The following is a 264,722-nucleotide window of genomic DNA, read 5'->3' as shown; positions in this document are numbered from 1 at the left end:
GGTTCGATACGTTTCATTGTAAAAACCTAATTTGCACACCGAAATGGCCGAAATAAGGGGATTCTTGTATCTTAGCCCTTAGGACACATTTCTACAGAGTTTTGTACCTTATTTTGGTAAATAAAGATGTTTTGATTGATTGATAGATGGATAGAAAATAGCTATCACATAAAAATAGGTAAAGTTAAAATAAAAACAAATTTAACTATCTAGCTGGTATATTAATAGTATACGTACTTAATACACTTGATGCAAAATAGTTACTTAGTTAAGTAACGCTTTAAGTTAAAATAACATTTTGTAAAATATATAAAGCACATTTCTATTTAGAATAAAACATGACCGACGATAATAGTTACTACATTTAAGTATACTGTTTTTTTTTAAGCTATTGCATAGCTTTGAGTGCGGCGACCGAATCGAGAAATTCCGTAACGAAAATTAATAACACCTTTGTTGGATATCAAGTCTCCAGGCAACCGAGTTGTTGACTGTCAATAGAAAAATATGGATATAATTGAATAAAGTATTATTTTACATTCCTTATCATTTTATTTGATATTGGCGACGAGATGTCGAATGAACTAAAAAACAATAAGAAAATACGAGCCACATTACGTGGGTTAATGAAACGAACCGAAAATTACATTTCGGGAATAGAAAAAAATGACAATGAAGAAATAAATATACTACTGAATTCTTTACAAGAAAATTTGAACAAATTCTACGCGATTCAAGAAAAAATTGAATGGCTTACAGAAGAAGAGAATTTAGAAGAGGAAATAAAATATAGGTACGAATTTGAAGAAATATATACAAAGCTAAAATTTTAATTTTTGAATGTGCAAAAAGAAAATAATCGGCTAATACCTGAATGTTCTTTTATATCGGCAAGAGCGGAAGTTTATTTGATAAACTGTTAACTGTTACTGTCAAGGCACGCTTGAGACGTAGGTTCACCTAATACAAAAGGGTTATCACCTTATCAGTTAATATTCGGCAGAGAGGTAAGAACCTATATGCATGCCTTGTTTAAGAAATCCGCCCCACTATCCAGATTACATTACAATGCACCGCCAACGAAGGAGTTCGGACAAGGTGATAAGGTACAAGTCCGCAGTTACACCAACCCAAGAGTTAAATGGGAGTTCGGAATCGTCATCCGAAGATTAGGTAGACTCCATTATGAAGTCAGAACTGAAAATGGCATACTGGTGCGCCGTCACCTTGACCAAATGCTGCCGGCGCCCCTGGTGGTGTAAGTGAAAATAGCGGTGGAGGACTGTTGGATATCAAGTCTCCAGGCAACCGAGTTGTTGACTGTTAATAGAAAAATATGGATATAATTGAATAAAGTATCATTTTACATTCCTTATTATTTTATTTGATAACCTTAATTCGACAACTTGAACACAGATGGCAGTAATACACATTTTTTTATAATCCGTGCGGAAATCTTAAAATTGCGTGAAGTATATTTTATATTCCCATTATAAAATTCAAAATTATATTACCACATTATCCAAAAAATATGTTTTATCAACATAAGCTATGTTGAATTCTGGATTAATAAAATAACGTAAAAGAGTGTTTGTAATTTTGATGATTATGGAAGAATATATTGTATTTCTGGAACTTCTTCTAAGCGTTTTCATAGCATAAAAAATGCTATGCAATAGCTTTACCGCGGCAGTCTCCGAGTGCCACACGTATTTTTTTTTTTATAATATAAGAGTAGCAGACGAGCATGCAATCCACCTGATGTTAAGTGGCTACTGCCGCCCATGGACATCTGTAATCAACCCCAGGTAGGATAAGATATTCTTACCTGAGGTCAGCCACAGATGCGCCGCTACCCCTGAGGACTAAGCTGGAACGCCTCGGAAAGGTCTGTCTCCCTTACCACACCCTTCAAACCGGAACACAGCAGCGCCTAACACTGCTGTTATTAGGTAGAAATAGGTGTGGCGGTGGTGCCGCCGGAGTCGAACCACAAAGGGTTCTACCACCTTCAAACTGTAATTGAACGTAGCTATAACTTATTCCTATTATAATTATTTCTAGCGACTAGAGTTGATATATCACACGCTTTTCGTTGTTTAAATATAGCAAGCTACACACTCCCGCTATTATTATGTAGCTATAATTGTTATTAAGGCCTTTTGTGCCACATTGTTTTAAATACAGTCTATAAATAATAAATAAGTAATACTGCAGTAATTACGATATAACTGGAACGATAAATTATAATAATCGTCAGATCGTATCGTAATCGAAGTCGTGGTCGTAATCACTAAATTTACAATACGTCAATCTTAAACGAGCACTCACATAAATGAATTCAATAGAAAAAGTCAAGTAGGCGTCGTTCCCTATATTTGCATGTTTAATACTTCCCGAATTTCTTCAACACTACAAAGAGATGTTTGAACAAGAATCGGAAAGTTGGAAACCTAAATTAGATTCGAATTCAAATTGATTTTGTTTAAACTAAAGTTTATTTGATTATTCAAGGAATGTATTTGTTAATATGCATTGGCACGTTTTAGGGTTCCATACCCAAAGGGAAAGTCTGTCTGAAAACCATAATAGATAGATACTTGAAAATTTTACAGAGGATACATAATGATGGCCGCTATAACAACACATACTATAAATAAAAAAAATTAAATACAAAAAGGGGTCCTCATACAACAAACTGCTATTCGACATTCTTCCAACTAACTTTTGAACCGTTATAGGTAGACAGTTAAAATTTTTACAATGTCTGTACTAAAACATTGTAAAAGTACTGTCTAGAAATAAAAAAAAATAATGGTTGTACAGAACCCTTCAGGTGCGGGTTTGACTTGAAATTGGCCAATTATTTATTTTTATATGTAGCATACGGGCATACAATTCATATGATGGTAAGTGGTAAATGTCGCCCATGGACAACTATTACACTCCAGTAGGACTACCATGAGTTTACAAAAGTATTACTCGCTAGCGACTGCGTAAAATAAATGTATGAAAAATTGTACAGCGCCTCTGGTGGTTACTCGTAGAACTAAAATCCGTAGTGACGTAACTCGATACGTATAAAACCTATCGAAATCAAATCGCTAGCGAATGTCATTATGATCTATGGCCATACAAATTCGGTCCCATGAGTCATTAATTTGACAGACGATGTCAAGAAATACCGTAACGATAGTAGTTATGTTATTCACTAGCAAAATGACAATAGTTTTCTATTTACCATTTCTATAGTGGCGTATCTATGCCAACTCATGGTAATGCTACAGATATGATTTTGTTTGGATGACAATGTAAGATTAACTTAGTGACGTCATTCTAAATCCAATATGGCAGAGAGCCCCAGAAGGTGGGCCAATTTATTTTTATCATGATAATATGAAAATCAAATTAAAGGCTTTACGGGAAAATGACGAACGTTGGTTGTTTTTAAAAATCCCTTTTTAAATATAAATTTATTAGGTACTAACACATCATTATCATCAAACCATTATAGATCAACTGTTGGGCACGGGTCTCCTCACAGAATGAGAAGGATTAGGCCATAGTCTACCGAGCTGGACAAGTGCGAATTGGTAGACTAGTGCGAATTGGTACTAACAGACGTAATCATAAACACTAAACAGAGAAGAGTAATAACGATTACGTTTGACAAAAGGATCCAATAGCTTAAAGCTTAACAAACGACGCTTTTGACTAGCTTTGAACTTACGTTAGGCACAATTAAAGTTACGTGACACAGTTGTGAGTATGTAATTTTGAAGGTGGTAGAACCCTTTGTGGTTCGACTCCGGCGGCACCACCGCCACACCTATTTCTGCCTAATAACAGTTGTGTTAGGCGCTGCTGTGTTCTGGTTTAAAAGGTATGGGAGACATACTTTTCCGAGGCGTTCCAGCTTAGTCCTCAGGGGTAGCGGCGCAACTATGACCGACCTCAGGTAGGAATATCTAATCCTATCTGGGGTTGATAACAGATGTCCATGGGTGGCAGTAGCCACTTACCATCGGGTGGAGTGTATGCTCGTCTGCTACTCCTATATAAAAAAAAAAACAAAAAAATCTAAGGTGAGGGCAACTTAACATGAGAATGTTAAGTTCTGATGGCCCGTTACGAAAACATCTAGAAATATATTTAATCGAATACTATTTTTATATAAAAGGTAGCAAACGAGCATGTAGTCCACCTGTAAGTTAAGTGATTACTATTGCCCATGGATATCTGTAACCAGCTTTAAGTAGAACAGGTTCTACTTGAAACCGATCCCTGTACCCTTAGTATGAGTTTTTAAAAATGACTGTTTTGGTATTTGTTTACGTATTTACAATACATACATTTCCATACATTTCCAATCAGCGCCCCTAGCGGATTGTGCCAGAACTGTTTGGAAATATATGAGAAATATGTAAACAAAAACAGTATTTTTTGTCAAAATGTAAAAACCCATACTAAGAGTACTGATGTAGTGTGGACTAAGATGTTCACCTCCACGGAACAACAATAGATTTCCTTGTTCCTTGGTCGCCTCATATAATGTCAGTCGGTTCTTTACTTTACGCTTAAGCTTTACTACTGTTAAAACACTCAGTAGCACTACCATGAGTTTACAAAAGTATTACTCGCTAGCGACTGCGTAAAATAAATGTATGAAAAATTGTACAGCGCCTCTGGTGGTTACTCGTAGAACTAAATTCCGTAGTGTGAGCCACTCGTAACGTAAAAAACCTATCGAAATCAAATCGCTAGCGAATGTCATTATGATCTATTGCCATACAAATTCGGTCCCATGAGTCATTAATTTGACAGACGTTGTCAAGAAATACCGTAACGATAGTAGTTATATTATTCACTAGCAAAATGACAATAGTTTTCTATTTACAATTTCTATAGTGGCGTTTCTATGCCAACTCATGGTAGTGCTACAGAAGAGATTAATATACATGGAGTAAGTATATTCTTTCACAAACACCAACCTTTACAATAATACATCTTTATCCACAATGTTATCGCAATACAAGAAACAAAAAACAACAAAAATGCAAAAAGGCAGATGACGTTTCACAACTCAAAATAAGACTGAATATTTTAAAAAAATAAATATAGAAGTGACATAAATTATCCATAACCAGCAATGTGTGTGTAAAGTCACATCACACATGTGACTTTACACACAAGGAATTGTCGTCACATTCACACGTAAATTGATTATTTCTTTCTTGCTTTCTCTCTTTCTTTCTTTACATAAAACCCAGTAGACGAAGTCAAAGGTCAAGCCCTGTTCTTGAAACTTACATTCTAGATATTTGAGGAGATTAACCCCCAGGTAACGAGGACACCTTTTGTAACAGATAATCTTTTTCTTGACCTATTTTTGAAGGTCCATGGGATAACTTGTAGCGAGTTTAACACGCTTTTATTTGCTTCACCTCTATATATGTATCAATGTATGTATGTTTGTGGGGTTGTGTGTTGTTTTCGTTAGTTGAGCCGGTTAAGCATAGAGTATTATTATATACATGGTATAGACAGGCAACTCTACGTATTTTTTGTCCCCCCTAAAGCGCCCCTAGTGGCCTGTCCCAAAACTACTCATGGGTTTTACATATATACCTATATATACCTATTATGTATTCGTTATTCATTATGTATATTAAAATTAGGTACATTATAAGTTGTATCTTCAAAACACGAACTGTAAATGACTGTTTCAAAGATTCACATTTACGTTATACTTTTACTTTCTCAATTTTGATTCAAAAACAATATTACATTTACATACTTAATAAATATTCAGAAAGATACAAAAAATTGTGACACTGTGAATCTTTGAATTACGCTCCTTTACAGTCGATAATAAAATACAACTTACGTGGGAGGTATCAAATATGTACAGAGTTGTCATAATGGAGTCTTTCTGAAGTGAAAAACAGCTTTTGAAATTGGAAACGATTAACGAAATTGCGGACGTCTGATAACAGACACATCATTTTGACAGTTAACAGTCACTCCGTCGCCATTTTAATTTGAAGTTTCCGGGGCGACTCGTTACGTGGCGCTAGTATCTGCACAAAAAGTAATTTTGTATGGAAGTGTGCCCCCTGCGGCTAAGGCGGGTCTTCGCTGACGTCAACCCCGCGATTCGTCGGTCGTGATTTCCAATCTATGGTGAAAAAAAATTCGAGGGTTTCACAATAAACTAAAAAATGAAAAATAAATATACATAGTTAAAAAAAGAACAAAAAAACTGAATGTTACTTATGACAAAAAATTATAAAAATATTATATTATAAAACATAATTAACATTACAGTATTAATAATTAAAAATAGTTAATTAAAAAAAAATCCTACATCTTTTCGCCAATCCCCGGCTTAGGAGGCCGATGCCTTATCCATTAGGCCACAGGGGCTATGACAACTGTGACGAAATAATGAATAGTATTTTACTAAGTGTTACTAGTGTTTACATACTGTTACTATTTTATATTTTAACAAAATTTTATTACTAATGACGTCGAATAATATTTATAATTATGTTATTTATGTCATGTTTAATACCAAGATATCACAAATTCTATAAATGAATCTTTTAGTTAACATATTGTTTCTTTTGTTCTTGTTGTAAAAATATTTTTACATTTTCTTTTCTCTTTCTCATCTCTTTTTTAAATTGAACATACAAAAAAAAACAAAAATACTATAAATGTGTATGTAATATTTATAAGCAAACAGCATAAAATATAGCAAATAAAATATAACATCTTCATTTAAAAATAACTGGTTTAAAAAATATTGGTTGACCTACTTCATATAATAGTGTTATACTACGGCTGACTGATTTAAATAGGCAATATTCCCACACTTAGATTCTAGGTTATCTATAATAATCAATTGTCGTGTGTGCCAAAAACACACCTACACATACACCCACATAGACGAAAGCCTACACAAACACCTAAATTCAAACAAAGCGCTTTGAAAATGCCATGTTTTCTATTTTGAGTTTTCATTGCAAAATTCTATTTAAATTGGCTTGCTAGTTTTTTGTAAGGGTCAAATTTTGAAACTGAATTTTAAATCAGTTAACCTTTACAAATTGGTGTAAAATTTTGCGTACACATGCATTTGATGCATGCATAATTAATTTAGTGTCGTCGGTACAAACGTCGTACAATTAGATGAGTAAAATACATATATGATTACTCCTAACAAGAAAGTGTATCTGTTTTGAGAATTGAAATTGTTGCGTAAATAAAGTGCTGCTACGTCTCCGTTCTAAAATGTCCATAAAATGTTTGCAATACTTCTTTATTTATTACGTAAATTACGTTGTATTAGTTATTTACAAGTAAATATTCTCTGAAAATGTTTTTATTTGTCAAGAATTCAAACAATAAATGATAAAATTCTCCGTTTGTGGCTTCATTCAATTTCAAAGCGGTAAAGTATCTTTCTATTTTACTTATCATGGAATCAATTAGTCAAATCCGATATGGCGGACGTCGCAAGATGGCGGATAATATTTTTAATGCATTCTTATGATATGGGTATCAAATGTAAGGGATTTTTGAGAAGCATCCAAAAAATAAAATTACTTTACTAAAAAGCTTATTTAATTTTTTATAACATTGTTAGAAGTAAATTCAAATTATTTAATTGAAATATGTATTATTTTAATGAGTCATTTTGTGTTATTTTCATGATGTGTTATTTTTATAATAATAAGTTAGTGTAGTCACTAGCTGTATGTGTTACACGATTGTATGCATTAGCATAGAAAAGAAAAAGGACGCTCTTGACGTTGAGTTGACGTTGGAGATGTATTTTGGGCGAGAATAATAAAAGTTGTAAATTGGATTGAGAATTAGTTTTATTTCAATAACATATTTTTCCAATATCGCCTATTACAAATACCCTATATAATAGTGTATTATTGTTATGAGCTATTGAGGTGAGCAATAAATAATATTCTATCTATCTATCAATTAAGTACTGGACCTGCTGTCAACATATAACTTGGACACCATTTGACGAGCTCATCTCTTCATCGGAAGAACGCAAGATTGGGGTGATCTAAATTTAGTCTAAGGTTCACAAACTTGCACGTCATACACTAATCACCTGGTTAGGGTATGATAATATCTCGTAGGTTATCAATCTTGGGTGTTACGTATACAGGGTGTTTTTAAAGGATTCGTGGATGCAATCCAAAACTATAAAGAATAGGAGAAAGTAGTTACATGACAAATTTTATTAAAAACTAAAACCATTAAATTCGATTGTTAAAAGTATTTTTCTTTAGCCGGAATCGAGCAAATACATTTTGAAAAGAAAACATCCTATATTGTCGCCGCGGTGCTAGCAATACGCGGATATCGTCGTTTATAAGGATCAAATTTCGAGAAGTGACAAATGACAAACTAAAGGAATAGACTCATTTTAAAGAAAATGCGTTAATTTTATACATGCACAAATTTTACTGCTGTTATCCGAGGAAAGGTGAAAGATTCTTCATTCATCGTGTTTTACTTACCTGCAGAGGGTAATGTTTTTCGAGCATATATACTCGTAATATGTGATTTTAACGTATGACGGGTCATTGGTAAAGCAGTTTCGGAGGAGTACGGTAACTAACATTGTGACACGAGAATGTTATATACATATTACGTTATATAAGATTACTTCTCTTTTCAGTTAAATATTTTAAGCAGTTGGGATTTTTGTTTTTATAATAATTTAAATAATTAATTGTAATATAGGGGTGGGAAACGCGAGCAGTCCACTTTCTGGTCAATCCATACCGTTTATGGGTAGGTATATTTAATTAACGCCATCTTTTCTTCTATAAGTTTTTACTTTTGCATGATGGCAATTATAAAGTACTTTTTGTAACATAGCAGTAGCAGACGAGCATACAGTCCACTTGATGGTAAGTGGCTACCGCCGCCCATGGTCATCTGTAATCAACTCCAGATACGATAAGTAATTCCTACCCGAGATCGGCCACAGAACATCCAGCGCTTAACACTGTTGTTATTGTATATTATGTACTTATTAAATAGGTGTGGCGGCGGTGTCGTCGAAGTCGAACCACAAAGAGTTCTACCTTTAAAACCACAAAGAGTCCTATGAGTTTATTAATATTTGATAAATGTTTCCACAAGGTTCAGAACTATGCGGTGCATACTGTAACAAGATCTTTGACACGGTCCTTCACACGCTTTGTGTAAATTCCTTGTAGAGCACAAGCACTTTAGCAATGTGTACTCTGTCAATTTGAAATTCTGCATCTAAGGGCCCGTTCACATGTACATAAAGAAGCTTTCTACGCTCACATCCCTACACTGGTATTTTCTATGTCATGAGTGCCATGAACACATATAAAGAATACACAAACACCCAGACCCAGAACAGATTTCCAAATTTATTATCAGACACCTGTCTAGTCGGGAATCGAACTCGGAACCCTTTGCATGCCAGATCGTTGTGGTGACTGTTCTGCCACGAAGATCGTCGTCATTATGTAACTTTAAGTTTTTCCGACACTTTTACCGTTCGTTGATTTATAGATTGTGTTAATCACATTATAATGCCAATAAATCTGATGGTTTGACATAATGCCAACAAAATACGCCCTTGTTGCTTAGTGTGAAGAGCAAAATGTATCTGGGAGCGTACGATAACGCTCGGATAGACCTTTTTTTTTTGTTTTCGAGGGGGAATCCTTCAAAAGGTACCCCGTGCCGTGGGAGAGACACAGGGTTATGTGGGATTCTTACCGCACTAAAACCCCCCCGGTGGCCGACCTCGGCGTTGCCAAGAGGACTCCGGGATCTCCAACGGAACGCAACCGGAGTCCTATGAACGCGTTGCCCCTTCGGGCTCCGCCCAGATAAGCTTCAGGACTCGCCACACCGTCTGGTATTTACGACGGTATGCGACCACACACACCGCCGTCCTTCCCGGAGTTGCTTGCCGGACGGCTCGACCTCCCAATCTTGCCGGACGGCTCGACCTCCCAATCTTGCCGCCCGCAACCCCGGAAGCCCCCTTTTGGCCGCCTCTTACGACAGGCAGGGGATACCGTAGCCCTATTCTAGTCCCGGGACTACAGGGACAAACGCTCGGATAGACCTAGTAGTAGTGTGAACGGGCCCTAAGAGATGTTTACTAAACTTGACTTTCAAGGTGGCATAACGCCTTGTTGTTCGATTTAAATGGGACGACCGTCACACTTATTTCTGTCTAATAACAGTCTTAAGCGCTTCTACTCGTATGTTATGTTTTGATCTGAAGTGTGGTAAGGGAGACATACATATCCGTAGCGCTCTACGCAGCAAGGGTAGCAATGCTTCTGTGGCAGATCTCGGTACCCTTACCATGAGTTGTTACGTTTTGACAAATATGACTGTTTTGGTATTTGTTTACGTATTTGCCCATACAATTTCCAATTAGCGCCCCTAGCGGATTATATCATAACTATACTAAAACTAACTACCATACTAAAAGGTGGTAGAGCCCTTTGTGGTTCGACTCCGGCGACACCACCGCCACACCTGTTTCTACCTAATAACAGCAGTGTTAGGCGCTGCTGTGTTCCGAAGTGTGTGTGTGTGTGAAGGGTGTGGTAAGGGAGACAGACTTTTCCGAGGCGTTCCAACTTAGTCCTCAGGGGTAGCGGCGCATCTGTGGCCGACCTCAGGTAGGAATATCTAATCCTATCTGGGGTTGATTACAGATGTCCATGGGCGGCAGTAGCTTACCATCAGGTGGACTGCATTCTCGTCTGCTACTCCCATATAATATAAAAAAAAATTGGAATGGCCAAAACATAAACAAATACCAAAACAGTCATATTTGTGAAAACGTAAAAACTCATGGTAAGGGTACAGATGGGACTTACTTTATGTGGTGGTGAATATCTAGTCTATCAGTAGTAGACAAGTATGATTATGTGTAATTTATGTTCTTTTGCCACTTTTATTATAAAACAATAACCAAAACCCCATTGAAACTGGAACAGTAGTTTTTGGGAAAATCGTGGTCACATAAACATATATACACACATACATTTACACATATTATATTTATAGCGGTCGAAGACAGAACCTCCTCTTTTGAAGTGGTTCAAATCCTTGCAGTAAATTTCCACAATTGAGTAAAACCATAAACACATTCATCCTTCGTAATTGCAATATTACTAGTACAGTATAGAGAATATGATTTGTAGGAAGGATTAAATTTATGTATTTAGGATCGTATCTTTGAAGTTAGCTAGAAGTTATTAGACGGATGCAACTTGCATACAATATGTACTGAAGCGTATCGCCTGGGGGTTGTGTAAATCTTAACTGATACAAAGTTGGACAACGTCGGACTTACTTGGAAATGGATCGCTTATATCTAGACGAGCATTTGCCCGCGGCTTCGCTCGCGTTACGAAGTAATATTTTCATCTCCTATTTTATCCCCTTGGGGGTAGAATTAATCAAAACCCTTTCTTAGCAAATGCCAACGACATAACATCCACCTGCATGCCAAATTTCAGCCCGATCCGTCCAGTGGTTTGGGCTGTGCGTAGATAGATCACTACGTCAGTCAGTCACCTTTGCGTTATATATATTTAGATATCTATATAGATAGCGCATGGGCGGGCATAGTATTTCTTGGCGAAAAGGCTATTTGAATATATTCTTGCTATGCATTTTTATATAATATAGGAGTAGCAGACGAGCTTGCAGTCCACCTGATGGTAAGCTACTGCCGCCCATGGACATCTGTACTCAACCCCAGATATGAATAGACATTTCTACCTAAGTTCGGCCATAGTTGCGCCGCTAGCCCGAGACGTTCCTACTTAGTCCTTAGGGGTAGCAACGCCCCCCTCGAACGGACTGCAACCTTGTGGTGGTGGGGGGCTTGTGTGTCCTAATGATCTCCGAGGCTCATGAGGACAGGCGAGCTCAAACAGCCCGGCCAGCGACCCCGGGAAGGACGGCGGTATGTGTGGTCGCATACTATGGTCGCATGGTACTACAGACGGTGTGGCGAGCGGCATGCTCACCTGGGCGGAGCCCGACGGGGCAACGCGCTAAGAGGACTCCGGTTGCGTTCCTCTGGGGATCCCGGTGTCCTTTACGCAGCGCCGAGGACGGCCACCGGGGGGGTTTTAGTGCGGTAAGAATCCCACATAACCCCGTGCGGCTTCCACGGCACCGGGTGGTACCTTTCGAAGGTTTCCCCCTCGAAAACAAAAGATAAAATGGGGTAGCAACGCACCTGTGGCCAAACTCAAGTGGACTCCAATTATAAATATGAATGGGCTGCAGTGACCACTTAATATCAAGTTGACTGCATGCTCGTTTGCTATTCTATTTTAAATAAATATTTGAGAAAGAGATCCGTGTACGACAGAAAGAGGGTGCAGAGTACAAAACAAATAAACAAGTTATTCAAAATTAATTAAAACATGTGCAAAATTATACTTACAATACTCCAGACGTTCTAATTGTTGGCTTTTAAATTATTATTCGGCCATTTGCAATTTAAATGTCACGACAAGATGGCGGGCGTGCAATGGCCGAGTTAGAATATTTGCATATCTAATGTTAAGGGATTTTCTATCTTAATTTCAAGTAAAAGAGTTTTATTTACACCTGGTTGAGGTTTTCATGCCAAAACTTAACATTCATGTAGTTACAAATACATGTGTCGTGTTACTATAGATTCGAACTAGATATGCATATACAATATTGTTTTTATTTAGAAACAAAGCATTTGGCGTGGCGGAGCGGTCACCATACTGGTTTGACACGCAGAGGTTCCTGGGTTCGATCTACGGTCATGCAGATTTAAACTATGAATTTAGATTTCTTGGTTTGAGTGTTTGTGTATGTGTCTATGTGTGTTCATGACACCCACGATACAGGGAATCCTAGTGTGAGGCTGTGTAGAAAGAGTCTTCAAGATTAAAGTTGACTTTATCTCGAATTGTACTATTGCTAAATAGATTTAACTTCAAAAAGATAGATTGACGCTACGAAAAACGTGCATTTAAGTAAACCAATGCTGATGGATATAACCATAAAAAACGTATTTAGGGCCTATAGGGGATTCCTTCAGATGCCCTACTATTTGTTCCAAAAACTATTTTTTTTTTACTAAACTCAACTAGAAAACGAGTGGCTAGAAAATTAAGTTGTATATACTGGGAAATCCGAAAAGTAAACAAAAATTATTTGCTAGCGAACAGTTATTAATTAAAGATATGTTAAATGCTAATAAAAAAAATATAAAAAAACAGGTCCATCCATCCGTCCACTTCTTTGCCACTGATTACTATAATAGTACCATATACAGATTCGGTCACTGCGATTAAAATCTGCCCGATAAATCTTTGTAATTTTCCATGTGATCTTACATGTCACAAGATAATACAAGAATAAATGCAAAGTTCTGATATTTTTACTGCATTTGTGAAAAGTGAAAAATAAACATAATAAAGCCTGTGTGTAACGGCTTACAGAAAAAACTGAGGACTAAGATAGAACGCGAACATATACATTTTTTTTAGATGTTTGCGATACCGGAATTGAACCCGGAGCTCTCTGAGTATCAGACATGATTGGCGACAAGAAACCGTGCATGCGAAGCGGTTTAAATACTTAAATATTTCACACAAAATTACAAAACGTAGCGACTTTGTTTCGAGTTTAAAAAGTAACTCTCAAATAAATTTCCATTCGCTTTGAAAACAAACGATTAATGACCGCGGCTTGGCGTTTAATGCGTTTAAAACGTTGTTTTCGTGGATTTGGACGAGGGTTTATTGTTTGAAGCATAAAGAAACGCTTAGTGGGTGTTTGCAATTTATTTGTTTATCAAATCGTATATCAAGGTTTGGAATAATGAGGCGTAAAAATGAAATTTAAATGTCGTAAAGTTTTTCGATTAATAAACGCTAAATACCTTAAGCCCGTGGCCTCATACTGTTTTCTGTTTCATAAAAAATAAATGAGTTTTTATACAATTTTATTTCGAAGTTTCCAGTTTTTTTTTGAAGTAGGAGAAAAGCATGCAGTCCATCTGACGGTAATTGGGTATTGCCAATGTACGTGTAATCTAGCCCAGATATGATTCATTTCCTACCTGAGGTTGACCACAGATGCGCTGCTAGTCATAAGGACTAAGCTGAAACGTCTCGGAAAAGTAGGTAAATATGTCTTTCTTACCACACCCTTCAAACCAAAACACAGAAGTGCGTAACACTGCTGTTATTAGGCAGAAATCGGTGTGGCGGTGGTGCCGCCGGAGTCGAACCACAGAGGGTCTTACCACCTTTATGAAACTTAATTTTTCGTTATTAAACATAGCTATACATTGAAGGTGTATAGGGGTGAGGGGTAAGGGTGAATATCGGGGTTGAAGCACGCTCGGATTGAAATCAAATATTGACAGATTGTTACCCCTTACGAATTTCGGATTTTTCGGATTTTGGCATGACCAAAGGATAATGGTATGGAGGTATAACATTTCAATACAAATTGTAATTTAAAATGGCGACTGTAGAACATAAATTATTAGAGAGGATTTCGAAATTGATCCCCTTATCATCCATATTTTCAAAGAAATTGTAATAAGTATAAAATAGTACATTACAATACGAGGACGAAAAATTTTTTTCTGACAAGTGTGAGTTTGCAGGCCGAGCCGCAGGCGAGGACTGCAATCACACGAGTCAGAAAAACATTTTTCGTCCGCGTGTTGTATAAAATTTTATATTACGGGGTCGGAAATGGGGGTTTTGCGCACGCGAAGCGTGCGTAAAACGTCCATTTACGCACGCCGTGATATAAAATTTTATTATGTACCTTTTCGTTCTTATGTAAAATCAGTGGGTTTTTAAATAAGCTTTCATCTCTTATTTTAGAGGTGGAATATCAATAAAAATATAATTAGATGCCTACATCAGAAATTAATTTTTAACTTTAATATTACTAGTTTCAGTACTTTCTATACTTGCAGAAAATCATGGAATACCGAAGCACAACACCTCATACTTATAGCTAGTGATCTTCTATTAACATGTTGGTGACGCGAACCCATATTTTTTTACAAAAACTTCTCACCATACCTAAAGAAGTTTTAAATCCAAAAATAAGCTTAGATTCATTAATTTAAATATTAAGGTGTTTTACACCTATCACATAGAAAACTTATTACTGAAGCAAGTGAGGTGGAAAACCACTTTATATTAATGTCATCTTTATGTATTGTCTGTACTTTAAGATGATCTAGTGAGGCCTTTGAAGACTTGCTGACCGGAATACTCATAAATACAAATTTTTGGTATACTTTTTGTAATGCACATTTCACCAATTTCCAATACTTGTCGGTTTAGGTAGCCATTGCCACTTTTCCTTTTCATCTCGTTTTCATTTCATTTCATTTTCATTCCATTTTAATTTCATGTTCATTTCATGTTCATTTCATTTTCGTTTCATTTTCGTTTCATTTTCATTTCATTCTCATTTCATTTTCATTTCATTCTCATTTCATTCTCATTTCGTAAAAATGAATGTTGAAATAAATTGAATTGAAATTTTGAAATTACATTGTAATACACACCACAAGTAAAAAATAATAGTAGACTATGTAACTACTTATAATCATACCCCTCGCTGGTCGCGGCTACTTCAATTTCATATAAAAACAGCAAATAATACTATAATAACGAGTATACCGAAGTTAATTTGAAATCCGATGCGTGACGCGTGATTGGAGCCTTTATTACACCCAATCAGGCAACAGACAGACGCAAATTAAAATTTCGACCGACATCACTAGGACAGCCATATTCACTCTAAACTTGAGGACGAAAGGGTTGACTGAATTGATTAATGGGAAATTAAAAACAACGGGTAATTTTATTTGCAATGAGGAAAATGGTTATAATACTGTTTATGTCCACTGCTAGGTGTGGATTGGGATTACAGAATGTTGAATTTTATTTATTGTATTGTTGATTCAGTGTAAATTGGTGGAGGACAGAGTCCTAAGGTGTGGCAATGCTTCTGTGATCTGCTTCAAGTAGAGTCCTATTGTATGTGGAGTTATTTGCAGATTTCTTTCGGCAGCAGTAAGTATTCAATTCGATGTGCTGCATGCTCGCTTGCAACATTTAAAATTGACTCTAGATCTCATCCCATCTTAAATCTGTAAAAGCCTCCGGTTTTATCGGGCGAAAGATTGCTATGAAGAAGTATGTAAGCAGTAGCACATTACAAAAATTCATCGGCCGATTGTCAGACTATCGCCCAATAAAAAAATGCGTAAATTGCGGGGGCTCTAAAACTTCAACTTGACCCCTAAATCTATTTTAGGTGGGCCAAATGCTTAAATGGGGGCTCCGGGGTTGCGGGCAGCGAGAGTGGGAGATCGAACCCGACCCCGGGAAAGACGGCAATATGTGTGGTCGCATAGCGTCGTGAACACCAGACGGTGTGGCGAGCCCTGAACTCACCTGAGTGGAGCCCGAAGGGGTTATGCGTTCCGAGGACTGCGTTCCGGTTGCGTTCTGTTGGAGATCGCGGATCTCTTAGCAACGCCTAGGACGGCCACCGGGGGGGCTTTAGTGCGGTAAAAATCCCACATAACTGTGTGTCATTCCCACTGCACCGGGTACTTTTCGAAGGTTCCCCCTCGATAACAAAAAAAACGTGCGCCAAATGTTGGTTTGTCATTACCGTCCATCTAAATTCGACCTCCGGTCTGGTAATTTAAGACCGAGCCACGACACTATCCTATTCCACCTGAAACTTCCAATCTTTTAAGGGATATCCCGGCAAATGTTACCGCATGGTCATAATACCCTGGGTAATTCTTTCCCAATTGTATTTTTCCCCGTATCCATTTTATTAGCAATCTCGCGTTCTTTTGAAGTCGAAATCACCGGATTAGAATTCTTTTGACCGTTCCCGGTTATATATTCATAAGGACTTAATAACAAATTAACCGGCCTTGCTCTCGATTTTGGACCTGATTTTCGGACTGATACAGTGATTTAATTCGACCTACAATCCTGTATTTATTTTGTTTTCCTTTGATGGTTGATTTGATTCGTTTTATATACTTTTTGTAGAGGTATTTACGAGAATGTAATCCATCTTGTGGTATATAATTACTGCCTATGAACAGACATATGTGATTGAAACACATACTGTGAGATTAAAGTCGGTCACATAAGTAAGCTTTCCTTATTTGACGAATTCTTTAGACTTTCAGATCCATCAGCTGTCAGAAGTCCACTCACCTTTTAAATGTCAAATGTCAATGTTATGCTAAATATCTTGCAGTAATGTAGTAGTTTGTCGATTGTTCAGGTTTTTTGTAAATTTGAATTTTCATTAAAGTATCATCATCAATCCATTACTGTCCCACTGCTGGGAAAGGGTCTTCTCTCAGACTGAGAAAGATTAGGCCATAGTCCATCGCGCTGGTCAAGTGCGTATTGGTATGTAATTTTTTTAACGATTTTTCTCAGGATGTAGGTTTCCCACGATATTTTCCTTCGTCGTTTTAGCAAGTGATAATTAATTTCTAATACGCACATGACTTTATAAATCAGAGGTGCGTGCCTAGGGCTTGAACCTCGGACTCCTCGATCAAGAGGCCGAGTTTCTTAACTACTAGGCTGTTACTGCTTTTTTAGGCATTTAAGCATGCATGGAATTAAATTATAACTTCGCAATATAATAAAAATATTCATTGAATGGGTTACCCTAGATCAAATTTCCAAGCTTTCCCCTTCAACAATATTAGATCAGAATAACATCAATCATCGTCACATCAGATTTCCATTAGTTCCGCTTACTAAGGTAATATTTATTTATTCAAATTCAAGTTATTGGCTAAAGCTGTTTATACACGGAGTTGGGCTGATTTAGGCTCTTCATACACTTTTACAGACACACGCTGACAAACGCGTAGTTCGTCACAAACATGTTCGCCAAACGTACAATTCGTTACGAACGTAGTATGTACACGGGATGTTTGACAAACACGCAGTTTATTATAAAATAGTCTGTCATATATGTAGTTCCTCGCATACATAGTTTGCCGTACAAAACTCTATTAGTAATTGTTTAACATATATGCCGCTTGTCACAACCTTATTTGTCATGAACGCTGTTCGACATCAACATAGCTTGTCATACAGTTTGTCATAATGGTTGTCATAAATAACGTTTCTTTATAATTAACGTCAAACCTGACGTTTATTACAAACATTTTGTCATATATGCAGTTGCCACAAACCTACTCGCCATACTCGCTGCTCATCACAAACATTACTTCATAATCGGGCCGAAATAGATCGAATAGTCCCAAACATAGCACATACATGTAGTTTGTAATTGAGTTCTATCATACCACTGTGGTTCCTTAAATTCAATGTTTTACCTCTAAAAGTTTTCCGTTAAGGTACAAGGTATCGGATCCGCCCATTAATATCGTACTCTTGGTACACGAATATCCTTTTCGGGAGTATCCCTTGGGATCTTAGAGTGGATGTGTGTTGGTAACATCTTTTTGATGGAGAGATTAAATTTGTTGCTACAAAGTACCCAGCGTTAGCTCTAACGTTATATGCTCATGATTGCATGATACATGGGTGTATATAAGATTAGCTTTAGGAGATCCCTTAAGACCCCTTTCTTAGCAAAGGCAAAAATAGAAAAAATCTTCAAAGAGAACATTTTTTTCTATCGCCGACATAGGGAGTTCCGGACATCGGGTATTGAAAATTTTCTTAACCTTTTTTGTCAACCACGATTGCGTTACTGCTGATGGACCACCACAAGAAAGCTTTAGCTACTCCCCTTAGATATATCTGAAAAAAAGAAGAAAAACTAATAAGAAATATTCCAACAGGTCTCAGGGGTAGCGATGCATCTGTTGCGGACCTTAGGCCTATCTGGGGTTGAAGATATCACCTACTATCAGGAGGATTGCATACTGGTTTGCTACTTATATTATAAACACATATATATTCAGAGGAATATTGTATTTCAATTAGAATAACTCTATTGTAGTCATATGTAATTTAACGTAAGTTAAATTATTCGTGTAATAAACTAACTTAGCAAACCATTTCTTGGACTTATTACAATATTGTTTAGCAAGCAATATAAGTCACCGAGCCAAGTAATGTGTGTGAGCTAACCACGAAATTAGACCTGTTATTAGTAATCTGGGAACAATAACGCCTACTCTCGGGATAAATGGCAAATTACATAAGCCTAGCATTGAGTAATCAACGAAATGAAATGTGTGATTGTGAGTCGACATAGCTTACTGGTTTGAAGCTCGCCCTATTCAGCGAGAAGTCCGAGATTCAAATCTAAGATTTTATAATTCATAATTCTTTACTTGCTAGAAAAAGAGATGAACCTAATTTTCGAAAGTATGTGTTTATTAGAAAATAATTATCACTTGCTTAAAGATTAAGTAAATTTCGTGAGAAAACTAGCACGCTTGAAAATTCTTAAAAAAAATTCAAAGGGTTTATTTAAGTGTACCAGGTAGGAAGTAATATGTCCCTATGTTTATATGTTCCTCCCACAATTTAGGCAAATCCAAGGACACTTCTTATGTTAAGCTCCGTTAACCCGTTTGCACTGTAGGGCGTTCCAGAATAAGACATACATTCGCTCGAAAAACAAAACCCTCTGAAGTCGGGTAAAAATCTTAATAAATAACATTGTTATCAGTAACCTAATAGCTATTTATTGTATTATTGATAGTAATTGTATGGATTGATTGAATATCAAACCACAAGCGGCTCAGTAACCGTTAACTCAATCAAGCGTACCTTAGTACGTTGTGGGGTCAGTACACATGATTGATTGATTTATTGATTGGTAAACAGATTGATTGGATCATTGATTGGCTGATACGCGAACTGAATTATCAAATATGAGTATTATCTGCAATTAAGATTTTAGTCTCAAACAATTAAGAAGGGTGTGGTAAGGGAGACATACTTTTCCTAGGCGTTCCAGCTCGGTCCTCAGGGGTAGCGGCGCATCTGTGGCCGAATTCAGGTAGGAATATATAATCTTATCTGGGGTTGATTACATATGTCCATGGGCGGCAGTTATCATCTTACCATCAGGTGGGCCGCATGCTTGTCTGCTACTCCTATATTATAAAAAAAAAAATAAGAATGCTAGGGAGTTTCTTTCGCCGCTTCTTCTCCACCTTACGAAGGTAGTAGATTACTGACGTTCCAAAAGATTTATATGAAGCATATACTTTGAATAAAATATTTTATGTTATAGGAGACGCTAGTAAAATGTACCCTGTAAAAATGCTTTCCCTTGCTATTGTTGTTTCTACGTCAAACATTACTGTCCCACTGGGCACGGGTATTTTCCGGGTAATTATTTGCTAATACGCACATAACTTTAAAAAAAATGAGGTGCCTGCCTGGAATTTCATTTTCGGACCCCCGAATGAGATGCCGAGTTACTAAACCTGTAAGCTATCCACTGCTGTTGCAATCCGGATAATTGTTTACCAAACTACAGTACCAATTATCGTTAGACCTAGCATAAATGTATAGATTAACTAAGCTAACATTTATGGGTTTGTACGATAACCATTACGTGTGTAGGTCTGTTTTGTTCCTCAGTTACGACTAACTGCTGCAATGGAGCTTAAATGCCCTAGATTAGTGGCGACAATCTAAGACTATCATTACATATAGTGCAGTTAGAGTAATCTTACTCCGTCACGCACTAACGGTCCATGGGCGGCAGTAGCCATTTACCATCAGATGGGCTGCGTGCTCGTCTGCTACTATATAATAAAAAAATTGTGCGACTTACAACTTTTCCTGTTTAATACGCAACAACTTGTGATTGTACGGTCTTCTTGCCACAAAATGAGACGCTAGTCGTGCGGTTAGCCTCCCCCGCGGTTAACCGTTAATATGTAGCTTACAGTAGATTGCGCTTGTATTTTATAAGCTTCTATTTAACTTGCTTGCTTAGTTCCTTCGTATAAATGGGTCAAATCTGAATTTTACTAATTTTTTTTTACTTTTTTTTTTTGACTGAGTTTTACTAATTTTACATTTTTTTTTAATTTTACTATTTTTTTATTTTGATTTGATTTTGATTTGATTTGATGACAACGCATGATAAGCTTGTCACGTCATTCGTAATCTAATATGGCGGATTATTTTTATTCAACTCCTTGGTATTATATGAAATGGTATTAAATGTTTTTTTTCTGAGAAAAATATAAAATGACCTTTTTTAAACATTCTTTTTGTAAATAAATTTATGATTATGTATTTACTTTAACATATTCTACGCAAAAGGTCTTCCAGCTTACGTCTACGTATAAAAATAATCACATACGTACCTACGAGTACCTACATCATGAGTTTCGTGGCGTTAAAGAAATTTTCCAATGACTAATTATCTTGTTCGCGGTAATCTGTTTTGTGTTAAAGTATGCGTGTTATAAAATAATCTGTTATAAATTGTTGCATGGTTTATGTATGCTGACACATGTTTATACATGGAGTATAAATAGACGGCATTTTTAGGCATCTATTTACTTGAATGTCATGTTGAAGGTATGTTGAAGGTGGTACAGTCCGCGTAAAACTGCTAGTCCGCTCTGAATATAGAAATGAATCGCGTCGCTATAGCAAATTGTGTACACCTGCTCGCAACAACTTCAGAGCGGACTAGCAGTTTGGCGCGGACTATACCTGGAACTCTTTATGGTCTTCCTAGGTATTATCATGTGGATTGTGGAAGGTAGGGAACCTGCACTTACCTTCAATTTACTCAATTTAACATGACATAAGGTAAAAGGAGGGATGTAGACATGGATTATGCCCTAGACAAGGATTTATATTTTATTGTGAGAGCATTTAATTTTAAGCCGGCGATGCATTGGCGACTTCTGTGGTGTTGCAAATGTCCATAGGCGGCGTTGACTACTTTCCATCAGGTAGCACGTTAACAATAAAAAAAAACTTGTTCGAAGCGTTTTACTTTGGTAGTCAGTGGTAGCAACTCATTTTTGGTCAACATCAGATAGGACTGTAATGCCATCTGCGGTTGATTATAGATGTCCATGAATGGCAGTGCCCACTTACCACACAGTCATCGGTAACTGAACCAGGATACGAAACATCGGATTACATACAGAACAGATCTACCATTACCCGAAACTTCGCACGAAATTTCGGCCGAAACTTCGGACATCATGCGTACAGGACCTTCAGTACAACACAAACACAATGCCGTGACTAAAAAACTCTTATCTGACACATTATGCAGATTTATGTTCCTTTACGTGGCATTCACAATACACACGCGATTCGAATGTTACAATTTCAGCTAATTTCAAATTCATTCCCATTATACGTCATTTTAAAGGTTAGAAAAACACAGAGTAAATAAAAGGCAGAGGTGTTGTTCCGTTACCGTAAAGTGTTTGTTTACAATCAAATATAAATCCTAATTTGATGTTCTAATCTCGTCTACGGTCATGACAGTGACGGATGACAGTCAATTCACCTGTTATACACGTCACAAACGTCAACATTCATATTCACGTCTCCTAACCGAACTCCGATCGAACCCGCGCGCGCTGCCAACAAATCCGTTTATTTTCAAAATTTCGAACCTCGTCATCCCAGAACCCATCATCAACCACGAGTTTGTGAACTATCGAAGCTGTATGCAGTTTCAAGGTACGTGCCGTGTATGTGCCTGATCTGTTTGACCTACAGCTAGTTCAAACATCGTATTTAGAGATTCGATCGTCCAGACTCTGGTCTGTCCCAGCTGTGGGATCAAAGCCATCCGCCCGTTTGGTGGATGCGTATCCCACAGGTGTGTTATAGGAAACGTTTTATGTGCTATAGGCAGGATGGTTCGACCAGGGAGACACCACCGGCACATATATTTCTAGGGTGAAGCAGTTCTGCGTTTTGATGGAAATAAGTGGATGCCCGCTACGACCATCGTAGTCCTCAGGAGTAGTAACGCAACTTAAATCTTATGAAGAAAGGAAGGTTTAAACTCCTCTACTGAGGAGTTAAACACTGAGACTCCTCGTCTCTACACTTCAAATTATACCACAGCACTTAACACTGTTGTTATATGCTAAATATGCTTTCAATAATATAGGAGTAGTAGATGAGCATGTAGTCCACCTGATGGTAAGGGGCTACTACGCCCATGGACATCTGTAATCAACCCCAGATAGGATTAGACACTCCTACTAAGTCGGCCACAGACGCGCCGCTACCTCTGAGGGCTAATCTAGAACGCTTCGGAAAAATACGTCTTCCAGTCAACCAAAACACAGCAGCGTTTAACACTGCTATTATGAGGCAGAAATAGGCGTGGCGGTGGTGCCGCTGGAGACGAACCACTAAGTGTTCTACCACCTTCCAAAAATGCTGTTGCGGTTTTAGCTTATTTGTTAAAATTAATTAATTAATATGAATAAGAGACTCATAATACTAAAATTCGAATTACATTTTATTTACATAGTAAGTCCAATAAAAGCTGCAAATAACCACGAGTGTAATAAATATTTGTACCAAAATTAAACGTCGAAAATAAGTGAAAATAGCTGAAAATACCAGTCTCCATATTGGAATTCCACTATATTTCTACTTTTAGCCAAATCAGCGTTGTACTGATGAGGCTCTTGGAATACTGCAAGCGATAAGCGATAAACTCAATTAAGATATACTAAAAATAATATGAATTTATTAGTAGGTACTATTCGCAGGACGCGCTCTAATCCTGTTTCTTGTGGAATGTGTTGTGTAGCGCCCGTTATTAATTATCAATCTATTGAAATTTGCCTGTCAAAGATTGACTTTTGCCAATTTTTGCTTACTAGAATTTTTGTAGTCAAAACATTGGACAGTACCCTTCAAAATCCAATCAGAGCCCCTAGCGGATTATGTAGAACTAGGAAATCGTATGGGCCAATACGTAAACAAATACCAAAACAGTCATATTTGTCGAAACGTAAAAACTCCTGGTAGCATGGTAGAGTATACTTCTGGCCTCTTTAAGTTGTGTTCCAGTGGAATCGGAGACTATTAGAGTTAAATTTAAATTAACTCTTATTAGTTTTATGTACTAAATAGTATATCGCTTATCGCTTACCATCTCACGGTGAGACGAATTAGTGAAGCTGTCCAAAAACAAGTCTAGTAAATCGGATGCAACTTAAAATGCTGTCCCATACAAATCCAGTGCAATAAAAACTTTTTCAATTACTCTTTTACATAAAGCATGATAAAACCTTAATGTATGGGTGTAGTTATAGCGTTTAATGATGCGGAGCGATTTAATACAATGGTTTGCGATCAGTGCCATACAAAAGAAACTCCATATAAAACTAGTTTTATTCGGAATGTAAGTTGACATTTAAATACTTTTACGTGTTTCATTGTTATAACAATATTTGTCATTATTAGTTTTCTATAAAGTTTTGCATATTATTTTATGAAAAAACAACTTTCAATAATATTAAGGACGCAACTTCCGTTATCGGAGCGCGATATTACCGTAAGTTTCCGAAAATAAATTCTAATCTATTTATCCTAAGTGATTTACAAACAGTGATTTTCTGAAGCGATTCAATAGCGCGCGTGGACTTAGGTCTACATCGCAACTATCGCGCGACTATTTCTGATGACAAGGGGTATAGTGGTGGGTGACGTCACAACATTGCCTCTGTAACGAAATCTCTGCGATTGTATCGCCACAAATGTCGCAAACTTAAGAACCAAACTTCATCAAAATCCCTCATAATTTAACTACTCAAGTTGAAAGGTTTTGAGCTTCAACTAATTTAACACGTACATTTATCACATGTACCTACTTTACTTGTAATTTGTCCCAAGACACGAATATGTGTGACACGTAGGTCGATCCATCAACTGTTACGATTTCAGTAAATGTTTCAAGCTCTGGGATCTATTAATTTAGTTGGAGCTGGCAATTTACAATCCTTGTAACTTTTATTGGACTAACAATCATGTCTATTATTGTTTGTTGAATTTGTTGTTTATTCAGCCTTTATTAATATTACTAAGGCAATTATAATGGCTGGAATATTTGACTATAAGATCATCCTTTACAATGGCTATTTGACTATTTAATTATTAGACGTATTGTTTGATAGTTAATTTTCTTCGAATTTATTTGTCATTAAGGGCTGTAGCAGACATGCTACTTTTAGAACCGGTGATCGACGATTTAGATACTTTTTGGAAGCGGAACGCGGGTCGCAGCTACTTTTCAAAAAAACATCAAGCTTCCAAGCATGATGTTTTTTTATAATATAGGAGTAGCAGACGAGCATGCAGTCCACCTGATTATAATACACTGCTGTTTTTGGGTAGAAATAGGTGTTGTGGTCCGCTAAAGTCGAACCACAAAGGGTTTACCACCTTTAAATGTAGCAACATCTTTCGAAAAACGCGATACAACATCGATGCCTATCTGAGGACGATATATTTAACGATTTTTAAACTAAATTGATGTGTTTACTAGATACTTGGTCAAGTTAAATTGCTTAGAAATATTCATGAAAACTTGTTAACCACATAAGAAACCAGAATAAGAAATAAAACGTGATTAGATTAATAGCAACCACATCTATTACTGGTATTATGTATTTACTTAGAAAATATCTATCAAAACCCATGGGCTGCAGTGGCTACTTAACACTACTTGGGCCGTATACTTGTTTGCCACTTAAATTTCACAGTTAACATTTTAATATTAACAATCATAGTGTGAAGGTGGTCGAGCTCCGAACTTCGTTTAAAATACATTTATTCTAACTTTCCGCACCCGCTTCCGCTACCGCTCGTGTAATCGCTATCACTATGACCATACAAACGCATCCAAGACCAGCCATTAAAGTGTCATGAAACTTGAAGAATTACAGTCGGCGAAGTAATCTGGGATTCCATCAGATTTATTGAGCCGTTAACCTTTTATGGTTGTATCGCGGATGCTCTGTTACAATAATTGTTGCTTTATGTTGTTATAGTATTAGTAATTGTTACATTTTTTTATTTTTGTATTATAGGAGTAGCAGATGTGCATGCAGTCACTTGATGGTTAGAGGCTATTGTTCTCACATGGACATTTGTAATCAACCCTAGATAAAAGTCCTATCTGAGGTCGAACCATAGATACATTGCTACACCTGGAGGACTAAGTTGAAACACTTTGGATAAGTAAGTCAAGTAAGTAAGTAAGATGTTTCAAGCGTGTAGGTTTCCTCTTGATCGTTTCCTGCATCGTTAAGCATAATTAATTTGTAATACATAACTTTATATGATACATTTGAAATGTTACTTTTGCTAATTCATGCATTTTAATATGCAATCGTTCAAAGGGGTAGCCCTTATATATAGCTTAGGGTAATTTATATAAAAATGAAACAAATTAGTACTCGCATAGTAATTTATTTGTACAGAAGACATGTGGGTAGATAAGTGGTAAGTACACGTATAAGAATAACAATCACATGTGGTATTACATCTAAGTGTGGTATTTGGGAGCACGGAATGGAGGTAGACTTAAAGATATTATGAAAAAAAAAAGATAAACCTACTCAGTTTCTTACTGGATCTTCTTAGTTGGGGTCGCGTTTCAATCCGGTAGTAGTTTAAGAAAAAATATTTTAGCTGAAAATTTGTAAGTGCCTTTGTAGGCTTATAAAAAATAAATATATTTCATTTCATTTCAATTTGTTAATATTTTATGTCATGCGGATTGGTAGAAGGGTGTCCGGGTTAGAGGCCAACCTGACTCGGGCATTTTCATACCCCTTCATAGGTTTTTTGGAAAAAGTTATCATCTGCTTTTTAATTATAATAAGTAGGACCAGCTTTATTGCTATCCATCACTCCTAGTGGCTATTCATCCTATCACAAACAATGTTACTTAATTTTCCAATAAACCTACAAAAGCTTTGACTAGCTTTTCTGATTACATAAACCCGTTTCCAAGTCCAAAGTCCAGTTTAATCGTATATTTTTTTATCAGAAGCTTCGAACGAATCCGAAATTTCTTTGAAGATCCTAAAGAAAAAAAATGGTTCATACGTACTCCCAAATATCGGTTTGATATTTTTAACAATGATTATGATTATGTGGTACAATCGAATAAAATATATTTAGTCAAGAAAATATACATCTTAGAAAGTTTGTTTGACATCAGTCGGGGATTGAAATGTTATTTATACATGAATGATGTGGGTATCTAACAGTAAAATGGGTATACCATTAATTTGTATTTTTAGAAAAATATTGCTGAAATAACAGTTCTTTTAATAGTTAGATTATATTTATATTTCACTACTTCAGAGGAGGTATACACAATATTATTTAGGAATTTAGTCTCAACATAAATATATGTCAATGAAAAATTATTCTGTCAATACTTTTTTAGTTTTAATCGCCTTAGTATAATAATTTCATCATTAATAAATGTTGAAAAATAAGCTTTTCAAAAATACTGTGATACATTACAATTAAATTGAAACAATTATAACGAAATTTAAAATAACGAATACCGTTATATTTGATAGCAGTTACGTTATAACGTGATTATAATAAGCATTTAAATAATTATATATTACTTTGTTACAGTAGAAAAACTTAGTGTTATATTATTTATATTTACAGAAATAGAACACAGCTACTATACATCCATTATAATAATAGCAAATATAATTCTAGAATAGATAAATAATTTACTTACGCTAAGACTAGTCAAAATACTTACGACTAATAAGTATTTACAGTTATATTTTACACATTAATTCTAAAAATACAGTAAAGGTTTATAATTAATTTAACTAAAGTAATACAAAATGCATTTGATATAGAAGATAACGACAGCAGGATTGAAAATATTATGTTTAGTGATTGGCTAAAGCTTAAGCCAACACTCCGGATTAAGTAACAGTTCGAAAACATAACAAATTAATCGTGGTATTGTTGATATTGTAGGAAATGTGCTTGCAATCAACCTGATGGTAGTAGCGACTACTGCTTATGGACATCTTTAATCGGCCCTAGATAACCTAAGAGTCCATAGATAGGTCGGCAACAGATTCATTGTCACACTTGAGAACTACGTTGGAACGCCTTTTTTTTGTGTACAAGGGGTAAACCTTCAAAAGGTACCCTACGCCGTGGGAGCGGCACGGGGTTGTGTGGGATTCTTACCGCACTAAAACCGGACCGGAAAAAAAAAGGACTCCGGGATCTCCAGAGGGACGCAACCGGAGTCCTCTTAGCGCATTGCCAAAGTTGGAACGCCTAGCATAAGAAAGTCTGTCTTACTTACTCATACATTCTTCAAAGCGGGACACATTGCGCTGAACGGCGCCTATGGCGCTGATGCCTCTGGAGTCAAACCACAAAGGGTTCCGCAACCTTCAAAATAGATAGTGCGAGTCTGAACTCTGATCGTTGTCTGTTCTGGCGAATTTATATTTGTTAATAACGTGTGAAGAACGTTTTTAACATGCAAGGATGACTCTTTAGAATTTATTTTTTATCCGTTCGGAAAGACTTAGTTTATCATTTTTCTGTCTTTAATTAGTTGCTTATGAACTAACAAACTAATTTAGTTTCCACAATTTTAGACTAACACGCTGTAAAATAAGACCAGGTACATACTATGTAACATTGCAACATTTCAAGCTGGAGTAGGTAACCAGTCTAAAACTGCGACGACGGGAATAGTTTTAATGCACGTATGTGTACCAAATATTATGGTTTGTGCGAATATTCCATTTCCTGTGGTCTTAAGTGTACGATGTTTACTAACACTTCAATTATTACCCCTCGGATTACATTGATACATTAATTTATGAGTCATGTAACAGTTTTGTTCATTTATTTCGATTTAACATACAAATGGTACGAAGATGTTAACAAACGTTGTTTATATCTACTATCAGCAATTTTTATACATTATATATATTTTTCATACATAATTATTAGAGATGCGCCGAATAGTGGTTTCACCGAATAACCGAATACCGAATATTATTCGGTTTAATTTTTACCGAACCGGATATTCGGCCGAAATATTCGGTTTACCAATTCGTTGTTTTGCCGCGTAAACAGGTTCTAACATTTCTTTTATAGTGTCCATTATTGTCAATTTGCCAGTTACCTGTGTTCATTAAAACTTTAAAATGTTGATTTAAGTTTTAAAAACTGATTTGAGGTTAAAAATAATGTTGATTATACTAACTACAGAATCTATACAACCAAATTATAACATTATATTTTGTCACTAATTTGAAACGCTTCATTCTAATGAAATATAATTAACAATATTGTTTACGTTGTCGATGCCACATTTGAGCTATAGAGCTTAAATATTATGCCTCCTAATCCTTTAATCCTGGTATTGCACGTTTAATCCCAGATTAATAACATCATTACATATTAATCCACAAAGCATATAGTTACAAGATGAACATTTGGAGTTCAATCACTTTGTTGTAGATTTACAGATGGGATCCGTTTAGATGTTTGTCGGCTACAAAACAAAAAAAGTTTGGAAAATCCAAAAGTGCACGCCTCATAATCTCATTTTTTTTACAATGAAATTGATTATTTGTAAAAGTGTATATTATATAAATAATGTAGAAATAGAAAAACACCTCAATAGTCAATGTAACTTTACAGTGTCTTGTAAAAAAGTACCATTTATAGATATCAGATGGAGTTATATTCACGAGGTTACAACTTAAGATTTTACATTTGACTTTTTTTTTAAATTTTTTATTATTTATTTCTATTCAATAAACCAATAAAAAAAATGATTTTAAAGAAGTTTAGCAATTTTTTTTTTATTGTTGTTGTATTAGTTTTTTTATAAATAATAATTTAATGACAGTGAATTAAACGCTCATATTGACTAAGAAATTATTTCGTGTGTTACTTTAGATAATTAAAAAAAAAATTATTCCGATACGATCATTTTTTCGACCAATTTTGATGCCACATAAACCCGTCCATACACGGACTTCCAGAAAAGATTATGTTTAATATTATTATTTACTATGTTAAACAAAAAAAATGTTATTAAAATATATTTTATGTGCCTGATAAATTATTTGACTTGATATTAGTGCACTCAAATTAACCTATAAGTGCAATATAAATAACAAAAAATCAATTTCAGTTTCGAGAAAACTGCTTTTTTTGAAATGTCGAGAGTAGAGCACAACCTCAACGCTTCGCTTATGAGGCGTGCAATAGTTCGCTACGGGTATTTTTATTCTTTTAAGGAATTAACCATAATATTCAAAAATTAATTTGTAAAATGTATAACTCAAATAAATATTTTTATTCGGTGGAGGAGTTTCAGGTAACACCATGCACATTTTTACCGATACGTTTACCTAATAAATGACGATTGATTTGTACCGATTGTGTTATTTACTATCTATTAGTTTTCATTACCTTATACCTTTTGCTAGAACTGAAATTGTCTCTCACTATTACGATGAATCTATCTGTGTATGTCTAAACAACTCATTATTTATGTTTCAACATATATAATATACTGGAAAGAAATTACCCTCTGCATCCGGGAAAAAGTCTCGAATACTTTTAAAAGTAACCTACTAAGTTAAATTAAAATAATAACAATATCTACGAAGAGTTCCGTTGAAGATAAAGGAAACGGATACAGATATAAATTTTTTCCTCGGATATCCACGGATATCCGGCACATCACTAGTGCGTAAAGCCTCGAGTATATGGTGAAGCCCCGACTTTGTCCGTCTTTGTGAAGTCAATGGCTCTTGCCGACAATAGCCTTTGTGGCCCTTGAAGTGAATAGCCTTTCAATGTGCCCGGGGTTATAATATATTGGGGGAGTTGGATTTTATACATGTTAATTTTAAAGTTTTGAACTTCACTTTTCAAACATGTATTTAATTTAACCAAATGTTTAACTTGTGTCAATGAAGAATGTTAAAGGGTATTTTGTGTAAGTTTCTTTCGTATACGGTATAGTATGATCGAGATGTAAAAGGGAGCCAATTTTTAACCGACTTCAAAAAGGAGGTGGTTATCAATTCGGCCGGTATATATTTTTTTCTTTATGTATGTACTAGGGGTCGCAATACCGGACCATCTAAGCAAAACCGGTATTTTCGGTACTGACCCCAGACAAATCCCGGTATTCCGGTTTTTTCGATATTTTCGAGATTAAGATAAAGTTACTAATTTTTATTAAGCATTTTACTATGTAATGTTAATTTAGTGGAATTCCGAAGGAAAATAGGTCCTATTACTTAATACCAAGTTAATTACAGAAGTTTATGATTTATTAACGACGATATGAGTTCCGAATTCATCAATAAATGAATTATATAAAAATATATGCGGAAAGCTGGAAAAAAATATCTCTGTAGTCGTGCACTCTTGACAGAGTGGTCGTGGCATGATGATGACAACTGGTCAGTCATCCACAGCTGCCTTTAACAGACGCTATTGCGATCCTTCGCCACCGCCTTCTATGCTGGCCTTGCGGCAACACTCGACGAGGGAACACTGTGTGCTAGATTTTATAAGGTCTGTTCAGCGAGTAGGCGATCTGCCGCGTGACCTCTTTCCATCTACCTTTCACGGAACTACAACCGTACTACTGAGTTCTCGTCCCTAAATATGCGGCCGAAATATTTTAGTATTCTAATCCAGATAATCGTAGATCCAGAGAATAGTATTTCTAGGGCATCAATTTTACGGCGATCTTGCATCCGAATCGTCTACGTCTCTGCAGCGTAGAGAAGGATAGGAAAAACTAGACTTTTCATAAGTCTTATATGTAACCTAACGATAAGGCAGACGGGCTACCTGATGGAAAGCAGTCACCGTCGCCTATGGGCATTTGCAACACCAGAGGAGTCGCCAATGCATCGCCGGCTTTGAAGGAGAGCTCTTTTTACACCCCTCTTGAAGAGCCCCATGTCATAGTCCTGAGGGAATACCTCAGGAGAAAGTTCATTCCACATTTTGCACGTACGCGGCAAAAATGAACGATCAAACCGAACCGAACCGTGGAGGACAGCCACGGGTCCAGTTGATGTGGATGGAACTTCATCCTTCGGCGAGAGGTGCGATAAAGGAAAGGCGGCTTAGGCACCAGATCAAACAGTTCCTCAGAACACTCACCATTGTAAAGTCGGTAGAACTCGCAGAGGGAACCTATGTCCCTCCGCAGGCTTAAGGGTTCTAACCGATCAGAGATCGCTGGGTCATCGACGATTCGCACCGCGCGTTTCTGTACGGAGTCAAGTGGTTTAAGCTGGTATTGTGGTGCCCCTGCCCAGAGATGCGAGCAGTACTCCATGTGGGGCCTCGCTTGCGCTTCATAAAGCAGAAAGAGTTGGCCCCCAGTGAAGTACTCCTTGGCTCTGTTCAGGACGCCCAGTTTCTTTGAAGCCAACTTGGCTTTAACTTCCAAATGACTCCGATACTGCACGTCACACGAGATGTCAACTCCCAGAATCCCTACACTTTTACCAATGGTGAGCGGGGTACTTTGGAACTTAGGCGCTATGACGAATGGGGCTTTTTTAGCGGTAAACGCGCAGACTTGTGTCTTCATGGGGTTGAACTCAACAAGGGTAAGACGACCCCATTCCAAGACCTGCTCCAGAGAGTTCTCGATTTCAGACACAAGTCGGATTCTGCTTTCTTCCACGAATGTCCGGGAGGTGTCCGCACGGCCTGTGTACATACCATCTCCCGTGCATCTGCATAGCAATGAATGCCACCGGTTAATAGCAGCAAATCATTGATATGCAGAATAAAAAGCGTGGGAGATAATACAGACCCTTGGGGCACGCCAGCGTTGATGAGCTCCGTGTCTGAGCAGCACCCGTCAACTACGACCTTAATATGCCGCTCAGACAGAAAGCTGGCTGTCTATGTGCACAACCTCTCGGGAAGACCTTAAGATGGTAACTTCGCGAGAAGGACCCTATGCCAGAGCCGGTCAAAGGCCTTAGCGATGTCCAGGCTTACGGCCAATGCCTTCCCGTTGCTCTCAACAGCTTGTTCCCAAAGGTGAATGAGGTACACAAGAAGATCACCAGCTGATCGGCCCTTGCGACAACCATATTGGTCTGTCTTGGTGTTTTTTGATATGTCGCGGTTCCTCCAAATCTTATCAAGCCTATCGACAGCAGATCTTGTTAAAGCGAAGATCGTGTTGGCGGGTTGTTTCTTGACGCCTATTGTCATAATTGTCATTGTTATAAAATATCTTGAAAATATATCATCTTCCTCTAGCCTCAAGAAATATAGCATAAAACTATAGTTACTGAACTTCCTTGTCGACCCTTTTGTATGACGTGTAATGAAAATAGTGTGGGCCCAGTGTCGTGGTCACTGTCCATTTTCCCAGACGCGATTACATATGGTATGCAACATGTCAACCTCGAGTTCATCCATTGATCGAAACACTTCAATAGGAATATCATCTATATTAATGGCTTTGTCGCGTTTTAATAAGTTAAATAGCAGAGCGTACTTCATCTTTGAATATACATAGATGGTTCTTTTTGTATATCATTTTTTGGCATATGTTGTGTATAAGGTCGACTATTAGAGAAAAGTGATATGAAGTATTTTGCCATACATTGACGATTTCCTTAATTTCGGTAACAATCACACCATCAGAATCCTCAATAGCCACTGTTCTGGGTTTAAATTGATGGGTTATACATCGGATTTTTTAAGATATCTTTTATTTCAAATCGAACCTTTTCTTTAGCTCTCCGACGAAGTTATACAATACGCCAAGTCTCACCTGACATCCAATGCTGATGTTTGTTGATTTTCATAGGTTGTGTCGATTGTAACGCTTGTTTAATATGGACTTTTGCATTGTGCCAGAGTCCATTGGAGTCAATTTATATGACTATAACTTTATTTTGTTTTATTTTACTAAAAACCGAAAATACCGAATATCCCGGTTTTTGTGAAATTAAAACCGGTATTAATAAGACCTAAATTTGGCCCGGTATCCCGGTATTTTCGAAATCTCGAATACCGGATTGCGACCCCTAGTATGTACACGAATTACTCATCGCACTTATATGAGACACCCCGTTTACATCGTTATACAACGAAATATATTAAGCGCCGAATTCAGAAATATGTACTAAACCAACATTTATTTCAATTATTTTTTACTTTGTAGTGACATAGAAGTCGGTTGTATTTTTTTGTTAAAAAATTTTTCGTTGAAAAAATTACTAAAGTACGATAAAGAAGAATTTTTTTTAGAAAAAATATATAAGTAATTATTTGAAAAACAAAAAATATGGATTTTAAACTGCAGTTCACGTTCGATCTGCTTAAAAATTTCACGGATTTTTCAACAATGTTTTTATCTATGTACTAAACCCATTTTTTATATACAATTGGATGCAGATAAATATAAATTCATTAGTACAAAAGAAGAAGATTACTATGTCATAGTGCTCCGAGTATACTTAAAGAAGAAGTCCATTCGACATATCACGTTTGCAGCAAAACCACAAAAATATGCCTTTCGAATATTGCAAAAATTGAACCCTATTATCTTCATTTGCTACCGGAAATTAAAAATATACGCGACATAAACTAGCGAGTAGTTACTTCGAGGAAGGCAGTGAAATTTAATGTTGATTGACTTTTTATGGTAGAGGAACGTACGTATAACGTTTTAATAAAGATAGTAATCGAAATGGAAACGTATCTGTTGTTAAAAGGAACCCTTCGTGGTTTGACTCTAAAGGTCTCCGCCTAATAGGTGTACTATTATTATCAAGAGTGTGATAAGAAAGAGACACACTGGGTTCCAATTTAGTTCTCACACATATTTTGTCAGTAGAAGTGACAAAGGAGCATGCAGTTCACCTTATGGTAATCGGGTACAGCCTCTCATGGAGATCCGTAATCAACTGCAGTCAAGAAAGATTCCTCCTTGAGGTAGGCCATAAATGCGGAGTACTAACTTTTAACGCATTTGATAAGAAGCAAACCAGCAGTGTTTTATATATGAAAAATAAAATATTAAATAATAAAAAGACGTATATTTATCGTAAGGAATATTATCTTTTACCTGAATTAAGCTCTTATCAGTTTTACAACTAAATTTTCACTTGCTAATTTCCCAAGTGAATTATTTTTTTCCGATATCCTACTGGAAAGTTCATATGAATTAGAAATATGAATAATGAATCTGTAAACATTAATGTAATGGAATCTGCATTTTAAAAATCAGTTCAATATACTTGTATAAAGAAGAACTGTATAATTATAAATAGGCAAAGGCAAAATAATCAAGTACATTTTCACTTTTTTTAAATCGTTATTTTTTTAATTAATATGTTTTAACTTCAACAACTGAATACTAGTTAATATAAATTAAGGAACATACATGGATATCAAAAAAATGCCCCATATACATATAACAAAACACACACAAAGTACACAAGTTACCTTAACATTTACATCTTACGTCTAATATACTGAATTAACCTTCCGTTTATCCTTAATCTGACAGCTGTTAAGACTACGGTTAAACTTAAACTTGAACCCGTTTTTCGTTTCGTCGCTAACTAGAAACATGTCTCTCATCTCGTTCTCACCACTGCGGTAATCCGCATACGTGTCACTATGTCTGTCACTATCTACAACATGATCTGAGGATACTTTCTTATCGAATTCACAAATGCCACTCGTGCCACCTTTGAAACAATCGTAGTACGGCTTGCAATCAATAGTGTTAGTGCTTCTTGCTATATACCCTCCGATAACGTCGCGATTCCTGAGATCAGTGCTGTAGGTAATGGGAAAATCCTTGCTCAATTGTCAATCTTTGCCGACGTCCGTCGTTAGGGTGAATCGAGCTGATTCGCTGATGGAGTCATCGCGCATTTTCGGGCGTCGATTACCGTTCATGTGTTCAATGAATGATGTATTCGTATTCCTGCCAAGGTCTCGGTGGATACTGTTGTGGTTTGAAGGAGAGAGATGCGTGAGTCTGTAGCTGACGCAAGAATCGTTGCGCCTGACAACAGTCCTGGTAGTGCCAGCCCTGGAACTGCCGATCGGAGCGAAGGAGGTCCCGTTCTGATCCGGGGCCGCCGAGCCATGGCAACAGCAGAAACATTTGAAGTACGACCTGTGGAATTCTCGACGGAATTTCCCTGTAACAATGGAAACAGTTAATTTTGGTACACTTCAATTTTGAGGTACTACGAGAAAAGGATAATTGGTAAAAATTTGGGATTGGCAAAAAAATTCAAATTTGAAGTTGATGGAAGCACAAAATACTGGTGCAGGTTAAACCAAATCAGTGTCGATAATCATATTCAAACCCACGTGAGGAAAAAACAATATATACATGGAAGTGCCACCAATGACACCATTCCGAGCCTTTCTCATGCTTGGTTCAAATCCTAAATTGTTGTTATTTACAATGTAGGAGGCATGCGTTTGCAAACGAAAATGGTTTAATTTGAAATTGAAAGTCCAAATCGCAGGGCCTTCCTTTACTGACCTGAAAACCCTGGGAATCCTGCAAGCAAAATAAAATTTTGACGCATCTTTGAAAGCGAAATTAAAATATTTATCAATTATTATAGTAGCCAACTCTTGACTTTGCAAGATTTTATAACAAAAGATTTTTTTTGTAAAATCAAAAATACATCAGTTAATGAATTTAAATTCATAATTAAAAGATAGAATTTAGAAATAAAATAAAGCATCATTAACGAAATTAATTAATCCAGTCTAGACGGTTAAAAACATAAAACATAATGTATGTGTGAATTTTAATGAAATAAATATCAGTTTATTCTTTTTTGTACGACGAATTCATTAATTATTCTTTCACCACTCTCAATTAAAAGGACTGTTTAGAATGTACAAGTAATTAAAACAGAAATGATTTGTAAAGATGACTATTTCGTTGTTACAATGGAGACACCACAAAGCATAACAAAAACATTTAACATAAATTAAAATGAAGTTTATATGGTAAGAAAAGGTTTCTAATTAGTATGATCTCAACGAAGGATTCACTAACATTTCACGAGGTGATAAAACCAGTATAGTTTGATTTCAGAAGTGTCAATGCATCTGTGATCATGTAAAACACTGGTTCTCCATGGGCGACAATGACCATTTACTATCAATTAAACGGACTATGGCTAGACTCGGGTTTTTCTCATAATAAGAGGAGTTTAGACCGAAGTCTACCGCGCTCAATTGTTCGTATCCTTAAGAACTTTTTATGAACTCTCGGGCATGAAGAAACCCTCACGAAGTTTTCCTTCGCCGTTATAACAAGAGATCATGAAATTCAAATACTCATAACTTTAAAAATTCAGAGGTTGCTTGCGTGTTCGATATTTGAACTTTGGACCCCCCGAATGAAAGGCCGAGCTTCAACCACCTCCACCCCTGATTATTACTGCTTACTTGCATTCAATTACCATTTCCTCTACATCTAATTTAGTTACTTTTATTAAAAAAAAATCTAAAGAGAATTAAATTCTGCATCCGTTTTCCAATGCCTTTTTCTCTTTGTTCAGCAAGTTTCCTATTTCAATCCTGTTCACTTAGCTAGTCTGTAGAGTATTAGAATTAATTAGTCCATACGTTTGTCTCTCACGGGATTTTGGTAATTACGAAAAGGCGTGGATTAGCTTTGAATAAACATTTTCATTAATGTGTAGAACTAATTCACAACGGGACGGTAGAGATTTAGGTTAGAAGAAGTCGTGGCGAGACTGTATGTCAAGCTTATTTCTGCTTTAAAAGTTGTTAAAAATATGGGCTCTGGTTTGAAGAATTTTAGCGATTAAGTCCTCAATAATCTTTAATGGATGGAGCCGTAATAAAGAGATTGTATTTCAGATAAATGACAAAAAAGTGTTTGTCCATTAGAAAATCTACTAATGGATATAGACCGGCTTTATAAAGCTTTGTATAGTCATCTCAGTTAGCTGTGCGTATTGTTAAAATTAAGATAGCAATTTTTTTTTTATAATATAGGAGTAGCAGACGAGCATGCAGTCCACCTGATGGTAAGTGGCTACTGCCGCCCATGGACATCTGTAATCAATCCCAGACAGGATTAGATATTCCTGTCTGAGGTCGGCCACAAATGCGCCGCTACCCGGAGTCGAACCACAATGGGTTCTACCACCTTCATATTTGAATAAGATATTTGTAAGGGCCGGAACCTTCTGTAAGTCGACTCCGCCGGCACCATCCTACACGTATTTCCGCCTTTTACCAGCACTTTTAAGCGCTGCTGTGTTCTGGTTTGAAGGGTGTGTTAAGGGAGACATACTTCTTCGAGGTATTTCAGCTTAGTCCTCAGGTAGCGGCGCATCTGTGGCCTATCTCAGGTGCATGCTGGTCTTCTATTTCTATATTCTTTATAAAAAAGGAGTAGCTGCTGGTCAATTCCTAGCTGAATAGCTAGACTTAATTAGCTTGTTGATCTAATCGCAATTCAGAAGAAGAAAAGCGGCTTTAGTACGTGTCTATGTTCTAATCCTACGGCTGCTTAGCAACGACTTAGACACACATCGCAAATAATGTATTGGCCTCACAACTAATATTAATATAACAGATTGCTGATATTATCTTGAACATCATTAGTGAGATATTCGTTGCGGAATTAATCAATCATTTAGGGGTTCGTTAATCTAATTAGGGTCAGACGGCCCGTATTAATGAGGGTTAGTTTACCTCATTACTAATCTGCCTGCAACTTTATCTCTGGTATTTGAGATGCAATTATCCTTTCTTGTATTTATCAGTTATCTATAACGTGTCTCAGGTAGTTCTCTATTTGATTGGAGATTTGAGGTTTGATTGGAGATTGCAAAGTCGTTTACGACTTCAAATCGTTTTCCACTTTTGTCGTACTAAAATAACGTATACTCGTAACATCCATCGTTACTTAAAAAAACGATATAGCGCGCTATTTGCTATATGTATGATCTATGTAGCTATCAGATATATCAACTGTTATGAAACTAGACAACTCTAACAGAATTTTGCCCGTGTCATCACAAATACATAGACAGAAAAGAAATTTTCATACATCATTTAGATATTTGGTTGACCGGGTATCGAACCCGGAACCCGAAAAACCTGTCTCAGATCGCATGGTGACCATTCAGGTACGAGCATCGTATGAGAGGCGTAACACAGCATATAGCGCGTTATAAACTATGCGCTATATAGTATCCGCTGTAGTATATAGCGTATAGTATAAAGCAAATAGCATGTAGCATATAGCATATTTCTTTGACCAGCCACTTACCACTCATAAAGTTGTAGATGAGCGGGTTGACGGCAGAGTTCGCATAGCACATCACGTGGGATATGAGCGCGATGCACGTCATCACGTCACTCTGCCTGACGTCATACGCCACCCTGCAACAAAAATGATGGTTAATTACCTGCAAGAACTACAAACTTGTTCTTACACCTAGTACTCTTCTTTCTTAATAACATCAACATAACATAACATAATAACAAAATCTTTTTAATAACATATAATATAATGCAGTACATTTTGAACCACTGGTCCACAGTGCGGGTTAGTAGACTTCACATGTTTTTACCATGCTTTTATTAGCTTGACCTGTATGTATGTAACGGAATCTTTGAACTCGATTTTACCCATTTTGAATAGTCCGATTAATTTAAAATTTTGAATACTTATTAAAAACCGATGACAATACATGATTTTAATAATTTTGTCCAATTCTAATTTTCTCTCATCAGGATCGTCAGGTTTAACGATTTTCCTTGTTCGATTTTAGCGTGTATTTTAGTTTTTAAACTATAATTATTAGATTATTAGGCGTGTTGGTTTCGTCAAGATGTCTTCCTTCACCGTTTAAGCAAATGATAATTAATTTCTAACACACACATAACTTTGATAAATCAGAGATGCGTGCTTGGGGTTTGAAACTCGAAAACCTCGTGTCTATTTCGGCATGTGTTAAGAGGGGAAACCTTTGGAGGGGAAACAAAAGGTACCCACCCGGTGCCGTGGGAGCGACACAGGGTTATGTGGGACTCTTACCGCACAAAAACCCCCCGGTGGCCGTCCTCGGCGCTGCGTAGAGGACTCCGGGATCTCCAAAGGAACGCAACCGGAGTCCTCTTAGCGCTTTGCCCCGTCGGGCTCCGCCCAGGTGAGCATGACGCTCGCCACACCGTCTGGTGATTACGATGGTATGCAACCACACATACCGTCGTCCATCCCGGGGTCGTGGCCGGGCGGTTTGAGCTCCCACTCTTGCCACCCGCAACTCCGGAAGCCAGCTTTCAGCCACTTCACCAGTAGCACGGAAGCGTGACCATAACCTAAATAGATATCACGTTTTGTCTTGTTCCAATCTCCTCAGCAATACTCCGTTGAGTAGCCCAGCTTGGAGCATGCCTACTCCCCTTAGCATTTCTTCTCTCCTTAAATGACGCTGCTGCATGATGCACACAATAGGTTTACCTCGAAATTAATCGATAACTTGTTATAAAACGTAATTTGACCCCAAAAAATATCCCGATATGTCGCGTAAATCTTCTTTTTTATTCATCATTAGACTCGTCCAAAAAGGTATACAAAATAGTCTTTCATCAAAAGATTTTAAAACTGGCTGGCATTTTTAAGCTTAAGAATTTTATACAAAATATCCCTAGACGGCGTTGATGTGTATATTTAGTCAATAACAGTTGCTTACTTTTGTAAGTCTTCTAAAATCCATAATTTGTAATTTTCTGGGAAGATATACTCGTCTAAATAGCACAGACTGGATCTGCTAAATTTCATGAAGATTGACTGATTAATTGACCCGTTGACTGGAGTTTTTAACCAAACAAATCAATGAGTTGTTTTCTGCTTATTTTTTGTGTATTTATAATTTTGATTAATTTGAACAAGCGCCTAACGTAGGATACCCTATGTTATATAAAGGGCACACACGTATACAAGTATGGAAACACGCAGACGCAATCGAGAAGCCTATAATAACCAATCTAACCTAACCTAACCTAACTAATTAAATATAATAATTATCAATAACCAATCCATCCACAAACATTGCCTAGCAAAGATCAACATTTGACATTTACTTCACACTATAATAGATATTGTGCAAATTCGATCTTTCACAGGAAAAATGTGGATAGATCGATTATTAATAACGGAATGTGTAAGAAATTATCTTACACAGTATAAGATGTTTATTAATCCGTAAGTGAATAGCATGGATTAAATTGGACTAAATTTTAGTAAGCGTTAAATACAGGTGTGAGTTATTTTGGATAAGGGGCACTTCAATATAAATTCACATCTGCGTATTCCATGTTCAAATTCAAATTCCATGCATGAACCTCAGACTAAAAAGTAAAGACAGTTTGGAAAACGTTGCGTTGGAGGTAGTTGGAGCACAAATTTCAATGTTGTGTAACTTTGAGCGCTATCATTCGTGAACGTTGCGAAACCTACACTTTTTATGTAATAACGAATTCTATTTTCTCACTAAATATTACTTGAAGGTGTTTTAAGTTATACCCCACAATTGCAAAAGCAGAAGGTTCTAATGTTTTAAATATATACTACAGCAAGACTGAAATCTGATCTGTGAATTTTCGTACTGAACGCAATCAGGTTTTCTTATTATATTCGTCGTCGTTGTCGTTCCATTACTGTCTCACTGCTAGGCGCGGTTTTTTCATAGAGTGAACGGGCTTAGGACATAATGTACTAAGGCTAATCAACTGTGGATTAGCAGGACACATTTGAAAAATAAGGTGCCCAGATAGGTCGGTTTCTTCAGGACATTTTTCTTTACCTTACTTACTAGGCTATCACTACTAATGTCCTTGTAAGCATGCTTAATTCATCCATACAACACAAATCGGTAGAAATAAATATGTTTCAATTTCTGTTCGAGCGGCGATGTCTACATTTTTAGTCTGAGGCACAAACTATTTTTAGTTATCATTCATATTACATTTATTGCACAAACGGACTACGGGCTATTGGCAAATAATTCAAATTTATATTCGCAACAATGTTTTTCATTTTGTTCTTTGCTGTTACTGTGGATTTGAATAGTGTGTTATTCAGCTTTGTACGGTTTTTGTAGGTGTTAATTAATATAGTGTGGCTGGTATTTAACAATTTTTACTCCATTATGTAAGTCATACACGCTACGGTCTCCCGGACAGTTTACTCGCGCAGGTTTGCCCGTACAGTAGCACTACCATGAGTTGGCATAGAAACGCCACTATAGAAATTGTAAATAGAAAACTATTGTCATTTCCGAGTGAAAAACATAACTACTATCGTTACGGTATTTCTTGACAACGTCTGTCAAATTAATGACTCATGGGACCGAATTTGTATGGCAATAGATAATAATGACATTCGCTAGCGATTTGATTTCGATAGGTTTTTTACGTATCGAGTTACGCCACTTCGGATTTTAGTTCTTTAGTTCTACGAGTAGCCACCAGAGGCGCTGTACAATTTTTCATACATTTATTTTACGCAGTCGCTAGCGAGTAATACTTTTGTAAACTCATGGTAGTGCTACTGTTTTTCTCAAAAACGTGCGTGTTAGAAATTTAATTATCACTTTCTTTATCGTGAAATAACTTGCATATCTGTGAGTTATTAAAAATGTTCTCAAAAGATACATGGAGTCTACCAATCCGGCACTTGGCCAGCGGGGTGGAATATATATTTTTTTTTTTTTATAATATAAGAGTAGCAGACGAGTATGCAGTCCACCTGATGGTAAGTGGCTACTGCCGCCCATGGACATCTGTAATCAACTCCAGATAGGATTAGATATTCCTACCTGAGGTCGGCCACAGGTTCGCCGCTACCCCTGAGGACTAAGCTGGAACGCCTCGGAAAAGTTTGTCTCCCTTACCACACCCTTCAAACCGGAACACAGCATATGCATTTATTCTTCTCATTTGGAGAGAAAAACTGTGCACAGCTATGGGATACTAATGGGTTAATGATCATTACTCGTATGTAGTATGTATATCGTTTTGCACTATTTTCATATATAAAATAATAGGTTAAAAAAGTTAAATATCATGTAATAAGTCTAAAGTAATACAATTTTCGACATTTTATAATAAGGTAAAGAAATTCCTTGTTTTCGGCACAAGTATATGCCGTGAGCATATTGTATTAGGCTTACCTAAGTATTACACAATTGAACTATTTGGCCTCACGCAAACATTTTCTTGAAACTTTTTGCCTGACAACAGGTACATTTTCTTGGTACTATGCGTGAGGGAATATAACAATAGAAACACATTTCTTCATAAACAATACTAAGAGTTAAGACAAGTAATCTCTCATTTCAATTAGTTCTACATGAAATGAGTAGATGTAGTACTTGTGATAGTAATCCAGCGTAGTGAAAATATCATACCCTCTCACAATGTGAGAGGAAAGTAATTTAACAGATGTTTTACCCGACTGCTCCCGACTGATTGTTCGAGCATATGTACATATGTATGTCTCATTTTTAGCACGCCCTAGGCGGCTTGTCGATTGTTAACATAATTATGAGGTGTGATTGTATAAGTCTTAATTAAAGGAGTGACGTAGGGTATATAGTTCATTTAAGCAGTCGGGTTTTATTTTGATTTGACAATTTGGATCCTGAAAATTTGCTTTGAGAATTTTAAATTTCAATTGATATTTTTATTCGGTACATAAATAATATCCAAGTTCCTTATTTGAGAATATACTTGTCATTGAGAAATAAACCCTTTTTTTTCTTTTCGAGGTGGAAACCTTCAAAAGGTACCCGACGGCGTGGGAGCGACGTCGGGTTATGTGGGATTTTTACCGCACTAAAACCCCCCGGTGGTCGTCCTCAGCGCTTGTTGGAGAACTTCGGGATCTCCGGGATGCCCGGATCGGGCAGAGCTCCTTCACGCTAGAAATGGGTGTAGTACCTCTTCGATTAAACCTTGCTCTATACGGCATCAGCTCACCTGAGCACAGACAGCAGGTGTACAGGGAAGTAGCAGACAGCGAACATGATGACCACCGCCACCAGCATCTTGGCTGCCTTCCTGCGGGAACGCAGCTGGCCTTCAGTGGACGCGTTGGCGTGGATCGAGGGGGCTGGACGACGGCTCGAAGACAACCCTGGGGAAGAAGTACATCTGATAAAAATCATCATTAAGGATGGGGATTTAGTCCAATAAGCTGTGAAATCGATTTTGATCAAAGTTTCAGATGTTCCTGCTGGCTTATTTGCACTTGGCCAGCATGAGTTGACGACGAATGCGACGATGCAATGAAGTCGAAAGGGAGACATACTTTTCCGAGGCGTTCTAGCTAAATCCCCAGGGGTAGTGGCGCATTTGTGGGCGACCTCAGGTAGAACTAATCTTATCAGGGGTTGATTACAGATGTCCATTGTCGGCAGTAGCCACTACCATCTACCATCAGCCACCAGCAGGTGAACTGCATGCTCGTCTGCTACTCCTATATTATAAAAAAAAGAATGCCCTGCACGACAACTCATGCAGTTGTAACTAAAGTTATAACTGAAAGAATGCTTCTAGCGTCCTAATTCGCCAGGAATTTGGGAGATAATAGTTCTATCATTGTCTCCCTTTGTACTTTCTAAGGTTAAATCTTTTAATAAAGTAAGGTTAAAGATCCATTACTGAAACTCATTAACGAGTAAACACAATTGTTTACTGCGATTAGGGTTGCCACAAATTCTGTTTATTTTGCCACAATTACTAAATAATTATTATAGAAAAATAAAAAAATGGGTTGATTCCAAATACATATTGCCTTTGTCATTTTCACAATTTAGACGAATCCAACGGCACCTCATATGTTAAAATCCGTCAAGCCGTTTGAGCCAGAGGGAAAATGACGTATCTACATATATACGATATTAAAACATTCCCCTCCCGTAGTCGGAAAATAAATTGCATTATGTATTAAGTACGAAAGATACTATATTTTAATTGCTAATTCTAATGCTGCGACTTCAGTGAACCTCTTGAAATCACAAAATCATCAGAAAAGTAAATTATGGTTAGTCGGCAAAAAAGTCTTTAGAAAAATGTATGTGCTTTTATGCGCTTTGGTAAATAATAGGTCTTGAGCAATTGTTGTCTAGCAAAGTTCGAAATTTGAATTTGCCTAGAGGTTTTTACGACTTCATTTATTAAAATTCGGCGTATTTATATTGTTTCTAGAATTCAATTATTTTTTCATAAAAAAGGGGGCAGCCCTATGTTTAGCTGGCCTTTGGGTGTCGGCGTTCATTACTAAAGCCTAAACAAAATTAACTGATGAGATCTGTTTCAATGTTTGCAAATTTCAGCTGTTTGTTCAATCTGGAATCATAAATTCAAAGCGATCTTCTGATAACAGCTGCGTTAACTCTTTCTGGGCTATCAGATACTGATAATAATTCTCCACAGACAGTGTATTTCTCCATTTCTATTTTTTTAATTTCTCCGTTTTAATTATATACCGCTAATTGAGGTTGCCAGAAGCAGATTGGCCTAACTGCATTTTAATGATTTTTGATCTATCTGTATTTTCGTAATTAAAAATGTTGTATAGTCCGCGTAAAACTGCTAGTCCGCTCTGAATATAGAAATGAATCGCGTTGCCATAGTAAATTGTATAGGAGGTGTAGCCTCGCAACAACTTCAGAGCGGACTATACACTTTTACGATTCTCCACATTGTAAATCGTTTTTTGAAGTTAGGCTACTCTGCTTCTAACAGCCTCAACTCTTGTGACTAAGTAGCGTTGTCCTCTCACCTTTTTTTAAATGATTGAAAGGAATGTGCATGCAGTCCACTTGATGGATATCTGGTACAAGCTCCATATAAACCAGTGGTGTTATCTAGAGCTGGTAACAGATCCATTGCTACTCCGGTAAGTAAGCCGCCTCATATTATGTAAGTCAGACAGGCTGTAGGCAGCATCCACACACACATCTTAAACAAGACGCAAAACTGCTTAAGGATATTGAAACTGCGGAATTTATTTACCAGTTTTAAATCAATGTTAATATAGAAAAAGTTTTGAATAATATTATTTTATTGTCCTATAAAAATGTTAAAAGATTTCAATTTTCTACACATAAGGTCTTCTTTAAAAAGTAATTCAATATTATAAAACGTAAAAAGTCATACTAACATACATAATACATTTATCAGTGTCTTTTGCAATATGCTGTGTTAACGAAATTTACATTTTTGTGTGTAAGTGTAAAATTTCCCATAAATTCCTCCAAGTAACACATTTTTCCTCATTTGCGTTCAGTGTTGCTTATTTTATTTATTTTCCGCAATATTCCTGTTTCCGTCCTAAATTCCCGTTGACATTTGTTTTGCATGGGGTGTAGGGCATGGGTTAAATTACATAAACAAAATGGCTGCCTTATTGTGCGTAAGCAAGGCAACATTGTTTAGACCAATTTTTGGTAATTAAATCTAAATAACTGAGACTTAGTATTAATAATAAATGAGCAGTGAAATTCTTGTAGTACGAAATTCGGCATATAGACTTGCGGTCCGAGGTTCGAATCTCAGGCCCACTATGCTACTCTGTAAAGGAAAACATTTGAAGGCGGTAGAACCCTTTGTGGTTCGACTCCGGCAGCACCACCGCCGCACCTATTTCTACCTAGTAATAGCAGTGTTAGGCGCTGCTGTGTTCCGGTTTGAAGGGTGTGGTAAGGGAGACAGACTTTTCCGAGGCGTTCCAGCTTATTCCTCAGGGGTAGCGGCCGACCTGTGGCTGACCTCAGGTAGGAATATTTAATCCTATCTGGGGTTGAGTACAGATGTCCATGGGCGGCAGGAGCCACTTACCATCAGGTGGACTGCATGCTCGTCTGCTACTCTTATATTATAAAAAAAGCATCGTGTGGAAATGCCCGAGAGATCTATTTAAAAAATCTTAAAGGTGATCCAATCACTTGGCTAGCGTAGTACACTTCGGTCTTAAATCATCTCAGAACACCCATGCTTTGTAGTGGTACAAATTATACACAAAACCAACGAAATAAAATTGAGAAGAATATACTATAAAGTGAACTGCAAACCTTTTAAAATAAATTAATGTGCACGGATGCCCACAAGAGGGAAAGGCGAAAAATTAAAATACCTTTTACGAATACGTACTTTGTAATCTCACAAATGAGCGACCATAATACCAAGCCGAAATACGAATATGTTACACAATTAATTTTCGAATGTGGGAAACCGACGGGGATTCATCTGTAGGATATATTTTATATAAATTTATATCATAGAATAAGCTAATAAAAGCGTGTTAAAATACTGATTTGTGGGTAATTATTACACTGTAAATTTGTAAATTGTAAATTAGCAATTCCTAAACATAGATTATGTAAGGTGGCTAGATCTTTCGTGGGCAACTGTATTCGCTACTACAATAATATACCCGACCACATTTTGAATCTCACAGAAAAAAAGTTTAAACATGTCGTTAAACTAACGCTATGTAAAAAAACGTACTATAAAGTAAGTGATTATTTGACTGACAAAACGGTGTGGTCTGAATTAGCTCCAGCTCCACATGTACCATTACGTTAAGTTAACATTGTCAAAAACATTTTTTTTTTAAAAGATGTGTGTTATGGAGTTTCTTTCGCCGCTTCTTCTCCATAACGAAACACCTTGTGAAGTGGTGGTAGTTGCTTTGACATTCAAAAAGTGATCTGTAAAGAACCTATTTTGAATAAAAAATTTTGATTTGATTTGATTTGATTTGACTGTTCCTGTAGTTCAGGGACCAGAATAGAACTACGGTATCTCCTGCCTGTCGTAAGAGGCGACTAAAAGGGGGCTTCTGGGGTTGTGGGTGGAAAGAGTGGGAGCCCGAACCGCCCGGTCAGCGACCGGGAAGGGCGGCTGTATGTGTAATCGCATACCGTCGTACCCACCAGATGGTATGGCGAGCGTCATGCTCATCTGAGTGGAGTCCGACGGGGTAATGCGCTAAGACTCCGGTTACATTCCTTTGGAGATCCCGGAGTTCTGTACACAGCCCCAAAGACGGCCCCCAGGGGGGGTTTTAGTGCGGTAAGAATCCCACTTAACGCTGTGTCGCTCCCATGGCATCGGGTATCTTTTTAAGGTTTCCCCGTTGTTAAAAAAAGGTAATTATTACACTATCATCAATGTCCTACGATTTAGGCCATAGTCCATGGGCAAGTGGGTATTGGTAAACATCACAAACCTTTAAGATTTTTTAATGACGTCTCAGGTATGCAGGGTTCCTCATGATGTTGTCCTTAATCGTTAAATCAAGTGCTTAATCATTTCTAATAATAAAGGTATGTACTTTGACATTTTTTCATTTCATTTCTTTCATTTCATTTCATTTCTTTCATTTCATTTCATTTCATTTCATTTCATTTCATTTCATTTCATTTCATTTCATTTCATTTCATTTCATTTCATTCCATTCCATTCCATTCCATTCCATTCCATTCCATTCCATTCCATTCCATTCCATTCCATTCCATTCCATTCCATTCCATTCCATTCCATTCCATTCCATTCCATTCCATTCCATTCCATTCCATTCCATTCCATTCCATTCCATTCCATTCCATTCCATTCCATTCCATTCCATTCCATTCCATTCCATTCCATTCCATTCCATTCCATTCCATTCCATTCCATTCCATTCCATTCCATTCCATTCCATTCCATTCCATTCCATTCCATTCCATTCCATTCCATTCCATTCCATTCCATTCCATTCCATTCCATTCCATTCCATTCCATTCCATTCCATTCCATTCCATTCCATTCCATTCCATTCCATTCCATTCCATTCCATTCCATTCCATTCCATTCCATTCCATTCCATTCCATTCCATTCCATTCCATTCCATTCCATTCCATTCCATTCCATTCCATTCCATTCCATTCCATTCCATTCCATTCCATTCCATTCCATTCCATTCCATTCCATTCCATTCCATTCCATTCCATTCCATTTCATTTCATTTCATTTCATTTCATTTCATTTCATTTCATTTCATTTCATTTCATTTCATTTTATTAAGGAAACTTACAGCGAGTACATAGAATAACATGAAATCGTAGTACAATAATGGCCGAAGAGAAGAGAAGAGAATAATGACAGAAGAGGTAGTTTTCGTAATCGAAAATTATGTAAAGGCACACGGAGTGTTAGTTTGCTTAACAGCTCAGGACAGTCAATTATGCCCCTAGCTATTGTAGATAGGAACGCCAAATCCGCAATAGATCGCCGCTCATATAAGCGAAGCATGTGGAATTTGATACACCGCAAATTATAAGTCGATATATATTTTTTCGTTTTAAACTGCAGGAAGCGGAGGAAACGTTTTTGGACACGCTCTATTCTATCAATATATATATTATATTGAGGGTTCCAAATTTGTGAACACTACTCCAAATGGCTACAAACAAAAGCACAGTAAAGAATTTTGAATGTCTTTACATTTTTAAAATCGAAGGAATTTTTTAATATAAATCCAAGCTTTATTAGCTTTTTTAATAATATTATCAATATGGGTGTCGAAGAGTAATTTATTATCAAATGTAACACCTAAGTCTGTAATAATATTTGTTCTATTAATAGATATATCGTGCAATGTGTAATTGTAAATGTAAATAGTAAATGAACACATATTTGACGTCATTAGGCTTCAAAACTTAAAATTAGTACGAATTAATTATATTTATCACTCCAGTGCATTATTAGTGCAGTGAACAGCTGAACCCTATTCATATCAGATAACGGTTTACCGCTTCCCACACCGGCTTAATTAATTTCAACTGCCATGTGGAAACTGTTAGAATATTCAGTTTCACGCTTGCCTACCTGATCTCTATGATTATGTAAAGTTGTTCGTGTTAACCGATGCTTAAAGGCCAAACCATAGGGATTAAGTATATATTTGTATCATATAGTTCAATATCCATGGCCCGATATTGTATGTATCGGGTTGAATCGTCCGTATAAGGTCGATGCTAATCTAGTTGTAGAAATTTTGGCTTTTTTGTGAAATAGAGTGGTAGACGAGCATACAGCCCTTGAACATTTGTAATCGGCCTCAGATAAGTTTAGAAATCCTACCCGAGGTTGACCACAGATGCACCGCTAAAGACTAAGCTGGAATGTCTCAAAAAATTATGTCTCCCTTACCACACTCTTGACACCAGAACACAATAGGACTTAACTCTGCTGTTATTAGGCAGAAATAGGGTATCCCAATAATCCCAACATCCAATCCCACATAACGCCGGGTTATGTGGGATTTTTACCGCACTAAAATCCCCCCGGTGGTCGCCTTCAACGATTGTTGCAGAACTCCGGGATCTCCGACGGAACACAACCGGAGTCCTCGAAGCGCGATACCCCGATCGGGCTCTGCCCTGGGGGAGCAGTTTTCACTCCTCCCACACCATATAGTGTTTACGGCGGTATGCGACCACACATACCGCCGTCCTTCCTGGAGTCGCTTACAGGGCGGTTCCAGCTCCTACTCTTGCCGCCCGCAACCCCAGAAGCCCCCTTTTAGTCGCCTCGTAGGGGATACGTAACCCTATTCTAGTCCCAGAACTACAGGGACAAGTATTCTTGGTACCTATAAGAGGTTAGGTACATATGTCGTACAAAGCAAATTACAAAATAGGTGTTAAACGTACCAAACAGGTAAGCGCGTCTGACAAAGGTATAATTAATTACAGCGTCATGTAGTGGTCCGGTAATTCCATATAGTGTGTATGGAATTTTCAATTTCCCACTTGCCGATCCTCTCTAATTATGTAGGGAATGCAAAAGGGCTAACCGTCCGTATCGGGTTGAATCTAACGTGCCGATTGTGGGATCGACTGTAGGATTAAAGGGCGATAATCAATATATCATGGGCTAAGCGTATTATCGGAAAATTTTATATGTCGATTGTTTTATATTTAATAATCATTTGCGTCATTTATATGGTATTGTCTTGTAACTATGTTATATTTTCTATATGTTTTAGATGAAATCCTACAGGGCATTAAGCCTTGCACTGCACATATTATTATTATTCATATAATACGTGAAATACAATAATTGATATTTAAACCTTCACTAGGTTACTTCTTCCTCTTTCTTATTATTATTTCAAATAAAATATTAATGAAAACTATAGGGTCGATTTTAATGTTTTCTAATATTAATCGTTGTAAGCAAAAATGAACAGACAATATCGATATTACAAGTACCTTATATTTTCATCCATATACAGTCCCCTTACATGAGTTAACAAGAAAACCAAACGTATAGGAACCCCACTTCCTTCGTGTTCTTGACATTTATTTACTTATTTTCGTTTTTCGTTACACCAATATTGGATGATGTCAGTAAACAATGTAATTTTGACAAAAAATATATCAGTTTTTCTTGATAAATATTTTTATAGGCGATAAGTAAAAGAAAGTATAAAATTAAAAATAAATAAATGAATAAACGCTTTCTATTCTACGATCACAACCCCACAATAGGATTCCCTGGGTCGTGGGTGCTACGGACACACACAGAGACAAATACACAAACACCTAGGTGTTGAATGATGAATTTAGATCCAGATCCAGACACAAAAACCGAAATTCATCATTTAGATATTTGTCTGGCCGGAGATCGAACCCGGGACCCTCTGCGCGTCAAACCGGTATGGTGAACGCTTCGCCATGCGGGTCGTCACGGTTGTCGCGGGAATAAAAAAAACGGTATTGATATCAAGAAACATTATAATGGCAGACAATGCATTAAAAACTAAAAAAAAATATAGGTAGATACCAGATACCAGTTATCATAATACTTTAATAATAAATACGGTTATTGACCTGATTTCATACCTTTCCCACTTTTTGTTAAAATGTAACTCGATTCCATGTTGAGTTGGTTGCATTATGTCAATTGGCAGCAGTAACCACTAACCATCAAGCGGACCCCATGTTCCTTTGCTTCAACAATACTAAAAAAACATATATAATTATTTCGACTTACTTATTTCCTCGTATTTTTTTCTATTTCAAGAGAAAAGGTGACAGGAGGAAAAGGAAACGGAACAGGAAACGACAGGACGCCACTTCCGTTGTTGACGAATGAAAGCAATCCAATATTTTATTTTCCGCTAAAATTGGCCGCCGATTAGGGCTGTCACATTTATATTTAAAGAAAAATATACGTTTTTTTAATTGAATAAAATAAGTAAAAAATATATATGTTAAATGGTTTTATTCAAAAAAAAAAAAGATAATTATGATCTAATTAATGTACTGAAAGCTAAAAATTATTCGGAAGGTCCTTTTTTTGTTAAGAGGGGGAACCTTCAAAAGGTACCCGACGACGTGGGAGCGACGCCTGCTTATGTGGTATTTTTACCGCACTAACCCCCCATGTGACCGTCCTCAGCACTTGGTGGAGAACTCCGGGATCTCCGATGGAACACAACCGGAGTCCTCCGAGCGCGATGCCCCTATTGGGCTCTGCCCTAGGGGGAGCACTTTACGCTCCTCCTACACACCTGATGTTGGACGGTTCGAGCTCCCACTCTTGCCGCCCGCATACCCGGAAGCCCCCATTTAGTGCCTCTTACGATAGACATGCCGTGCCGATACCGTAGCCCTATTCTAGTCACGGGACTACAGGGAAAAATTCCGAAGGTCCTAGGTAGCAGCCAATCCACCTTTCTCCTCAGCAATCTACGGTATTGATCAGATAAAAAATAATAAAATCGTTGGATGTGGCGTAACTTGAGTAATTATGTAAATACTACACCCAACGACTTAGACTTTTGACTAAAACGTGGTATTTACTATACTATTTTTAAGAAAATGCTTTGCACATTAATAATTTTATATATCGATAGGTTTATATTATAGCGCGGTAGTGACAACCCTTTTTTTTTTTTTTTTTTCGTGCGGAAACCCTTCATGGGTTCCTCTCGGCTGCGGGGGCAGTGGAGAGGATATGCCGGACTCTTACCGGCTAAGACCCCACGGTGTTCCTCTGAACGCCCTTTTTTGGGACCACGGGTACGCTAATAGCACTCGTCCGCGATCCCAATGGCGTTTGCCCGCGTCTGGGCCCATCTTGGTTTAGGATGGAGCTGGAGCTGCTCCATCCGTTGAGGTGCGCGCGGGAACACCGCACGCGCCACCTCGAGGCTTGTTGGTTTGACGCAGAACACCCCCCTATCCTGCGCCATTGCCTCTGTTATGGGGATAGGAAAGAGGCGTGGGGAGCCAGTCTCCTACGCCCGGTTTTACGTCTGCGGATTGGGAGGTCCGAGGTTTTCTCTCTCTCCCTCTCCGCAGCCTCCTTCTGCGAGATGACTTCCTCGCAGAAGGATTTTATAGCTTTCCAAGATCTCTCGCTCCCGACCATAGCTTTTACTACGACGGGGAGCGAGAGGTCTGGCCCCACTACAGCGACGAGTTCACGGCGCTGTCTGTCCCAAGCTGAACACTCTTCCAGTGAATGCTGCGCCGTGTCCTCGTCGCAGCTGCAATGGTGGCACTGTGTGGTTGGTTCCCTTCTGGCTATGCGGCACAGGTACTTCCCAAAACATCCATGTCCCGAGAGCACCTGCACCAGCCGGAAGGTCAGTGACCCATGCCGCCTGTCCATCCATTCTTCTAGTACCGGACGAACAGCCTCTACAGTCCTGAGGCCAGCCGTGGGTTCGGCCAGCCTCTCCTTCCACTTTTCAGTCATGGACTGCAGAGCGTGGAACTTCCACTCGTCTTCCTCTTTGGGCGTAGGATTTTCTCCCCGGATACGGAGGTCTGCGCGCCACCGGTACATCGCAGCACAGACCTCCGCCTCCAATTCCCAAGGAGGGCACCCCGCCAGTACGCAGGCCGCCTCAAAGGAGATGGTGCGGTAACCACGGATGACCCCAACGGCCATCACCCTCTGTGGTCTCTTCAAGAGGGTGATATTCTGCCTTGTCAGGGCATCCGCCCAAACGGGTGACCCGTATAAGGCCATGGACCGCACCACCCCCATGTAGAGGCGGCGGCTACTCGCGCTAGGCCCCCCGAGATTGGGCAGCAGCCGCTTTAATGCAGGTAGTGACAACCCTACCACCGATGTAAGATGACGCTTACACGTAACTTAATTTTCAAAACGAATGAGATAATCTTGAGCTGAATAGAATTGGGCTGTATTTTCATAAGAAATTAATTACGTTTTTGAAAAGAATTGAATTGTATTTTGAAAAATTATAGAATATATTTTGTAACAGCTTCCGATTATATTTTGATAAAGAATTCGATTATATTGAAAAAATATTAAATAATTCCTTCGATGCAGAATAAAATTGATCTTCGAATTATATTAGCTATATGGTCTAGCACGCAGAGGGTTTCAGGTTCGATTTCTCTCCAGTATCTAAGTAACTTTGAAGGTGGTAGAACCCTTTGTGGTTCGACTCCGGCGGCACCACCGCCACACCTATTTCTACCTAATAACAGCAGTGTTAGGCGCTGCTGTGTTCCGTTTTAAAGGGTGTGGTAAGGGAGACATACTTTTCCGAAACGTTCCAACTTAGTCATCAGGGTTAGCGGCGTATTTGTGGCCGATCTCAGGTAGGAATATCTAATCCCGTCTGGGGTTGATTACAGATGTCCATGGGCGGCAGTAGCCACTTACCATCAGGTGGACTGCATGCTCGTCTGCTGCTCTTATATTATAAAAAAAAAATAACTAACAGTATTGTAAGCATTCAGTGACAAATGTACATTTGGTACTATGTTTTTGGTTCGTCCCCGCCTCCTATTGCAATTAGGTAAAAAAATTATAAACGTGGAAGTACTTACAAATATTGTATAACATATTAGGTACTTACAATTATTATGCCCAGTCGGTGTGGTACAGAGCTTGTGCGACTCCGTGTGCCCCGGTATGTTGTCTGACCGCCACAGGACCCGCACGATCTGGCAGTAGGCGATCATCATCAGTAGGAGAGGGAATCTGTGAGAAAAAATAATTAAGGTCAACAAAAAAAGTCAAAAAGTATTTATTACTGTCTACAGAATGGGTTATAAACAATCATTGAAGCCACCCTTTGAGCGTTTTATTGTGTTGTGGGGCTCCGCTCCTCCATAGTATATTTTAAAGGTAAAACTTATACATATTTAGTATGGGAAATGTGTGTGTGTGTCCGTGTGAGATTGGATATAATTATAGTTTTTAAAAATAAAAAATACGTTAAAATGATCGCACAAAGAAAATATTAATCCTAACAATATTGATGAGAAGAATGAAACGAAAATATTAAAATCGTGTATTGTCATCAGTTTTTCATAAGTATACAAAATTTTAAATAAATCGGACTGTTCAAACTTGGTAAAAATCGACTTTAAAGATTGTGTTACACACATAGGTACATACAGGTCAAGTTAATAAAAACGTGGAAAAAAAGAAATCCTACAATGAACGTTTTGATACAAAGCTCGTAGATATCCCAGCATTAAGCCACGCAGTATATTATATCCCACAAATCAAGTCGCACAGAGTCACTTAGGAGGAGCAAAAATGTAAGATAAAATTCAATAGAAACGTATCTAATAATAAAGGACTTGCTTTATAGACGACGAACAAGTATAAACGAGGATTTAAAAGAGTCTAGTGATTTTTTATACAAGATTGGAATAGTAAACAAGCTTGATAATAAATGTTTATTTTCACACATGGACAACTGTGATCAACTCTAGAATAGGCCAATCACAGCTACGTTTTTACTTCTGAGCTACTAAGATCAGGAGTAGCAGTAAGGTCGCCTAATCTTACTCAGCTAATACCCTTTTCCACTGAAACATAGAACTACTTTACTGTACCTCCACAGTCGAAGCATACTGACTCTACTACCTTCTACGTCTACAATTGTAGCATTTTCGGGTGTGTTTGAGTCACCTAAATATCTTCAACCGGGGATCGAACCCAGAACTATCTTAACTTACACTTACATCAACAACTTACATCTTAACTTGCTCTTAACATCACTATACTATACTGCATGCTAATCTGCTACCTCTAAATTATACAATATAATAAAGAAAAACATAAATTCGCGTGAGCTTAAATAACGTACAATAATTGACTATAGAATAACATTTTATTCAAGCTAATTCCAGCCTAAAATAATGACTTAATTAATTAATTACTCCGCAAAATGTAATTATTTAACTTGTATTAGTTAGTCTAGCCGCTAAGCGTAATTAATAACAAATTGAGGACAATGTTCATAACTTTCCAATTAACTATATAGGAGGGTGACTGAGAATATCGAATGGGATTGAAACAAAAATGTTTAGGTTCTTTAAATGAACTGGGGGGCTAGCCAAGTTGACATTCTACAGTCGCTTGCGCTGTAGAAACGCTATAGAAACGTTAAAATGTATGAAATTATCAATGATCACGTGATCAAAATAGCGAAGTAGAAAAGTCGTAGCCAAGTTACACGATAGAATAGAACGCTAGCGATTCTACAATGCTCATGTCATTGCTTTTTTCCATACAAATGACAACCTTTGACAACCTTTTGACAACTTTTTGACTTTTTTGTCAAATTTGTTAGCGAAGCGTATTCTAAGATAAATGTCATAGTGAGCAATCGTGCCGACCCTGTAGAAAACGTAAACGCTAATAAAATGGCGGATTCTGTATCAGCTGTTTGTCACTTCACTACGCGCTATCACTGCATTATAGACTTTAATTACTTTTGATCATTTGAAAATATATACTTTAAATGTGTTGCAATTTGAATATGGCTCTCTATAACTAGGGTACCCTAAAATATTATAGAATTGAATTACACAGTCGTTTTTCTATTTTAAATTAATAGGAGCATATAATATAATAGATAGATACGATAGAACTTAGAGTTATTCCAGTGTTTAAATAAAAATATTGTCTCAGTTTAACTGTTTTATTGCATCATTATTAATGCTTCTCAATTTAGCTTTACTTGTAACTAAACCATTTATTTACACCTTAAAAGAAAATATAATATTAATATCTGTATCGTTTTTTTCATTATTATCTCCTGTTTCCCAGTAATCTCCCTGTCTAGGCATAAAGCTGGTGGTTAGGTTTCATTTGTTGGCATGGCATGTATGGTATACACCCAGTGACATTTTAATTTATAATAATTGCCTCCTTGGAATCCGCTCCTACGATGGAAGAAGATCCTGAGTAGCTCTCCTTTTGATGAGCTTTAAAGTGCGGGTGGAATTCATAACTTCACTAGCAAGTTCATTGGAGTGTCTTTATATGTACGAGTATACGATTGTAGTTTATTTGTCACTTTCTCTCTCACTGTTGTCTCTGTGGCATCAGCAATCATGCGAAGCATTTTCGATTGGAAGCGCTGTATGATGTCCAAGTTTGAGTTGGATGCGGTTCCCCAAAGTTTGGATCCATATGACCATATCGGTTTTAGTATGGATTTGTGGTGGACAAGTTTGTTGCTGAGAGACTTACGTGCCATGAGCCAGTAAATCTTAACAAGTTGGACGTCCAGATATTTTCTTTTGGTCATACGTATCCTAAGTTGAAGTAGGTAATTTTATACAAAATACATGCAATCGCTGTCACTGTCATTAGTAATATCGCTATGAACAATTTGTGTACTCTTTGTAAACAATCACTAATCACCATAGTTACTGTCCATAAACACATTATTAAGTTTAGTTTTTGCAAATAATTTTAAATAATAAAATACATGTGTCATAAAATATGGTATATTTTTTTATTTATATTATGATGATGTATTGTAATATTACTATTAAATAATTAATCATTACCACGTAGCTATTTTGGCTGGTGTAGAAACCAGACGATATTGTATTTGACGCCTAATTGATGTAAATGTGATAGCTAACTATAGACTTATCGTATTTGTAGAACGACATTAGCTAACGAAGAGAATAGAAAACGAATAGAATGCAAAGTTTGTAACATGGCTAGCCCCCCTGGTTCGGCTGTAAACCTCTTTTAGTTAATTTCGCGATTTTTTAAATTATTTTAATTTTATAGTGGTATAGTTATATTTTCGCACCTCATCAAGAGAGGGCTCTTCTGAATCACGCTATCAAAGTTTTCTCAACATTTTCCATGGACTATTAGCATCATCAACATCATCCTCTCATCTTGATTCATCAATATCATTTTGCAAGCTCCTAACAGAGACAGTTGGAGCACTGCCGCTCCCCGGGCATGATTACCTAGGTCAGCGGGAGATCTTCCTTTGCTTAAGACTGGAAGGCGCTGGAGAGAGAAATGTAAAACCGTTACTATGTACCACGGTTTTACATTTCTTCGAAGTTGCACGGGAGATGCAATGCAATTTTGCTTTCAAAAGTTTGTTTCTTTATGTCCACTACAACAACCTTCAAACTACAGCAAATGCTTTAACCCCCCTATCATAAGTTGTCAGTTAAACTGCAGTAGCCGAACAATTACGATTTCATCATAGTCTTCTCGTCGTATCGTATTAAAAACTTACGTGTAAAGAAACAGGGCTTTGATGACGTGCCACTTGAGGTCGCTGTCGTCGGACCACGTTGAGGCGCACTGCATGAAGTACTGCACGTTGAAGCGCAGCTGCATCCGCCTCTGCACTTGGAGGACAACGAACTCTGGCACATCTAGGAAAATTGTATAATAATTATAATCATGAATTTATACAAACAGAAAAAGAAATACGCTTTAAGTACGCTTTCTACACTCACAGCCCCACACTAGGATTCCCTGTGTCGTGGGTGCCAGGGACACACACATAGACAAATATACAAACATCCAGATCCAGAAACAGATGTCTAAATTCATCATTTAGATATCTGTCTGGCCTCGGCTCAAACCCGGGACCCTCTGCGCGTCAGACCGGTACCGCTCCGTCATGCGGGTCGTCAGAAAAATTAATAAACTGAGAAAACACTCAGAATTCCTTAACATTGATTAGATTAGAAACCATTCAGTTTTACATAGAGAAGCATGTCTTTTATTGTAAGTTGTATATGAAATTTAAACAAAAAGTGGATGATTTCTATAACCTTAAACACCTGAAATATCTTATTTTGTTTTTCACGACAATTGAATCACGAGCTCAAATTCCTTCCACCCATGAACTCTTTGAAGTCCCCTCTTCAACATAAGAAACAACAATAATAGAAAGATTTGCCATAGTCATCGCATTTGTTCGCATCGCAGCCGTGTGTATTCATGACAGTAGAAGATAAACAACTTCGCAGGAAGACGTTGCTCATCCTGAATTGATGTCTTAGTTTTTATGAGCATACTTAATAATAAGGCAGATAAGCTATTTGATGGAACAGCCCTCTAAATGTCTCAGCTGCTAAATACATCGTTAAATTAAAAGAAGAGAGAATCACCTTTCTTGAAGAGCCCAGTGTCATAAGCGCTCCGGGAATATTTCGGATAGACATTCATTCCGCATATTGTATGTTCGTGGTAAAAATGATCGTGCGAATCGAACTGTTATTTTGAATGCAAAGAGAAGAATTATTAATTGTAGTGCTTGTCGTAGCTGAAATCATATAGCTAAAGATACTTACTGAATAACAAGGATAGTAGCCAGATGATGAGGATGGCGGTTTTCGCGCGGCTGGTGGTGGACTTGAACTTGAGGGGGAAGCAGATGGCGTACCAGCGGTCCACCGAGATGAAGGTCAGCGTCAGCACTGACACCGTCACTGATACTGACTGGAACAAAGAAAATGTTATTGATGAAAACTTTATTGATGTTGGAGATAAATTTATTTATGTACGAGTATTTAGGAACATTTGAGAATTGGTCTCTGACAAACTGGTTTTGAAACTAAAAAAAATCTTCTAGCCAATGTGATGCGTTCTCATCATTCTCAAGGGTATGTATGTATCTATGATCGGCCTCAAGTAGAACTCCAGTATTATTTGGGGTTAGTTTGTTAGTTACTCTCCCATTGCTGGGCTAGTATTAACAGAAATTGAGGACTTAAGTCAATTAAGCTAACGACGTTTAGTAGACTATACATCTTTTAATACTTTAAGACCTCTTATATTAGATGGGTATGCTTTTATATATGCTTTTTTGTTTTTATCATCATCATCATAGTCAACCCAATCCTGTCCCACTGCTGGGCACGGGTCTTCTCTCAGGATGAGAAGGATTAGGCCATAGGCCACCGCGCTGGTCGAGTGCGAATTGGTAGACTTCACATATCTTACATTTTTTTAAGTTTTCTCAGGTATGCAGATTTCCTCGCGATGTTTCTATTTCTAATTTCTAATACGCACATAACATTGTAAAATCAAAGGTGCGTGCCTGGGATTTGAACCTCGGAACCCTCGCTCAAGAGGCCGAGTTTCTTAACTACTAGGCTATCACTGCTTTTCCTTTTTGTTCTTGCAAGTATTGAACCAATTTGTTACAAACTCTTGAAGCGAAAATGAAATCGTTGTTAAGTACAGACAGTTTTGATTTCCCTGATGAAGTTTTAGTTCCGAAATATATTTTCTGTAGCAGATTGTATCTGTATTTTGCGAGTTTAATTAAAAGCAATGCCTTTCGAAAGCGCAGAGTTTAAAACTGAGCTGGTCATTTTGAAACTAATGAGGAAGAATTCTAGGAATTAATTCCTATTGTATGTCGTTCTTTAATTACTTTTTGTATAATAATATTACATATTCAACACGGACATGTAAGTTATTGGTAACTAGTGTAAAATGCAGTAAAGGCTCTGATAGTTTAGTGGTTAAACTCAGCCTTGAGGTCCAAGGTTCGAGGGTACACACCTATGATTTTTCAAAATATGTGCTTATAAGAAAATAGTTATATGAGTTAAGTGAATATGCTCTTATAGTATATACATATAATGGTGAAGGAAAAGATCCAAAAAAGTAGAAGAGCGTAGAAGTAGAACATGACTATGAAGTCTATCAGATGGTAAGTAACCTCTGCCGCCCATATGCCATTAATGCCCATAAATTATTGATAACCTTCATCAGTCATAGCGTTACTATTCCTGAGGACTAAGTATGAAATAAGTCTGACCCTAACTAGTACTATTATAGCAATTTGTAAACTTTTCTTCTATCTTCGTACTAATATTTAAGGCCTAACTTTTAATTAGTCCTGTGTGGTCTTGTCCGTTTAGCACATCGGCAATTATTTATGTAGTCGGGTCGTTTACCCCTACAGGTGTGTGAAAACCTAAGGTCACATAAGTTTATTCATTTCTAATCTGAATGAATAATTTTGTACTTACAAATTATACTTTTCAAAAATTCTGAACGACAGATATACATAATATCTCAGTGAAATTTGTTGACATGAGATTTTTTTCTATAAAATTTAAGTAGTAAAATTGCAGACCATCTGATGGTTAGTTGTTACTGCCGCTCATAGATACCATCTTAATCAACTACTGATAAGAATAAGAGTCCTTAGGTCGACCACAAATGCGTTGCTACCCTTGACGACTAAGTTGGAACGCCTCCGATAAATATGTCTCTCTTATCCTTCTCTTCAAATACAGAAGTGCTGCTGTTATTAAGTAAAAACGTTTGGCGTGGTTCCCGATTCGAACTACAAGAAGTTTTACCTTCAGTATTTTTTCATATATCTCTCGAGTTTGTAAGTTTCTTCATAATGTTTACCTTCTCTAATATTAAAACATTTATGGCTTTGAAAAAAATGGAAATCGGCAGAAAGTTTTGCAAAGTTTTTCCTATTTAAGGGCTTCCGATTAGTTTTCCAAAAAACATTTTTATGGATAAAGCCGATTCCGATTAGTGTCATGGTTTCGGTGAAATTTAATTTATCCCGAGATTATAACTTATTTTTAGACGAAAAAGAGAAAGTTTATTTTTACATACGGGCCTTAAAATAACGTTAATGTATTTAATAAATGACATAAAGCCAAAATTACAGATATTTTGCAAAGGATAGACCAACTAAAATGGAAATGGACTGGCCATTTGATGCGCTCTAAAGAGGAATAGTGGAGTAAGGAAATCACAGATTGGGACCTTCAACAGGGATTCCAACAGAAGTAGAGGTAAGCAATATTGCAGATGGGACGATGAAATTAGAAAGACAGCGGGACGTACTGGAGGAGAGTCACAAGAGACAGGGCTCAATGGAAAGAATTAGAGGAGGCCTTTTATAAGAGGTTATTTGTTAAATATTTCTATTTTTTTTTGTTTATTTTAAATCGAAAAGTACTAAAACCTTTTGTTATAGTAGTGTATGTATATTCTCAATAATAATGGCTATTTTATTTCATCTCATCTCATCTCATCTCATCTCATCTCATCTCATCTCATCTCATCTCATCTCATCTCATTTCATTTTATTTTAATTTATTTTATTTTATTTTATTCTATTTTATTTTATTTTATTTTATTTTATTTTATTTTATTTTATTTTATTTTATTTTATTTTATTTTATTTTATTTTGAAGTGTGCTGGAGTGAGTGCTGGAGTAGACGGCTCTTGGAGTGGAGACTGCGTCTAGGCAAACGTAGTGTGGGACGCCCTCCTGCAAGGTGGCGCAACGATCTGCGCCGGGCGGCGGGAACTAGCTGGATGAGGAGAGCCGAAGATCGGGCTCAGTGGCGTGCCTTGGGAGAGGCCTATGTCCAGCAGTGGACTAATGTGGGCTGAAGATAGATAGGCTATATATTTAGCAGTCGCGTTAATGTTGTTTTTATTGTATTTCTTAAATTTTTGGAAAACAAGTACATATAACATCATATAATATTAATATCGATATAAAGTCTACATAAATAAGAAAAGTAAATAAAAAGGTTTCCAAACAAATGACCAAGGAATCTACTGAAACGAATAAAATAAATAAAACGAATGAAACGAAACGGAACAAAGAGTTCCCGTTTTAATGATAAAAATTGAATTATGAAAATTTAATATTACCGATTCTGATAAGTTTAGATTTAAAAAAAGAAAAGGTTTTCCGGTGATAATTTTAATGTACCAAACACAGAGTTCTACGACCTGCAAACCTTAATATTATAACCATCTCATTATAATCACAATTGCAATGGTCTAAGATCCCAATATAAGATGACCTTCACCGAGCTGGTTGATGGATAAAAAGTATTTTAAGTCGAATTAAATGCAAATGGGTTGTCTTTAAAATTTCAGTCCAGAATATGATTTTTTAACAATAAAAAAAAATCTGAAACATTTCACTGATCTGATTTATGGACAAATTACATACCAATTGAAAGTATGAAGCCTATAGAATATGCAAATATCAGGTTGACTGTTCTTTTTAAGTTCTTTTTAAGTTCTTCGGTAAGTGGGTATGGACAGTTAGTAAACAAGTTGGCCTACCCAAGGACTGTGACGGGAAAAAATAGTCAACCTAACGTTTGCATATTATATAGGCTTCGTTCTTTCGATTAGTATGTAATTTTTCTATTAACGAAACCAGTGAAATATTTAAGAAAAAAAAACATATTCTGGCTGAATTTTTGTAGTCAACCCATTTGCAATATACTTTTTGACATATTTAATTTGATATAAAAAAAAAAGTTTCATCCATTAAGCAAAGTAAAGGTTGTCTTATATCGGGATGTTCTACTACAATAATTATAATACATCAAACTCAAGTTTGAATTATGTTGTGTAATACCCAAACCACTTGATGTTACGAGTATAAAGCAACTGCCGCCCACAAACTGACTTCAGTACGAACATAGATCTATATTTAGCTCCTATCGTATTACAGTTATGAAACTGATGCGCTGCAATTAAGATATTGTTTCCGATTGTTACATGTTCTGCCAATCAAAATGATTGATGACTGCCTAACAATCAAGAGAATTACTGGCTTGGCTTATGAGCGGTTAGACGCAGTTACAGCTTGTTAATGCAAACATTTGCAAGACGAATCGTCGGCGTCTTTTTTATTATGTAGGAGCAGACGAGCATGCAGTCCAACGGATGCTAGCTACTGTTGCCCATGAACATATGTAATCAACCCTAGATAGGATTAGATATTTTTACCTGAAGTCGGCCACAGATGTGCCGCTACTCCCAAGGACTAAGGTGGATCGCCTCGGAAAAGTATGTCTCTCTTACCACGTCCTTTAAACCAGAACACTGTAGCGTATATTTCCTTATAAGATTCTATTTGGTTTACTACCATTAGAAGGCAAACTAGAGTCAGGTGGTCAGTCAGGTTCTACTAAGTCCATTCATCAAGGCATTAGAATCATGAATACTTTAAACTACCAGTGTTTCAATTTGATCTAAATTAAAACAAAATTGAAGCATTTACACAGAAAAGAAATTAATTCAACTATAAATAAAAGTGTTCTAAATATAATATCAATGCTTATTTATTAATATAAATCGACCGCTCTCACATATATACATTGCTACACCTTCTGGGTTTATGTGTTCCTAAAATTGTAATTAATTATAGAACAAATGTATAACTAAAACCATGATTACAATAAAGTATTGGGTATCGAGTAAAAGCTCGTATCTTTGACGTCACATAGTCTAATCCTATTTGGAGTTAATTACCATACTTACAATCTATAATGCCGTTTTGTTAAATAAAAATATTTAAATCTTTAAATCAAAATTGTGGTATCAGCTTACTACATCTACACTAATATTATAAAGAGGAAAACTTTGTTTGTTTGTTTGGTTGTAATGAATAGGCTCAAAAAATACTGGATTTTAAAAAATATTTCACCATTCGAAAGCTACATTATCCATGAGTAACATAGGCTATTTTATATGAATTATATTTGATGAATAGATTTTGAGGCGGTACACTTACTTATTTTACTTTACTCTGTCTGAACCTAAATCACTGAAAAATCATTAAAATCTTTCATTACAAAACTACTTCTCCCAAAAGTGAGATTTATACTCCGGCAAAGAATCCCGAGTAACACCTTAGCATGCCCGCGGCACACATTGCGAAAATCGTTAAGATTAGGAGGAAATGGGAAAACCTTTTATATAAAGGAAGCATTGAAATGAATGTTACAGGAAGTTTTATTAAGATTAAGATTAAAATAGGCAATTGGAAGTTACCTTCAAAGAGTGAAGTCAATAAAAATGTACGTGTTGCATATTTTGACGTAATTTACGGCATCATAAATATAGGGAATAGAAAGGAGTTTTGCATTCAGTGAAATATAGTTTTCTAATGGTAGAAGATCCCGATATAAGACGATCTTCACCGAGATGCTTAATGAATGAAACGTTTTTTTATATCAAATTAAATATGTCAAAAAGTATATTGCAAATAGGCAAAGCAAGATGAAAAAGTATTGAAACATGATGAGATAAACTTTTTTAAGCATTATAATGATTTACTTGCTGACCCGTGTGTTGCCATATAAATAAAAAAATGTTAAAGGTGAAAAAACCCTTATCACTTAGGGGTATGAAATATAGATAGTAGCCGATTCTCAGACCTACTGAATATGCATAAAAAATTGGTGAAAATCGGTAAAGCCGTTACGGAGGAGTACGGTAACTAACATTGTGACACTAGAATTTTATATATAGGATTTATATTAGATATTTTAAGCGAAATTTACGAGATTACAGGCCCGATAAAACATATTGCGGTATACGTTTTATGTTTTGGTGTAATTTGCCTAGTGTGGGCCGACATCCATAATTTTCCAGTTTTTATCTGTCTGTTTGTGACGCGGCCGTAAAATGGATTTATGGTCCGTAAAGTTTTAGTTCAACAGGAAGATTCTTTTGTTGATATGAATGTATGTGAGTGTGTTGCATTTTAATTGTATGTTTGTGAAAAAAATGTATGTAACGATGCGAAAAAATGTATGAGATTTAATGATTTCGAAAGTCATTTTTTGACGAGGAGTCCCAAATTAGTCTTCAGTGATAGCGACAAACTTAGTGTCTACATTTGTTAGGACTTTTTATTGGGCTTTATTACTCCTTATAGACAGTAGCCAGCAGAATGACTACATACTATTTTTTTTCTTTGATTTACCATTCTGTACTATATTAATTATGCTACGTTTCATACTGCTTCTCTGACTTCATACACACCTCACAATTTCCTCACTTTACTTTTTACTTTTCTATGTATAGGTTGTCTGGTAGAGATCGCTGCTTAGTGATAAGGTCGCCTATTGCATACGAATAACCTTTTTCTTTTGTTATTTTTTTCAAAAAGGGGAAAAGGAGAAAAAGGAAACCTTCAAAAGGTACCCGACAACGTGGGAGCGATTTCGGTTTATGTGGAATTTTTACCGCACTAAAATCCCACCGGTGGCCGTCCTCAGCGCTTGTTGGAGAACTCTGGGATCCCCGACAGAACACAACCGGAGTCCTCCAAGCGCGATGCCCCGATCGGGCTCTGCCCTGGGGGAGCATTCGCTCCTCCCACAAAATCTGGTGATTACAACGGTATGCGACCACATATATCGCTGTCCTTCCCGGGTAGCTTACTGGACCGTTCGAGTTCCCGCTCTTGCCGCCCTCAACCCCTGAAACCCCTTTTTAGTCGCCTCTTACGACAGGCAGAGGCCGTAGCCCTATTCGAGTCCCGGAACTACAGGGACGGCATACGACAAATCTATACAATTGTGTATTATTGTTATGGTCTATTGTAGTGTGCAATAAAGAATATTCTATCTATCTATCTATCTACTCGTTTACAACATCTTATTCATTTTAAAAAATAATCAGTTTGTACGGAAAAATAATCAAACTTTAGAAAGAGTTTAATCTATTTTTAAAACACTTTTACGCGAAAATAAAGCTCTACATTGTTACGTAATTATCCCGGACTTAATTCTCAACACTCAATTGAATTTGGCTTTAATTAAACTATTTTTATTACCAGCACCACCTACAGTATCTTAAAGTATCTATCGAGCTAGAACCAACCATACACTTAAATCATTTAAATCAATTAAACGATTCCGGGGATTGTGACCCTGGATTTTTATATCAAACAAACAAGCACATTATTTATAGATATAAAAAAACGTATACATGGTGACTTATTGAAGTGGCCCTTTAGTGCCAAATCTGAAAGTATACAAAATAGCGAAAAATGCTGAAAAAAGTTACGAGGCCGATTTTCATAAAAAGTAAAACTGCATCATTATATGCATATTATAAAAATGAATTTCCCTAGCCAGGAGTTCATTTAAAAAAAAACGTAGCCTGTATTATTCCGCCATCGGATAGTGTCGCTTATAAGGGACAAATTCTGGAATACCTGCCTAGGAAATGGAAATATATTTTTAATGCTGCAGTTTTAATTTTTATTAAAAACGGCTTTGTTAAAAGGAGTTACTTTCAGAATTTTTCGTTATTTCGTATAGTTTCGGATTTGGCCACGAAGGCCCACTTGAAAAATTCACCCTGTATATGAAAAATTACGTCCTCGGCGGCTGTTTAAAATAACATAAAGAACAGTAACATATGACAACACATAATAATGTATATTTTATGCGCGACTCTCCACATCAAAGAGAAAAAACTGATTTAACTTTGGATTAGTTGTAAAAGTTTAATTTTGTTGTTTGACTTCTAAACGACCTTATGAATTAGTGCCCTAGATCTGCTAATTAATGTCGAGCTTGTTCTATTATAATAGAGTTTATTATAAGATAGAAGATTTTTTTATAATATAGGAGCAGCAAACGATGCAGTCCACAGTCCATTGATCTATAATAACGATTTAGTACGATCTGTTATAATGACAGACAGACAGACCAAAAAAATAAATATTTAATGTTTTTGGTCGAGAATTAATAACAACAAATATGTTGTTATTAATTCTTGTTATAATTGTTTATTAATAACAATTATTCCTATGATGTGAAATGAAAGAATTTTCTGTTTTTTTTTTTTTTATACTTTATTTCTATTAATTTGCTTATATACAATAAGCAATCATATATTTATAAAGAAACCGACTCTTAAGCACTTTAAACATACCGTAAAATTTAAAAATGACTGTGACATAATTTCTCTAAAGCAAATAACCTATAGAAATTTGAAATTTGAATGAACGTTCAAAACGCTTTGGAAAACTACAAGCGTATAATGGATACGAAATCCCACAAAATTGGCTCTTTTACTGAATAGGGTTGTTTCATTCATCTTTATTCTTTTTAACCAGATATTTTAAATAAAATGAGACTTAAAACTATTAATTATGACTAAAACAAGAAACCTTGAAAGTGTAGCGCATGTTTCACAATTTAGACGAATTCAACGACACATAATATGTTAAAATCCGTCAAGCCGTTAGGGCTGTAGGGCGTGCCAAAAAATGAAATATACTTTATACATATGTACGCTCGAAAAACATTACCCTCCGCAAATGGGTAAAAATATGTCTTGTTGGAAATATAATTTTCTAGCTTTGTTGTGCCTCAGTGTAATCCCTTGGGATCTTCAGGGTCTAAAGTCTTTGGGCTCTTTCGGAGTATATCAAAACACTTTTTATTGCTATTATTTTTTATTTCTAGCATAGTATAGTTCGATGTAAGTGTCGGTACTGACTAACTTAGGTTCATATGAGGCAATCTTAGTCCTCAGGAGTGGCCACGCATCTGGTCGGATTCTGGTACATTTATCATTTACCTATACAGGGTGTCCCGTAAGTACCACGACAAACTTAGGGAGAACATAGGTGAGGGTCTGACCTCTCTGGGAAAAAAAATTACCTTAGTAAAAGTGTCACCGTTTTTGCACTATCAATTGTTTTAGATTTTTTGAGAAATTCAGCCCTCTTCATCTTCTTTCGTTAACTGCGTGTACAAATTTGGTGATGCAGTGTTTATTTTTTCTGTTAAATACTATCAGATAGTTGGTCTATTACATTGAAATGTAAATTGGTTAAGAGATATACATTATGTACATTGCAAGCTTATTTGATCTTATAGAAATGCAATTTTGTATAAAAACTTACAAGGCAAACGGATTTTAACTTTTCGGATATAAATATATTAGTCTTATTTTTTTATTTATCCCCAGCGTAAAAAGAGGCGTGTTATAAGTTTAACGTGTAACAGCCCTGAAAATAAATTTAAATTTTTGAACAAAAACATCAATAATAATTTTTATATTACATCGAAGCTTAATCGTAATCCTAAGCAAAAATAGGTTTTTGACAACCCTAGTAAACGTAATCTAATATTCAAGGAGTTGTCGACAATATAAAAGTAATATCAATGTATTGTGGCCGACTATCCTAGCGTTCGGAGGAAATAGAAAATCTGGATACTTATTCAATGTCTGGATTTCTAGTCTAGTAAGTTTTCATAATACTCTTCGTATTGTACATATGAATAAAATAGAATAATATCTGTCCATCCATTGACAATAATGCTAGTAGCTGAGCCCTCGCGTTGGGGATTCAAAGGTTGTAATCTCCGACAAATCAAAATGTACGATGTTATACGCGTATTTGTCAGCAGTTATAACTTTTTGAAGTTTGGGGTAGCAACTGAGCTTGCAGTAAATGTGATGGTAAATGGAATTACCACTTGCTCCCATAGACACTTGTGACCAACTCCATATAGAAAAGAGCTTCATATCGACGGGTCCTACGTATACTGGTACAAGTAGCAAAATGTCAAAAACGTTTTTATTGCATCATTCGTACTTAAATAACCCATTCTTTAATAGCAAAACCCTTTCCACTTCCGTGTAAGTGGAAAGGGTTTTGCGTTATTTTTTCTTCTATGTTAAAAAAAATACTATATTTAATAATATTTTTGTTTCTAATTTTTAGGCCATAATCCCGTTAACACGGTGAAGCATAAAATATTTCATGTAATGATTTATTATTTTAAAGTCATAATTTTAAATAAATCATGCAACAGTGTAAACTGGTGTAAGTGCTACTTATACCAGTATACGCGTTGTGGCGCTTTAAGAAAAACAAGCTACACAAATGCAAGTACAGCTATTTTCCAAAGTTTCAGTATTAAGTAAAAATTAAAAATGCAGTTTTTTTTTCAAAAGGATTCAGTTATACCATTTTAAAATTTTAACTATTTACTTTGAATAATGTTAAAATTACACGCATTAGAACATTCAAATCGCTCTACTGTAAAGTTGTAAAAACGCACTTGCACCAGTTTACGTAGGACCCGTCGATATATAGGTCGCCCGGCATCCACATCCTTCCACTGAAAGGTGTAGCTACTTCATGCTACATATAGATGTGGCGGATACTACTACCTTTCAAATTTTCACCCGACTGCGTAGTGAAATATGTTTCGAGAGTAATATATGTCTGTATACATTTACATAAGTATATCACGTTCTTCGACACGTTGATTTTACGAACGAGATATCGTTAGATTTGTCTAAATTGTGGGAGTAACATAAGTAATATGATATTTTAATATACCGGGTATACATATAACGGGTACTCACGATACGTGGTTTTTAATTTATTTTTGTCGATGTTTCAACCCATAACCGCGTATCTTAAGTAACCCGTAAAATTAAAAAAAATAATTCCGTGATAACAGTGTTAAATATAATTCGTTTTTTTTAACATTGTTTGTTTGTTTTGTAGTTATGTTTATTGTACTTTGTTTTAAATTAAATTTATATGTTTAAGTCTGTAGCAACTAGTAAGCAAAATCTGTAAATGTTTCGCACGCCTATAATTGGCATGTTTTTTTTTTTTTTTTTTTTTATATGTAACCTAACGATAAGGCAGACGGGCTACCTGATGGAAAGCAGTCACCGTCGCCTATGGACATTTGCAACACCAGAGGAGTCGCCAATGCATCGCCGGCTTTGAAGGAGAGCTCTTTTTACACCCCTCTTGAAGAGCCCCATGTCATAGTCCTGAGGGAATACCTCAGGAGGAAGTTCATTCCACATTTTGCACGTACGCGGCAAAAATGAACGATTAAACCGAACCGTGGAGGACCACCACGGGTCCAGTTGATGTGGATGGAACTTCATCCTTCGGCGAGTGGTGCGATGAAGGAAAGGCGACGTAGGCACCAGATCAAACAGTTCCTCAGAACACTCACCATTGTAAAGTCGGTAGAACACGCAGAGGGAACCTATGTCCCTCCGCAGGCTTAAGGGTTCTAACCGATCAGAGATCGCTGGGTCATCGACGATTCGCACCGCGCGTTTCTGTACGGAGTCAAGTGGGTTAAGCTGGTATTGTGGTGCCCCTGCCCAGAGATGCGAGCAGTACTCCATGTGGGGCCTCACTTGCGCTTTATAAAGCAGAAGGAGTTGCCCCCCAGTGAAGTACTCCTTGGCTCTGTTCAGGACGCCCAGTTTCTTTGAAGCCAACTTGGCTTTAACTTCCAAATGACTCCGATACTGCACGTCATACGAGATGTCAACTCCCAGGATCCCTACACTTTTACCAATGGTGTACTTTGGAACTCAGGCGCTATGACGAATGGGGTTTTTTTAGCGGTAAACGCGCAGACTTGTGTCTTCGTGGGGTTGAACTCAACAAGGTTAAGACGACCCCATTCCGAGACCCGCTCCAAAGAGTTCTCGATTTCAGACACAAGTCGGATTCTGCTTTCTTCCACGAATGTCCGAGAGGTGTTCGCACGGCCTGTGTACACAGCATCTCCCGTGCTATCATCTGCATAGCAATGAATGCCACCGGTTTGTAGCAGCATATCATTGATATGCAGAATAAAAAGCGTGGGAGATAATACAGACCCTTGGGGCACGCCAGCGTTGATGAGCTTCGTGTCTGAGCAGCACCCGTCAACTACGACCTTAATATGCCGCTCAGACAGAAAGCTGGCTGTCCCTGTGCACAACCTCTCGGGAAGTCCGTAAGATGGTAGCTTCGCGAGAAGGGCCCTATGCCAGACCCGGTCAAAGGCCTTAGCGATGTCTAGGCATCACACATAGGTACACATGTCTAATAACATTTGTGTATTATTTAGAAAGAATTGTGTGTACTGCTGTTGTCGTGCAAATGTCGTGCATTTTTTTACGAGGGAGAAACCTTCAAAAGCTACCTTAAGCCGTGGGAGCGACACGGGTTTATGTAGGATTACATATTCCTACCTGATGTCGGCCACAGATACGCCGTTACTTCTGAGGACTAAGCTAAGTATGTCTACCTTACCACATCCTTCAAAGCAGAATACAGAAATGAAATTAACATTGCTGTTATTTGGCAAAAGGCGTATACATGGTGGCGGTGGTGCGGTATTAGTGCGGTAAGAGTCCCACATAACCCCGTGTCGCTCCCATGGCACCGGGTACCTTTTGAAGGTTTCCCCCTCGTTAAAAAAAAGGTGGATTTAATGCTTATTTGTTACTACAATATTATATTAAAAATTACCCAACAGTCGTGTAAAAACTATTTAACTGGAATGTTAACTCTAAACAACTAAAAACAAAAACCCGAGACCTAAAAATTATCATCACGAGTGAATCTTAAAAATCTCAGTATGTACGTTCACGCGAGTAAACTAGACGATTTCAAGACATAAAACAAACTTATATAAAGTTTCTTTATGAACTTCGTGAAGCTCTGGGCATTATTAAACATTTCCACTACCGTCTCAGACTACAAAAGGTAGACAATGCCTCTCGGGACATCGTATATTTCGCGGATTTAAAATTTTGTGTGATGTTAAATTATTTTTTTTCGTTTGATGCATAAAGCACATACATCCTTACTTTAATATTATAAATCCGAAAGTAACTATGTCTCTCTGTCCGTCTGGTTGTCTCTTCTTCACGCCTAAACCACTGAACCGATGAAATTTTGTACAAAGATAGTCTGAGACCCGAGAAACGACATAGGATAGTTTTTATCCCGGAAATCACACGGGAACAAGGGATGGCGATCTAAGATCGATTAATCGGAAAATCGATCTTTTGGACCAAAAAAATCGATTATTTTCATATCATAATCGATTATATGTCATATTATTTTCTTTTAAACGCGGGCGAAGCCGCGGGCAAAAACTAGTAATGAATAATATGACCCTTTTACTTCTCTGTAAGCAACAATATTTGATACAGCAATAACAGAGGCCGTAAGGGACATTTCGTTGTAGGAAACAATATCCGTCGCTACAATGATTGAAGCAGTTTAAGTTTTCATCAAAATAGATCTTTATCATAAGCTTAGAACCTTTTTCTTAACTATTAACTATAGTTTTTTATATAGTTAATTTCAAAACTATAAGCAATACTTTACAAGCAAACAGTTTTGCCATGCAAACTAAGCAAATTTTACCATATACCAATTTTACCAACTATACAAATCGGCATAATTAAATAGTCTTAAGATGTTAACCGCTGTTCAGAGGCTCAGTCTATTTTTTGATCTGAGGCTGACTAACTAGATATTGCGAGTAAGATATTCATAAATAATGTTGTTAAGATAAATATGTGAGTTGCCTCCAGCGATAATACTGCCTTTGTAATAGTAATTCATATTCATAAGTTATCTGCCTAGTTTTTCCCTTGGGTCCACTTGTATAATTGTGTTTTCACTACATAGTTAATATAGGCGTTATGTATACATACTTTTAAAATTAAACCGTTCTATGTTCCCTTATAGAGCGTATATATTATAGGTAGAACTCCTAGTTGTTCGACTTTGAAGGCACCACTGTCACACTTCATCATCATCATCAACAACCCATTACTGTCCCACTGCTGGGCGCGGGTCTCCTCTCATAATGAGAAGGATTACTGTCACAATTATTTCTGTCTTATATTACAAATGTTAAGCGCTACTATGTTCTGGTTTGAAGATAGATAGGAACAATGCATCTTTGTTGTATTGTAGTTTAATATTTTGTGAACATTATATATGTAGCAAACGATCACGGAGTTTACCTGATGGTAAGTGGCTACTGCTGGCTATGGACACTTATACTCAACTTTAGAGAAGATTAGAGCCCTACTTTAGGTCGGCAACAGATGCGTTGCTACCGCTAAGTATTGAGGTGAACCGCCTCGGGTGTTTCCATACCCATACCCTTCAAACCAGAACACGCAGCGCTTAACACTGCTGTTATGAGGCAGAAATAGGTGTGGCGGTGGTGCTGCCGGAGTCGAACCATAAAGGGTTCTATAACCTTCAAAAATTTTGTTTCAAAGTTTAACAGAATTCCGTACTTATTTATATAAAAATATTCTAACTTAGGTACTTATTTACATACTTGAAACGTAGGTATCTTTATTTGCTCTAGTATTAACTTGCTAAACGTAATAAATATCTTTTAGTAGACATCATATTTCAAACTAGCAACTTTCCTCTCTATAAATTCTTAAAGTATTTCAATACTCTGGACGCCATTTTATTGATAAAATATGAACGAAGTTTGTATTCAATGTAGTTAATGTCATAAAACGTATTGGATGTCAGCTAGAAGGTACGTCAGTCGCGGACACGATATAAATACGCTGTCCTTTAACGTTATATCGCATGAATCTACGTATGTACACTATGCACTGCTGGGCCGCTTTTGTCACTTACATTCCGCGTGTTCCGTCGCTTCTGTATGGTTTACAACTTCATTTCCTGTTTAGAGGAATACGTATGGTTAGAAAAATATTTTTGTACAATACAATACAGTAATTGCGAAGTAATGTGCGTATTAGAAATCAATGGCATAAATCATAAGTTCCCAAACTATTTTGACGTGTAGTATATAATGATTATATACGAATAAAAGATTGTATCAGGAGATCTGTCAATGAAAACTTTTATAGGTAAAAGAATTAAACATCATTGTAAAGAGGTTAAACCTAATTAATTCCTGTTAGAAATGTCGGATAATGGAAAAAGTGTAAAGAATACCTACACATGTTACGTAAAAGAACAAAAGGAACGGCTAATTGAAAGTGTCCATGCGCGCCTTTTTGTACGGGACAGTCCTGATGTCCTATAAGTGAAATATTAGTTAGATTAAATATATATCTAAGCCTCTATTCATAGGTACATTAAGTGAAGATGGTAAAACCCCGTTGGTTCGACTCCGGCGATACCACCTCCACACCAATTTTTGCGTAATAACAGCAGTATTAAACGCTGCTGTGTTCAGGTTTGAAGGATGTGGGTACGGGAGACATAATTTTCTGAGACATTGCGGCTTAGTTCTCAGTCAGTAAACAGTCAGTCAGGTAACAGCGCGTCTGTAGCCGACCTCGGGTAGGTTCAAACGCCTTCTCAATGGTCGTCTGCTACTCCTATAATATAAAAAAACGTATTAAAAAAAAGCAACGTGGCTACACCCATGGCTTTTCCCGTCAAGAGAGACCCGTGCCCAGCTGTGGGACATTAAAAAGCAACCCTTTGTGTTCATAGTAATAATTAAAACCTTTACATTATTCCTGGTAAAAATCTAAAAAAGATGGAGCCAAGAGCTTATTTAAATAAAAATCTCGGGAATTTTCTGTTCATTATAAAAACGGCTGCCTACATAAAAATATCGTAAATTTTTGTACACTTTTATTATTTTATTAAATTTCTTTTCACTTATTTTACGAGATTATTGCATAAGGCTACTGATAGGGTATTTCTTGCATGGGCATAATATAAAAAAAATATTATGAACATATACCACCGCCACATCTGTTTCTACCGTCACATCTAATAACAGAGGTATTGAGCGCTGCTATGATCGGGTTTAAATGGCATGTAAGTCAGGCGTACTTATCCACGGGGTTCCAACTTATTTCTCAGGGTTAGCAACGTAGTTGATCTTAATTTTTTTTATTTTTTTTTATATAGTTTAACCTAACGATTAGGCAGACGTGCTACCTGATGGAAAGTAGTCAACGCCGACTATGGACATTTGCAACACCAGAGGAGTCGCCAATGCATCGCCGGCTTTGTATGAGAGCTCTTTTTGCACCTTTTTTGAAGAGCCCCATGTCATAGCGCTCCGGGAATACCTTAGGAGGAAGTTCATTCCACATCTTACACGTCCGCGGCAAGAACGTCCGTGCAAACCGAACCGTGGAGGACCACCACGAGTCCAGTTGGTGTGGATGGAACTTCATCCTTCGGCGAGTGGTGCGATGGAGGAATGGTGACGTAGGCACCAGGTCAAATAGTTCCTCGGAACACCCACCATTGTAAAGCCGGTAGAACACGCAGAGGGAACCTATGTCCCTCCGCAAACTCAAAGGTTCTAACCGATCGGAGATCACCGGGTCGTTGACGATTCGGACCGCGCGTTTCTGCACGGTTAGGACTCTTATCTGATCTGGGATTGCTTACAGACGTCCATGGACGCTTACCTCTACCTATATTCTAAAAAAATCAGTCTATTTGAAGGCAAATTGGTTGTTTTAGGCAATCTGTGCATGAAGGATATGAAACCTAATTCGCTTCAGATTATTGACGCCTCTGAGGCCTAAATTCCAACGCTTATCTTTAACTCAGCATATAGTAATAACACTAAAATATAAAAACTCCTCACGCTAATGATCGTAGTTACAAAACAAAATGCTAAGTGTCCCTTAGTCCCTTCACAAAAAAGGGTTATTAGTAACAGGCCTTCTATGTCTGTGGCATTCTAACTACAAAAGGGATGGACGGTTTAAAGATTTATTTTAAAGCAAACAAAATTGGGATGTGAATAAAAAATAAAATAATTTCTGATTTCATACGCTCAGATTTCTCTGTGTGAGTATTGTCATCATATGATCGACCGATGATAATAATATGGTGATGATGAAGATGATTGTGAGTCATTATAAATGATTGATGATTAAGTAATTTGACATAGGTATATACTTACATGATGGGCCAAAATCAACTTGTGAGTCATTATAAATGATTGATGATTTTGAATTTGATATAGATATGTACGAGTACTTACATGATGGGTCACAATCAAAAACCAGATATCATAATTAAACAATTGTTAGGAATGACGGTAAAAGATAGATTTAGATTTAGATAAATTTTGTTGTAGAATGCGAGTATTCACTAAAAATGGGCGAATAAAAAGGCACTGTAGATCGCTTACTGGGTCGTTTTCAGATCGTAGTAAAGAACGTTACTCTGCCACTTTAGTTGTAAAATTACTTGTTTATATTTAATTGTCATTCTTTTTATTTATTTAGAAAAATAACTTAAAGGTGTTCGTATAAAAGTTGGTTTTTAAATAATTTCCTGACGAGGAGTACAACTTACTTTATACAATAATATTAACTTTGTTTCATATTTTTCTAGGATCTCCTATAATAACATCTACCTACCAAAATTTACCTTTCTGTTGGAATTACATAGTATTTTTTATAAGAAGGTGGGTTCAGTCTTTTATTAAAACTTTAAAAACAAATAAAGTACGTACTCACCTGGAAATACAAGACGATTCTGCACATCGCCGTCCCGAAGAACCACGTTTCAGTCACATCCCAGAGCACGGTCGGTGGCAAGCATATCAGGATCACCATGAAGTCAGCCACCGCCAGATTCACTATGAAATAGTTCGTCACTGTCCTCATTGAGTGGTTTCTGTACACCGCAATACATACTAGGGCATTCCCTATCAACCCAATCACGAATACGATAGCATGTGTCGCTATCAACACCCATTCGTAAGGTTGAGGATAGATGTAATCGTTCAACATTTCTAGGTACTCCTCTTTCGTCATGTTGCAAAATTCTGGGTCTCCTACACACGGTTCATCGGTGTAGTTAAAGTCATAGAACTCTGTGGTTAAATCTTGTAGATCTAGTTTCAGTTCCGTGCGATTGGCGACCATTTTGTCTTTATCGTACAGTTTGGTTAATCTCTCGTCTGTTGTGTTCAATGAGAGCTCATCTTCAATTTCAATTATCTTATCGCTTGTTTTATTTATATCTCGCTTATTCACGTTATGTTGAGATAAACGATCAATCTTTTTGATTTTGTCTCTGGTATCGTAACTCGTGTCATCAAATGGATTGATCAGCTCATCCAAATTTGCTGAGATTGTGTCATTTAAATACACATCTTTGAAATCATTCTCATGTGCACATAGACAGAGGTTGCAAACTAAAATGGCGATTAGCGTGGTCAAATGCTTCGTGAGCGCCATCTTGAGTTACGTGAACATCTTGTCGTGAACTGTTTTTGATGTAGCCTGGATTGCGTTCATTTTAAACTCATTACGTCGCTCCAACACGGCATCTGCGAAAGAGATTTGTTTTTTTGAAACTTTGTCTATTGTAATAAGTTGGAAAGTTTTAAAATGGGCGCTTCAAAACATCCGCTACATTTGTCAGCCTTAAAACTTTTATTTATTAGGAGGGTACGACACGACACGGCACCGAAGGACGACGCCAGCAACCATTTTGTCATATTTGATTGACAGCGACACGACATGGCAGAGTTTTAAGTCTTAATTATTAAGTGAAGGATAATTAATTTATTTTGTTTTATTTCTTATTAAAGGATGAAGTATATTATGACAATTAATATCCTCAGGCCTGGGAGCTTATAGGTGCACACATAGCACAATACAGCACATATAGCACATACGTATAGCACAATACAGATATGTCGCCGTTGTTTATCACACAATTAATCATGCGTCCACTGATGTCGTTGTCGTGCCGTGCCGGTGTCGTGTCGTCCAAAAAAAAAGACGAGAGAAGAGTCCCATTACGAGGCCAAGACGTAACGAACAAAGAAATTTAATACAAAGTTATTAAACGCACTTTTGAGTTCTGATATTGGTCCCTTGATGTATTGAAAAGTTTAACAATTTCTTTGTTAACTTTATAAAGGTAATTTAAATTGTTTGACTTCAAAATGTAATTAATTAAGGGCATGCGTATAAGCGAAATTTAACGCCGATGTTATGTTTCATTATCATTAGGAACATTGTTCTTGTATTATTCTTAAACTAAATTTTATTAATTAAATGTGTATAAGCAGTGATAGCCTTTTTTTTCTTGACGAGGGGGAAACCTTCAAAAGGTACCCGACGCCATGGGAGAGACGCCGGGTTATGTGGGAGTTTTACCCCACTGAGGTGAGATTATAATCGGTTGGTTGATGTAAGTACCTATCTGTTATATTATTTAAAAACTTTTTAAACTAAAGTTTTAATTGTTACTTCGGTTTTTGTATACCTAAATGTGGGTATTGATAAGTAGAATGCGGAGAATAACAATTGCGAACATGATTATAAGTGTTATTAGACTGATGATTCGGCTCCGCATGCTTGTGAAGGGAAAATTTCCCTGTTGTAATAGTTCCACTTCATATAATCACGCGATTGATAAATATTATGAGTCATCATCATCATCAACAACCCATTACTGTCCCACTGCTGGGCACGGGTCTCCTCTCATGAGAAGGATTAGGCCATAGTCCACCGCGCTGGTCAAGAGCGTATTGGTAGACTTCACATACCTTTGAGATTTTTTTTTTATAAATCTCTCAGGTATGCAGGTTTCCTCACGATGTTTTTCTTCACCGTTTAGCAAGTGATAATTAATTTCTAATACGCACATAACTTTGAAAATTCAGAGGTGCGTGCCTGGGATTTAATCCTCGAACCCTCGATCGAGAGGCCGAGTTTCTGAACCACTAGGCTATCACTGCTTTTATATATTAGAGTATATTGGTATATATTAGAGAATATTATGAGTATATTGGTATTTTAAACTATATTTTAAAGGTCAACCGAGCGGGGAGGTAAACCCCTCAATTTTTAACCTGAAGTAATTCTTGCGTTGTAGTATCTTGGTAGAACTAGAAGAAGAAGGTATTAAATGTCACTTGACTGAGACGATCATAGTTTTCAGCACTGACTCATCTGATAGGATTCAGGTAGATCTGTTCTATATGCAATTACCGATGTCCGTGGTGACACCTGGTGGACTGCACGTTTGCTACTTTTATCAAAAACCCTCGTTATTGTCATATTAAAAGTTGTTAAATTACAATTTCCCTCTTTAAACTTGTAGCATTTCGTCTTAACTAGTGTTACACGCGATTGCACACAGTTAGTACCCAGCATAAAACATTCAATTCTGTTATTCCAAAGAATGAATTACTAAGTGTTTACAAAAGAATAACTTATTTTGGTCCCTCTGTAAATTGTTTATCAATCAAATTACCTCTTTATACTTGTAGTATTTCTTCTTAACTAGTGTTACACGCGAATGCACACAGTCAGTACCCAGCATATAACATTCAATTCTGTTATTCCAAAGAATGAATTACTAAGTGTTTACAAAAGAATAACTTATTTTGGTCCCTCTGTAAATTGTTTATCAATCAAATTACCTCTTTATACTTGTAGTATTTCTTCTTAACTAGTGTTATACGCGAATGCACACAGTCAGTACCCAGCATGAAACATTCAATTCTGTTATTCCAAAGAATGAATAACTAAGTGTTTACAAAAGAATAACTTATTTTGGTCCGCTGTAAAATGTTTTACAATCAACAACTTGTCAGTTCCATTTAAATTTTCGTCGTAAACGTGCGTTTTGAAATAGCATCAAAGACTTAAAGAATTCGTGATGTTTGTGTTCATAATCTGGCGATCTGTTAACCGCTAGCGAATAATATACGAAATGAATTGAACAATGATTTGAATTAATAATTATTTTGTTTGTTAAGGATTGTCTTCTTAGTGTGTGTATGTGTATTTATTTTTTATAATATAGGAGTAGCAGACGAGCATGCACTCCACCTGCTGGTAAGTGCCTACTTCCGCCCATTGATATCTGTAATAAATCGTAGATAGGATTAGGTATTCCTACCTGAGGTCGGCCACAGATGCGCCGCTACCCCTGAGGTCTGAGCTGGAACGCCTCGGAATAGTCTGTCTCCCTTACCACACCCTTCAAACCGGGAAACAACAGTGCCTAAGTCTGTTGTTATTAGGTAGAAATAGGTGTGGCGGTGGTGCCACTGGAGTCGAACCACAAAAGGTTCTACCACCTTCAATTTTTGAACACTCAACAAACTACACACGTAAGTACATAATTTGGGAAACCTTGTAATTAATCTTTCAATTCAATATTTATAATGTTCAAATTCAATATTAATACGACAAATTATTAATTTTACTTTTATATAAAATTGAAAATGGTATAGAAATCTAATGAAGAAATTAAATATTTATAAATTTGGTAAGTATAAACATAAATATTAAGAGAAATCTTGGTACTTTGTTATAGATCGGTGGTTTTATAAGACGTCACATTTATTTTTAAAGGAGAAAACATTATGTACCTATGTATAGAACAAAAGAATCATTTTGTTGGATTAGAGATTAAGAATGATTGTCTTCTTAGTGTGTGCATGTGTGTGTATGTGTATTGAACACTCAACACACACTGTTACACACGTAAGTACATAATTTGGGAAACCTTGTAATTAATCTTTCAATTCAATATTTATAATGTTCAAATTCAATATTAATACGACAAATATAGGTATATATATGTCGGAGTGGTCACCTGTGACGTCATCAAATGGGTACTTCAGAACACAAGCTACACCTAAAGCACTTGGTGGAGCTTCGAGAGAGTCTCGGTGCGGCGGTCGTAAGGGACGAACGCATACAAAGCTACTTGGGAACTGACGAGTGAAGTTGACTCGCGCGCGCCGAGGAACTGTCTCCGTTTTGATAGTGTCCATTTAGTTGTAGTTCGATTAATTAAAGCCTTCTCAGTATAGTGATTTAAGGACTATGTATAGCATTACAAGTGATTAAGTTAAGAGACAAGCTAATGATAAGAATATCTGCGACTGTATACCTACGTGTACCTGTATCACACTTATCCTGACAAATAAGAAGTAACAAAGATGTCGGTTCGGGAATACATACAAAAAATCAACTAATTCGGCCATCCTGTTCCGACATATATATATATATATATATATATATATATATATTTAATATGAATGTTTTCTTTTATAGATTTCACCATATATTTTATATGCAGTACAAATGAAATTATTCCTCAATAGGTTTAGAGATCTTTTAGTTAAAATATGATTGTTTTAAAGACGCGAGACTTCTAAAAGTTAGAAGAAAATTAATAGAAATGCCAGTATACGCTAATGTATAATCATTTAATTTAATTATTGTAAAAGCTAAATGTGCTGAGAAAAAGGGGAAAGATAATACCTTCCTGAATATTATATTAAAGCTGCTATATTAAACCACGGGCTCAGAAAAAAAAGGAAAGACGAAACCTCTTTGAATAATACAGTCAGTAACTGAACATCATGGTAGACTTTGAGAATTTAGCTCGTTTTTAAAATTAAACTTTAAATTACACTGAAAAAGAATATAAAAGATTATACAAGAACGGTGTGAAAAGAGCTCTACTTCAAAGCCGGCTATGCATTGGCGACTCCTGGTGTTGCAAATGTTCATAGGCGACGTGACTGCTTTGAACCAGGTAGTCCGTCTGCCTTATCGTTATATTTAGCCTACATTTCTATACAATATACACACAAAAATCGACTTCAAAGATTCTGTTACATACCCAAATACATACATACATACAGGTTAAGCTAACAAAAGCGTGGTAAAACAACTATTCCACGTTCGCTCGTGGAGGCGCCTATTTTATATTTGATACTTTATATTAAAACGCAAATATTAATAGCAATAGAGAACGTATGTGTATGAACCTATGTATATGCGTTGTATTATATATGTCAATTTGCAATAAAAGTTCCAAAAGGTTAAGGCTACCTTTACGTTTCGTCTGAGCACGCTAATATTTCAAATTTACTTACATTGCATTTGGCAGTGTATTTGGCAAGCAAAATAACCACATAATCTGCATACGAGGTGCATATTTCACAAGCTTCCGTGCGACTTCACCCGCCCACGCACCCACGTGCATATTAAGGTGCCTTATACTAGCTGTCACTAGCGGCTTCGCTTGTATTCAGTGGAATTTATCTATCCTTCGAGACTTTTCGGGATAAAAGTATGACCTTTTATGATCTCCTAAGAACATGTGTACAAAATTTCATGATTCGGTTTTATAGTTACGATGAGTATGAAATAACCAAGTTTAAGGACTACAGTATTAATATGAAAACGTAGTCAAGTATCGATTTTTACCGATACTTATGAATTGGATTGCAATTAGATACAGTAATACGACGATAAATCTTACCAACATTGTCTTTTTTAATTTTCTTGTGACATTGCACATCACGTGACAAGAGTAAAAACAAAATTCTATATTGCTCAGACCACAAAGAGCACAATCCTGTGTATTACCTAAATTACTTAAAACACTTAAAAAAAACCCTGAACTTAGTGTTCGACTGAAAAACAAATCCGGTACAAAACATAGCAGACAGTCACGTGACGTTTTCAAAAAGGTTATAGGTACTAACACGCAATGTTTATTTAATTATACAGTTAGTCACTGTTTACGGTTCACGAAGGGTCGGTAGTAATAAAACCTTTGATAAACTTTACCTAACCTACTTTAGTTCATTTAAAGGGAGCGTTTGTTAAAATAGTTTCAAAGGTATATTTTATTGCCTTTGGACATATCAAATGGGATATATACCATCGCAATGTCTATTTCTGCCTAATAACAGAATTAGGCGCTGCTGTTTTCTGGTTTGAAGGGTGTGTAAAGTAAGGCAGACATATTTTTCTGAGGCGTTCCCGCTTATTCCTCAGGGGTAGTGGCGCAACTATGGCCGACCTCAGGTAGGAATATTACGCACTATTATTTTAGTTTAAAGGGGTATAGTCCGCGTAAAACTGCTAGTCCGCTCTGAATACAGAAAAAAAAAATTTTAACAAAAAAATAAAACCGACTTCTATGTCACTACAAAGTAAAAAATAATTGAAATAAATGTTGGTTTAGTACATATTTCTGAAGTCGGCGCTCAATATATTTCGTTTGATAACAGCGTGTCCAATATGAGCGCCGACTTCAGAAATATGTACTAAACCAACATTTATTTCAATTATTTTTTACTTTGTAGTGACATAGAAGTCGGTTTTATTTTTTTGTTAAAATTTTTTTTTTCACCCTTTTTAGTGATGATATGCTAACGTTTGTATTAATATTATGTAAAATTGTATAAATGTGATCATGAATAAAGGTAAGGTCTGAATAGATACGGATTGGACCCACCCGCTCGCAGGGCGCTGCCGCGCCCTTCTCGCTTAGTTTTATATTGTCTTATATGTTCCAACCTAACCTAACCAATTCTTTAAGCTTTATGAGATACTAATTATTGGCTAGGTTAGGTAGGAACAGATAAGTAAATAAATCAAACTAGGTGGTAAAACTCTGCGAGTGAACCGGTCCAATTTACCTTAATTCAATAGTTAAGAAAAGAAAAAGGAGTTGATGGTCAAATTTTTCATCATATATCTCTGTCTAGCTACTTCATTACAACAAATGTCTAATCTATATACTTTACATGGGAGGCACCTCTGCATCATCAGGATTGAAGAATTGAAGGTCATATTTTCCATCATATGTCTCTACTCAAAGACCTTATCATATATTCGTAAGCTCCAAATGCCTAAGTTGTATGGTTGAGGCAGGAGGCACTTCTGCATTATCAGAGTTGAAGAGTAGAAGGTCAAATTTTCCATCATATATCTCTACCTATCAACCTTATTGAATATTCATAAGCATCAAATGCCTGACTTGTATGGCTGAGGCAGGAGGCACCTCTGCATTATCAGAGTTGAAGAGTGGAAGGTCAAATTTTCCATCATATATCTCAACTTATCGACTTTATTAAATATCCATAAGTTCCAAATGCCTAACTTGTATGGTTGAGGCAGGAGGCACTTCTGCATTACCAGGGTTGAAGAGTTGAAGGTCAAATTTTCCATCATATCATGATAACCTAGACACTCAATGTTCATTTTAAGTTTCATGAGAATTGAGTGGGTAGAAGGTAAGTTGTCATAAAATATGTAAAAAGCAGGGGTAGTGATGATGAGTTCCACCCCATAACTTAAATTCTAATCATCAGAGCGTACTAATGTTAAGGTAGGAAAGTACCGCAACGAAACACCCTTTCATATGAAAAAAAGAAAATTAAAATTGGTTAAGAAATACTCGACTTATTCAAGTTTATATGAAATCGGGTTTTTCCAATTTTCCGGGAAAACTGGCGGAAATTTTCAAATTTCCTCGAAATGGGACCCCCTGTGAAACTAGCCGCATACAATGGTGTATGAATCATGTCGATCGGTCGCGGCATCGCGAAAAAATCGCCGAACAAACATAAAAAAAAAAAAAAAAAAAAAAAAAAAATATATATATACGGTCGAATTGAGTAACCTCCTCCTTTTTCGAAGTCGGTTAATGAATCGCGTCGCCATAGTAAATTGTATGAGTACTTGCTCGCAACAACCTCAGAGCGGACTAGTAGCTTGGTGTGGACTATAAGGGGAGGGATTTTCAACTTAGTGTTCGACCGAAGATCGAACCCGGAACAATACGTAGCAGTCACGTAATATTGTCAAAAGGTTAAAGGTACTAACACGCAATGTTTATTTAATAATACAGTTAGACACTGTTTACGGTTCACGAAGGGTCGGTAGCCGTCGTAAAACCTTCGATAAACTTTACCTACTTTAACCTAATCTACTTTAGTTATTCATTTAAAGGGAGCGTTTGTTAAAATAGTTTCAAAGGTATATTTTACTGCTCCTGATATTTTATTGCCCTTGGACATTTAAAATCGGGGACATACCATCGCCATACTATTTTTGGCGTAAAGAGGTTAATGTGTTTTCGGTGGAAGGGTATGGATTTTCCTCAAGCAATGTATGTAATTGATGTTAGGTATAACGCTTGTTCTTCATTTTTTATAATATAGGAGTAGCAGACGAGCATGCAGTCTACCTGTAAGTGGCTACTGCCGTCCATGGACATCTGTAATCAACCCCAGATCATTATCAATCATCAACAACCCATTACTGTCCCCCTGCTGGCACGGGTCTCCTTTCATAATGAAAAGGATTAGGCCATAGTCCACCGCGCAGGTCTAGTGCGTATTTGTAGACTTCAAATACATTTGAGATTTTTTTTATAGATCTCTCAGGTACGCAGGTTTCCTGACGATGTTTTCCTTCGCTGTTTAGCAAGTGATAATTATTTTCTAATACGCACATAACTTTGAAAAATCAGGCGTGCCTGGGATTTGAACCTCGGACCCCTCGATCGAGAGGCTGAGTTTCTTAACCACTAGGCTATCACTGCTGCTTCAACTCCAGGTAGGATTAGATATGATCGGCCACAGATGCGCCGCTACCCCTGAGCACTAAGCTGGAACGCCTTGGAAAAATATGTCTCCTTCACCACACCATTTAAACCAGAACACAGCAGAGCTTAACACTGTTATTAGGCAGAAAAAGGTGTGGCGGTGGTGCCGCCGGAGTAGAACTACAAAGAGTTCTACTATCTACAATACATAAGCCATATGTGCATGGGCTGTAGTAATCGCTTACCATCAGGTGTACTTTTTTTTTTTTTTTTATAATATAAGGGTAGCAGACGAGCATGCAATCCACCTGATAGTAAGTGCCTACTGCCGCCCATGGACATCTGTAATCAACCCTAGATAGGGCTAGATATTCCTACCTGAGGTCGGCCACAGATGCGCCGCTACCCCTGAGGACTAAGCTGGAACGCCTCGGAAAAGTCTGTCTCCCTTACCACACCCTTCAAACCGGAACACAGCAGCGCCTAACACTGCTGTTATAAGGTAGAAATAGGTGTGGCGGTGGTGCCGCCGGAGTCGAACCACAAAGGGTTCTACCACCTTATAAACTGCATACTTGCTACTCAAATCTTATAAAAAATACAAAAAACAGTTCTCATATTTTACATTTCTATATCTCATGGGGTTCGCGTGAGAGAGCACGAAGCATGTATGTGTAAGATATTTAACTTATGCCTGTATAAATAGAGTTGGTGCAGCAACAACACGCGTTGCAAGCCCCAAGAGACTATTTTAGAACGTAGTGCAAGATAGTTAAAGAAATAATAACAACGAAGTTACAGGGGGTCAAAAATGGGCCGAATTGCTTCGAGAAAAGAATGCTACGGCCGTGCCGCTTTTTTTGGCTCGACTTGGCGGAGGCACTGCCGTACCTGATTATGGAAAAGAGATACTAAAACTATGTTTGTCCCTGCCTGAAGCACCTTATAATATTTAATTTCTATTTTTTGATGTGAAACATCTATAGCCGCACGTAAAACCGATTTCTGGCGTGGTGACGCATGCCACGCTATACGATGGTATATATATACAGTCTATATGCAGTAGTGTGACCCTGTGTGGCGACGCGTCGCCATGCGCAATAACTATTACCAAAGTCACTGATTAAACGAATTAAGTAGTCACGATTTGAAATAAATTCGTAAATTTTTGTATTTAATGAAAATAAATGTTTATTCAATAAATAGTCATCGTTATCTGGAAAAAAATCGTAATATTTTATTTTATCATTATGACATATTTAGTTCCTATCACAATATGTTCTTTTCTGCATATTACTTTTACAAAATAATGTCGATGTTTCACATCTGCCAGGCGTCCCGTGACGGCTCACATTTTTTTACCTTACTGTCAAGGGCGTTATTCCCGCATATCTTAATACCCAAGTGCTCCTAAATTGGTAGTTAAAAAAAAACAAAATGGGGTTTTTTGGCGCGAAATAGTACGTTATTAAAATCGAACGAAGTGTGAGTAAAACTCGCGTCGAAAGGGTACCATTCTTTAACTGTAAATGAAAATTGGCGTTCGGTGGCATTTCATGACTATCGATGACAGTCGACGGTCGTTAGCGACTGCGATCTAATTTTTGTGGGTTTGTCGCTCGTATATCCGCGCTGCACAAGTCACTGCACAGATCCTTCTGTCGCAGGGCAATCAATGCCCCATGGCACGTCAGAAATGCCGACCTACATCGAGACTTGGAGCTAGCTCCCATTCAACAAGTCCTCAAGAATTTCTCTGAAGCGTTCTTCACTCGCTCAGAAAACCATCCCAAGCCTCTTATCAAAGGGGAAGCAGACTACACTGCCCCCATTCCATCCCGCTATAATAACCGTCGGCCAAGTAATATCTTGACCGACGCTCCAAACTCTCCTCGGACCTGGAAAAGCTCCTGGAGCTCCTTTCCGACAACTCATCTTCCCGATGAGTCAAGCCTTCAACCGGTGACACCTCCAATAGCCTTATAGCCTGGATAGTGCTTGATCGAGCTTTCACTCGCCTCCCTCTGCATGGGCTTGCCTAGTCCGTTTTCGTCTGAGCGCAAAAAAAAACGCACAGCAACCAGGACCTTAAAGTAGTATGGAATATGGATATGAGTCGTCATACGAAATGACGAGAATTCGAGGAACAATACACTAGTTAATACTGACGCGTTCAAATAAAACGAATGGTTCATTTTACGCCACAATAGCGATGAAATTGAAAAATGACGTGGCCTCAAACAAGCGCTTCGTTAGTTTCGTTTTTGGTTTGTTTTTAATTTAATTAAAACATAACACGTAAAAAAGTGACCCACTTAAAAAAAACAAAGCATAAGTTATAAAATCCTTATCATTACTAATATTATAAATCCGAAAGTAACTCTGTCTGTCTGTCTGGTTGTCTCTTCTTCACGCCTAAACCACTGAACCGATTTTAATGAAATTTTGTACAAAGATAGTCTGAGACCCGAGAAAGGAAATAGGATAGTTTTTATCCCGGAAATCCCACGGGAACTAGGGATGGCGACCTAACATCGATTAATCGGAGAATCGATCTTTTGGACCAAAAAAATCTATTATTTTAATCGATATTAGTAAGGATTAAATCATAAACTATGCATTTGATCAAGTGATGATCGTTAGCAAAGTTTTTGTCCATGAGTCCACGAAGGTTCCGGAGTTGGTACGACCAATTTTCGCCAGATGGCGCCACTGTAATTCCAATGAAGATACGAATTTTCAGTTTTATGTATGTTAGTATGTCATATTATTTTCTTTTAAACACGGGCGAAGCAGCAAATTCCAATCAGCGCTCCTAGCGAATTGTATCAGAACTAGGAAATCGTATGGGCCAATACGTAAACAAATACCATAACAGTCATATTTGTCGAAAAGTAAAAACTCCTGGTAAGGGTACTGACTCTGTCTATAGCTAAATGATCTGGGGTTGATTACAGTTGTCCATGTGTAGCAGTAGCCACTTGTCATCAGGTGGCCTGCTACTTTTGTAATATAAAAAAAGAAAAAGCGAAATAAAATCATACCGTTTCATAATATAGAAGGGCATGATTTTTTTGTGTTCACATACAATGGAGCTTGAACGCGTATGTGTTTTAAATACCTATCGCGCCCGCTCAGTCACGGGCCTTGCCTGTCAAAATATTATGTAGAAAAATGTTTTAGTCTGTCACCTACTGTCACGACACCTTGAGTGGGTCTACGGGATCGCTGAATATTCGCTAATATCTAAATTATGCATAAAAGAAATTTGCAACGAATTGCGAACCTCCTTTTAGCGAAGTAACTTAAATGGGTGGGCGATTGTAAATGTACTCGTTAGTAGAATTTTAACGGTTCACTGAATATGCTCGTAGTTCGCTTTAGAAATTTGCATTTTAGTTTAGCGTTTGTAGATATTATGTAAAGTATATTTGTAGTGCTATTTTCTAAAATGCGAATGTAAATTAAAATTTGTATTACTACAAAGTGCGGAAACTTCATAAATGACCCGCGTGGTAAAGCGGTCGCCATACCTACATATTTTTTTTATAATATTTTTTTTTTATAATATAGGAGTAGCAGACAAGCATGCAGTCCACCTGATGGTAAGTGGCTACTGCCGCCCATGGACATCTGTAATCAACCCCAGATAGGATTAGATATTCCTACCTGAGGTCGGCCACAGATGCTACCCCTAAGGACTAAGCTGGAACGCCTCCGAAAAGTCTGTCTCCCTTACCACACCCTTCAAAACGGAACACAGCAGCGCCTTACACTGCTGTTATTATATATTATATTATATACTAGCAGAACCCGCGGCTTCGCCCGCGTAAAAAAAAAAAGATGTAACAGACAAATACTCGTAACTGTAATCGTAAATTTGTACCTTTAACAATTTTAACGATAAAATAGCATTAATATTTAATTAATAAAAGCTTTTTTTCTTCACTGTGTAACTAAATTGGTCAAGCTTTCTTCAGAAACATACGCTAAAATTCTAATTAGTGGACTGTAATGAAACTTTCTTTAAAATATAAGTTTCATGTAGGATACAATAATTATTATTTACTCTATTCCATAGGAACCGTCCATGTTATATGCGGCCTTACATACAGTGGTTCTTTCCAGGGTAGCTGGCTTGGCGGTTAGAGCTCCCATTCTTGCTGCCCGCAACTCCCGAAGTCCCCCTTTAGTCTCGTACGACAGGCAGGGGATACTGTAGCCCTGTTCTAGCCCAAAAATTTTAATCCAAGGTCTATGTGTCTATCACATAACCATCACTAATCCATGCATAACCACAACCATACCCCACGGCAGGACAAAATGTTGGCACGCAGTGTGTCCAAAGTAGTTGCGATGTACCTAATCAGTATACCAAAATTACGCATTATCATATATGAAATTTGCACCCGTCCACGTTGTCGTGTATTTGTCTGAATAGACGTTATCTGAAATTTTACGTTTCTAACTTCGAACCTAAAAGATTCCCGTGTATATACATATAACACTTCTTTTACCTCCTTAGTAGAATTTCAAAAACATTTCTATGTACATATGTATCAATAAATACTTTATCATCAAATTTCTGAAAGCTAATTCAACACCTGCGGCAAGCCGACACCCACGGGTGGTGTATGGCCCGCGACTTTTCCTTGTGGCCCGTGGTTACTAATAATTTACCAAGTGCAAGTCCAACCCGCACCTTGAGCATTCCGTACAACTAAAATTTTTATTTACACATTTTGTGAAAATTTCAACTGTCTACCTCTAACGGTTTAAAAGTTAGTTGGAAAAATATCGAATAGCAGTTTGTTGTATGGGGACCCCTTTTTGTTTTCAACTTTTTTATTTTTAGTATTTGTTGTTATAGCGGCCACCGTTATGCATCCTCTGTAAGAATTTCAAATGTCTATCTATTACGGTTCCAGAGATAGAGCCCTGTGACACACGGACAGACGGACAGACAGTGAAGTCTTAGTAATAGAGTTCCGTTTTTATCCTTTATGTACGGAACCCTAAAAAACCGTCGATGTACACTTCAACACGCGTAATACATTCCCATGTTAAAAATATATGTTACGATGGCCCGTGGAATTTCACCCTACACTAAACCTCTCTGCACTCTGTTCTTTTTCCAGACACGCCAAAGGAAGTAACTTCAACAACGGTTTTAAAGAATCTTCCTTTACTTATAGGTTTCTAAAGGTGGTAGAACCCTTTGTGGTTCGACTCCGGCGGCACCATCGCCACACCTATTTCTACCTAATAACAGCAGTGTTAGGCGCTGCTGTGTTCCGTTTTTAAGGGTGTGGTAAGGGAGACAGACTTTTCCGAGGCGTTCCAACTTAGTCCTCAGGGGTAGCGGCGCATCTGTGGCTGACCTCAGGTAGGAATATCTAATCCTATCTGGGGTTGATTACAGATGTCCATGGGCGGCAGTAGCCACTTACCATCAGGTGGACTGCATGCTCGTCTTCTACTTCTATAGTATAAAAAAAAAATAGTACCCTAATGGTGGTTGATTGTTGAGTTGCTAAAATGCTGAAACAGATGTGTAAACAGAAAGGCATAATGCATACACCCTTCTATAGCAGTCTTAAGGGTTGATCTAAAAATCTAAAAAAAACCGTGTCTCAGATGCTTCATTGATTGAATTGATAATTTTTCATAGTGGTCGCTCCCGAATTAACGGAGTTTGAAATAAAATTCCAACCCCCATTTAACGACCTTAAGGGATGATTTTCCAAAAATAATGGTATAGGTGTTTAATTATTTTCTATCGAAAACCCAAATACCGATTTTTATACAGTTTACATTAAAACTGGAGGACTTTCATACAAACTTACAACCCCTATTTTACCCTCTTGAGGGTAGATTTTCCATAAATGGTGTTAAAAAGTTCTATTATTTCTAACAGGAAAGCCAAATGCAAGTTTTTATAGTCCTTGCTTCCGAATTAACGGAGTTTGGAATAAAATTCCAACCCCCAATTAACGACCTTAAGGGATGATTTTCCAAAAAAAAAATGAAATAAGTGTTTAATTATTTTCTATCGAAAACCTAAATACCGATTTTTATACAGTTTACTTCAAAACTGGTGGACTTTCATACAAACTTACAACCCCTATTTTACCCTCTTGAGGATAGATTTTCCATAAATGGTGTTAAAAAAGTTCTATTATTTCCAACAGGAAAGCCAAATGCAAGTTTTTATAGTCCTTGCTTCCGAATTAACGGAGTTTGAAATAAAATTCCAACCCCCATTTAACGAACTTAAGGGATGATTTTCCAAAAACAATGAAATAGATGATTCATTATTTTCTATCGAAACCCAGATACCGATTTTTATACAGTTTACATCAAAACTGGGGGACTCTCATACAAACTTACAACCCTTATTTAACCCAAATAAGGGTTCATTTTCTAAACGGTAGAATTATAGTTCCACTGTATCTAACCAGTGAGCCAATGTCTAACTTACATAGTGCTGGCTTTCAAATTGGCAAATTTTAAAATAAGCTGTTAACCCTTATTTTACCAACTTAAGGGTTGATTTTCCAAAAATGGTGAAATAGGTATTTAATTATTTTTAATCGAAAACCTAAATACCGATTTTGATAGCGTTTACATCAAAACTGGGGGAATTCTACACAAACTTACAACCCTTATTTAACCCACATAGGGGTTGATTTTCCAAAAACGGTAGAACTAAAGTTATTTTATATCTAACCAGCAAAGCAATGGCTAACTTTCATAGTGCTGGCTTCCAAAATGGAAAAATTTAAAATAACCTGTCAACCCCTATTTAACCACCTTTAGGGTTGATTTTGGAAAAACCCTTAGATTAGATTTTTATTACTTTAAATCAGAAAGCTAAATACCAATTTTCATCTAGTTTGCTTTAAAACTGACGGACTTTCATATTAACTTCCAACCCCCATTTAACCCCCTTAACGGTGGAATATCAAAAAATCCGTTCTTAACTGACCTCTACTCGGTGAAAAGAATATTCCTACCAAATTTCAAGTCTTTAGCTCTAATGGTTCCAGAGATATCGTGATGAGTGACTATATACGTGGAAATCTCTTATATATATATAGATGTAGAAATAGGTGTGGCAGTGGAGCCGCCGGAGTCGAACCGCAAAGGGTTCCTTTACAGATACCGTGCCATATCGGTCGGACGCCCAGAGAGGTCGGGTTCGATACCCAAGTCCCCAGCCAGATATCTTAATTAATGGTGTTTCTGTATTCTTTTTGTGTATGTTCATGGTATCCACTACACATGAAATCCAGAGAACTAGTGTTGGGCTGTGTAAAAAGCGTCTTAATATGAGTCGATAATGCACAAAAGTGGATAAGCTTATTTGGCCGATCTCATATCAGATGATGCATGCTTGTTTGCTATTTCTGTTCAGCATTGTCGACTTAAAATAAATTTGATTTCACATCCAGCTTTCGAGATTATAAAACGGTCTTACACAATAACTAGTGTAGTTATGAATTAACTACAAATGAGATGTTCGGGCGGTTATGAAAACAAGGTTATAAGCGTATATCTGTTTAAATTATGCCACGGCAAGGTTTCTCATTGTTTTTCTGTCAATGTTTATCTGGGCTATGTATCAACTTACGGAGATACTCGCAGGCATAGATAAGTATAGATATCTCACGGCCCCATAATTGAAGGAAGCCATAAATGACACACTACTGACACATACGCAAAATGTTTCCCCATTACGTCTTCGACTGTCACGGTGTAATTTACGTGTCATTTATTAACAATGCCGACATGTGCAGTCAAGTGGTGCAAAAACAACACGAAATCGAAGAAAAAGTGCGGAGAAATCTTTTCATTCGTGAATACTCTAAACAGTACATTTTTTAATATTATTTAAACACGAAAATAGATGACAGTGACAATTTTAATTGTCAAAACTGGTTACATTTTCTTGTTAGGAGTGAGTAATCTTTCCTAGTTTATGGAAACAACGAGTTACTAACAGAGATGTGGTATTTAAGCTGGTGGAATCAATGGCGTTCGGTGAAAGAGTGGATAATTGCTGACTTACATACGAGGAGATCATATAAGTCGTCAGAAGTGACAACGCCTCTATGATCAGCTACAGCTAGATCGTGCTTTATGTGGTTGGGTTGATCACAGAAGTCCATGGGCCATGACCATTTACCGTTGGGTGGACTGCAAGCATAAACTGTAATTTGAAATTCCAGGCAAACATTTAATATTTATGTACCGTCACACGTTGGACACTAGTAGCCACTGACCACACTACCGCACACAATGAGAGTTCCAGTTCTAAGGTGTAGATAGCTATTACAAATGTGCATTTGGATAAATTGCCCAAAACCGCCACAAGCAAAGTAATTAAAATGAGAAAGTACAAAAGAAAGTTTTAAACCAATGACCTAGGTTTAATTATATCTAAGCTGACCTTATGAACCGTTTGATCTCAATTCTGCGGCGTGATGAAAGTTTTAATTCAATAGCCTTTGTATTTGTCAGAATTTGATTGCTAAAGGATGATTGCTAAAGATGGTTTCAATGCCTTTTGTCATGCTCTAATGAAAATTAAAACTTATTGAGTTATGGCTCTTACAGAAATGGTTTTAGTATCAGCGATAGAGGATTTTGCTGCTTTTTGGAAGCTATGGGCGATCAAATGCTACAAAATGAACACCTTTTAGCGCCGGTCGCAGTTACTTTTTGATGTTCGATTTAGAAACTGAACGAGAAAAATGCGATGCAGCAATAATGCAGCCACTAAAATGTGCATTTTCGATACCGTTATTGAATGTATAGGTAGTCGCTACAATGTGACATAGTAACGATGTAATGTAACGATGTGATGTTAGCTATAAATGGATGTGGCGTCCAATTGATCTGCACGAAAAAGATGTTCTATGTGACTTGCAAAATACGAGTATGCCTTGTTAGATTTCTTCTGAGGGATGTCATAACCATTCAAATATATTTCAAATCTATTATGCTCAATTTGTAGCAAGAAAGTATTAAGTATGAGTACATTTAAATGATTACTTTTTAGCCTTGCAGTATTTTAAATTCCACATGAGGTCGGTCACACTAATAGTATCTCCCTTACCACACCCTTCTAATCAGAACACAGTTCTTAATATCAAAAATCGTTGCAAAGATTTTATTCTAAATCATTTAATTTTTTTTTATATCCACAGGAATAAGGATTCAAATTATTTTAGGTCGAAAACACGCGGCAAGTTTTTTGAATCTATTTCGTATATAAGAAATGCGTGGCGAAATAAATAGGGATCCAAATATAAGGATTTGCGTACGTTGTAAAACTTTTTTCATATTTCGTAAGGGTCGGCCCTACAAGTTTCAATGTCAACTACGATTCCGACCTTTGCTCCTACAAGTTTTTCACATCTCAACAGGGATTTCAATAAGATTTCCTAAGGAAAGAACTGTGTGATGGTACAGATTTTGGTTATTTTATATTTTGGTAATATTTGAAAAATTTAAGTAAAGAATTATTACAATAACAAATATTCCGACTGCTTAAAAATATAGCCTATGTTACTCCTATAAATTAACCGAATCCAACGCCACCTCATATGTTATAATCCGTAAATATATTTGGTCTGCAGAGCGCGCCAAAAATGAGATATACATACCCCGAAGAACATTACTCTCCGCAGTGGCGTAAAAAATATTTAAAGAAACAATTTAGGTATGTGTATAAGCACGTTTATATATTGAAACACAGTATTTAATTAAAATTCAGTCAGGTATTACAAATTTGGGCTAAGGTTGATGCCTACAAGAACATGATTGTGGTAAAAAAATCTAGCCTATATTACTCTTTGGCTCTTAAGCTATTTTCTTGTATATAAAATTACTTGGATCCGTTGCTTAGTTGTCAAATTAAACAAGAACAAACTGACAAATCAACAGTTTGCATTTGTAATCGTCGTAAACCCACTGTCTCACTGCTGGGCACGGGTCTTAGAGTGAGTGGGATTTATGCCATACTCCATCGAGCTGACCAAGTGTGCATTTGCTAGACTTCATATACACTTCTTCAATAATTTTCAGATTTGTAGGTTTCCTCACGACATTGTCCTTCATCGTCATCATTTCAGGCAGGACTTACAAGGCTTTAAGTAATTAAAAAGGTATTATTGGTTCTTACAGATCGACCAAACATGGTCTATAGTTGCCGTTTTCCACCAGTCGAACTGCGTTTATTCTAATTAAATATCCCAAAAAACAGTCACAGATGCCTGGAATTACTTTAACAAAAAATCAATTCCACCGACCCCAATTTCTTCCCTGACCAATGAATGCTAACTAGCGTATCATATTAGATACTAATTTAACAATTAGGAGCAATTTCCCACATCGTGGACCGTAATTGGAAGGGTTAGGACCGTTCCCGGGTAAGGCCATCGCCTTCCGAATCAAAATCTTATTACATTCATTTCATTAGCCGATAGAGGGTTATTTGAATAGGATTCTATTCTGATTACTCGAGTGCGTCGACCTACTTATGGGTCGTAACTGATCCTTTTTCTTTTCACGCGTGTTGTTCACATGCGTTGCAATGTCTTTACGTCCTTGTTTACGTCTTGCTTACGTCCGTGGTTTGTGTATGCCAGGATAAGAGGGTTTGAAATTAATGGTAGAACACTTTGTGTTTCGACTGCGGCTGCGGCTAAAGGATGCTGTGTTCTGGTTTGAAGGCTGTGGCAAGGGAGACATACTTTTCCGAGGCGTTCCAGCGTAGTCCTCAGGACTAGCGACGCATCTGTGGCCGACCTCAGGTAGGAATATCTAAATCTATCTGGGGTTGATTACAGATGTCCATGGGCGGCAGTAGCCACTTACCATCAGGTCATATACATGCTGGTGAATCAGGCCCGCACGCGAACACAAACCCGCGTGACAAGATGCGTGATCTTCAGTGCCTTTTCACACACGCATCAAAATGATGATGATTGGTAATGATAATATAAATAACAATGATAACATCATAATAATAGCAATGATTTGATGACGTTGTTCTTATAAAAGGGTAGTTTTATCTATAAGAAAGAATTACATCTTCTGAATTCGGAAGAAAGGCACCATAAAATTAGGATCATTTTCTTATTTCAGTCACGTAGCCATCAAAGGTTATTAGGGCCTATCCTTCAGCTAGCTAACACTCTAAGTGACTTGAGTAGGGCTGTGTATTTAGGTCAGGTCTTAGGCTAAGGGCTTCGGTTACATGATACTGGATATCTTTGGGTAAAAGGTTCAAGGGCGTTACGTTATCTGTTAGGTTTAGGACATCACTAGACTAGTGAAGTGCAGATTGGTGCTGTAACCAACCTCGAGTTGTATACTCGTAAGTTCTCTACGAGTGTAGGTAGTTAGGTACATATGCGTGTAGGTTTGTTCAAGATGTTTTCTTGACAATGAAAGTAACTACCTAATGATATTCTAAATTAATACTTAGAATAGGCGTCGGTTTCCTTGTGATGTTATTTTTTTTTCAATTATACACACAAGTATTTCTTAAAAATTCGATTACCTTATGAAGTTGTGTTTAGGTAAAATATCAACATTTCTTAAAAGCGCATTCTACCAACATATTAAGGGAAAGGGAAAATTGAGCTAAACTCATCCCACTAAGCTATTATCCAATCTCTACAATCACCTTAGAAACCTCAATAGTACCTTTCAGTTTTACCGACGTTTGAGATGTCCCTTTCATTCCTATCAAAAGTGAAAATATCTTAGATCTAAGCTCCTTCATTCTTATTATATAAAAGTAAATAAAATCTAACATGTAAGTATGTATTTTGTTGGACAAAATTAAAATCAGTCCTGAGCTCGATGTAATAGTGGGAGACTCCAAAATAAATATATAAATATTAAAACTTCTCTTCGCGCATTTAATATAAATATTTTCATGTATATAAAGTCCTTTGAAAACGAATATTCTTACATTTATATTTCTTATTTTCGAGATCCGACTGCATGATATGGTTTTCTCTGGCAAAATAAAAATTCAAATTTAAAATTTTAATCAGTGTTTCATTCGTTTAAAAAACTTTTTTGCAAAGACAACACATATATAGAGAGCATGTTTTTTCTGCACATTAAAAATATCTTCATCGTCTTCAACCTTACTGTCGCACTGCTTGGCACGGGTCTACTCATATTAAATACTAACTTTTTTTTTTATAATATAAGAGTAGCAGACGAGCATGCAGTCCACCTGATGGTAAGTGGCTACTGCCGCCCATGGACATCTGTAATCAACCCCAGATAGGATTAGATATTCCTACCTGAGGTCGGCCACAGATGCGCCGCTACCCCTGAGGACTAAGCTGGGACGCCTTAGAAAAGTATGTCTCCCTTACCACACCGTTCAAAACGGAACACAGCAGCGCCTAACACTGCTGTTATTAGGCAGAAATAGGTGTGGCGGTGGTGCCGCCGGAGTCGAACCACAAAGGGTTCTACCACCTTTACCAACTACATAAACTATGGTTATGGCCCTGACGGCGAGCGAAGCGGCGGGTAAAACCTAGTATATAATATCAATATATCGAATATTACTTAAAAAAGATAAAAGACAGTTTGAGATCATTGAATTACGAGTACCAAAGGACGTGTTCTACTAAGAACACTTGCCTCTGGCCTTTGTAACAAACAGTTTTATAGTCGAGTGAACAGTAAAAGCAATGTGAACACGTAAACATAACAATGTTAGAACAATAAATATAAGGTTGTATAGAAAAACAATATTATCTTTAGTATGTATGTGAGTAAACCATTTTGGATGCTTTCAAGTCACTCATAAATCTTCAATAAAGTAACGAAATACATGTATTGAACTTATTTTCGCAGTAAAAGCAATGAAAACCGCGTTCAATTTGTACTTAGTTGGAAAAGCAAACTAAGCGGTAACCCCTCGATGGCTGTGACAAGTGGTTAACAGAAAAGTTTATTGATGAATTGTACTGTATAAATTCAACTGAATACTATGTATCCACTGTTATTGTCTCACTGCATTGTATTATTGTCTCCTCTCAGAATGAGAAGGATTAGTCCATAGTCCACCGCGCTGGGCAAGTGCGTATTGGTAGACTTCACATACCTTTGAGATATTTTTTTTATAAGTCTCCCAGCTATGCAAGTTTCCTCCAGCTGTTTTCCTTCACCGTTTTAAGCAAATTATAATTAATTTCTAATACACACATAACTTTGCAAAATCAGAGGTGCGTGTCTGGGATTTGTACCTCGGGCCCCTCATTCGAGAAGCCGTGTTTCTATTATAGTATTTTTGTTCTTGCACTTCTGTGTACGGGTGTGGATGCCAGCTAATTTACATATGAGACAACCATCCTAGTCCTCAGGAGTGGTAACATGTGTGTGATCGGAGACGAGCTCCTTAGTCACCAGAAGAACCAAACCATCCCCCAAGAAACTCCGTTCTGTTTAGAGTTGGTATAGTCCGCGTAAAACTGCTAGTCCGCTCTGAATATAGAAATTAATCGCGTCGCCATAGCAAATTGTATGACTAAACCAACAACATCTTCAGAGCGGACTAGCAGTTTGGCGCGGACTATACCAAAACTTAATAGGATGATAATCTTTGTCTTACCCCGAAAATATGTAACCTCAAAAATCACCGGCTTCATTTCACCTTTCAAGCTATAAGCTTGAAATGAAAGTACTCGTCTCAATCGTCACTTAATTGAAAGTATTCGTCTCATTAAACAGGAATAAAACCAATTAAATTGAGTTTACTTTCGAACTGTCCCCAGCTTAATAGGAAAACTTTGTCGTAAATACAGTATTCCCTGAAGCTATTTCTATCTGCCACGTGCAACGTTTAATGGAAAGCGAGCAAGTTTCGTATATCAGTGGAATTTAAGTTATTTGGTCTGCAGAGCGTGCCAAAACTGACACCACGCGTAGGTACATACGGTCAAAAAACATTACCCTCCGCCAGTTTAAGGTGCTAGAACTCTTTGTGGTTTGAATCCGGCGGCACCACCGACACACCTATTTCTACCTCATAACAGCAGTGTTGAGCGCTTCTGTTCTGGTTTGAAAGGTGTGGTAAGGGAGTCATACTTATTCCAGGCGTTTCAACTTAGTCCTCAAGCGGAGCAATGCATTTGTGGTCGATTTCACGTAATCTCATTTTATGTGGGGTTTTAAAGGGTGTGGTAAGGGAGACATACTTTTCGGAGGCATTCCAGCTTAGTCCCCAGGGGTAACGGCAAATCTGTGTCCGACCTCAGATCTAATCCTATCTGAGGTTGATTACAGATGTCCATGAGCGGCAGTAGCCACTTATAATCAGGTGGACTGTGTGCTCGTCTGCTCCTATATTATAAAAAAGCCAACATGTAAGCAAAATTTCAGCTCGATCGGTTTGTGTTAACTGGTTGAAATACAGTTGCAAGATTCAACCCTACAATACATACAAACAGAAGTTAAATAAAACCTTCTAATGATAGTTCCCGCTAAGTTTGTTACTTAATACCGCACCTCACTTAATACGTGATACGTTCAGCGCTTAGTTCACCTTCAAAACTTTGTTTCGAGACGCGGTTGTCACGTAGTCGTACGTATATTTATTCGTAATGTGGTTTTATAGACTGAAGATGGGCGAATATTCTTTATACCTAGACGTCTTGCGCAAAAATGAGGTCCGTTAAGATAAGTCATGAAGATAGTACAAAAGGTCTTATTGCTATACTTATAGCGATGTGTTTCAGATAAACTCATAAAATGATAATACGAGTAATAATTGCACTGTTTGGAAACATACTGTTGCCTATTATTTTAGATAAATCATTAATAGTTATTATTTGCAAACGTGCTTTTATTGGAACTATTATATTAATTATACCTTTAGTAGGTTCGACTCCACCACCACCCCCACAATGATTTCTGCCTTACAATAGCAGCGTTACACACCAAGGAAGACAAACTTGTCCGGGGCACTCCATTTTAGTTCTCAAGGACAGCACTGACGAACCTCAGGCAGGAATCAATCTTATCACCTTCTTAGCATCAGGTGGACTGCATGCGCATTTGCCACTTGTATTATAGAGAAGTAAGTGTTCTTCGTTAAATAAATATGCATTACTAAATAAAAAGTCTATGAATTCTACTGATTATGTAATACGAAATAACGCATCTTTGTTTAATGTTGCTACTCGTACCATAAGTTGTAAAGATGACCTCATTCGCTAAGCCTGTCATTCGACGCCGCAACTATCAACAGTTCGACTCTCACCCGCTTAGTTTACCTCTGAAACTTTGTAAATAGGATGCGGTTGACATTTCAGTAGCTGTGTTCTAGTTTTAGTCAGACAACTAATTCCTTGTTTGTTATCAACTTCAATCGCGATTACAGTCACTACGTTTAAGAAAAGGCGATTGACTGATTGGATAAACGCAATCAATCAAGATGAACACGTAAAACTATCCTTGGCAGTTGACTGATTGGATAGAAATTCAATCTAAATGAATGTCATATGCAAATTGCTTTACCAAGCGATTGACTGTTTTTGAGTTAGTCACAAATTCTAAGTTTCTAAGACTTTGTGGGCTTTACTTTCTCTTTCGGAGTGTAATTAAATGGATTGGGATATCTCCTTTCAAAATCAAAGATTTTTCAAAATTGATTCATTGTAGAACTCTTTTTGAATGTCTACAATCTACCACGGCTTTGGATGGTGTTTGTCTATGAGGATAAAGCGGCACGAGAAACTCAATGCTTTATCGATGTTAGACCATGACAATTTTAGTACAGTATACAATATGCCATTTGAAATTTCTACCACATAACTTGTAAAGACAACCTCATTCGCTAACAGCTTGTCATTCGACGCCGCAACTATCACCAGTTCCGAGTCTCGCCCGCTTAGTTTACCTCTAAAACTTTGCAAATAGGATGCGGTTGACATTTCAGTAGCTGTGTTCTAGTTTACAGACGGAGTTAATATTTTCAATCAATTCCTTCGCTGTGATATATTTACGCGCGCTAACATACATGAGGTCAATATAATGTTATGAACGGAAGGCGATTGATTGATTGAATAGAAACTTAATCAATCAAGATGAATCATATGTAAAACTTTACTTAGCTTATTGGATAGAATTTCAATCAATCACAATGAATTTCTTATACATAAATGTATACAAATTGTTGACTGTCATTTTTGACTTAATCAAAAATTGTGTCATTAATTGATGTTTACCTGAATGCAGGGCAATGTTAATGAGGTTAACATTTTTAAGCGCCTGTATGATGTTTGTCTCATTCTCTGGCACTCTCTGGCGCCCAAACGGCTTGAAGGTTTTTCGATATATCGTATCGGTGGATTCATCTTAATTGTGGGAGTAACGTAGACTGCTTGAGATATCTCATTTCTACACTTCATTTGTTTTTAGGACAACAAATGTAATAAAGTAAAATTTACGCTTTTTCACAATTTTTACACTTCCAAGCGTTTCTTATCCATATCTCAAGGCACTACGCACTTCATCAACAATTCAAGCCATTATATCCAAGAGTTTGTCTTCTATTATTACCAGAGTGCCTAAGTTCGCGCCATCAAAGCGAAAAGATAAACTTCGTACAAATTGCAGGGCACCAGTGCGAGCGGAGTTAAACGATTGAGAAAATGGAGAACGTTTTGAGTTGATTTTCTATAACGGCTCCAGGCGGAATTTAATGGTACTTGTGATTTTTATTATTGTCGTCATGTTATTGTCCTACAGCTGGGCGCATTAAGACTTGTCTTTTTGCTTTTTTGGGTAAATCAATTGAACATGTAGCGACTTCCCGCTACTCATCAAGAGACAGCGCTGCTTAATTACATTATCGAAGTTTTCTATACATCTTACATATATACAAGTTCCGACCTGAGACTGTCGGAGCACGGCCGCTCCCCGGGCACGGTCACCTAGCCCGATGGGAGATCTCCCTTTGCTAAAAATAATTATGTAGCTTGCTTGGTCGTAAGTTGACACTTTTTGCCATACACATTAGTAACTAACCGGATACAGTCCATATTTATACATTTATGGTCCATCCAGGTCCATTGGCCTTATTCACACAGATTCTCTTCATATCCAGCAGCAGTTAATCACGTCTTCAGATCGTGGTATTAGGATGATCTGTACCTTTTTTACATAGACATGTTGTAGCCATTCGAGAACCTTCCTTCCTCATCAAGTGTGAGTCATTCAGGAGTTATAGCCAGCCCATTGCCACTTCAGCTTGCTAATTTTACTAAACTCCGTAGAAGAACAAAAAATATAGATGAAGCTACAGTAGAAGAGAAACTCTGTAGAAGAACAAAAAATATAGATGAAGCTACATATATATTTTTTGTTCTTCTACGGAGTTGCTAACATCATTACAAATTTTGTGACTTATTCTTGTAATAACATAAAAACAAAAACCAATCCTCAAAATGTCAGGGTGAGTAATTCATACCATGAATAAGATTATGGTTCGCCATAAAAGTAAATTAGGCCGACGTATTAATTAAAGGGAAAGTCAGTTAGCGTGTGAAATCGCCTAATCTTTATTTCCTTCCATATTTGCGTAATTATTAGGTATGTTTTACTGTTTTCGTGCGTGTTAGTTATAAATCCGTGTCATAAGGTCGCAATGAATTCTATGAATTTTAGGGTACCGTATAGGTACGAAAAAAATAGGATCTTTAAAACTTTTTTGCCATTGGTTTCTTAAAATGAGAAGGATTTGGTATCGTTGGTAATTCTGCCTAATAATAGCAGTGTTAACGCTGCTGTGTTCTGGTTTGAAGGGTGTGGTTACTTTTCCGAGGCGTTCCAACTTAGTCCTCAGGGGTAGCGGTGCAATCCATCGGGGATGTCCATGGGCGGCAGTAGCCACTTACCATCAGGTGGACTACAGGCTCGTCTTCTTCTGCTATAATATTGGAATTATATATAAAAAACATTTAAGCTATAGACCACTTATCTGGCCAAATAAAGATTGGTAGTTTTATACAACTTTAACAACTTTTTTTCTAGAACTCTTAGACATACAAGTTTTCTTCAGATCTTTTCTTTAACACTACAGCAAGTACTAATTCAATTCTAATACGAAAATATGAAAAAAAATCGAAACACGTGCATGTGATTCGAATACCGGTACCTCAGGATGAAAAGGTATCTATAGTTAAATTCAGCACATGGTTTATAAAAGTAACAGCTTCAAACCCAAACCACTACACAATAAAACAAATGATTAAACCTTTCGAAAATATATTCGCTACATTTTAATTAATCGGATCCTAATGTCGGCACGTGTCTAATTATAAAGTTGTACACAAACACGGAGTTTTGTATGTGTGGGTCCGACACGTGTACATTTCGTTTAGGATATTCATCATATTGTTTTAATGAAATGGCAAATTAGGGTTAAGTAATTAATCTGTTTGAGCAGTTTCGAATAATGGTCTGGTTTGGGTTCGAATGAGGATTTAGTATAAAATATGATATGATATTATTCTTAATCTACATGAAAATCGTCGAATGAGGGTTAGGGCCATTATTTAATAAAGTCCGCCTAGAGCGCGATTACATTAAATGTCTTTTCGAAAATAATCGGTCAGAGATGCTTTTCTATCCCCAACGACTAAGTTGGAACGATTTACAATAATGGGCGAGTGCGAGTCGAACTCACACTTTTTATATTTGATCTAACGATAAGGCAGACGGGCTACCTGGTGGAAAGCAGTCACCGTCGCCTATGACATTTGCAACACCAGAGGAGTCGCCAATGCATCGCCGGCTTTACATTCCCGTTTTTTAACCGTCTGTCTATTACGCTTCAATAGATAAAGCGAGATACGCCGAAAAATAGCGGTTTTTTGTATGGCAACTCCCATTTACTTAGAAGATTTTTATTTTTAGCATTTGTTGTTATAGAGGCCACCATTATACATATTCTGTGATGATTTCAAATTTCCATCTGTTACGGTACCAGAGATAAAGCCCTGTGACAGACGGACAGATAGCGGAGACTTAGTAACAGGGTTTCATTTTTACCATTTGGGTACGGAACCCTAAATAGTATGTTTCTTTTAGTACACCATTCAAATCAGACCACAGCAGCGCCTATTAAGCAGAAAAAGGTGTGGCGATGGTGACGCCGGAGTCGAACACCAAAGTCTACCCATACAATAAAAATCCCGTGATATTTATGTAACACAATTTTGCATAAACCCTTTTTGTTTAACGCTTAGACACGCTATAACTGACACCATACCCTTCGCGGTTTGCTGTGCAAACAACTACATACTAATGCCGGTCCATACCCGCCTCTTCCGTGTTCCGTTTAGGATTAGATTTGCGTCTGACAGTGTGATTATTACAGTAGTTTATGTTTGATCGGTCAAAGAGAAACTATGAAGAAAGATGTTTGATCAATCAAACTTGTGACGGAGTAATGTGATTTGGAGAAATTGTAAAAGAAAGAAAAGAATGAATGGAGTTACAAAATTTCAGAAGATTAAAAACAAAAGTTGCGTTTTTTTTAAATTAGACATTGTTACTTAGACTTCGTAATAAGACTAGTTGAGGTCGGCCACAGATGCGCCGCTAGCCCTGAGGACTAAGCTGGAACACCTCGGAAAAGTATTTCTTCCTTATCACATATATCAAAGCAGAATACGCCAGCGCTTAACATTGCTGTTATGAGGCAGAAATAGATGTGGTGGTGGTGCCGCCGAAGTCGACCTACAAAGGGTTCTACCATCTTCAGTAGACTGCACTCTCATATCCTACTTCAATGTTGTAGAAATAACTGAAGATGGCATAATAAAGGTACCAAAATAAATCTAAGTAATCGATACTTCTATCGCAAAATTGATAAGCGAAACCCATCAAATTACATAACAAGAAACGCGTTTAATTAAACGACAAAATAAACGTTAAATTGCAAATATTATTGTAAACATAAACGACGTTGTGGTAATATTTCTACGTTGTCACTCCCAGATGTGTCACGTGAGCTAGATATTCAACGTGACACGTGACAAGTAACTGTTTCCATTACACAGCACTTCACGGATGAAAGTCGTATCGTACGTCATAAATGAAGAAGTAATAGTCTAGTGGTTAGAAATACGGCCTCTTTATCGGTACGAGGGTAAGTTTCCAGGCATTCATGATTTTTCTATGTTATACGCGTATAAATGTATAATCCCTCAAATAAACGGTAAAGGAAGGTCTGTCACGTCAGGCAGGTCTGAAAAAAGTTCTTAAGGGTGATTAAGATTAGATAATCTTATCTTCCTATCTGCGGTCGGCCACAGATGCGCCGCTACCCTCGAGGATTAAGCTGGAATGCCTCGGATAAGTAGATACTTATAGGATAAATGGATATTATTAAGGGGGATCCCTTACCACACCCTTCAAACCAGAACACAGCAGCGCTTAAAATTACTTTAATTAGACAATAGAAATAATTCTCCTATTTGCATAAAAATGTTACCATGGAAACAGGTTCTCAGAATTGTAAAGTAAGCAAATGTCTACCGTTCGCAGTCCAGTAACTTGAAGTGTATTGTATTCAACACACACGTGACTTTGAAATAAATAATGGATTAATGTTCAATGGACGGCTTTTTACATGTTTCATGCAGCAATGATGATAAGTGATGTATTTCATGATAACCTTACAAGATTTATAAATGTATGTAAAGTATTCTTAAGTACAAATAATGTTTAAGGTTAAGCCTGTAATTTACGTGTTATGATAAATAAAAAAATAAACAAACTAGAAGTAAAATAAATAGGGGTCGTCATATAAGAAACCGCTATTTCCGACGTTTTTCGCTTTATCTATTGACTATCGTAACTGTCTACCTACTGTAGCACTACCATGAGTTGGCATAGAAACGCCACTATAGAAATTGTAAATAGAAAACTATTGTCATTTTGCTAGTGAATAACATAACTACTATCGTTACGGTATTTCTTGACAACGTCTGTCAAATTAATGACTCATGGGACCGAATTTGTATGGCAATAGATCATAATGACATTCGCTAGCGATTTGATTTCGATAGGTATTTTACGTATCGAGTTACGCCACTATGGAGTTTAGTTCTACGAGTAACCACCAGAGGCGCTGTACAATTTTTCATACATTTATTTTACGCAGTCGCTAGCGAGTAATACTTTTGTAAACTCATGGTATTGCTACAGTTCAAACTTTTCACAATGCATTTACTTCAAAGGCTGATAATAGAAATACTAATAAAAAAATGGGCTTAAAGAACCCTCTGTGTGCTAGTTCGACTTGTACTTGGCGAATTATTATGTGATAGTTCAATGTGCACTTGGCCAGCGCGGTGGACTATGGCCTAATCCCTTTCATTCTGAGAGGAGACCCGTGCCCAGCAGTGGGACTATAAAGGGTTGATGATGCAGTTCAATTTAAGATTTTACCCACATTTTCCAAAGACAATATTATGCCACAGAATGGATTGTCCGATAAAATAAAGAATGGAGCTGTTATTGAATCTTTTATTATAAAATAGTCTTTCAGGAATAATCAGCTTACATAAAGATACACAATTTCAAAAAACATCCTAATAATACAGAAGTAATTCAGTAGCAAGATTTATTTTTCACATGGCCACTACCCATTTGTCAGTGTCCGAGTAGAAATGTTCTTTTTATAGGACAGTGGACAGAATAGATCTGTCCAGCTGGTAATGGTTTTGTGCAAACATAATTACAGTTTTTTCTCATAGAGGGAAAAGATTTGCTTTGTTAGTCTTGTATTACGACGGTTACTATACAAATTTATACTATACAAATTACTATACAGGTGGACCGTCTGTCGTTCGACTCCGGCGGCACCACCGCCACACCTATTTCTCCTTAAATAACAGCAGCGTTAAGTACTGCTGTGTACTGGTTTGAAGGGTGTGGTAAGGGAGACATACTTTGCCGAGTCATTCCAGCTTAGTCCACAGGGGTTGCGGCGCATTTGTGACCGACCTCAGGTAGGAAGCTAATCTTATCTGTGATTGATTACAGATGTCCGTGGGACTGCATACTCGTCTGCTACTCCAATACAATGAAAAGAAAAACAAAACGTATGTTTGTCTGTTATGCTCAGTTTACATATTTTTTCATCAAACATTGCTGTCGACTGCTGGACAAGGGTCTCCTCTTATAGTGTGAGGTTTAGGACATGCTTCCCCGCGCAGGCCAAGTGCGAATTGGTATACTTCACAAACCCTTATTTTTTTTTACGATGGTTTGCTTTACTGTTGAAGAAAACGATAATTTAATTACTAATACGCGTATAACTTCAAAATGAAAAGTGCGTGTCGTATTTATTTTTGCGGAAATAAGCAACCACAACACTATTCATTTTATCCGATCCAATATTGTTTGCAATTTTGCATACGATTTACGGATGGCTGATTCATATGAAATGCGTATTCTGCGAAATCCGTGAAAAGCATTAATTTGGATGGTTTGTTACGATATTCGATTTGTAATTTGTATTCATTGGTACGAAATGCAGATTATCCCCCGTTGTTGAATTAATCAAAATTAACCAATGCCTACTTATCTGACGACCCGCGTGACGGAGCAGTCACCATACCGGTCTGACGCGCAGAGGGTCCCGAGTTCGATCCCCGGCCAGACAGATTTCTAAATGATGAATTTAGACTTCTATTTCTGGGTCTGGGATGAGGCGAGCCGAAGACCGGGCGCAGTGGCGTACCTTGGGATAGGCTTATGTCCAGCAGTGGACCAACGTGGGCTTAAGATGATTCTGGGTCTGGGTGTTTGTGTATTTTTCTATGTGTGTGTCCATAGCACCCACGATACAGGGAATCCTAGTGTGGGGATGTGAGTGTAGAAAGCGTTTAGAAAGCGAATGCGTTTATTATGTATCTTCAAGTTAAGTTCCGCTGAAGCCATGAAAGGAGGTGTACGTGTCGGATAGCGCAAATTTCGTTAATATACTGAGATTTCAAACTGTAGCAAAATTATTACTGAGTAGTTAATTAAAGAAAAATATCTGAAGAAAACATTGTCAAAATATAGGATTGGCTGAAAACATGGTAATGCAATGTTAGATAGGCACGTCAACAATCTGCCGAATAGTCTGGCAAATAATGACGAGTAATTATAATCTGTGATGATTTCAAATTTCTATCTGTTACGGTACCAGAAATAAAGCCCTGTGACAGACGGACAGATAGCGGAGGCTTAGTAACAGGGATCCGTTTTTACTATTTTTAGGTACGGAACCCAAAAAAGAATGCTTCTTTTAGTACAACATTCAAACCAGACTACAGCAGCGTCTTACTATTCAACAGAAAAAGGTGTGGCGATGGTGTCGCCGAAGTCGAACATCAAAGTCTACCCATACAATAAAAATCCCGTGATATTTATGTAACACAATTTTGCATAAACCCTTTTTGTTTAACGCTTAGACACACTATAACTGACACCATACCCTTCGCGGTTTGCTGTGCAAACAACTACATACTAATGCCGGTCCATACCCGCCTCTTCCGTGTTCCGTTTAGGATTAGATTTGCGTCTGACAGTGTGATTATTACAGTAGTTTATGTTTGATCGGTCAAAGAGAAACTATGAAGAAAGATGTTTGATCAATCAAACTTGTGACGGAGTAATGTGATTTGGAGAAATTGTAAAAGAAAGAAAAGAATGAATGGAGTTACAAAATTTTAGAACATTAAAAACAAAAGTTTAGACTTCGTAATAAGACTACTTGAGGTCGGCCACAGATGCGCCGCTAGCCCTGAGGACTAGGCTGGAACACCTCGGAAAAATATTTCTTCCTTATCACATATATCAAAGCAGAATACGCCAGCGCTTAACATTGCTGTTATGAGGCAGAAATAGATGTGGTGGTGGTGCCGCCGAAGTCGACCTACAAAGGGTTCTACCATCTTCAGTAGACTGCACTCTCATATCCTACTTCAATGTTGTAGAAATAACAGAAGATTGCATAATATAGGTACCAAAATAAATCTAAGTAATCGATACTTCTATCGCAAAATTGATAAGCGAAACCCATCCAATTACATAACAAGAAACGCGTTTAATTAAACGACAAAAAAAACTTTAAATTGCAAATATTATTGTAAACATAAACGACGTTGTGGTAATATTTCTACGTTGTCACTCCCAGATGTGTCACGTGAGCTAGATATTCAACGTGACACGTGACAAGTAACTGTTTCCATTGCACAGCACTTCACGGATGAAAGTCGTATCGTACGTCATAAATGAAGAAGTAATAGTCTAGTGGTTAGAAATACGGCCTCTTTATCGGTACGAGGGTAAGTTTCCGGGCATTCATGATTTTTCTATGTTATACGCGTATAAATGTATAATCCCTCAAATAAACGGTAAAGGAAGGTCTGTCACGTCAGGCAGGTCTGAAAAAAGTTCTTAAGGGTGATCAATCTGTATAAGATAAAATTAGATAATCTTATCTTCCTACCTGCGGTCGGCCACAGATGCGCCGCTACCCTTGAGGATTAAGCTGGAATGCCTCGGATAAGTAGATACTTATAGGATAAATGAATATTATTAAGGGGGATCCCTTACCACACCCTTCAAACCAGAACACAGCACCGCTTATAATTTCTTTAATTAGACACTACAAATAATTCCGTATTTGCATAAAAATGTTACCGTGGAAACAGGTTCTCAGAATTGTAAAGTAAGCAAATGTCTACCGTTCGCAGTCCAGTAACTTGAAGTGTATTGTATTCAACACACACGTGACTTTGAAATAAATAATGGATTAATGTTCAATGGACGGCTTATTACATGTTTCATGCAGCAGTGATGATAAGTGATGTAATTCATGATAACCTTACAAGATTTATAAATGTATGTAAAGTATTCTTAAGTACAAGTAATGTTTTAGGTTAAGCCTGTAATTTACGTGTTATGCGATAAATAAATAAATAAACAAACTAGAAGTAAAATAAATAGGGGTCGTCATATAAGAAACCGCTTTTTCCGACGTTTTTCGCTATTTTTATTTTTGCTGGGCGGTTCGAGCTCTCACTCTTGCCACCCACGACCCCAGAAGCCCCCTTTTAGTCGCCTCTTACGACAGGCAGGGGATACCGTAGCCCTATTCTTGTCCCGGAACTACAGGGATAATCGTAACTGTCTACCTACAGTTACACAAAAAAAAAATGGGGCTAAAGAACCCTCTGTGTGCTAGTTCGACTTGTACTTGGCGAATTATTATGTGATAGTTCAATGTGAAGGTAAAGGGTTGATGATGCAGTTCAATTTAAGATTTTACCCACATTTTCCAAAGACAATATTATGCCACAGAATGGATTGTCCGATAAAATAAAGAATGGAGCTGTTATTGAATCTTTTATTATAAAAAAGTCTTTCAGGAATAATCAGCTTACATAAAGATACACAATTTCAAAAAACATCCTAATAATACAGAAGTAATTCAGCAGCAAGATTCATTTTTCACATGACCACTACCCATTTGTCAGTGTCCGAGTAGAAATGTTCTTTTTATAGGACAGTGGACAGAATAGATCTGTCCAGCTGGTAATGGTTTTGTGCTAACATAATTACAGTTTTTTCTCATAGAGGGAAAAGATTTGCTTTGTTAGTCTTGTATTACGACGGTTACTATACAAATTTAAGGTGGACCGTCTGTTTCGACTCCGGCGGCACCACCGCCACACCTATTTCTCCTTAATAACAGCAGTGTTAAGTACTGCTGTGTTCTGGTTCGAAGGGTGTGGTAATGAAGACATACTTTTCCGAGTCATTCCAGCTTAGTCCACAGGGGTTGCGGCGCATTTGTGACCGACCTCAGGTAGGAAGCTAATCTTATCTGAGGTTCATTACAGATGTCCATTGGCAGTAACCACTTACCATCAGGTGGACTGCATGCTCGTCTGCTACTCCAATATTATGAAAAAAAATTAATTTACACATTGTCAATTGTACAATTTACAATTTAATACACTTTGTCTGTTAGACTCAGTTTACATATTTTTTTCATTAACCGTTGCTGTCGACTGCTGGGCAAGGGTCTCCTCTTATAGTGTGAGGTTTAGGACATGCTTCCCCGCGCAGGCCAAGTGCGAATTGGTATACTTCACAAACCCTTATTTTTTTTACGATGGTTTGCTTTACCGTTGAAGAAAACGATAATTTAATTACTAATACGCGTATAACTTCAAAATGAAAAGTGCGTGTCGTATTTATTTTTGCGGAAATAAGCAACCACAACACTATTCATTTTATCCGATCCAATATTGTTTGCAATTTTGCATACGATTTACGGATGGCTGATTCATATGAAATGCGTATTCTGCGAAATCCGTGAAAAGCATTAATTTGGATGGTTTGTTACGGTATTCGATTTGTAATTTGTATTCATTGGTATGAAATGCAGATTATCGCCCGTTGTTGAATTAATCAAAATTAACCAATGCCTACTTATCTGACGACCCGCGTGACGGAGCAGTCACCATACCGGTCTGACGCGCAGAGGGTCCCGGATTCCATCCCCGGCCAGACAGATTTCTAAATGATGAATTTAGACTTCTATTTCTGGGTCTGGGATGAGGCGAGCCGAAGACCGGGCTCAGTGGCGTACCTTGGGATAGGCTTATGTCCAGCAGTGGACCAACGTGGGCTTAAGATGATTCTGAGTCTGGGTGTTTGTGTATTTGTCTATGTGTGTGTCCATAGCACCCACGATACAGGGAATCCTAGTGTGGGGATGTGAGTGTAGAAAGCGTTTAGAAAGCGAAAGCGTTTTTTATGTATCTTCAAGTTAAGTTCCGCTGAAGCCATGAAAGGAGGTGTACGTGTCGGATAGCGCAAATTTCGTTAATATACTGAGATTTCAAACTGTAGCAAAATTATTACTGAGTAGTTAATTAAAGAAAAATATCTGAAGAAAATTGTCAAAATATGGGATTGGCTGAAAACATAGTAATGCAATGTTAGATAGGCACGTCAACAATCTGCCGAATAGTTTGGCAAATAATGACAAGTAATTATAATCCGTTTCTTTGCGCTACGTAATTGCACAGAGAACGGACGAATATTTGTGACAAGTACCGAGTTCATGCGAGTAAGATATTTATATATTTATATTCGCATATATTCGTCCGTACTCAGCAAGTATTTAAATGTTGCATTCGATATCGTAAATAGATAAAATATCTTTTTTCAACAAAAAAAAAGCATCAAGATCGGTTCATAAACGATCAAGTTATCCGCGAACAAACAAGAAAAAACATATATACGGTCGAATTGAGAAACCGCCTATTTTTTGAAGTCGGTTAAAAAGAGCAATGCCTAAGATATACACTTCAAATAAGATCACAACAGCTAAACCATGAAGGGTTCTGCCATTGAATACATTCATCTTTACTTATCTCGATAAATTTCCAGTTAGAGTTTTACGTGAAAAGTGAAAACCATAGGAAAACTCAGCTAAAAGTGTAATATACTAAAATACCTACATCACACACGCGGTCGTGTGTGAAGCGAACAAAGAAATATGAGCTCAGCTGGATATTTGATAAGCGATTCGACATGCCCTAGGGCATCCACACACTCGCGTGTTTGTCAAAGTTCGTTACGACAGTTACAACTTTTTGCTTTTATCGCCAAATAGTTATTGTCAAATGTCAAAGTTACTGCATTCCGTGGATTATATTTATGCGTCTAAAAATATTGTTCTGACATTTACAACGTTTTGCTTTTTTCCATAAGTATATTTTTGCTGTACAAATTCATTCAATTGTACTGATGGAATTATTTTCATGAACTCAGATAAAAGTGCTGTTGTTTAATGGACGTAGTTATGCAAAATAGATCCAACCACAAAAACTAGCTTATGAGAAAATAGATATTTTAGTAAAAGTTAAATTGCTTAACTTATGGTTGGTATCACTGATATCTGTATATTTCAAAAGAAGCAAAAACCATGCAGCTTTAATATTTTTTTGCATACACGAAAGTTGATGTGGAGATGCCATTTGTGATAGTAACTAAAAAAACGGTTTTGTGGGATGGATCCATTTTGCATAACTACGTCTAAATATGAATAGTGTTTACAATAGTGGTTTCATGGTGGTAGAACTCTTTGTCGTTCGACATAGGCATTAATACCACACCATTTTGTCCAATAATAGAATTATTAAGAGCTGCTGTGTTCCGGTTTGGAGTTTGTTAAGGGAGATATACTAATCCGAGGTGTTCCTACTTAGCCGTCGGGGTAGCTACGCATCTGTAGGTCACAGGTAGAAATCTTTTTTTAAATACAGGAGTAGCCGACGAGCATGCAGTCCACCTGATGGTAAGTGGCTACTACCGCCTAAGGACATTTGCGGACGTAATTTTGGAGAAAAAAAACATGAAGGAAAAGTGAGCGAGAGTGTGTTATCAACTTTACAAGAGCTATCAAATGCGTGTCGAACCAAGACGTAAACGTTCCGCAATTATGCAGATAAGCATTATTCTTACTTTTACCTTATTTTATATTTATAAATCTGGTTATAATCTGTCCTAAACACCCAATTCATTCATTTTTAAGATTGTTGAGCAGGCAACTTTATAAACGTAATTTTCAATGTGTCACTTCACATATTATATACTCGTACTTCATCCTTCACTTAATAAAGAAATTAAAGTAAAATTAATTAAAATAGTTTAAATAGTTTTAATAAATTATTGTAGTAGTAGAGGTAAAAGCTAGCGTCTTATATCGGAGTCGATCAAACATGAAAATGAAAATAGTGCTTTTAGTTTCATCAATTTGTTCTTTATTTTTTTCTCTGAAAACATTTTCATTTGATACCCATGTCTTGGGGGTGTAAAAAAATAATTGGATTTAGAATGATGTCACTAATCATGCATTGGATAATAATGTGTGTATAAATATACAATTTCAGCTCAATCTATTGGGGTTAAGTGTTCAACATTCAGATTCTCACATACAAAGTAACAAGGCATGGTAATTGTCTTACATAAATGCTGTTATATTTTAATTGCTTGTAAACAAATCTTCCAGGGTCGTGGATACGGCGCCGGTGCCGTGCCTATGCAATGTCGTGTCGTGTCGTCGCAATAACGCGCCCTATGGATCTAATCAGATGTGTCACGAGCTTATATGGACGTGGCAGCATTTATGACACTGCTTCTCAAAGTTTTGTATATCGCCTACTGTTAGAATTAATATTTTCTAGCGCTCCCAAATGTCGCCCAAATAAGGTGCTTTAAGGCAGTAGTATCGAACCAAATTGGTAGTAAAAGACGGACAAACAGAGGCAAGAGTTATCCTATATGTTTTCCTAAGAGTTTCGTGTTTTGTTTTTTCGTACGAAACCCTAAAACATAAATCAACCAACTCTAAAACCGCTTCCACCCTTTCAATATTCTTTGGGTCCTTCAAGTCCCCCTGTAGTCCTCTTGCATCCATGAGGAGACGCTGACTTTGAGAAATACTGGTACATACGATCCGTGACCCGCACGATTTTATTAGCCTCCGACAATAAGCTATTAAAAGGGGAGGCTCTATCGGCCAGGTCACGTGTCACGAGTCATGCACGTTAAAGATTCCAGATTTGAACGTTGAACTTTATTAGTCTCGTAGAACATTCTGTAGCAGTAATAGCCTAGCCTATAGGAGGATTTTTTATATATTTTATTGTAAGGTTTCTAGGAGAATTTTTATGAATATTTTTCCCAAATAATAGGAGTGTTAAGCGCCGTTGTATTCCAGTTAGAAGGGTGTGAAGAAAGACATACTTTGCCGTGGCATTCCAGATTAGTCCATACTTATAACCTGGTGACAAAATCATAATAGTTTCGAGTGGAATGTATGCACATTCGCTACTCACCATAACAAATACCATTTTATCATCATAATACGTTAAAAATCTCTATATTAATTAAAGTGATAAGAGCTGAGTGGATCGCTGAAGTGTTAATTAAAAGCAATAAAACAAAATTAAATTTCGGCTTGACAAAGAACAGTGATGAATATGGAACACGTTGATATAATTAATAATTAATGAAATATAATGACTTTAATACGTCCTATTTTAGAGAAAAATCGCCTAACGGCGTGATCGTGATATCCATATCTATAAAGTTAAGAATCGAAAAGGAGTTGGATGGGTGACCGCCGGTACCGTGCTTCAAAAGGCACGTTTTTATTGTTGGATAGCAATCATTAAACTTTGTTGAAATATTTATGGGTTAACGGTGAAGGATAACATAAAACCTGCATTTCTAAGACAATTAAAAGAGTTTTCGAAGGTATGTGAAGTCTACCAATACGCACTTGGCCAGCGCAGTGGAATATGGCCTAATCCTTCTCATTCTGAGAGGAGACCCGTGCCCAGCAGTGGGACAGTAATCGGTTGATGAAGATGGATAGTGATCTATCCAACTAGAGGAATCCTGAAGCATATTCTAGAACATATCGCTAATTTTAACTGATACAAAAGATACGGGTTACTGGTCAACCCGTGTCGGATGTCTTCAATCAATTACACTACCGTTGAGGGACATGTGTTAGTGTGTTAAAATGTTTGTTGCAATCTATTGCAAGATTTATTTCACTTGCTTTATTGTTTCTATGTATGAGGATCAATTTCTTTTTTATAATATAGGAGTAGCAGACGAGCATGCAGTCCACCTGATGGTAAGAGTCTACTGCTGCGACATCTGTAATCAACACCAGATAGGATTAGATAATCCTACCTGAGGTCGGTGTAAGATACGCCGCTACCCCTGAGGTCTTAGCTGGAATGCGGGAGCTGGAGTGCTGGCCTTACTTCACCCTTCAAACTAGAACACAGCAATTTGACTCTACTAGCTACTACTCTACTCTACTCTACTGACTCTGTTACTACCCTACACCTCTTTTACCACTTCTGAAGATATCAAAATATGTTCACAGAAGAAAATCAGGCAACAGTAGACTGCAAATTCAATTACTTTATAAGATTTAATTTATACGAGGCGATCTGGAAACTAATCTGCATTACCAAAACTTATTATCGTAAGTATAAAGTCGTAAAACTTTGTGGAAGATTTAATATCTGCTAAGATTTTAAGGGGCTTATACATTACATGTACAGTCAGGTCCATAAGTATATGAATAGATTAATGTTTCAACAAGTAATTAATTAAAAAATCAAAAAACCCGACTGCACTATAAAAGCTAAAGTAGCATTTCCAAAAACGGTGAAATAGGCGTTTTATTATTTTTATCCAGAAAGCCAAATACATAGTTTCATAGAAGGTACCTGCTTCAAAATCAAAAGATGTTCAAACAATATTATTCTATTTTATACTCGTAGTGCTCATTTACGCTATATAAATGACCTATGAATAAAATTTCGAGCACTCTAAAGTTCAGCGGTTTTCCTTTGCGTTGATCTTTATCATAGCAACACTACTCATTTAGCCAGACAGTCATCTCAATGTGTTTTATATATGTATATATTATAAAATGTATGTGTAATATCTTTTAACTTCCTTAATTTTGATATCCTAGTATCCTACTCGATAGGTTTGGTTAACTTTTTTTAAAACGTGTTTATTTATTTATTTATTTATTTATTTATTTATTTTATTGATCTAATTAGAACGGCCGAGGCCACTTACACTAACTAGACAGATCTAACATACTGACAACTCACAAAACTCCAAGCATACAGACATGATCAGCTTCCAGTCATCAGCAAGCACATCACAGTTCGGATAATGATCCATGAGCGCGTTCAATGTCGCAAGTGTGCGCGGAACAGGTGATTTAGCGCGCGACACAGTGCGGGAAGGCGGAACCACAAATAACTTGTGCTTTCGGCTTCGTTGATAATTGTCTGGGACAAATATTTGGCAAAGCTGATTGTGAAGTTCCTGCGCCTCAACAGCATTATGTAAAATCTTGCACATAATTTCAGTGTTACTATTTCGCAAGAACAATCCACCATTTACGCTCCATAAAATATATAACTTCTGTATATCAAAGTTCCGTTCATTATTTTACCTCGTAATGGGTAGAATTTCATTATTTTTATCCAATAAGCCAAATACAAAATTTCATAGTGTTTGCTTCAAAATTGACGATTGTTTAAATGAACTTTTAACCCTTATTTTACCCTCTACGAGGTTAATTTTTCGGATGGGGATAAATAGGTGTATCCTTGTTCTTATCCAGAAAGCCAAATACTAAATTTTATAGTAGTTGCTTTAAAATTAAAGGATTTCAAAAAAACAGTTTTTCCCTATTTTACCCTCTTAGGGGCGGAATTTTCAAAAAGCTTTTCTTAGTATTTATTTACGCTATATAGCAAACCCATGTGCAAAATTTCAGAACTCTAAGTTGAGCGGTTTTGGTTGTACGTTGAATTCTGAAAAATGAAAAAGTCATTTAATTAGTCACTCACTCAGCCATCTTGCTGTTTTATATATATACAAATATATTTTTATAATCTACGTTTAATTTACTTTCATTTGATACCCCACTCGAAAGGTTCGGTTAACTTTTTTTTTAAATGTGTTACTATTTCGCGCCAAAAATTCGCCCTTTTGATTTTTTTTTTCTAACACCTATCTAAGGACACTCGGGTCATTGAGACGAATATAATGACACATTAACTGTCGAAATTTATCCAGCCGTTTGTAAGATCGGATCAAATAAAGAAAGACAAACATACAAGATACGCGCGAAAAACATAACCCTTCCTTGGCAGTCGGGTAAAAATACGTTGACATGAATGTAAAATGACGATGTAAAGTTTTAAAAGTATATGAATAGTAGTGTCAAAAGTAGTTGAACAGTGACATATCATATTAGTGACGTTAGCCATTTTGTTCATGTGTTGTTCTACTTTTGACGCATTACGATGTTCATATAATTATGATGCTATGGTTTTCAGCTATGTATGAACGCTTAGGTTGGTAGGTATTTTTGACACCTTGACTGTCCATCTACATTTGAAGTTGACTGTATGTGTGACGAAGCGATTACCGTAGCAGATGATACGTAAAAAGTTCGTTCCTCGGCTACATATTAATTACGAATTTGGATTCTGGTTGTAGATAGCTATTGGCCCATGGATATCAGTAATCAACTTCAGATAAGATTAGAGTTCTACCTGAGGTCGGTCAGGTTGCTATTCCTAAGGACTAAGTTGGAACGCCTCGGATACATATTCTTACCACACGTTTCAAACCGAAATACTGCAGCGCTTAACACTGTCAAAGGGAATTTTGCATGTAGTAGCTATATTAAGTTTATTTTTTTAAGATTTTTCTAGCTCTTCTTGTTCAAATATAGCCCGTTCGTATAACCACTAAAGGAACGCAATTACCGTTAACCCAGATACCGGATCGGATAGTGTAAAAGGCACTTTATAAGCCGTTATTAAATCTGTCGTAACTTATTACGACTATATGTGCCTGTTTTATCTTTAGGTGCCTGATTTACACATTTGAGAGATAATTGGTATACGTTTAAAGATTTTAGCGATTCCTGAGAAGTCTTAGAATTTTTTCGCTACGCTATTCCGGAGTAAATTGTATTCAATCAATAAAATACACGAGTCTTGTAGTCTTGAAAGTGGTAGAGCCCTTTGTGATTCGACTCTAGCGGCACCACAGCCACACCTATTTCTACCTAATAACAGCAGTGTTAGGCGCTGCTGTGTTCCGTTTTGAAGGTATGGTAAGAGAGACATAATTTTTCAAGGCGTTCCAGGCGTTCAGTTTAGTCCTCAGGAATAGCGGCGCATCTGTGGCCGACCTCAGGTAGGAATATCTAATCCTATCTGGGGTTCATTACAGATGTCCATGGGTGGCAGTAGCCACTTACCATCAGGTGGACTTCATGCTCGTCTGCTACTCTTATATTATAAAAAAAAGTCTATTTACTAAACTAATATGATTTGTGTGCCAAAATTTCTAAAGTATAACACTAGGAAATGGAATAAGTGCTGCAATGGTGCATCAGTTATTATATTGTGAACCAATCAAGTATAGAAAGATCGCACATTTTTTTTCAATTTTCGTTTTAAAAAAAAAAAATGTAACTTACTTATATGTGACCCAACATAAAAAACGCATCTCAAATTCTGTTTAGAATTAAAAGTAAATTGCACATGGCGGAAAAAACGGAATAATAAAGGCTATCTTAAATAATAGAACTAATATCCTTATCGCCTGTAACTTGGACCACAAGGCTAATCCAAAAATACAGCCAGATTAAAGCCGTAGACAAAGCTGATTCTTTGACGGATTCCAACATGCTCTGAAAACTTTGGCATCAAGAGTTTGGCATACTTTATAATAATTGTACCTTTAGGATTCACGATCAATTCGTATTGAGCGATGAAGAACTCCAGATTTTAGCTTCGAAGAACCGTGTTCAGCTGTTAATTATAATTAATAACTATTAAAATATAAAGTAGAGAAATATGAAAACAAAAACCCGACTGAATAAAAATTACTTTACACCATTCCCACAATTTAGACGAGTATAACGACAGCTCATATGTTAACATTTATCAAGCTTTTGGACTGCAATACGTGCCAAAGAATACCAATAAAGTTGCCGGTAAGGACCTGATGGTAAGCAGTCACTACTATCAATAGTATTGCTAGTAGTACTGCTGTCAATCAATATTTGTTATAGGCCAGATATTGTTGTTATTTGTCACCTACTCCATAGAGAATAAAGGTTCCATCTGAAGAAAAGATGTGGCACTCCTGAGGACTAAAATGATCGCAGCAGGCATCCACACCCATCAAAAAGGACTGCTTCCGTTACTGAAAGCTGTTATTGAAGCACTTCATGGCATTTGGTTGTAAATGCGTTGCAACCACCCAAAGGACAATCAAACCGCTTTCATATATCCATTTGGCTATAACATAGTGTAACTATACAACAGAGTACATACAATCAAAGCTTGTATCCTATATGGTTGAATAGAAAAGCGTTTGATTTCGTACAATCCACTTAACAATCAATTGTACCCTCTATTGTAGGATTAATCTACACAGGTCTCGCAAATCGAGTTAGGAATCGAATGCGACTGGACCTAGAGGGGACCTGATCGAAAATGGACCCTATCAGCTGCAATCAAGGTCGGATAGGTCCAATCAACTCGAAGTGAAAATTGCCGTCTTCCGCTCTATCGCAGAGGACAGATTGAAAGGTTGTTTAGATAACGCGAGTTAGTGGAATGAAAGGGATTTGTGCAGTAATTAACTGTTCGAGTTGAGGATATGTTTACAAGAAACGTTTTGTGATCGGTTATCATTATATTTTTGGAAGTTTCTTCGAAAAGTAGAACAAATTTGACTAGAAGACGAACAAAGATTTTCTACTTTTCAAAATAATGTTCCTATTTTGAAAAGTAGAAAATCTTTGTTGTGTCAAGCAGTTCTTCATTTCGCTAGAAGAGTGTGGACGTCGTGGATGGTGAGGACGTGGACAAAAAGTGATAGCCTAGTGGTTAAGAAACTCGGCCTCTCGATCGAGGGGGCCGAGGTTCAAATCCCAGGCACGCTCGTCTGATTTTTCGAAATTATGTGCGTATTACAAATTAATTACCACATGCTAAAACGGTGAAGGAAAGCATCATGAGGAAACCTGCATACCCGAGAGTTTTATAAAAAAAAAGAATCTCAAAGGTATGTGAAGTCTACCAATACGCACTTGGCCAGCGCGGTGGACTATGACCTTACCCTTCTCATTCTGAGAGGAGACCCGTGCCACAGTAGGACAATAATGGGTTGATGATGATGACGATGTGTAGACGTCAGTAGACTTAGATATAAAATGACCATCTCAGTCCCCAAAAGTAGCAATGCATCTGTGACCGGCCAGATAGATCGCACGCTATACATGGAACTAGTTACAAATGTTTATGAGCGGCCGTGATCACTTACCATCAGGTGGACTGCATGTTCTTTTTGAGACTTTTTAGACAGGTGAACAGTTGCTAGTAATATATAAAATATCGAGCTTTTGCCCGCGGCTTCGCTCGCGTTACGAAGTAATATTTTCATCCCCTATCTTGTCCCCCTGGGTGTAGAATTGATCAAAATCCTTTCTTAGCGGATGCCTACGTCATAACATCTACCTGCATGCCAAATTTCAGCCCGATCCGTCCAGTGGTTTGGGCTGTGCGTTGATCGATCACTACGTCAGTCAGTCACCTTTTAAGGTATATATATTTAGATGAACAGTACAAAAAAATTAATTTATGAACGAATTTAATTTAACACGCTTTTATTAGCTTGGGTAGTATGTCTGTATGTATGTATGTATGCATGTATGTATGTATGTAACTATGTAACGGAATCTTTGAACCCGATTTCTATCCACTTAGAACGTTCACTTTAATTCAAAATTTTGAAGAATTATTAAAAACCGATGTCAAAACACGATTTTAATAATTTTGTACCATTGTCCATATCAACGTCCTCAGGATTAACGATTTTCGAGGCGAGACGCTTTTCGAAAACAGATAAATAGAGCACCCCACGCTTTTTTCACAATTATACTATTTACTGTTGCTTAATTTATTCCTACATTTTGTACTTTTTAGTTGATTTTATCATAAAAGCGTGTTTTTTAGGTTTTTTTAACTATATTTATTTGGTATTGAGTAAGGTTAGGTTAGGTTAGGTTAGGTTAGGTTAATGCTGTGAGTGTAGAATGTGTCTTCTTATAACACACTTCGAAGAAAGTTGCGAGCAAAATCAAATAAAATATGACACCTACTTTTGAAATTTCACCGGAGCACTTAGCCTAACGCCTGTTCTAATTACTTTAGAAATTGGAAGCATTACTTCAGGCCCCTCTGATATACCATAATGATATCAGTACATAAGTAAATTATAGTCGTACGTGTAAGTACCTATGTATAATGACGGCTTTCCATCGACACTCATCATCAACATTAACTCATTTCTGAACCATTACTGGGCTCGGGTCTCCTCTCAGAATGAGAACGATTAGGCCGTAGTCCACCTGGCCAAGTGCGTATTGGTAAACTTCACATACCTTTGAGTTTTTTTTTAAATCTCTCAGGTATTTTTTCCTTACGATGTTTTCCTTCACCGTTTAAGCAGGATATATTTTATTACTAATACGCAAATAACTTTTGAAAAATAAGAGGTCAGAGGCCTGGGATTAGAACCTTGGACCCCTCGTTCGAGAGGCTGAGTTTCTAAACCATTAGACTATCATTGCTTAAAAATATAGTCACTAGTTACTTCCGCAATTCAGACAAATTTAAAAACAGCTCATATGTTTAAATCCATCAATCTGTTTGGGTTATAGAGCGTGCCAATGTAAAAAGACATACAGACTCTCCAAAACCAATATCCTTCGCAGTCAGGTAAAATATACATAATATAATTTATGTGTCATCATCATCATCATCAACCCATTACTGTCCCACTGCTAGGCACGGGTTTCCTCTCATAATGACAAGGATTAGGTCATAGTCCACCGCACTGGCCAAGTACGTATTGGTAGACTTCACATAACTTTGACATTTTTTTTTATAAATCTCTCAGGTATGCAGTTTTCCTCACGATGTTTTCTTTCACCGTTTAAGCAAGTGATAATTAATTTCTAATACGCACATAATTTTGAAAAATCAGTGGTGCCTCGGATTTGAACCTCAGACCCCTCGATCGAGAGGCCGAGTGTCTTAACCACTAAGCTATCACTGCTTACTAGGCTATTACTGCTTTATATGTCATAGTGGAATAAAATCCTTCATGTACAAATTCGATTCACACTTGGCCGATCACAACCTTCATCCGTAAATAAAACGAAAAAGCAATTATTTACGCAATATGGACCACATCATAAAGATAAACATCATACCTAGCCTAAATCGAAAGTCTTAGACAGGAATCCTGCAAGGAAATCTAGTTCTAAATACAGTTGGTCTAAGGGACACTATCCTGTAGGACCTTTATCTGAGCATCGCAATTTTTTCGGTCTTATGGCTAAGACGAAAAGGGCTTTGTGATAGCTAGATCATTACGGATGTACGTAGGAACTCTACTTACGTAGAGTGTGTTTAGTTAGATTTTAAAGATGTAACAATACGTATAACCCATAGATAAGTATAGATCAGGGTTGTTGCTGATGCAGGTTTTTACTAGATCAGCGGATGCTGATGCTAATGCTGATTTTTTCAGATTAATATCAGCTGATGCTGATGCTGATGCTGATATTTAAAAATACTTAATATAAATATATTTTATACTGAGGTATTTGTACGTCCCTTACGAGAATCGTCTTTTTTAACCAACTTAACAAAATGAGGCGGTTTCTCAATTCGACCGTATATATGTTTTTTTTATGTTTGTTCGCGGATAACTTCGTCGTTTATGAACCGAACTGGATGATTTTTGTTTTGTTGGAAAAAAATATATTTCCAAAGTGGTTCCATTATAAGGAAATCAGAGTCTGTCGAGGGGAACTTTCAAAAATCGTAAGGGCGACTAGTACGTTTGTAAGATTTTTAGTAATGGCATACTAAAAAAGTGAAAAAAAAAATACAATGGACTTCCATGTCACTACAATGCAAAAATCCACTGAAACAAATTTTGGCTTAGCACATAATTCCGAAGCCGGCGCTCATATTGAACACGCTGTTTACGCCGTTATCCAACGAAATATATTTAGCACCGACTTCAGAACCATGTACGAAACCAACATCCACTTCAGCTACCCTCCACTCTGCAGTGACACAGAAATCGGCATTTATTTGTTTTTTTTTTTTACAAATACTACACTGTGCCGTATCTTTGTTCAATAACTAAATATTTGGTCATATTGCACTTTTCACTGGATGTGGCATTATGAATTGAATACATAATTCTGTTATTGATTGATTGAACTATGATCGAAATTCATTGATGTCTGACCAAATTACGTTGTCAATACAATCGAATGATTGTTTGATGAGGGAACCAGTGACAACTTGTGTTTATAAACCGTCTGTTATTGGCTAAAACTCCACGTGATTTCAACTCGGTCCCGCCTTCAACGAACACGTTACAACTTCAATATCAGCATTAAAATTCAGCGTCTTTTGTTGCGGATGCGGATGCTGATGCTGATATTTAAAATAAAGCTGATAATCAGCGGATGCTGATGCTGATATTCGCAACAACCCTAGTATAGATATCTCACCGCCTTGTAACTGTAGGAAGCCATTAAATGTCATAAACGACTAACAAATGTGTCAGCCATTTAATGGCTGTCATGGTGTAATTTACGCGGAACAGAGAAATATCGTTTCATTCGTAAGTGGTCTAAAAACTACATTTATTAAATATCTTTCAAACACGAAAATAGATGACAGTGACAATTTCAATGATCAAAACTGGTTAAATTTTCTTGTTAGAAGTGAGTAATCTTTACTAATGTATGGTATAACCATATTTACACCTTAACAACTTTAACTTATAATATCATCTATCTTTTTAGGGTTCTGTGCCCAAACAGTAAAAGCGGCACCCTATTACTAAGCCTCCGCGGTTTATCTGTTTATAAAAGACCCGGCAAACTTTGTACCCCTCAAAATCCATTTATCAAATATATTTCATATAAAATATAGCCTATGTTATTCGTAGATAATGTAGCTTTCGATTGGTGAATGAATTTTTAAAATCGGTCTAGTAGTTTTTGAGCCTATTCATTACAACCAAACAAACAAACAAAGTTTCATCTCTATAATATTAGTATAGATAAAAAGTTGCAATTTTTAACGCAGTATGTATACTGGTAATCGCTATAACAACAAATATAAACAAATATATCCTAAAAACGGCGCTTGAATACAGAAATCACCATACGGGAATCCTTCGGCGTTTTCAGCTTCATCTTTTGAACCGTATGGTAGGCACGGAACCCTCCAGGTGCGAGTTCGACATGCACTTGGCCAGTTATTTTTACTATGCTGGAATGCCTCAGAAAAGTTTTCCCCCTAACCACACCGTTCAAACCGTTATCATTTAATAAACACTTGTCTAATTAAAAGGTCTTACATCAAATAAAGCTTCATAATTATGAATAAGATATTGCAAAATACATAACATTATTACAAAATATAGTCCCAAAATTGTTTATGGTTTACAAAATATTTATAAAGGCACCCACGTATTCATAAAATATACTCCCTAAAATAATTAGTGTTCACATAATGTTGCTCCCAAATTAATTTCTATTCACAAAATAATTCATAAGTTATGTGAACAGAAATGTCTACAAATTCTCCGCATATGCAGACTAATGCTAGTTATTATGCAACGTTTCCGAAATAGCGAATATGCAGTATCGAGTTATTTTGGCGCGCTATTACACGCTTATCGGGAATGTAGGATTGTTGCATAGTATTGTGGTTAAATGAAATTAAGCTCAAATTTTGGTGTGAGAATTCTATACTAAGTTGTATATATGATGATGAATAGTTCATATAATTTGTTCATCCGTTTAAGTCCACACCACAGGACCTTTTTTTTGTTACCGAGGGGGAAACCTTCAAAAGGTACCCGGTGCCGTGGGAACGACACAGGGTTATAATAATAATAATAAAATTCATTTATTTTCTCTCACAAAAGGACTTAATTTATATACATTTAACAAAAATGAGATAAAATTATTTGCATACTTATTTGCATAATTATTTGTTATACGAGATTTTTACCGCACTAAATCCCCCCCGGTGGCCGTCCTCGGCGTTACTAAGAGGACCCTGGGATCTCCAACGGAACGCAACCGGAGTCCTCTGAACGCGTTGCCCCTTCGGGCTCAGCTCAGGTGAGTTCAGGGCTGGTTCACCGTCTGGTGTTTACGACGCTATGTGATCATACATACCACCGTCTTTCCCGGGGTCGCTTGCTAGACGGTTCGATCTCCCACTCTCGCTGCCCGCAACCCCGGAGCCACCATTTAGTCGCCTCTTACGACAGGCGGGGGATACCGTAGCCCTATTCTGGTCCCGGAGCTACAGGGACACACCACAGGATTTATAAGGTGTGGTAAAAGAGATATACCTTTAAGCTTGCGGAGGGACATAGGTTCTCTCTGTGTGTTCTACCGGCTTTACAATGGTGAGTGCTCCGAGGAACTATTTGACCTGATGCCTACGTCACCATTCCTCCATCGCACCACTCGCCGAAGGATGAAGTTCCATCCACACCAACTGGACCCGTGGCGGTCCTCCACAGTTCGGTTTGCACGGACATTCTTGCCACGAACGTGCAAGATGTGGAATGAACTTCCTCCTGAGGTATTCCCAGAGCGCTATGACATGGGGCTCTTCAAAAAAGGTGCAAAAAGAGCTCTCCTTCAAAGCCGGCGATGCATTGGCGACTCCTCTGGTGTTGCAAATGTTCATAGGCGACGTTGACTACTTTCCATCAGGTAGCACGTCTGCTTTATCGTTAGGCTCAAACATATAAAAAAAAAAAAAGAAAAAAAAAAAAAAAATTCGTATTTTTCCGAGGCTTTTCAGCTTAGATCTCACGGTAGGCGGCTGTGGCCGACCTCAAGTAGGTATCTTATCTGGGGTTGATTGCAGATGTACATCAGCGGGAGTGACCGCTTCCTAGCAGGTGAACTACATGAACTCAAGAGAACAGACAAGACATCTATTTTTTGTACTTAATGTGATATTTTAAAAATGTGTATGCACCTTATTCTACAAATAAAGACTTTTGTATTTGTATTTGTATTTGTATTTGTATTTGTATTTGTATTTGTATTTGTATTTGTATTTGTATTTGTATTTGTATTTGTATTTGTATTTGTATTTGTATTTGTATTTGTATTTGTATTTGTATTTGTATTTGTATTTGTATTTGTATTTGTATTTGTATTTGTATTTGTATTTGTATTTGTATTTGTATTTGTATTTGTATTTGTATTTGTATTTGTATTTGTATTTGTATTTGTATTTGTATTTGTATTTGTATTTGTATTTGTATTTGTATTTGTATTTGTATTTGTATTTGTATTTGTATTTGTATTTGTATTTGTATTTGTATTTGTATTTGTATTTGTATTTGTATTTGTATTTGTATTTGTATTTGTATTTGTATTTGTATTTGTATTTGTATTTGTATTTGTATTTGTATTTGTATTTGTATTTGTATTTGTATTTGTATTTGTATTTGTATTTGTATTTGTATTTGTATTTGTATTTGTATTTGTATTTGTATTTGTATTTGTATTTGTATTTGTATTTGTATTTGTATTTGTATTTGTATTTGTATTTGTATTTGTATTTGTATTTGTATTTGTATTTGTATTTGTATTTGTATTTGTATTTGTATTTGTATTTGTATTTGTATTTGTATTTGTATTTGTATTTGTATTTGTATTTGTATTTGTATTTGTATTTGTATTTGTATTTGTATTTGTATTTGTATTTGTATTTGTATTTGTATTTGTATTTGTATTTGTATTTGTATTTGTATTTGTATTTGTATTTGTATTTGTATTTGTATTTGTATTTGTATTTGTATTTGTATTTGTATTTGTATTTGTATTTGTATTTGTATTTGTATTTGTATTTGTATTTGTATTTGTATTTGTATTTGTATTTGTATTTGTATTTGTATTTGTATTTGTATTTGTATTTGTATTTGTATTTGTATTTGTATTTGTATTTGTATTTGTATTTGTATTTGTATTTGTATTTGTATTTGTATTTGTATTTGTATTTGTATTTGTATTTGTATTTGTATTTGTATTTGTATTTGTATTTGTATTTGTATTTGTGTAACATGTACCTAATAATGCATGATGTGATTACTCGTAATATTAAGAACAGTTGGAATGTATCCTTTGAACTTATTTTAAAATTATTAAAATTTATTCATGTAAACACTGTTTCTTATGTGGGTAATCCATTTAATAAATAAATAAATAACTCGTGTGATATTTCTTTATTGTAAAAAAATAACGTAACTAAATCAGTTTTTAGTAGTATTCGTTATGTTTCCGAGTTATTAACATAAATGTTTTACCAATTATTTTATTATACTCTATGATATTAAAACTTTTAAAAAATCATCACAAATAATCCGTTAAAATAATTAATATTTTACTTTATTTAAAACGTAATAATCATCATCAACATTCACACATTTACACATTTTCATTCGTGCAAAATTAAATTAACCTAAATATTGAAAACTTCATTCAATTAATTGATTAAACAATTAATTCATCCATTTCTGCTACATAATCATATTATAAAATTAACGTTTCTAACAGATCATAAATCAAGTTAGTGTAAGCAAAATTTAATTGTGTTTCAATTTGTATTTGCACGTATTAATTGGAAGTCATTGACTAACTGATGTTGAATTGATACATTCTATAATTGCTTATTAGTGATTACTAATGATTTTGATATTGTTTGATTTGTATTAATTCCTCTTAACATACGATTGTGCAAGAAGGGTATAAATATTCAATTGAAGTTATAAATATTATATATGGTAGAGCCTATGGTATGCTAAGCGCTAATAGCCAATTGGTTGAAACGTTGCCTCTAAATTAGAGGGTCTGGTAGTTAGGTAGCACGCACTTTAAATTTTTCTAAGTTATGTGCATGTAAAAATATCATTTGCTCTAACTGTGAAGGAAAACATCGTGAGGAAACCTACACGTCTTAGAGTTTTTTAAAAACCACTTCAAAATGGTTCCAATTAGCATTTGGCTAACGTAAAGAACTACCGTCTTACCCCTTCTTACCTACTCTGAGAAGATCCGTGTCCAGCAGTGAGACATTAAAGGGTTGAAAACGACTAAGTAAGTGGAACTTTGAAGGTGGTAAAACCCTTTGTGGTTAGACTCCGGTGGCACCACCGCCACACCTACATATTTCTGCCTAAACAATAGTGTCAAGCGCTGTTGTGTTCTGGTCTGAAGGATGTGGTAAGGAAGACATGCTTTTCCGAGGCGTTCCAGCTTAGTCTCAAGGGTAGTAGCGCATCTGTGGTCGACTACAGTTAGGAATAACTAATCCTATCTGGGGTTGATTATATATGTCCATGGACGTCATGCTCGTCTGCTATTCCTATTATATAAAAAAGTAGTTTTTCTTGCCTGTTTTTAATTACCTTGTTTATATCAATGCCATTTTCATACTTTTCCACTATTTTCCTTACACTTCTAACAATGTCACAACGGGAAGTTTATTACAAATAGTGGCAATTAACCGTCCAGCCCACCTGATGTTAAGTTGATTTAAGGTGTAATGGGTTCTTTGTCCTTAGGTTGCTATGTGTGTGTCGCGATAATATGTTTACGAGGAGTATGTGTGCGTTAAGAAATATAGCTACTGTTTCTATGGGGTAGAAGGTAAGTGACTGGCACTTAAGGTTATTTGTATGTAAGGTTGTTGAACCCTTTGTTGTCCCACTTTCCTTGTGTTACGCCTCAAAATGGTAGGTGGCTATTGCCGTCCGTGGACATCTGTAAATAACCCCAGATAGGATATTAGAGCATATATTCCTAACTGAGGTGGGCCATAGATACGCCGCTACCCCTGAGGACTACGCTGGAACGCCTCGGAAAGGTATGTCTCCCGTACCCTTCAAACCAGAACATAGCAGTGCTTAACACAGCTGTTATAAGGCAGAAATAGGTGTAGCGGTGGTGCCGCCGGAGTCGAACCACAGAGGGTTCTACCACCTTCAACATACATACTCATATACATATCGTTCAAAATCATAACCCTTCTTTTTGCTTTGTAGCCGAGTAAAAGCTAACGTAGGACTGCTGAGTTTGAAAAAATCTTCCGTAGTCCAAGATTGTTGAAATTCCAACCTTCAAAAGATATTATTTCTAAGGCAATGTACCAAAAAATCCAATTCCTACACACTATTATAATTTCTCACTCCAACGCGCAGACCCTTGCCCATAAGGAGTAGGGTTGCCAAAAGAAAAATCAAAGAAGAAATAATAAAATATTATTTAATTATTTTTAATAAATGTCAAACCATGACACCTGCGAGCATTTTTGCGTAGAAAAATCGTATTATTTGGCTCAAAGCTTAAGTTTTGTTGAAATAAGTAAGTAATATAATTTTAAGAAATAGAAGACCTACATAATAGATTCTATAATCATCATGTCCTTTATAATATTATATACCAGAATTTATAAGAATACTAAAGTACTTATAAAAAGACACCTAATTTATTTAGTATCAATAATAATTTAGTTATCAAAAATATTTTAAATTCAAACACCGACATGTATTGATGTAAAGCTGTAATAATGATGCATTTCTTTATGCGAATTTCATTATCGAAGTATCAAACCATCCTACAGTCCATCGCGTGGTAAGTGCCAAAAAGTGTTAAAGAGGCTGGCAACCCTAGTAAGGACAGTAAATTCAGTTACGACCCTTTTATTTGGCATTTAAGACCTAACGACCAGGCCCTATTTCGAATGTAATGGTGACATATGTGCCAGTATGACCTGAAGGGACGTAGACGTAGCCCTTTGAATCGTAATATCAAAAGAACTTTAAGAATTTTAAAAACAAAATCACGTTTTCAAAAATGATCCTGGCTGCGTAAATGACTAATATGCCGTGGCGAAAAAAGCTAATTTAATATAAATTTTTCACTTTTGGAAAAATTTAATATAGGCATCTAGTTACTCACGTAGTTTAAAAAACTTTGGATAATATAAGGTTAAAAATCCTCGAAACCGTTTTTGGTTATAGCCTGTATTAAAGGTATAAACTATATATATACGTGGGTACATTCGCTGTAAAGCTGTCATAGCCTAGTGGTTAAGAAACGCGGCCTCTCGATCGAAGGGTCCGAGGTTCTGACCTCTGATTATCAAATTTATGTGCGTATTAGAAATTAATTATCACTTGCTTAAACGGTGAAGGAAAATATCGTGAGGAAACCTGCACACCTGAGAGATTTATAAAAAAAAATCTTAAAAGTATGTGAAGTCTACCAATACGCACATAGTCAGCGCGGTGGACTATGACCTAATCCATCTCATTCTGAGAGGAGACCCGTGCCTAGCAGTGGGACAGTAATGGGTTGATGATGATTCGCTGTAAAACTTTTCCACAAACATAAGTTTCTGTATTGTGGTTGTGCTTACCACAAACGTATCCTCACATTAAGATTTTGTGTTGTACTTACCATTCGCACACAAAGACAGAACACCCAGACCGGGACAGAAACTTCATCATTTCTCATGTTCCCATGTGTACTGACAGCCAACAGAACTATAGAATTTTGCGTTTACGAGTACTTTAGTATGTCTCGTGATGCAAGATCTCAAGCGAAATGACATAGACTTATCGGGAAAATTTTGATCAAACGAATCCATTCATGGTACTGCAACGTAAGTCAACCTGATGTTACAACTAGTAATTACAATACTGAAAGTTATGAAGCATAATATTGCACTGCCACAATTTAGACGAATCCAATGACACCTCATATGTTAAAATCCGTCAAGTCGTTTGGGGACATGGGCTTGCCAAAGAGTGAGACATAAATGCATACATTTGAACATCATCCTCCGGAGTCGGGTGAAAAAACTTTTTTTTATTATATAGGAGTAGCAGACAAGCATGCAGTCCACCTGATGGTAAGTGGCTACTGCCGCCCATGGACATCTGTAATCAACGCCAGATAGGATTAGATATTCCTACCTGAGGTCAGCAATAGATGCGCCGCTACCCTTGAGTACTAAGATGGAACGCCTCGTAAAGTCTGTCTCCCTTAGCACACCCTTCAAAACGGAACGCAGCAGCCCCTAACACTGCTGTTATTAGGCATAAATAGGTGTGGCGGTGTTGTCGCCTGAGTCGAACAACAAAGGGTTCTACCACCTTCATCATTTCATTATTATCCTCTGTCGAGAATTGTACCTGAAACTCTCCTTGTAAGCTCTGTAGCTTACAATGGCTTCGAGGGTCATTTATATAGCAGGCTGGTTTTCAGAAATTAAAGAGAATATTGACAAATAAATAAAAAACCTCTTTCATTTCATCTAACTGAATTTTTAAGTACATACTAAATTATTTTGTTTATTGACATATTCTTAAAATCGATTTTTTTAAGTTAATCTTTAAATTAATAATCATAATTTTCTTCAGTGATTAGCGCCTCCATTGGCTAATAATGCTTGAGTAACTGGTAACTTTAACTTGTAAGTAATGGCTAAAGCGTCTAACTGCGTAGCGACTATTTAGTAGCTTACGCAACTAAATAGATAAGTAACAGTCAATTTATTTTTTAATATTAGTTAATTTTTAATTTAATTATATCATATTTTTATTATTATTAGCTTCAGATGATAACATAGATACCTAACAAGAATAAATGATTTATTTATTGTTGAGAGATTTAAAAAAAAATCTAATATGGTACATATTGGTCGGTTGGTCAAATAACGAATAGTATATTACAATATATATATATAGGTTAGCTTAAAACACAGTAATTTTTAATCATATTCCTGTAACTGTATAAACGTACCTTCTTCATAACTGCTAGCTAAAACACAACATATAAAAATAAGTTTATTATCCAGCACAGACAAAAGGAAGTAGTTATTTCGCAAATGTTATGATAAAACTAACGTTTATTTAAAGACTACTAATAATTGTGAATATCTTAAACGTATCTTTAGTTGATTAACGAGAGATATAATAGCACTTAATGCCCCACTGTTAGGCAGGGGTTCCCTCGGAGAGAAAGACGAGTTTTGGGCATAATCCACCATTGTTTGATTTCACATACCTTTGAGTACTTTTTTTTAAGAACTCTCATACACAAGTTACCTAACGAAGATTTTCTTTAACTACTTAATTAAGTGATAATGAATTTCGAAAATGCACATAACTTTAAAAATCTGAAACGTGTGCCTAAGATTGGAACCTCGGACTGCTATCTATCTCTGCTAGTTATTTCACAATATTTTCTTAATGTAATGTTTTAAGAATATAAAAATTAAATTGTGGTATTAGAGCTAAGTTTTTAACAAAATACAGTGCGAAATATAGTAGGAAGTGCAGAAATAGAGGAAATGAAAGAGAATTTCGCAACAATAGCTTTACACTTACGTCAGTAATTTTCTGAAAATTGTACATTAAATTATATTGTACGGTCATAAAAGGGTTTGAGAATTTTCTTCGTTTGGCGGCTATAATACTCTTTGACCACTGAATTTTAGTGTAAAATCGCTTAAGACGTTTTCTACACTCACAGCTCCACACCTTTCCCTGTGCTGTGGGTACCATGAACACACAACAAGACGGATATACAAACACCCAGAACGAAAAGAGATATAAATTCATCATCCAAATATCTGTCTGTATGGGGATCGAGCCCGGAACCCTTTGCTTAAACATAATCAAGATTTTCCGCTACTGCGTTAAATATATTTATTTGTATAGGCCAACGGCGGCACTTACAAATTGTTAGTTACAATATTTTCTTAAACTACTACCGGATGGGAACGCGACCTCTACTGAGAAGATCCGCTAAGAAACTCAGTGGGTTTGTCTTTTTTAATTTTAAAAATAATTATTATAAAATAATTTCTCTGAGTCCTACAGCAGTTCCAGCCAACCGCACGCAGTATGTGTATGTTACACGAAATATATTAGCATTTTGTCCTCCCTATCATAACTTCGTTATCTTTCCACTTAAACGCTTGAAATTTGGTATGTAAATTTACCTGTGAAGAAATTGGAAAATCGCAATTTCTTAGGATGCCGATATTAATTCCTTAGGAGATCGGCTTCAAGAACCCTATTGTTATGTATGTCCGAGGGCGGCATAAATCAGTTACCATCTGGCGGATTGCATGGTGTTTGCTCCTTTGATACTTCAATCTTGCTAAATGATGCCTCCTCCGTGCCTATCTAATGATATTATCAAATACAATTCAATTTCTCACGATCATTAGAAAGGAAGTATCAATTTATAATATTAAATGTCATTTAAATGTTTCATAGATAATTATCTTTCTTTCTATCTCATTAATCATCTACCATGTTGTTCCAGAAAGTTATAAATTTTAAAGTTTCGAATTGCTCATAGAACAAACGAGATTAATGATTCTCTACGGTAAAATGTGAACTACTTGCTACAAGTTAAATTGAACAAAGTACTTGGTAAAAGTATAAATTAACAAACAGCTTTAACTGATGTAGAATTAAATGTTTACGAATATACGCTTAAGAGTTCCTTTTCTATAATAGAGGAATAGCAGACGAGCATGCAGTCCACCTGATGGTAGGAGGCTACTGCCCATGGACATCTATAATCAACCCCAGATAAAATTGAATTCCTATCTGAGGTCAGCCATAGATGCGCCGCTACATTTGAGGACTAAGCTGGAATGCTTAGGAAAAGTATGACTTCCTTATAAGGATGTGCCTTTAAACCATAACACAGCAGCGCTTAACACTGCTGTTATTAGGCGTGACAGGTGTGACAGTGGTGCCGCCAGAGTGGAAACATAGTGCGTTCTACCATCATTTTACCTTATAAAGTAAGTGAGCACTAAATAATAATTTTAAGAAAGAATAATTAAGGTGGCTATATAAGAAAAGAAAAAAATTAAGGTGCCTATATAAAGGATAAAAACTTTCGATAACATCAATTACAACTAGAATAAGACTTGAAATTTTCAAATTTTAAATTAAATTTGAAAGTTTGAAATACTTTATTTAAAAAAGATAAAAAAATATATACTCGTAGTATACACAGGTTGTTTCTTTCAAGAGTGCGTGATTGGCAAAATCCGAAACTGTAAGGATTACCGAAAAATGCTGAAAAGAGTTACGAGGCGGATTTAGCAGCGCGAACTGCTCAAACAGCCGGAAAACAAACAAATTTATTTTCCGATGTCGATGTCGTTAAAGATCTTGAAATACATTGAAGTCTCGATCAGACCTCGTAACTCAGCATTTCTCGTTAATCCTTATAGTTTCGGATTTCGCCATCCACGCTTGAAATTCACCCTGTATATAACAGCAATAATGGTATTAAAATAGTCATCATCAATCCATTACTGTCCCACTGCTGGGCACGGGTCTCCTCTCAGAATGAGAAGGATTAGGCCATAGTCCACCGCGCTGACCCTTGATTTTTTTAGATTTCTCAGGTATGCAGGTTTCTCCACGATGTTTTCCTTCGCCGTTTAGTAAGTGATGATTAATTTCTAATACGCACATAACTTTGAAAAATCAGAGGCCGGGATTTGAATCTCGGACCCCTCGATCAAGTCCCTCGAGTTTCTTAACCAGGCTATCACTGCTTTTTTATTATGAAGTTAGTAACACTTGAAAAAATCACTCTGTATATAACACAAATAATAGTATCACGCGGGTTCGTCCCCGCGTGCATGTCTGGTCCGCACGCGTAACATTCGATTCCTACCGTTCCATAGACATTTTTCTATCACGTATGTTGCACGCATACGGAACGCGGGGGACTGGAACAAGTTAATTCACGTGCGAATGAAGTATGCGGACATGTGTGACAAGAATACGGCCCTTATGTAGGTAAATCTATTTTTACTCGAATGTGGAGGATAATTCGGTTCGAGCATGTATGTACGTCTCATTCAATGGCACGCTCTGCATCATAAACAACTTGACGCATTTTAACGTATGAGGTGTCGTTAGATTCGTCTAAATTGTGGGGGTAACATAGGATACATTTTTAAATAGGTTATTTCAACTTAATGAGATTTTTTTTGTTTTTTTTTGTATTCTATAATTCTTATGTGATGTATAGTCATGTTTCCCGAAATAAAAGTTTTGTTTCCTTCTTTCTTTGTTTCTTTCTTTCTAGATGTTTCTGCGTCGTTTTCTCACATGTATTAACTCACATACGAGTCATATAAGCGTATACATGACTGTAATCATGTTTATGAAGCATTTATGTACAAAAATTAGCTTTATAGCTTTGGAAGCGAGCGTGGAAATTGGATTGAGGAGCGCACCTGCTTTTAATGAAGCATTTTGAGTATAAAATTGTACATTCACTATTTATATACGTATCTGTATTAATATATTTAAATACAAATTCTTCTAAACAATCCAGAAGATTTTTTAATAGTTAGGTATTTGTAGCCGACTTTAGGTGGAATGATAATATTCTACTTGATTATGGATTGATTCTATTGGTAGCGACCACTTAGAGAGATTATACATGATATTCGATATTCCTGCTCCATCCAATTGTAAATAATGGACAAGCCTGCGTAAGTGTGTATCGTGTTACGTGACAATATTCGAATCTGCGGGCTAGTCGAAAATGTCAGGCATAGCTAGTTTATCAATAACCAGCTATTTTCAAACCGCATTGGACAATCAGAATTAACCCAATGAGTTATGATTCGCCGACAACATTAATCTAGTGAATGGATTGAATAAATGTCCAAAGTAATTTGTGATTCGCGAACATAATTTGATTGTAAATCTCTATTCATTTGTGAGTTGGACCTTAGTGATAGGATAAAATAGAACATGACCAGTTTTGATGAGGTAGGATTATGAAATGGAGAATGTAAGATTGTAAGAAGATTTAAAAGGTAGGAAGATGTAAAACGGACTGAGTCTTTTTATAATTGAAGCACCAAACGGGCATGGAGATAAACTCGCAGTAAGGGAATTAATAAATTTATGAGCGACAGACTACGCCGACGCCGGTCGCCAGTGGATGCTACAGACCGTCGCTAGCGACCTACAGCTATCTACAGCCGTACTCTAATGATATTTAATAAAATATACTATCCCTATAGAGAAACAAGTACTTAATAATGTGCAAATAATAAATAATAAACTTGAGAATCATTTCGTTTTTAATAAAATATTCGAAGACATGACTCGCAGTGTTGATATATTTTTAGCAATATACTTCTTAATTCTATGAATCAGGAATATTCTATAATCTATTACGTTCCAAAATATTATTTTCAAATTGGTCGTTTTTTGCTTTAATATATTCGTTACATACATTCGTTGGATTGTAAATAATTTAATCATTTATACATTAAATTTTCGATATATTTTTTACTTCAATTATTTTTCTCGTTATCACTTTCAGGCTTTTATTTTCATTTACAATTAACAAAAAAAATATTTCGTCGTTTGAACTCCGCTGAGATTATGTTAATAATTTTCACATTACTTGTTTTCTCTTACTGCATTTTCTTCTCTTTTATCCTCATTCTCAAATAATTACAACTTTCTTGTCTTACTTCCTTGCCGGTGCATTGAAGTTGTGAATCTTTAAATTCATTTTGGCTCACTTTGCAAGCATATTACATTCCGTTTTTGGCAAACTCGTATTACTTACTTACGTTCGTACTATACGGCTTGCAAATAATAATGTCGTTTGAAAAATCTTTAGCTACAAACGTCTCCCTTACTCTGTTTATATTCTAGTTAATTGCAGAACCTTTCATCAAATCCACTGAGGCGTTCGTTACGTTATCGTAAATCAATCTTTACTACCGCTGTTCATGTGGTGTCAAGATTATTATGTTCTATGAAATATCACCATGAAAGTTTAATGGGGATTTAATTACGTCATAACGACCTAGTTTTACTTGTCTAGACACTTCTCTGGTATTTTTAGAATAATAACTCTGAAATGAGGAGGTAACAATCTCGCTAAGTACTTTGAACCTTTGAGAAAATGGAATATTCTCAAGCAAAAGCGTTCCTTTAAAGTTAAAGTTTAAAGCCATGTTACATTTTAAATAATAAATCTTCTTTAGTTTAAAAATGCATCTATATAATGCTAATTGCCTTTGAGTAAACTGCATTATGTGTTTTATGGTACTTAAAGAATAAATATGATTAGATGAACGGCAAGACGGACATACAAACAGAGGAACAAACATGAAATGAAATGTATTTATTTTTTACCTATAAACAGGAGAACATACAAACAGTAAATTACAATGTTTTATCTGAAAAAATGAAGTACATGAACTGTCACGTGATTCAACGTACATGCAAACAGACATACTCACAGACAGGATGAAGTTATAAAGGTTTCATTTATTTCAATTTTGCTACAGAACCCTACAACGGTTCTTCTTGTGTAGAGTAGGAGTCGGTTTTCCACGAATTTTCCAACCTTTCCTTTAAGTTGTACGTATTGTTGCTCCACTATAGCATATTCATTCTATTGAGGACGAATGATAATAAAAATGTTGTAAAGATTGGATATGTTGTACTTATGAAAATAAATATTTTGTTTGTATATATTATGTTTATGAAATAAATATTTCTAGCCAATAATTTTAAACAAAAACATCACCATCAACCCATTATTGTCCCACTGCTGGGCACGGGTCTCCTCTCAGAATGAGAAAGATAAGGCCATAGTCCACCGCGCTGACCAAGTGCATATTGGTAGACTTCACATACCTTTGAGGTTACTTATTATTTCATATATATCTCCCAGGTATGCAGGTCCCTCACGATGTTTTCCTTCACCGTTTTTAGCCAGTGATAATTAATATCTAATACGCACATCATTTCGATAAATCAGAGGTGCGTACGTAGTGCGTGCGTAGGTGTAGAGGTGCGTAGAGGGGCGATTTGAACCTCGGACTGCTTGATCGAGAAACAAAAACATACAATAATTGAAATAATACATATCAATATTGTAAAGAAATGTTACAAATTGAGTTACAAATGTAAACATCTATTGCTCTTTGAGGTTTAAAGTTACTTTGAAATAATAAATTTAATATAAATTCTATAGAATGTGATTTGTTAGAACTTTGTCGTTTAAATTAAATCATTGCTTTGTAGAAAGCTTGCCAAAGATGTAGAAATAAATTGGACTTCCAATATATTCTTATCTGACTGCGAAAGTTAACGTTTTGACGGCTTGACGTGTTTTAACATATGTATGAGGTAACGTTGGTTTCGTCTAAATGGGCTATGTTTTAAGCAGTCGGATTTTTAATAACATTCTTATATCTATTTTAATACTTATTATAGTTATACCTTTATAACATAACGAGCATGTAGTTCATCTAATTAAATGGTAACCATATCATCCATGGAAATCTTTTACTGACAACAATTAGATTAGACCCTCAATTATTTTTAATCGACTTCAAAAAAGGTTCTGTATTCGAATGCTATTTATGTATGTATGTATGGATGTACCTACATATGTACATATGGATTTAATATAAACTTGTATGTCTGCAATTTTCTCAGAAACTACTGATCCAACTTGGATGAAGCAGCAATTTGGATGAACAAGCATCTAATGCAAACACCTGATGGTCAGTGGTCACTGCCACCTATGAACTAATGCAACCCATTAAAATAATATATAGGCTCTATCTGAATTCGATAGATGCGTTGCAAGGCGTAAGGACTAAGGTAATAGCCTCAAATGCAAGTCAGCCGGCATCCACTGGCTTCTACAGAAAGCAAGAATTTCTGCATCATGGTTAAAGCGACTTCCCGCTGCTCGTAAAGAGATGGCGCTGCTGAATCACGCTATCGAAGTTTTCTAAACATCTTGCATATATACAAGTTCCGAACTGAGACTGTCGGACTGCCGGTCCCCGGGCATGATCACCTAGCACACAAGGAGATCTCCCTTTGTCAAAGTGGTGACCCCGACGTGATATGAACCAGAAACCTTCTGATCGTCATGTTTCACCTAAAATGATAAAAGTTGTAGCAATATACCTTCCCGGTTGAACTATACTGATTCTTACTTTGGATACCACCAATAACTTAAAACATAATTAAAACCTTCGTTATTTGAAGTCTATACATACGAGTAGATCCAATGTCTCCAGGCTATATCGAAAATCATTTTATATTGTGAAAGCCATAAATTGGCTGAAAAGCCCTCTGAATTTCATTACAATACGCCTCCTCCGTAATAAAATAAAGGTAATAATGAACTTATTATTCAGTGAAGGCAGATTGATTTACAGTTTCGCATGCATTTGAGCTTTTATTGAGCTTTTGACAAATTGCACTCTCAAAATAGCTTTTATCTTGCCTCGCTTTATGGAAATTTTGCTTTTACATATATAAAAGCCAGGTATGGATTTGTGAAAATGAAAATGGGAAATGAAAAATGAAAATATGTATCGTGTATACGTTTGAGCTAGCATATAATATTTAGGGTTAGTAATTTCGATTATAGGAGGTGATGGTGAGATTTAGTTTATTTTAGAAGATATATATTTTAGAATCTTAATCAAAGATCTTTATAGATTAAATCATACTTATAGTCAAAAAAGTTGAACTCGGGTTAAAACATACGTACACCAAATATTAACTTAATCGGTCCATTAGATTCGGAAGAAACTGGTTATCAGAAACGGACCGTGAGACAGTCAAACAGACAGACTGACAAACAAAGTGACAGACAGACTGAAAAACAAAGTGACAGACAGTCAAACAGACAGTCAGACAAGTAATTAATTTAAAAAATCAAAAACCCGACTGCACCAAAAAGGCTGAAGTAGAATTTCCAAAAGCAGTGAAATAGGCATTTCATTATTTTTATCCAGAAAGCCAAATACAAAGTTCCATAGTAGGTGTCTGCTTCAAAAACAAAAGATGTTCAAACAATATTATCATATTTTATCCTCGTAGTGTTCATTTACGCTATATAAAGAACCTATGTGTAAAATTCCAGCACGCTTAAGTTCAGCGGTTTCCCTTTGCGTTGATATCTGGCACAGCAACTCTCTCATATAGTCATCTCGATGTGTATATACGAGTATATATGTACTAGCTGACCCGGCAAACGTTGTGTTGCCATATAAATAAAAAAAATGTTAAGGATGAACAACCCTTATCACTTAGGTGTAAAAAAGAAGATAGTGGCCGATTCTCAGACCTACTGAATATGTATATAAAATTTTGTGAAAATCGGTGAAGCCGTTTCGGAGGAGTACGGTAACTAACACGAGAATTTTATATATAAGATATATTATATAATGTATATGTAATCTCCTCTTAATTTCCTTTATTTTGACACCCTACTCGATAGGTTTGGTTAACTTTTTTTAAAACGTGTTACTATTTTGCGAAAAAATTCACCATTTACGGTCTATAAAATATATACCTTCAGTAAATCAAAGTTTCGGTCATTATTTTACCTCGTTAGAGGTAGCATTTCATTATTTTTATCCAAAAAGCCTGATACAACATGTCATAGTGTTTGCTTCAAAATTGACGATTGTTCAAATGAACTTTTAACCCTTATTTTACCCTCTACGGGGTTGATTTTTCGGAGGGGGATAAATAAGTGCGTCCTTGTTCCCATCCAGAAAGCCAAATACAATTTTTTATAGTAGTTGCTTCAAAATTAAAGGATTTCAAAAAAACTGTTTTCCCCTATTTTACCCTCTTAAGGGTAGAATTTCCAAAAGGCCTTTCTTAGTACTTATTCAAGCTATATAGAGAACCTGTGTGCAAAATTTCAGAACTGTAAGGTCCTTGGTTTAGGCTGTACGTTGATTTCTGAAAAATGAAAAAGTCATTTAGTTAGTCAGTCAGTCAGTCACCTTACTGTTTTATATATATACAAATATGTTTTTATAATCTCCGTTTAATTTCCTTTCATTTGATACCCTACTCGATAGGTTTGATTAACTTTTTTTTTAAAATGTCTTACTATTTCGCGCCAAAAATCCGCCATTTTGATTTTTTTTTACTAACACCTATCTAAGGACACTCGGGTCGTTGAGACAAATATAATGACACTTTAACTGTTGAAATTGATCCAGCCGTTTGTTAGATCGGATCAAATAAAGAAAGACAAACATACAAGATACGCGCGAAAAACATAACCCTTCCTTGGCAGTCGGGTAATAAACAAACAGACACATTAGTACCCTTAGTATGTGTTTTTACGTTTTTACTAATCAATCGTTAATGAGTATCAGCGCCCCTAACGGTCAATATCAGATGATTGGAAATATGTGGGAAATACGTAAACAAATACAAAAACAGCCTAATTTGTATAAACATAAAAACTGATACTAAGGGTACAGTGGTGGTCTTATAAAGGTTTCGGTTTTTCATTTTGACGTAAGGATCTCCAAAAGGACATATTTAAAAATCCTAACACGGGCATGCGGGGCAGCAGCGAAGCTACAAGGGATGCTCCCTTTATATTTAAATAAAAGTTAATTCTTTGAAGGTTTTATTAAAACACAAATCTTTTAAGGTATCGCTTTGATATTTTCAACAAACAATATTTTCTGACACTAAACGGTCCTAACGCAATAATTTATAGAGCTTTTAAGTTGGCGTTACGAATTAAGCTCCGGGGTGCTTTCCAAATATAATATTCTGTGATTTTATTTGCAGATTGAAATTTATGTTTTTTGTTACTTAACTTTTTTTAGCTTTTGTTTGAAATTGTTACACTTTTTGTTTTTTAGGATGAATTTAAGATCTGTTTAGAATATAAACTGATAAAAATACTTTTAGGTTTTGTTTGACATTTTCCAGCTTTTTTTGCTTTTATAATAAATTTAAAACCTGCTTAGAATTTAAAATGAAATATAGTTGTACGAGTGAAAATAACAAAGACGTAAGTTTTAAGCTTACCTAATTTACCTAATGGTTACAGCTGCCCCTAAACATATGGCAGTTAGTATAGTTCCACTCCGGCAGCACCACCGCCACACCTATGTCTAATATGTAGTGTTAAGCGCTACTGTGTACCGCTTTGAAGGGTGTGGTACGGTAGACATACTTTATCAAAACGTTTCTACTTGGTCTTCAGAAGTAGCAACACCTCTATTGCCAACTTCAGGTAAGATTTTAATCTTATCTGGGATTGATTACACTTGCCCATAGGTAACCACTTATCATCTAGTAAACTGCACTGCTCGTTTCCTACTTCATAATTAAAACAAAACTAAAATATACAATTTTTACTGTGAAACTGTTAGGAAAGAATGTATCTTTTTTGCCACGAACAATGTCCGGTTAAAGGTTATCAGGTATCAGACTGGCGTAGAGTTACGGTCTTCAGCGATATTCGGTGTGAAGAAAGATAGATCGTTTTATTTGACGCAAAGAAATATTATATCCGGTAATAGTACCAGTATCCATAGTTATCTATAGTATATCTATAGTTAAATTAGAAAATGTGAATATAAATAATTTTATGTAGTATAAAATAAAATTTCCTTTTTTTCCCAACTCCCCAAGAAAGTAATTTTAATCGAGCGCATGTATGTATGTAAGTCTTATTCTTTGGCACACCCATCAAAATCGATTTAGGATTTCAACATCAAATGTCGTTGGATTCGGCTAAATCACTATTTACACGAATCCACGACATTTATATGTCACTACATAAGCTGTATTTTTAAGCAGTGGCTTGTTTTATAATTATTAGGTACTAGCTGACCCGGCAAACTTTGTACCGCCTGTACAAAATCTATTTATCAAATATATTTCATATAAAATATAGCCTATGTTACTCGTGGATAATGTAGCTTTCGAAAGGTGAAAGAATTTTTAAAATCAATCCAGTAGTTTTTGAGCCTATTAATTACAACCAAACAAACAAACAAAGTTTTCCTCTTTATAATATTAGTGTAGATAAGATTCAGGTGGTACAATAAATGCATATTAAAAAAGTCAGTTAATAAACAATCGGAGTTACCTTATATTTGTGGTCTTAAATTACCTTATAACAATTCATATAATGGAATGCGAAATAGAACAGCTTGAACACAAAGTTCATTCGAATTCCACCAGTTCCACAAGCATTGATGAAAGTTGTGATCGCTCTCGACAGACCCAACTCCTAGCAACACGTCCAGTTGTTCAAGTTGAGGTCAGTAATTAACCTAGCTTATATACAACTCACGTGAACTATGTATGTATGCGCTTTAAAACCTTGGAAAGTATTTAATGAAAATTTTATTATGTAACGGGTATGTATTTCTAGATCAGAAAAGCAAAACCGAACTAGACGTACGGTAGATAGATTAATCTACCACTAGTTCTTGTTAACGGTTTCTTCCCTCAGTTTCGCCGTGACTACGATCCATGCAACTGGATCGAAATATCGGCAATAAAAAACGCATATCTGCTGTTTTCACTATTGTTTGTCGTTTTTTTTTTTTATTTTCTTGCTTTGTAACACCTGCTGCAAATTCTCTACATCCACCCAGGGTTGACTGGTAGAGAATGCCATCAGGCATTATGTTTGCCCTTTTGCACATTTTTTAGAGGTGATGCAATAAATTTTAAATAAATAAATAAATAAATATCCTGAGTACCCGTTACATAATAAAATGTAGCAGTAGTATAATATAGCAGTAGCAGATGAGCATGCAGTCCACCTGATGGTAAGTGCCTATTGCCGCCCATGGACATCTGTAATCAACCCCAGATAGGATTAGATATTCCTATCTAAGGTCGGCCACAGATGCGCTGCTTCCCCTGAGGACTAAGCTGGAACGTCTCGGAAAAGTATGTCTCCGTTACCACACCCTACAAACCAGAACACAGTAGCATTTAACACTGCTGTTATGACAGAAATAGGTGTGGCGGTTGTGCCGTCGGAGTCGAACCACAATGGGTTCTACCTTCAACCTACCTTATGGTTCCCAACAACAAAAACAAAGGTATTATTTCTGTGCGTCTTTCATAGCCTACTTATAATGCTTCTGTATTTTTCGTTCATTCGCCGGTCTTTTGTTCTGTTTGCATGCAAATATGAATGGCACGGTTTTTGGATGGTTCGAGAAAATACTTTTGTAACGACAAATAAAATGAAAAAGTGTATTTATTTTTATAAAATATTTGTATGCGGTCAAAATGTATGAGATTTTATTATTTTATTGAAACAGGCTGTTTGTGTTTCCAGTGGCGGAATTGTTTAATATAGAAAGTCTACGGGTGGTACTTAAGGCTTAGACTCCAGAAATTCTTTTCTATTTCGAGGGAAACCTAGTATCCAGCTGATCCCAGAATGGATTAATGATAACATCATGAAGATCAGACGGACTACGTGACAGTATGTAATTTATTACTATCCAAAGAAAGCACTTTCCTAGATATTTAAGACACCAAAAGAATCATCATCAATCTTGAAGTATGTTTATTTTAAAATTTTATTCCTTGCTCAAAGAAAATACCTAAAACAAGTCGGTGTGATCTCTGTATACGTCATCGTCAACAAATGACTGTCCTACAGCTGGGCACGGTCCTCCTCTCAAAGCGAAGGAGATTATGGCCAGAGTCCACTGCTCAAGCGCAAATTGGTATACTTTACTTTAGACCTTTACTACTCACCTTTGAGACCATTTTTTCTAAATTTATATAAGTGATTGCTCTCAAATACTTTTTCAATATCTTTATGAATAAACCATTATTTTTAATGTAACATGGTAAATTGATGGTGGTAGAACCTTTTGGGGTTCGACTCCGGCGGCAACACCGCCCACACCTATTTCTGCCTAATAACAGCAGTGTTAGGCGCTGCTGTGTTCCATTTTGAAGGGTGTGGTTAGGGAGACATACTTTTCCGAGGCTTTCCAGCTTAGTCCTCAGGGGTAGCGGCGCATCTGTGGCCGACGTCCGGTAGGAATATCTAATCCTATCTAGGGTTGATTATAGATGTCTATGGGCGGCAATAGCCACTTAGCATCAGGTGGAATGCATGCTCGTCTGCTACTCCTATATTATAAAAAAAAACATAGATAGGAAGTTGACGCACCCATTTCCTGTTGACCGGTCGAATTTATCAATACTCCACCATCCCAAAGCAATTTGGGTAGATTAGCCAGTTATAAGCTTTCGAAATTATCTTCAATTTGGTTACTCGATAGCATTATCAGCTCATATACGAGTAGATTGAAACATGCGGCTAGTAGCGTGGGTGCATGCACTGATATGGAGATAGGGATGGGGATCTTTCAGAAAAATATCGATTTTTGAATCAATTCGAATCGAAGGGTAATAAATCGATTCACAAATAATCCAGATTCAAAGAATCGATGCTTCAAAAATTGATCTTCGAAATTTTCAGCTAAAAGGAGCGAGTTAGCGAAAAAAAGGTCATCAGGACCAAACAAGCACTGAAATACGTATTCGTCAGCAAGAAATCTCTATAACACATTCAACGACTTTCCATTTTCTAGGATGAAAGATCGATTCATTTCTGGAGATTATATTAAAATAAACGATTTTTTGGCCCAAATGTTCGATTCTTCGATTAATCGACCTCATATCGCCATCCCTATATTGGCGTTTCGGTACCTGTGTTGTAACTACACAGTTTCACCAGACGCTCTGCTTGTACTGAGTATTTTAATTTGAAACGGGTATGTACTCACGATACGCGGTTAAACGGTAAATCGCTTTCGTGAGTACCAACCAGGTACATCACTATCAACTCATATAGATTGAAGCATTCGAATATAGTAGCGTGGGTGCATGCACTGATATTGAGTTTTAAGTACTTGTTTCACCAGACGCGATACTTGTATTGTATTTTAATTTGTAATGGGTATCATCGTCATCGTCAATTCATTACTGTACCACTTCTGGGCACGGGTCTCCTCTCAGAATGAGACGGATTAGGCCATAGTCCACCACGCTGGCCAAGTGCGTATTGGTAGACTTCATATACCTTTAAAAATTTTTTTTATAAATCTCTCAGGTATGCAGTATTAGAAATTAATGATCACTGTTTAAGCAAGTGATAATTAGTTTCTAATACTAATTTCTACTAATATACTAATTTCTAGAAATTAATTATCACTATTTTAGCAAGTGATAATTAAAATCTAATACGCACATAACTTAGAACAGTCAGAGGTGCGTGCCTGGGATTTGAACCTCGGGCCCCTCGATCGAGAGACCGAGTTTCTTTACCATTAGGCTATCACTGCTTACTGTTATTACAGTGAATTCTAACTACAACCCTTCGTGAGTAATGAGACAGTAATGGAGTTGATAACTCAATAACTAATTTAACTTTAACCATAATATTAATCTCAGCCATTAACCGCAAATAGGGCTTAATAGTTGAAAGTTAAAAATTGCCTATTACTTTCGGTAATACATGAAGCGCCGAATTTAATCCCATAATATTTCTTACCTTTATTGCTGAATTTCAACTAAGACCTAATAAGCGATCCCGTAATAGCACCAACTCTAAAATGTACCTTAAAATTTGACAATAGAGTTGAAATGAAAAGGGGTGAACGAATTTCAGAACAAAAAGCATTAGAGTCGTCAATTAGACAAATAAAGCCAACGTTTTCAGTCAATTTGTTTCGAATGCTATCTTGAATTTTAATAAAGTTTTAAAACCTTTTAATCAAAAACCATCCTTTGTAAGTTTAAGGCAAACTCTTCTTATAGTTGAGCCACATAATCTATACAAGTACATACATATTTATGTGCTAATTGTAGAATTTTAACCTTTTTTTTATAACATAATAGTAGCAGATGAGCATTCAGTCCACCTGTCCCTGAACACAGCAGCGCTTAACACTGTTGTTATTAAGCAGAAATAGGTGTGGCGGTGGTGCCGCCGGAGTCGATCCACAGAGGGTTCTGCCACCTTCAAACCTAAAGTATATTATTTCTAGAAATTACGAACCTAAATATACCGAGTGTTTTTCAATATCTGTAATATTATTCAACATGTCGGCTTCCTGTCCAATAAGGACTTGGAATGTAGAATGAAGCGAAAAATAAGCCCAAACATCTAGTAGGGCTGAAATATATTGTTTGGAAAGGACTACGCTCTATGAAAGATCAATGTAAGGGTTTACTTTAGCCTTTATTTCTTTTTTATCTTATTACAATCTATGCTTTGATTTTTGATTATTATTTTAGTAAATCAATGTTGTTATAAGAAAAATATAGTATTTTTTAAGATTGGTTCCATCTGATGGTAAGAATTTTACTGCCACCCATGAGCATCTGTGATCAAGTCCATACATCAGGCTCTACTTGAAACTGATCACAAATGCATTGCTAAGAGGACTAAGTTGACCACCTCATTTATCAGTCAGCCGGAAAACAGCGACGCATTGGCGACCCCTCTGGCACAGTACAAATATGTAGATCCTTATACTGTGCCTCTGGTGTCACAAATGTCCATATGCGAAGTTGACTACTTTCCATCAGGTCGCATGTCTGCTTTATTGTTAGGCTCAACTATAAAAACACATCTTTTAATTGAAAGGCAGTGGTCATATAACATCAAGTAGACTATATGCTCATTTTCAACTTATATAATTTGAAAAAACTTAGTGAAACTACACTCTGACTTCTTTGACCTAAAACGCCAAAAAGTATACAAAAATAAAATATACATACCCAACGAATATAATACCCTTTTTGTGAGAAGTTGATAAAAATAGGACTTCGCTTTGTCCAAAATAAAAATGACAAATAATACAAATTCTCTGACGTCAGAAGTGTTTATTTTGGGCACAAAGATGGTATCAAAAATGCTAATGTGGCATTATAATGCTATATCAGTTCAAATCTGAAAACATCACTCATTTACAAATATTATGAACTTGACAAACACAGACTATTATTACATTTAAGAGCTGTGCCGCGTGGTTTCACTCGCGTTAAAATGTGTTTATATGGAGGTTTCATCATTTTTTGTGCGGAACTATAATTCTTTTTTTCTGAAATAAAATTAGTGTAAGTTGCTCTATATAACATGAGCATGAACCAGTGGAAGTCCCGTCAAAATCTTTCCAGTCGTTTCAGAAATTACCAGAAACAAACAGGTGAAGGTTGTAGAAGAAGGTTTGAAGGTGGTAGAACCCTTTGTTGTTCGACTCCGGCGGCACCACCGCCACACCTATTTCTACCTAATAACCTTAACCTGGCTGCTATAAGAATAAATAAAAAAAATTAAAAATAAATATGGGTTGCCATTCAAGAAGTCGCTTATTTTTCGGCGTTTTTCACAATGCATTTTTACTTTTATGACTGATATAATAAATAAATACTAAAAATAAAACTTAATGAAAATTCAGGCGTAAAATTTCCTCATAATGTTTCAATACACTAGAAAAGCAAGTGACAATTAATTGATCTACTCAATCTATGTTTATATACAAACGGTATAAAGGTCTTAGGAGGTTCACCGCTAAAGAGCAATTTGCGGCATCACAAACCCTTGTGATAATTGAAGGGTCCATCTGTTAAGTTTAAGATCTTTAGGTTTTAATGGCTTCGCACTAACTTGAATAGGGTGCTAATGACGTCACTATAAACTAAAGATCTACTAGTTCTAACTATTTAGAACCAAAAGCCCTATGGCTTTTGGAGCAGAATGTCCTTGTAAGATTAGTGGTAGATGAAGCTGTGTTCTGTTTTTAAAAATCAACAGTCAACTTTATATTTATTGGCGCTTTCAGAGTAGAAGGTGGGGAAGGGGGGTGGGGGGAGGACCCTTTGTGATTTAACTTCGGAGGCACCACCGCCACACTTATTACTACGTTATAACAGCAGTGGTAGACGCTGCTGTGTTCCGTTTTGGAGGGTGTGGTAAGGGAGACAGATTTTTCCGAGGCGTTCCAGCTTAGTCCTCAGGGATAGCGGCGCGTCTGTGGCCGACCTCAGGTAGGAATATCTTATCCTATCTGGGGTTGATTACAGATGTCCATCAAGGGCAGCAGTGGTCATATAACATCAAGTAGACTATATGTTCATTTTCAACGTATATAATTTGAAAAAACTTAGTGAAACTACACTCTGACTTCTTTGACCTAAAACGCCAAAAAGTATACAAAAATAAAATATACATACCCAACGAATATAATACCCTTTTTGTGAGAAGTTGATAAAAATAGGAGTTCGCTTTGTCCAAAATAAAAATGACAAATAATACAAATTCTCTGACGTCAGAAGTGTTTATTTTGGGCACAAAGATGGTATCAAAATTCTAATGTGGCATTATAATGGTATATCAGTTCAAATCTGAAAACATCACTCATTCACAAATATCGTGAACTTGACAAAGACAGGCTATTGTTATATTTAATAAGAGCTGTGCCCCTCGTTCTTACTCGCGCTTGTCGTGTAAATACTTGTGAGAATTCATGTTTTTTGTGTAGAATAAGAAAAATTGTTCCAGTCGTTTCGAAGATTACCCGAAACAAACAAACAGAGAGAAAGACAAACGGACGGACAAAGACAGCTGGGATTAAAAATACGGCGCAATATAATTTATATTTATTTTTTACTTCGCATCGATACTGAAGTTGGTCCTATTTTTGGTACACTTTTTTAAAATTCAAATGCAAGATTACATCGGTAAGTTGAACCGTTATTATTCAAATATTGACTAACTACTATAAACTTATGCAGTTATGCGCAAGACTAGTGGAATCCTCTGGTTTATGCTAATTCTATGAAGCCTCTACAGAGCCGTTGTGCTTCGTAGAGCCTTGCATAATGTTGTATTCATGTTTATCATTTAACACCAACCCGACTTTACGTGGGATAGAAAAATCTTATAAAATATACTGAAGAATCCTTCTAAGTTATTTTCCACTAGTACTATTTGCAGTAGACTATTCCGTTTTAGTGGTATCCGAGGCACACGAAGATAACAATTTAGTCTTCAAAGATCGGGTATTGGACATACTTTAAGTAGAAGTGTTAGAAATAAATTATCACTTGCTTGAATGGTGAAGGAAAACATCGCGAGGAAACCTGTACACCTGAGAGATTTATAAAAAGAAAAAGCCTCAAAGGTATGTGAAGTCTACCAATACGCACTTGGCCAGCGCGGTGGAATATGGTGGTGGAATCCTTGTCATTCTGTGAGGAGACCCTAGCCCGGCAGTGGGAGAATAATGGGTTGATGATGAAGTAGAAGTTGTATTTGTATATGTATTTTACTTTATAGATGTCCACCTGAAGAAGTGTTACCATCAGGTCGACTGCATATTCATTATCTATTTCAATTTCAAAAAATCTTTCAAATTCAAACTTACACCCCGAACTAATATTTTGAGAAATGAAAATCTCTCTTCTGGAAAATCTTCGTCAAAAATATGATATCTTTAAAATAACAAAAGAAAAAGAAAAGATAAGAGGTAAGTACGGGTAACGTACCGTAAATGTGTACACTTCCGGAACATCGGGCGCGGGCCGGTAATTCCGGACAGAAGAGAATGCCTTAAGGTTACGATTGTAATGGCTTATTTCTTGGTCTTGCTCCGTATTTTGTATAAAATTTATATTTTTTAATAAAATAAGATTTAATTTAAGAAAAGAAAAAAAAGATGATGACAAAGAAAAAAAGTTGACAATTTCTAGTAGGCAGACATTGTGGAATTTCTATCATTAGTAGGTAAACATTGTGTACTTGATTTTAATAACGGGCGTACATTAGCCGGTCCGAGAAGTCCATAAAACTATTTGGACTTATATATACCTGCTGAAGAATTCTTTTATACTTTGTCCACATAGGACGACGGGAAGACGACTGCTTGGAGAAGATTGTCTGGTCAACCAGATGGTCTGACTAAGGCTTAATCAAGATGTCTATCACATATTGCCTAAGACAAGCAGAAGACTGAGAACTTTGACAAAATTTGCAGCACACCTACACACAATAGACCGTAGACACAGTAGACCACCACAGCAGACACGACATTCAGTAATGAATAAGTGACTAAGAAGACATCTGCTGAAGGCCGATGGCTTATAGTGCTTTCAATAATGGTCCGGATGAGTCCAGTCCGGTAAGTCGGAAACAATTCAATGGATAACAGTTGCTAGGTATTTCTGGAGACCTTATGACCGGAGATGGAAAAGATAAGAGGTTACCTATACATATAAATAATCTATGAATATACATACGGTACACACGCCAAAATAACATTATTTACAATTTTTGTCTGTCTGTTTGTTCTGGCTAATCTCTGAAATGGCTGGAGCGATTTTGACGGAACTTTGATTAGCGGGTAGCTGATGTAATAAGGAGTAACTTAGGCTATTTATATGTTAGAACTAGCTGTGCCCCCGTTTCTTTTAATTGCGAGTGAAACCGCGGGGCACAGTTAGTGTGTTAATATAAATTTGATTAGACAGTAGTTTGCGGTTAAAACTGGCATCTATTCTCAAGTAAGTCAAATACGAGTATGTATGTATGTTTAGTTTATTTTTAAGATTATATTGTAGTTTAATCTCTCCTGAGAAATATATTTTTAACTCTAATTAAGTTTTAGTTTGTATCTAAATCGAGTCTGATTTATCTTTGATCATTTTTGTTATTTCCTATTATTTCAGACAGCCATTCACGCCCTGTGTGGGCGTGAATGGCTGTCTGAAATGTAAAAACTGTATAAACATTTTTAACGATATCTTTGCGAAGGAAAATGTTTATTTCCGAACGAAAACTTTGTTAGTGCCATTACTGTAAAGAGCTTTCTAGACGTGCTGCCATCTGGCGGACACCGCAATCTCAATTACGAGACCTCTATTATACATTAATTGGGTGTAGCAAGGTCTTCGAATCTTGGTTGGCACTTACTTACATGATATTTTTTTGTAAATTTGTATTCTTTGTATTCGTCAATAACCCATTACATATTGCCCACTGCTGGGTATAAGTCTCTACTCAGTATGAGAAGGGATAGGCCGTAGTGCACCACGCTGGCCAAGTGCGTATTGGTGGTCACTTTGATTTTTTTTTATTTACGCTAGTATGCAGGTTAACTTACGATGTTTTCTTTCACTGTAAAAGCAAGTGATTTCTAATATGCACATAACTTTGAAAAACGAGACGAGTCTGGGATTTGAACCCCTGACCCCTCGATCGATGGGTAACAATTACTATTAGGGGTACCTGTTGTAGCAGCTAGCTATTCCAGCTAAATATATTGTGACTAAAAAGCCCATGTCTTGGCGTTAGGGCATACAGAATCGAACCCACAGACCTGTATTTAGGTCTGTGGTCGAACCACAAAGTGTTCTACCAGTTGATAAAAAATAAAAAGGGCTGAAGTCATACAAAATTATACGCCCTGTGTGGGCGTGAATGGCTGTCTGAAATGTAAAAACTGTATAAACATTTTTAACGATATCTTTGCGAAGGAAAATGTTTATTTCCGAACGAAAACTTTGTTAGTGCCATTACTGTAAAGAGCTTTCTAGACGTGCTGCCATCTGGCGGACGCCGCAATCTCAATTACGAGACCTCTATTATACATTAATTGGGTGTAGCAAGGTCTTCGAATCTTGGTTGGCACTTACTTACATGATATTTTTTTGTAAATTTGTATTCTTTGTATACGTCAATAACCCGTTACATATTGCCCACTGCTGGGTATAAGTCTTCACTCAGTATGAGAAGGGATAGGCCGTAGTGCACCACGGCCAAGTGGCCAAGTGCGTATTGGTGGTCACTTTGATTTTCTTTTTTTATTTACGCTAGTATGCAGGTTTACTTACGATGTTTTCTTTCACTGTAAAAACAAGTGATTTCCAATATGCACATAACTTTGAAAAACCAGAGGTGCCTGAGATTTGAAGTCCAGACCCCTCGATCGTGGGGTAACAATTACTAGCTAGTAGCTATTGTAGCAGCTAGCTATTCCAGCTAAATATATTTTAAAGAGCTTTATGAAAGCCTATGTCTAGTTTGGCGGTAGGGCATACAGGGTCGAACCACAAATGTTTCTACCAGTCGATAAAAAAATAAAAAGGGCTGAAGTCATACAAAATTACAATTTCAAAAGCATTTCATTACGCATTGTTCTATTTCAAGCTGCGGTGACCCAGTAAAGTTGGACGAAATTCGAAAAGTCTTCTTGAAAAGCTTCCGAGTGTTTGCAGCTTCAGACCAAAAAATAGAACAAGTTTATCGAACAAAAAAATTAGAAGAGTATCCGACCATAGCACCAAAGCTGTTGCTATCATGCTTTGTCTGTTTGTTTTTTGTTTGCACATATTTATGCTTTTGTGTGTATGTATGTGTGTGTGTGTGTGTGTGTGTGTGTGTGTGTGTGTGTGTGTGTGTGTGTGTGTGTGAATGTGTTTAGGCACCCGCGATACAGGAAATTATATGATTATGTGATGAGGTACACATTATATACGAAATATTGACAATTAGACGTGAATTGTTATTTTATGAATCGGTTGCAAGATATTAAATATTAAAAAATAAATAAATTTGAAGGTGGTAGAACCCTTTGTGGTTTGACTCCGACGGCACCACCGCCACACCTATTTCTCCCTAATAACAGCAGTGTTAGGCGCTGCTGTGTTCCGTTTTGAAGGATGTGGTAAAGGAAACAGACTTTTCCGAGGCGTTCCAGCTTATTCCTCAGGGGTAGCGGCGCATCTGTGGCCGGCCTTAGGTAGGAATATCTAATCCTATCTGGGGTTGACTGCGAGTGTCCATCGGCGACAGTAACCACTTGCGATTGGGTGGTCTGCATGTTCGTCTGCTACCCCTATATTATAAAAAAATCCGCGATACACGAAATTATATGACTATATGTATGCAAACATTATATACGAAATATTGACAATTGGACATGAATTGTTATTTTACGTTTCGGATATTAAATATTAAGATATTAATATTAAGATACTAAAATTAAGGAAATTTAAAACAGCATCGTCATCTATATGATTTTATATACATACAATTAAATTCGACACATTCAGGATATTTAACAGGACATTTTAACGCTCGCTATTTTATAATTATTTTTTCCAATTTTCCTACCTAAGTGAAATCGAAATTTCATATTATCTGCCCAAAAATCGTTAGGTACGAGAAAACATTGGATAGATTGATTATTAATTTCGGCCATAAGTCACACAAGTACAGCTTGCGGTTATATACAATGTTCTATGTTGTTTATCTTTTTGTTCTAAGATGCACTGTACAACTGTACAACTTTTCACGAGCAATAAATCTTTACTTTTTCTCATGACAGATGTCTTTTCTCGACTTCCAATCTCTGTAGCCATTAATTTCGTATCAGCAGTTAGGTTTTAGTTTTTAGTATCTAAATTTGCGTAGTTTAAAACTTAACAATGGATAAATATCTTTTTAGATTAATAAAAGAGTTGAGGGAATTGAACATTTTTAGATTAATAAATTGAAGAGTTGAGGAAGTTGAAAATGTCCACTTGAAGAAGGTAGAACTTGGTAGAACTCATGGTGATTCTATTCCGAAGGCACAACCGCCACATGTGTTAATGCCAATTCAGGGCAACGTATTAAATATTACGCTGCTGTGTTCCGGTTTTAAGGTTATGTTAAGGGAAACATACTTATCCTGGGCTTTCTAAATTAGTTCTCAAGGTAAGCAATGCATGTCCGGCTGACCCCAAGTACGACTCTCATCTTATCTAGGATTAATTATAGATATCTGCTAGCGTTCCTTACCAACATGTAAACTCTAACTATTATGAAAATGGTTTTAAATGTGTAGTAAGAAAAAAAATGAGTAAACGTAACAATAAGTAAGTGCTCATGTCTTTTTGTCTGCCTCACATGTTCGCAAAAAAGAGAGACAAAACATAAAGCGCCATTTTGTCAATTTAGACATTTAATGTTACGTTACTGACATTATAGTTCTGATACAATTCGCTAGGGGCGGTGATTGGAATTTGTATGGGCAAATACGTAAACAAATACCTAAACAGTCATTATTTTCGAAACGTAAAAACTCATGGCAAGGGTACAATTTCTTTAAAAAAAGATGATTACCGTTGTGTAAAAGCAATTAAGATAATACAACAAGGCTCGAATTCGTAATGCTATCTTAAAGAAGCACAGCATTACTTTTATGTACAACACAACATAATCTCAGTACTTATGTACGTGACACTCCATACATTACATACGTGATGTAAGCGACAGGAAGTATTTGTCGTGTAAGCAAAATAAATAGTCGTTGTATAAAACATAGGCACGCAAATTTTTTTGCAGATTTTTTTGTTCAAAGTATTATTGAGTAAGTGGTAAGTGGGAACTATCGCCTCAGGACTATCGTAATAAAGCTCAGAAAAGATTAGATTCCTACCTAAGGTCGGTCACAGATGCTACGTCTAAATACTGAATTGGAACGCCTCGTTAGTTGATGTATGTCTCCCAAGAGCGAGAATACAGTAGCGCTTAACACTGCTGTTATTTGGCAGAAATAGCCGTATCAAAAACGATAGGACCTTTGAGCAATGAAGTTGGAAGTTTTTAGCGCTATAAACTATTACAATAAACAATAAAAGATCATAAAAAATAGTTTTAAAAAATGTCAGGTCTCGAATACGCACTTGGCCAGCGCGGTGGACTATGCTCTTATCCTTCTTATTCTGAGAGGAGTCCCGTGCCCTGAAGTGGTATAGTAATGGTTTGTCGACGACAATAACATTAATCCACGAACGAATTTCGCTTCTACTCGAAAGTAGGTAAAGCGCTTTAGACACTATCGATTCGGAAGATATTTTAAGGATTTAAGTACATTATAAACGATTTTATAGAATAGTATTGCTCATGCATTCAATTTTAATGTTCTGTATTTAATTTATATTCAAATTACAGCTAAGATATATGTATGTGACGTTAGAGGAAAACGGAAGAGGGAAAATTCGATCTGAAAATAGATGGGCCTCGTGGGAACAGGAGTAACTGCTTCTACCAATAACTTCTAAAATGTAAACGAGATTCCTCTTGGGAGGGGAATTCCTGCTTCTTTACTTACTCGACTGTGGAAGGTAATGTTTATCGAGAGTTAGTAATTACATATGTATTTTTTTATAATATGGGAGTAGCAGACGAGCATGCAGTCCACCTGATGGTAAGCGGCTACTGCCGCCCATGGACATCTGTAATCAAACCCAGATAATATCAGATTCCTACCTGAGGTCCCTCACAAATACGCCGCTACCCCTGAGGTCTAAGCTGGGAGCTTGAATTCTAGCAACTATTCGCATTTGGCCAGCGTGGTGGACTGGCCTAAGTCACTCCCACTCCCAGGGGCGAGAGGATAATCTTGCCCAGCAGTGGGACATTAATGGATTGATGATATGATATTAAGAAGGTGGTAGAACCCTTTGCGGTTCGACTCCGGCAGCAACACCGCCACACCTATTTCTGCCTCATAACAGCAGTGTTGAGCGCTGCTGTGTTCCATTTTGAAGGGTGTGGTTAGGGAGACATACTTTTTCGAGGCGTTCCAGCTTAGTCCCCAGGGGTAGCGGCGCGTCTGTGGCCGACCTCGGGTAGGAATATCTAGTCCTATCTGGGGTTGATTACATATGTCCATGGGCGGCAGTAACCACTTACCATCAGGTGCACTGCATGCCCGTCTGCTACTCTTATATTATAAAAAAAATACGAGTATTATCTACTATGAAAACAAAAACCAATAACTAAAACGACCTACGGTAATGAAATAACCTTTTTCATATCAGCAGAAAATAATGTTAAATAGGCGTATAATTTGCTTGTATTAGCACTAATCACTATGTATAATCATTTTCATTGCAATAAATGTGCGTCATTATAGCACAATTTTTTTTAACAATCGTATGTTTTATAATGTAAATACTTTATCTTATATATAAAATTCTCGTGTCACAGTGTTAGTTACCGTACTCCTCCGAAACGGCTTTACCGATCACCAAATTTTATATGCTTATTCAGTAGGCCTGAAAATCGGGTACTATCTATTTTTCATACTCCTAAGTAACAAGGTTCACCCCTAAGATTTTTTTTATTTATATTGAAACACAACGTTTTCCGGGTCAGCTAGTTATATTGTAACATCAAAGGAGCATACAGTCCATGCCATGTCAAATGGTCATCGACATCTGTAATAACCCCAGATAAGATTCCGTTCTGAAGTTGGCAACAGATAAGTTGCTACCCCTGAGGACTTAACTATTTTTTATAATATAGGAGTAGCAGAAGAGCACGCAGTCCGCCTGATGGTAAGTGGCTACTGCCGACCATGGACATCGGTAATCAACCCCAGATAGGATTAGATATTACTACCTAAGATCGGCCACAGATGTGCCGCTAACCCTGAGGACTAAGCTGGAACGCCTCGGAAATGTGTGTCTCCCTTACCACACCCTTTAAAGCAGAACACAGTAGCGCTTAACACTGCTGTTATTGAGACCAAAATAGGTGCGTCGGTGGTGCCGACGGAGTCGAACCACAAAGGGTACTACCACTTTCAAGTCATATTATTCAAACTTCTAAGCAAGAATCGGTGTGGTAATTATGCCTTTGGTATGACTACGAAACGTTCTACCTAAAACTTGGACTAGCAATCTATATACCACTCACTTGATAACACACCTAGCCAGGAATGCCACCGTTAATCTCCAAAACTTAGAGAATTTCGGGAATCCTTTTAGATTCGCACCTTAATTTATCACCAGCTGCTTACACACAGCGTTATAAACTTTGTTGGTGAATGCCGCAAATTCTTAGTGTACTTACGAACGATGTATGGTTTAAACTAGGAAATAAAGTAAAAATTGCAAGGGAACATATTATCTTAACTAATATTATAAAGAGGTAAAGTTTGTAACTTTGACTGTTTGTTTGTTTCGTTGTTTGTACGAGCTAATCTTCGGAAATACTGAGCTGATCGTGAAAATTCTTTCACAGTCATAAAGCTACATAATTCATGAGTGCTATAGGCTATATTTTATTATGATTGAACAAAAAGTTCAGAGAAAGATAATGGTATATATATATATATATATATATATATATATATATATATATATATACCATTATCTTATATATATATATATATATATATATATATATATATATATCGGAATCGGTAGAGACGAAAATAATGTTCACTCTATTAGTTCTCTATTAGTTATTATCAGAACATGTTGCTCTCTATTAGTTCTCACAACATAATTGCATCACAAAAATATAATTAACGCTCAACGGAGTGGGCACGGGTCGGCTAGTACGTAAATAAAATTCAAGTAACTGTTTATATTGTCAAAATAACAGTTTTATGGCGGCTCCCATTGATTTTCTATTTAGTGTTCCTTACCCAAAGGTTAAAAACGGATCCCTACTACTATGACTCTGCTGTCTGTCCGTCTATCACAGAGCTCTATTTTTTATATAATATAGGAGTAGCAGACGAGCATGCAGTCCACCTGTTGGTAAGTGGCTACTGCCGCCCATGAACATCTGTAATCAACCCCAAATAGGATTAGATATTCCTACCTGAGGTCGGCCACAGATGCGCCGCTACCCCTGAGGACTAAGCTGGAATGCCTCGGAAAAGTCTGTCTCGCTTACCACACCCTTCAAACCGGAACACAGCAGCGCCTAACACTGCTTTTATTAGGTAGAAATAGGTGTGGCGGTGGTGCTGCCGGAGTCGAACCTCAAAGGGTTCTACCATCTCCACCCAATAAATATACACTCGAAATTTAATATCTTTGATTTTGATTTTTGATTTTGATTTTTTACTATAGCTGAGAGAATGTTAATAATGATGAGAATACATTTTGTTGAAAAGGTACAATTCGCAGTCGTTTTCCTGGAAAACTGGAAATAAAAAGTTCGTATAGTCCCGAACAATTCGATTTTTTTCCGAACTGATTCCAATGATTGCATTTGTCTCTTTTTTATTGGAAAGAGTATTTTTGAACTGTTGTCAACTTCGTTTTGTAAATACCAGTTGCAGGAAATCACACGTATTTGAGAATTTCAGGACAACTACTACCTATCTGAGCAGTGATAGCCTAGTGGTTAAGAAACTCGGCCTCTCGATCGAGGGGGGGTCCGAGATTCAAATCCCAGGCACGCCTCTGATTTTTCAAAGTTACGTGCGTATTAGAAATTAATTATCACTTGCTAAACGGTGAAGGAAAACATCGCGAGAAAACCTGCATACCTGAGACTTATAAAAAAAAAGAAATCTCAAAGGTATGTGAAGTCTACCAATACGCACTTGGCCAGCGCGGTGGACTATGGCCTCATCCTTCCCATTCTAAGAGGAAACCCGTGCCCAGCAGTGGGACACTAATGTGTTGCTGATGATGATGATGATCACTACCTATCTGTATATACAAGTACTCTTAACCATATTTTTATTCCTTATTAAATTTGACTTTGAAACAAATATTTTTGATGCAAACATGGACCTTTGTTCGTGGTCACCGAAAATATGGGTTAATAAATCACATTTTATTTCATTATTTAACAATATTTTTAAAGAAAGAAAGAAAAAAAGAGAAAAAAGAAAGAATGAAAGAAGTATTACATTTTTTATGCTAGTTTAGAATTATTGTCCCACTGCTGGGTCGAACTCTCCAATAATGAGAGGAGTTTGGCCATAGTCCACCGCAGTGGTCAAGTGGTTGAGAACTTCTTAGACCCTTCAGGTACTCAGTTTTTTTTCACAATGCTTACCGTTAAAGCAAATGATAATTAAGTTTATTTTTTTTTGGAATATTGTAATATTGCGCCCAGGATTCAACCCTGCGTTATTTCCACCTCTTCTACGTATAATATCGTAACCCACAAAACTACCTTGTCGTTGTTATTGCATAAATTGCCTTATTTTAATGGGTTTTATCGACATTAGTAACGTTATAAAGCATATAAAATAAAATATACTTATATACCAAATTTCATAGAGATACCTGAAGAAATGCAGATTTTATTCGCATTTTAGCATATTTGAAACGCTCTCCTGTAAAGTTGTCATTTTGCAAAGTGAAGGGTCAATTTGTAGAATACTGGACTATACAGACACTTATGTTTAAAAAATGTCAAAAATATTAGTTTATAATATTTCAGTACTTACTTATTTATTTTTTATCATCACGAACACACACAAAAATCTGACACACTATCGAACACTACACAAAACTTTTCCAAGAAGTCACTAAACTTTTTTAGTAGGTACTTATGATCAAAATTATATTTTTAGTCTACCGTTCAAATACTTTAAAACTTAATTACTATTTTTCACAACAACTATGTAGGATTTATTTTATTTATACAAAGGTAATAAATGCACAGTTATAATTTTTTTTGTTAACTTTTAACTTAACACTTAAGTGCTAAACACCGATAGAATTAATAAACACTTATTTTTCGCATACAATCTTAAATCCAAAACTTATTTTTATTTATTTCTGAACGACAAAATTTTTATATTTAAAATCTTCATGTATTTATTTCTGAACGTAATTGTAATCGCATCTTTTTTTTGACTTTTAAATTTGGAACGCAACTGTTTGCGTCGTTCCGGTCCAACTCGCCGCTCATGCAGTGTGAGCGGTACGCGGCATACGACTGATTTCCCGCGCTCCGGTGCGCCAAGAATTCGTGACACAGAGTAAATAAGAACAGAGCTTACGGGTTGAGGCACAGATAATAATTTTTCAGCTCGCAAAAAATTACATACAGTATATTTAATTGTATATTTAATTTAAAGTGGTAGATTCCTGGTTTGACTCTAGTGGCACTACCGCCATAACATATTTTTAACGATTTGGTACGGAAACGAAATATGAGGCTTTCCAACTGACTCCTTAGAAGGGGCAAAGCATCTTTAGCTTACCTCTCGTAGAACTTCAATCTGTTCTAGAGTCGACCAAACATCGTAAGAGTGGTCACTAGTCATGGACTACATACGCATTTGCTACCTTTATATGATATAAAAATAAATAATAAGGGCTTCTATTTTAGAAGTATTTATGTATTATTAAAAATCTGATCTTTAAGTATATCATTTATTACAATATTTATATTTTTATAAAACGCGCGGGAGTTAAATAAAAATGCCGCCACTTACAGCTACAATCTTTATAGAAACAACTTGATAAAAAATTATGAAATATGGCCATTAATAAAAAACTTTGCAAATCATCCTCTACAAAGACATTTTCATATTTATTCTGTATAATAATATTTTATCTTTATTCTATCGTGACATTTTGACACTAATAGCGCGAGGCGTGTGATCAGACTGACGGTTAGTGTGATACTGTCATATTATAAGTTACTTAGTATTCACATATTTACAGAGCCGTATAAATTTAGTACCGCGATAATTTCTATACAAGTCGAAAATGTTTGCAAGAAAGTACAGAAGTTATACACATTCCTTTTTGCTTGTGAATAAATAAGCTACACTTTTTATGGAGACGTTGATTCACAAGTATGTCTTATTTACAACAAGCTTTTGCCCGCGGCTTCGCCCGCGGTCTGAGGTTTTATTAATACCTCCGAAACGGTATTTTTTTCGGCATAAAATGTACCATGTTCTTTTCTGTACCCTTGGCAACGTGTGTACAAAATTTTATGACAACCGGTTATGTAGTTATGGCGTGTAAGGGTAACAAAGAAATTCATATTCGCCTTTAAAATATTAGTTACATCTGTTGTTTCTCGGGGATAGTAATATTCTCTACCAACATCAGGCAGTTTGAGCATTACAGAACTACGATTTTTTTATTTTTTTTATAATATAGGAGTAGCAGACGAGCATGCAGTCCACCTGATGGTAAGTGGCTACTGCCGCCCATGGACATCTGTAATCAACCCCAGATAGGATTAGATATACCTACCTGAGGTCGGCCACAGATGCGCTGCTACCCCTGAGGACTAAGCTGGAATGCCTCGGAAAAGTATGTCTCCCTTACCACACCCTTCAAAACGGAACACAGCAGCGCTTAACACTGATGTTATTAAGCAGAAATAGGTGTGGCGGTGGTGCCGCCGGAGTCGAACCACAAAGGGTTCTACCACCTTTAAATTTATATATTAATTACTTTTCCTGATAAGACTGTGTAATTTCGTTTGAACTTGCATATCTTGGGAATATTTTCTTAATTCATTCCTCATGACTGAGGCTGACCATTGAGAACAGCCTTGTTTTTAAACATGTAGGTGGTGTCTTATGTAATCGGGAGTATGTCACGTGAAAAGTAAAAGAAGGCATTCTGGTACGTTCGATTTACTGGTGAACATTTTAACAAAGAGGAACAGAAGCCTATGTAATAAACCACGAGTTTATCTTATATCTAGAATAGCAATATTTCCTGTTAAAGACTACGTTAGGCTATTTGGGGCTAAGCTAACAAGTAGTCATGAATAATCTTTCTACAAAATGTACGTGTATGGATAGTATTTCCCTATATCCTTAGTACGAGTTTTACGTTTAGACAAAAATGACTGTTGTTTTGTTTGTTTTGACTGTTGTTTGTTTACGTATTTCCCATATATTTCCAATCAGTTCTGGCACAATCCAATAGAGGCGCTGATTGGAAATGTATGGACAAATACGTAAACAAATACCAAAATAGTCATTTTTGTAAAAACGTAAAAACTCATACTAAGGGTACTGTAGTATATTATGTACACTGAAGAATTCTATCTTTAGAAATCTGAAGCCATTTCATATGTTTATTTGAGTAGATATAATATTAGTACAATTTCATTTTCAGTCATGTGTATTTGGAGGAGAATTGCAAAATAAATTGGACGTTGATCGATTACGCTTTTACAAAAATTGGTAAGTTTGCGTTCAAGTGCAGTTTCGTGGTCCGAAGGCGTTAAAATGATGTATTAATGCTTCCTTTCACCGACGGACATTATCGCATTTGGATACTTCCATCTCGGTTGTCATGGTGAGGAATTATATAAATAAATCCAAATGGATAACCATTTGTTAGGAATGACGGTAAAAGATAGAAAATTTAATTCTCAAATGAGGGTATGAACTAAAAATGTGCGTATGAAAAGGCACTGTAGATCGCTTACTTCTGCTGTAAAATTTCGTTTGTTAATCTGTTAATTTATTTAGAAAAGTTAAGGTTCTCGGCTTATAAAAAGTTGGTTTTTAAATAATTTTCTGTCGAGCTGTTTAACACATTATATTACTTACCTAAATTGAAAAATTAGATATTTATGTTAGATCTTGCGGGTGGAGCGACGAAAAGTAATATATTGTATATTATACTGTACTATATATACTGTATTAATACTTCGATCAACAATACCAACGATCGAAGTATAAAATTAAATATTTAGTGAGTACAAAAACATAACATTATATACACGTAATCACTGACTACGAATTCTTTTGTGAATATAATGGACACGTACTGAGATAAGATTTATAAATTACAAGAATGTACTAAGTCGTAAATTTGTATTTAACAAAAGACAAATTATCTACAAATGCAACAAAATTGTTTCTTGCATACCTGTAAAGATTTTTGTAAGATCAAACAATGTACAGGTGTATTTGTATGAAAGGCGAATTGCAAAACAAATTGGACGTTGATCGATCGCGATGTTACAAAGATTGGCAAGTTTGCGTTAAACTCAGTTTCGTGGTCCGAGCGCGTTATGATGTATAACGCCTCTCACCGACTGTTAGTAACGAATCGATCTTTTGGACCAAAATAAAAACGATTATTTTAATCGATCTCCAGTAATGGATCGATTTAGTGAATCGATATTTTATCCTAGAAAATGGAAATTCAATTTTATTGAATTAGATTGAATGTTAACAAATGTGTTATAGTTATGTATAGACATTTCTGCTAACTGATAAGTGTTTCAGTGATTGTTTGATCCTGTCGACCATTTTTTTGTAATTTTTTCTTACTTCGCCCGAATAGATCGAAGATCGATTTTTAGATTTTAGGCCTCGATTTTTTTGTGAATCGATTTATCACACTTCGATTCGAATCGATTCAAGAATCGATCTTTTTCGGACAGAATCGCAATCCCTAGTATAACGGCTCTCACTGACTGATATTTACTTATTTGCAAACTTTTCTACAGTTTGTTGTTGCGGTGTGAATTGATTTACTCATCCTTATATTAAAAATACTTTCGAACAATACAGTTGGAAATTAATTTGTGTATGTTCTCGTGTTACTGAACCCTTTGTGTATTTATACAACGTTATAATTATAAATTAAAGTTTGAGAGTGAAGCCACAGTAATTAGATGTACTGACGGAAAATTCAATGCCTTTTGCAAGACTTAGTTAATATATATTTCTTTTTTTTATTCAAAATAGGTTCTTTACAGAGCACTTTTTGAATGTCAATACAACTACCACCACTTCACAAGGTGTTTTGTTATGGAGAAGAAGCGACAAAATTTCTTATATCTGACAAAATACATATTATTATGTATCACATTTTTACAAGCTTTTATTTAACTTGCTTTGTTTGTCCATATGTATGCGGGTCAAATCTTGCAACTGAAATTTAAACCAGTTAATCCGAACCGATTGAGCTGAATTGATTTGGTGACGTCATTCTAAATCAAATATGGCGGAACCCCAAAGACGACGGTCCAACTATTTTTTTTGCATCTTAAGATATGGGTATGGATGATGGGGTTTCTGTAAGAATATGCAATATGATTGTATCAAAAAGATCAATATAATTTGAGATTATTATTTATTTTTGTAATAAATAACTGAACAAAACAAGACAAGAGTGAGTTCAGCAACATACTTATTTCTTTAAATAATGTTTCAAAATGTATTTTAAATATATCCCGCGCTTTTGTCTTACATCATAAATTTCGTATAAATTAAACAAAAGACTTGGGATCAGACGCATTAAAAATGTCGTTAATTTAAAGGTTGCCTACCCCTGTAGTGCGTAAATCAATCGTACGTGGCTGTCAACCTTTAGTTCAGGCGTGATTTAAGGTTTGGGCCTAATTGTAATACGTTAATGTACTACGTGGTAATTTTATACACGTAAACGAAGTATTTATAGCGTTAATTCTCTTTTATAAACGTAAACCTTACCATGAGTTTTTACGTTTTGACAAATATGAATGTTTTGGTATCTGTTTGCGTATTTGTCCATACAAATTCCAATCAGCGCCCCTATCGGATGTATCAGAACTATAATGTCAGTAACGTAACATTAAATGTCTAAATTGACGAAATGACGCTTTATGTTTTGTCTCTCTTTTTTGCGAACATGTGAGGCAGACAAAAAGACTTGATCACATACTTATTGTTACGTTTACTCAGTCTACTGAAGCAAACGGAACAGAATAATGGATTGAGTAAACGTAACGTAAAATTGTGGGATGTTTTGAAAAGTTATGGTAAGGGTACAGGTGTACCTAAACTTAAACATTGTAAATATTCGTAAATAAGTTCGTATCGATGTTTGTCTGTATTTTGTTTAACTTGAAGTAGCAAAAGGGCTTGCCGTGCACCTGATGGTAAGTGGCTACTGCCGCCCATAGACATCTGTAATCAAACCCAGATAGGATTAGATATTCCTGCCGGAGGTCGGCCACAGATGCGCCGCTACCTCTGAGGACTAAGCTGGAACGCTTCGGAAAAGTATGTCTCCCTTACCACACCCTTCAAACCTAAACACAGCAGCGTTTAACACTGCTATTGTTAGGTACATTTAAAGATGCAATTTTATTTCCCAGTTAAATCGCTCCAAACTATTAAAATTCATCGCTCGTTATAAATGGCAGCGTAACGCAAATTGAAAACAATAAATAAAATATCACTTGGACAGAGTATTGCCAGATTAATAATTTAATGGCCGCCGACTCGTGTGAAAATTGGAAATTTATTCCGCGTCAATTTTTATGTAACTTGAATAAGGTCATACTTATTATCATACTTTATTGCGCTATTGCTACATTATAAAAATAATTATTTTTAAATATAGATTAAAACTTTTCACTCTAATAATAATGGTGGTCGTATATTTATTTGGCCGTAACGCTGTTTTGTGATATACAAAAAAAAACAAATAACTTCTACTTGAGTTCGTCAATATAACATTGTTGCCATTGAGGACTAACTTGGAACGTATCGAATAGTTATGTCTCCTAAAGGAGACAGAATGAATAATATTACAAACTTAGTAAAATCAAATCGACATAATTATATCTTTAATTCTTATTGAGATCATTACACTCATATTGTCAGCGAGTAGGCCATATCAGTGTAAGAGCGGCAATATAGTGGCAATATAGCCGGTAATCTTGTAATGTCGTCATAATATTGCCGCGATATTGCGTACCATACTTACCCTACACATCGCGTGTAAATGTGGGCCATTTACAGCCCCTATTGGGGCCATCAAAAATATCTACGGCGAATCATACCCCTATAATAATACCCCGGCCGCTTTATAATAATTGTTTACATTTGTATACATTTCATTGTCTTCATCACATGTAATTATGTGTCTAATGAGTGTTCTTCACGCTCTTAATGTTGAATAACTGTACTCGTACTATACTAATTAATAATATTTTAATAATACTTGATGCCAAGATATTGTCACCGTAAGAACTATTGCTTGAACCCTTTGTGGTTCGACTCCAGCGGCATCACCACCACACTTCATTTCTGCCTAATAACAGACGTGTTAAGCGCTGCTGTGTTCTGGTTTGCAGGATGTAGTAAGGGAGACATACTTCTACGAGGCGTACCGGCTTAGTCTTCAGGGGTAGCGGCGCACCTGTGGCCGACCTCAGGTAGAAATCGAATCCTATCATCACATCTGTAAGAAATCCTCTGGGATTTCTTGTCAATGAGCGGCAGTTACCACGTTCAAGTGCACTGCATGCTCGTCTGCTACTCCTATATTATAAAATAAAGGTAGAAATAGCTGTGGCAGTAATACCGCTATCGAATTACGACTATTTCAAGCCAATAAACAGACAAAGCCATGAACCAAGCTATTGTAGTATGATGAGAGTTCTTCAGAGAATTTTGTGCCTATTCTTGCGGTAAATTAACTTATGCTAATTATCTGGCTGACTTCCCATTCTACCTTGATTGAGCTATTATATTCGATTTCAATATGGCCGCCACTTTTTCCGGAGAACTCGGAATTTTAAATTTGCCCTGATGAACGAAAACTTTACTCATATTGTAGTGCGATTTTCGTGATTTGGTGTGCGAGTACGTGATATGTATTTTTATACGCACATGACTTTCCAAAATCAGAGATGTGACTGGGATTTGATTCCCAAAAGCGGAGATTTCTCATTATTTTTTGAAAGAAAAGAATAGCAAACGACCTGATGGTAAGTGCACACTGACGCCCATGGACATCTATAATTAACCCCCGAAAAAATAGAGCCCTATCTGATGTCTGTAGCGTCAAGCTACATGCGTTGTAGTGTACTATGCGATGCACTATGATTAGTATGATCGAATGTATTGAAAGTATTGAGGAGTTAGTAATAAATGAGGATGAGTATGATCGAATGTATTGAAAGTATTGAGGAGTTAGTAATAAATCAGGACTCGAAGAATACGGTCGTTTCATTTTACTCGAACCTTAAGCATCTTACATTACAGCTTTACTATGCCTGAGGACTAAGTTGGAACGCCTTTGACAAGTACTCGTATGTCTACTTTATATACCTTTCAAGCAGAACACAGAAAACTGCTGTTATTAGACGTGGGTGTCTCCGGAGTCGAACAACAAAGCATTTTTGTTTGTTTACTCCATCAATATTATAAAAAAGAATACCTACTTTAATTAGCGTTAATTAGATTTTACGTTAATTTCCTTAATTAGAAAACAAAAATATATCGAAAACAACAATTCTCTTGTATTTCTCATCATTAAAACTTCCTCTCAAATTACCAGAAATTTCGTTTGCAAAATTGTTTATCGATGGACAATTATTTGGGTCTACGATCAAAACATCCTTAGATTTTTGAGTTCAGATCTAATTAAATTTGAATGCGTAATACTCTTGACTCTTAATTAAGACCTTAATTATTACTTAGTACCTACTCAAGGTTGTTTGCAGCGATGAAAATATGTTTTGGTTTATTGAAGTTAAAGCAGCATGAGCCACTTTTTCCACCTGATAGTAAGCGGCAACTCATTGCTATTTGCAATCAACTTTTATAATACAGAAGTAGCAGACGAGCATGCAGTCCACCTGATGTAAGTGAATACTGCCGCCCATGGACATCTGTTATCCACCCCAGATAATATTAGATTCCTATCTAAGGTCGGCCACAGATGCGTCGCTACTCCGGAGGACTAAGCTGGAACGCCTCGGAAAAGTATGTCTCCCTTACCACACCCTTCAAACCGGAACACACCAGCGATTAACACTGCTTAAGCTATTAAGCAAAAACAGGTGTGGCGGTAATGCCGCCGGAGTCGAACCACAAAAGGTTCTACCACCCATGGTGTGGTGGCTGTGCCGAGTCAAACCCCAGAGGGTACACCTAATAAATTTCATTTTAGAGATCTAATTTTAAACAATCACACTCGTGACGTATTATCTGTGACAGTCGAAATCCAAAGGTTTAATCAATCCTATAATAACGGCTTTCACGTTGGTTAAATCAATATCTACACTTCAATAGATTTACGAGGAGCGTTCCCGTATTTATAGCAATGATTTGATCATTGCAATATTTTGCCTTTAATTTTACTCGCGGAGGGTAATGTTTTTCGAGCATTTGTACGTAAGACACATTCTTTGTCACGCCTATAGTCTGATTCATAATTAGGTGTCCAAAATGTAAACAAAGAAATGTCACTGTCAAAATACGATTACAGGTATTGCAAACCCTAACAAAATAACAAGAAACAAAACCTTTAACAAACTGAACAAAAAGTTTAAACGAAACTTAAAAATGGCGGCACAAAAAATGTTTTGGAATCCGATTGTGTTACCATTATCACATTTTAATTTTCCACCATAAACCTTGCTTTTATTATTATTACTGTATAGAACGAAATTGAGGTAATATAAATATTGGAAAATGTAAATGGATCTTAATTTATTTAGATTATTATTTTATTACTGTTGTATTACTTTAATATCGACAAAAATAAAAACTACTATTTCTAACATATTTTCTTGATAGGTCAACACCTTTGTTTACATTTTGGACACCTAATTATGAATCAGAGTATAAGTTCAAATGACTTGAAGGATTGTGTCATATGAGGTGTCGTTGGATTTGGCTAAATTATGGGAGTGGTGTATTTTTAAACAGTCAGTTATTTTCATTTTTATAAGTGATCACCGTCAGTCGTATCACATCTGCGGATATCTGTAATCGCACAGAAGATAGGAGCTCTACCTGAGATCAACTATAATAATTCGTAGTCGCCTTGCTTCTCATTACCATACTTGGGAAGCCTATCACAGATGTGTTACAACCTTTCAAAACTAAATTGGAATGCCTAGCGTAAGTTTCTCTACTTTACAACATTATTGAAGCTAGAACGTACTTAACACTGCTCTAACGCAGCAATATTGTGACCATAATTCCGCCTTAGTCGGAAAGATAATCGAAAAACAGTCGAAAGATTCATACACTTAAAAAATAACTAATGTGTAAAAGTACATATTCACCAATGAATTTGCGATAATACTAACGAAGTTATGCTTCTCTCGGGAGTATTTTGCGGAAGCTTAACTTCTACAGAAGGGTTGGAATAGGTGCTTTTGAATTGTTTGAAGACCATTATACTAGTTGTATGAGCTAAGGGCATTCTCTTGGGAGTACTTAGTTCGCGAATTTTAATGATTATTCCAGTGTATGTATAGAATCAAGTTGAATAGTAAATGGTTTCCATTAACATTTTGAAATTGGTAGAGCCCTTTGTGGTTCTACTCTGGAGGCACTACCACCACAACTACATAATTAGACCTAATAACTGTTAAGACTGTAAATAATGTTAAGACCTTTTTGGCTTTAGAGGAGAGTTACTTACATAAGACATTTTTCCGAGGTGTTCCAATATAGTTAAATTCAAAACTCATTTATTCAAAATTGATTCATATGGATTTTTTGAACGTCACCAATCTACAACCAACGGAAGGTTGGAGACGAAACGGCACAAGAAATTAAATTCAATCCTCAGGGGTAGCAACGCATCTGTGGCCGACTTCGGGTAGGAATCTAATCCTATTTGGGATTGATAGCAGATGTCTATGAGCGGCAGTAGTCACTTACCATCAGGTGGACTGCATGCTCATCTGCTACTCCTATATTATAAAAAAATAATAACAAGCGGCAGTGCTATCCACCATCAAGTAGATCGCACGCTCGTTTGTTTTAAAAAAGCTCGTAGCTCGTCTGTATAAAAAAATGAAAATTACACAAGATGTTCCACTGTAATCCTGAAGTAGTTATAGTCTTACCTATTAAAAAAACTATAGATACTCTTATTCTATTAAAAAAAAAACAATATCACAATTTTTAAGACTATAAATACGGATCAAACCACCAACCTTTTATATCCAAGTGAGGTAACAGAAAGTAGAAATCACATTTGGAGGCTTACAGCTATCTTTGATATCGCTTTGAAGCTTGTACAATGTACAGATGTCTTTGAAGAATTTTGAAATAGAATTTATTTGGACTTGTAATTTATTTTTTGATAGATTTCTTGTGGGTTAAAATCTACCGCTAAATCTATTTTTAGATTTAATTTTGTAGGTAATGTATGTACAATGGAATGGAAGTGCTTGAGAGGGTAAAAAACTGTGATCAGCAGCCCATTACTGTCCCACTGCTGGGCACGAGTCTTCCTCATAATGAGAAGGATTATGCTATAGTCCACCGCGCTGGCCAAGTGCGTATTGGTAGACTTCATATACCTTTGAGATTTTTTTATATATGTCTTAGGTATGCAGGTTTCCTCACGATGTTTACCTTCACCGTTTAGCAAGTGATAATTAATTTCTTGTTTCAGCCGACGGGTGTAGATGCCGACTGATCTATGTATCAGGGGACGATCTTAATATTCAGGAGTTACAAACACATCTGTCATTGGTAGAGCCATTTTGTTATACATTTGGTTACAGTCCATGGTTATGTAAGTTACTTCAATCATATAGAAAAGAAATATACCTACTTAAGGTTTTACGTATGGTACTCGTAGCAACACAACCAACTTTTTTTCATCCAGAACATCAGTGTTAAACGCAATTATTCGTTTAAAGATTGTAAGGCACACGAGACGTTTATTTAGTACTAATTGAAACTTATTTCTTAAAAAAAAACTAAATAAATATATTAATATCGTAAGGAAAATAAAATAAACTATTTATGAATTTGGTAAACTAAAATCTGCTACCTTTAGTAGGTGTAGGTTGAGTAGGCACAACTCAATGTCTTTTCTATCGAGATAAACTCAAAGGCATCGATTAACATCTATTTGAAGGGACCAAATACAAAGATAAAATAAACTTTTGAATAAATGTTGTATAAAATTGCTTTTGATTTAAAAATTATTTTCTTACAAACATTTCTTTTAAAAAGTGAAAAACAGTGGAATAAAACTGTTTTTGTTGGTGATAGAACCATTACCAAACACTACTGTCCTAAGGAAATTGGTGTGGCGTTAATGCCTCTGGAGTCTCACCTCAGAGGGGTCTACCACCTTTATTTATTTTTTATAATATAGGAGTAGCAGACGAGGATGCAGTCCATCTGATGGTAAGTGGCTACTGCCGCCCATTGACATCTGTAATCAACCTCGGATAGGATTAGGTATTCCTACTTGAGGTCGGCCACAGATGCGCCGCCACCCCTGTGGACTAAGCTGGAACGCTTCAGAAAAGTCTATCTCCCTTACCACACCCTTTAAAACGGAACACAGCAGCACAAAGGGTTCTACCACCTTCAAATTCTACTCCGAAAACACTACTGTCCTTATCTACTCACACGTAGTACCAATAGGTTACAATAATTTAATGGCCGTCCTACATATAAAAAACTAACGTATATAAAAACTTTTATCTTCAAACTTATTATTCATCATTATAATTAGATGCTACTAAAACTAAAATGTATAATATTTTAACACATAAAAAGTCTAATACATTATCATTAATATTTCACTTGAGTTCTTTTAAAATTGAAATGAAACTAGTATCTAATAAAATATCTTTAAAACAAAGCTAATGCACAATTTCATTACCTGGCCATTATTTTTATACACCTATTTTATAAGCTAATAATAAACCTATTTGTATAAAAGCTTAATATAGGTATTTTCTCCGTCAGTATAGTCTACGATACTACTTAATACATTTTGAAGCAATTTTCAATTAAATATATATAAGCCGACCAGAATGAAATAGGTTTATTTTCAACTTTGAAGGTGGTAGAACCCCTTGTGGTTCGACTCCGGCGGCACCACCGCCGCACCTATTTCTACCTAATAACAGTAGCGTTAGGCGCTGCTGTGTTTTGTTTTAAAAGGTGCTGTAAGGGAGACAGACTTTTCCGAGACGTTCCAGCTTAGTCCTCAGGGGTTGCATTTACCATCAGGTGGACTGCATGCTCGTTTGCTACTCCCATATTATAAAAAAAGAATCTTAAATGATACCATTGTACCTATCACACAGGTCGAAGGTGTTCGAACAGTATGAATTGTTTTTATATAGGTACGTTATCTATATTGGAGTAGCAGACGAGCATGCAGTAATGATGGTAAGTGGCTACTGCCGCCTATGAACATCTGTATCAACCACAAGTAAGGTTAGATTCCTGCCTGAGGCCGGCCACAGGTACACCGCTACCCCAGAGGACTAAGCTGGAACCTGCATACCTGAGAGATTTATAAAAAAGAAATCTCAAAAAGGTATGTGAAGTCTACCATTCCGCACTTGGCCAGAGCGGTGGACTATGGCCAAATCCGTCTTATTCTGAGAGGAGACCCGTGCCCAGCAGTGGGACAATAATGGGTTGATGATGATGAAGTATAATAAGTAAAATACATACATAACATTCGAAAAGTAAGAATGGAATAAATAATAAGAATGCAAGAAAGAAAGGGAAACGTTCAAAAATAAATATTATATGAAGTTTAAGTCATATTACTTTTATATTTTATACAAAGGAAATCAATTGAACGCCAATCCGAACGAGTATAATACAATGTGACCATGAATTTGAGACTTAAAACGAGACATTTCCATTAAAAATATTTACACATTAATTGAAATAGTAAAAAAAGTTGGACCGTACTTAATCTTAACTATTATTGCAATAATAATTAATAATTCGCCAAGTAGTCACTAGGCTCTCTTGGCTAGTCACTCGCACATGGAGGCTTCCGTACCATCAAATGTTCATTAATTTTTACTGTGGACGGACAGCTCCTAATGGACCCGCGGAGCCGGAAGTAACATTCAAGAAATATATTATTTCCTTTGATAAAATAAATAGTTCTGATATAATGAATTGAAATTCTCTATTTCAAATATTGGAAGCGAAAAAATCAAAGAGTATTTTATGAAACGTGAAGTGGTTGCCTTGCGCAGGCAGCAAAAACATTGATAGCTCAATTGTTAGAAACTCAGCCGTTCGATCGAGGAGTCTAAAATGGGAGTTCACGGAACATAGATTTTTTCAAGTTATGTGCGTATTAGAAATTAAATACCGTTCGCACAAGGCGAGGAAAACATCGTAAGTAAACCTATATGTTTTAGAATTAATAAAAAGTAAAAAAAACTGTGCATTCTACTAAACCGCAATCGGGCAGCTTGGTGAATTATGGTCAAAACCTCGAAATAGTCATAGTTGACCACAAAAACGGCCATAATGGTCGTCTTTGTCGTCGTTAGATAGCTATGACGGTGGTTCATCCCTGGCGGAATATACTTCATCATCATCATCAACCCATTATTGTCCCACCGCTTCTTGAAAAATCAGAAGTGCGTGCCTAGGATTTCAACCTCGGACCCCACGATCGATTGGCGAGTTTCTTAACCACTAGGCTATCACTGAATCATACTTCCCACCTTTTAATGTGTCTCTCATAGATCTTAAGTGGGATTCTTGCATTATTTATACCACTCAACATCAAAAAGACTTTCATCATCATCATCGTATCATGCTTGCTTGATACGTCAATATTAAAAAAGATATATAAATGAATATTTCTACTAATCCACTGGGTATCTAGGTTTTTCATAAATATTATATTTAAAAAGAAAATACGGTTTTAAATCCCAGCTTAATTAAGATTTTAATGCCAGGGGAAATAAATTCATTAATGTTTAAGATGGAATCTTAATAATTAAATGCTTGAAATAATCACGCACTTTCTTCGAAGGCTTCAGAATACATATTGTGTAGTCTGAGAGTCGGTTGCATTATGGGTCTGGTTATAAAATTATTATTGTACAAAATAATAATAACAATAATATAAATTGATATCTATGACTTATGTTTCAAAAGTAGAAACTTTAAGTTTTATAAATTTCTTTACAGTTTATTTTCATTAGTATTCTATGACGAACATAATATAATTTTACGCTATTTGTGCGTTACATTAAGTGTCAGTATTATGAATTTTACTTATTAGTATTTCGAAAGCAGGTAGAGAAAATGCATTTCAAATATAAATAAATATACCAGGACAAATTTTACAAATATATCGTTTACTGTGATATAAATCAAATCAAATTTCAGAACTTTAGGAATCAATATGATTTATAGGTATATAAAAACAAATTAAATATGTACTAAAAATTCTAGATCTTCATTTCTTCATAAATAACTAATTGAAAGGAATGCTTTTTTCTAACGTAAAAAATCAACATATTTCGTCACCAGCTCTCAGACTAATTACGAACATTTTCACGCAGAGAACATTAACTTAATGTACGTAGATTATATTATTATTCGGACGGCGGGTGTAATTTTGTTAAACCTTCCACTTACTTCGTAGGGTTCTCGAAAATAGATCGCCCGTTCGTTAAGACATAATATTGAAATATTTTCATCCACTCAGAATATCAGTGTACGTGCGTTGTTTTTTTAATTTTTACGCAATATATTTTGGGAAGCTAGTATATGTGTCTGGAATCCTTGTAAAGTAATTTAAATGTGAAAGTTCTGTTAAATACGAGATCAGCTTTTACAAGTTATTGTAAGAAATCTGACTGCTTAACAATATACCCTGTCACTCCCACAACTAATACGAATCCGTTTAAATCCGTCAAAACAAATAATTACAAAACTTGACGGACACGAGGGCAAATAGGGAACGGGTAGAAAAAACAATGATTTCATTCTTCGGTATTCAGAGACAGACGTACTGACAGTCAAACGGACAAATCAACAGCCTGATAGACAGCAACAAACGGACAAAAATAAAATACGACAGCGATTTAACGACGACAAAGCATCAACCTTAACATCTGACATGCAGTGAGTTTCGTGTTTGATCCGGAAAAATTCTATGATAAATTTACATTTCTTGTTCTGGTTCTGTCTATCTTTGTGTGTATTCACAACATCCAATACACTGTAAAACATCTAGTGTGTTAGTGGGCTATGAGTGTAGAAAGCGTTATTTATTTATTTAGGTACATAAGTTGCAAAGGTTTTTCGCCCTGATTACAGATCCCTAACATCACAGAAAAGTGCACAAAAGCTCGTAATTATATAAACTTTACAAAAGTAGGTTCTCCTGGTTAAAATAAACAGCAGCGGGTGAAACTTTCCCTCTGAACTGAAGCTGCATCTTAATAATCTTGTTCAGAGGAACTTCGTAGTTTGTTAGGTTTTTCCACAAGTTCCGTAGTGAAGTCCTCTATCTATTGAATGAATAAACTGTACCTATACTCTAACATGCCAGTCTTTTCAAAAAATTATAGTATCAAATAAGTATGCGGTCCATGTGATGTCAAAGGTTAAAACCCTCACTGGTTCGACTCCGAAAACACTGCTGCTGCTGCTGCAGCAGTGTTAAGCGCTGCTGTGATCTAGTTTGAAGGGTGTGGTAAGGGGTCTCCCTATAGGGTCTATTTTTCCATTCCGGCTTAGTCCTCTAATCCGTGGCCGACCTTACGTAGAACTCTAATCTTACTCGGGGTTGATTACAGATGTCAATGGGCGTTTGGCAAAGGGAGATCTCCCGCCGGGCTAGGTGATCATGCCCGGGGTGCGGCCGTGCTCCGACAGTCTCAGTTCGAAGCTTGTATATATGCAAGATGTTTAGAAAACTTCGATAGCGTGATTCAGCAGCGCCATCTCTTGACGAGTAGCGGGAAGTCGCTACATCACCCCCTGCTCAGACCGGAGGTCGATACAGTTGATTTCGTTGTTCCGTACTTGTGAAATCTTCGCCTAAGCTTACAAGCGGCTGCATGCTCGTCTGCTACTCCTATATTATAAAAATTCTTACAAAGTTCTTACTTGCCTTACTCATCCGACCTCTCACTCGCACTTTCATCAACTCTGCACGTTTCGTCTCTTTTCCCTGTCTAATCTAATGTGCCACTCTACGTAGCCCAATTAGATTTCTCACAGAGTCCTCGTGCAATCCTTCTCAAGATTATTAGATCTATCATGAGGACATAATGTTGAGTAGTAAATTTGATTTATGAAAGAAGGATCTTTTAGTACGATTCTAATAAATATTTTTTAAATACACGCACACATAAACACGCAGTTACTCGTATGTACGCACGCGTAAAATAAAATATAGTAGTTATTTAACAAAATGTAGATATTTAAGACGAGGTTTTGCCCGCGGCTTCGCTCTCGTTACGGAGTAATATTGTCATCCCCTATTTTATCCCCTTGGGGGTAGAATTGATCAAAATCCTTTCTTAGCGGATGCCTACTTCATAACATCTACCTGCATGCCAAATTTCAGCCCGATCCGTCCAGTGGTTTGGGCTGTGCGTTGATAGATCACTATGTCTGAAGGTGGTAGAACCCTTTGTGGTTCGACTCCGGCGGCACCACCGCCACACCTATTTCTACCTAATAACAGCAGTGTTAGGTGCTGCTGTGTTCCGGTTTGAAGGGTGTGGTAAGGGAGACATACTTTTCCGAGGCGTTCCAGCTTAGTCCTCAGGGGTAGCGGCGCATCTGTGGCCGACCTCAGGTAGGAATATCTAATCCTATCTGGGGTTGATTACAGATGTCCATGGGCGGCAGTAGCCACTTACCATCAGGTGGACTGCATGCTCGTCTACTACTCCTATATTAAAAAAAAAAAAAAAAAATGTTAGTCAGTCACCTTTGAGTTATATATATTTAGAAGACTTCGATTGTTCGAGTTATTAGGCAGAAATAAAAGTGTCATTATTTAAAAGGAAAATTTCTGGCAGACTAAGCTATCATGCCTCAGAAGAGTGGCTATGTACCGGCTAGTTACAATTCAGGTATTGTATTGTACTATATATGTAATCAACCCTAGATGCGCCACTACCCCCAAGAATTAAATTTGAATGCTTTGAAAAATTATGTCACACACACATCACACCTTGTTTGAAAGCAGAACATAGCAGCATTTAAAACTGTTATTATTAGGCAGAAATAGGCCCGGTGGTGCCGAAGTAGAATCACAGATTATTCTACCACTTTCAAATATGTATTGTGTGCTCATTTGCATAACATGTTTAACGTAGAAATAACGTGCAAGTTGTGTCGCTGCTTATGTTAACTTTCGGGAAGAAGCCACATGAAGCGTTTCAACTTAGTCCTCAGAAGAATCTATAATAATCTGCGGGAAATCGCCACAAAAAGCGTTTCAACTTAGTCCTCAAGAGAAATGTATTTAATAATACACGTACCTATAAAGTATTACGATCGACCCAAAACCTTATTACATCCTGTCCTGAGGTGCTCAAAGTTTCAACAAACTTATTAAACTCTAAAGCAAACTACTTACTATTCATACGTTAGTCTTACCATAGTTTGGGTACATCCGTATTGGTAAAGGGATTAGAACTACCTTAACTAAACGTTTATAATAACCAAATATTTAGCCGCATAATGAGTGCGGTTACCCCGTAGATCGTAACATCTTTAAAGTTACGTATTATGATGATTTTTTTAGAAATAGGTTCATCATCATCAACCCATTATTGTCCCACTGCTGGGCACGGGTCTCCTCTCAGAATGAGAAGGTCTAGGCCATAGTCCGCCGCGCTGGCAAAGTGCGTGTTGGTAGACTTTACATACCTTTGAGATTTTTTTTAATCTCTCAGGTTTCCTCACGATGTTTTCCTTCACCGTTTAAGCAAGTGATAATTATTTTTAATACGCACATAATTTTTAAAAATCAGAGGTGCCTGGGATTTGAACCTCGGACTCCTCGATCGAGAGGTCGAGTTCCTTAACCACTAGGCTATCACTGCTTAGAAATAGTATATAAGTTCACTATTTCACTGCCTTTCATAAACATCTATGTTTTTTTTTTATAATATGGGAATAGACAAGCATGTACCTAATCCATCAGATGGTACGTAGTTTGTGCCACCCATGAACATCTGTAATCAACTCCAGATAAAATCAGTTTTACTAAACTTGAAGTTGGCAGATGCGTAGCCCCTGAGGACTAAGTTGGACCGCATCGAATCAACTGTCTCCTTTACAGCACCCGTCAACCCAGAAAACAGCAGCGCATAACTGCTGTTATTAGGCAGACATGGGCGTGGTGCTTCCGGCGACAAACCATAGATAATTATAACACCAATAAAACGCCGAACATACGATACAGGGTTTTAACATGTTTTTAACACTTTTACTAAAATGCATAAATAAAAAAACCTTTCTTTTTCCGAAGTGAAACTTCTAAGGCGGTAATTTGATAAGTGTACGGGAATAGAGTTAAAATTTAAGGACGCGTCACGTTGGGCCGTTACGGAAGTGACGTGACACGACTTCCATACATACTAATAGGATGATCCTTCGAAACAGAAGGGACTTATTCGGCTCAACGTTTTATCAGTATTTTTTTCTATGCTGCGCTTCAGATAATCCTAGTATCCTAATCTAGTATCAGACGAGCATACAGTCCACCTGATGGCAAGTGGCTACTGCCACCCACGGACATCTGTAATCGGTCGATTATGGTTACAGATAAGATTAGATTCCTACCTAATATCGTTACCCCCGAGGACTGAGATGGAATGCTTTGGACAAGTATGTCTCCCTTAACTCACCCTCAGACCAGAACACAGCAGCGTTGTTATTAGGCAAAAAGTCGTTTGGCGGTGGTGCCGTCCGAGTCAAAAGGGGGTTCTACCACCTTAAATATTATTATTTTGCATAATTATTTACGATATTAAAGAAGTTTCACTTCTATCATGTACACACTGCTACACTGCTATACTGCTACACGCGCATGTTTTTATGGTAAAGAAGATTTTTAAATATGAGGTGTCGTTGGATTCGCCTTAATAGTGGGAGTAACAAAAGCTATATTTTAAAACAGTTGGCCTTTTTAACACGCTTTTATTAGCTTGGGTTTTATGTATGTATGTAACTAAGTAACGGAATCTTTGAACGCGATTTCTATCCACTTTGAACGTTCAGTTTAATTCAAAATTTTGAAGAATTATCAAAAACCGATGACAATACATGATTTTAATAATTGTACCATTGTCCTTATTAACATCCTCAGGATTAACGATTTTCGAGGCGAGATTGTTCGAGCGCTTTAGAGAAAGTTCATCGCAAAGTTACTAGATTGCAACAATTATTACTTTTTAGTTTCAATAACTGTCATAGCGTGATTTTTAGTTTAATATTTTTTTTTTTTTTTTTTTTGTTTAATAATAATGTTATTTCCCTATAACTCAAATGTTCTGAAACATATCTATAATGCCTTCGTGTAGAATGATTTTTAGGATTCCGTACTCAAAGGGTAAAACGGAATCCTCTGCTGTCTGTTCGTGTGTCACAGGGCTCTATCTCTTAAACCGTAATAGATATACACTTGATTTTTTTACCGAGGATGCATAATGGTGGCCGCTATAACAATAAATACTAAAAATTAATAAAATAAATATTATAATTGTATAAAAAGTGTGAGGCGCTTTTCGAAAACTGATAAATGGAGCACCCCACGCTTTTTCACAATTATACTATTTACTGTTCCTTAATTGATTCCTAGATTGAAAATTATTTTCTACATTTTAGTTGATTTTATTATAAAAGCGTGTTTTATAATAATTCTTTACTTTAATTTTAAATTAATATTCCGTTTCTAAGGTACCTAATCAAAACAAACCAGCGCTCAGTGATTCAGACAAAAATAAACAATTTATGGTTCATCGTTGCAGCATTGTAGCGCCACAGAGTTGTCTAATTAAGAGTTTTAAATTTATAGACCTTCTGTTTGGTACAAGTTAATTGTTTGTTTCCATTGCAATAAATTAGGTGAAGTAACTTTTTCGTTTAACTGGTCGGATATTTGTGAATTCAATTTTAAAAGTAGAATCCTTTGTATTTTGACTCCGAATGCACCATCGTCATACATACGAGTATACCAGCCTAATATCAATGTTAAACGCAGATGTGTTCTGGTTTGAAGGGTGTGGTAAAGAAGAGAAACTTGTCCAAAACATTCCAGCTCTGTCCTCGGGGGTAACGGCGCATCTGTTATTAGGTAGGAATCTAGTCTTATCTGTAACCGTAATCGACCGATTACGGATTCCGTGGGCGGTAGTATCCACTTGGCATCAGGTAAACTGCATGCTCGTCTGATACTAGAGGAGAATCGGAAGCATAGCATAGAAAAAAATACTTATAAAAAGTTGAGCCATAGGAATGAGTCCCTTCTGTTTCGAAGGATCACCCTATTAGTATGCACTTTATATGTGGGGCGTTCTAATTAAGTTATCATAGTTGAAAGCTTGCTATCATGTTTAGCCCCAGCCCAAACTGCTTCATAAATTTTAACATAATTATGAGGTGTCGTTCCATACGTCTTTATTATAATGGGAGTGGTAGAAGCCATACTTAATATACAGTCAGGTTTTATATTTTTAGACTTCATAATTGCTAGTTTAGACTGACTCAGAGTGTTTACGCATGATTTATCCCAAAGTTTGTAACCTCTAACTCTTCTAATACCCACGCCTTCTAAATTAAAAAAACAATATTGTTCGAAAGATTTGCTCAATCAAAACCAAATTCCCATTTTACTTTCATCAGCTTCAGCAAATTGCCTTATCTTAATAACAATAGGATCTACAAACATTTACTCTAATTTCCAAGTTCAAAACACCCAAACTTCGTAAAGTAAACGAAGAAGGAATTTTGAAAATGTTTGGCGAAAGTTTTGATCACTTTCTGCGCGAGATATTTATTACATCCAAAGGTTTTGGGCATACAAATAAACCTTGACATCGGATTTAACCACATCTAAAGAGAAGGTTTTAGAGCATCCAAATTTCCCTGCCTCACATAGATACAGGAATCAACCTTGAATATTCACTAAGAAAAAAATCAAAGAAAAGGTACGAGTACAAAAAGGGTGATGAACCAAATACTTTAACTTACTATTGAGCTTATTATTATATTGCATGTACTTTAGCAGGCATGCGTGAAATTGGGTATAAATAAATGATAAGCGTTCGACGAAGAGAGTCACGGAATGGAAGTGACCAGGGGGTATTCGAGGAGGAGGCAGACCATAAAGTAAAAACAAAAATGAAGGATAAAAGCTAAGAGTAGACAGAAATGGTCACGTTTTCGGACGGAACACGCGTGTGGACATAAGCACGCGCGATAGGATAAGCACAGTTCCCCCCCAAGTTGGAGTGCGCCTTGTCGTGGTGGGGGGGCTCAGTAGCCCGTTGCAATCCAGCAGCGGGTGAAGCTAAAGCGCTCCCGTGGTGGTTGGGATACGCTGTGTCTGCCCTTTATCGGGCGGCAGTAATATCTCGTTGGTACGCTGCGTCTGTCCCGTATCGGGCGGCAGCGCTACCTCGTTAGGTCGTTGTGGTTCTCTGCGTCTGTCCCGTATCGGGCGGCAGAGGTACCACTAGTGGTGGTTGTAATGCGCTGCGTCTGTCCCGTATCGGGCGGCAGTGGCATCTCGTTGGCTGTCGGGGTATTTGCCCGAGTCAAGGGTGACGGGCGTGACGTGCACTTACCCTGCCGTTGCGTAGGCATTCATTTGTCACCGTCACCAAAACCGCAGCCCATTAAAGTGTCGTGGTCACGTCTCGCGGCTTTGATGGAGCGGGGGTCTTGGCTTAACCGCCCGGACCGTGAGGAGAAAACCTCTTTAAAAAACCCCAAAGGCCGGACGCTGGGGTACGTGGCGTACGGCCGCCTCTCATTACAGCTGAGAGGTGGTAGGCTGGGATAAGTCTGCCCGCTAGCGGCCACCCGTGCGGGACTTCTCGACCCCGCACAGTATTAGAGTTGCCAAAGGACAGGGGGCTCTCCTTTGGTTGACATTTTACTTCCCCCATAATCGTGGGAACAAAAATGGATAACTCAAATTTAATTTTAGACGATGTGCCTGTGACGGGCGGTATTGAGGTGGTGCCTGAAAAAGGCGGAGAACGAGAGGAAGCTGTCGAGCCTCGCTCCAGCTCAGCTATGAGCCATGAAGGCTCAGACAATGGAGGCAGGTTCTGGTTACGGAAACGTAACCGAGTCGCCGCATCCGAGACGTCCGATGAGGACAGTGCGGTTAATTCGGAGCCAGCAAAAGCGCCGAAAATTTCTGCAGCCCGCCGTGGCAGGGGTAGACCGCCTACCACGGGCAAGAAAGTTGGTGTCGTAGGTGCAAAGGGCGCAGAAAATGGGGTAGAGGCTTTCCGCAAAGTCAAGACGCAAGAGAGGAGAAGCTCGCCAACTATCGGTGGCGATACGACAGAAGATGCTCTGGCAACGGAGCTTCAAGATCGCGTCCGGGCTTCCGTAGAGGCCATTTCCAAGGTCGCGAGCTCATCGAAGAACCTCAAGGGGACCTCGGTGAAAGCTCTGAGGGACGCTGCTGCCGTCATCTCTGAGGCTGTAGGTGTGCTCCAGCGACGCACGGAGTCAGAGGAGGTGACCCGTTTGCGGCAGGCCAATGATCGACATAGAGCCGACAATGAGCAGCTGCGAAAGGAGCTGGAGGAGCTTCGACGCGAAATGGCTGAATTGCGGGCTGAAATACGGCAAGGTGGCACGAGAGTGGTAGAGGATCCGAACTCAGGGATCACCACAGATTCGCCGGCAACTGGGTTTGCATCGACCTCTGAGGCTGAATTGGAGAGGACCATCATGCTCCGAGTGGGCACAATGGTAAACGCTCGACTCGAGGCGCTGGAGCAGAGGTTGCCGCCTGAACCCCGTGTTCGACCGCCGCTGGCCGCCGATAAGGCGAAAGTTGTCAAGCTCCCCGCACCGCGCGAAAGTTCGGTGGCGCCGATGTCCCAGGACGAGCCTGCCCCCAGTCCAACCCCAAAGTCCCAGAAGGGTAAAAAGGGAAAGACCAATGGCAAGAAGCCTGCCCCAAGTCCGCCCCAAAAGGAGCCCCGGCCTTTGCCACCGGCTCCTACGTCAATGGACGAAGGGTGGAGTGTGGTGGCAAAACGAAGGTCCAAGTCCACGCAGCCCACTGTCGCACAAGTTGCGGCATCTGGCACCGGGTCGTCGCAGCCACAAAGGGCCCGGTCTGCAGCACTTGGCTCCCAGTCGCCGCAGGCTAAGGACGCAAGAAGGCGGACGCGCAAGCCACGTCCTCCCCGCTCTTCGGCTGTAGCTATCAAGCTGCAGCCGGAAGCACTGAAGAAGGGTGTTACGTACGCCGCAGCTCTTGCCGAGGCCAAGGAGAAGATCGATCTCCAGGGTCTTGGCATTGAGTCTGTCAAGTTTAAGGTGTCCGCTACAGGAGCTAGAATCCTGGAAATTCCGGGTGCTACTAGCACTGAAAAGGCGGACACGTTGGCAGACAAGTTGCGTGCTGCCCTAGGGGAGGACGCGGTAGTGTCCAGACCAGTGAAGTGTGCGGAGTTACGTGTGTCCGGTTTGGATGACGCCGTCTCCGCATCAGAAGTCGCGGCGGCAATTGCCAGGATTGGTGGATGTGCTCTAGCGTCCGTCAAGACTGGTGAAATTCGCCGCGACCACTTCGGTCTGGGCACGCTCTGGTTGAGCTGCCCGGTAAGCGCTGCTAGGAAGGTGGCTGATGGCGGACGAGTGCTGGTCGGATGGGTGTCGGCCAAGGTCTCGCTGCTCGAGGCAAGACCGTTGCGCTGCTACCGCTGCCTGGTAATAGGGCACGTGCGGGAGCAGTGCAGCGGTACGGTGGATCGCAGCGGTGATTGTTACCGCTGCGGGAAATCGGGCCACGTAGCTCGAGACTGCAACGCCGCCGCGGCACACTGCACACTGTGTGCGGCAGCCAAAAAGCCGGCCGACCATAGACTGGGGGGTAAGTCTTGTACTGCCCCTCGGTCTAAAGGGCGTAAGCCACCGACTGTAGCCTCAACACAGTCGGCTAGTGGCAGCTCAGCTGGAGGGTCCGGGAACGGAGTTGTGGTTATGGAATCCTAATTATGGACCACAACCTCCGATTCCTCCAGGCGAATATCGGCCACTGCGCAGGAGCACAGAGCCTCCTGACCCAACACCTTAAGGAGTGGTCGATTCACGTGGCTGTGGTTGCTGAGCCGTATTTCGTTCCGCCCGACAACTCGAATTGGGTTGGGGACCGTGACGGCTTAGTGGCCATTATACGACAGAAGGCGATAGCTTCCCCGCCCTTTGAAAAGGTAGCAAAGGGCCCGGGATGTGTTGCTGCTCTGTTGGGAGATGTTGTGGTAATTGGTGCCTACTTCTCTCCCAACAGATCGCTCGCCGAGTTCGAGGTTTTTCTCGAACAGGTGGGTGCCCTGATCGTACAGAGCCACCCTCGCCCCGTACTTCTGGCGGGCGATCTCAATGCCTGGAATACGGCTTGGGGATCGCGCGTCACGAGTGCGCGGGGTGAGGTACTGGAGGAATGGGTTCTCGGACAAGGACTAGCCCTTCTCAATCGGGGATCTGTGAGCACGTGCGTGCGGCCTCAGGGTGAGTCCATTGTGGACGTAACGTTCGCAAGTAATACCCTCGCACGCCGTGTAAGAGGCTGGGGAGTCATGGTCGATGCGGAGACTCTGAGCGATCACCGATACATTCGATTTGATCTCTCCGCGTCCCAGAATGCTCCGACCAGCACATCCCGGTCCCCGGTTGACAACGGCCCGAGGTGGCAGTTGAGGCACCTCGATAGGGACCTTGCGAGGGAGGCTGCAATTGTGCAATCTTGGGTGTCGCCCGCTGACCCTGTGGTAGTGGAGGACGAGGCGGAATGGTTTCGGGGCGCGTTCACACAAGTGTGTGACGCGTCTATGCCCCGTTCCAGGCGTCGTCCTCCCAAGTGCCAAGTGTACTGGTGGTCTGCAGAGCTCGCGCAGCTGCGCAGGGCTTGTATTGTGGCCAGACGCCAGTACACGAATTACAGGCGTCGACGGATAAGGGACGCGGGGCAGATTGCACTCCTGCATGCTTCTTTCAAGGAGGCGAAGTGGCAGTTGGTGGCAGCGATCGGCAGAGCCAAGACTCTGGCCTGGGACGAGTTGTTGGGGACGTTGGATTGCGATCCGTGGGGCAGGCCGTATAGGATGGCGATGTCGAAACTTCGCCCCTGGGCACCCCCACTAACGCAAAGTCTCCGACCTCAGCTTCTGGACAGAGTCGTCACGGCTTTGTTTCCGCGGACGGAGGAACATTTGTGTCCTCCCATGATACCTTCAACTGCCGCGGCGCCCGGACCGGATTTCGTGCCGCCAGTGACCTCGGGAGAGCTGGGAGCAGCGGTGTTACGGCTTTACGCCAAGAACACTGCTCCAGGTCCTGACGGCGTGCCCGGTCGGGTAGTGGTCTTGGCCATGGAAGTCCTTGCGCCTCGTCTGAGGAGGTTGTTCGACGCCTGTCTGGCTCAGTCCAGAATACCACTACGGTGGAAGACAGGTCGTCTGGTCCTCCTCAGGAAAGCAGGACGTCCAGCGGAATCCCCATCCGCGTACCGTCCCGTCGTGATGCTTGACGAGGATGCCAAGCTTTTTGAGAGAGTTGTGGCATCCCGAATCGTTAGGCATCTCGAGGGGGTCGGTCCGGATCTTTCGGAGAACCAGTTCGGATTCCGCAGGGGTAGATCCACCGTAGACGCGGTGCAGAAGGTAAAGTCCCTAGTGCAGGATGCGGTCGCCCGGGGTGAGGTCGTGTTGGCGGTGTCTCTTGATATCGCCAACGCTTTTAACACCCTCCCCTGGAGTTGCATCAGGGAGGCGCTTCGTTATCACAGAGTGCCTCCTTACCTACAACGGATCATCGGGGACTACTTGTCTGGGCGTGCGGTGGAATACCCCGGTCAAGACCGGTGGTGTCGGCGGGAAATGTCGTGCGGAGTTCCACAAGGGTCAGTGTTGGGTCCCCTCTTGTGGAACATTGGCTACGACTGGGTACTGAGAGGAGCTCTCCTTTCGGGTGTCGGCGTTATTTGTTACGCGGACGACACCTTGGTGACTGCTTGTGGCCAGAACCACAGGGTTGCTTCTCTCCGCGCCACCGCCGGCACGGCATTCGTGGTGGGCCGCATACGACGATTGGGTTTGCGGGTGGCGCTCGAAAAATCTGAGGCTGTGATATTTCATGGCCCTCGGAAAGCGCCACCCCGGGATTGCCATATCGTCGTCTCCGGAGTTCGCATCGACGTGAGGCCGTCGATCAGGTATCTAGGGCTCGTCCTGGATAGCCAGCCGGTGGAACTTCGGTCCCCACTTTGAATGCCTAGCGCCTCGGCTACTGAGGACGGCAGCGGCCTTGGGCAGGCTGCTGCCAAACCTCGGCGGGCCAGAGACGTCGTGTCGACGTCTCTACACGAGCATCGTGAAATCGATGGCTCTATACGGGGCCCCTGTATGGGCCGATGCCCTGAATCGCCGTAATGTCGCTCTGCTAATGCGAGCCCAGCGGGTATTGGCGATCAGGGTTATACGGGGCTATCGCACGATCTCGTGTGAGGCAGCCTGCGTGCTGGCGGGTTCTTTGCCCTGGGATTTGGAAGCGAGAGCCCTTGCGTCGCTGCGTCAGTGGCGTGAGGAGGCGCACCGATCCTGGGGCCGCCCGCCCGCACGGCAGGAATTGGAGGGGCACAGAGCTGAGCTGCGTCAAAGGGCTACCGAAATGTGGACGTCCAGGCTGGCGAATCCTACCGCCGGCCAGCGGACTATCGAGGCAATTCGTCCGATTTTTCAGCAGTGGTTAAGTAGGCGATTCGGCGTCCTGTCTTTCCGTCTGACGCAGATACTCTCGGGACATGGTTGTTTCGGGAGTTATCTGTGCCGGATCGGGCGGGAGCCGACAGCCAGGTGCCATCACTGCGACAATTGCCTCGATGAGACGGCCCAGCATACGTTGGAGGTATGCCCTGCGTGGAATGCGGAGCGCAGCGCGCTCAGCTCTGTATTAGGGGCCGACCTCTCTCTCTCGACCGTAGTTCGTGCTATGGTTGAGAGTGACAGGTCGTGGCAGGCGGTGCGCTCCTTCTGCGAAGCAGTAATGCTCGCGAAGGAAGCGGCGGAGAGGGCTAGAGAGGATGATGTGTCTTCCCAGCCGCTTCGTCGCAGGCGCACGGGACGCCGTAGGGCGGCTCATGGTGAAGGCCGCCCTTTCCCCGTCCCATGAGCCCACCGAGGCGGATTCGGGGGAATCCAACTCTTTTAGGGCTTGAGGTGTCGTGCGTGCGTTCTGCACGCTCATCACATGAGGGACACCAGTGAGAGGGGCCCCTCCCTCTCGGGACGTGGCTGGCGTTAACATCAGCGCCGGCCGACGTTGCCGGGCCGCGAATGTAATGCTAACGCTTCTCGTGACCCGGCATCGAGCGTCCAGAGGAACGCCGCGGAGTTTTAGTCGGTAAGAGTCCGACATATCCCTTTCGCTCCCCCGGGCGTAAGGGAATCCATGAGGATTTCTCCGCGTAAAAAAAAAAAAAAAAAAAAAAAAAAAGCACAGTTGCAAAGAAGACCTGAATATGATACAAATGTATATATTGTAAGACCTGTAATGACTGCAATATTCATGGCAAATAAATGATTAAATGATTAAATGAAGACGTGTGTTTTAGGCAAAACCACGCGAAGTCCTGACAGGAGTTCGTAAAAAAATAAAAAAATTCACATTTTTGATGTTCACGCATTATTAAAAAAAATCTAGTATCTAAGATGTATCGGTTAGAAATCTATTACGTAAGACCTAGATGTAAACTTGAAATACTGAAAGAAGCTGACCGTTTCAACTTTAATATTCTCATCACTTTTATATGTGCGGAGACAGCACCCTTATCACATGTCAGATAAGGGAGGTATGACGTCATTACCTTGATATTACCCTCTTGAATTAATTTCATAAGTACCTAGTAAAGTATTATCTATATGTGAAAATAAGTTTGCTTGTAAGTGAAAAACGTTGTACCGAGTTTAAATAATTTAACTTAGTAAAACTCTAATGGTGGTTTCCTGTAGTGTGTAGGGAAAATAGTTCGCAGGATTTTGACATGACTGATTTATTCTTAAACACAAATTATTCTTTACAAGAATAGTGTTTAAATATAGTGGCCTGACAGCGCGATCCGGATAGAGGTTGTCCTACAAGTGTGCTGATCGCATGTGTTTCCCACGCACACATAAATTTAGGACACTTTTCCTGTCACGCATTTTTGTGTCTGCGGCCCACAAGCACACATTTATCAACTCGCAGCAGTGTTATTGCGTATGCGTATGAAACGATAGGATGTAAGTGACATGAGTGTGGACGTGCGTACAAGCGTAAACACGCGTGACAAACAAAAGCGCTTCTAATTTATGTGTGTGTGTGTGGGACACACATGCGAGTAACACACTCTACACGGAATCCACCTTTAGTTTCAGTAAGTTAATTTATATTAACTCTAGATCGACTGGATTACAAAACGTTGCGTTTTATAAAAGTGTTTTAATGTCCTTTTTACCCAGAAATTCCCATGGGAAATATCAGAGTAAACCAAGAGAAGCGTGCCCGGGTTTAGGACGTAGTATTAAAAAAATATGCGTTACGTCATTGGCGCCATATTACCTATACCCGTGTTTACGCTACACACAAATAAATTCATTCTTGATGCAGTCTTTTGCAAAAAAACAATAGAAAAACCGCCTTTAATAATATAAAACACCAAATTCGACGGACCTACTTATTTTTACACAGCGCATTTTTTATAAAAATATTTTTATATCCTTTTTACCGAGAAGTTCCCATGAGAAATATCATACTAAGCGAAAAGAAGCGTGCCCGGGTTTAGCAAGTAGTATTTAAAAAATGACGTCACTGGCGTTCACACATTCTCACCTCAACGAGGCTGTAAACGACTCGTTTCAAACAGATATAAACTGGAATTGGACGATGTGACATTATGACTGTAATAGCGATATTTTGAGAATACGCATCAAGAGAGCGAATAAAGCTGAATACTTAAATCTCTTTATATGTCAGTTCTGGGCACGGGTTTTTAATTAAATAGAAGTTATGGACGAGAAAGGAGTTTGCAATCAATCAGACGGTAACTGGCCATTATCCCTTTTAGATATCTGTAATAATTCCTAGATAAGGCAACATTTCTACCTGAGGTAGGCCACCAGCATTGTTACCCCTGAGGACTAAATTGGAACGCCACACCCTTGAAACAAACCAGAACAGCAGCGCTTAACACTGCTGTTATTAGGCAGAAATAGGTATGCCGGTGGTGCTTCGGAGTCGAACTACTAACAGTTCTATAACTTTTAAACTTTCTTCCTTCTTCACCTTCCTTCTGTTTCTGTTTCTCTAACAACCAATTCTAAATTTTGAAATGAATAATCATTCCCTTTACTCAGAATTCGTAATAGCGAATTCTAAATTCGAACGAGACTAAAAATATAACTTTTCAAATGTCACTAATTTTATTTCCTTTACCCTTACCATGAGTATTCAAAACATCCCACAATTTTACTCAATCCATTATTCGGTTCCGTTTGCTTCAGTAGACTGAGTAAACGTAAGAATAAGCAAGTGCTCAAGTATCTTCGTCTACCTCACATGTTCGCAAAAAAGAGCGACAAAACATAAAGCGCCATTTGTCAATTTAGACATTTAATGTTACGTTACAGACTCTATAGTTCTGTTGCAATCCGCTAGGGGCGCTGATTGGAAATTGTATAGGCAAATACGGAAACAAATACCAAAACATTCATATTTGTCAAAACGTAAAAACTCATGGTAAGGGTACTTGTTACATTTTCACGCTACGCTACATTTACACTATTATTTGTTACATTATAATAATTGTACCCATTTCCTCTTGGCCTTTTCCTGTGATGATAATTTCATTACTTTTAATAACAGTGTCGACAAATAATATTTTTAATACGATGTTATTACGGAAACGCCTGTTGTAAATATCTAAGATAATAAAAGATTGACGAAAGATTGATGTAAAATTAGATGCTTATGACGACTTTATAGTAATATTTAATGCTTGCTCCACATTCCTGTTGTGTTAATATTATTATTCTCTCTAAACTTTCCTAACTTCCTAACTTCTCTTGGTGATAATCCATAAAACTCGAGTCGATTATCTCATGATGGGTTCCGTCTTCGTTTAAGGAAGTAATTTTGTCATTTTGACAATAAACTAAATTTTATAACATTGAACTTAGAACGCCTGAAATTAGAATACCGAACCATGTACCTAGGAGCCTAAAATAGGCTATTACTGTTATTATGACGGAACATAAACTCGACTTGGCGGTAGCACTGCCGTGCCCCCAGATGGGTTCGAATTCTTACTCTGATTTGATTTTTATTTTTCTTTACATGTATTTAGAACTCCGACAAAAGAAAGCAAAGTCTTTGTTTACTTATTTCAAGTGTTCGCAACGTGAGTTTAGAAGCGCTTTACGATTGTATGAAAATTTTTATGATAGAATTCTCAAGTTTACGATTTTGTTGAAAAATATTTTACACGTTGTGAATATAATTTAAAGATTGTTAAACACGTCAAAGGTCTCCTTGTGACTTTTTATTTTTAAATTGTTTTAGGTAGACAAAAATACTCGTATGTACAATATACAATATACTAGTTGACCCGGCAAACGTTGTGTTGCCATATAAATAAAAAAATGTTAATGGTGAACAACTCTTATCACTTAGGGATATGAACAGTAGATAGTAGCCGATTCTCAGACCTACTGAATATGCACATAAAATTTGGTGAAAATCGGTAAAGCAGTTTCGGAGGAGTACGGTAATTAACATTGTGACACGAGAATTCTATATATAAGATTATATTATGTACATATTTTATGAGTGATTCGTAATAAAAAGTCATTTTGTCGTCGTCAACCCATTCTTGATCAAGTGCTAGGTACGGTACTAATGTAAAAAATAAAACAAATATATAATTTTTTTGTAGAAAAAGTGCTAGCCAGTGATTTGAACTCCAGACAACCAAAGTGATAGTAATTCATATTACATCGTTAATTATTAAATATCTAATAGGAAACAATTTAAGAAAATGATAAAGCTACTTAAAAATTAGCACAAATGCCTAATGCTCCCCAATGAGATAATAAAGGTAAAATATGACTAGTATTTTCTCTTCATTCGGTTTAACAAACAAATTACATTCTACCCAATGAACTTAGTATTAAGTTTAGCTGAGCTAAGGTCTAGCCGCATTTCGTTCGTTTGATAGAGATATTATTTTTATAAATTAAACATTATAATTTTCATTTTATCTAGTTGAAACTAAGAATACACTGTAATTATTAAGGTGTAATGTATAGTTTTAAGGTTTTTTTTATATAATATAAGAGCAGCAGACGAGCATGCAGTCCACCAGACGAGCAGTAAGTGGCTACTGCCGCCCTTGGACATCTGTAATCAACCTCAGATAGGATTAGATTTTCCTACCTAAGGTCGGCCACAGATGCGCCGCTACTCCTGAGGACTAAGCTGGAAAGCCTCAGAAAAGTCTGTCTCCCTTACCACATCCTTCAAACCGAAACACAGCAGCGCCTAACACTGCTATTATTAGGTAGAAATAGGTGTGACGGTGGTGCCGCCGGAGTCGAACCACAAAGAGTTCTACCACCTTCAATTTTTAAGGTGGTATAAAACTTCGAGGTTCTACTCTGGAGACATCACCGTCACACCTATTTCTGCCTTATAACAATGGTGATAAGCGCTGTTGTGTTCTGGTTCCAAGGGAAAGGATATACTTAGACGAAGCGTCCCAGCTTAGTTTTCTATTTGTGGGATGTTACACAGGGTTATGTTCTTCATTTTATCGTATATCGAGCAGTATATCAAGCAATATAGAAATTGTACTTTTACTCTTTGTATGACCACATCAAGATGTTAAAATATACTTAATCCTCAAGAGAAGCAATGCATGTGTCAGACTCAAGTCCTATCTGAATTTAATAACACACGATCAAGGACGGCAGTGGCTACTTAGCATCAACTGGACTACATGCTCGTTTAATATTTTATTAATATAACTATTTAGCTCATATTTATAACTAATGCACGTTGATTAGAACGTCCTAAATATATTTAAAACACTAAAAACAGATTTTTTTAAAAATATCCCCTAAGGGGGCTAAATAGGGGATGGAAGCTTCAGTTAAAATAAACTCGGCAGCTCTCTTAATAAAACCAGAAAATCTTTTCACCCTCCGAGGTAAAATGAATATATCATTAATGAAGTAAGACAGATATAAAGGATATAAAATATTACGCTAAGTTATTAGAATTGGATTCTAAACTATCTTCAGCTTGCGGTTTTTCTTAAATAAGTTTTAATCCAACAGTTTTACGTTGGATTTATTTTTTACTTTAATACTTATTAAAGACGAGCTTTTGCCCGCGGCTTCGCTCGCGTTACGAAGTAATATTATTAACTAAGAAGATTTATACAAACTTTCATCCCCTATTTTATCCCCTTGGGGGTAGAATTGATCAAAATCCTTTTTAAGCGGGTGCCTACATCATAACATCTACCTGCATGCCAAATTTCAGCCCGATCCGTCCAGTGGTTTGGGCTGTGCGTTGATAGATCACTATGTCAGTCAGTCACCTTTGAGTTATATATATTTAGATATTTTAAAGTTTCTTATAATTGGATCGAGGACCCATCAAAATCCATGCAGCCATTTCTGATTAATTGCTACATATATAAAGGCAAATTGATAATCGGATTTTCAGTTTATTATATTCTGATACCTGTAATAAACTTTTGTTTGAAATTTTGCTTTTAGTTGAAAACGTTGATGCCTTTTGTTTTAAAAAATGTAATAATATAAGTAAATCAGAAATATAAACATAAATGAATGAGAACTTTCTTCAAGTGACCATCAAAATCGGCCCAGCTTATTTTATTCGGGATACAGAAGAAAAACAGTCAAAAAATTAAAACAGTTTTTATGTTGTGCCCTACTAGTAGTAAGTATTGAGAAAGCGGAAAATTGCATTGATTTTGAATCAACAGACAAACAATTGATTTTTATATGTATCTAGGAAGAGTATTTGCGGCGTGTCTAAAAAGGCTGGCTCCGTTTGTAATGAGATGCCAGGATGATAAATGTATGTTTAAAGTAGGTTATACACCACCCGATATTGGGTAAATATTTCAACTGGGTAAATCCGAAAATATAGGGCAGAGCGAAAGGATTAAAAGAGCCTTAAGGCCGAATTTTTTTCTTTGTTTTTGTTTTGAATTTTAAGTTTTGGTCGAAAGGGCTCGTGGCAGATGATGTTTTAAAGCTTGTTTCCTGTCACGCAGGGTTTTATCCGCACGCGTGCGACTTGCTGCATATTATTTTATAGTTTCTGTTCTTGTCATGCGTACAATAGGCACGCAAGTCGCGAAAAAGAGCGTTTTAATTGAAAAGTGAGCCATGTCTTTATATAGTTTTATAGATACTTTTCTTGTCATGTATGTTAAACACACGCGGGTTGTGAATAGAATGCAGCGTTTTATTTTCAGGCACGTGTGCGGATGGGGCGCTTTTGCGGGAAAAGACCCGCGAGATAGGAAAAAGTCCTTTATACACATGCATGCTCGTGCGCACGCTTGTATGCACAAGTATATACGCCCATACACACACTCACACAAACCAATTGTAGTCTAATATTTAGGAATTTTACTTATTACAAAATAATTACTACATACCTTAACAATTAAGATGAAAGTCACGAGAAAACTGAAACGTCGCTAAGAGTTCTGAAAAGTGTATCACAGGTGGGTGAGGTCACTCATACTTGGGCAACATGATGGACTTTCTCAAGACACTCATTCTTATTCTGAGTGGAATTCCGTCTTCGCATCGTCTTCACTTGGGTATAAAAAAGTATTGCAGCTAGCCTACATAACTTTGTATTGTTAAAAATAAAAAATACACGAGTATCTTTGTTCTTACCGCTATAGAAAAATATGCTTTTAGAAATATTTTTCGACTTTTTATCGCAGCCCAAAAACTTGGTGCAAAATGAATTACGTTAATACACTTCAGAGCGGACCCATTAGACGCCATCATGGGAGTTGAGAACATTTTCAATATTTCTTAAGGACACAAGGTGACAGGGAAAATTGTATGAGACCTTGACTTAGAATTACTTCGAAGAACCTAAGTTTAATTTTTATACCGATATATTTGATAGGAAACTTAATATTTACGTACCGATAATAGCGTAGGGCTGGTTGTGATAAAATATGAGTTTTTGAATGTGGTAGAACCCTTTGTGGTTCGACTCCGGCGGCACCACCGCCACACCTATTTCTGCCTCATAACAGCAGTGTTAAGCGCTGCTGTGTTCTGGTTTGAAGGGTGTGTGGTAAGGGATACATATTTATCCGAGGCATTCCAGCTTAGTCCTCAATGGTAGTAGCGCATCTGTGGCCGACCTCATGTAGGAATATCTAACCCTATCTGGGGTTAATTACGGATGTCCATGGGCGGCAGTAGCCACTTACCATCAGGTGGACGGCATGCTCGTCTGCTACTCCTATTTTCTTTTATATTTATATAATTTAAAAAAAAAAGTACATTGAAAAGTAGTCAGCTAATGTTAATTAAATAAATCAGTCCTAAAATCACATTGATACAAACAATGAATGAAATGGACTGTCAAACCTAGTTCGTAACAAACTGCCCTCGTGGGCGGGCGGTAACAAACATTTATTTATTTTATGAACTCCAAACAGCAATTTATAACTTCATTCTGAATGTAAATTTTGATTTCATTCAAATTAATGTGTCAAATGTGTGCCTGTTTTGTACACTTCTTTTTAATCCTACAAAAATATCGTTGAAATCAAATAGAAATAGGAATTACCGAAATAAAAAACGAAATATGAAAGCCCTACTAACTACTTCAAATTTACTACCGACATGGACAGTAGTGTTGGGCATGAATATATCTGTTAACAACCTATTAGGATTGCAGTTCTAGTTCTTGAGCACGTCCGTAGATACTGTAGGTGCGGAGCTTTACTGTTAATTTAGGTGAAACATTTTATTCATACTAACCTTCCCGATTCCTGGTGGCCGTGGAGGACTCCGGGATCCCCTACGGAACACAACCGGAGTCCTCCAAACGCAATGCCCCCTATCGGACTCTGCCCTTCTGGTCTTTACCACGGTATGCGACCACATACACCGCCGTCCTTCCTGGGGTTGCTAGTTCGAGCTCCCACTCTTGCCGCCCGTAACCCCAGAAGCCCCCTTTAAGTCGCCTCCTACGACAGGCAGGGGATACCATAGCCCTATTATTTTACAAATGTGAATCGTAATGTATATTAAACACAAGAACAAATTGTCTTCTATATTAATGACATGTACACAGTAAATGAATGAAGCGATCGGCGTGAAATTATGTTCCCGAATTTCGTGGGCGGGCGGTAACAGTACACATAAATTTTATGAATTTAGAACAATTTACAAGTTATTCATGATGTAAATTTTGATTGTTTCCTTTAATAAGTTTTAATTTGATTATTTAGCTGATTTTGACTCGAAGTTTAGGGTTTTCTTATTAGTTTGGGTTCGATTTCCTGGAATTAATTTGATTTACAGATTGTAAATTTGTTAATGGTTTTCAAAAAGGCTTTTAAGGGCCAAAGATTTAAAGTAATATGTATTTTAGTACCGTTATTAAGTTTCATTATTAAATATCATAAAAAATATACTTCTGTTTTTAGGACAACAGAACATAAGTATAGCAAAATGATAGACATTCATTTATACTAGGAAAATATTAAAGCTAAACAAAATATTATCCTTAACAGAGCTCAGTAAAAAGAAAAGAAAACATAACCTAAAGTAAATATTTAAATTTAATTACAATAATCCAATATAAAAACTTTTATGATTCCGCCATTATGGCGCACACATATTGAGTATTCGTATTTAAAATACGAAAACGGTTTATTGGCAATAGCAGCTTTACATCGCGTCGCGACGGCTCGTAATAATGTTTAAGTGTCGATAACGCATTTTGGCAGAAATGGCGGTGCAATGTCGATCGCTTAATTTGATAAGATGATAAATGGGATATTTTGGCGTAGGTATACTTAATTTATTGCAGCCTTTTATAAGTTTTAAAGCTAGTCTGTTATACACTTTTCTCTATTATAATAAGTCTATTATTTTGAGAATTTGTCACTCACTGAGAATGTGTGTGAACTCACGTTAGCATAGATAAGGATAAACTAAATAAATTTAATTTAAAAAAATGTAATACTTATCTGCTCAATTAAACTCACTTATATTATATATTCAATGAAGTCAAGAACACGATAATATGAAACTTAACCATAACGAGAAAAAAACGTAGAGTAAAACCGCCATTTCAATTCAAAACAAATATACTCGTACAACATTATAGTCCCGCCATTATGACGGATACACATCGGGCACTGATACAGTTTATTGGCCATCAACCCGCGCCCCCGCTGGCGATCGCTGAGTTGAAATGGCGGTTTGACTAACCAACTCTATGGCTAATGAAAATATTATAGGGTACATATAAATGTTATCAAAATTTCTGTAGTTACTAAGATAACTACCATAAAAATACATATTCAGATTAAGTCCGATTGGCATTGCTGGGCGGTCCGAATATAAAATCACAATGACAGAGACAAAATGTAAAAAAGCAAAATGACGATTTTAATCTAAACAAATATATTCCGCCATTATGGCGGATACATATCGGTTGCTCATACGGTTTATTGGCAATAAAAGTTTTACGTCAAGACCATTCAACGCCATTAACTCGCGCCCCCGCTAGCGGACGCTGGGTGGAAATGGCGGTTTGACTACCAATTCTAGAGCTAATGAAAATATTAAGGTACATATAAATGTACATATAAATATTATCTAAATGTCTGTAGTTACTAAGATACCATAACCACAAATAATACATATTCAGATTAAGTCCGATTGGCATTGCTGGGCTGTGCGAAACCCAAATCGCAATGACAGATACATAAACGTAACGAAAAACCGCCATTTTCTAAACAAATATATTCCGCCATTATGGCGGATACATCATGCTCATCATCATGCATATGGTGCTCATACAGTTTATTGGCAATAAAAAAGCTTTACGTCGAGCTGACTCAATGCTATTAACCCACGCCCCCGCTTGCGGACACTGGGTTGGAACGGCGGTTTGACTGCCAACTCTATGATTAATAAAATATTAATGGGTAGATATAAATATTATATATGTTTCTGTAGCTACAGAGGTAACTACCACTAACAAAAATACCTATTTAAATTAAGTGCGATTGGCATTGATGGGCTGTTCGAAACCCAAATCGCAATGACAGATACATAAGCGTAACGCCATTTTCAAAACAAATATATTCCGCCATTATGACGGATAGACATCGGGCACTCATACAGTTTATTGGCAATAAAAGTTTTACGTCAAGCCGATTCAACGCCATTAACTCGCGCCCCCGCTGGCGGACGCTGGGTTGAAATGGCGGTTTGCTTGCCACTATGGCTAATGAAAACTTTCAATACATTAATAATTATGTCTGAAATAATATTCAAGTGTACCTAGTAACGGTGTTTAGAGCGACAAAGTGATATATATTATATAGTTATATAATATCTAATCTATAATATAAAATCTATCGTGTTACAAGTAACACGATAGATTTTATATGATTACAAGACAGTAGCAAACAAGCGTGTAGACCAGCTGATGCAGCTGATGGTAAGTGACTACTGCTGCTCATGGACATCCGTTGTCAACCTCATATTAAAGTCCTACCGAAGGTTGGTCAAAGATGCCACCCCTAAGGACTAAGAACACCTTGTATTAACTCTCCCTTACTATAACCCTTCTAACCAGAACATAACAGCACTTAATACTTGCTTAGTTAAGAGCGCTTAGTTAAGAGGTGGTGTCTTCGGAGTCGAATCACAAAGAGTTCTACCTTCGAACCCCCATTTCAGGTCTTAGGCGTCGCATCTATGATCCATTTCAGGTAGAAACCTTGTTCTTTTACAGATGTCATCGGGCAGCAATCACTACTTCTTATCAGGTGGAAAGCATGCTCATTTTCTACTCAAATTTTACGAAAAATCCATTCGATTATTATCTTTTGTTATTGTTCAGTTTTGTCTATGGTTCTACGTATTAATTATCTGTCGTTGGTATGTAGGTATGTAGGTTGGTATGGTGGTATGTGGTGTATGCCGCCACCGGGATTTTAACTTGTTCGAGAAGCTTCGGAGTCGTCAGTCGCGCTCGCGCATATTTGTCGTTTTAGTTATACTCCGAAGTAGAAGCCACTATTCGTATTCGTAGCGTTTCTTTTATTGTTCGCGGTGCAACGTGCTGTAAGATCGACGCCACGTGAGAAGAGGAAGAAGGTAGAGGTAACTGGTAGACCATTCCGAGGTAAGACTAGCTAGCTCGAGCTTAGGGTGAGTTGAAGGTGCCTTATACCTAGTACAAGAGGCTGCGCCCATCAGCAGCAGGTGAGTGCGTGACCCTATAGCACTTTGCATCTTATTTTCGTATATACAGTCCACTTAACATTCTTCGGGACACGACCATCCTGTCCATCGAAGAGAGGAACATTCGGTTCCTTATTTGTTCTAACGGCCGCGGAAATCTTAATATTTTCGGTCTCGGAGCCGAATCTAACATTTTGGCCATCGTGCCGGATGTATGTTTAACATTTTTGGTCTTCGAGCCGAATTCATAACAGTTATCTTTTATAAAATATTTTACGTATAAAATCTTTTATATAAAAAACATTTTGTATAAAATCTTTTATAAAAGATTCCATATTTTCTTCAGATTTTCCCCTTACTCATTTTATAAGTAAAATTCATCGCTAAAACGTTAAATGGTAACTTTGTCTCTTAAATCGAATGTCGTGGAACCTTAGAACATATGCTTAGAGGTTAATTTATGTAGATTAAACTTTTTGTTAGTAGATACATTGTGATTTTCGTCATTGGCCGTCTTGTACACCGATATGTAACAGTTAAGAGAAACTTTACAATTGTACGAGTTTGAAATTGAATTTTAAAGGAGCTGTTTACGTTACACTTTCGTGTTTTGTTACGGAAAAGCACATAGGTGTCCAAACTTCACCTCATTTGATCCTTAACATACGCACGAGTAAACCTCTGTTCGGGTTCTGTTTTTTGGTTTTTTCGTACGGAACCCATAAAGCTTAGAAAGTAGGGAACAGATTTATTGCAAGAGAGATACACAGAGTGGCATTATAACTATGCCATTATACTTAATAATCTAGTGAACTTTTATTTATATTGCCATATTGATATTGTATTCAAAAATATATATTAGTTACATCGAATTTTATCCAGAACGTTATTTAAAGGGAATCCTTATCTTAAAAGAGAAAACACATAAAATATTGAATTAAATTGGAAAGGAATCAAGAAAGAGGTTAAGTTGGTCGTAAACTGACGAGGAACGGGATAAGCTTTGTAATGCATATGAGGATATAGATCTGAAATAAAGGCCATTATTTAAACTGATTTCTATCAAAACTTGCTAGTACGAATAACCACGTGTCAAATAACTCACCAAATATGATAAATATTGACACGCAGAAGGTCAGGTCCAGGTTCGATCGCTGGCCATACAAACATCTAGTCCCCGGGTGGAGACCTGAGGTCGTGGAGAAGGAGGTGAAGTAAGTTGGAACGCCTCAGATAAGTATATCTCACTTACCACAAATCAGTATAGCAGCGCTTGGTTATGCTCTTGTAAAACAGAAATACTTCTATTACGTTAAGATTAAAACTACTTCGCAACAATCCGCTACTGATATGTATGATGAGATACTTGTATATTTTTTACCATGCAGTATGTAACACCCTCCCTCCTACAAAGGATGCGTGCCGATACAAAAAATATACACCACCATACATACCACCTATGAGTATGGTCCCTTCCCGTTCAAACCTTTTATCTTTAAATTAATGATTTCGTTGGACTCAAATTTCTGTTCTTGGTCTGGGTTTTTTGTCTAGGGCACCCACGTCACTTAGATTAATATTTTGCGTATGAAAACCATCAAGTTTTTTTACATATCAGTGTGATATGCTGACTAAATCGTGAGTTTCACTTCTCCAAAGCAATTTTCTGGCCATCGCCGCAGATATTTGAATTCCATCCTCTACGAGCACATACCGATGGCAAATGAGACATTTTTTTATGAAATCGGTTTATACAAAACATTATTTTGGGTAAAGATTCGGATACTGTTAGATTTACCGATTTTCTTGATTTGAAAGTGGTAGAAACTTAACCTTTGTGGTTCGACTCCGGCGGCACCACCGCCACATCTATTTGTGGCTGATAATACCAGTGTTAAGCGCTGCTGTGTTCCTATTTGAAGGTCGTTGTAAGGGAGACATACTTTTCCAAGGCGTTCCAGCTTAATCCTCGGGGTAGCGGCACATCTATCGCCGACCTCAGGTAGGAATATCTAATCCTAGCCAGGGTTGATAACAGATATCCATGGGCAGCAGTAGACGCTTACCAGGTGACTTTATGGTCATCTGCTACTCCTATCTTAAAAAAAAAGTAGGTTTCCTTACGATATATTCCTTCACTTTCGGCAGTGAAATCAATTTCTAATACCAAAAATTATAGATGAGTGCCTGTTACAATAATTCTATAAATAACACATTAAGCCGATACAGAACAATGTAAACCACGATCAACCCTTCACTACGACCTTTTTAAAGCTCAATGTCCTTCATAAGGCACAATGCCCTTTATAAAGTATGCAGCAACTTTTAATTTCGCTCCCAAACGTGTGTCGCATCGAAAGGTTCATTAATACGGTTACTTCTAACCCTTTTTGTCCTAAAGTAGGGTGGCTATAATTTGATTAGCGTTTAGGACAAATTGTCAAAATTAATATTTATCCCGCATACTATGCTATCAAAATGGTAAAAAATGTGTTTTTTTTTACCACCCAAACAAAAATAAACCCTCCTTACTTTAGAATGAGACAGCATGAGAAAGAGAGAGAGATACGATTAACCGACTAAAAAATAATATGACATTTTTCGATAATACCGCGGTAATGACGCCCGGTAATGACTTTCGTGTGTCAGCGATGAAAAACGATAGCTCATTTTTTATTAAAGGCTTAAGTGTAATTAAAAATGACGTACCGAATAACTAATAGAAGCCGCGCTTCATTACGGTTTCTGATAAAAAGATAAAAGGAAATGAATAACCTCATGGTTTATTAAAGTAAAACGCCGAAAAATTGCACATTGAACGAATCTTTAATAAATGTAATCGCTCTAATATATACAGTTAGTTATGTTTTACTTACTTATTGTTATTTTAATTAAATTTAATAATCTTTCCAGTTGACAAAGCTATTTTACTTTTTATATTTTTATTTATGAAAATGTAACAAGAATAAACTTGCAGTCGACCTGATGGTAAGTTGTCACTGCCCTTCATGGGCAATTGGACATGTATAACCAACTTCATGTAAAACAGGAGTTTTACCTGCAGAAAATCGCCGACCCTTTACATGTTCGCCTCATACGTAAGTCATCCGATATTGGGACCCTTCCATCAAATCGCAAGAAACTATTTCACACTAGAAATAGATGTATAAAGTGTTTCATAAAAAGCCGGATTCTTCAAAAAGCCTTCAACATTCAGGTAGCGTCGCTGTATTAAATTGAGAAGGGGTATGTTTAAACCCTTATTTTATTTATAGTACACCCCTTCGGGCGGTGGAATTGTGTAAATCTGATGACAGTTTTACCACAAGCTTTTAATATCTCTTACATAACACATTGAGGATAAGAGGTCTTAAAATGTTAATTTGAAAGGGTCTCTTTAGATGATTTTTGAGTGGTCACTTTGATTTGGTTAAGGATTAAAATATCTAAATATAGAAGCGAATATCTAAATAGAGACACGAAGAGTTAATCGTTGTCAATACATTACTGTCCCAATGCTGGGTACAGGTTTTGTTTCAGAGTGAGAGGGGTTTAGACTGTAATCCACAGTTCTGGCCAAGTGAGGGCTGGTTGATTTCATGTACCCTTGAGATTTTTTTCTTTTTATAGAAACTCTCAAGTTGGTTTCCTTCTGATATTTTCCTTCAGCATTTTGATGGTGAGAATCTAATCTTATCTGGCGTGGATGGGGTCTATACACGCGAGAAGACACTTAACTTCAGTTTGCTACTTCTAGCCTTGCAACTCTAGTTCTAGCCTTCTAGTTTGCTACTCGTACTTCTATATAATGAAAGAGAAATGTCGCACCTAGCCAGCAGAGTGGAGCCCTCTTTCTATGAGAGGACACCCGTGCCGAAATGTGGAATAGTAATAGATCGACGATAATTTATCAATAAGTCAGTTGTTATACCATCGCAAGATTAATAGGGTTCGAGTATCTTTAAAGTACATAATACCCCTTCTTATCTGAGTAATCGATAGGGTATCCAACCCCTAACATAACATGGTTAAAGTCATAGTTATTGACATACATAACTATCACCTGGGGCGAACTTCGCCCTTATCAGTAACGAGCAGGCCGCCATTCATTTAATTTATTACGTACTTTCCCTGTAGTCAAGTTATTGACTCTTTGAAGTGTTTGATCTGTTAAAATATTTTTGGTTCATTTTACTTACCCTAAGTTGACTCAGCCCTAATCCAATTTATAATTTTATCACAACAATTGTCCCTGTAGTTCGGAGACTAGAATAGGTCTACGGTATCCTCTGCCTGTCGTAAGAGGCGACTAAAAAGTTGCGAGCCGCAAGAGTGGGAGCTCGAACCGTTCAATAAGCGACCCAGAGAAGGACGGCGGTTTGTGTGGGCGCAGACCGTCGTAAACACCACATGGGAATGGGAGGAGCGAAAACTGCTCCCTTAGGGCAGAACCCGATCGAGGCATCGCGCTTGGAGGACTCCGATTATGTTCCGTCGGAGATCCCGGCGTTCTCCAACAAGCGTTGAGGACGGCCACCGGGGGGATAGTGCAGTAAAAATCCCACATAACCCGGCGTCGCTCCCACGTCGTCGGGTACCTTTAGAAGGTTTCCCCCTCGAAAAAAAAATATAACAACAATAAAAATTAAAGCTCTATCATTTATTTGAAACGCTTCCTCTCCATAACGTTGCACCTAAAGGTATGATAGATAAGAATTCTGTAAAGAATTTACTTTGACTAAAATAAATAGATTTTAACACATTTTTAAAGTAGACCCATACCCAGCAGGTGGAAAGTAATGATTTTACGACAGAGGTATATAATAATGTTAGGAACGACGGTAGAAGATAGAACAATTAATTTCAAATGAGGGTATTAACTAAAAATCTTATGTATAAAATTCTCATGTCACAATGTTAGTTACCATACTCCTCCGAAACGGCTTTACCGATTTTCACCAAATTTTATATGCATATTCAGTAGTTCTTAGTAGTTCTCTTAATTCTGTTAATCTATTTAGAAAAAAATAATTTACTTACAAAATGTTCTCGGTTTATAAAAGTTTTTTTTTAAATAATTTCCTTACGAGGTATTTTAATAATAATACTTTTTTTATCGATTACTAGCTGCCCCGACAAACTTTGTGTTGCCATATAAATAAAAAAATGTTAATGATGAACAACCCTTATCACTTAGGGGTATGAAAAATAGATAGTAGCCGACTCTCAGACCTACTGAATATGAATATACATATAAAATTTGGTGAAAATCGGTAAAGCCATTTCGGAGGAGTACGGTAACTAACATTGTGACAAAGAATTTTATGTATAAGATAAACTAATTTCATCTATTTTATCTTAACTAACAATTTAGTATGATATAGCCTTTTTGAAGTTTAAATAATCCAGTTACGTTCTGATTAATGGCAAAAGTTGGGAACTCTTGAACTCGGCAGCCATTTTATCACCACATTGTCTTCAAGGTCGTTACATAATTCCTTTTAATTGGCCATTATGTGAGTCGATATTTTAGAATAATCTGCAACTAAAGTGGTGTCTTCGAAGCTTGAAATGAAATTGAAATAGCAAACGAGGGTACTTGAGACACCCGAAACTCGAGACGTTTCTATTGACTCCCTACCAGGTAACATACGAAACTTCGGACGAATTGACGGATTCCTTATCAGGCAATGACCGAAACTTCGGGCGAATCTACGGATTTTTTACTAGTTATTGCCCAAAACTTCGGATGACTCTTCGGATTCCTTACCAAGCAGTGCCTGAAACTTCGGACGAATGTACGGATTCCTTACCAAGCAGTGCCAGAAACTTCGGACGAATGTACGGATTCCTTACCAAGCAGTGCCCGAAACTTCGGACGAATGTACGGATTCCTTACCAAGGAGTGCCTGAAACTTCGGATGAATGTACGGATTCCTTACCAAGCAGAGCCCGAAACGGAACCGTACAACGGAATGGGACAAAAAAACAACTGTAACTACCAATAAAAACTTGATCTAAAAACGAGCTCAAACATTTTTTCCGAAGACAATCGTAATACGCAGATTGCGTGGTAAAAGTTCTTTGTTTAGCGAAATTATGGAAAAACCACGGATCATTACGAAACAAGACTCGTTAGCGGCAGCCTGTTTGCTAACGTCGTTATGATTTCGTGGGCTTTGTTTTATACTTCCGAATAATATTAATCTGTCTACTGACTCATATATTTCCAAAAATCGGTATAATATTTTTTTATATATTTATAAATAAAAGATGAGGCCGACGGGCTACCTGATGGAAAGCAGTCACCGTCGCCTATGGACATTTACAACACCAGAGGAGTCACCAATGCACCGTTGGGTTTAGAGCTCTTTTTGCACCTTTTTTGAAGAACCCCATGTCATAGCGCTCCGAGAATACCTTAGGAGGAAGTACATTCCACATCTTGCACGTCCGTGGCAAGAACGTACAAGTTAGTCTTGGAAATTAAGGTGGTAGAGCCCTTTGTAGTTTGAATCTTGAGGCACGCTACGTGTCTCCACTAACAGTGTTAAGAGCTGCTATTTTCTGTGACGAGTATGGTATGGTATGAGACATTCGGACTTATTCCTCACAAATGTCAACTATGCAATGTATCTGTGGCCGGTCTCGTAGAATCCTAATCCTATTACAGACATGGCCACTCTTTTAGGATTCCCTATCCAAAGGGTTCTCCATTCTATTATTACTGAGATCTGTGATGAAATTCCTCGTCAACATGATTCTGGCTTAACACACATCTATCCAAAACACAGCAAGGTTAAACTGCTAAATATTAAGCAGAAATAGTCTAACTACGCCTCAAACAATGAATTGTAGTACTTCATATGTCATTTCAAACAAATAATATCCATAACAAACTTGTCACAATATTCCCGTTAACAAATGGTTCAGTCTGAAGCACTGTCATCTCAGAATATGTTTAGTAATTATCCCACAGTGTGCCACGGTTCATAAGATTCGGGATTTTGGAGTATGGTTTAAATAAACCATATCTATGCAGTTTGAAAATTGCCAAGTAATTTGAAATTCGATTCTTAGTAACAGACGTCTGATTTTTCAAAGACTCTCGTATATGTATATAAGAAACTATAACTTGCTTTAACAGCAAATAAAAACATCATGTAGGCCAAACTTGTAGGCCTATTGCCTACGTTCTAAAATAATTTTCGCAAAGTTGTCTATATGTTGTATGTATATGTTGTTGTATATATGTACCAGCCAAATTCATCGACCGTGTGCTCTATGACATAATCTTTCTGAATTATTGTAATTTGTTTGAAATCTGCTATAAGAGTAAACTTAATATCAGTAGTTTAAACCACTGTTGGAATCTGGTTTGAAATGTGTGGTAATGCACTTATACGAGGAGCTAACCTCAGCTAGAACTTTAATCCTATCTGGGGTTGATTACAAATGTCTATGGGCGGCAGTGAGCACTTACCACCAAGTGAACGGCATGCTGGATGTGGACGTTTGTTCCTTCAATGATTTTATTAAAGAATGTTTTTTTTAAATTAAATTTCAAATCTATCCTCATACATCCGTGTCATCCCAAATATATATTACGCTTTAGTAACTGAAATTGTAGAGGCGGTATTCACACGCAGTAATTATCGTAACTAGAAATGCTTAACAAGCCCTTGCGCGTGACTGGCCTCGAAATTTTATATAAAAAACATTTCTCTCCCAAAGTTACCAAGTGAACTCTTTTATGGAAAGTACCAGCTGAATTTTGTTGAAACTCTAAAATTTATTCGAAGTTGGTAGTTTGACTTAAAAGGTACAACCGTCACAACTATTTTGTAATAACAAATGTTGTAACTCGCAGTGGGTTCCGATATTTAATCCCGGTCAGGATATATGAATATTGATTCCTGTCCTGGGTTTGATTGTTTATGTATTCGTCTTAATGTGTGAAAAATCTTATTGTGGGGCTATGAATACACTAAGCGTTGTGTTCTAATTTGAAGAGAGTGTTAAGAGAATTTCTTCATACTAGCAGGCCTACGTCACTCGCTCAAAGGGACGCGTTACCTGCCTACCGCTCGGCGTATCGTCGACGATACAACGGACAGAGGGCCGCCAAGTGTTCTCGTGTAAGCTACCGATTTTCGGTATTTCTACCAATATTGGCCATATCCTACCGAAATGCATAGTTTTTTTTCACGATTTCAGAGAATGCAAATTATCCCGATATTTTTTTTAGAAATTTTAGATACAGAGTGGCGAATTTTAAGAAATTGTAAACAAATTAAAACATTCCTGATAATTAGAACTATTTTGCGAAGATGTCAGTTTACCAATCAATATATAGTCAAGTCACAACTAATAAAAAAATGTTTTTCAGGACGAAATAATTTGTGAAATATAGGTGTGTCAAAGAAAAAAATTAAGAAGGTCGCCAAAATTGAATATTGTATTATTGATGTGTCATTATTACTGGCCACCAAACGCCCGCTTGAGCGCTCGTAATGCACCGCACTACACCGAACGTTTCTGCGTTTACGCTTCGAACTGCCGAAGCCAGGTATATTAAAAAGCCAAATATTGTGCATGTAAATACATGGTTGTATGGGTCAAAAAGCAAAGGAAAACTTGTGGTTTTTTAATTTTCCTTATGATTATTTATTAAAATTATTTACTCGATTTAGGATATTCTTAACTTAAAAATTTAATAACAGAGAATTCAGAAAAGGGGAAAAAATTATAAATCACTATATAAAACTAAAGTATATTTGATTGACTAATAAAAAATGTGATTGAATCGCAACATTCGTTTTATTAGAATTATCATCATAGCTACAGCCCTAGCGCATTCTTACGATGACGTGTTTCGTACGGCCGGCAACACAATCTCGACTCTATGCGCCAGTACTTATAGTACATTTTTTCTCGTTCTGCATAACAGGTATTATAAAAAGATCTTGTAGGCTATTATAGCGTAGGTATTTTCGCTTTTGTATGGGAGTGATGTATCTGTTACGTAGTAACTATTTATTAATCTGTGATACTAGACATGGTCAAAATGGTAAAGTTATATCTTTAACAAGCAATATATTCAATAGATGTACATAGAATGAAAATTTGTCAATTGCCCATACTACATAGATATTGACAAATTTCGATTTTTAGGTAGGCAAAAATTTGATAGATTAATAACAAGCATTAGGCATCCTAGGGTTAATGAAAACGATCCGAAGCCCGCGAGAAATGCACGAACAAAGCCTTTCGTGGTAGCTATAAAATATTTCAGTTGAAGCAATTACTTAAGTTGTCATTTATCAACGCTGTACTTGACTTGGCATGTTACTGACGTCATTGTCTCTATGCACAATATTATAATAGTAGTTATACAGGTTGATTTTAATCAGGCGAAAATGACAGTCTGATATATAGGAAATAGCGAAAATGCAAACGAGCCCTTAGAGACAGGGCTTTTTGTCAATTGAGATGGTTTTAAATAAAATAAAGATTCTATAATACATAACATACATATGGTGATTTTCTGATAAGGTGTCAATGACTCCAAAATTATAGGAAATATCGAAAATGCCCAAAGGTTTGTAAGGGCCATAACTTTAAGCATTTTAGACTAGTACTTTGAGACTTAAAATAATATAATGGTGCTAAAGGAAAGGCTCAATTTTATAAAAATACTTTTTACTACTTTCCAAACCGTAATAAAACGATTTTTCGATATTAACTAAACGAATACACTTTTAGTTTCACCCCGTATATAGAAATAAATGTAATCCAATCGCAAACCGTGTTTAAACACGACAATGCTTTTTAGAAAATCATTTTACCAAATACAACTTCTAAATCTCTACAAAGTAAGGGATTAAAGTAATCTTGTTTAAAAGAGAGCTTTGATGTCGCTCCTAAACTCTAATATGGTTGTCATGATGTGGAATAAATGTGGTATCGATTAAAAACGAATTTCTGACGACTAAAATAAGTACCTAAAATTGTATAACCACACTGTTTAGTCCTTATCGATGTTGATTGCTTGTGAAAGAGAAGAAAAGAAAATAAACTGTCATAAGTAGTTTTTATTTTATTGGTTGCTATCTTTTTAAGATTTTAAGACCATTGCTGGGCACAGATCCCTCTACACCTGGGAGAAGACCTCGAGCAGGTTAAGCTACTCATGGTCACCCATCCAACTGCTGTCTGCACCCGACGTTGCTTAACTTTGTACATCTGTCACCACAAAATTTTAGTAAGTTTTTAAAACTAATTTACTTGTGGAATATTTACTGGACAGAAAAATAATTATAAATAAACAAACAAGTATAAGCTTTTTATTTACAGAAATAAACATAATATTACAATATGCACTTAACACGATGATATGAATTAGCTAAATAGATCTTATACTAAAATACCAAACATCACTTCAAAATCGGTATCCGTTTCAGCTGCCGCTCAACTTGTCTGACCGTTTTCAACTTTATATCGGGAACTTTGGAGATAGTGTACACCGCTCCAAACAAGTTCACACACGAGAAGATATAGAGAAGTGTGTACACACCAATACTTTCTTTCAAATATTGGAATGTGTGAACGTGTATTAGCTTCAGTATCTGTGAATATGTGTAGATGATACCTAGTGTTTTTGAACGGATCTGAAATTAAAAAAAAATATAATTAGTAAAGGAAAACTAGTAATTTGAAATTAAACTTTGCTGCTTTCAAGGTTTTTATAAAATTGCTAAAAAATCCAATTTAACCAAAATAAGACTTTTATAAATGAAGTAGTGATGGGCTAATGGTTGAAACTAGGTTCCTGGATCGAGGAGTCCGTAGTTTGAATCACAGGCACGCATCCCTGCGTATTATAAAGTAATGCATGCAATCAATTAGTTAATGCCCGGAAATCCTTAAAAAAATCCTTTACAACAGATAAAAAAATGTTTTACTTAATTAATTATTGCTTGCTCTGATTACTCAGCGAATTATAAAAGGAATTGCTCTTCAGTACTTTGCCTTCATACTCAGGACAAATCCGAATAAATTCGACCGAATGGGTACCCTACTAACCACTAACCAAACTTGTCTAAAGTTACTTAATATTACTTCTCTAAGATAAAGTGGTAGCAAACTTTTTTAATATATTATGTCATAAAGTGCGTAGTCTACTTGATGGTAAGTGGTCAATATCCTTACTAATATTATAAGTCCGAAAGTAACTCTGTCTGTCTGGTTGTCTCTTCTTCACGCCTAAACCATTGAACCGATTTTAATGAAATTTTGTACAAAGATAGTCTGAGACCCGAGAAAGGACACAAGATAGTTTTTATCCCTGAAATCCCACGGGAACTAGGGATGGCGATGTAAGATCAATTAATCGGAGAATCTATCTTTTGGACCAAAAAAATCGATTATTTTAATGGATATTAGTAAGAATTAATCGTAAGCTAGGCATTTGATCAAGTGATGATCTTTAGCAAAGTTGTTGTCCATGAGCCCACGAAGGTTTCAGAGTTGGTACGACCAATTTACGCCAGATGGCGCCACTGCCATTCCAATGAAGTTACGAATTTTCAGTTTTATGTATGTTAGTATGTCATATTATTTTCTTTTAAACGCGGGCGAAGCCGCGGGCAACAACTAGTCACTTATATATCTGTATCAATGTCATATTAAATAGATATTTAGGCAGATGACAAATGCGCTGTTATTAAATGTTTACAGACGCAATAAGTAAAATTATTACAAAATAAAAATTCTACAAAATTATTGATATATAAATTACATTCATAATTAATAATAATTAAATATTATTCCTTAATGTAACGCCCGAACGTAACCATTTCCGTTTCAAATCGTACCGCCAATTCCCCCGACCGTCCGCTCGGTAACGACGCGACAAGTACCGAACCACCCACTTAACAGCGGTGTTTATCTATTTTTGATACTTGTTCATTATAATATAATGTTTTAAATAACATTATATTATTATGAATAAATATAAATCCAGGGGGCATTCGACCACCTGAGAATCTTCCCGGGCAAAGAGGGTATCCTCGAGACCCGAATTTCCTGCCCACCGCCCTTATGTTGACATTGCCGCAATATATGTGCGCCCGGGGGGTAAGACGTCCCAGTGTAGCTAACGCCAATCGTTTGTGCCTCTCATCGGGCATAAATAAGTTTTAATTCAAAAATGTGAACTTACCTCTATGTTCAGAATCTCCACCATTATAACAGCGGGTATGCTCCATGCCATGCCATAACTAAAGACCAGGATAGCCAAGCACACGATGGGAACCCATCGGAACTCTGTCACCGTTAAATCAGCCTGGGTGTACACCGCCAGCGTTCCCATCGACAGCACCATGGTTGAATAGGCGAAGGTCAAATAATACTGGAAGTAAAATTTTCATGTTACAGTCACATCACACTGATTCATGTATAACATCATCATTATCAACCCATTACTGTCACTGCTGGGCACGGGTCTCTCAGAATGAGAAGGATTAGGCCATAGTCCACCGCGCTGGCCAAGTGCGTATTGGTAGACTTCACATACCTTAGAAAACTTTTTTTAGATTTCTCAAGTGTACAGGTTTCCTCACGATGTTTTCCTTCACCGTTTAAGCAAGTGTTAATTAATTTCTAATAAGTAAATTATTTTGAAAAATCAGAGGTGCGTGCCTGGATTTGAACCTCAACCAATTGATCAAGAGGCCGAGTTTCTTAATAACTAGGCTATCACTAACATTTGGAGTACATATTCGCCTATAATCCCTATATTATAAAAAAATGAAAAGTTCTATATAATTAAATCTAAAAAAATATTTTTGATACAAAAAGATACAATCTCTAAAGATGTATATATTTTCACAAACATTTGCCATTATTATTACCCTTTATTATATTTTTAGAATTTGTAAGATAGGAAGAATATTTTTACCGATTCCAATACATCCCGTATGGTCTAGTGGCTATTATACCTGGCTATCACCCAGGAGGCTCGGGATCGATTCCCGGTACGGGAATTCTCAGATTGAGCCTTGTTTTTTCTTAGTTTTTATTTCATACTAGTCGTACGAAATCACACGTATTTGCATGCGTAAATTATATCGCAAAAACAATATAAACTTTCACAAAACTCCTTTTTACGCCATTAGAGATTTAATATATTTTAAAATACAAAATATACATTTAAAAAATAAAAATACAACCGACTTCTATGTCACTACAAATTAATTAATAATTCAAATAAGTGTTGCTTTATTACATAGTTATGAAATAAAGTGCGCAATTTTAGTTCCGATATGCTCCACCGGAGCGCTGTATGTGCGAATTCGTAAACGTTGAACGTTTTCGAGTAAAAGTAAATCTCATACTAAGAGTACAGAATAAGAATAAACTTTAAGATATGGATGGGGAATTTGCATTAGTAAGTATTATACCGGTATTTTAGCATTTCCATCATATCCCGTATGGTCTAGTGGCTAGGATACCTGGCTTTCACCCAGGAGGCTCGGGTTCGATTCCCGGTACGGGAATCCGTTAACATGTCGCCGTCTTTTTATTTTGTCTTTAATATTACATTTTTTTATATACAAATTAATCCAAAGAAAATGTATCAAAATGTATTTAATAGTCTATAAGTAAAATCATTGTATTATAAAAATATTATTCTTATTCTAATTTTTACTACTGTTACTGTACTATTATATAATTTCAATGTATTAAATTTAAATTTAAATTTAATTTCAATATATTTAATTTATCTAAGTTCTTATGAATTGTATAAAATTGTATAATGTATATTCTTAATTATATTTAATGTAAATTGTAATCTTAATCTCATTATATATTTTAATTTATTAGAGCGACAATTCTGTGAATGCCGTGTTCACCTTTCATTGTGGGTACACGACTTATTTATCTAACTTTTGCAATGTAATTTATATAAGTGTATGCTACGTTGGTGAACCTTTAATAAATAAAAAATATTATTTCTTTTGTATACAACATTTTCAGAATGTACCCTGTAAACATAGATTAGTAAAGATTACTCACTCCTAACAAGAAAATGTACCCAGTTTTGAGAATTGAAATAGTTGCGTAAAAAAGTTTTGCCACGTCTCCGTGCTAAAATGTCCCTAAAATATTTGAAATAATTATTTATTTATTACGTAAATTACGTAATTATTACGTAAATTAGTTATTTATTCGTAAATTTTCTCTAAAAATATTTTTATTTGTCAAGGATTCAAAAAAAGAACTTACTAAAATAAGCCGTTTGTGGCTTCATTCAATTTCAAGGCGGCGAAGTATCTTTACTAATCTACTCGTATGTCTGTAAATACTGAACGTTTTTAAAAAAATAAACATTTTTTAAAAACGTTCAAACGTTCCGTACCCATAGGGTACACTATTACTAAGCCTCCGCCGTCTGCCCGTTAGTCACATAGATGTGGATTTATCTTATGAAGCGTAATAGAAACTTGAAATTACAGAGAAAAAAAACTTATAAATAACAATACCTATAAGGCGTACAGAAAAATAAAACAAAAATAGTCTTTACTTAAATAGACGAGTCATGTTTTTTTATAATATAGGAATAGCAGACGAGCATGCAGTCCGCCTGATGTATGTACATCTGTAATCAACCCCCGATAGGATTCGATATTCTTACCTAAGGTCGGCCACAGATGCACCGCTACACCTGAAGACTAAGCTGAAACGCTGAAAAAGTATGTCTTCCTTACTACACCATTCAAACCAGAACACAGGAGCGCTTAACACTGCTGTTATTAGGCAGATATAGGCGTGGCGGTGGTGCCGCTACAGTCGAACCACAAAGGGTTCTACCGCCTTCAAATTATTGTAGGTGGGTTGACCTAGAGAACGGTGAAATATTACAAGGATCCAAAGTACTCCGGTACTGGATATGGCAATTGTGGTAGACGTTTTGTTTATATTTTTGTTATTATAAACAAATAGTTACTCACTCACTTTTCTCTCCAGGAACCTCATGAAGATGACGGTGGTGATGCCACCAGCGCTCAAGCACACAGGAACCAGTATCCTGTCAGGGTCTGCGGTGGTTTCCAGCTGCTGCAGCGTCTTCTCCTGGTCCAGGAACACGATGGAACCGCTGAATACCATCACGGTGTAGAGGACCAGACCTATTTTGGTCGCGTCAAGCCATATTTTGTTCCTGTCTGTGAAATTATATAAAGTTATTTTTAAGTTTTGTTTATTTATTTTGTAGCTCTGAATATAGAAATGAATTGCGTCGCCATAGCAAATTGTATGACTACACCAGCTCGCTGCAACTTCAGACCGGACTAGCAGTTTGGCGCGGCCTATACTACTATAATCAGACATTTCAATTTAAAACTCAGGCTACCCGACCTCTGATTGGACTTTGGTCATTGTTAAAAATCGATCTGTGGTAGGTAAAATTTGGATAAATTGAATATTAATAACGAGCGTTGGTTGAAACGTGTAAGTATTTATCGTTTATCCCCTTCATAGTAATTAGGCAGAAATGTAATCGCATTACTAATTTTTCCAAATCTAAGTCTAATCCTTGTAGCAAACCTATTGCTTTACCAACGATTCCCTTTATATTTGACTAGCTGACCTGGCAAACTTTGTACAGCCTCAAAATCTATTTATCAAATATATTTCATATAAAATATAGCCTATGTTACTCGTGGATAATGTAGCTTTCGAATGGTGAAAGAATTTTTAAAATCGGTCCAGTAGTTTATGAGCCTATTCATTACAATCAAACAAACAAACAAAGTTTTCCTCTTTATAATATTAGTATAGATAATTTGCAAACTCAGGACTGAAGTATTAATGCCCTTAACACCAGGTGGATCGGAATCCATAGCTTTCATAATAAATCATTAGCTAAAGAAAAAATGCTTATTTCGTTTACTTCCTTGCAATACTTCAAAGGTTTAAACTCTTAAGAAACCCGACCAAGAGTAATATTCCCATTTATAAAGACTGCCCCTAATGATGCTATAACAGAGAATGGACTATAAATATAAGTTACCACCGATTTAACATAAATTTTTATGATCCAGGTTAAATTCTACCATTTTTGCCATACGGGGCGTCATTTTCATAAGTCACACGTTTTTGGTTATGAAAGGGTTTTTTGACCTGCACCCTTAGTATGATTTTTACGTTTTGACAAAAATTACTGTTTTGGTATTTGTTCACGTATTTGCCCATACATTTCCAATCAACGCCCCCAGCGGATTGTATCAGAACTGATTTGTAATGTTTGGGAAATACGTAAACAAAAACAAAAACAGTCATTTTTGTCAAAACGTAAAAACTCATACTAAGGGTACAGAAGTCGATCGCAAAAAGGGGTAACATTGCATTTTTATCTTTTTTAGAATATAGCAAACGAGCATGCAGTCCACCCGGTAAGTAGGTACTGTCCATGGACATCTGTAACCAACCCCAGATAAGACTAGATTCCTAGATGAGGTCAGCCACAGGTGTGCCGCTTGCCCTAAGGACTAAGCTGGACCGCTTCGGAAAATTATGTCTCCCTTATCACACCCTTTAAATCGGAACACAGCAGCGCTTAACGCAGCTGTTATTAGGCAGAAATAAGTTTGGCGATCGTATTGAACCATAAAGTGTTCTACCACCTTCAACAAATTTGAAAAAGTTGGAATCGAAATACTGATTTAATAAATTTTGAATTCAAACGAGTTGGATATCGAAACATCGCTTTGAATTTTAAATTCGAAAAAGTTGGACATCGAAATACCGATTGCATTTTGAATCTGAAAACGTTTTTCGTGGATTGTAGCTTGGTGTAGGCGTCTATAGTCTGATTCATAATTAGGTGTCCAAAATGTAAACAAAGGTGTTTCAAATGGTAGTTTCTTATTTTTGACGATATTAAAGTAATACAACAGTATTAAAATAATAATCTAAATAAATTAAAATTAATTTACATTTTTTATTATTTATATTTGTGATCGAACTCGAATGTTTTCTCATTTTCATGGCGCATCTGTTAAATTGTGTATAATTGTTAAAGTTTTAGTTTTTTGTTGAGTTTATTAAAGTTTTTGACAGTCACATTTCTTTGTTTACATTTTGGACACCTAATTATGAATCAGACTATACAAGATATTTGTTGTTCGTAACGCAAGAAAAGAATCTAAATTCGATTCTTACTTAGGTAAAGTACGTATCCTAAGTTTAAAATGGATTTTCACATAGATTTCCGCAAAGGAACGCTTGATATTATTAATATCTATTTAATACGTTTCATTTACCCACGATTTACAGATGTAGGCTACAGCTGAACTCCCGAAGGAAATAACTTAAAAGTGCTTATGTTATATTGGCGTGCAAATAAAGTCTGAAGTTTAGGAGTCCGTATGTTATCGAAAATATTTTATACTCAAGCATCAATATTAATATTTCTAAAAGGTTTTTTGACTAAAATTCGATAAACTAAGTTTATATTTTTGTATATTTTCATAAATATTATGATGGTCTATAGTGTATGGACACTGATAACCTAGTGGTTGAAATTCAGTCTTATTCAGTGTCCCAGGTTCAAATCACAAGCCACATGTAATTGTTCTAAGCTGTGTCTATTAGAAATTAATTTACACATGCTAATTATTACGGTGAAGGAAAACACGGCGAGGAAACCTACATATCTGAGAGATTGTTAATAAAAATCTCAATTATGTGTTATGTCTACCGTGAAATAGTTTATTTAATTCTATTTCCATCCACGGAACCTTTTACTCACAACAAGATCACGCTTGACTCTCCTTTGAAATACAGATGCATAGCAAATCCCCAGCCTCATATTATTAAGCATATTACACAATAAGTAAATAGAAAATATTGTTAAAACCACGGTTGCACTTCTTTTACCGCGAGCGATTTGCGATTTTATCATAAGGGCTGTAGCAAATATGCAACTTGTCGGCGATCGAAGATTTGACTGCTTTTCAAGAACATCATACAAAAGCTATGTAGACGTTATTGTTAAAGGTAAATAGAATTAAAGAAACTATAATTGATAGCAGCAGTTTGATCGCGAGCGATTTGCGATTTTTTCATAAAGGCCCTAGCACAATTGCTACTTTTGTTGGCGATCGAAAAATTTGCTTCGGAAGATTCACACATTGATGTACTGGTCGCTACTTTTGTTCTATATCCATCATCATCCATCCAAGCGCAATTTTCACTACCACGACCGAGCGCAGCAAGTCTTTTTTATTTTTTTATAATTAACCTAACGATAAGGCAGACGGGCTACCTGATGGAAAGCAGTCACCGTCGCCTATGGACATTCGCAACACCAGATGAGTCGCCAATGCATCTCCGGCTTTGAAGGAGAGTTCTTTTTACACCCCTCTTCAAGAGCCCCATGTCATAGTCCTGAGGGAATACCTCAGGAGGAAGTTCATTCCACATTTTGCAGGTACGCGGCAAAAATGACCGTACGAACCGAACCGTGGAGGACCGCCACGGGTCAAATTGATGTGGATGGAACCTCGTTGAAATTATTGCGTTATATAAGCATGCATCAATGCTGCAATCACCAAAATGCATGCATATTGTAATTATGTATGCGTAGCATGAGTACTTGGGCTGTTATTCTTCGCGCGAGAACACCGCGCCGTAATCGTTTCAATACAAATATTATTTTAAGGAATTTTACTAAGAGCTTTGTAGTAGGCACTAGTTAACTTTGAATATTTAAGAATTTTACTAAGAGCTTTGTAGTAGGCACTAGTTCAATAAGAACTTTGTCCATTAGTACACCAGTTTACTCATAATTAAATACTAAATCTCTTCTTAGTACAAAAATCTCTGTCATATCTCGATGTATTGTACTACACTTTAAGCACGGTTTTTTAAAACTATTTAAGATTCCAAATTACTTACATATCTTTAAAACATTGGTGCCGTTCATCTTAGCCCTTTCGCTCTCGTCCTTAAGTTTGCTAACTTGTTCGATCACCAGCTGATTGTCCCCATCCACACATTTTAGTTTTGCCAGATTCTCGGTTGCTACCTGTAAATTAGTATTTACATAAAAATTGATATAACCTTTTCATTTTCGACTACGCTGGCATTAACCAGGATTTTTTTTATAATTATTTTTTTAATAATAATGTAGAAGTAGGATATGAGCCAGTAGCTCCTACTGCCCATGGACATCTGCAATCAACCCTGGACACAACTAGATTTTCATTTGAAGTCGACTACAAATGCGCCGGTATTCCTAAGGACTAAGCTTGAATGCCTCAGAAAAGTATATCTCCATTACCACACCTTTCAAACCAGAACACAGGACTTAACACTGTTGTAATCAGGCAGAAATAGGTGTGGCGGTGGTGCCGCCGGAGTCCATAGAGAGCCCATAGAGAGCTCTACCACCGTTGCCTCACCTCATATCGGATGCCGGCCGATATGACGTGACCATCTAAGTCCTCAGCAGTAGCAACGCATTTGTTATCTTCAGGTAGTCCCCAGTTCTATTGAGTTGGTTACAGCTATTCATGCTAGTAACCATTTATCATTAGATGGAATTGAACTGACTTCGATGAAATATTCTCGCGAAAAAAACATTTTTTTATAATATAGGAGTAGCAGTAGCAGACGAGCTCGCAGTCTACTTGATGGTAAGTGGCATCGCCGCCCATGGACATTAGTAATCAAATCCAGATAGGAACCAGAACCAGAACACAGCAGCGCTTAACGCTACCTACTGTAGTAGTAGAAATACGAGTAGGTGTTCCACAAAGCGTTCTTCGAAGTACACACACCACACACACACAATTGAATTACCAAATAGGTAATTTTACAAATGAATAAGATCGTCATGAAATTAAATGTTTTTTTTTTTGCATAAAACAGAAGAATCTATAATGGACGTTTAATTATTATTACAGACAGTTTAATTATTTAAGAGATCGCTGATTAGCGATAAGGCCGCCTATTATATTGTTTTATATTAGTATGTTTTCTTTATTATTTCATGTTGTGGGTACAATAAATTATATATTATATTATTATTATAATAGAAGACCTAGCAATTATAGTAAAAATACATACATATAATAATAAAAGAAATTACCCTCCAAATTGAGTAATAATAATTGAAAAACCTACATTTTTTCCACTTAGTGCGTAAAAAACTGTTGAAGTCGGAAACAACAATTATACTCGTTTGAACCACAAACAATGATAATCGAATCGTGCGCTATTCTTAACGCTATTCTTAAGAATAGAATAAATCGATTATCGAATTACTAGTAAACAAAATCACGTGTATAGTACTAAAGTAGTGAAGTAGTTGCGCTTCATTGGACCGGAACGGAAGTGACGTCACAAAACGTGGTCATCGTCCATTCATTGTAGGTAATCAATGTTATACAATGTTCGATAGATGTTGACAATCTGTATTAAATGTCTATCGATTGACATAGTGGACTTTTATCAGGTACTAGAGGTGCTCAAAAATATTGAATTATTATTTTTGAATTGAATTTATTTATTAATTATTTTGATAACTTAAATTACTTTCTACTTTTTAGTTCGATAAGCAATAAAAGCGTGTTTTTTTAGTTTTTCTATACTATGTATATATGTTTTCTATATATTTATTTTAAATTTGATAAACCAATGGCCGAAACTCATTATTTTGCTCCTGTCCGTCTGTCTATCAAAATTGTCTTCCTTTTAAATATAATTATATTTGAGTTTACCAGACACTGAATTCAACTGGGATTTCTCTCTATTTTTATTTTCAAGGAAATCTTCAATTTTTCGTCGTATCATGTTTCATTCGTCTCTATTATTTGTTTTACTCTCATTTTGCGTGTAACTCGAGAACCACTTAACTTTGAAACATGAGCCGGGATTTGAGGAAACTTGCTGATAAAACATTTTTAATGACAAAAATGTTAACGAGCTTTATAAATTCCTAACGGAGAAATACCAGAAATATTACCGAATTACAAAGACGCAATTTCTAATTATAATACCTTTTCTGAGGTCTATCACGAATGATTTGTTACTCCCTGAGAACAAATATGGGATGACTCGTATTAGTACCTATGTCTTATTTATCACACTCTTCAATCCAAAACACAGCAGCGATTAACACTGCTGTTATTAGGCCCATTCCTAGGTCGGAAGATGGTTCCTCCAGAGTTGAAGTACTTGGAATTCTACCTGTCCGTTTTAGTTTATGATCTCTTGATATCTCGGTTTCATCATTATGTACTGCTTTCAAAACAAAATCCTCACCTCCAACTTATTCTTTATCACCAAGTAGCTGGGCGTCTCAATGGTCAGGAATACCGCTAGGAACTGGAACAGCACTAGTCCAGCCATCACGTACAGCAGTGTCTCATCCGTCATCACCAACTCCACCAAGTATCCCGCTGACGTCATCAGGGCCATGAGTGCCACCATCGACGCTCTAATCTCGTCAGCGCAAATCTCTCGGATATAAATTGGTAGGACAGTGAAAAGGCCCCCAGATGTTATTCCGGCTAAGATGTGGAGCATTATGACTGTGATTTCGTTTGGGGATAGCAACAGCGGTATGCAGGAGATCTGTAAATCACTTTTGGTAAATTTATGGTGTAACATTGAATTTAAATGACTTATGGGGTATTTATTTACAATATGCAAATAAAACATTAAATTGATCACTAATTGAAGTAAAATGAAATTAACTATATGCTTGATATAAAAAAAAATACAAAATGTACATAATATATACAAATTGAATGTCATTGGATAACATACCATGATAGACTTTTAAACAATGTGCCAGTGGTAAAACAGTTTCGATTTGACTACGACAATATCACCATAAATCTATTTCTGCCTCGAATGTTTCAGCTTTATCTCTATTGGTTGGTTGCAAAACAGGCTTGTTTCAAGCATTCTAATTTCCTCCTTAAGAAGCAATGTTTATTTTGAGGACTTTGGACTCGACATGATATACTGAATGCTTATCTGCCTTTTATTAATATAGTAAATTGAACCGATTCTGCTATGATATTACGATCACGGGCAAATTATTCGGCAGAAAGTAACTCACTCTTGGAATAATTAACAATGATTGGATAAAAATGATTTTACTCACACCTTGCAGCATAATCACAACGTAGAACCCGAACTTCCTCCCCCATTTGTCGATGATGTAGCAATGTACTGGCGCCGAGCAAATGGTCCCGACGATGAGCGCCGTGGTGCTCCATGGTACATCATCTGGTATACTAAAGTGTCCAGAGTGAGCTGATGCTGATAGAGACGTTGTCTGGACTCCTTGCGTGAAGAATGGGAAGCTTACTGAAAATAATAAAAATATATAAATTAAGGTATTATGCGATGCAATTATCAAAACGGCAGGTTATGGTTTCAGACCTGTGACCTCATTTGTAGATATTGTCCCATTGTGGTCAGCCTGAGGCTAATTGATCATAGATCATACTATACATATTATTATGCAAATTGAAGTAAAGTAACAATAAACGGTATCCTTGAGGACTAAGTTGGTTAGTCTCATTTGTCTAACCAACTTAGTATGTCTTAGCAACAAGATCTTTGGAATTTGATTATGAAATAATAATAGTTCAAAAAACTAAAAAAACAATGTGAGCCGTCACGGGACGCCTGGCAGATGTGAAACATCGACATTATTTTGTAAAAGTAATATGCAGAAAAGAACATATTGTGATAGGAACTAAATATGTCATAGTGATAAAATAAAATATTACGATTTTTTTCCAGATAACGATGACTATTTATTGAATTCGATTGCACATGGCGACGCGTCGCCACACCGTACACACTACTGTATATAGACTTTATATATATACAATCGTATAGCGTGGCCACGGCATGCGTCGCCACGCCAGAAATCGGTTTTACGTGCGGCTATAGATGTTTCACATCAAAAACACGCTTTTACTCAAGTGTGGGGTGCTTTTCGAACCTGATAAGTGGAGCACCCCACGCCTTTTCCACGATTATACTATTTACTGTTCCTTAATTGATTCTTAGATTGAAAATTATTTTCTACTTTTTAGTTGATTTTATCATAAAAGCGTGTTTTTTAGTTTTTTGAACTATAATTATTTATTATTTTTTAGTATTTGTTGTTATAGCGACCACCATTATGCATCGTTTGTAAAAAAATCAAGTGTCTGTTACGATTTAAGTGATGTGTGTGTTACGATTTAAGAGATAAAGCCCAATGACACACGAACAGACCGCAGAGGGTTTAATTTTACCCTTTGAGTACGGAATCCTAAAAATCATTCTAAAAGATGGCTTTATAGATTTGTTTCAGTACATTTGAGTTATAGGGAAATAACATTATTATTTTTCATAGCTAAAAATCAATCTAGTAACTTTGCCTGTACGCTCCGCTCCATAAGGCGCTTTCTCTCGCCTCGAAAATCGTTAATCCTGAGGATGTTGATAAGGACAATGGTACAAAATTATTAAAATCGTGTATTGTCATCGGTTTTTGATAATTCTTCAAAATTTTAAAGTAAACTGAACGTTCAAAGTGGATAGAAATCGGGCTCAAAGATTCCGTTACAGTTACGTACATACATACATACAAACGTACAACCCAAGCTAATAAAAGCGTGTTAAAAAATTGTGACGTGAATTTCCTGATCATTATAATCATCAATCAATTTGCGAAATTTGCTGTTATTTTTTTTAAATATAAGGTAAGTTTTGATGACACAATAAAATATAATTAAAACCTCAAAAAGAGACCACGTTAACAAACTCAACAATATCCGATTTTGCGGATGAGAAAATTGATCCTTAAATTATTAAAAAAATCAGCTGTAACATCTTCATGACAACGTGATAAACTAATATTTTAGGCATTATTTGGCTTATGGCTTATCGGCTTATTTGGCAACATTACCAATGTTGTGCAAGAGGTTGACGCAATGAATAAAACGTTTACCGAGATGATGTCAAGATAAAATTTGAAAGCAAAATATTGTCGAAAACAAAAACATTCTCATACCACGCCAGGAGAAAGGGAAAAATAAAATTCAAAGTAGATTTTTCTAAAAACTGTTTTTGAATGTCAATATCTTAGTAGAACTCCTCGGGAGAAGAATCACTATAAAACAACTTTCTCATGAAAGCATTTTACTCATCGATATACTACTAATATGATTTTACTGAACTATACATCTTTAATCAACCAAAGATAAGATTGAAGTACTACTCGATGACAGTTTTTAACATCATGTTAATTAGTGCATCGTAGAACCGCGAATGGATACATACAGTCATTATAACTATAAATTTTTCCCGATAAGTTACATAGACTTTCTTACGTTACAAAGTTTTTTAGCAGGGGAGTCCATGATGCTAAATGTGTACAAACTTGGGCGTCCTTGGAACCTATAAAATTCTGTAAATTGTAGATTAGATGTAAGAATGAAGAAAAGGTTATATGATATTTTTCATGATTGCGCTCGAGACACTCCCGAAATCCCCTCTTGGGCTCCCCAGCTATTACTTTATTCATATACGACTGATAACTAAATACTAATTGTAACTAAATACTATTGATAATATTATTATTAAAAAACTTATTTTTATCGGACTGCGGAAGGTAATGTTTTCGGAGTGTGTATATCTTATTGGCATACCTTGCCACTCAAAAAGCTAGACGGATTTTAATATCTGAAGGGTCGTTGAATTCGTCTAAAATTGTGTAACATAGGCGGAATTACTTTTCTTTTCAGTTAATGATTTTACACAGCCGTTTTTTGTTTTTCATATAATAACTGGTATAATGTACGGGTTACTTAACTATACTTTACTAATGTTATATTTCCTAAGTACTTAAATATTGTATACTTATTTTTTCACCTTAATAAGATACTCGTGGAAGTATGACGGATATTGGCTTTCAGAACCGGATGTCAATAGAATTAGATGTCAAAGAAAAATAAGAGAAAAAAGAAAAGTATCTTGATGTTTATTACAAAGAATTCTATAGGGATTTTCCCTAGACAAATACCGGTTTGCGTTATTTTACTTAAAGCAATGAATGGTGATTGAAACTCGGTCTCTTAATTAATGATTTTTCTATGTTATGGGCATATTACAAATTAATTATCACGTGCTTAAACGGTGAAGAAAAACATCGTGAGGAAACCTGCATACCAGATAAATCTTTAAAAAACATGTTTTCAAAGGTATGTGAAGTCTACCAATACGTACTCGGCCAGCGCGGTGGATTATGGCCTAATCCTTTTCATTCTGAGAGGAGACCCGTGCCCAGCTGTGGGGCACCAATGGGGTGATGATGATGATGGGCGTATTACAAGCTGAAGACAGGGTGGCATGGATGTAGATGTCAGATCATTCACTAAGGCCTACTAAAACAGGCACGACCTTCACCAATTAAGAAAATGACGAAGAAGAATAAGGGTATTAGAAATTAAAAATGAATTTTAGGTACTAAGGTACTATAACAATGAAGGAAAATATCGTGACAAAACTTACACACCTGAGAGAACTTTATAAAAATTTGTCGAAGGTGTGTTGACTACCAATTCGCATTTGACTAGCGCGGGTGAACTATGAACTAATCTCTCACTCTGAGACGAGACCCATGCCCAGCAGCAGGACAGTAATGGGCTGACGACAATGACAACCTTACTTTATTGGAAAGAATCATCTTCTTCTCCTTGCGGTGCCTCTCCAACTAGTGAAGGCCATCAGCTGTCTAAATCCCTCACGGTTTTTTGAGAGACGAAATAAATAAATGTCCATGAGCATCAATTGCTTACCATCATGTGAACTAAATGCTCATTCGCTACTTCTATTAAAAAAAGACTAAATACGATACCACTATGAATACCGCCCAAGTTTGTCACAAAGGACATATAAATTGAAGTGACATTGGAGTTGAAAAGATAACTGCTTTGCAACCGGTTCTAAAGTAGCGCAAAGACCATAATAGAACTCCAGAGGAACTGTTAATTTAACTGCTATTAACTGACTACAAAAATGGTTATAGGTTTGTCTTGCATTTTTGTATTGTACTTATATCTGCTCGTAGTTTCTATGAGCGCAAGGTTTTTTATTAATAGGTGTAACAAACCGATGGTCAGTCGCTACTGCCGCTTATGGACATCTGTAATCAACCCCATATAAGGTAAAATTCTTACCCAAGGTCGGCAATAGAAACGTGACCCCTTGAGAACTAAATTTAAATGGCTCAGAAGTCTCCTGTCTTCCTAACCCTCTAAACTACACCTTAGCAGCGCTTTACAGTGCTGTTATCAGGCCGAAACAGTTGCTACAATGTGGTCACACACCATCTAAACAGGCGTGGAGACTTTAAAGTCTTAGACGCCTGAGAGTTCTGTAAAAACGATCTCAAAGCAAAGTCTACACATTTGCACTTAGCCAGTATGGTGGAATATGACCTAAACCCTTTTTGCTCTTCGAGACCTTTTTTAGTTGACTAGGAGGGAAACCTTAAAAAGGTACCCGGTTCCGTGGGAGAGATACCCGGTTATGTACTATTTTTATCTGGCTCTGCCCTGGAGGAGCACTTTACGCTTCTAGAACTATACTTTGAAGGTGGCAGATCCCTTTGTGGTTCGACTCCGGTGGCACTACCGCCACACTTATTTCTGCCTAATAACAGCAGTGTTAGGCGCTGCTGTGTTCCGTTTTGAAGGGTATGATAAGGGAGACATACTTTTCCGAGGCATTCCAGCTTAGTCCTCAGGGGTACCAGCGCATCTGTGGCCGACATCAGGTAGGAATATCTAATCCTATCTGGGGTTGATTACAGATGTCCATGGGCGGCAGTAGCCACTTACCATCAGGTGGACTGCATGCTCGTCTGCTACTGCTATATTATAAAAAAAAAAACCCAGCAGCGGGATAGAAACAGCCTTATAATAAACAATAAACGAACCTCTTAAGTAACTTCGACTGGAAGTGTCAATAGGCCATTCTAGACCAATTTCGTAGACAAATGTACGTCATTGGACACAGAAAAATATATGTACACCTAACTATGACCTCTATTCCATTGACATAAGGGATATATTTCTGTAATCGGTGTTTCAATTATAATTACGCTATAGTATCAATTGCCGCCTAATTGCTAACTGGCCTTTGACCAAATGTAGATCAATCGAATAGCAATACAGTTTCTGTTATATAACTTTGTAACCATGTAACTTGTTCTAATAATTAATGTTATTAATAATAAACTTTTCTTTGATTATCGCTCACTAGGAGCGAGGGATAGAAATGCCGCCATTTTGGATTATAATAAAGTTCTGGTCTTTAAATGTGTTAGAAAATCTTCGTGATTCAAATTCGGAGGCAGCATCGCCACACCTATTACTGCCTCATAACAGCAGTGTTAAGCGCTGCTGTGTTCTTGTTTGGTTGTTTGGAGCTGTGTTCTTGTCTGTGTTCTTGTTAATCTTATCTGGGATTAATTTAGCCACTTACATCCTGTGTGCTACGTCTATAAAAAATTGTTACCATTTTGATTTGATTTCACCGTTAATCATTTTGCGGTCTTTTAAGGTCGTTCGAGGTATCTATGTCTTCCTTACCACACTCTTCAAACTTATAACACAGCAGCGCTTTACACTGTTCGTATTAAAACAAAACGAGACCCTAAACCTTGTACTCCATTTAATCTGCCTAGCTTAGGACCGAATCCTCTGATGGGTGTAATGATAAAAAGTGCCTCATAATCGTCGAAGATTTTATGAGGTGGAAAGAAATTGGCGATACCGATTGGGTTTCTCGACATTTTGTGCCGTCTGCTTAATGGTTTCTATCTTATTATATATACTCGTAGCTCTGACCTGCGGTTTCGTAAAACGCCCGTTATTAATATCCAATTTGTCCAATATTTTGCTACCAAAGATCAAAACTTTTACTTTCTAGTAGGCAGATAATTTCAAATGTCAATCTTGGCAGAAAAAATATTAAATAGATTGAATATTAATAGCAGGGATAAAATCCATGAAATATCTCTAATATCTATAAATATAATAAATATAATAAATATCTCTATAAATAAATATAATAAATATCTCTATCTATTCTCTCTCGGGACGATCAGTATTAAATAATTGTATGCCTAATGCATCTTTCCATGAGATTATGCATAATGTATGTAATACTGAATTAAAGAATAATACAAGCTTAGTTATCTTTATAGGAAATAGGGGAAATGTGAACAAAAAGCATTTATTACATTACTTGGATACTTTGTTAAAACTTAATTTAAAGGAAATTGTAATGTTTACATTCCCCTATAGTAAAAGTTTGCCAGTCGAAGAGAATGATATTAGATATAAGTTAAATATGACTTTGCACACTGCAATGTGCAATAATAATAAATTTCATTTGATTGATACTAACTCGTTTAGTATGAATTTTTATTTGACAGGGGATAATTACTATCTACCTAGATTTTATAAAAGACGGATAGCTGTTGTGCTAGAATTTTATTTTGACATTTCTGCCAAAAACTTGGCAACCAAACCTGCTTCTATTGAGCAGAATAATAATTTAAAATTATTGACATCCAATAATTTAAATTTGACATTGGAAAATTTAAATTAAATGATAGGACAACAGAGTGCACCTCTGGCAAATTATTTAATTTACAACCATTGTCAAATAGTAATTCATTTAATAACATTGACATATCAATAAATAATTATGTAAGTAATTCATATGAATATAATAATAATAAGCAAATTAAGAGACATATTTCAAATAAATGTCTTCATATGGGTAAACTTAGTAATAATAAAACTAGCAATAAAAAGTTTTCATCTCTAAAAATATTGCACCAGAATATCCAGGGTTTTTCAAGTAAGGAGCTGGAACTGGAGTTATTTTTAGAGAGTAACAATTATGATATAATTTGTTTAACAGAGCACTGGTTAAAACAAGGTGAAACACAAATAAACTATATAAATCACTTTATTGCTAGTTCGTTCAGCCGTGAGTCAGCTATCCATGGTGGCTCATTAATAATAACTCGTAAAGGTTTAAAATCAAGAGAACGCTTGGATATAGTGGGGCTCTCGGTTGAACGTGTTATTGAATTATCATGTGTCGAGCTGGATAGCCTTATTGTGGTTAGCGTGTATAGGCCCCCTAACATAGAAACATTTTCTAGATTTGAAGGTGTAATGGAAAATGTTTTGGATATTATTTGCAAATGTAAGAAATATGTTGTTGTTTGTGGTGATTTTAATGTGAATATTTTAGAAAACACCACATTGAAAGTAAAATTACTTTCCTTATTTAGATCATATAACTTAGAATATAGTTTTTTTGAGCCAACCAGGGTGACTTCATCCTCTGCTACTTGCATTGATAACATTTTCTGTAACTGCTCTGTAGTTGAAAAATCTATAATAAATCATATTAAATCTGATCACAAGGGGCAGTCTGTCCATATCCAATACAACATATTCAAGGAAGGGAACATAAAGTTTCTTCATAGACCAATTACAAGTCACCGTTTATTAAAATATAATAAAGTGCTACTAAATAAGTTGTCAGTTCTGAACCATAGCACTTGTGTTAATAATTTATATTCTGCGTTTTTCTCCACAGTGCACACAGAGTTTAAAAAAATATTTTCTGAAGTTAGGTATGAAAAGAGTACTAGACTTAGTTTTTGTGAATGGGCTACTAAAGGTATTCGTCTAAGTAGAAGTAAACTTTTCGAGCTTTATAGTGAAAGAGAGAATAACTGTAGCCCTCACTTCAATGAATATGTTCGTAAATATTCTAAAATATTTAAATCAGTTTGTATGACAGCTAAATCCAAGTTCATACATAATAAAATAAAAAATGCTGATAATAAAATTAAAACAATTTGGAAAATAATTAATGCCGAAACACGAACTTGTAGATTAAGTATCAGTAAAGTATCTCTTACTACTGAACGTGGTCAGATTACCTCAGATAAAGAAATTGCACAAGAATTTGAAACTTTTTTCTCGAATATACCATTTAATACTACTAAATTTTTAAAATCATCCCCAATTAAAGCAGTGACCATCCTTAAAGAGAATTTAAGTCAGTGTCACATTAAATTTAAATTTAGACATATTTTAATTAATGACATATTAAAAGCTTTTAAAGAATTAACTGTTAAAAATACAGAGGACATTTGGGGAATGTCAGTAAAAGTTTGTACATCAATCATTAAAACTTTAGCTCCCTACTTAGTCACTATTTTTAATATGTGTGTTGATCAGGGCTGTTTCCCTGATTTAATGAAACATAGCAAAATAATTCCATTGTTTAAGGCAGGTGATACTAAAGATCCCAACAATTATAGACCCATCTCAGTACTGCCTGTTCTAAGTAAAATTTTTGAAAAGATCCTCTTACACCAAATGTTGCTTCATTTTAAACTAAATAATCTTTTACATCAAAAGCAATTTGGCTTTACTAAAGGCCGTTCTACCACAGATGCTGGTGTTCAATTGCTGCGACATATTTTTGATTGTTGGGAACAAGCACATGATGCTATAGGTATTTTTTGTGACTTGTCTAAAGCTTTTGATTGTGTTGATCATAAAACCTTATTGTTAAAATTACAATATTATGGTATTCAGGGAAATTCTCTAAAGTTGATAAATTCTTATTTAAACAATAGAGTCCAACGAGTGCAAGTAAATGGAGCATTATCAGCAGGTTCTAATATTAAAATAGGTGTACCTCAGGGCTCCATCCTAGGTCCGTTTCTATTTTTAGTTTATATAAATGATTTGCCAAATGTAGTAAAGGATTTATCTGAGGTTGTTTTGTTTGCTGATGACACTTCCTTGGTGTTTAGAGTAAAACGACAATCACAGGATATGTACGATATTAATGAAACTCTTTGTTGGATTCAGAACTGGTTTGATGCAAACAACCTACTCTTAAATTCTAATAAAACTAAATGTATTAAATTTATGCTACCAAATGTAAGGAGTACGGGGATGAATGTCGCTCTAAATGGTGAGACTTTGCAATTCGTCAATGAAACTGTTTTCTTGGGGATTACCATTGATTCTAAACTCCAGTGGGGTCCCCACATCTCTGCTTTGTCCAGCAGACTTAGTACTGCAGCTTTTGCAGTCAGAAGAATTAGACAGTTAACAGACATACCCACTGCCAGACTTGTCTATTTCAGTTACTTTCACAGCATTATGTCTTATGGCATTCTACTGTGGGGCAGTGCTGCTGACATAGACTCTATATTTACTATTCAAAAAAGAGCAATAAGGTCAATATATAGTCTGCGGCGTGGTGAGTCCCTAAGAGAACTGTTTCCCACTATTAATATATTGACGGTGCATAGTCAATACATTTATGAAAATATTATGTATGTAAGAAAACACACTGATATGTTTGAAAAAAATAGTAACCACCATAACTTTAATACCAGAAATAGAAATAAATTAGCAATTCCTAAACATAGATTATGTAAGGTGGCTAGATCTTTCGTGGGCAACTGTATTCGCTACTACAATAAAATACCCGACCACATTTTGAATCTCACAGAAAAAAAGTTTAAACATGTCGTTAAACTAACGCTATGTAAAAAAGCGTACTATAAAGTAAGTGATTATTTGACTGACAAAACGGTGTGGTCTGAATTAGCTCCAGCTCCACATGTACCATTACGTTAAGTTAACATTGTCAAAAACATTTTTTTTTAAAAAGATGTGTGTTATGGAGTTTCTTTCGCCGCTTCTTCTCCATAACGAAACACCTTGTGAAGTGGTGGTAGTTGCTTTGACTTTCAAAAAGTGATCTGTAAAGAACCTATTTTGAATAAAAAATTTTGATTTGATTTGATTTGATTTGATTTGATCTTTTTTGTAGCAGAACCCTAATTATCTTAATGTAGATAATTCCACATTTACTCCTCATTATTTCATCGTACTGCCAGCATAAGGTCCATCAAAATCAGTCAAGCCCTTTCGGAGATAAGACTATTATCTAGCCTAATCTCCGAAAAAGACAAAGACGTCTTTTTAACACTTTTATAAACTGTTGAAAAGCATTTTCTAAAAAAAAACAGGTATGGGGTCGTTTTAATCAATGTACCGGTATTGACATTTTTATAGTTGCATATTTATATAAATCTTTTCATTTTTTATGTAATACAATACTTGTATATTGTTTTCATCGAAAATAGATCCCTTCAAGCATTAAAAGGAATCAAATATCAAGATTTCGAGATTTCGAGATATGGATTCTTTGAAAACGCTTAATATAGGCTTCAGAAATACTGGATGTTTAGAAATTCGCCCATTTCTTCCAACTTATATCTTTTGTGATATTTCTTCATAATGATATATTGTTTCGCATTACCAAGAAATTGATCATTATATTTATTTCAATAAAAGTATTTATTTATGTTGTTTTTCCTGGAATAACTAGGGAATAGATTGATTCGTCTAGTGGTCTCATTCAAGTATGTAAGATATGTAATGTAAGACCGCGTTTCCCAACTTGTGGTCCGCGGACCCCTGGGGGTCCGCGAGTATATGTATGGGGGTCCGCTGTGTTATCTCTGGACCATACATAAATCGCTCATTAAGTGCAAAAGTGCCGCAAAACAAAAAATCAGCAAACCAGTTTTATTAGAAAAATGTGATCTAAGCACTCGATATTTAAAAAAAAATAAAAAAGATGCATCCAATGATGTATAACACTATTATTAATCTATAAAAACAAGAAAAAATATATATTGTAAATTGGTTATTCAAATTTTGTTTTGGTTCTCCTGTAAAAAATTGTATCTGTAATAACTAAAATAAATGCCTAATCCGTTTTTTTTTTGCTGTTTATTTTATTAAGGGGGTCCGTGAAAACTGTGCTTGATATCCCAAGGACTGAAAAAGGCTAGGAAACGCTGATGTAAGATATCATTCAGAGTCCTTAGTCCTTAGTCCTCGGGAGTAGCGGCGTATCTGTGGCCGACCTCCGGTACGAACATCGAATCCTATCTGGAATCCATTACAGATGTCCATGGGCGGCAGTAGCCACTTACCATCAGGTTGACTGCATGCTCGTCTGCTACTCCATATTATAAAAAAAATAATTATAATTTCTTATTATTATAATTAATCAGATAAAAATAGAAATAACGAATATGTTTGTGATAATGTACGAACAGAGTCACAAACGGAAGCTAGTCAAGTATCTCATAATTCCTGTAATCTGGTTTTCAATGAGATAGAGATATCGTTACTATCAGGGTATTAAGATAAAATGTAATCTACTGTTTCACTGATACGATTCACGATTGCGTGTTTGATTTGGTTATTTAATTTATTTATTTTCTAGTAATTATTATAAAACAATCCAGACTGCCCAAACAGCTGACAAGGGAAATAGTTTAGCCTAAGGCACTCCCGCAATTTAGATGAATCCAGCGACACCTCATATGTTAAAATCCATCAAGCCATTGAGTTGCAAAGCGTGCCAAGAAGACGTAAATAAATAAATAAAATCAAAAACATTACCTTCCGCAGTTATATTAAAAGAAAAAAAAGAAGTATATAAGGATGAAATATATGGGAAATGAATTTGCTGCCTCTATATAAAACTAGCTGACCCGGCAAACGTTGTGTTGCCATATAAATAAAAAAATGTTAAGGGTGAACAACCCTATCACTTAGGGGTATGAAAAATAGGTAGTAGCCGATTCTCAGACCTAGTGAATATGCATATATAATTTGGTGAAGATCGGTAAAGCCGTTTCGGAGGAGTACGGTAACTAACATTTGTGATACGAGAATTTTATATACAAGAAGATATAAGCTATGCTATATTTATCCATAAAATCATGATTGAAAATAGTAATTGTTGATAAATGTATTATGGTTTGAAGGGTGTGGTAGGGGATATACTTTGCCGAGGCGCTTCAGCTTAGTCCACAGGAGTAGCGGTGCATCTGTGGCCGACCTTAGGTAGGAATCTAGTCTTATGTGGGTTTAATTTCAGATGTCCATGGGCGGCAGTAGCCACTTACCATCAGGTGGACTGCATACTCGTCTCCACTCCTATATTATAAAAAAAAACTGAAACTGTCTAGCATTCGCCGTGACTCGCTCTAATATAAATAACGGAAGGAAATAAAAGTTCGGGTCTTATTCCCGTGGGAACCTCCGGATATCAGAAAAAAATATCTAAAACACTCTTGAATAGATTTTGTGTATAGGTATATAAACATATTTTATACCTATAGTCAACATTTGTTCAACGCTATAGTAGGTACGATTTCTACCTGAAACCGACAGCGTTGCTCTGAAGACTAAGATGGTCGCCATGTAAGTCAGCTGTATAAATAATACATGTTGTTACAGTCACATCACACTGATCCATTTATAGATCTCATAATTGCTGATTGTTGATCATTTACGTCAATTTCAAATACGTTTATATTCTTACTAGCTGACCCGACAAACGTTGTGTTGCCATAAAAAAAAATGTTAAGGGTGAACAACCCTTATCACTTAGGGGTGTGAAAAATATATAGTAGTAGTAGTAAAATTAGGTGAAAATCGGTGAAACCGTTTCGGAGGAGTACGGTAACTAACATTGTGACACGAGAATTTAATATAGAATATTTTTCTTGAATATGCAGTCTTGTTTTGAGTTATGAAATGTCATCTGATTTTCTTTGTCTTTTGTAATGAAACGTTATAAATAAGTGAATAAAGATGAAGATTATGGAAGAATGTATATTTTACACTATTATACAATAAATAAATAAATATTGCATTTTTGAAAACCCTTCTGAGAGTTTTAACAATAGGAACTAACGTATGGAGACTCCTACGAACTATATATAAGCCTTATATGTAAGTCAGCTGTATAAATAAAACACACACATGGAATATTAGCGATAAATTCTATGCCCACCATAATGTGTGGTACACATTGTGGTGGTCAAACATTTAGGCGATTATTTTTAGATAAAAGTAAATAAGTCAGCCGTATACTTACATGGAACACATGTAAATAATGGTCAAACTTATGGAAGATTATTTTTAAATAAAAATAAATAAGTACTCACACATAAAAGACAAGAAGTACTGCTTCCAAACACACCCTTTAGGCACATCTTGCGTGATTTCCAAATTCTTTGAACTTATAGTGAAAACCATTTTGACACCACACTATAACTGTACCATTGTTTTTAACCGAACACACAACTATATAACACACGAAAATAAACACTGAAATGTATTTATCATGAGATACCGCTTTATAACAAAGAGCCTAACTACAAAACGACTTGCGGATGCAAGAGACAATAATAAAATGTTTGTGTCTAATCTTTTGAATAAAGTAAACTAATATATGAATCACATGTAAATGCAGATAGCCTAGTGATTGACGCGGAGTCTAAGTCAAGGGGTCCGAGGTTCAAATCTTTTCATGGTTTTTAAGGTTCAGATATTAATTTTACTATGTATAATGAATGAAAACATAAGGGGACGGGAGGAAACCTACACATTTAAGGGTTTAAAAAAGTTCCCAAATGTTTGTGAAATCTACCAATTTATAATTAGCCAGCGGTGGACTATGATAGAAACTAATCGAATCATCGATAATTATGGATTTCTATTTAAAATTCCGATTCACTTTAATTTCATTTTAATTGCTACAAATTACCTTCCACAATAAAATAAATGAACCGAACCAAATTCAAGGTCAAATGGAATTAAAGTATTATTTAAGTAATTTAATTTCAAATAACTATTTCACATGTGACGGTTTGCTTTATATTTAATTTTCTTATTGTCAAATATCATAATTAATATGATTAAAATAATTAAAGTTCATAATTCGTCTAATACATACATAATTATAAATTGATCTAATAAATATTGTATTGTATTACAAAATGACGCGTTTTGTATCTTTCTCGCTCACATTTAGTCAAAGTGTGAGAGGTAATTATAAATACCGGTTTTTAGATAAATTTTCTTTGTCAGCGGGGGAACTTTTTATCCTAACTTTTTGAAACAAACTTCTTTAACTCTTATAAATACACAACAAAAAACAACTGAAGCAAAATTATTTGCATACTAATTAAAATTTGCTACGCTTCATAGCGGCTTTGTCTAATATTAATTAGGATTAAAATCAGACCTTTCTCGAAGGAAATTCTAAATAAAAATATATAAGAACACTCTTACATAAAAATGCAAGTTTATGTATAAAAATCAAATTAATGTTTCCGCTACTTATCCAGATTTGCGACCAGAAACATAAATTAGTATATATATCGCAGAATATGAATATATAAATATCCTACGCCAACACAACGCAACACTTATGAGTAACACATAGTATGAGTAACACTTAGAATAAACGTTAAAACACTTGTAATTTTACTTTATATCCGAACTATAACAATAAACTTTATTTAATTTGCCTAAACAAACACGGGCAGGCGTAAGCGCAACGCGGCTACATTTGAATTAGATAAAGTGTACGTGAGCCGACTCGCGTTTGGGTGTAAAGACGTGTACACACTTCACATTGACTCTTTTAGGGTTCCGTAGCTAAAGGGTTAAAAACGGGGCACTATTATTAAACCTCCACTGTATGTTAATCTGCCACAGGTATATCTTTTATATGAAATAGACAGACAAGTGAAATTTTACAGATTGTGTGTTACAAAGGCCACCGAAACAATAAGTACTAAAATATAAAAAAAAGTTGGGAATAAAGAAACTTCTTCTACACAAGGAACAATAATAAGCACACGCTCAAAATGTTCACGATGTAAAAACATAAAGAGGTGGTACGGAATCCTCAACACTTGAGTTCGCTTCGCACTTGACCAATTATTTTATAAAATTAAAAATTCGTTTATATAACTCAAAATATTCTGAAAAATATTTCCTGCTTATTTTGTGTTTTATTACTAAAACAAGCATTTGCCCGCGGCTTCGCTCGCGTTACGAAGTAATATTATTAACTAAGAAGATTTATAAAACCTTTCATCCCCTATTTTATCCCCTTGGGGGTAGAATTGATCAAAATCCTTTCTTAGCGGATGCCTACGTAATAACATCTACCTGCATGCCAAATTTCAGCCCGATCCGTCCAGTCGTTAGGGCTGTGCGTTCACAGATCACTATGTCAGTCAGTCACCTTTGAGTTGTATATATTTAGATAAAGTATCATTAGAACTTGCAGTCCAGTAAGGAAAGTCGTCACTACCGCCCATGATTGTGATAGCCACCTTCATATAGAAGAGGTTCCACGTACTTCCACCAAAATTCATATTTCATGCTAAATATATTATGTATGGGACTTTAATACAACATTAATGCTCCCATTAGTCTAAACTGCACGATGTCGAAACAAATTATATTACATGGTAAATTAAAATAGATTCCTTATCAGAATAGTTGTAAACTGTATAATAGGTATAAGATGTTAAAGACCTATAATTACAGTAGCTGTAAGTCAGACACGTTTTTATGAATATAATCCATTACAGTTTACAGTGACTGATAAAAATATGTTTTGTGAACACTAAGGCTGAGTTATATTTATTACGGTTTAAAATATATACCAGTGTTTCTTAATATTTTATCTATAGTAGTACCAAACGTCTGTGTGGTTTCACTTTTAATCACCGCCACTTTTTCTTCTGCCTTTTAACAACAGTGTAGCACTGTACCCTTGCCATGAGTTTTTACGTATTGACAAATATGACTGTTTTGGTATTTGTTTACGTATTTGCCCATACAATTTCTAATCAGCGCCCCTAGCGGATTGTATCAGAACTATAGTGACAGTAACGTAACATTAAATGTCTAACTTGACAAAAGGCGTTTTCTGTTTTGTCTCTCTTTTTTGCGAAGATGTGAGGTAGACAAAAAGACTTGAGCACTTATTGTTACGTTTACTCATTCTACTAAGCAAACGGAACAGAATAATGGATTGAGTAAACGTAACGTAAAATTGTGGGATGTTTTGAAAACTCATGGTAAGGGTACTGTTGTGATTAGCAACGTATGGAGAGGAGTATTATTCGTTATGGAGAGGAAGCGACGAAAGAAACTCAATAACACATTTAAAGACTAATATGGTCGCCTCATAATATAAATCAGCTAGCATCCACACCCTTGAAATGCAAGGTTTACTCACGATCGAAATTGATGCGGCGATGGTACCTCCCCGGTTGAATTATATTTCTACCAAAGGACAATGCCCATGAAAGTATGGACCGCCGTCCAGAGTTGCATCAAATTGAAACTTGTTGTGGGCGATGTATAATTAACCAAATACTACCACCAACAATTATTTTTTAGATCAGCACCCGGGTTCTGAAGTTGTTTACCGAAATGTTACATAACCTCAAAATCGAACATATCCGACGATAGATTGATGGTCGGTTTTAACTGATAGTAGGTACCTATAATGTAGTTCGACTAACATATCACATTTACTTTTAAAGGTAGTACGTAAAAAAACCTAAAATAATCCTAAAAACTTAAAATAATGAATTCCGAATATAAAATACCGCCATTTTAATTTTTAAGAACAACAATCAACATTTCGTCTTATTTTATCTTAAATGGAATCCCCTGTTCAAAGAAACTATTCTGATCGACAAACTATGTAAAAAAATAATAATATTACTTTCATTTTGACGCATGAGAAAAATCAGTACCAAGAATGGGCATTCTCCTTTCTAATCCTATAGTACAAAAAACACTACCATACTGCTTCGTTGGTGATTTTTTGGGATCCTCAAAGTTGTTTTCTTCATCTTTTACAATCCATAGATAAAGTAGCTTGATAAAAGGTTTTTCCGCTTAACAAACATGGATATTATGAAGATTAGGATGTCTCAATGACTTTCACGTTGTTATCTATTTCTGTCTGCTTTGTTCCATTTGTGGTACCAAGAAACCCTGTGTCACTTAACTTTGCATAAATAAATATTAGTTTAAAAAAACTAAAAAAATACACTTTTTATAGAAAATCCAACTAAAAAATAGAAAATATTTTTTTTTAAATTTGAATTAAGAATAGTGTAAATAAGATAAAAATATTTTTTATTGTAAAAAAGCGTGGGGTGCATGGTGTCAATAGTTATAAATATTTTATTGATAGATATTGAGTAGAAGGATTATCATTTTGATAATATCTTAAAAAGCACCCCACGCTTTTTTTACAATCTAAAATATTTTTATCTATTCTCAATTCAAATTTAAAAACAAATATTTTCTATTTTTTAGTTGGATTTTCTATAAAAAGTGTATTTTTTAAGTTTTTTTAAACTAATATTTATTATTCATTTTTTGGTCGAATTTTTTATAAAAGCGTATTTTTTAGTTTTTTTTAACTATTATTTATTTTTCATTTTTTAGTGATTATTTTAACGATTATTACGTAGCGTATTATCAAGTTTATCTTTCCAATCAGCATCAGCACCTTTGCTTAGCAGTGCAAAAATGAATATTGGGTCATTGTTTAACACAGCTGTATGAAGTGGTGTTTTACATTGGTGTTTATTTTTATAGTTAACGTGAAAATCCCAGAGGAGTTGTTGAATGACATCCGAATTGCCAATGCTAACTGCTTTCTTTCATAATTTATACCATATCCCAGGTCCTCTATCTTGGATAAAAGTAATCACGGAAAAAGGATGATAGAGCATCTTTTAAAAACAGGCGCTGATGGCAATACTCAAGAGAAAAACGGTCAACTGCTTTACATCTAGCCATTTCAAAAGGACGTCGTCCAATCATCGATTTAATATTACAGCATGATGATGTTAATATCAAAAATAATTCTAGAATTTCTTCTCTTTTTGTTGCTGCTGCCTGCAGAGATTTTAAAACTGTTAGTAGTTTAATTAATTTTACAGCTCGAGTTAATAATATAAGTTGTGACTATGACGATGAGCTGAAATCATATATGCCTTTACATTTGGCAGCAAGAAATCAGCAGGTCAGGTCAGGTCAGGTCAGGTCAGGTTAGGTTAGGTTAGGTGATCGGCGCGCCTGGTAGATTCCCTTATTGGTCTTAACGCAGACCTTCCGGGTCTCAGGAAAACAAAAATCGCTGATCCTGATTATCCTAGTAAGGATAACGGGTCAGAATGTTTAAAATATTGAATTGTCATCGGTCCTTAATAAGTATGCCAAATTTCAAGTTAATCCGACGTTTTGAAGGGGGTTAAAATCATGTTCAAAGATTCCGTTACATACTAACATACCAACATACCAACATACATACGTCTGAAGCTAATAAAAGCGTATTAAAAACATCTGTAGATCTGTAATAGGGATGCGATTCTTTCCGAAAAAGATCGATTCTTGAATCAATTCGAATCGAGGCCCAAAGATTCGATTCACAAAAAAATCGAGTGCCAAGGAATCGATTCTCCAAAAATCGATCTTCGATCTTTTTTAGCGAAGAAGGGTGCAGAAGGCGAAAAAAATGGGCATCTGGACTAAACGAGCACGGAAATACGTGTCCATTAGCAAAAATGTCTATACTCGTAACACATTGAACCAACTTCTAAAAGATCAATTTTTGATTTTAACGATCAAAGGTCGATTCACTGAATCCATCCATTACTGGACATCGATTAAAATAATTGATTTTTTTGGCCCAAAAGATAGATTCTTCGATTAATCGATCTTAGATCGCCATCCCTACTCTGTAGTAAATACACGAGAAAATAAAATGAAATTGTTGTGACATTTTATTGAAATGGGGCGATTAGTAAACGTTAATTATTATATTTTTTTTATAAAATTGCAGTAACAAACAAGCATTCAGTCCATCTGATGGTAAATTAAATAGTCATTGTCGCCCAAAGACATTCGTTACGAAGTCCGTAATATAGAACAGGGATGTACCTGTACCCTTACCATGAGTTTTTACGTTTTGACAAATATGACTGTTTCGGTATTTATTTACGTATTTGGCAATACAATTTCCAATCATCGCCCCTAGGGGATTGTATCAGAACTATAGTGTCAGTAACGTAACATTAAATGTCTAAATTGACAAAATGGCGCTTTATGTCAAATGGCGTCTCTCTTTTTTGCGAGCATGTGAGGCAGACAAAGAGACTTGAGCACTTACTTATTGTTACGTTTACTCGTTTACTCGGTCTACTGAAGCAAACGTAACAGAATAATGGATTCACTAAACGTAACGTAAAATTGTGGGATGTTTTGTAAACTCATGGTAAGGGTACTGAAGCTGATTGCAGAAGCGATCGTTCTCCGAAGGACCGAGACGGTTACCTTACATGTAAGTAAGTCCACCTGCATTTGCACATATTCACCGATACGCAAGAAGTTTTTTAAATAATTCTCAGGTAAAATAAGTTTCCTCGTAATGTTTTCCTTACACCAAGTGATAATTCTTAATTTGCAAATAAATTTAGAACGTCAGATATAATAGGATATGAACTTCAAACTCTCCGATTGAGAAGCTGAGATTCAACAGCTGGACAGTCACTGCTATTGTCAAAAAGTTGCAATAATAAAAAAATAAAGAAAACTAGTTTAAAAACTAAATGAAAGAAATATGCGTCTTCGATATTGGTTATCGAAAAGTTATAAATATTTATTAGTAACTGTATATTTACAGCGCTCATGGTGCACGAGTCAGTAAAAATAGAAGTAACTTATTAAATGACGTCATAGCATGCATGTTATTAACGGGGTCGGTAAACAAAATCTAATGGCGTTTAACGTTCAGACTGAAATAGACTAACCTTTAGTTTTTTATTGTAATAGTTATGGAGCAGGTTAATATCCCAACAGAAACTTTTTTCTTAAGAATAAAGTGGCCTATCTAGTCCATCTGATGGTAAGTAGTCTCTCCTGCCCACTGCTGGGCACGGGTCTCATCTCAGAATGAGAGGGATTAGGATAGTACACCGCGTTCGCCAAGTGCGTATTGGTAAATTTCACATATCTCTGGATTTTGTTTTTTAAGATTTCTTAGGTACGCAGGTTTCCTCACGATGTTTTCCTTCACCGTTTAAGCAAGTGATAATCAATTTGTAATACGCACACATCTTTGAAAATCAGAGATGCCCGGGATTTGAACCTCGAACCCCTCGATAAAGTTCGGGACCGAGTTTCTTAACTACTAGGCTACCACTGCTAGGGTTGCGGGCGGCGAGAGTGGGAACTTAAACCGCCCGACCAGCGACCCCCGGAGGGACGGCAGTATGTGTGGTCGCATACCGTTGTGCACACCAGACGGTGTGACGAGCGTCACGCTCACCTGGGCGGAGCCCGACGGGGCAACGCGCTAAGAGAACTCCGGTTGCGTTCCTCTGAAGATCCCAGAGTCCTTTACGCAGCGCCGAGGATGGTTTTAGTGCGGTAAGAATCCCACATAACTCTGTCTCACTCCCACGGCACCGAGTACCTTTCGAAGGTTTCCCCCTCCAAAAAAAATAAAAAAGGCTATCACTGCTTTTTTGCCTGCCCATGACCATCTGTAACCAAGTCCATGTAGAACAGGGTTTCTACCTGAAGTCAATTTCTCATGTGTTGGCACCCCTGAGAACTAAGATGAACGTCATAGGCAAGTCAGTCGGCATCTATACCCTTCCACCGAAGCGGGAAAAATGCTTCACCCTAGAAATAGGTGTGACGGTGGTACCTCCACGATCGAACCATACTGATTCTAGCACCATTCAAATAAAACATATATATGTAATAAGGAGCCAAGTTCACTAGAAACGATGTCTGACGAATTGGTAGCAAGTCTACCAATTTGTATAGACTTTATACACATTTAGAGCTTCTTTCAAAGAACTTCCAAGCATGTAGGATTCCACCTAATGCTTTCCCTCGTACAAACGATGGTAAATTAATTAAATTCGAAATTTGTACATATTAAATATGTCACTGACGTCATCTTCGTCAGTCAACGTCTATTTATATTTCAAACTTGGAACACGCAAACGTTTATGGCTATTTACTGCACATTATTTGTTATTTTATCACAAATATTTGTATTCTCAACACATCGTAACTCCAGTTTTGTGGAATGAACCATTTAAATATAAGTAATTATTCAGTAATAAATATGTTATTCGGGCATGTTTCTAAGATGATAGTGTCCTTCATACTTATAACAGCAGTCTTAAACATTCCTGTGCTCTGGTTTGAAGCTCTTCGTATCATATTTTATATCTATTTCATATCGCGTCGCGTCATATTACATATATATTGAACATATACCTATTTATTTGAAACATTAGTAGCTTAGCTGCCTCCTACATATCTATATTCTATAGTCCAATTCATAATTAGATGTCCAAAATGTAAACGAAGGTGTGGACCTATCAAGAAAATACGTTTCAAATGGTAGTTTCTTATTTTTGACGATATTAAAGTAATACAACAGTAATACAAGTTAAGATCAGTTCACAATTTCTAATATTTATATTACCTCAATTTCGTTCCATACAGTAATAATAATAAAAACAAGGTTTACTTATGGTAGAAAATTAAAATGCGATAATGGTAACACAATCGGGATCCAAAACATTTCTTAATGATATTAATTTTCGTGATCGTGATCGAACTCGAACGTTTTGTCGTTTTCATAGCACGTTTGTGTGTAGTTGTTCAAGTTTTTGTTTTTGATAAATTTGTTAAAATTTTTGTTTCTTGTTAATTTGTTAAGGTTTACAATACCTGTAATCGTATTTTGACAATGACATGACATCACATTTCTTTGTTTACATTTTGGACACCTAATTATGAATCACACTATAGTGGAAAGGCATCCTAATACTTATTGGGCGGTGCCTCCAATTCCCTGTCTAATTTTTTTTTTTCTAAATTTTTGAGACAACTTTTCATCTAGCACGCGGTAGTGCTTCAGCCAAGTTCTCAATAAAAGAACTGGAAATACAGCACCGTGTGTATATTAAGAATCACTCCAACGTGGATGCTATGAACACGTATTATCATTATCACCCGCGTATCGACCCGCGTGGCGGAGCGGCCACCATACCGGTCTGACGCGCAAAGGGTCCCGGGTTCGATTCCCGACCAGACAGATATTTAAATGATGAATTTAGATTTCTGTTTCTGGGTCTAGGTGTTTGTGTATTTGCCTCTGTGTGTGTCCATGGCACCCACGACACAGGGAATCCTAGTGTGGGGCTGTGAGTGTAGAAAGCGTTTATTTTATTTTTATCACTCTTATTGACTGATTCCTAGAGAGAAATCATTAATCATTAGTTGGTTATATCATTTATCAATAGCTACCAGCATCTCTTATCTGGAAACGAGACGAACTGTACTTAGAACAAGTCATTTTCCTTTGTTGATGTTCCTAAGACTAACAGTGAAACGGTGTATTCGCACTACACCAATTGTCATTAATGAATTAATTAATACATTATTTGAATAAGACATCACATAACAGTTAACAGTTTATATAGCGGTCAAAATCGTAACCCTTTTTGCCTTCGCATGGTCGAATAAACAATTACATATATTTGGATTTGAAACCTTTAAATAGGAAACTATGCTTTTTATTTGAAATTGGTATCTAAAATATATTTGATAGATACTATGGTCGGATTAAAATGCTCTCCGATGCACGGAAGTGCTTATTAGCTACTAATGGTCACCCATCCACATATCAACCGCGCCCAACGTCGCTTAACTTTATAGATTAGTTAAGACTTAAGTTGCTTAACACTTTTCGGTTTTATTAATAAAAATAAAAACAAACATGGAACCTTTTCATTTTTCGAAGTCAAATACAATGCGCATAGACACTATAAGTTGAAAAGTTTTTCAATTAACACTTAGGAGATGGGAAGGGTCTCGCAATGACCTTATTAATGGACCCACAGCTCGTGACTGTCAGCCACAGAACTTAATGTTGATTCGAAATAATAGTGAATGACTAATGATTACTCTCTACTAGGCGTGATCTTGATCTAAGATCAAAATTTGGTTCTAAATTATTTTTGTTAGTGTTAGCATCATTCTTGTCATTCATTCGGTGTCTTTGTATTGTGAATGTTAGAATATAGAACTCACACCCAAGGCCAAGGTATTAATTATTATTATTATTTTATATATTTATACCTAAACGTCGAGGCAGACGGGCTGCCGGATGGAGAGTAGTCTAAGTCGCCTATGAACATTTGCAACATCAGAGGAGTCGCCAATACATCGCCGGCTTTGGAATAGAGCTCTTTTTGCACTATTTTTGAAGAGCACCATGTCATAGCACTCCGGAATACCTCCGGGTATTCAATAACGCAGAACAAAGAGAACTCAGGTCACACATAGGTTTCCTAGGGCCATTTACCATAAAAAAGGAAATAGGTTAAAAAGAAAAGCGAAAAATATCAATGAAGAATTCTTCTATCTTCCTTTTACTTTTCTTTAGAAGGAAAAGAAATTCGAAAAATAATATAACTAAAATAATATTAATTTTTATTAACTAATGAAAAATGATAGAAAAAAAGAAAATGTGGTAAAAGAAAAGGGAACAAAACACGGCAAACATAAATATCCATGATGCTCAGTTTGCCGCTATATTGTTTGTCACGAACACATGGAACGAGATTCTCATGATTTGTTTACGTGACTCGAAGAATGAAGAACGGCGCTGTTCGATATTTCTTCACTTATTCTCTATAGTTCCGTAGGATTAAAAAAAATCTCACCTAAAAATTATTTTTCAAAAAAATCTATTTGTTCGTAATTTTTTACACTTTTACTTAAAAAATAAATAGCATAAAACGTGAGGCACGTGCAACAAAGTACATTGAAGCATTTTAATTTTATTCTACTTCTTAGTCCGTAAAAAACATGTTGAAATAATATTTTCTTGAATAAATAGTTCATGCTTTTTAGTGTTGGGAATAAAAAATATATAGATATTTTAGTTTTACTTGTCATTCTGAGATATGTTTAAAATTTGAAACTTGAAGTTTTATTAGGTTTAGCTTCGACTTTTGTTCCTGTAGTTCCGGGACTAGAATAGGGCTACGGTATCCCCTGCCTGTTGTAAGAGGCGACTAAAAGGGGGCTTTCCGGGGTTGCCGGCGGCAAGAGTGGGAGCTCAAACCGTCCGGAGAGCAGCCCCGGGAAGGACGGCGGCATGTGTGGTCGCATGCCGTCGTAAACACCAGATGTGGAGCAGCGTAAAGTGCTCCCCCCAGGGCAGAGCCCGACCGGGGCATCGCGCTCGGAGGACTCCGGTTGTGTTCCATTGGAGATCCCGGAGTTCTCCACCAAGCGCTGAGGACGGCCACCGGGGGGGTTTTAGTGCGGTAAAAATCCCACATAACCCGGCGTCGCTCGCATCGTCGGGTACCTTTTGAAGGGGAAACCTCGAAAACAAAAAAATAAGATTTAGCTTCGAACACAACCTGGAAGACCACCTAATTCTGTCGACTCATAGTGTACACGAATTAAGGTTCAAAACAAAAAGTATTCTCCTATACAACATGTATATTTTATAATATGAATATGATTTTACGGGCACGTCGGACACGTTTACGTTACGTTATGTAATGATATAAACGGACTTACTCACACATAGAATACAAATCGTGCCGATTACTTTCAGGACAAATTAGTCTTGGATGAGTTAGTACATTATTTCGCTATAATTATGAAATACTTTGATAAAATTAAAATGCCTTAGTATGCCGCTAAGTGCTGCAAATACAATTTGACGTCACATAAAAGGGTACATTTGCAGAGTTGAATTTGTAGCATAGGGTAGGGTAGGGATTTTGCCGCCCGGATTGGACCGAAGCTGCCTTCCCCCGTCTAAGTAGGTCCTCTTCAGTCCTGGTAGTGGCATAACACTGACGGGCCACTCCTATATTTTGATGACGCCAATTAAAAAAAAATCATGTCGAGTTCTTTATAAAACAAGTATAAAAAATGCTAAGTCAATTTAACTAAAAAAATTTTTAACAAAAAATACAACCGACTTCTATGTCACTACAAAGTAAAAAATAATTCAAATAAATGTTGGTTTAGTACATATTTCTGAAGTCGGCGCTCATATTAGATACGCTGTTGACATCGTTATCCAACGAAATATATTGATACGCTCATATTAGATACGCTGTTGACATCGTTATCCAACGAAATATATTGAGCGCCGACTTCAGAAATATGTACTAAACCAACATTTATTTGAATTATTTTTTACTTTGTAGTGACATAGAAGTCGGTTGTATTTTTTGTTAAAAATTTTTTTTCACCCTTTTTAGTGATGACATAATAACATTTATATTAATACAATATAAAATTGTATAAACGAGATCACGAATTAAGGTAAGGTCTGAATTTACATTGATTGGAACCGCCCGCTCGCAGGGCGCTCCCGCGCCCTGCTCGCTTAGTTTTATATTGTCTTATATGTTCCAACCTAACCTAACTAAATAGTCAATGATGAACTGGCTTTGCAATTTCATTAGAACCTACAGCAAATATCTTCAAACACAACTCAATTATTCCCATTGGTTGAGGAGTTACATATTTTGTCTCCGAGCCACATTATCAGATCCTCAAATAGTCAATGATAAACTGGCCTCGCAATTTCATTAGAACCTACACCAAATATCTTCAAACACAACTCAATTATTCCCATCGGTTGAGGAGTTACATATTTTGACTCCGAGCCACATTATCAGACCCTTAAATAGTCAAAGATAAACTGGTTTTTCAATTTCATTAGAACCTACACCAAATATCTTCAAACACAACTCAATTATTCCCATCGGTTGAGGAGTTACATATTTTGTCTCCGAGCCACAATAGCAGACCCTTAAATAGTCAATGATGAACTGGCTTTGTAATTTCATTAGAACCTACACCAAATATCTTCAAACACAACTCAATTATTCCCATCGGTTGAGGAGTTACATATTTTGACTCCGAGCCACATTATCAGACCCTTAAATAGTCAATGATGAACTGGCTTTGTAATTTCATTAGAACGTACATCAAATATCTTCAAACACAACTCCATTATTCCCATCGGTTGAGGAGTTACATATTTTGACTCCGAGCCACATTATCAGACCCTTAAATAGTCAAAGATAAACTGGTTTTTCAATTTCATTAGAACCTACACCAAATATCTTCAAACAAAACTCAATTATACCCATCAGTTGAGGAGTTACATATTTTGCCTCCAGAACCCACTCTGATCCTCATCATATTTAAATGGGACCAACTTGTAGCAATTGTCCACACACGAAATTAAAGGCATTAAAATAGGTTCATAAACGGCGAAGTTATGGCTGTTATATTTACATGGGTGGAGGAGTTCCCCTCTTTTTCTCCAGAACCAATCGATGGATCCTAACCATATTTAAATGGGACCAACTCGCAGCTCGTCTCTACACAATAAAAAAAGAATTATTAAAATCGGTCCACTAACGGCGGAGTAATTGCTGTACATACATAAAAAAAAAAAAAAAAAAAAAAAAAAAGATACCGGCCGAATTGATAACCTCCTCCTTTTTGAAGTCGGTTAAAAAATGTCATTATTGAACTATTTTAAAATCTATTTGACGCAAAACATGTGTAAATATGTGTAAACATATGTAACATGTGTTTATTTTTGTTTTTAATGAAAACCTTTGTATTACCACATACCAACGGAATCCTAAAATCATTCAGTTGGCGCGAATATTACCCGGAACATTCTCATGGACGCTATCCCTTCGTCCTAAAAAGACAAATTGACTGTTGTCTACTGCAATTCGGACGAACGGAGAATACTTAAACGGATAGATGAATTACACTGTAAGAATATATAAAGTCTGTTATTAAATATCAATCCATCCAATATCATGTTGTCGTCTTAACAGCAATGATTGAGAAAATATTAAAGGAAATTTGATAATAAAATTCACTTATATTGCGGGTAGTATGCACCTAAAATCCCTATAAAAGGCTGTGATAACGTCGGCTCTTGTATCGCAGACAGCTCGTAAGTAAGAGGAAAGTCTGTTAGGTAAGTAATTGATGTAGTAAAGGTAAATATGGTGGTTATTATTTTAAAACACTTATAGTATTGTGTAAAAGCAATCAAGTAGAAATGGGGTAAAACTAGTAAAACAAATATTGTATTTTTTGTGACAAGCTTTGTGAAGTGACTATATTTCGTATAAATAAATATGTTTTGTATTGATATTTCATTATTTACTAAACTGGGATAATTAAAATGGTTATTAAATGAGTTTGTACTAACTGTGTTTATTCTAATCATATCTAGCATCTTTTGTCAATTTTTTTTTGAGATTAACTTTTGACAGTAAATGACAACAATCGTAGCATACTAGACATTGTGAAATTCCATATTTGGTAGACAAAACTATAACATTGATTGAATATTAATATCAGACTAAAGTACCATGAAAACTATTTTCTTTAGCGCACCTGTTTTTTTTTATTTTCAGGATGTAGGTATACGAAACGTTCCGACTTAGTCCCCAGTTCAGTCTTGTTGAACACAGCTTCGAAATCCCTTATGTAATTGGTTAATGAGAAAGTTATTATAATTAACAGCTGATTTCTGAACATTTATTTCCCATCCAATACATCTATGTTCCCATCGCTAAAATTCATATAATATAACGCTTAATAATAACGCTTTCTACACTCACAGCCCCACACTAGGATTCCCTGTATCGTGAGTGCCTTGGACACACGCAAAGACGAACACACAAACACCCAGACCCAGAAACAGAAACCTAAATTCATCATTTAGATGTCTGTCTGGCCGGGGATCGAACCCGGGACCCTCTGCGCGTCAGACCGGTATGGTGACCGCTCCGCCACGCGGGTCGTCATCGGCGTCAGCGGGTCGGGTCGCGGGTTGCGAATAATCATAATTATTCGCAAATTAATATAGTCAGTATTATGCTAATAATAAATAATTAATTTATGAAATATTTCAATCATACTATAATTAGTGCAAATTAAGTTGATATCGATAAGTGTTTTAATTCATCTGAATAATTGTATAGATTATAATTTTAATGGGTATGGATAATTAAAATTATTCATGAATGCAATTGTACGCTTAAAATGTTTCATTATTTACAACATTTATATAGTCAACAGTTTAAACATTTCATTGATCTGAAATTAATAGTCTCTGGTACAATAAATCGTTCGGTTTTCAAGGTGGTAGAGCTCTTTATGGTTTGAATCGAGAGGATCTATCGCTACTCCTATATTTGCTGTATAACCTCGCCTCGAAGAGGTATGTCTCCTTTACCATACTCTTCAAACCAGAACACAGCAGCGCTCAACACTGCTGTTATGAGGCAGAAATAGGGGTGAGGTTAGTGCTGCCGGAATCCAATCACAAATGGTACCATTTAACATACAGCATACCACTTTGGCAAAGGAAGATCTCCCGGCTTGGTTATCAAGATAGGCTAAATGCTTGTTTTCTGTATATTTTAAGCCTATCTCATAATTTCGGAAAGGTATACTCAGTATACAACCGGGAAGAAACCATGTCAACACGTCTGTGATCAACTTCAGAACCCCTGTTCTATATGAAGTTGATGACAGAAGTCCATGATTGGCAATGACCACTTACCATCAAGTATACTGCACACTTATTTGTACCTTCAATGTTATAAAAAGAATTAAGTATCAGGACCCTACATAAATACTAGTAGGTCAATGGTATCCTATTAACCCAACAGAAGTGTCAAGGAAGGGTTTTATTGAGGACTAAAAAGGGATTCAAAGGGCATAAAGCAGCCAGACTTGGACAAAGCCGTTCTGTTTAATGACATGAAATAGTTACGATTGTTGATCTAGCGGATCTTTTCTGGGGCAATGTAATTGATTTTTTGTTAACGTATAACATAAAGCAGTGATAGCTTAGTGGTTATAAAGTCAGTTGAGGGGTCCAAGTGTCGATTTCTAGGCAACTTTACTTACAGAAATAAATAAAATAAAAATGTTTTATTGATTAAAGTACCATTTAAGAAAACATGATGCAAGGGCCCCTGTACTAGGTTGGTAGCCCGTATTATTGGGTGCCCCGCTCATCACCAGGACAAACAATTTTAATCAAAAATACACACGTTTTAAGAATTATAACTACTTAAATTAAGCGTGTCCAACTCATATTAGCGTATGTGTATGTACGTGTGTGTGTGTATGTGTGATGGTGTGTGTATGTGTTTGTGAGTGAAAGAGTGTTTATGATCCGAATTTAAATATCACTGATATTATGAAAGTAAATAATATCTTATAACAGTTGTGTTTCATTATACTTTAGTTGCAACAAATATTTTATAGTGACTTCTTTCAGCTTTGACATAGTTAACGGGTAAATACTTGCTGTCAATTGTATTGTATAGAGTAACAGAACTTTCAGACATATAGGTATCCTCACGATGTTTGCTTAACTGTTAAAGAAAGTGATAATTCACTTATTTAATAGATTTTAAGGTACTAGGTACCTTAAAATATATGGTATATAATAACGTTAATATATATTGTATAGGAAAATACTTTTTGTCGGCAAAGGCATGTAGTTCTTTATAATTTACTAGAGGTGCCCGCGGCTTCGCCCGCATTTTAAACAAATAATATGACAAACATAATACGGAAAATTTGTACCTGCATTGGAATGACAGTGGTGCCATCTGTCGCATGGTCTTCCCAACTCCCAAACCCTCGTGGGCTCTTGGACAACAATTTTGCTAAAGATCAACATTTAATCAAATGCATAGTTTCCGATTCTATAACTACTTATGAATTAAAAAATAATTAAAAAAACCTTTTCCCACGGACTAAATTGTGAATCTAAACCATTCTCAAGTCCCCTTGATCACACACAACAAATTTCATCAAAATCAGTCCAGTCGTTTAGGAGGAGTTCAGTGACATACACACGCACATAAGAAATATATATATAAAGATGAGAAGGATGAGCATGTCATCCATGAATATCTATAATCAACCTCATAATATAAGATTAAATAACCTAACCTGAGTTGACCCAATCTGAATTTCTGCCTGTCGATTTAAATTTCTATTTTGAATCTGTTTCTTTAGTAAAAAATAACTTAATTAAAAATACCATAGAATAGATTTGCAAGTGAAAGTAAACGTGTAAAGCAGTTGATCCCTAACCCGGAAAATAAATAGGACACGGGAACCGAGACCTTATTGTGAAAGAGGATGAAGCAGATAGGAGCTTGTTTGTTTTTTAAGAATTTACATGAAATTATTATGTTTTGTTTTTGATAACTCGCGTGGCAGTTTTTTCCTGCCACACGATAGACGGTATCGCGAAATGAATTATTTTTTTAAATCTTAGAGGTAGAAGCAGTTCTATCTGCTATTTTGTTTAAGTATTAAATAAAATGTATATGTTTTGTTTTAGACAATCCACGTGGTAGTGTTAATAAATTTTACCTGCGTGTAAATTTAGATTTTGGTTTTAAATCTGTTTCCTTAGTAATAAATAACTTAATTAAAAATACCTGACTGACTAAATTAAAACGACATACAATTTTTCGTTTTCCTCAAAAAGATAATGTTTCAAAGCATATCACGTAAATCGGATTTGCAAGTGGAAGTAAACATGTAAAGCAGTTGATCCCTCACCCGGAAAATAAATAGGACACGGGAACCGAGACCTTATTGTGAAAGAGGATGAAGCAGATAGGAGCTTGTTTGTTTTTTAAGAATTTACATGAAATTATTATGTTTTGTTTTTGATAACTCGCGTGGCAGTTTTTTCCTGTCACACGATAGACGGTATCGCGAAATGAATTATTTTTTTAAATCTTAGAGGATGAAGCAGTTCTATCTGCTATTTTGTTTAAGTATTAAATGAAATGAATATGTTTTGTTTTTTGACGACCCGCGTGCTAGTGCTAATACCTTTTTCCTGTGTGTTTATTTAGATTTCGGTTTTGAATCTGTGTCTTTATTAAAAAATAACTTAATTATCAATACTTGATTGCCTAAATTAAAACGACATGCTTCACGCGTTTTCCTCAAAAATATTATGTTTCAAAGCATATCACGTAAATCGGATTTGCAAGTGGAAGTAATCGTGTAAAGCAGTTGATCCCTAAACCGGAAAATAAATAGGAAACGGGAACCGACCTTATTGTGAAAGAGGATGAAGCAGATAGGAGCTTTTTTTTATTTAGGAATTTACATGAAATTATTATGTTTTGTTTTTGATAACCCGCCTGCCGGTTGTGGGGCTTATTTCCACGTGCTAGTGTTAATAACTTTGCCCTGTGTGTTGATTTACATTTCAGTTTTGAATCTGTTTCTTTGGTAAAAAATAACTTAATTAAAATACCTGATTAACTAAATTAAAACACCATACTTCACGCGTTTTCCAGAAGGATGGAGCCAGATAGGGAGCTCGTTTTTTTTTGGGAATTTACATGAAATTATTATGTTTTGTTTTTGATAACCTACGTGGCGGTTTTACAAATGTTTCCTGTTTTGACAGAAACGCAGGAAGCGAGTATATATTTTGAAACCTCAGAGGATAAAACAAATTAGGCATGACAGGACACCCGTCCCTGATCATAGCCTCAATTTATCTCCACGCCCATAAAGCCCCTCTCCAAAGCGACTTGGAGGCCCTCCTCTCGCTCGGAGACTCTGTCGTACTATTTGGAGATTTCAATTGTAAACATACCGTTTGGAACAGTCGTCTGACTAATACCAACGGTAATAAACTCCTAACCATTTCCCGCGCACTGGACTTTGATATCTTCTCTCCAAGAGCGCCAACCCACTACCCCGATCGGGAAGACCAAGAACCCGACGTGCTGGATTTCGCCCTACTCAAAGGCGTCGCGCTCAATACAAGAGCGATCGAAACATTGGACGATCTGGGCTCAGACCATCGTCCAGTCTCTCTCCAGTTAGGTCCCTATGATCCAACTCCCCATACTTCCTCGAAAACCTTCACCAACTGGGAAGGGTACGAGAAATCTCTCACCTCGGCCATAGAGGCCCCCGATTCACCGTATGCTATTCCCCCAGGCTACCTTGTTAGCACGGACAAAATAGACAGTTCGGTCAACTCACTCACCCAGCTAGTTCAGACTTCGCTTCATGACAACGCGAAGGTGGTAGAGGTCCCGAACCGCAAACTACCTCGCGAGGTCAGGAAGCTAATCCAAACTAAGAACGCAGCCCTCAGATGGGCCGCTAAGTATCCCACCCCTGTCCTTAGGAGGCGCGCTAACGCCCTCCAAAGGAAAGTCAGATCCCGGCTAGCCGAACTGAGGGACTCCAACTGGAACTCTCTCATGGAGGATATCCAACCTTCTCATGAGGCATTCTACAAAATCACTAGACGATTTCGTACCGAAGCCTTTTCTAGCACTCCCCCTCTCACGCGTCCCGACGGCAGCATAGCCTTCGAGGACACCGAGAAGGCCGAATGCTTCGCAGATAGCATCGCTGCGCAGTGCTCCCCCAGCACTCAACCGTGCGACCCTATCCACATTAACGAGGTGGAGGAGGAGGTCCTTAAAAAGATCTCTCTCCCTGTCACTTCTGCTCCCATTAAAATCACTACAGACGAGGTCCGGACCGTCATCCGCGGTTTGAAACCTCGCAAAGCCCCAGGTTCGGATGGTATCTCCAACCTGGCGCTTAAACACTTCCCCGAGCAGGTACTGACCCTTCTGGTCATTATCTTCAATGCCTGCCTCGACCTCAGCTTCTTTCCAACAGCCTGGAAGACAGCAACTGTTATCGGTATTCCCAAGCCTGGGAAACCGAAACATATTCCCTCCAACCACCGCCCCATTAGCCTCCTCAATGCAATGGGCAAGGTTTTCGAACGGGTGATCCTCGTTCACATAAGAGGGCACCTCTTCCCAATAGATGCTCCCCCACTCATCATTCCTCACCAATTTGGCTTTCGCCACCAGCACTCGTGCCCCCAACAAGTCCACCGCATTGTCGAGTACATCACAAGCGGGTTTTATCTAAGACGTAACAAGACACTAGCAGTCTTCTTCGACGTCGCCAAGGCTTTTGACAAAGTCTGGCATGGAGGACTGGTATACAAGCTATACCAATCTGGTCTTCCTGATCGCCTAGTCCGCATCGTGGCTTCCTACCTTCAGGACAGAACCTTCCGCTACAGGCACGAAGGTATCCTCTCTTCACCACGCCCCATAACAGCCGGAGTCCCTCAAGGCTCAGTGCTCGCTCCCACATTATTCATATCGTACTCCAACGATATTCCTATCCCCAAAAATGGGGTGCAGCTATCACTCTTCGCCGATGACACCGCTCTTTACATCCAAGGGCAAAAGGAGTCATCTGTCCTCGCCAAACTCCAACGCTCGGTCAACGAGTTAGGAGATTGGTTTAGGAAATGGCGCATCGAAGTCAATGCGGAGAAAAGCTCCGCAATGCGCTTCGACCACAAACGCAGGCGCTTAAACAACCTGCCCTCCATCAAATTACTTGGGGCCCCCATTCCATGGAGGCCCACAGTAAAATACCTAGGAGTTACCCTTGACCCGGGCCTCACCTTTAGACCCCACGTCTCTAAGGTCACCCATACCGCCCGCTCTTACATGAGCCGCCTCAACGCCATGATTGGCAGACACAGCAAGTTGTCAGCCAGGAATAAGCGAACGCTGTATAAGGGTTGCATTCGACCGGTGTTAACATACGCCTCTCCAGTCTTCGCTCACGCGAATCCCACCATCCTAGACAAACTCCAGGTCATACAAAATCTTTTTTGTCGTCGGGCACTTAATGCCCCCTGGTATGTCAGGAACGCTGACCTCCACCGCGACCTGGAGCTCGCTCCAATACAACAAGTCCTTAGACAATTCTCTGAAGCGTTCTTCGACCGCTCAGAAAATCATTCCAACCCCTTAATCAAGGGTGCAGCGGACTATGCTGCCCCTCTTCCTACCCGCTACAATTGCCGTCGGCCAAGAAATATCTTGACCGACGCTCCTAACAAACTCTCCACCGATGTGGAGAATCTTCTGGCCGCCCACAGGGGCGTACAACTCTCCATAGAGAATCGTCTTCCCGACGATTCTAGTCTTATTCACGATACGTTGACACCTTCAGTGTCATCTATCCAGCGGTCGCTCTCTAGGGAGCGCCGCTAGCGCCTCTCGTTCCGCAACGAGAGGTCGCTATCCGATGTCGGCTGTACGGTCCCCTTGGACGAATGCCTTTAAAGGAGTTTTTAGTGGGATGGTCCTCCCTTCAGGAGGACCTTTCATTCAGCCCCACACGACGCAGGCACCGGCCGTCGCGGCCTGTAAGTGCTTGGATGCATTTTTACTCCTCCCTCTCCGTAGAGGGTCAGCCCTTTTTCCACCTACATCTGGGCGCCAAAAAAAAAAAAAAAAAAAGGATAAAACAAAATAAATGGAAGGCTTATTTTTTAAGAATTTATATGATTTTTTTTTTGATGATTCGTGTGACTGTTTTAGGGCCTTTTTACTGTTACGTGGATATGAGTCCGCGTACGGATCCGCTACTTGCTTACAACCATTTCATAGATACTTTTCCTGTCACATGTCCGCAGGTTGCGAAGATACTAGAGCAGGATATTTGATGCATGCAGGTTTAACACGTGTTTCAACGTACACCGTCGTGACAGGTTTAATACCGGTCTGAGGGTTGCTCAGGGTTGCAGGTCCAACGTCTGGCCAAGAATTGATGTATTCTATGCATGTATCAATCATTTATTTGCAAGTATATAGGTCATAAAGTTGTTACGTACTCATAGTAGTACATATAAAGTCTTTACGTAGCTACGTAGTAACGTAACGTAGTACGTAATACATTTTGATTTATATTTCGGTTCTGAATCTAGATGTTTGTATTATAGAGTTTTTGGGGTGTTAAGGGCTCGCATAATACGGGGACTACTATAGATCTTACGAAGAAATCGAACGATATCGAAGTTTTCTTAATCTAAATCTCCCTTTGACATCATGTTAGTTGAAAAAATTAAATATATCTAAGGATACGTCTGCCGTTCGATTTCCAACCTCCTCTCTCTCTTACCTGTTACAAAACCGTTTTTGAAACGTTACTCTGATTCACCTGATTAAACTGTTAACCCTTTTCTCTTAAGGGAATCGTATCACGTCTAAAGTGGCATTTAATTGGCTTCTTTTAGTACCCTGAAATAGGATAATGGGTGCTTTGTTTACTTGGCTCAATAACCAGACGGAATTCTATTACGTAATTACAATTACTTTTTATTCGGTATTAATTAGGGTACAATTGGTGACTTGAATTTCTATACAAATTAATTGAAAAAAAAAAAAAATACACGAACGTAGTATCTTTTTTTTGGAGTTGGTTAAAAATATTTCCGACACTAGTAGCGCTGCGATCTCCGTAGCTGTTTGACGCGTTCCGATCCGAGTTCGATCTCCGGTTAGGTAGACATGAGTGATACAATTGGATTAAACTCTTTTGGGTCTGGATGTTTGCGTCATCTTTGTGTGTTTATTTCAACCACCATACAAGGAATTCTTGTTGATTTTGACATTAGAAAGCGTCTAAAAAGTGTATAACTTGTTACAATAAATATTGTCATCCAAAATATAATCTTAGGTTAGCCGATGCGTCGCTACCTCTGAAGACTAAACTGGAACGCCTCCTGTAAGACTGAGAGGGAGGGAGAGAGAGAGAGAGAGAGAGAGAGAGAGAGACTTCCAACCAGAACCCAGTAACGCTTCTGTTATAAGGCAGAAAAGAGTAACAGCATCACCGTAATCGAATCACGAAGGGTTCTAATTAATATTTTTATAACGTCAGTTAACGACTAACAAGGCAGATTAATGGGCTATGAAACACGTTGTTAACTTGATTGATGTCAAAGTTATGTAACGAACAATTTTTTATAGAATGCATTTTTTTATATAATATAGAAGTAGCAGACGAGCATGCAGTCAACCTGATGGTAAGTTACTCCTGCCGCCCATGGACATCTGTAATCAATCCCAGATAGGATTAGATATTTCTAACTGAGGTCGGCGACAGTTGAGCTGCTACCCCTGAGGACTAAGCTGAAACGCCTCGGAAAAGTATGTCTCCCTTACCACACCCTTCAAACCGGAACACAGCAGCGCCTAACACTGCTGTTATTAGGCAGAAATAGGTGTGGCGGTGGTGCCGCCGGAGTCGAACCACAAAGGGTTCTACCACCTTCAAAATATACGCAATTATGCGTATATTTTAAATAATTATTACGTATTAATTATAATACGCAATAATTATTTATTACGGGAATTATTATAAAAATAAAAAGTTTGATTTCATAAAAATATAGTCACTGCATATGTAAAATTTGGTCGAACCGTTTAGGCTGCAATCCAGGCTCAAGAATTAGACATACATCGAATTACATTACCCTCCGCAGTAACAAATAAGGGAAAATTCTCACCTAAGTTGGATCACAGATGTAGATACTCTTTAGACTAAGTTGGAACGCTTACTGTAAGTATTTTTACATACACATGCTTTATAGTTTTGAGGACTAAGACCGAACGCCTTATGTAAGTCAGCCTCATAAAAACACCCTTGAAGGAGCATATTCTTTGGAAACGAAATTATAAATTTGTTAACTAATATCTTTAAAACGATTAGGTAATGATTTAAATTAAACTTAGCTTAGTAAAGTCTACAAAATTTTTCATTAAATTATGGAAGATTTGGGTCTAAACAACAATATCTAATATTCAAAGTAGGTATTTAGATTAAATATATTAAGTATAGCGTTTTGTAAAATTTTAGTCAAGCCTAAGAAATTTTAAATCATAAAGTGTAGCATATCTCGCCAAACGAATACTTTTTAGTCAAAATAAAAGGCAAGATAAGCTAAATTTTTGTGTAATACTATGTAAGTAATACTTTTTATAAAACGAAAAAATCTCTAGATGAAGCGCCGCTTACCCTGAGGACTAAGCTGAAACGCTTCGAAAACGCTTTCCCTTACCACACCCTTCAAACCAGAACACAGCAGTCCTTAACACTGCTGTTATGAGGCAGAAATAGGTGTGGCGGTGATGCCGCCGGATTCGAACCACAAATGGTTCTACCACCTTTCATAAATATATTATATTTACGGAGCTTGAGAATATTATTCACTTTTTGTAGATAATGTTAATGAGAAACATGTTTGGCACACATAAACTTTACAACAGACCTCATAAGTTTTTCCTTAGTAAGATATCGTTCACGGTTTTCCTCTCTTTATTTAAAAGTGTCATAAGGACCAATATTCTATGTACAATATTTAAAATATTTAAAGTGGGGTTGACTGTACCTGATGCCTGGAATTTAGCTTGAAGCAAATTGATTATATTATTTAACAGCACTTTGATGTTTCAGCAAATATTCATAAGATATTATGTGGTGTAACACGATTTTAACTAAATTGTATAATGTTTTAATACGGGTCCGTTTATATAGATGCTGGCTTCGGTAAGCGTATTTTACCTGACAGCATAGATATTTTGTTTGCATGATTTTTACCCTTTTTTAGGGTTCCGTACACAAAAGATAAAAACGGAACCCTACTAAGACTTTGCTGTCTGTCAATCTTTCCGTCTGTCACAGGGTTCTATCTCTGAAACCGTAATAGATAGATACTTGAATTTTTTGCAGGTGATGCATAACAGTGGCCGCTATAACAACAAATACAAAAAATAAAATAAAATTGAATATTAAAGGGTGTCGCCATACAAGAAACCGCTATATCTCGACGTTTTAAGCTTTATCTATTAAACCGTAATAGGTAGATAGTTCAAATTTTCACAATGTATTTACTGCAGTGGCTGTTATAATAACAAATACTAAAATTAAAAAAAAAAATTTTTGGTGGTACGGAACCCTCCGTGTGGGAGTTCGACGTGCACTTGGCCTATTACTAATATTTCGATTTCATTGAATATAATTTTCTCAAAGGCGATAACCACACAGTGACTATATAGGCAATATACGTATTTATTACAGCGACAAAGTGTCCCTGTAATCTACTTTGAATAACCAGTTGGTACTAAAAACAATAAACCTGTCTACGAAACGTATTTATGGCTTTGCCTGTATCGTATTACAATAACAACGTATATTTCTCATTGCGTTATATAATATCTGTTAGATAGTACATCTTTTGGAAATCATCATTAACCCTTTACTTTGATACCCGAATTTCAATTATTAATCAATATTAATTTTATTTCTACAGCATAATAAATCTATCCTATCCTAACCTAACCTATAAGCAGAATAATAGACTATCTAACGTTATTTCAATTATGTAAATGATTTGGAAAATATGAGGTAATAAAGAACATACATGAAGCGCGCGAAGAAAACTGTTCCTTGTACTCGATAATTATTTGGTCTCCCTTACCTTCTTAATTTGTTTCAAACGAGAACACAGACTCACTTGACACTACTATAATGAAGAAGAAATAGGTGCTACGGTCTAATCTCAAAGGATTTTACAATTTTACATTTTACGTTCCAAATTAGTCCTCAGTTAGCAATCATGTAAGTAAAAGCTTAATTTTATTTTGAGTTAATGAAATACGTCATAATCAAATCGTTTTCCAAAAAATTCCAAAAAAATACAGAAGTGTGTGACGTTATGGATGACCTTTAGTTCAAACTCGTCAATCAATTTCGTTTACAATCTTAAAACAGCCTGAAGGCAGCGAAATCAATTAACTTTGTCCTGGGTGTCGGATAATGGGCTTTGGTGTGGTGATCCAATTAAGTTATTCAATCTTAAACGCCCTTTAAAACTTCGTTACGGCATCGCCCGCGTGCACTCGCGCGTGTTAGCGTTTTTAGTTTTCCTTATTATTATTATTTTTTTTTTATAACATAGGAGAAACAGACGAGCATGCAGTCCACCTGATGGTAAGTGGCTTGCCGCCCATGGACATCTGTAATCAACCCCAGATAGGATTAGATATTCCTACCTGAGGTCGGCCACAGATACGCCGCTACCCCTGAGGACTAAGCTGGAACGCCTCGGAAAAGTATGTCTTCCTTACCACACCCTTCAAAACGGAACACAGTAGCGCCTAACTCTGCTGTTATTAGGTAGAAATAGGTGTGGCGGTGGTGCCGCCAAAGTCGAACCACAAAGGGTTCTACCACCTTCAAAACTTAAGTAGGAAATGAGGTACATGTGATTGTAAGTTTCGAAAGGTAAAAGCAATATGGTTTTACCGATCAGTTTTAGATAAAACACCTGTACCCTTACCATGCTTTTACGTTTTTACAAATATTTAAATTTATTATTAAATGTGACTGTTTTAGTGTTTGTTTACGTATTTGCCCATACAAATTCCAATCAACCTAGCGTATTGTGTGAGAATTTGGAAATTGTATGTGCCAATACGTAAACAAATACCAAAACAGTAATATTTGTCAAAACGTAAAAACTCATGGTAAGGGTACTGTTGTGTATGAAATCGGTTATAAATGTTTATGGGTCGCTTACCACCACTTACTGTCAGATGTACGGCATGCTTAATCCTTTGCTACGTAACTCTTATAAAAATGTTTGCCCTATCACACGTCGGCATCTGTATTAACCCCACGATAGGATTGGTCTCCTTTTTTGGTATCAGGGGGAAAATCTTCTAAAGATACCTGACCTTCTGTGAGAAAGATCAGGTTATGTGAGATTTCTACCCACTCCTCACTACGCATGAAAAGAAGCCTTGGGATCTCAATAACGACCGCACCGGTGCTTCCCCAGCGTGATGCCTTTAGACCTTCCTCGAAGCAAGTTGCCCCTTGCATTTCCGAATAGCAATTTGTGAGCACAATTGGATGTAGTTATGAAAATAGATCCAACCACAAAAACTAGCTTTTGACAAATAGGTCTTTTAGTAAAAGTTAAATTGCTTAATTTATGGTTGGTATCACTGATATCTGTATATTTCAAAAGAAAAAATGTACCATGCAGCTTGAATATTTTTTGCATATAAGAAAGTCGATGTGGAGATGTCACTTGTGATAGTAACTAAAAAAACGGTTTTTGTGGGTTGGATCCATTTTGCATAACTACGTCCAATTGTCGCCATCTCCATGTCGCAAAAGTCAACGACCAGAGAGGATTAGTCTCCTACCAGAAAACGATCGCAAATATTTTGCTTCCCTTGAAGACTAAGTCGGAATGCCTAGTGCATATTTCTTTTATGCAAGAAAATAATCTATATATATAAAAGCGAAAAGATACTCACGTTCAAAACGTATTAATCAAGGTTTTGACTAAACTACTGAAGCTACAATCACGAAATTTGAAATATAGCTTCATTTTATAATGTAGATGCGCACTAAGAACGGATTTTTTGATATTCCACCGTTAAGGGGGTTAAATGGGGGTTGAAAGTTAGTATGAAAGTCCGTCAGTTTTAAAGCAAACTGGATGAAAATGGGTATTTAGCTTTCTGATTTAAATTAATAAAAATCTAATCTAAGGGTTTTTTCAAAATCAACCCTAAAGGTGGTTAAATAGGGGTTGACAGCTTATTTTAAAATTTTCCATTTTGAAAGCCAGTACTATGAAAGTTAGCCATTGCTTTACTGGTTAGATATAATAGAACTTTAGTTCTACCGTTTCTGGAAAATCAACCCTTATGTGGGTTAAATAAGGGTTGTAAGTTTGTATGGAATTCCCCCAGTTTTGAAGTAAACTCTATGAAAATCGGTATTTGGGTTTTCGATTAAAAATAATTAAATACCTATTTCTCCATTTTTGGAAAATCAACCCTTAAGTTGGTAAAATAAGGGTAGACAGCTTCATTTAAAATTTGCCAATTTGAAAGCCAGCACTATGAAAGTTAGCCATTGCTCTACTGGTTAGATATAGTGGAACTTTAATTATACTGTTTATGGAAAATCAACCCTTATGTGGGTTAAATAAGGATTGTAAGTTTGTATGAAAATTCCCCAGTTTTGATGTAAACTGTATAAAAATCGGTATTTGGGTTTTCGATAAAAAATAATTAAACACCTATATCATTTTTGGAAAATCAACCCTTATGTGGGTTAAATAAGGGTTGTAAAGTTATATGAAAGTCC

General features: G+C 36.9%; 3 protein-coding genes and 2 non-coding genes across 11 annotated transcripts; 3 read left to right on the top strand and 2 right to left on the bottom strand.

Annotated features, from left to right (window-relative positions):
- Positions 1-35,576: 35,576 nt before the first annotated feature.
- Positions 35,577-162,572, bottom strand: NGR-A5 (neuropeptide receptor A5). Its single transcript, XM_073092037.1, has 8 exons — positions 162,455-162,572; positions 77,597-78,414; positions 59,835-59,982; positions 58,766-58,907; positions 55,106-55,230; positions 44,187-44,343; positions 39,469-39,581; positions 35,577-36,331 (listed from the first exon to the last, which is right to left on the bottom strand). Exons 2-8 carry the CDS (start codon positions 78,320-78,322, stop codon positions 35,994-35,996), a joined length of 1,749 nt encoding a protein of 582 aa, XP_072948138.1. The 5' UTR covers positions 78,323-78,414; positions 162,455-162,572; the 3' UTR covers positions 35,577-35,993.
- Positions 162,573-184,867: 22,295 nt separating this feature from the next.
- LOC140756731 (uncharacterized) lies at positions 184,868-186,928 on the top strand. The gene has a single exon (XM_073092279.1). It carries the CDS (start codon positions 184,868-184,870, stop codon positions 186,926-186,928), a length of 2,061 nt encoding a protein of 686 aa, XP_072948380.1.
- A 24,873-nt stretch (positions 186,929-211,801) lies between these two features.
- Positions 211,802-238,059, bottom strand: LOC140756613 (facilitated trehalose transporter Tret1). 7 transcript variants are annotated; one of them, XM_073092148.1, is made up of 8 exons: positions 237,736-238,059; positions 236,654-236,792; positions 223,655-223,860; positions 222,805-223,116; positions 220,435-220,564; positions 216,490-216,698; positions 213,695-213,883; positions 211,802-212,141 (listed from the first exon to the last, which is right to left on the bottom strand). In XM_073092148.1, exons 2-8 carry the CDS (start codon positions 236,742-236,744, stop codon positions 211,908-211,910), a joined length of 1,371 nt encoding a protein of 456 aa, XP_072948249.1. In that variant the 5' UTR covers positions 236,745-236,792; positions 237,736-238,059; the 3' UTR covers positions 211,802-211,907. The 7 variants fall into 7 exon arrangements, with proteins under 7 accessions (XP_072948249.1, XP_072948247.1, XP_072948248.1 ...); XM_073092146.1 differs by having other exon boundaries at positions 236,654-236,816; positions 237,783-238,059; XM_073092147.1 differs by having other exon boundaries at positions 237,783-238,059.
- Positions 214,446-214,517, top strand: TRNAD-AUC (transfer RNA aspartic acid (anticodon AUC)). Its single transcript has one exon. It is a non-coding gene; the product is annotated as a tRNA-Asp (tRNA).
- Positions 214,959-215,030, top strand: TRNAE-UUC (transfer RNA glutamic acid (anticodon UUC)). The gene has a single exon. It is a non-coding gene; the product is annotated as a tRNA-Glu (tRNA).
- Positions 238,060-264,722: the final 26,663 nt, after the last annotated feature.

The sequence above is a fragment of the Epargyreus clarus genome, unplaced genomic scaffold, assembly GCF_041222505.1.
Source record: "Epargyreus clarus isolate Ecla_fem2 unplaced genomic scaffold, WU_Ecla_fem_2.2 ptg000035l, whole genome shotgun sequence".
Taxonomy (NCBI): Eukaryota; Metazoa; Arthropoda; class Insecta; order Lepidoptera; family Hesperiidae; genus Epargyreus; species Epargyreus clarus.
The sequence above is the reverse complement of the archived record's forward strand: the minus strand, read 5'-3'. Positions and strand labels throughout refer to the sequence as shown.

Excerpts from the sequence above, each read along its gene's own strand:
- NGR-A5 (XM_073092037.1), bottom strand. The coding sequence starts at position 78,322 with ATGGCGCTCACGAAGCATTTGACCACGCTAATCGCCATTTTAGTTTGC. Across the intron at positions 59,983-77,596 it reads GAATCGTCTTGTATTTCCAG|TCAGTATCAGTGACGGTGTC; the intron begins GTGAGTACGTAC and ends TCTTTGTTCCAG. Across the intron at positions 36,332-39,468 it reads CATCTACAACTTTATGAGTG|GGAAATTCCGTCGAGAATTC; the intron begins GTAAGTGGCTGG and ends CCATTGTTACAG.
- LOC140756731 (XM_073092279.1), top strand. The coding sequence starts at position 184,868 with ATGGATAACTCAAATTTAATTTTAGACGATGTGCCTGTGACGGGCGGT.
- LOC140756613 (XM_073092148.1), bottom strand. The coding sequence starts at position 236,744 with ATGGTTTTCACTATAAGTTCAAAGAATTTGGAAATCACGCAAGATGTG. Across the intron at positions 223,861-236,653 it reads GTACTTCTTGTCTTTTATGT|TAAGCTTCCCATTCTTCACG; the intron begins GTGAGTACTTAT and ends TATTATTTTCAG. Across the intron at positions 216,699-220,434 it reads CACCAATGTTTTAAAGATAT|ACAGGAACAAAATATGGCTT; the intron begins GTAAGTAATTTG and ends ATAATTTCACAG.